At 46.2% G+C, this 285,915-nt stretch overlaps 6 protein-coding genes, 1 long non-coding RNA gene and 1 pseudogene across 19 annotated transcripts in view; 5 read left to right on the top strand and 3 right to left on the bottom strand.

Annotated features, from left to right (window-relative positions):
• Nucleotides 1-302, top strand: part of NDUFAB1 (NADH:ubiquinone oxidoreductase subunit AB1) — a 5,384-nt gene extending 5,082 nt beyond the window's left edge. The window contains exon 5 of the mRNA XM_060031910.1: nt 138-302. The gene's annotated coding sequence lies outside the window, so the exon portion shown is untranslated. The remainder of the gene's footprint in view (nt 1-137) is intronic.
• Nucleotides 303-6,982: 6,680 nt separating this feature from the next.
• On the bottom strand, nt 6,983-21,764 carry UBFD1 (ubiquitin family domain containing 1). Of its 2 annotated transcripts, XM_060031908.2 has the most exons (7): nt 21,651-21,764; nt 21,136-21,465; nt 20,038-20,246; nt 17,338-17,403; nt 17,071-17,176; nt 13,193-13,275; nt 6,983-10,721 (listed from the first exon to the last, which is right to left on the bottom strand). In XM_060031908.2, exons 1-7 carry the CDS (start codon nt 21,673-21,675, stop codon nt 10,611-10,613), a joined length of 930 nt encoding a protein of 309 aa, XP_059887891.1. In that variant the 5' UTR covers nt 21,676-21,764; the 3' UTR covers nt 6,983-10,610. The 2 variants fall into 2 exon arrangements, with proteins under 2 accessions (XP_059887891.1, XP_059887890.1); XM_060031907.1 differs by lacking the exons at nt 6,983-10,721; nt 13,193-13,275 and adding an exon at nt 15,384-15,804 and having other exon boundaries at nt 21,651-21,742.
• A 315-nt stretch (nt 21,765-22,079) lies between these two features.
• EARS2 (glutamyl-tRNA synthetase 2, mitochondrial) lies at nt 22,080-50,676 on the top strand. 8 transcript variants are annotated; one of them, XM_060031901.1, is made up of 10 exons: nt 22,080-22,236; nt 25,231-25,386; nt 28,594-28,783; nt 31,067-31,539; nt 32,666-32,774; nt 35,122-35,377; nt 35,491-35,621; nt 40,152-40,287; nt 40,734-40,824; nt 42,310-42,432. In XM_060031901.1, the coding sequence occupies exons 1-9, from the start codon at nt 22,098-22,100 to the stop codon at nt 40,815-40,817; spliced, it is 1,674 nt and encodes a 557-aa protein (XP_059887884.1). In that variant the 5' UTR covers nt 22,080-22,097; the 3' UTR covers nt 40,818-40,824; nt 42,310-42,432. The 8 variants fall into 8 exon arrangements, 7 of the variants coding, with proteins under 7 accessions (XP_059887884.1, XP_059887886.1, XP_059887885.1 ...); XR_009522149.1 differs by lacking the exon at nt 40,152-40,287; XM_060031903.1 differs by having other exon boundaries at nt 35,224-35,377; nt 40,734-50,676.
• A 310-nt stretch (nt 50,677-50,986) lies between these two features.
• On the top strand, nt 50,987-81,312 carry GGA2 (golgi associated, gamma adaptin ear containing, ARF binding protein 2). 2 transcript variants are annotated; one of them, XM_060031899.1, is made up of 18 exons: nt 50,987-51,158; nt 60,426-60,510; nt 61,319-61,394; nt 62,527-62,625; nt 65,286-65,409; nt 66,637-66,740; nt 68,220-68,300; nt 68,838-68,975; nt 70,110-70,191; nt 72,845-72,970; nt 73,735-73,857; nt 74,153-74,181; nt 74,582-74,715; nt 76,108-76,265; nt 78,431-78,600; nt 79,582-79,692; nt 80,200-80,345; nt 80,907-81,312. In XM_060031899.1, the coding sequence occupies exons 1-17, from the start codon at nt 51,053-51,055 to the stop codon at nt 80,308-80,310; spliced, it is 1,857 nt and encodes a 618-aa protein (XP_059887882.1). In that variant the 5' UTR covers nt 50,987-51,052; the 3' UTR covers nt 80,311-80,345; nt 80,907-81,312. The 2 variants fall into 2 exon arrangements, with proteins under 2 accessions (XP_059887882.1, XP_059887881.1); XM_060031898.1 differs by having other exon boundaries at nt 50,988-51,158; nt 80,200-81,312.
• Nucleotides 81,313-91,468: 10,156 nt separating this feature from the next.
• Nucleotides 91,469-180,293, top strand: COG7 (component of oligomeric golgi complex 7). Of its 3 annotated transcripts, XM_060031894.1 has the most exons (18): nt 91,469-91,917; nt 98,127-98,275; nt 98,583-98,699; nt 99,885-100,053; nt 111,404-111,486; nt 112,261-112,383; nt 125,395-125,593; nt 131,734-131,861; nt 132,794-132,948; nt 138,239-138,355; nt 140,465-140,530; nt 146,274-146,460; nt 148,081-148,221; nt 154,621-154,704; nt 158,370-158,484; nt 173,849-173,992; nt 176,975-177,159; nt 180,166-180,293. In XM_060031894.1, exons 1-17 carry the CDS (start codon nt 91,749-91,751, stop codon nt 177,139-177,141), a joined length of 2,313 nt encoding a protein of 770 aa, XP_059887877.1. In that variant the 5' UTR covers nt 91,469-91,748; the 3' UTR covers nt 177,142-177,159; nt 180,166-180,293. The 3 variants fall into 3 exon arrangements, with proteins under 3 accessions (XP_059887877.1, XP_059887876.1, XP_059887878.1); XM_060031893.1 differs by lacking the exon at nt 180,166-180,293 and having other exon boundaries at nt 91,472-91,917; nt 176,975-177,651; XM_060031895.1 differs by lacking the exons at nt 98,127-98,275; nt 180,166-180,293 and having other exon boundaries at nt 91,786-91,917; nt 176,975-177,650.
• Nucleotides 164,354-164,860, bottom strand: LOC132438801 (large ribosomal subunit protein eL32-like; annotated as a pseudogene).
• Nucleotides 180,294-180,360: 67 nt separating the features above from the next.
• Nucleotides 180,361-257,571, bottom strand: SCNN1B (sodium channel epithelial 1 subunit beta). The gene is made up of 13 exons (XM_060031896.1): nt 257,501-257,571; nt 211,656-211,974; nt 208,996-209,272; nt 199,494-199,684; nt 189,606-189,709; nt 187,651-187,814; nt 187,231-187,338; nt 184,713-184,830; nt 183,546-183,621; nt 183,397-183,454; nt 182,649-182,710; nt 181,451-181,526; nt 180,361-181,213 (listed from the first exon to the last, which is right to left on the bottom strand). The coding sequence occupies exons 2-13, from the start codon at nt 211,964-211,966 to the stop codon at nt 180,833-180,835; spliced, it is 1,926 nt and encodes a 641-aa protein (XP_059887879.1). The 5' UTR covers nt 211,967-211,974; nt 257,501-257,571; the 3' UTR covers nt 180,361-180,832.
• LOC132438075 (uncharacterized) lies at nt 257,561-274,880 on the top strand. 2 transcript variants are annotated; one of them, XR_009522147.1, is made up of 3 exons: nt 257,561-257,632; nt 270,663-270,817; nt 274,739-274,880. It is a non-coding gene; the product is annotated as an uncharacterized lncRNA (long non-coding RNA). The 2 variants fall into 2 exon arrangements; XR_009522148.1 differs by lacking the exon at nt 257,561-257,632 and adding an exon at nt 261,055-261,123.
• Nucleotides 274,881-285,915: the final 11,035 nt, after the last annotated feature.

Genomic DNA, 285,915 nt, shown 5'->3' with positions numbered 1-285,915 from the left:
TAATCAACTGATCAGACTTTTAAAATAAAACATTTTATTAGAGTCTATAACCTTAGTCATCCTGGATTTAGCACCTCAGAGATTATCACTTAAAGTCAGTAGCACCAGAGAGAAACACTGAACTTATCTTTTGCCAGACCCCTTTTCTTCACTGAGAGAAGACTCAGAAGATGCTGGCGAGTGTCTGGAAGTGAGAACGCATCTCTGCATCATTGCTGACTTTGACAGAGTAATTCTGTTTAGACTTGTACTTAAATTGTCTTAAGTGTTTTTGCCTGTTGAAAATAAATCTATAAAACCAACGTTCTTCTGTCTTCAGTTTTTTAATTACGTCTCTAAAGTGCTTGCTTTATATTGACGTTGCTTGGCATTTTTAGAGATTTGTCTGATTTGTCATTGGTATTCGTGCATATCAAAAATATGACTTTCCAGCAGGGTACTTGAAACAAGTTGCTCTCCGGAGACATCACCTTCAGCATGAGGAATGAATTAGTGATAAAAAACATTTTGCCTCAAATATATTTATGCCTCCATTAGTTTACTGATTATTCCATATATCAGCTGACACCAGCGTGTGGGACTAATTTTTCATCCCTGACCTAAGGATCCATTTCTGAATTAATGGAATTTAGTAATTTTGGAGGATAAAAGGTTCTCTTTCCTCCTAGAAGATTACTTTGACATTGTGTCTGTTTGTCATATATCAGTATTAACTTGTGCTCCTTTTATTCCTAGCACTGCGTTAGGTCTTTGGAATTAATGTAGGCAGTTGCCTAGCTCTTGATGAGATTTAACTTGAGAGACCTATCATAAAATACTTCTCTACTTTTCCCGAAACTTCTAGTTTGTAGGAGGGAGGAGACCGAGGTCTTGTAGTTAAGTGGGAAGTAGCGTTACAGAGGTGGAGGGACTGGCTGAGTGACCCTCAGCCAGCAGAGAAGCTTCATGGCTGAGGGATGACATGACAAGATTCTGCAGTCTGGTCTGGGGTTCAGGCCACACTCCCACCTGCTTCTCCTTCCTGGAGGTACCCAATGTTGCCAGTTCCTTCTGTGTCACTCTAGAATTACTACAGACAAGGTCAGGCAGCTGTATTTCTGGCCTTTTTCAGTAATAGGAAGCATTCATTGTTATACTGCATTTTTTTTAATATTGATACTTAACAAGGTATTCTTGGAAAACTGCCAAATTGGAGCGTAAGGCACTGCCTTGTTCCTTTTCACAACTGCATTTATTCAGCAAATAGTTTGAGTGCTTATTAGGCACTAGAGGTCCAACAGGCAACAAAACAGGCTGCACAAGACTCCCTTGCTGGAAATGTACCATAATTTAACATCTGGGGTAAATGTCCTTCTCGCTATTTTTTTAACCTCCATGGCAGCTGCACATTTTACCAAAAATTGCATCTGTGTTTACTGCTGCCTAAGATCATGAAGTCTAGCAGTACTGCCACCGAAATGACTGCTTGCTAACCTCTTAACCATACACCTGCAGTGAAACAGCCCATTCACATCATTCTATAGCTGTTCTAAGTCCCGAGGGAGCCAGAATGAGGAAAAAAAGCTCACTGAATCACACACATCACTCATTGATGATGCTATTAAAGATCTGGGTGTTCAGACAACAGCAGAGGCCTTTCTCGTCTAAAAACTTGCTGCAAAGTTCTTTGAGAGACCTGTGTGCCACTATACATAGACAGCAAACTGGCCAAACGTAGCATTCCAAAGTGCGTGAATTAGAATAAATGGGATTGTGTGCATAGTTTTCAATCGTCGAGGATCAGTGTGTCTGCTGTAGGCAGGGCCCTTTGAGAGAGGGTGGCTGGGAGGCCTGTCATGACCTGTGTGTGGCCCCGTCGCTCTTCTGTGTCTCCCAAACAGCCCGTGCACTCATGTACCCAGTGAAACAACGATGTGCTCACCATGTGCGGCACACTCCCCGAGGCAGGGCCTCGGTACACAAGGATAAGATTGTCTCTGCTCTCAGGTAGCTCGCCATCTAATAAGGGAGACAGTTAAAATCCACATGATGTTTCACATTCAGCATCACCAATACCTGACGTGATAAACTGAGGACATGTCACCTCTGGTGCTGATAAAACTGATGAGGAAACAAATCCAGAAGGTGGGACTTCAAAAAAAAACCCAATGATATGGGACAAAAAGGACAGGGTAACTAAATTAAAGGAGACCAAAGACATCAACTTCATGGGAAATGTGAAGCTTGAAAGGTTTGGGGGAAAAAAACTTAAAAAGACATTTTGAGGACAATTGAACTCTACATAGGTGATAAAACAAGTGTTAAATTTCTTAGATATAATCAGTATTATGTAGTAAACTAACCTTATTCTCAGGAGATGCATACTTACTACATCTTGAAGCATCAAGATGTCTGCAGCTGACTTTCAAATGGTTCAGGAAAAAGAACAGTAGCAAAACTGTTAAAAAATGGTGACTAGCTGACAGGTATATGCATGTATATGGGCGTTCACTGTACCACTGTCAACTATCCTGTTTGAAATTTGTCAAAATAAAGAGAAAATTCAACATGATACATACATGTAACAAAAAGTATATTGATGGCATACAACTGAATATCCAATGATATGGGATTGGTTAAATAGAAATAATTTTACACAATGAAAGATTGGTGTTTTAAGTGAAAAGAGACTATAAACAGCATGATTCCATTTCCATAAAACACATACCAAAATGTTAAGGATTACCACCACGTGGTAGAAATAACATTGGCTTATTTTCACTAATCAGTATTTTCTAAATTATAAATACCATGTTTTGTGTAATAAACGAAAAACAGAAGTATTAAAAATCTGTGAAAACTGAGAGTAGTTCAGCAGAAGCTGAGGAGTGAGGCTTGGGAAAGGCGTTCCTGGGCAGTGAAGCCTGAGCAGAGTTTCTAAGGCTCTGCCAGGGTCAGCCCCATGGCAAGGGCAGGAGACATGGAAGCACCCCGTGTGCACAGATGTCATTTGTTCAGGCAGGGATATGGCTGGAGCGTGAACTCATGGGTGGGGTGACCTGTGGTTCAAGCTGTGGCCGGGATCAGGTCACGAAGTAGGGCCCTACTGTCTGGTAAGGAACTTGTTGGCAGTGGGTGCAGGATTTTCTGCAGGGAAGACACAGCTATACTTGAGCTCAGCGGTTGGCGGCAGAGGGTGGACTGAAGGGGATGAGTCTGCTGGTTACTAGAAGAACCCAAGAGAAAGACACAGATTTGGAGGATGGGATAAAGAGAGATGGACTGCAAAAATATTCTGGGGATAAAAATAGCAGTACTTGGTCAGATGATGGAGGAAGTTAAGTCTAGGGTATCTCTCAAGCTTATGGCTTCGGCTACTGGTGCTGGGTGAGTTGCTGTCTGAAACAGGGAATAGAGGAGGGTCGGATTGAAGAGGGAGACAGGGACTTCCCTGGCGGTCCAGCGGTTAAGACTCCATGCTTTCACTGCAGGGGAGTGGGTTCGATTCCCTGGTCGGGGAACTAAGATCCTGCATGCCATCTGGCACAGCCAAAAAGTTGAAAAAAAAAAAAAAGAGGGGGGCTTCCCTGGTGGTGCAGTGGTTGGGAGTCCACCTGCCGATGCAGGGGACACGGGTTTGTGCCCCGGTCCGGGAGGATCCTGCATGCCGCGGAGCGGCTGGGCCTGTGAGCCATGGCTGCTGGGCCTGTGCGTCCGGAGCCTGTGCTCCGCAACGGGAGAGGCCACGGCAGTGAGGGTCCTGCGTACCGCAAAAAAAAAAAAAAAAAAAAAAGAAGAGGGATATAATTTCAGTTTGGGACGATGGATTTTTGTGGGATACCCAAGCAGATGACAGATAATGAGCCAGATCTCAAGAAAAACTCCGGGCTGGAGTCAGAGTGTTTGTGAGATGCTTTGCCTGGGCCTGTTCCCCGCTACTGCGAAGTTCCCACTGCGGATGCCCTCTCCCTCTGATAAGGGATTTACGTGGGAATGACTGACCCTCCACTCGTGAGATGGCCTCTTAGTGCTTAAGCCTAAAGTGAATTCTACTTCCTTCAGAAGAGCCGGGGTGGAGAAACTAGGAGAACTGTGTGAGACTTACCCCTTGAAATCTCTCTATCAAGTGCATATATTACTTACTGTCTTAGTTTTTTAAATGGTAGCCAAGCAATAAATGTTAAGGGTTGAAGTTTAAAAATCAAGTCATAAACACAAGTTAGTGCCCTTAAGACGTTAAACTGGGGAGAGAAAAGAAGAAAAAGTATGAAAGCAAAACAAGAAGTAGCCAAGTTCCTTCCTAAGTTCTCAATACCACGAGCATCTGCAGACTCTGGCATCAGGCAAATCTGGGTTCTGAATCACAGCCCTGGTCACTGACAAGCATATGACCTTGGCTAAGTCACTTCTCTAAGCCTAAGTTTCCTCCGATGGGTAAAGTGGGGCTGACAAAAGGGACATGGTGGAGTGGTGACAACGTAACGCGTGTGCGTAATCTGACCCACTGCCTGCCAATGGACAGACTCAGTGAAGGAGCTGACGTTACGGGACTTGCAGGCAGAGTATTTAAGAGCAAGTCCCCCGTGGAGAGAGGGTCCAGAAGAGGAACCCACTCTTCACCAAGGCTGGAGCCCTAAAGAAGGTCCTTTCCAAGTGATTTACCTGGCACACAGCAAGAGGTCCAATCCCTGCTGGGTGGTCTGCCACAGCTGCCGTTTTCTACAGTCCGCAGTATTCACCCGAAAGCCCCAGACTCACAATGAATGGAAGTCAACTAACACGTCTCGGACACTAAGGTTATTATGTTTGTGTGTTTGTGGAGGGCAGAGTAACAAGCCAATAAGAGCCCTGTGTGGTATTTCTACTCTGGAATTCTTGCGGAAGAAAACAATTCTCTTTCCCCTGGGGCTGCAAGTCTGGTAGAAGCTAAGTCAGGAGAGAACGAAGCAGAGCCAGGAGGTGGAGGGTCAGGCGCCTGATGAGACTGAAGCGCCTGCACAGGCCTAGGTCTGACACTGCGGATTTTCTGGTTACATGAGCCAAACCCTCTTGCGTAATTCATGTGAATTGGGTTTGTCACCAATAACCAAGAGTCCTCAGTCACGGACCCCTGGGGTCCTTAAATCTCAGACTTAGATGCGGGAGGGAAGCCAGAGTGATCAGAAGACAAGGGGACTCTACCCAGCGGGGGCGCGAGTTCCCTGACAACCTCCTCCTGAACCCCAGCTCCAGAAGCTGCAGTAACATACAGTACAAGACTCATGACGGGAAGCGGAAGAGAGTAGGGGTCACTGTGAAATTAAGATTAAAAACATATGGGAGGAGATTACTTTAAAGTGAGAGAAAAAAGCCATTTAAAAAAAAATACAAGACTTGGGAGAAGGACTCAAAAACATAAGGATTATTGATTGGAAAGAACAGTTCTAGAAGATATATTAGGTGATATTATTAACATCATATCATCTGTATATTAGATGATATTGCTGAATTGATGTTAGTTTTCTTAGGTGAGATAACCGTGTCATACTTAGGTATAACAATGGCCTTATTCTTCAGAGATGCTGCTTAAATATCCACAGGTGAAGTGCCATGATGTCTGCATGCCTGTCAAATGCGTCAGCAAAATAAAGTATGTGAGAGAAAGCAAATGGAGTTAATAGTTTAACAACTGATGAACCCAGGTGAAAGCATGAGGTGGTCACTAGCATTTTTCAACTTTCTGTAGGTTTGAAAATTTCCAAAACAAAAAAGGGAAGACAGCAAGGGATTGAAATTAGATATGGAGGAAAGTGGTAAAAATAGAAGAAACTTGAGAGCTAGGAGTTATAAAATGCGGTGAAGAGTAGGAAAGGTTCTATCAGTAGAATAAGATAGGCTAACAAGGCTTCAGAACAAAAATAGCCTTGATGAACTGGAAAAGCCAGAGGTTAATCCCAGCTGGAAGCAGCCGGGTGGTGTTGGCACAGGCCTCCAGGGTGGAAAGCACATCAACTTCCTACAGCTGGCATGGGCTAGACAGACCGCTCGGGCAAAAGCAGGAAGAAGTCCTTGCCTCCTGCCCTAGTGACAGTCTGTTCTGTGGGGTCCTGTTGTAGAAAGTGTTCTGTTAGCTACCCACAGTTGAGAAAATGCCAAGATATCTCCCCCCCCAAATATGGTAAGAAATTCAGACTGGAGTTTATCTCATTCTCCATCTTAGGAGGGTCAATCATCCTATTCGTTTTAAGGTGCCTGCAATAACAGTTCAGAACTGGGATAGAGTCCAGAAGTACCCTCTGTGCAGACCAAAGATTCCCTAGGCGGGCAGCAGGCAACATATAGCACAGCCCCACCCGTCCCTCCCTCCCATATAACAGTCAGAGGCTTAAGAATCTAACAGTGTTGTTTCAGGATTATGAGGTATTGGAAAAGTGGAAAAGAGCCAGGAAGGGGCAGTGAGACCAGAAGCTTCAGGAACATTTACAACGCAGGGGGAAGAGAAGAGAGGGTTCCAGTGGGAGTGGTGCTGGGTCAAAACCAGTTCTGACAAACTATAGTCACTCTTTGTGCCAAGGATTCTGCTTTTGTCCCATTTTTGGTAACAGATCTCCCTCCCTCCTCCTGGGTCTTTGTAGCTTGAGGCTAGAGCTACAGCTCCATCTCAGTGTTTCACCAAACACGTCCTCGAAGAGTGAAGTCACACGAGGTGCTAGGCGGGAGGCGTAAGGGCTGGGAGGCAGCTTCCCCTCCAATGCCTGGGGGCCGGGCCAAGGAGAACAGCCCTAATAGGGACGTGGCTGACTGCCGAGGGGTAGTTTGACTAACACAGTGTAAAACAAATCAAACCCCTTTATCAACTATTTTCAGCAGGAACAAACTTGGATATACTTATACGCCAAATAAGTAAGACAGTAACATGGTACACCACAGCTGGCCAAAAATGGCTCTGGGCTCATTTCCAAATGTTGGTCAATCCCCAGTACAGATTAGGCGCGTGAAGAATTGTAAGGAAAAGAAGACGCAATTAATTATCAAACTTTAATTGATAGACTAATCTTACAGGATAAACAATAAGACAGCTAGTCAAGGTTACACTTAAAAAAACAATCCAGCAGCGCAAATCTAATAAGACTAAATACGTTCATCTCCTCCCAAACAGGCATTTGATTAAAAACAAAAACCAGAACAGAGCGTACACCACAAGGAAAACATGGTACTTATATATATTGTCAAATAATTCTGCAGAACTGGTTAAGAAACGAAGAGATTCTTAGAAATTCAGAAAGCAGTAGAACCACCCAGCCTGGCAGGTAAACTTGCCAGATGTCGCGCGCCTTGGAGGGCTCCTGACCGCCTGTAACTTCAGAAAGGCCACCAGGCCCCTCTAAGAAGGAAACAGGGGCCAGTCCTAACTGGAGATGACTTTTTCACAAAGCCTTAAGACAAAGGGACCATCTTTTCCCAAGACAACAGGCATGAGCAGAGGCAAGGAGAGAAAGAGGCGTCCCTCAGAGGATGCAGTGGAAAGCAAGCCGCCCTTGAGTGGCCCTTGGCACCCGGGGTCCAACCCACGCCCTTCCCTGCCCCCGGCAAAGAGGGCGAGCCAAGTGCGGAGCCCAGGACCGCTCCTCCAGGCACGTGGTTAGAGTGAGAGTAAGAAGAAAGGCAGCCCCTTCCGGCTGAAATACGGCAACTTTTCAGAGACGTGGCAAAGTGAGTTTCCTTGGCCCTTGTAATCTAAAGCAGCAACTCCGGAGAAAGTGCATCCTTAGTTCAGTTCGACTTCATTTAAAAAGAGCTAATGCTACTTGCCAAAGGCCCGTCATCGATTAAAATACTTAATACCAAAGAGTTCCAGTATGTGTCGGGACTGTCTTTCTACATTTTCTGACCGGACTGACCGGAACAGAGCTGAGGGGCCAGGCCGCGCAGGGACAAGCTTGTCACCATCCTGCCAAGTCGCCTCAGGGAGGGAAAGAAAGGCAGGCTGCCTGCGAGCGTGCAAGTGAGCGAGCGAGCGAGCCCTGCAGGGGGACCGCCGGCACGACCTCCCGAGAGAAAGCAGCGGCCTCGGCCACCCTGCCCTGCACGCACGCCCCGGGCCGCGGCGAGGGGATCACAGCCAGGGCTCTGCCCAGAAAGCATCCTGAGGGAAAAATGAACACCGTGAGGCTACCGAAGGGCACAGAGTCTCAGTTTGCTAACACAGGTTTAGTCAGTACGTTCTGGCCCGTAAGATGATGAAGCGACCACTCACGGGGCCGAGTGACAAGCCAGTGAACTGCTGGGACCCAGGCACGGCTGTACACCCCACACTCCTCCCAGCGGCTCCTGGTGCCGCCCCCTCGGCTCTCCGGGGCTTCCAGCAAGGTCTCCACGGAGTCGGGAGCCAGAGCCCAAGATGGTTCCAGCAGATTTAGTGAGCTCTGTAAAGCAACACTCAGACAGGTCCATATGAAAAGATGGCATTTACATTATTTATATATCTCCAAGTAAGGAAAAAAGCACCATTTTACTTAAAATAAAAAGGCTCACACAGGCTTTGGTCCTGTCTTGAGATGACACCAGCCTGAGCGAGAGGCGGTTTGGCCCTCGGGGAGCAGGGAGACAGACGGGACACACGCTGTCACCGGGAGGGAGGGGCGTCAGGTGGCACGGGCAGCCGCACAAGTGGGGGAAGTGAGGAGACCTGGCAGGAAGGACCTCAGAGAGCAGCCCCACGCGGCCAGTCTGGGGACGGAGACGCGTGCTTCAAGAGCCCAAAAGCAGGCGTGTGGCACTGTCAGGACAAGCCTCCGGGACAGGGACGCCGGCCAACAGCAAGGGCAGTATTCAAACTGAGGTGACGCTCTTCTTGCTACGTGACCGCTTCCTCTGTAGGCCTGTCAACTGCAGAGGGAGGCTTCAACAAGAAGCAAAGAAGCACTCTTTTCTCCAGGAGCTGCGGGCCAACGAGGACAGAAAAGCTACAGTCACTGCTCCTTTTTCAAGGATGAAAACCAGGCAGTTTCCTGAACACTACACACTTCCCATACATACTTATGCCCCTCAAGAAAGCAACAGTAGGTTTTCCTGCCCAGATGCATAACTTGGCATTGACTACACCACGAAAAGCAAGAGTCTGTCTGGATGGGCTGGATTCCTGAACTACAGCTTAGAAGGGAAGGGCGCAGAATATCACCATAAACTGGCTCACAAGGAATAGTCATCTTAGGCGAACACATGCTAATACATTTCACAGAATGAGGGGTAACAGTCTAGAATCCAAAATGTGAAGTTTGGAACATCTCTCGCCAAACCTTACTATGAGGACCTGCACCAGTGAGACGAGAATTGCAAAGACAGCAGCAGAGCAACAGCGAACAGCACAAAGGGTATCATTCACCAAGAGACCGTCCCTCATTCCAGAGTCAACCAAGCCATCGGGAGACAACAGAACTTCACCTGGACGAAGAACATAAGGGCTAAAACCAGAAGAGGGAGAGCTAATCACGAAAGCCATTTATCCCATTTTCGATGTTTAAATACATCGGCCAACCCACTAGGTCAGATGTCTTCTTCTTGAGAAAGGCAGCATCTCTGAACCTGGGATGAAGGACACTTGAACATAACACATGAGCAGAAGGACCCAATGGAGACGCGTAACTGAAAGAATCATTGGACTGCTGAAGACTTTCTCGAAACTTCTAAGGAAAGAAGGATCTGGGTCTGTGGCTGTAGGGCTGTGTAACTGGCTTCCACCTGGCTCCTCTCAAAGAGGTCTTTGTCGGCATACCCAGGCACACCTGTGCCAGGCTGGGCCTCAAAGCCGAATCAGTGAGGGCTGCAGACAACCGTCAAAGCAGCAGCGGATCTCCCCAGAGATCGGGGCCCAAAGGGCAAGACGTTCAGACAGGAGTCACTGCGACACACTCTGCTGCTCAACAGTCACCACGGCCAGTGTGAGCGACCCCGACCAGACCCACAGCTCTTCCTCTCCCGCCTAGTGCTCACGAGCAGCAGCGTGGCAGGAGGGAAGCCAGGAAAGGAAGTGGTGATGAGGTACAAGAGGAGGAACTGACATCTTTGGGTTTTTAAAACATAAATTCCAATCCAGGAAGTGGGAAAATAAAAAGGGAAAGAATTCATTCTGAATCAATGGACAGAGAAATATGGCTTACTAACCCCCACATTCTGCATACAATTTCATATAAGAGAGGGAAAAACCCACCCCAACTCATCACAACACAGTCCAAATGTTTGCAACCAAAGAGTCATGAAAATATTTCAGGTGAAATCACTTAAAAAAAAGAAAGAAACCAGAAAGCTTTTGATAATTGCTTTCTAAACAAAATTGGTAGATCTACTCTCAAACACACTTAAGAGTATTCCACACAACATGTTCAGAATTCAGATTTATTGATTTCCACCATACTGACTTTTAAAAATGGTATGAAGCTGACTGCAAGAAAGGGAACTGGTGATTTTAAGTTAAAATTAAGCTAATGGTGAAAGTACATCACCTCTGGCTTCAGTCACCACATCACCTTAGATTGGATATAGATTTTTTTTGAACAAAGTTCCAGAACTCTGAAATCCAGGGATGCTGCAGGCCTCTCCCAGCAATGTCCTTCACTTTGGGTCAGTCTCCTGGGCCAGAGGTGAAAGTGCTTTCAAAAATACTGCCATTTCCCCAGCACAGTGTCTTTGATTGCATCCACATATTGAGTTGGAACCCAGTACACCCAGTAGTAAGAGGCTTCCGTGGGGCCCAACTGAAACGCCTGGAAGGGAAAAAGGAAAACCAAGCGGTACTTCAGAGGTCGGGAGACTGAGCAGGCAGCACAACAAACACGGGGAGGGCTGAGAAGTGAATTAATTAAAAGGGGAAGGGGAAAAAAAAAACTGTGCACATGGGGAGCATTCTCCTGTCAAAAATAAATGGATAAATAAAACATAAAAAGGTGGGAGAGTTAAGCATAGCCGATCCTAAAGCGGTGGTTCCCGAACTCGCGCGTGCAGCAGAGCCAGCTGGGGGCTTGTTAGAACAGAATGGTGGGCTCCAGCCCTTAAAGTTCCTGGTTCCAGAGAGGTGGGGCGGGGCCTGAGGATCTGCATTTCTAACAAGTTCCCAGGTGATGTAATACTGCTGATCCAGAGACCAGTTTGAGAACCACTGCCCTAGGAAAACTGTCACACATGCAGGAGGAAACAGACATGAGTGTTCAAAGCAGCACTGTCAGAAATGATAAAAACCTGGAAACAACCTACATATCCATCAGTAAGGGAACGCAAAATTAAAAGTGACCTACTCGTATGAATACTAGATTTACTTTTACAAGGTATGAACTGGATCTAGAGTTAATACAGACAGATCGTAATGTCGAACCAAAAAAAAGCAAGTTGCAGAACGATACATACCATGATACCATTTATGAAAACTGAAAAAACACAAAACAATACTGTAGCTTGGTCATGGATATACGTGAAAATAAATGCACAGAGAGATGGAAGGATCCACATGATAAATCATGATAATGGCAATGGGGGAGGGGAAGACAACGGGGACATATTCACTGCTGGTATATTTTCTTTTATTTAAAGCAAGATTGAAAACAAGTTACGAAATATTTACAACAGTCACTTCTTGGTGATGGATATATGGGTTTGTTGTAGCACTCTCGGTCCTTTTCTATGCTTCCTAACATTTCTCTAAGGTGACATTCCCCCCTTTTCTAAGGTGACCCGTGAATCTAGCTAGTGAAATGGCATCTGCAAAGAGGGAAATAAACACTTTCATTAAGACAAAGGCCAAGGTGCTACTTAATGGCGTTTAGAAAAGAAATGGGGCGATTAGAACCCACCTCTGCCAGCAATGACTCCAGAGGGAAATCAGCATTTAAACTAAATACAAAGGCATTAGCCGTCCACACCACCTCCTTAAAAGATGTCCAAAATGGTCCACTCTACTTGTTTGAAATCCTTCTTCCCAGGCTGTCTGAAAACTGGGACTGCAAACCCTACCGGGTCAAACTGGTGAGACAGATGTTTCGAAAGGGAGTGAAGGGGCCCAACCAAAAATATTAAAATCCAACTTTTAAAACAGAAAAATTCACTGAGCAGGCAAAACAAATCACCTGCAATCCTTTAAAGACTACAGAGACTAGTGGCGGAAGGGCCACCCGAGGGCCTGAAAGGAGCCTGTGTCGTCGTCGCCACTGCCCGGAGGACACCCATGAGCTGTGCACCCAGGGCTGCATGGCCAGCCATGGCCTGACGAAGCCCCTGAGCTGACAGACCCCGACAGGGCAGCAGAGGGGACACGACTGGCTGACCTCCTAGAGCCAGGGGACCTGTCATCTGCCCAGAGAGAACCGCCATACCTCGAGATCCCCTTTTCCCGGACCTCCCAACACCTCCCTGCGCCGTGAACCCTGGAGGCCAACCCGCAGCCCAGACCGCTGGCTCCTGCTCCTCCCTGGGCTGGGCCGCCGCCGCCGTGGCTACATCACTGTCACCTCCTCAGCGAGCAAGGGAGGCAGCCCCGCCCACACCCTATCACCGCTCAGCTCAGGTCTCTGGCACAGCAACTTCGGAGCAAGGTGGCTGAACTTCCTTTTTAAAGCAGTCCCTTCAACAGTGCTGGGGAGACAGGTGTCTGCCTAAGCTGCTCAGGGAGTCTCGCCACGGAACTCCTGCTCTGTTCTGCAGACCTGGGGAATGCCTCCAGATGTGCTGTCTGGGAAAGAGCAGCCGCTCTCTTTAGAGCACAACTCCTTGCTTAACCAGGTCACAGACTCCACCCTCCCCACAGGGTCCTCGGCCCCTCGAGGGCTGCCCCCTGGGATAAGCAACATCACTGCAGAAAGGGGCAGCCTGGTGCCCTCACAGACGCCAAGGCGAGTGGGAGGTTTTGTTTCATACGCAAGACAAAACTTAAAATGAAGACCCACAAGCCATTAACCTCCTCTTTATATTTATTTTCCTGGTCTAAAAACAAAACATTACAGATATGAAAGATGCAGCAGAGATAAAGTGTCTCCCCTTTAAACTGCTGGGGGCGGGGTGCGGTTTGCAAAATAAACAGAACGAGGAATAGGTCACAGATTAAGTTCTAAGAATGGGAAGACAACATGAGGGTCTTAACCCTGCGCGTCTTCTCAACACTGAGTACTCTCCTCAGTGAAACATCCATCCCCTGTTAGAGGAGCAGAAGCAGGAGTCTAGGGAGGGCCAGGCCACGCCGGCTACTTACCATCATGTGGTAGTCTTCGTGTCCTTCGATAGGTTCACTGACCACATTTTTAATGGAACCCATGGGCAATTTCTCAGTCCGCTCTAAGTTAAGAGGGATTACAGTGATTATTAAAGGCCCCCCTGCTCTACTCCTGTGACTCAGCAGTCCCTCCTCAGGGCTCGTGGCTGGGGGAATCTCTCCCCACCCTCTAGGGACGACGGGAAAGATCTGGTCAGTGCACCTCCAGCCCTGCTTGGGAGTTGGGAACTTCTTAGGGGCAAATGGGGAACTGGACTTGACAGAGGTATATTAAAGGTTTCTGAGAGCAGAGGTATAGCTTGCCTGGTGTTACTCTGTAACGTCTGATGATTAATAAACACCCAAGAAATTCCTCTGCACCCTTATTGCCAAGCCCAGCCCTGGCTGAGGTCTTTGGCACCTGGGATAGCCAAGGGGACCAAAAAGAGGCAACTGCATGCCCCTGTGACTTGTACAGGAAGGGGGATGCTTGGGGCTTTAAGACCAGTTTCTATCCCTTGATCCTGCTCACTCACCGCCCCCCCATTCCCTCCCTTGGTCCCCCACCCCTCCAAATACACACACTTGAAGAAGTTCTCCGAGAGCATTCATAACCTCTTATGATTAACACTCTAAATGCCACTTATCACATGGGGTGAGAAGACATTTTGCAGCAAGTTTAAGGATGGCAGGTAAGAAAGAGGAGGCAGCGAGGGATGCCTGGAGTGAGATGAGACTGGAGGTGAGCTGAGGGCAGCAGGACAGGGCTGGTGGCAGGAGAGGTGGGGGCACCTACACAACAAAGCCACCGCCCAGAAGCAGCAGACACCTCAGGGAGGAGTTCTCAGCACATGGAGAAACCAAGCTGGAAAACTCATTACAGGCTTTGCAGAAAGCAAAATCTGGAAAACGAATAAGTTGACAAAACAAACCAGGAACTCAGAGCCCTGACCTGTCGTCTAGTTGGTGACTCGAGACATGTTACTTCCATCCTGTGGGCCTTGGTCTCTGAAAAATGGGGATGAGGAGATGGGACCTGAAGATGTTCATTCAGATTTTGACTTTCATTGGCTCTAAAACAGTGACCCACAGGTAGGACCTGACCAGCACTTATCTTTAAGATGGAAACTTTTAAAAACATCAGCCATTTTGAATTGTCCAGAGATTTCACGCAAAAATATGAACTTCTGGCTTCTCTTGAAAACACAGAAGATTCAACAATCCTGGGCCCACATTCCTGAGTGACAGCAATCAGCTAGATTAGAGACTCGAGTTCCCTACAAGCAGGGCACATGCTCCCCCGAGGCGGCTCCACGTGGTCACAGGTCCCAGTTCCTGCCTGGAGCTCGTTCTTCCCCCTCCACTGGGCCTGAGGCTGTCAGTGCTGCCTTCTACACACGCTACCGCAGAAGCCCCTGAGTGCCACTCGGTAAAGCACCCCATGGAGAAAGAGGCCAACTAGCAGCTGGGATGGTCACGTCAGCAGAAAGATGAAGCCAGTGGCTGGCAGCCAACTCCCAGAACAAGCTGTCCTCCTCGGACAGTGCTGAGGACACCCAGGTGACAGGACTACCGGGCTCCCAAGTGAGAAGAAAGCCTGAGGTACACTGACACAGCAGTCTGGGTGGGAATGGAAAGCCTGGCCTTGGTCAACCCTTGAAGACATGAATGTTCACGGCCAGGCTCTTTAACAAGGCTAGTGAGTAATGCGGCTCTCAACAGCTCTGAAGCCCTGATACATCAAGATTCTTCTAGAGCTCTGCCTTTGTGCCAAAGCAGAAAGGCAGCTGCTCCTACAAGCTGAAATAAAACCTCTAACTCACGTGTGGGAGGTTCTCTTTAGCCCCTGCAGTTACGATGTTGGCTCCTATACAACTTCATAACCTGAAAACACTCCCTGAGGAACCAACGAACACTGACACACTTAGTCCTCGTCCAGCTCCCCAGCCTGCACCCACCCTCTGGGCCAGCATCCTTAGTCCCTGCCTCCCATTAGGCTGCCCGAGTGAAAGTGCAAGCCTAGGAAGAGGCAGGCTCTCAGCAAGTCAATGCAATGGTGGAGAACTAAGCAAAATCACCTGCAAGGTCATGAATAAGTGACGACCTGACAGAGGCAGGGCAGCTCACAATTAAAAAAAACTGATGATGTGACAGGCTCTGCAGAAGAGAATGACCTGCTAAAGGGTTCAAAGGCCCCTGGGAATGCTGGGAAAGCCCTTAAATATTATGCACAACTTGCTTTGCCCATGCAGTTAGAGTCGAAAGTGAAATGAAGACTATAGCAAGGAATCATAAACTTGTTAGAAAACTCAAGCATTTTGGCCATTTCAATTTTTGTTCATTTTAAGAATCAGGATAGGGTTGAAAACAGAAACATTTTCATATTTCACATGATTAAAATCTCACTCCCCATCACCCCTACTCCAATTATTTTCCATAAAACTTTGGTCCCATTTTAAGCAGAATCATACTAAATGGCCTGTCCCTGAAACCACGTAACCTCAGACGATGAGATCCCCTATACTTCTCTTTACCATTTACCTCGAACACTGAATACCTACAGTGCTGGCCAGAAACAGGTGAATTAGGCATGTTCGGTTCCCTCCAGGAATCTAACAGGGGGACAGACAAGTCAGAGAGTAATGAGTGCTCTGAGGATATAACGGGGCTCTCTATGAACAGAAGGGGCAGCAATTCATTTGGAGGGTGGGGGAGATATCAGGGAAGGCTTCATTAGGAGAGCACATTTAGGTAGGACCTCAGAAGACTTTGTTAACAACAGGAATGGGAAATAGGCATTCTGGGTAAGGGCACAGCAATGAGCAAAGACATGAGCTGTGCAAAGCATGGTGGGAAGCTCAGGGAGTGATGCAGTTGAAGTACGTAGGGCACAACAATGCAAGTGGGGCAGGAAGTGAGGTCAGAAACTTAAACTGGGCCCCACCGTTGAGAATACGGGACACTGTGTTTAGGCATTTGAACTTGGCCTTAAAGAGCGCAAGGTTTTTGAGCACAGGAACCAGTGAGGAAAAACCAGTACAGAAGATGGGCAGGACAAAAGAGATCCCGGATGGGGCAGGGATATAGGTTAATTTGCTTTAACAGACCAAGATTTGAGATGCTAGGAGTTAACTGGCGCAACAGAGTGGCAAAGAAAGGGACACAAATAATTCTGGAATGTAACTGACAAGACTTTGAACCGTCTGGGGGAAGGGAGAGGGAGGACAGTCAGAGACACTTCCCAGCAAAAAGCAAGCCTGATTCACAGGCACAGGCAGGGTAGGGGCGGGGAAGCAGAGGGCAACCAGGCAGGGAAGGAGGGGCAGGTCCCTAGTACAGGGGCAAACTCTGATCTACAGGAGCCAGGCAGGTGACATAAATTAATAAAGCTGGCTACAATAAAAGATAAATGAAACAGTGAGGACTACAGCATGGACCCCCTGAAACCACTGCTCAGCTCCGTCTGATCGTTGCCATGTGAAAATGCAGGTCCAGAATGGCTAGATCTTTTGCTTCTTTTCAAGAGAAGCACAAAAAAAAAAAAAAAAAAAATCAGATCCAGTGAAACCTCCCGATTTTCACAGATTGTGTGTAAACTCATAAAACCCTCGTCTGTGGACTAGACCTGGCCCTAAGGCCACACGTTTGGAACCTCTGGTTTTGGCTGCAACTGAAGAGCCAATGTCTGATGGATTGGCCCTGAGATCAGACTAAAAAGAATGAGGGAAGAGGGTCCAAATAGAAGGCGAGCATCAAAAAGAAAAACTGAAAGCCAGGAGCACACAAAGCACAGTGGAGAAGGATTTCAGAATGAGGAGCAGAATTGCACCCAAGGCCACGCCCTGCAGGGGCCAGGAAGAGGTGAGAGCAGTCCGTACCTTTAGTGCCGATCCACAGCTGGTCTTGTTCTAGCTTAAAGGTAAGTCTCACTTTTCCCCCGGACTTATTGTACATGCCAGATAAGGGTACAGCTGGCAGGCGCTCCTGGAGACACAAGAGCACGGTAAGAGAGGGAGGAACCAGAAACAAGGCGAGACAGGAAAAGAAGACGGGACAAGACTCGAGGACCTGATTGCAGGAACCTCAGGAAGTCAGAAGGTGAGTCTGGTTCCTTTTCAGAATGCTCACAAAGGAGTTCGGCTTACCTGGGCACCCTTAACAGACGGCATCACATCTTCGGGTTTTCCTTTATCCAATACTTTCCTGTGTTGCTATAAGTCAGAAGAGATAATTAAATGAAACAGCTGACTGCATTTTATCTATTATTACCTCTTTGAAAAAGAGAATGAAGAAAGCCTTAATGTTTTGGTTCAAAAGCTTTTTGTGACTACAGATATGGGTCCTTTGACACTACAGAGCAGTGCTGTCCAGCAGAAATTTCCATGATGGAAATGTTCTATATCTATGCTGTCCAAAACAGTAGCCATGAGTCACCTGTGGCTATTAAGCACTTGAAACGTGGCTAGCATGAGTAAGGAACTGAATTCTTAATATTACTGAACTTTAATCAGCCACATGTGGCTACCGCATTAGACATCAAAGCTCTAGAGCAATCAGGATTTCCAGATTGCTAATTCAAATAAACTCCACTTCCTTCTCCCCCTCCCCCGAAATCACCACTGAAAGAATTAAACATCAAGATAAGACAGCCACAAAGGGTGCTTGCTCTCCTGGCACGTACGAAACAGGACAGCCATTTCTGTCAACTTAAACTCCCAGAGAAACCTACAAGGATGCTGATCATCAGCTTAGCTGCCCTAGAAGGGGCACTCCTTCAACAAATGGAGACTCAGTCCATTGCACAAATCTTCCCCATAACCCCACCCTCAACCCCAGCTAAACAGAAAGCTCAGGAGCCACATTTCCAAAGAGAAATGCTGATTACTCTAAAGCCTGACATTAAGAAGTCTCTAACCCCACTCCCACCTCAGGAGTCTGAAGCAGCTCATTAAGGGTTCTAATTAGGCTCATGGCCCCCTAAAACTGTTTCTGTCTGGCCCAAATGCCTGAGTCTTGTTTCCTCTCCATCTGTGGCTTTACAGGTACAGTCGCTGTCTGGTCAAGCTAGAACTGTAGGGTAACAAGTGGGTAGAGGGTAAACATTTAATCGAATTTACGGACCAGGTGGCCAAGAGCCAGCTTAAACCCGCACGGGCATGGTGGAAACCCTCTGGCAGGAATAAACTCAACACTGCCAGACTACTAGCAAAAGGTCAGTCTACATATCAGCCCTAGATTCTTGAGCAAGCTGACGAAAAGCCAGGAGAACGGGTCCCTCTCAGTAGGCCACGTTATGCCTCATAACCGGCATCAATGGAACAAAGCTGCGTGGATTAGAAGCCTAACTGGACTCATACCTCACAAGTACCTTTTGAAGAATTTTCCCTTCACTGTGGAGAACACTTCTAAAGCCTGTTAAGCTACCATTAGTAACTCAAAACCTGTATTTAAGAGGCATGTTATGCTCCAAGGGTGTAACCAGTGGGAAGGCTCATTCATGTCTGACATGTTCCTATTTGACAATTTCATACATTGCGGCAGAGGAAGATATGAAAATGGAAATGCATTCATTTAGTTACAAGACATTATCATCCCATATTTAGAGGCAAAAATATCCAAATAAACACATTTTAGATGTTAATATAGGTTTACAGTCTCTTATCTGAAACCCTAAGGACAAATATTTTGTACTTTATAAAGTCTAAAACTTTTAAGAATTTTGTAAACGTAATACAGTTTTTCTTTTTTTGTCATAATATGGTTTTAAACTACACTACATAATATTCTTTGTGGAGTCTAGGACAGTACCTTGTTACCAAATACGTTAATATTTCTAGGGCAAAACATGACTATTCACACTAATTCTGATCAGGTTTTGCTGCCAAATTTATAAAAGCACTTGAGTTTTCAGACTCTTTTGGGGTTCTGGAAGCACATATAAGGGATTACGGACCTGTAACAGAAAATTGTGTCCTTCTCACACTGTTGGCCATGTGCCTTGGTGCCTAAGGTCACTGAAACTGATGTTGGTCAAGGTTGGTTTACTCTCCTCAGGATACAGATTAAGTTGAGAATATCTATTTTCCTGGAACACATTAAGAGTAGCCAGGAGACTCCATAACTACAGGTGGGGTTAGCTGGGTGATAAGATCACAAGTGATGGTTCTTCCAATCAGTTCCTTCCACAGTGAAACACGCTTACTTTTCCCAATCACAAAAAAGAATCTGAATGGCTACAATGAGCACAAAACAGGCCGGATCTCTTCCATCCAAAATGACCAACAAAGCATGTAAAAATTCAGGCCCCCGTTTCACAGACCAGGAAGAGGGAAAAAAGAAAATCAGCAGAGTTATCTTCCTAGTCAGCTTCATTTGGCTTCCTGAAACAGTCAGTTTTAGAGGAACCTCTGAAAGGCTATTGATTTCCATGCCTATCCAGAAAAGGGCTTGTTGACGTGAGGGAAGCCACAAGACAAAAAAACAAATGCAAGCACTTGTGTAAAATGGAGGATTAATTCCAACAGTGGCATTTTTCTCTGGCACTAAATAGGAGAGAAACCCACATCTGCTTCATTTCAATACCTGGTCTAAAGCCTGCCTTTACAAAGGTCTTATCCTAAAGTAGATAGACTTGAGACACACTGACCCGCCAGATGAGACAAAGATGCAAATCTCAGGTAGTTGTCACCTCCACTCAACAGCCAGCCGCACCCAACTGCTGCCATAAATTTCCATCATGGGCCCTGTCCAAAAAGGAGCTTATTCTAGAAAGGATACAACCAGCCTAGGCTTGAGAGGACAAAGCCTCACACTTCCCAGGACCAACAATCACACGACAGACTCACTTTCTGCCTGCAGAGAGGCTCCTTCTTGTTCTCTTCGGCCTTTGCGTCCTGCTGGGCAGCATCTTTGGGTGTGTTTACTGCTAAAACATCATTTATCGTGGAGCCAACCACCATGATCTTGGCTCCACTGGTGACTTTTATTTCTCTCAACGTCTTATCCTCAGGGACAAGTCCCTTATACATGACTTTCTGCATGGCAGGCGGGAGACCTTGAGAAAAGGTAGAGGACAGTGAAAGGAAGAAACGAAAAACATTCTTGCACAACAGACCCGAAAGTGAATACTGCTCTATTGCCAATTACTTTTGTGCACTCAGGCAATTCACAACCTCTCTGAGTCTCCAGAACTTCATAAGAGTAATGACAATAGTTCCTTCTGTACGAACTCGTTTTAAGGACTAAGATATAATAAATACGGAGCATTTAGTGCAGCACCTGGTATTTAATAACTGATCAATAAATATCAGCTATTATTCATTCCAAGTTGTTCCTCAACCATCTTGTGACTCAAATATTAAGTGAGAGTCCATAAACCTCAGGGATATAGAAGCCAATAAGGTTTCTGTTTTTATGGAGCTTACAGAATACGTGCAGAAAATGTAAAAAGAAAATCATTTCAGATGGCAAACTGCTGTAAATAAGAAAAAACTAAGTAACACGAGCATCTGTGAAGGGGCCAGCATGAGAGCCAAAAACAGTGTTTCCTAAACTTCCCTTATTAGAAGTACCTGAGGCATTTGCTAAAAATAATTCCTGGCCACATTCCAGACCCACTGAATCAAAATCTCCAGGGGGAAGGGCCTAGGAGCTGTAAATTTCACAAGCGCCTTAGGTGATTTTATTAGAGATGTTAGAAGCACAAGTTAGAAACTTGGGCCAAAGAGTCAGAAATGGACTTGAATCCCAGCTCAGCCACTGACTAGCTCTGACTTCGGGTCTCATTTTCCCCACCTGAATAACAGGCACATTACTACTTACTTGGGAGGACTGTTGTGAGCACTGAGAACGCTGATGCAAGGAAAGAGGCCAGCGCGGTGCCTAGCACAGCGTCAACACTAGGTAGGTGAAGTGGGAAAGGCTGTCAGAGCCACGGGGATTACCTGTAATCGAGTGAATCTTCTGTTTTAGCTCGGAGCCTGTGCTATCCAGGGGAAACTTCACGTCGTGCTTAGTCTTGTTCCAGATGATCTTCAGGTCCACCAACTCCCTGCCCGCGCCGCCGCCCGCGTCCTCGCCGTTGCTGACCGAGGCCTGGGCCGCGAGGTCCCCAGGGGGCTGGGCCGGGGCAGGCTGCAGACTGCCTCGCGCGGCGCAGGAGTCCTCGGCCGCCGCCCCCGCCGCGGCTTCGGCCTCCAAGCAGCTGAGGGGCCGCGCGGGCCCCTCGGTCGCCACGGTCTCGGCCTCCGTGTCCATGCCCGGTTCCTCCATGCCTGCAAGGGGGTTAGGGGGTGGGCGCTCGCCGCGGGCTGGGCCTGGGACCGGATTCTGCCCGGGCGCCCGCCGGACCGCCGCTCCCGAGCCAGACTGCTCCCCCCGCCGCGCCAGGCCGCATCCCCCAGGGGCTCCCGCTTCACCTCGGCCCGACCCGGGCGCCCGCCACCCCCTCCACACTCACCATCCGGGGCTCCGGCCGCCGCCATGATGATTGTGTACAACACCCACCGCTCCCGCAGAGGCCGCCGGGAAAAGGCGAGCTGGCTGAGATTGGCCCCGGTAACAGCCCCTAATCGCGCACAGCCTGGCCGGAAACAGGTGGAGGTTTCTATGGAGACCCGCCTCCTCCGCTTCCCCGGCCCGGCCCCTGCCACGCTTTAGCTTTCAAGAACCCGGGGGGCGGGCCCGGGAAATCGCCCGCTCTCTGGACTCTGCCCCCTAGAGGCCGAGTGGGACCGCAGTCGTGCAAGGGGGCGTGGGCTTGTAGGCTAGGGGGAGTGGGCTTGTAGGCTAGGGGGCCTGCGCCTTTAAGGGGCGGGGTTGCGCCTGCTGTGGCGGAAGCGGATTTGCTGGGAGGAGTCCCCGGAAGTGATGCACGGAGAAGCCCACGTGTGCGGTTCAACTCCACATGGCTGTGCTCCTGAAGAGGTTGTTGCATCCCCGGAGGCCCCCGGAGGCCTTGGGCCGCCCCCTGGGACGGCGCGAGGCCAGCCTGGGCACTCATGCCGGGCCTGCGGTGCGAGTGCGGTTCGCCCCCAGCCCCACAGGTAACCTTGGCGGACGTGACGCTGCAGGCCTAGACCCACCGTCTCTTGCCCGCCCCCCGAACGTTCCGAGCGAATCCCTTCCGGTGGAGTCAGACTGGGCGGGTAGTGCGGCCTCATTATACAGAGGCAGAAATAGGTTTACGAGAGGAAAATTTTCACGTTGCCAGGAATTTCGTGTTTATTGTACTGTACCATTTCTTTGGGCCCCTTTTTTCTTTTGTGTATATAGTAAATGTGTATTGAGTACAAAATGTTTTAGGTGCTGGGGTACAGTGGACATGGAGAAAGTAGGGCCCCCGCTCCCAAGAAGCCTACACTGTAGTGGCTGCAACAAACACGTATAAAAATAACTAGTTTTAAACAGTCACGTGTGTCATGCGGAAGATGAAGCAGGGTAGGGGACTGGGGGTTGGGTAGGATGCTTAGGGATGCCTTGCTGAGGAGGTGTCATAAGGGCTGAGAACCAGATAACAAGAAGGGGCTAGGTATGTGAAACCTATAGAAGGAACCTTCTGGGCAGAGGAAATTGGAGGTACAAAGGCCCTGTGATTAGTATTGGAGCCTAGCAAACCAGAGAGTCAGGCAGGGCCCCACTGTATACCCTAGCGGTGATCTTGTCAGGGCCTCCGCACCAGTTCCCCAAATTCTTTTCTCATCAAGGCAACCTGCTTGCCCTCTTCACACCAAGCGTGCCTCTCATTCTGAACTCCAGGGTCACAGAGCTACCTTTGTGACAAGGTCTCAGCTACACAGAGTGACAGGGGTCTTTCTCAGCAGGCAGTATCGTGTAGAGCATGCTTCTCAAACCACCCCTGGTGAAAGGACTTGTTTCTGATTTCCAGTCAACTATGGACTAATACTTTTATAAAATCAATATAAAGAAATCAGTAGAAAAAGGAAACTCGTAAAAGCATACAAAATATGAGACTATTGAATTCAACAGATATAAAGTTATTCTGTCAAATTGCTGTCAACTTGGTTGGCAACTGCCAACAGTTTGCAGACAAGCTCTGGTTTGGGTGCCAAGGCCTGGAATTGTCTGGGCCCAAATTTCTGGCTTTGCCACTTCCTATTTGTGTGGCTTGAGAAAATTATTTAACTTCTCTGAACCTCTTGAGTTTTACCATCTGTCAAACAGGGCTGGTAATAGTACCTGCCTCATGGTTTGAGCTAATGCAACTGAGGCACGGGGTAAGGTACTCATGGAAAGCACTTAATAAGCAGAAGGTTCCATTGTGATGATTTTAATTCTCCTTTCCTTGCTGATCTGTGGGAAGAGCCCATGTTGGAAAGGCTGTTGACTACAGATAGAAGAATGTAGATCATTGTAATAACTAAAATTAATAGGGTACTCTGGTCAACATTTATGCCTCACAGCAACCTTGCAAGGAAGGTTTCTATTTTTTGTTGTTAATCTCTCTAACAAATTAAGAAATCGATGCACACAGAAGTCAAGTAGAGTGTCCAAGGGGTAGCAGAATTTGAATCAAGGTCTATTTGATCTAAAAGGTCTTGCTTTCAACTACTGGACCCCTGTCCTCTATCTTGGGGACCTCTGGTTTTGGTGGTGACCTTGTAACTAGCTGAAGGTCACATACATAATCAGTGTTGAGCTGGAGTCTACCTGACTCCAGAGAAGCATTTCCTATCCCGTGCTGCCTCCTGTACTTGGAGATGCAGACAAGCTCATTGTGAAGACAGGGCCGTAGCCTGGCTGTCGTAGTTTATCTTATGACAGGGCCGAAAGCAAGCTCATCACACGAGATGAATTGTGCCGAAGCACAGCAGTAGAGGGCTGCCGTTCGCTCAGGCAAAGCAGCGCCGTCTGTCCTGCTGTGGTAGCTTTTATTAAAGCATTATCTATGTTTACATTTTAAGACTTGTTTTCTTAACATTTCAGAAATGCCAAAGCAACAACATATGTTTCTATTGATTATACAGGCAATAACGGGCTTTCTTGAAAACATGCCGTGCTTCGTCCTTGAGCACAAAAGCAGCACAAGTTTCCCACCATTATTTTGATTATACTGAAGTAGCACAAGGACATTTCCTTGCGTTCCCACCATTCTGATTACACTGAAGTAGCACAAGGACATTTCCTTGCGTTCCCACCATTCTGATTATACTGAGGACATCTCATGGATCAGTGCCCAAAGCACTCAATGCTTCTTCGCAGGCCCCCGGTTTGCCGGGGGGGCTCAAAGCAATCAGGACTGTTTACAGTTCTGGCTTATTCGCCAGCCCCCAGTTTGCTGGGGCGGGGGGGCATGGGTCACGTCTCCTTTCCATGTCCTCAGTTATTCCGCTACACCTGGCCCAAAGAAGGAAGGGTAAGGGGGGAAATGACAGCCCTGGGAAAACTGTTCACTTTAACTTTTCAGTCAGGAATGATGAAAAAGTAAAATATTAAGTGTTTAAACTTGGGTGAAGAGAAATACAGTGGCATCGAATATTACTTTCGGTTAGTATCTAAATCCAGCACTTAAAGTGTCAAGTAGACAAAATTTAAAATGTATGATGTGGATAGTCACGTACAGTGCATAGAGGGTATGGGCAAAATGTAATCTTACAGTACTTTTAATTAGTAGTTAATTTTTTTTTTTTGTCCAAGGACTTCATTGAATTTGCATAAGTTAGATGCACGTGTGATGTGGCTTCACTGAATAACTGTCTGCTTCTCCTTTGGGTGAAACTTGGCCTTAAGGCAAATGTCAAAGTAGAATGATGGGTGCAGTTGGGGAGATTTGGAGCCATTTTACCCAATGACATGCTCCAAAACTTCAGTGTTCTTCCACTTCCAGGATGAGGGTAAATGAGTCAACCAGCCCAGTCCTCTTCTGTGGCAACCTGCCTGCCTGGGTGCCTGACGGGGAGATGGGACAGGGTAGCGCCATTTCTTAGACTTTGATGTTCCCTGAGACCTTGTGTCACAAGCAGAACTTACTTGCCCCTTGTCTTCCCCATCTTGTCTGAGCTGTTCTCTTCTTCCGCCAGGCTTCTTGCACCTTGGTGGCCTCCGCACTGCCTTGTACAACTACGTCTTTGCCAAGAAGCACGGAGGGAGCTTCATCCTGAGGCTGGAGGACACGGATCAGACCCGCCTTGTGCCTGGGGCAGCGGAGAATATAGAGGACATGCTGGAGTGGGCAGGTGAGGCTGGCCGGGAGAGGCCCCTTCTTCAAGGAAGGCGCAGGGAGCAGGAAAAGGAGCCTGAAGGTTTTCTCACATGGCCCAGGGTGGAGAATGCGGAGTCCCTGGAGGAATGAGTACATTTGTGCTGCCTGGGGTGGCAGGTTCCACCTGGAAAGACGCTGAAGTTCCTGGGGCAGGGCAGAATAAAAAGCTCCAAGGCTGTTTGGAGATTCTTGTTTTTATCTCGGAATCTCACTTCCTCCTGGGAGCGGGCAGGAAACACAGGCCAAGTGGAAGATGGACCGGGAGTCTCCAGGGGTGTGGTAAGCCCGAGAAAGCGCCAGCCCAGTTGATGTGGGACTCCTGGCCCAGCTTGTCAAATCTTCTGATTTCCGGGAGGAGCCGGAACTCTGGGGTTTTTTTGTTTTTGATGACTACTTCCCATTGTTAAATCTGAGCTCAGATTTTTTTTTTTTAAAACCACATTGTACGAGCCAAACAAAACACGTGCAGCTCCTTAAGTCAGTCTCTTTAAGGGAAGTTTAGCCCTGAGGCCAGCTCAGCTCAGGGAGGACGAGGAGGAGTGTATTTGTGTTCCCCAGGTCAGTAGCTGCCTTCCTGTCAGAACAGGTATGACTTTTTAAGCTCGCCAAGGAAAAATGCCAAAAACACCAGTCTGTCTTGACATGTGTATTCTAGTCTCAGGTAAATCATTAACTAAATTTGGGGTTCCTGAAGGGCAAAAACTGATTTCATTTCTGTCCTCTACTGTAGAAGGTTGTAGCAGAAACTCAGTTGAGATTAGTTGAATAAAAGAATTCATGCACCAAAGTCACTTACTGTGGTCCAGGTAGTGATAGTGTTCAAGCATGGAACCAAGACCCTGCGCTCAGTAAGCAGGGGAGACAGATAAATAACAGGCGGACTCATTCTCACTGCAGTATTAAGTGATGATAAGTGATGTGGAGGGAAAGGTAGCAGGTGAGGAAACCAGCAGGGAGCAGGTCTTGGAGATGGGGGGGGACTTCCCCGGGGAGGGGACGGTAGAGCAGAGAGTTGCACAAAGTGAGGGGCCAGCCCTCTGGTTACCTAGGGGGAGAATGCTCAAAGCAGTGGGAATAGCAGATGCAAAGGCCCTGTGGAAGCTTAGTGCTGGATGTATTTGAGGAGTAGCAAGGAAGCCAGTGTGGCCCAAGCACGGTGAGGTAAACAGAGGACCTGGAGACGTGAGGACAGGGAGGTTGGCAGGAGCCCGTGATTGGCCACGTGGCGTGGAGCACCTGCTACACCGTGCTAGGCACGAGGGTACCGTGATGAGCAAGACTGCCTGATGTGTCCTGCCCCGAGGAGCCTCCAGCTCGGCGCAACGCTGTGAGCCTTCTGGTGAGGCAGAGGGCAGGGATCCGCACCCCAGGTGGCTCAGTTCTGGAGCTTCTTGCTTTGGGCATCGGTATGTAATTTACATAGGATGAAACTTACCATCTCAAAGTGGTCTTTAGTATATTCACTGAGTTGTATATCCACCACCACTCTCTAATTCCAGAACATTTCCATCACCCCAAAACGAAACCCTGCACCAGGCACTCCCTATTCCTCCTTCCCTCCTGCCCCTGGCAGTCACTAACCTACTTTCTGTCTCTGTGGTTTGCCTATTTGGGACGTTTCATTTTATGTCTGGCTTACACTTAGCATAAGGTTCGTGTATGTTGTAGCATGAATTGGTTCTTCTTTCCCGTTTATGCCAAACAATATTCATTGTATGGAAATAACACTTTTTACTTATCCATTCGTCAGTGATTGGGCATTTGGATTGTTTCTGCTTTTTGGTTATGATGAGTAAAACTGCCGTGAACATTTACATACTATTTTTTATGTGACTCTGTTTTCAGTTTTCCTAGTGGAGTCTCTCTTAAACCCTGGAGCATTCCAAATGCTGGACACGTTAAGGGTAGATCAGGAAGGAGCCCCAGATGCACCTAACCGCCCCCCTTCTCTGACAAATGAAGAAATACCAATACCAACAGTACCAACGATGGTCACAGCCAGGACCTGCTGAGCACCGAGATGTGCCAGGCAAAGCGCCAAACCCTTCCCGTAGGCCGTCCCATTCCAGCCTCGTGATGACCCTCAGCAGAAAGTAAATGTTTGTTTCCTTCTTTTGTAAAGGAGGAAATGGAGGCTCTGGTAGGTGTCTTGCCTGGCCTCAGAGCTGGCCAGTGCACTTGAACCCAGGCCCCTCAGCCTCCAGAGTCTGTGTGACATCGGGTGTGCAGGGTTAGCCCTGTCCTCTTCCTAATTTGTTTGAAAGCCATTTCAGGGCAGAAACACCGTCCTCCAGCTCTTCTGTGTCCACCCTACCTCTCCCGGAAGCGTTTATAAGTTAAATCTATCCTTTGTGACCTGAGGAAACCAGACCTGGGGTTGGCGGTTCGCTTATAGTAGGTCACATTTAATCTAACAGCGTATGTTGCAGCTGTTCTACATGAAGCCATTGCACTAAGCACTGTGTAAGCACTGGTGCGTTTACGTCTCGGTCACTCTGCACAGTAGACTCTCAGCTCCACTTTTCAGAGAAGGAAACCGAGGCTTAGAAAGGCTAAGGAATGCAAGAGGCAGTCCACCAAGTGGTTAAGAGTGCGGACTTGGGGCCAGCTAGCCTGGCTTTGGTCCTTGGCCAGGTGACATAACACAGCCCCTCTACGCCCCCATGTCCTCCTTACTGAATGGGGGTAATAACGGCCCCTACTGGGTGGGGTGGTTTTGAGCTTTAACAGCGATCACAAAACATAAAAGCAGCCTGGAAGGTGCAAGGCACTATCCCTCGTGACAGCCAGTCAGGGGCAGGGCCAGGAGCCCAGCCAGGCTGAATGGGCTGTCCCTGAACCACGCTTCTTCTCCCAAGTCCCCTGTTCCAGCCCTGCTGGCTTCTCCCTCCCCAGGGCAAGGATGGAGGGAGAGGACGTGCCTGTAAGGGCATGGGCCGTGGAACCAGTGCACCTCCATCCGACTCCTTATCCACCAGCCACATGATCTTGAGCGTTAACCTCTCTGTGTTTTAACTCTTCATCTGGAAAAGGGAAATCATAAGAGTAACAGCCTCATGGATTGTCAGGAGGGTTAGAAGCTTTGCTATATGTGTAAAGCGCTTATAACAGTGCCTGGGAACCAGTGTCTTATGCATCGTAGTTATTACCGTTTGGTGATTATTCTCTGCCTGTGTTGTAGGCATCCCCCCTGACGAGAGCCCCCGCCGGGGAGGTCCTGCAGGGCCCTACCTGCAGTCTCAGCGACTTGCGCTCTACGCCCAGGCCACCGAAGCTCTGCTGAAGAGCGGCGCTGCATACCCGTGTTTCTGCTCACCCCAGCGGCTGGAGCTCCTGAAGAGGGAGGCCCTAAGGAACCATCAGACACCCCGGTGAGAGCCCCAGCCTGTCACGGGTGCCTCCCCAGGGGTGGATGTGTTCGTTAGCTCTTGCTGTGTAACAGATTATCCCCAACTGGCTTATCTCAGGGTTTCTGTGGGTCAGGTTTGGGCACAGCGTAGCTGGCTCCTTTGGCTCAGGGTTGCTCTCAAAGCTGCGTCAAGGTCTTGGCCAGGCTTGCAGTTACCTCGAGGCTGGACTCAAAGGATCTGCCTGCATGCCTCTCCGAGGCTGTTGCCTGGAGGCATCTGTTCCAAGCCATGTGGGCCTCTCCACAGGGCAGCTCACAGCTTGGCAGCTGGCTTTCCTCAGGGCAAGCCAGGGAGAAGGCAGGGGAGAGCGAGGAAGGTGGAAGCTACAGCTTCTGCATAACCTAATCAGGGAAGTGACATCTCACGGCTGTGTCGTGCTCTGTGCATCAGAAGGAAGTCACTAGGTCCAGCCCATGCTCAAGGGCAGGGAGGACATGGGAAAAGCACCATGAGGCAGGGATCATTCTCCTCTTCCCCGCTCAAATGGTAGCCCACAAGATACGTGTCATGCAGTTTACAGATCCCACTTACTGTCTTGAGGATCGGTCTGTACGAGTCCATAAATTTTCCTCTGCTTGCGTAGTATTCCATTACAGGGCTGTATCATCACTCACTTGATCAGTTCCTTTCTAATGAACATTTATGTTATCTCTAATCTTTTGTTACTAAAAAAAGGGAACGGTGATGAATAATGTTGACGTACATCGTTTGGCACATGTGCAATGTGTTTGTTGGGTTACCTCCCTAGATTTGGAATTGCAGGTCAACTTATAGCTTTGATAGATGCTGTCTAGAGGCACTCTACTAGCTTGTACTCCCATCAGCATCATAACATTCAAGTTCCAGTTTCAATGAACTATTTGGACAAGGGCTTGGATGCTCATACAAGGTCCTGCCATCCGCTGCAGCATTGCCTTTTTAATCATAAACGGTCTACTTGCCCATTGACAGAAGATTATTTTTTAAAATTACGATCATGTCCTATCCTGGATCCATACAGCCATTTATTTATTTATTTTATACATTTATTGATTTTTGGCTGCATTGGGTCTTTTTTGGTGCGTGTGGGCTTTCTCTAGTTGTGGCGAGTGGGGGCTACTCTTCATTGCAGTGCGCGGGCTTCTCATTGCAGTGACTTCTCTTGTTGCGGAGCACGGGCTCTAGGCGCATGGGCTCCAGTAGTTGTAGCACACGGGCTCAGTAGTTGTGCCTCGCAGGCTCTAGAGCGCAGGCTCTAGATCACAGGCTCAGTAGTTGTGGCACACGGGCTTAGTCGCTCCGCAGCATGTGGGATCTTCCCAGACCGAGGCTCGAACCCGTGTCCCCTGCATTGGCAGGCAGATTCTTAACCACTGCGCCACCAGGGAAGTCCCATACAGCCATTTACGATTGAACATTTAGCTCAGTGTCAAGGATGGTACTTACAAGTGTTACATTTGTGTATCATTTAGGACGCTTTTGGGAGCAAGTAACAAATACTCTGTTTAAAAGGGACAAACCAGAGCTTCTCAACTTCAATGTGCAGAAGAATCACCTGAGGGTCTAGTTAACGGGCAGCTTCTGATTTAGCAGGTCCAGGGTGGGTCCAGCAGGTCCTGAGATGCCGCATTTCTGACAAGCTCCCAGGTGAGGCTGACGCTGGAGGTCCACAGACCACACTTTGAGTAGCCAAAGCATAAACCACATAGACATTCATCTTCTCCTTCTGCAGAAGTCTGCAGGTGGGTGACTCCAGGATGAAGCCAGCAGCTTTGAGAAGGCGAGACTCTATTTTGGCCTGTTGCTGCCTCCCTTGCTGCCCCCCTCCCCCATCAGTTACAAGTGGCTGCAGCACCCTGTGGCTCGCCCGCTTCTCACTTAGAGAGAAAATCTTTCCCAGAACCTTCATCCTCCGCTACCCCACAAGCATACTTTTTTTTGAATCTCAGTGATGGGTCAATGCTTTAGGGGAATGAGATTGCATGCTAAGCAAAATCAGTCATGATTCACCCCTTTGGGTGACATTTGACGTTTCCTCATTAGCAAGGAAGAAGGGAAACAGGCTTGTGACTGCTGTGCTATGTTATCTCACTTAGTTCTCCCACGCAATAACCTTATTATCCCCATTCAAGACTGAGGAGACAGCTGTAAGAGGTAAATGACTTGCCCAAGGTCATACAGTTATCAGAGGCAAAGGTAGGGCTCACGCCCGTCACCACTACTCTTAGTAACTCTTAGTTACTGTGCTGCTCTGCTTCCCAACAGGTATGACAATCGGTGCCGGAGCCTGAGCGAGGCGCAGGTGGCCCAGAAGCTGGCCAAAGACCCCAAGCCTCCCATCCGCTTCCACCTGGAGGGGGAGGCGCCTGCCTTCCAGGACTTGGTGTACGGCTGGAATCGGCATGAGGTGGCCAGTGTGGAGGGGGACCCAGTCATCCTGAAGAGCGACGGCTTCCCCACCTACCACCTGGCCTGTGTGGTGGACGACCACCACATGGGCATCAGCCACGTGCTGCGGGGCTCCGAGTGGCTGGTCTCCACCTCCAAGCATCTGCTCCTCTACCAGGCCCTGGGCTGGCAGCCCCCGCACTTTGCCCACCTGCCCCTGCTCCTCAACAGGGATGGAAGCAAACTGTCCAAGAGGCAAGGGGACATCTTCCTGGAGCATTTTGCTGCCGCCGGCTTCCTGCCAGATGCCTTGCTCGATATCATCACCAGCTGCGGCTCAGGGTTTGCAGGTACCCACTCCCCAAGAGGTACTGGTGGAACCATAGCACTGAAGAGCCAGGGCCTTGGGTCAGGCCGCCTGGCCTTCAGTCCCAGCTGTGCCGCCCGCTGGCTGTGTGATCTTATACATGTTCCTTCTCTTATTTGACAAGTGTTTATTGAGCCAGACACCGTGTTACGTGCTTGGGGCTACAATGGTGAACAAGGTAGATGTAATCCCTGCCCTCAAGGATCTTATGATCTGTGAGCCTCGGTTGCCTCATCTGTAGAATGGGCTAAGTGTCTACCTCACAGGGTTAAGTTAGGGTTCACTGAGCTCCTGACTATGAGGCACCAGCACAGTATCTGCCACACAACAGCACAAAAATTACAGATCCTGTGATTATTGTAATTACATTATTAATAGAAGTACAAGTAGGTACTCTGACAGTATTACTAGTATTAGTGTGACTCTAGTTTATTCCAAGCTGACCAAAGACTTAGGCCCACATCTTGATGATGCACAAAATAGGATGACCTTTTGGAGGGGGGACGATTTCTGAAAATGTGGCCATAGTCTGCTTCCTGCTTTTTCTGCTCGTATCTCATTTAAACCTTAAAATATCCTTGAGGGGTATTTATTACCCCCACTGTTTGTTAGAAGCTTGTGAGGCTCAGAGAGGTTGAGTAACTTGCCGAAGTCACACAGCTAGTGAGGGCTGTGGCAGAGGCTCAAGCCTAACCAGGATGCCCACTGACTGCGTGAGGTGGGGCCACCGCTCGTGAGAAGCGGCTCGTGCCTCAGCTCTTCTCACTCTGGCTGCACTTTGGAATCCACCAGGAAGCTTGTGAAATGCAGTCCTGCTCAGACCCCATCCAAAACCAGTCGGGTCAGATCCCTGGGGCGCAGCCAGGCAGTGAGCAGGCTGTTCTTGCAGCTCATGTCTTTGAGGGCCGTGAGGGTTGATTTAGCCGGATTGTTTTCAAGCTTTTTGTTCTTTAGTGACAGAACCCTTTCTGCAAATGAAAGCTCACTCGGGCCCTTGGTATATAAAATACCTAGAAGTTGAATCTGTTTGGGCAGCCTCCCTTGTGATTGAAGGTGGAATGGCAGGGTGGGGGGTGGGTGCTGAGCAGCTGGGCCTGCCTCACTTGCAGAGAACCAGATGGGCAGGACCTTGCCAGAGCTGATCTCACAGTTTGACCTGACCCGGGTCACCTGCCACTCAGCCCTGCTGGACCTGGAGAAGCTCCCAGAATTCAACAGGTGAGCGGGGAATCTGGAGCACCCCCAGGAGAAAAGGGCTCACCGGCTGATGCTGGGTCCCCACGGTGGAAGGTCTAGTGGGCTCTGGAGTCACACACACTTGATTTTGACCATGGGCTCAGGTGTCTAGTGCCATGTGACCACTGGTAAGTCACCTAACCTCCTCAAGCCTCTTTTCTCTAAAATGTTTTCTCACCTTAGGCGATTGTTCAGTTAAATTAAGCCTCAAACTATTTTGCACATAGAAAGAGCTCAGTAAAATGGCAGGTACGGTTTTTGTAGTCACCATTATTCCTGCTCAGCCCCTCCCCTACCCAGCCAACACAGTAACAGTGCTGTCTCATGGCGTCTGTTTTACATTTCAAGTAGTTCTTCCCTGCGAAACCTCCAGCCACAGTTACAGTTCGGATCACTGTTGCCACGTCTCAGGCTAAGGGCATTAGAGGGAAAGCCAGAGGACAGGTCCGTACTTAAGGGCCAGGGACTCTTTGATGTCTTCTCTTGAGCCTTGGTTTGGGGGCAGGCTCTTCTCGGTGCTTTATGGCATGAGCCCAGGGGATTCACATCGACTGCGGGTGTGTCAAGGACGTTACTTCATGTACGTCCCACCATCAGACATAAGGTCAGTTGTATGATTTTGCCCTAGTGTGCATACAAGGAGAGCAAGATGTCAGGAAGTTGAATAAGCAGCCCAAGTTCAAGTTCACACAGTAATGATGGGCATCTTTTTTTTTATTATTATTTTTATTTATTTATTTTTGGCTGCGTTGGGTCTTCGTTGCGGTGTGCAGGCTTCTCATTGCGGTGGCTTCTTGTTGTGGAGCACGGGCTCTAGGTGCATGGGCTTCAGTAGTCGCGGCTCACGGGCTCTAGAGCGCAGGCTCAGTAGTTGTGGCACACAGGCTTAGTTGCTCCACGGCATGTGGGATCTTCCCGGGATCGAACAGAGATCGACAGGGATTGAACTCCTGTCCCCTGCGTTGGCGGGCGGATTCTTAACCACTGTGAGTGGGCATCTCTTGAGTGGGGCATTCAGGAGCAAACAGTGTGCACATTGAATGCAGCCTGTTCTCTACCTTTCTTATCATGGAGAAAGCGATATCCCTGGGAGTAATGGAGTTGGAACGGGGGAGATACTTTGTGACCCATTCCAGTCCTCTGCAAAGCATGAGGGGGAGCCAGAGGGAGACGGCAGTGGGCTTTTGCTTGGGATAGATGCCCTCAGTTTTTGTGCAGCCGAAGCTGTTCTCTTTAGTTGTTTCTGTAATCAAGCCACTGCTATGATTATTTCAGTAACAGTTGTAAAGATAGTAGTTGTCATAGCAGTGCTAGTGGTGTGGTGGAGGTAGTGATGGTAACGAACATTTATCTAGCACTTGGCTACGTCCCAGGCCGTGGACTATCTCAAGCCTGATTTCTTTCTTCCCACTGTCTCATCTAACTACTAAGGAGGTCCTAGAAACAGTTTCAGTACAAATTTCATGTGATTTCTCTTCATTCGTTTTAGAAAGTGATGGTTTTGGGCCAGTGAGTGCTCCAGATTGCTTCCCAGACGGTCTCATCCTTCCACCCTGTGTTCAGACTCCCTGCCCGTCTCCAACTGCCGGGTGTGGCAGTAACGCAGGCCTGGTACTCAGTGCTTTACAGACAGCTCCTCATTTACTCTGCCCAGCGCCCTGTGAGGGAGGCCCCGTTGTTCCCACAGTAACAGACAAGCACCCTGAGCTCCGAACGGTTGTGTAACTTGCTGCAGACATCTGGCAAAGCTGGCTTCACCCACAGGCCTGTGCAGTCTCAGAGCCCATGAGATGATCAAGAGTCCCTTGCTGCCTGCCTTTCTTCTGCGGCAGGGACAGGGGCCCAAGCGCCTACAGAATGGCCCTCGGCCCCTCGCTGCTCGCTCTCTTGGGTCCCTCCAGTCGTGCTGGGGACAGGGTGAGGGCAGCCCAGAGACAGGACTGACAGGGCCTGGTTTGAGGCTTGGAGTCTTAGAGGCTTTGTTGCTTCTGAAGGAGGGAACAAGGCGGTTAGAAGAATTCTGAAAAGGGAAAGATTTGACCTGACAGGAAAACTTGAGCTTTTTAACTGTGAGCCGTGAATTCAGAGAACTGTGCCGTCTGGACATGGCTTTGAATCCCAGAAATCCATATTCTCGACCTCTGCCCTTTTGCTCCAGAGCCCCATGCTTTGAACTCTGCGAGGAGGCAGGCACCGCCAGGTTCTGCTTTGTAAACTCAGGTGCCTGTTGAGGCCAGGCAGGTAGCTCAGAGGAGGGTGGCGGGCCATGTGAGAGGCCCTGGGGAGCAGAGGGACGGGCAGACCTTCGGCACCCTCCTCTCTGCTCCAGCTGGAAGGTGTCATTCTTCAAACCCCACCCACTCCACTGGGGAAGAGGGTTGTCTGGGCTGGAGATGCCCGTGGCAGGACGGTCCCTTGGCTTCCCCGGCAGGCTGCACCTCCGCCGGCTGGTGAGCGATGAGACCCAGAGACGCCAGCTGGTGGGGAAGCTACAGGCTCTCGTGGAGGAGGCATTCGGGAGCCAGCTGCAAGACAGGAATGTGCTGGACGCAGCCTACGTGGAGAGGATCATCCTGCTGAGACAGGTGTGGTGTCAGGAGCTCGGGGGGACCCAGGGAGCGGGTGGCGCCCCACTCCTCCCCCTCCCGCTGCATCAGAGCCCCATCCCAGGGCATTCAGTGACCGCCTCTTCCCCCAGGGTCACATTTGCCACCTGCAGGATTTGGTCTCCCCAGCGCACTCCTACCTGTGGACTCGCCCTGCTGTGAGTCGAGCGCAGCTGGGCGCCATCTCGGAGAAGGTGGACATCATTGCCAAGCGTGTGCTGGGGTGAGTGTCCGCAGGCTGAGTTCAGGGTTCTGCACCTCTCTTCCCTCTCTCCCCACCAGGGCCCCCTTCACTCCAGGGCTCGGCTGTCAGGCCTGCAGTACAGCCCCAGAGCTAGCGAGAGGTTCTCCGTGAGACGATCACTCACGGCTCTCTTGGCGGAAGGGCTGACCCTGAGGAGCCCAGGCTCTCCCAGGAAGAGGCGGTGGTCTGGCGCTGGGATCGGACCCACCTGGGTTCCGTTCCCGCCCCACCCCTCGCTGGCCCAGTTAGTTCACTTGCCCAGGGGGCTTCGATTTGTCCAAGTGACTGCACGTCCTTGAGCTTCCATTTCCTCATCTATACGGTGGAGATGATACGAGGTCTTATTTTAACAGTAGCAGAACTCTCCAGATTACGAGGGCACAAAGTGCAACCAAAACGGGCTTAAGCAAGGGGGGGAATGATTGGTGTACGTAATTGCAGAGGCTAGGAGAAGAGCCAACTTGAGGTCCAGCTTAAAGCTGGGGCCAAAAATACGGCACCAAGACCTAATTTCTCCCTCTGCCCCTTTGACTTTCTCCCCCACTCCTCCACGCCCGCTACTCCTTCTGCAGGGGTTCTGTATTGGGTAGATGGAGCGTCGGATGCTCTACCAGACAAGACAAGCGCCTTTCTCCCTTACCTGCATCCAGAGCAGGCAGTTTGGGCTGAAGAGCACATCTCCAGGGTCCTGTCATCCCTGGGTTTTGCTCTTGTCCCCATGGTCCATGGTGGCTCACAATTCAGCCAGAGGAAGAATGAGGGAAGGGAGAGGGGGACGGGATACTCTTCCCCCTTAGGGACTTGACTTAAAAGTGACACACTCGTTTCCACCTGCATCCCGCTGGCCCGAACGCCTGTCTTACGGCCACTCCAAGCTACAAGGGAGTCTAGAAAATGTAGTTTTTACCTTGGGGACCAGGTGCCCAGCTGAAAATTGTGTCAGTACACATGAGAGGGAGAAAGGATACCAGGGGCAGAAGCAGCCTCTCTCACAGTTTCCACTGTGGTGGTTAAGACAGCAAAACCTTAGCCTCCAGCTCCAGCTGTGTCCTAAGAGTCACTCTGATGGGGCCTGATTGGCCTGGTTTTTCTGTCTCCGAACTAGTCACTGAGGCCTGGAGAATGTGATGTGCTGACTGGCTTAGGTTAGGTCATACGTGGGACCCTGAGTGGACCCCCCCCCGCCCCCGACCCAGCCAAAGCACATGGGCTGAGGATGGAGCCGGGTAGTTCCACAGGGAGAGTTAGGGCCTGTGGAGAGAGTTATAAAGATTAAATTAGATAATAATAGCAAACACTCGTGTGGGTTTGCTTACACATGTGCCTACAGCATGCTGTGTTATATATCATATACGTTAGATGTGTACACGGATACGTGTGCATGCTATGTGTGTGTGTACACTTGAATTCAGAGCAACCTAATAAAGGAACTCCTGTTAGCCCCATTTTAGCAGGTGAGGAAATCAAGGCACAAAGAGGTTAAGTAACTTGTCTAAAATAATACAGCTAGTAAATTGAAGGAGCAGGGATTGAGACGCAAGCCGGCTGGGGCGAGAGACCGTATGTCCAGTCATATTCTCTGTTGCTTATCTTTGGTGTAAAGTACTTGGACAGCCCCTGATAGCAAGCAGCCATCACAAGTCTTCCCTCCTACTCAGCCCCCAGCAGAAAGGCAGTCCCAAACAGCAGCTTCCTTCGTGAAACGTCTGTGGATTCAAGGAAATGTGTATACAGCTCCATTCTTCCAATTTTTTGAATTTAAAACTTAATTGTTATTAATACATTCAAACCTCTTGAACCTCTAGGTTTAAAACCTAGAAATTATTTTGAAAGGCATATATCAGGAGTCCCATTTTTAATCCTTGTCCCCTGTCTGCCCTGTTCCAGAACCCTCTCTGGATGTTACTACTATTCATAACTATATCTAAATAACCCTTAGTTTTCAGCTTTTTTACACAAAAGGTACAATACAGGGAATTCTCTGGTGGTCCAGTGGTTAGGACTCAGTGCTTTCACTGCCGAGGGCCTGGGTTCAGTCCCTGATGGGCAACTAAGATCCTGCAAGCCGAGCAGTGCGGCCAAAAAAATACGATACAATAACACTGTTGTCTTTGGGTGGGATTTTTGTGTTATTTTTATTTTTTTAGTATAGTTGATTTATAATATGTTAGTTTCAAATGTACAACATAGTGATTCAGTATTTTTATAGATTATACTTCATTTAAAGTTTACAAAATAATGGCTGTATTTCCCTAAGTGTCTATATGTGTTTTTTTGCTTGTTTGTCTGTTTGTTTTTCCCTTAACAATTTATTTTTAGATCTGTCCAGGGCTTAGAAGAGCATCCTCATTCTTTTCCCAGCTACAGCTATTTCCTTTTTATACCACTTTACTATGATTTATATAATGCATATCCTATTGGTGGACATTTGGATTGCTTCCAAATTTTGCAGTTACAGACAATCACAGTGAGTAACCTTGAATAGACATCATTAAGCACCCTTACAAGTAAATCTCCAGGATAAATTCCCAAGAGGTATTATTAGTAATAATACTCCCTTAATTTAGGACATTCCACACGAGGCTGTTAGTTCTAGTTCACTGGGCTAATGTCTTACCTCCCCACCCCTGCCATGGGATTAGATTTTAGAGACCCTCGGGGGCTCCCACTGAAGGCAAGAAAGCTGACGCCCAAATATTTAGAAGCTGCCGGATCTCTGGAAGTCCCTCTGTGCCCACACCAAGGCCTGGACCAGCTCTAACATGCCCTGGCTGCCAGTGTTGGCTGCCTGGGGCCTGTTACTCTCACCAGCTCCTTGGCAGCCTGCTTCCCCACAGTGACATTGAGGAGTGTGTTTGGTTTTTTCCCACATTACATTTTTGGGTTTTTTTGAAGTATAGTTGGTTTACAATGTGTTAATTTCTGCTTTATAGCAAAGTGATTCAGTTATACATATTCCTTTCCATAGTCTTTTCCATTATGGTTTATCACAGGATATTGACTATAGTTTCCTGTGCTCTGTGGTAGGACCTTGTTGTTTATCCATTTTATACATAATGGTTTGCATCTGCTAGTCCTAAACTCCCAATCCTTCCCTCCCCCCACCCCGCCCACCCTTGGCAACCACAGGTCTGTTCTCTATGTCTGTGAGTCTGTTTCTGGTTTGTAGATATGTTCATTTGTGTCATATTTTAGATTCCACATATAAGTGATATCATGGTATTTGTCTCTTTCTGAGACTTACTTCACTTCATATGATAATCTCTAGGTCCATCCATGTTGCTGCAAACCACATTACATTTCATATTTTCAATATTTCCTCTTCTCCATTTCATAAATAGCAATCATGTGGTCCGGTTTTAAGATGCAATACAGATGATTGTGTTTCTCAAATTGAAACTGAATTGCTCAAGTACTGGAGTGAGTAAGGAAATCTGCACTAAAAGGCTTTTTGTTTCAATTCCTCATGAACCCAGTCCCTGAGCCGGTAGCCCTCCACCCTGAGCTGATGTGGGGAATGGAGTGTCTGGGCCCTTTCGGGAGCAGGTGGTGTCAGAGGTGGCGTCGAGGATCGTCTGCACTAGTGAAGATCTCCAGCCTCGGTCCCTCTTCCGTGTGGAATGACTCCCCCTGCCCTGCTCCTGTCTCTTGCTCTAACTCAGAATCAGGGCTGGGACGAAGTTTTTGCAAGTCGTGCTCTGACTAATTGGGGACTTTCTCTTGAGCTCAAACGTGCTTTGGGGAGAGGGTCTCAGCTGGACTGCTAGGAAAGGGGGGAATGGTTGCTGGCCTGTTTTAGTTCCTTAAGTGTTTCATTTGTGGGCAAAGAATGGTTGTAGAAAGTTGGCGGCAGGGACATTACTGGAGCTGGGGTCTCCCGATTTCCTTCTTTCTGCTCTTCTCCGCTACATCCCCCAGAAGTCTTGAAGCTGTGTTTCAGATCATTTCCCAGAGGGCTTCGTTCTTCCATCCTATGTGTAACCCAATCCTAAGTGTCTTTTCAGATCCTCTTGCAATGTCTCTGAGCTCTTGGATGTAATAAATATTAGCTAATATTTAACTTTTTATTGAAATATAAGAGCTCATCCTTTCAAGTACTTACCATCTGTTCAGGCAATGTACTTAGTGCTTTACAAGTTTTAACTTAGCCCCACCATAGCCCTGTGAAGTGCAGACACTTATTATTCCCACTTTACAGGTGAGAAAACTGAGGCATGAAGATTACATGGCACAGGTAGTAATCAGTAAATCCTCTATGGTTTCCTCTTAGTTTCCCTATTTTATGCCCACTTGCTTGGATTCTCTGTGTTTGTAGTCTCTTGGTGGTTGTTTCTTCCGCAACTAGGATGGGGATGGGGGTAGTAGATATCCCCCACCCACAAGGCAGGCTTGAACATTGGTTGTGCTGTTAATGTATATTGTAGCTGATGGATGAATCTTCTGAAGTCCTCCCTTCCACCCACTTGCCACTGGCCCATGCTGGCCCCTTATAGACTGGCCCTCTTCTAGGCTTTTAGAAGGACCCGGTATGAGTTTAACTCAGGACATGCTGAACGGAGAACTGAAGAAGCTGTCAGAAGGTCTGGAAGGCACCAAACACAGTAACGTGATGAAGCTCCTCCGAGTGGCCCTCAGTGGACAGCTGGTGAGGCGGGTGGCTGGACTGTGCCCTGGAGCCCTCATTTATCCACTCAGCTAACATTCACCGGCAGCACTAAGCTCAGTTTGGGGGCTGCAAAGATGAATGAAACATGACCACCCCCCTCATTCAGTCATTCAACAGACAATACTTACTGAGTACCTACCATGTGTAAGCACCATACTAGGTACAGTGGATACGGTAGTGAGTGAAACACATGTGCTCCCTGCCTTCATGGAGCCGGCGGTTGACTGGGGCTATTGGACCTACCAACCCAGCAAGAGCAGGCTTCTGGGACCCATCCTTAGAAATCAAAGCCCATAAAATGCAGACTCTGCTCCTTGGGATGCAGGCAGCAGTGCTGGGGTTGGCCTAGGGGTAACTTCTGCAGACCAAGTTGGGTGTTCATTCCTCAGGCATCTTAAGGCAATGTTTTCTCTTTTTGTTCTTAGCAAGGACCTCCTGTAGCTGAGATGATGTTGTCCTTGGGACCAAAGGAAGTGCGGGAACGAATACAGAAGGTGCTTTCCAGCTAGAGAGAAGGTGTGCAGGACAGCAGAGGTGGCCACAGGAACTGTTCTTGTGGGACCTGCCCTCAGAGGGGAGGAGCAGGAGGCCTGGGGCCCATCGGAAGCTTGTGGAAGGAACCAAGAATGGACACACAACCTCTGGGTGCACAGGTGCATTTATGGCTCCACGCCAGGCCCATCCTTATCAGTTGGCCAGGGTCACCGAGCCCCCCTCACCTACCTGACGCTGGAAAGGAAGGCCTCACTTATGGTTCTGACACCACAGTACACAGCAGAGGTTAGGAGCTGGCTCACTGAGCAGTCGCAGCTCATGTTTTAGTCTGCTCGGGCTGCTATGAAAAAATATCACAGAATGGTGGCTTAAATAACAGAAAATGATTTTCTCACAGTTGTGGAGGCCAGCAGTCCAAGATCAGGGTGTTGGCAGGTTTCGTTTCTCCTGAGGCCTCGCTCCTTGGTTTGCAGACGGCTGCCTTTTTGCTCTCTCCTCACAAGGCCTTCCCTCTGTGTGTGCCCTCGGTACCTCTGTTTGTCCAAAGGCCCTCTTAAGAGGACACCAGTGAGATTGGGTTAAGGCCCACCCTCACGGCCCAGTTTGAACTTAATCACTTCTTTAAAGGCCCTGTCTGCAAATTTTGTCACATTCTCAGGTACAGAGAGGTTAGGGCTTCACATGTGAGTTTTGAGGGGAACACAACTCAGCCCATGCATAACAGCTTGGCAGCAGCCTGGATCCCTGGGTCCCATTTCTCGGGCCCAGTTTGACTTTGTTTTTTAATTTATTTATTTTTGGCTGTGTTGGGTCTTGGTTGCTGCGCACAGGCTTTCTCTAGTTGCGGTGAGCGGGGGCCCGCTCTTCGTTGTGGTGCGTGAGCTTCTCATGGCGGTGGCTTCTCTTGTTGTGGAGCACGGGCTCTAGGCACACGGGCTTCAGTAGTTGTGGCACGTGGACTCAGTAGTTGTGGCATGCGGGCTTAGTTCCATGGCATGTGGGATCTTCCCGGACCAGGGCTGGAACCCGTGTCCCCTGCATTGGCAGGTGGATTCTCAACAACCGTGCCACCAGGGAAGCCCCCAGTTTGAGTCTGGAGCAATGACTGACAAGCTGGGCTGAAGTGGCTTGTTAGACTTTCTTTGGGGCTTATAAGGGAAGAACCCACAAATCTGCCCAGGGGGAACACTTAACGTTTTTTTTTGTTTTTTTTGTTTTTTTTTTTTGCGGTACGCGGGCCTCTCACTGTTGTGGCCTCTCCCGTTGCGGAGCACAGGCTCCGGACGCACAGGCCCAGTGGCCATGGCTCATGGGCCCAGCCGCTCCGCGGCATGTGGGATCTTCCCGGACCGGGGCACGAACCCGTGTCCCCTGCATCGGCAGGCGGACTCTCAACCACTGCGCCACCAGGGAAGCCCCACTTAACGTTTTATACTACTCTTTGTCCTTGGGCTTGGGGCAGCCTGTATCTCCCTTCCCTAAAGTTTGTCTCTTCCTCTTTTCCAGTTCTCCCCCGGTCCTTGGACTGGAGACCTCTACCCTGCCTGCTCTGCATCTTTTTCTTCATATTTGCCTCCTTCTTCCACCCATCATTTGTAAATCATTGTCTGTGGGTTTCTGAAATGAGATGTTCTTCTTGGGGTGAATAGGAATAGCTGAAGTGGAAGGAGGATGGTGGCCGGCTACAAAGACCCCTACACAGCTACTGGGCTTCCCCTTTGTAGCCCCCAGTCATCGCTGCCTCCTGGCATTCACACTGAATAGGGCTGACTTCTGTGTGGTGTGTCATGGCTTCCATGTTGTTCTCTTGGATCCCTTACTCTGTGGGAAGCCAGCTTCCACACTGTGAAGACAGTCAGAGAGACAAGGATCGGAGGCCTTTGGACAACAGCCGTATGAATGGACCATCTTGGGAGTCAGTCTTCCAGCCCCAGTCAAGCCTTCAGATGACTGCAATGCTGGCTGACATTTGACTGCAGCGTTCTTTTTTTTTTTTTTTTAATTGGAGTGTAGTTGCTTTACAATGTTGTGTTTGTTTCTGCTGTACAGCAAAGTGAATCAGCCACACGTATACATATATTCCCCTCTTCCTTGGATTTCCTTCCCATTTAGGTCACCACAGAGCATTGAGTATAGAGTTCCCTGTACTATACAGTAAGTTTTCGTTAGTTATCTGGTTTATACATGGTAGTGTGTATGTGTCAATCCCAATCTCCCAATCCATCTCACCCCCTCATCCCCCTTAGTATCTATACGTTTGTTCTCTATGTCTCTGTTTCTGCTTTGCAAATAAGTTCATCTGTACCATTTTTCTAGATTCCACATACGTGTTAATATACGATATTTGTTTTTCTCTTTCTGACTTACTTCACTCTGTATGAAAGTCTCTAGGAACATCCTCGTCTCTGCAAATGGCACAATTTCGTTCCGTTTTATGGCTGAGTAATATTCCATTGTATATATGTACCACATCTTCTTTAGCCATTCCTCTGTTGATGGACATTTAGGTTGGTTCCATGTCCTGACTATTGTAAATAGTGCTGACTGCAGCCTTCTTGAAAGATCCTGAGCCAGAACCACTAAGCAAAGTTGCTCCTGAATTTCAGACATACAGTTATGAGATAATAAATATTTATTGTTTAAAGCCACTTAGCTCTGGGATAATTTGTTACCCAGTAAGAAATTGCTAATACACTGTCCTTTTCCAGGGGAATAGGGAAAGGGGATTAAAGAATTTGCTGAGTTTCACAGAGACCTAATCCTTGCTTGAAAAGTACATCAGATAAAGTTCTTTGATGGCAAGCAATGGAAACCAGCTCTGCCTAACTTAGGTTTATTGGAGACTTTAAGTTTATGGGAGTTTAAATTTGTGAAAAAGTCATAGACTCTATGGGAAAGCCAAAGAACCAGGTCTTGGAAAAGACAGGAACCAGGGAAGCTCTGAGCATGCAGGCAGCAGGAGCTCATGGCCAGTCTTGTCTGTGTTCTTCAGTGGGAACACATGAACTCTTAACTATTTTTTGTTATGGTTTCTCTGTATTTTTTCCCTTTCAGTTTTGGATGATTCAGCTAAAGATTCAGATTCTAAGAAGAGAGTGGTTGGGCTAACTGAGGTCATGTTACCATTCCTCAGCCAGGAATATATCCAATGGAGGAAAAGTTCCCAAGGAGAAGTAGGGTGGTTTTTCCAGAAGAAGGGGCAATGGCAGAAACAACAGGTATTCCGCCAAAGGGGACACAGAATAATAATGCTTGCAATTTATTTTGCGTTCACATGAGCCTCAGCCACTTCTGGGTTTCAAATTATGCTGGTAGGGGACTTCCCTGGTGGTTCAGTGGCTAAGACTCCATGCTCCCAATGCAGGGGGCCTGGGTTCGACCCCAGGTCGGGGAACTAGATACTGCATGCGTGCCGCAACTGGGAGTCTGCATGCTGCAACTAAGACCCGGTACAACCAAAATAAGTAAATAAATATTAAAAAAAAATTATGCTGGTAAACAGTTTAGTTCATCATCTCTTTAAATCTTCACAACCCCATGAGACAGGCATTATTATTATGGTTGTTGTTTCTATGTTTTAGATAGGGAGACTGAGGCTCAGAAAAGTTGATCAACTCTTCTGAGGTTTTAGTATGAGGCTTACGACAACCCAGAGTCCAACCTCAACTCTTGTCACTCTGAGTGACATCAGAGCCTTCGATTCTAAGACATCAAATATGCTTACAAGAAACTCTAGATCTTGGTTAGGGAATCTGACTGTTTTAACAAAATGAGTGATCAAATTGCTGAGTCGATAAAGTTGTGGCCACTTCCTCGGTTGGAGTGAGTTGTCTGAGAAGCAGCATGTATCCTCTGCTCTGGGGTTTTGCTCAGGATCAGAAGGAATGTGTAAAAGGACTTCACAGTTTAAATAACCTCAAGTCCGTCCCCCAGTGTTTTTTCAGACTATAGTGAAGTGAAGGCCATAGAGGCCAACTGTCTAGACTCAAAAACTGGTTCTGCCACTTACTGTGTGACTTCTGTAGCTCAGTTTCCTCATTTGTTAAAATGGGGGTAACAGTTGTATCTGTCTCAGCAAATTGTAAGAATCAAAATAGATGACATATGTAAAGTTCTTAAAACAGTGCCCGGCACTCAACAAATGTTATCAATTGCAGTCATCCTCATCACCAGTATTTTCATCCTTAGAGATGCTGATCTTGGTTGCAACACATAGAAACACACTCAGACTAACTTAAACCATGAAAGTAATTTACTGGAAGATTTAGGACCCACAGATCCCAAGGGCAGGACTTCCAGCTGGACTTTACAAGAGACTGGAATCTGTACCCAAAAACCTATTAGGACCCAACACACTCACCTTTATCCCTCTGAAACTGCAGTTTCTAACCTTCGTCTCTGTCTGGGTGTCTGCTACTCTCATCTTTCTTCTGCAGGCTGGCTTTCTCTTATCTCTGCAGCTGTTGAACAACTGCCCCAGCCCTAAAGCTGAATCATCTCCCCTCTGCTACACTGCCAATTCAATAACTAGTATTCCATGTCCAAAATCCCAGGAGAGAATCTGATTGGCCTAGCTTGGGTCAGCTGTCTACCCCTGGTCCAATCAACTGTGGCCAGTGGGACAGAGTCATGTAAGCAATCATGGCTGCAGGAGACCACTCTAGTGATGGAGAGGGCCGTTCCTCCCCCTGAGCGTATTCTCTTTCCATGGAGTTTAGAGTATACCTTTGCCAGAAAATTACTATTTTTCTGTAGGCAACTTTGGAATCTCATTCATATTGCCTTTATCCTAGCTTATTTTTTTCCTCATAATGCTTATTACTATATGAAATTATATAGTGTATTTGTACATGTTTATTGTCTGTCTTACTCTAAAGATAAGATTGAGACAGGCAATAAGTTTTTCTTATTCTTGGTCGTAACCATAGCACCTGACACATTGTCTGACACATAGTAGGGAGTCAGGTAAGCTCTCATGATGAAAAAAATGTTTGAGGCCTTCATCAGTCAGATCAGTTTCTTCAGAAGTGGCAATTATCAGCTGATCTAACTCTGCCAGATTCCAACAGTTTCCCAGTTTCACTGTCATTGACTCTGGGGAATCACATCTCTTTTGCAAGATTTGCAGTTGTAGTTAGCTATCTGATCTATTGCCTGTAAATTGCACCAAATCCAGCTATCTGTGAGAGACTGACCTTTGACAAAGACTTTGAAGACTGAGATAGGTGGAATACTTCAATATAGAGGGGTGTTTAGTGGGACCTAAATTAGAAATTGTCTAATTGATTAAATACGTTTGTCTTATGATGAAATTCCCTACCTTCCCATGGACCAGGATAATAAATACTTAGAAAATGAGGACTTCCTGGGTGAGGGCAGAACCCGGAGAGGGTAGTTCATGCGTTCATGTCCATAGATGTCAGAGGACTTTACAGATGAAGTGACCTTTGAACTGGGTTCTGAGGGATGAGTAGGAGTTTCCAGATAAATGGGGGTTGGAAGGTATTCCAAACAAAAGGATGAAAGAGAATTTCACCAAGTTGGGTGGAGCCAAGGGTAGGAGTTGAGGGAGTGGGAGAAGTAGCTGAGAAACCGGGCAGAGGGAAATCCAAACAGCCCTTTGCCAGGTTAAGGGTATCAAGGTGCCATCTGATGCAAATAGCAAAACATCCAGATTCAAGCCAGCTTGAAAAGGAAGATGTAGTATCCCGCAAAGCAGAAAGTTCGGGGGTATGGCAGGCTCTGGGGTTGGTTAATTAAGCGTTCAGTGACCTCAGTGAGGACTTAGGGTCTTTCCATATCTTTGTTCTATTGGCCCCAGCATTGGCAACAGCCTTGGGTTGGTTCTCTCGGCTCACAATTGTCTGCCTAAAGTGCTCGGGCCTCTCTGCACTTCATGTTGTCAGAGAGAGCGTGGTTTTCTGCGTCTCTCTCCCCGAAAGCAAGGAAACTTTTCTCCAGCACCCTCCCCTTCGTGACTTCCCCATTCTTCAACCTGTCCCTTTGGGGAAGTGGGCAGGGGAGTCCCCATAGATCAGTCAGACCCAGAGCTGGGGGCGGGGCCAGCTCTTCCCTGGGTTCCTGGATAAAGTGGGGGTCCATTAGCGAAGACATGAGTTGGGTCTTCATGAAGTGGAAGGTGAGGAGCCACTGAACTGCTTTAAGTAGGGAAGTGACAAGATCAGATTTGTGTTTTTTTTAAAGATCATTCCGGCAGCTTTGCTGAAGAGAGATTTGAGCAGGGCTGGCCCAGGAGCGGGGAGCCCTGGTAGGAAAATGAGACATGAAAGAGGGAAACACGATAAAACCATGTTTCATCCTCACAGCCTGACCGCCCCCCCCCAACCCCATCTACCTTTCCGGCTTCACTTCACTCATTCCTGCCACACGCGCCCCCTTCTCTTGTCTCCCACCATGTAAGCCTTCCTTTGTGCCCCTGTTCTGTCTGGAATACTCTTGTCCATATGCTCTTTTTTTTTTTTTTTTTTTTGCGGTACGCGGGCCTCTCACTGTTGTGGCCTTTCCTGTTGCGGACCACAGGCTCCGGACGCGCAGGCTCAGCGGCCATGGCTCACGGGCCTAGCCGCTCTGCGGCATGTGGGATCCTCCCGGACCGGGGCACGAACCCGCGTCCCCTGCATCGGCAGGCGGACTCTCAACCACTGCACCACCAGGGAGGCCCTGTCCATATGCTCTTCTGCCCTTTTGCCTGGTCAGCTCTCTCTCAGCCTTCAGATCTTTTTAATTAATTAATTAATTTATTTTTTGGCTGCATTGGGTCTTCATTGCTGTGCGGGCTTTCTCTACTTGTGGCGAACAGGGGCTACTCTTCGTTGCAGTACACAGGCTTCTCATTGCAGTGGCTGGCTTCTCTTGTGGAGCACGGGCTCTAGGCGCGTGGGCTTCAGTAATTGTGGCACATGGGCTCAGTAGATGTGGCTCGTGGGCTCTAGAGCGCAGGCTCAGTAGTTGTGGCACACGGGCTTAGTTGATCTGTGGCATGTGGGATCTTCCCGGACCAGGGTTCGAACCCGTGTCCCCTGCATCGGCAGGCGGACTCTCAACCACTGTGCCACCAGGGAAGCCCCAGGATATGCATTTTTTAAAATATAGAAGGCTGTAGAAGCTTGGCTTGGTACTCATTAAACTCATTATCACGGCCTGGGGATCTCCAACTTAGCCTTCATATCTGGGCAAAATGTTGGGGTCCCAGCCCAGGCCCGAGTGCCCTCCCCTCTGCCCCCTACCACCCCTCCCCCAACCCTGATTGCAGTAGGACAGCCTAGCCAAGGAGGGGGCAGCCTTCTCTATCTAGAGAACTCCTCTTGTCTTGATTTCGGAGAGGCAGTAGTGAGTGGTGGCGTGAAGCGAGGTCTTAACTCCCTGCCCAGGAGTTGAACCTGGGTAGCCTGGATAAAAACCAGGAATCCCAGCCACCACACCCCCTAGCTCTTGTCCCCAGTGAAAAATGCATTTCTCACAGAGGCAAGAGCTGTAAAAACAGGTACAAAGTTTATTATTAGAGACATAGCACAAATGGGAGGGCACACAGAGAAAGTTTGTTAAGACAGAAGCAAGGCAGAGATGCCCCCAGAGAGAAAGGGTGTGGGCGTCCTCCCGAATGAGGAGGCATGCAGTAAAGAGGCGGTTAGGTCATTTATATAGAGCAGTTCTTCCAGGTCTTTGTTTACCTTTGGCCAATCACCTGGTTTCTTTTTCCACACCTGATGCCCTAGGACCCTCCCCAACGTATGTGTGCAACTTTTTTCCAAGATGGATTCCAGCCCAGGGGCCTATGGGATGGCCTTAGCATCACATATTATGGGGTGGTGCCCCTCCTTTTGACCCCCAAGGAGCTTTTATGCGCATGTGCGGTGTTTCCCTTGCCCCAAGGATGGGAAATGTATGACCTCTTGATCTTTTAACAGGGTTTAGTCCCACTCTGTCCCTGCCATAAAAATGTCCAATGTCTGACAGATGCAGAGAACAAACGTATGGACACCAAGGGGGGAAAGTGGCGGGGAGGGGAGGTGTTGGTGGTGTGATGAATTGGGAGATTGGGATTGACATATCTACAGTAATATGTATTAAATGGATAACTAATAAGAACCTGCTGTATAAAAAAGCAAAATTCAGGGCTTCCCTGGTGGCGCAGTGGTTGAGAGTCCACCTGCCGATGCAGGGGACACGGGTTCGTACCCCGGTCCGGGAAGATCCCACATGCCGCAGAGTGGCTGGGCCCGTGAGCCATGACCGCTGAGCCTGCACGTCAGGAGCCTGTGCTCCGCAATGGGAGAGGCCACAGCAGTGAGAAGCCCATGTACTGAAAAAAAATAAATAAAAAATAAAATAAAATTCAAAAACTAAAAAAACAAAGTCCAATGTCTGGTTATTTACCCAATTTCTGTTGCTGGTTTTTGTTGTTTTTTTTGTGTGTGTCTTCCTGGGACAGAATCATTTGCATGACTATAGACAAGAATAATTTTCCATTGCTTTCAGTTATTTACAGTTTACAGAGAGGTAAAATAATTCCCAAGGAACCAAAATCAGATAACACAGAAGGGCTGCTGTAAACAATGCTTAGTTTTCACTGATTTCATACAAAATTTCCCAAACATGAATAATGTTACAGACTGAACGTGTCCCCTTAAAATTCAAATTCACACTCTGAAGCGCTTATCTCCATGTGATGGTATTTGAGGTAGGGCTGTGGCAGGTAATTAGGTTTAGATGTGGTGCTGAGGGTGGGGCCCTCAGGATGGGATTAGTCCCCCGATAAGAGGAAGATATCAGAGATCTCTCTCTCTCCACCCTGTGAACACACAGCAAGAAAGCCCTCTGCAAACCTGGAAGCAGGTTGTCACCAGGAACCCATCAGCAGCACCTTGATCTTGGACTTCCCAGCCTCCAGTGAGAAATGTCTGTTGTTTAGGCCAACCAGTCTGTGGTATTTTTTATAGCAGCCCAAGTTTACTAAGACAGGTAACAACTGTAAAAGAACCTGGCACACAGGGAGGAGTTCAGTCGGATAACTTCCAAATAGAAGGCAGCAATCTGTCAGATGGAGATGTGTGTCTGGACTTATTTTGCAGCTGAAATAGCACAGCAAATGTACATTTAAACTTAGACCGTGTGTTTATTTGGGGTAGGGATGGGACCTAAAATCCTGTAGCTACCTCTTACTGCTTCCACTGTTCATCTGGCCATTCAACAGATATGTATTGGCACTGGTGTGCCAGGCACTACCCTAGGTATTGGGGACATAAAAGTGTACAAAATTCCTGCTTATATTAGTGGGGTGAAGCAGGTAATTGAGTATAGAGAATGTGTGCTTCCAAGGAAAATTACACGTTGTCTGGAGAGCACACCTTTCCAGTTCCTATCCTTCCTTTCACTGCCTCAGAGATGTCTTACACTCTTAGCTGTAGATAACTGAGAGCAACGCAAATAATTCTTGCCTGTAAACAGGCAAATTGGGGAATTCTCTGGCGGTCCAGTGGTTAGGACTCCGTGCTTCCCTGGTCGGGGAACTAAAATCCCGCAAGCCCCATGGCGTGGCCAAAATAATAATAATAATAAAAATTTAAAAATGCAAATTAATTCTGAGCTAGTTTTGTGTCCACCTGCACATCTGTTCCAACATTCGTTTATTCTGTATAAACTTGCCCTTTTTCTGACTTCCCTTTTGAACGGATTATGACATCCGCTTGGTTCTCTCGTTTAATTAGAGTTAAAATATTTAACACGCGTTCATTTTACAATTCATGAGAACCATGACTTTTTTGGGGGGGCAATTACCCTTTGACACAGTAAGTAAATATCTAGTACGCTCATGGTGTAATGTGTTACGGAGAAAATAAAGCAAAGTATGGAAGGAGGTGATGGTCCATAAAGACCGTCCGGAATAAAAATGCTAGAAGAATTCGTTACCTGAGACTCAAATTTAACGGGGCGTCCTCTAGTTCATCTGGCAGGCCTTGCGAGGTCGGCTTGACCAACTTTGACCTGGCTGCGGGTCTGCAAGACCAGTCCGCGAGCCCGACCCGCGCGTGGAGGAGGGCTGTCGGGGAGGCGGCACCCCCGGGCCGGGGCCTGCGCGGAGGCGGGGCCTGGTGTGTGGGCGAGGCGCCACAGGCCCCGTCCCATCACGTGCCGACCCTCGCCTGCCGCGTCGGCAGCCCAGGAACACTCCAGACGCCGGCGGCTGAAGGGCAGGGGCGGCCGCGGCCTCGGCTGCGGGGCTGGGCCTATGGCGGCGACGGCGACGGCGGTGGCGGCGGGGGCCGGGGCCGCGGCGGGGGCCGAGTCGGCCGAGGGGCCCCCGGGGCCGGCGGCGGCGCTGGAGCTGTGGCTCAGTGAGTAGCCAGGGCCGCCCCTCGGCGCGGGCCCAGCGCCCCACGTGAGGCCTGGCTTCCCGCCTCCCTGGGCCTTTCTTCTGAGACCGGCGGCCGGCCAGGTGGCCGCGGGAGGCCGGCGCCCGGGGAGGAGGGCTGGGCCCGGCGCGGGTGGGAGGATCGCCGCGGGGAGGCCCCGAGAGGAGTCCCAGGAATCCGCCAGGGCTGCGAACCCGAGGCTGGGCGCCCTGCTCCCCCTCCTCCTCCCAACCTCCCCCAGTCGCGGTGCATAAACACTGTTAACAACATAATGGCTAAGGTTTATTGAGCTTTGCTTTTATGCCAAGCACTGTGTTGAAAAGCATTTCAGCCACTGTTAATCCTCATTACGACCCCAAGAGACAGCTTCTGTTTTTAACCTCGTTTTACAGATGGGGACCTTTCGACTTCCTCAGTTGTGCAACATACCCATCCTCTGGGAAGGAGCTGTCTCTGGCTGCCGACTTTAATGTCAAAACAAGCCCTTTACACCTCTTGTGCATGTTGGTTGTGGCCGGGTTTCTTATGTGTATTGTCTCCTGGAAGACTCACGGCAGTCGTTAAGAGTCGTTTTTGTTCCTACGTTACCGGTGGGGACTCGAAATTCCAAGAGAATAAAGCATATGCTCCTTGTATTGGGCTCTGCTGGGTGCTGGGAGTACTGAGATGCGTAACACAGGGTCCTTGCTCACAAAGACATTTTTAAGTGGGTGGTACAAGGCGACAATAACAGCACCTTGTTACATTAACTGAAGATTGGGAGGGAGCCGGGTTTAAAGTGCGGTGGTGGGAGTTGGGTTTGTTTACCTGGGCATTGTCTCAGGGGACATAGCATTTGAGTGGACAATGGAGGCGACAGCGTTTCGGATGCAGGAAACTGCATGTGCAAAAGCTGGGGGAACAGGAGGGTGTGGAGCATTCTGGGAAGAAGGAGGTCATTACTGCAGGAGTGCAAAGCATAAAGAGGCTGCACTGCTAATTGGGGTGAGATCTTCAAGGGTCTTGTATGTTGCAGAAAGGAGTTCAGTTTATCCCTGTTGCAGTAGGGGAGAGGATGTTGGCGTTTTCAGCCGGGGACTGATCAAGTACACTTGTTAAAAGCATCACCTGCAGCCGTGAGAAGAGACGAATTGGTTAGGGATTGGCGAGTTCAGGCAGAGAGAGTAGATGAAAAGCTCTTCTGGTAGTGTGTCGGGGGTGAAATAGGACAAAGGTATTGGGATGGAGAGTAGAAATAATTAGCTAGTACAATCAGCAGGTTCGATGCATTAGAATAGAGGCCAGAGACCAGGAGGCGTTTAGGATGGATCCCAGGTTTCAGGCTCAGGTAACTGGTTGGTTACAGATGTCTCACTTGTTGACTTGTGGAGTTTGAGGTGCTTGTGGCACAAAGAGAACCTCTCTGGGCAGTTGGTTGGCTCCAGAGAGGGTAAGAGCTGGAGGTCAACTTGGGACCTTCAGTTCATTGGCAGCGAGCTTGTCCAGGGAGGCTGTGCCCGTTAGGAAGAGTAGAGGTTTGCAGATGGAGCATGGAGAATCTCAACATGGATGAAGCAGGTGGGAAAAGCAGCCTGGAGACAGAAGGCGGAGGCTACAGGCTGGGCGTGGAGGGGGAAGCTTGGACGGTGGGGAGCTGCAGGTGGATGTAGTTGGTAGGTGGTTTTGCTGCTGAGAGAGAGAGTAGGAGGAGGAAGGAGGAGGGGGAACTTCGAATTTGGCGACTAAAAGGTTACTGAAATACCTTAGTGCTAAATGGTGGGGACAGAAGGTGGTTGACTAGGAGGCAGTGGAGTTGCAAAATCAAGTGGGCCGAGTTAGAGGCCAGCTAGCGGCCGACACAGGTTGGGGAGAAGAAGGGAACCGTGGCTGCTCAAGGAGGGGGTCCTGAAGCTCCAGCTGTTTTAGGCCAGCCAGTGTGGTCCCCGAGTTGTGAGATCTTCCAGTTGTTCAGGTAGGGCTAGAACCTGTACCAACAGCACACACCCACTCCCCAGTCTCGACAACCAAAAATGCCTCCAGACGTTACCAGATGTGCCCTGGCAGAGAGGGCAGACTCACCTCTCCCCTCCCCACCTGAGATCCTCTGAGTCTGGGCTCTGGAGTGTGGAGTGGACTGCAGAAATGTATCTTGTAATCTTCGTGGCTGTGGGACTTGCACCTCCCCGCCCCCGCCCCTCCATAGGGCAGAGAAAGTGAACTGTGTAAACCAGACTTCTGGGGGGCTGGGGCGCAGTGGAGGTGGTACGTGGGAGGACAAGGGGTAGAAGGGCTGGTGGTGGGGCAAGGACAGGAGTGTCGTTGAAGGAAAGCACCGTGAGTCTGGACTGGATGGAGAAGGAAGTCACTCTGGGGGGGTCTGGGGACTGCCGAGCTCAGCTCACTGGCAGGTCTTACCTCAGCAGGCAAGGCAGCTGTGCCTCTAAGATCGGAATGTAAAATACCATGTCCGTCTCAGGGCTTAAGAGGAGTTAGTACATGTGAAGCGCTCAGGATACTGCCTGGCACACAGTGTTGGCTATTATTATCATTAGTCTTCTTAGTTGGGAGTGGCAGAGAGTAACTCATGTTGTGTTACCAAAAAAGAAAAGAAAAACGTCAGACCTAGGAAGCTGTTTCAGCAGAAGTTCATGCTTTAAAAATACAAGTAGCAGGTGTGCTAGCTTTCTGTGTGCTTTGGTGCGCAAGCTACTGAGGGTCTAGGTCCAGGCAGCTGAAGAGTGTGGTTAGCAAGATGAACAAAGATGCGCAGATGAGAGCAGCCATTAACCAAAAGTTGATAGAAACTGGAGAAAGAGAACGCCTCAAAGAGTTGCTGAGAGCCAAATTAATTGAATGTGGCTGGAAGGATCAGTTGAAGGCACACTGTAAAGAGGTAATTAAAGAAAAAGGACTAGGGCTTCCCTGGTGGCGCAGTGGTTGAGAGTCCGCCTGCCAATGCAGGGGACAGGGGTTCGTGCCCCGGTCTGGGAGGATCCCACATGCCACGGAGCGGCTGGGCCCGTGAGCGGGGGAGGCCACAACGGTGAGAGGCCTGCGTACTGCAAAAAAAAAAAGAAAAAGGACTAGAACACAGTACTGTTGATGACTTGGTAGCTGAAGTCACACCGAAAGGCAGAGCCCTGGTACCTGACGGAGTAAAGAAGGAGCTCCTACAAAGAATAAGAACATTCCTTGCTCAGCATGCCAGCCTTTAAGATTGAATTAGATTGTGTTGTTTTGTGGTTTTATTTCTGAAAGTAAAACTTGCCATAAATTAGGAATCGATTTCCCAAAATAAAATCCTTTCTTGTATGATGGTATACAGTTTTCAGTAATGATGTATACAATTGTATTGATTTTTTTCCCCTGAATGTATTATTTTAATAAACGTCTCAAGAATGAAAAAAAGAAACAAAAGTAGCAGCTTCTGGGCATTTTGCAGCTTTTCTTACCCCACTTAGTTTATTTTGGGCATTGTTCCAATGACTGCATTTAGAGCTGCCTCGTTCTTGTTAATGAAACGCCTCGTGTGCCCCATTCCTTGGGGTGCTATGCTCTGTTTAACCAGTTCCTTGTTAGTGGACACTTCGGGTTGCTGAGAGTCTTGTGCTATTAACAGCAGCCCTGGGGCCTCCTGGTCTCTAGCTCTGGTAGTGCTGCCAAGGAGGCAGTAGCTTAAGTAAAGGTAAGGCAGGCTGCTCAGTAAATCTCTCTCTTCTTCCACTCGGACCTACTCCCAGGTGAAAAGTCCTGTCCCCTAGCCTCGCTTTCATGCCTCCTTTGGGGATGGGAGTGGCTCTATTTATACTCTCCCAGCTTCTCAAGGGTTATCTTGGAGCCCAAGTGTAGGTCATTCCTGTGGCGGGTCTTGCTTGGGCTTTCAGCGTGTGCTTAATTGAATGATTGCTGGATATAGGGGTCGATGTGTACCCCATGTAGGATTCCCCCATGCAGTGAGCACTGCTACGGGGCTGAGTTCTAAGTGTTCTCAAAGTGAGTGCTCCCCACAGCCTCAGGGCTCCCTTTACTAGCACAGGCTGCTCTAGCGCCAGGGTCATGACCCTGGTGGTTGGGTGGCAGCTGACGTGAGATGATTTGACTTTTGAATTAGTCACTGTTAGATGAACCATTTCAGGGGATTCCCTGATGGTCCCGGGGTTGGGACTCAGTGCTCTCATTGCTGTGGCCAGGGTTCGATCCCTGGTCGGGGAACTAAGATCCCACAAACCCACAGCATGGCCAAAAAAAGATGAATCATTTCATTCACAGGTGGAGGGCTCAGCTGTTTTCTTTCCTTCTTCTTCTTCTCTTTTTTTTTCGATCTTTCTTTTTAAAAAAATTTTTTTGGTGGGTGAGTGCACCGTGCTGAACTGCATGGCATGCAGGATCTTCCCTGCGGTGGAAGTGCAGAGTCTTAACCACTGGACCACCAGGGAAGTCCCCCTCAGCTGTTTTCTTAATACCTCTCACCCTGTAGCACAGCGGTCCCCAACCTTTTTGGCACCAGGGACTGGTTTCGTGGAAGACGGTTTTTCCACGGACGGGGGAGTAAAGGGGGGCTGGGGGTGGGTGGATGCTTCAGGAGGTAATGCCAGCGATGGGGGAGCGGCAGATGAGGCTTTGCTCTCTAGCCCGCTGCTCACCCCCTGCTGTGTGGCCCAGTTCCTTACAGGCTGAGACCCAGTAAGGTCCACCCGGAGGTTGGGGACCCCTGCTGTAGCAGACTTGAAATGCATACAAACATTGCTTTTATTAAGCAAATATATGGCAGTAGTCCTATATTTGTCCTGCCCGAGTGCCAGCTAAATAAACCACCTTGGTGCCCAGGATAGCCATTCTTTTTAATGATAAAGGCATTTGTGATGAGATAAATGCTTTTATTTTATTTAATTAATTTATTTATTTATGGCTGCATTGGATCTTCGTTGCAGCATGTGGGCTTTCTCAGTTGCAGCGAACGGGGGCTACTCTTCGTTGCGGTGCGCAGGCTTCTCATTGCGGTGGCTTCTCTTGTTGCAGCGCACGGGCTCTAGGGTGTGCGGGCTTCAGTAGTCGTGGTGCATGGGCTTAGTTGCTCCGCGGCATGTGGGATCTTCCTGGACCAGGGCTCGAGCCTGTGTCTCCTGCATTGGCAGGCGGATTCTTAACCACTGCACCACCAGGGAAGCCAGTGATAGCCGTTCTTGATGGGGCAGTGATAGGTGAAGCAAAGTAGAGTGTTTTTTTGTGTTTTTTTTGCAGTACACGGGCCTCTCACTGTTGTGGCCTCTCCCGTTGTGGAGCACAGGCTCCGGACGCACAGGCTCAGCGGCCATGGCTCACGGGCCCAGCCGCTCCGCGGCATGTGGGATCTTCCCGGACCGGGGCACGAACCCGTGTCCCCTGCATCGGCAGGCGGACTCTCAACCACTGCGCCACCAGGGAAGCCCAGGGTTTTGTTTCTTTAAAAAAATTAATTAATTAATTTTATTTGATTGCGCTGGGTCTTAGCTGCAGCTCGCGGGCTTCTTAGTTGCATCACGCGGGGTCTTCATTGTAGCATGCGGGAACTTTGTTGCAGCATGCGGACTTCTTAGCTGCGGCATACATGTGGGATCTAGTTCCCTGACCAGGGATGGAACCTGGGCCCCCTGCATTGGGAGCGTGGAGTCTTAATCACTGTGCCACCAGGGAAGTCCCAGAGTAGAGGTTTTTTGAGTTTTTACCTGGCCAGCCCTGTCTGACTCCTAGCCACTCCTTGGGGCAAATTGGAGTCAAACAGACGTGGAGGGTTGCTCTGGGCTGATCAGACCGAGCTACTGGTCCTCTGGGGGTCATTTTCTCTAGAGCTGCTCAAAGCCACTGAAATAGCTTGGCAGGATGGAATTAGGTGTTCAGAGATCCAGTTAGTTCAGAACTGGAATAGCCATCTCCTGGTGTCAGCAATATGTGCAGCCAACTGGCCAGACTCTGCATAGTAAAAGATGAATCATTCATTCATTAGTAGATATCCATGCTGATGACTATTCTGGGTGCTGGAGATGGGAAGGTGAATGGGACAGACCTTCTTCCTGCCTTAGGGAGCTGATAACTTAGTGGTAAGAAAGTCAAAGAAGCTAGTTCCCAAAAGAGGCCCTGCCTTTGCCAAGGAACTGAAGACTTAACCCTGAGAAACATTTGGGCCCTGGAATCAGGCAGACCTGGGATTGAATTTTTGCCATTTTCTAGCTTTGTGGCTGGGCAGGTTTCTTCAGTGGTGAGGTAATAGTACCAACTTCAGTTGTTCTGAGGTTTACAGGAAAGGATGCTTGGAAAACACTCAGCATCATGTCTGACCCACAGCAAAAACAAAGCGGGGTGGGAGGGCAGCTATTACTATTATTGCTATTATTTGGGAGCTATGAAAAACCTTGAGGGAATCCTTGTCATATAAGATATAGCAAATAAAATAACTTACACTTTATAGATCTTTTTGCTGCTTTGCCTTGGTTAAGGGTTTAGAACATTATTTAACCTTATAGAGGTTTTTTCCTTCCTTTCTTTGGAAAAACTGGTGACCTGGCAGTAGGGGAGGACGGAGAGAGCTGGATTCTGCATGGTGAATTGGGGTCCTGCCTGCTCTTCTCTGCCACTAGGGCGTAGAGTCAAGTGTTGAGGTCTGAATGCCTTTTAGGTGTCAAGCTTGACCTTGTAGTGAAGTGAAACTTAATGAAGCTTAAAGGGTAAAGAATTATCTTAGATGAGTCAGATCTCCTTAATCAGACTGTCTGGAAATCACTGCCTTAAGTTTATTTCATGAGTAATTATTTTGTGCCTATGGGTATGGCATTGTACTAAGCACTATAGGAAACATGGCTTCTGCCTTCGTTTTTTTTTTGTTTTTTTTTTTTTGCGGTACGCGGGCCTCTCACTGTTGGCTTCTCCCGTTGCGGAGCACAGGCTCCAGACGCGCAGGCTCAGCGGCCATGGCTCACGGGCCCAGCCGCTCCGCGGCATGTGGGATCCTCCTGGACCGGGGCACGAACCCGTGTCCCCTGCATCAGCAGGCGGACTCTCAACCACTGCGCCACCAGGGAAGCCCCTGCCTTCGTTTTTTTTTTTTAACATTTACTGAATATGTTGCTACCAACTTTTTTTTTTTAATATTTATTTATTTAGGCTCTGCTGTGTCTTAGTTGCGGCATGCGGGATCTTCATTGTGGCATGTGGGATCTTTAGTTGCGGCATGCAGACTTCTTAGTTGTGGCATGCATGCAGGATCTAGTCCCCCCACCAGGGATTGAACCCGGGCCCCCTGCATTGGGAGCATGGAGTCTTACCCACTGGACCACCAGGGAAGTCCCTCTGCCTTCATTTTGAATAAACTTTTGAAGTTTAAGTGTAATAAGTCATGTGTACATACTAAAGTAAAGGCAGAGACTATTATAAGATTAGCTATCTTTTATTGATTACTTAATGTTTGCTGCTATACTGAGTACTTTAGACACTGTCTTTTAAAAATCTCATGGTTATCCCATGAGGAGGGTACTATTTTCCTTATTTTATAGTTGAGGAAACTGAGGCTCAGAGAGCCCAAGGACATGTAACTAGTAAGGGATGGAGCTGGAGATCCCCATCCTGAAAGAGCAGATAAGATGTGGGCCTTCTGAGAAGAAAGGGATGGCTTCTGTTTTGTGGGGGTGGGAGATAGAAAGATTAAGAAAGTCTTTATGAAGTGGCATTTGAATTGGGACTCGAAAGGTGAACGGCATTTTGAGAGATGGAACATAGGGAAAGAGCTTTGAGGAGGAAAAAGGTGAGGGGCATATGGGAATTGATCATCTAATTCCTTTGCTCTCCTTTGTTGTCTTTTTTCACTTAGGATGGAGTTGGTGGGTGGGAAGATGGGGGATTGAGTACCTGTCCTCTGAATCTCATTGTTGAGCTGTGGGGCACATGACTTCTGCATGACATAAATGTGACTGCTGTCTGGAAAAGTTAAACTCTGGATGACTGTGTAGTCTTAAGTGATCAGAAGGGAGGAGAATTAGTAGGGGCTGGAGCAGTGGGAGGAGGGTTTTGGGAGGAGACGGAAATTCAGAGTGGCCTTGAAGAATGGATAGGATTTTGAGAGGAGAGAAGTGGACGTTCAGGCAAGAGGAATAGTGTCAGAGATGTGACCATAAGAATTACTTATTTGCAGAGCTTGAAAGAGCTTCTCTGTCAGGACCAGTAAGATATTTCACTGGAGAGCCAGGTAGGCCAGGACAGGCTGGACAGTGGGGAGTAAGGGAAATGTTATGAAAGGGCAGGATGAAGACAGTCTCAGCAACTCCTTTGTGAGAATGTGGCCTGGTTCAGTCTGCGGGCGGGGCGTGTGGAATGGGCATCCTTGTTGGGTTGCTGGCTGCGGATTCTGGCAGCAGCAGTGGGAGGAGAGGAGGAAGCTGCTACCGTCAAGCACCAGGAAGGATACACACAACCCCTTATTCCAGGAAGTCAAGGATTGCCCCTCCCTTCCGTGGAGCATGGTCTCAACATTAGGCCTTCTGACAATCCCTCTTTCTCCAGGTATCTCCTGCTCCTGGCTGTGCCCTCGTGCTCTTCATGCTCCGTGTCCTCATATTTCATCCGAATATGAATGTTCCAATGGGGGAGACCCTAGCGTGACTAGATCTGGGTTCCTTGGCCATGTGTATGGTAGCAGAGAGAAATAGCATTTTGAGGAGTGAAGACAAGGAGGTCCTCTTGTCAGACTGGATAAGCCGCTGACATGTGGAGAAGCTTCTTACTTAGGATGGTCAGGAGATTTCAGAAAAAGGAGGCTCAGATTTAGGCCTGTTACTTTGAGGATATGGTGGGAGCCGCTCAGGGCTTCATTGTATGTTCTAGTCTTCCTGTCACATGGCTAAGAAGCTTACAGGTTCTGGCCCACGCCCAGATGCTGGCCCAAGCCCGTCCTCATTGCAGGGCCAAAGTGGGGGAGTCCTGACACGGGCATGAAGAAGGTGCACACAGGCCATCCCCTGCACTGGGAATGGAGCCCCTTTCAGGACAGTAGCGTGTTAACCAGTTGAGCTGTTCATTCAGTCAGCAAACAGTCGCTGAGGCCGTATCATGGGCCAGACACTGTGCCTGACAGTGATGATGAGTACAGGCCCCTGTCCCTTTCAGCTGTCTGCTCCCTGGGTCTGATCCCCTAGAGGTGATGTCACAGTCCTTGGCTGTTGTCATATTTGGGGGGCTAGTGGTGTGGAGAGGTGTTTGTTTCTCTTTATTATACTTTAATTTTATTTTTTATTTCCTTGACAGATAAAGCCACAGACCCAAGCATGTCAGAACAGGATTGGTCAGCTATTCAGAATTTCTGTGACCAAGTGAACACTGATCCCAGTGGGTAAGGTGACTTCGCACACGTGCTTGACTTTGGGGGCACCTCAGACTGTGCATGCCTTTGTTTCTCAGGATTGTTTCACGTAGCATAGATTGTTGTTTCGTTTTTTTCTCCCTCCGTGACCTACTGAGTACATTATTTTTCTAGAAATAGCAAATTCATGTGGTTTTCTAAAAAACAAATAGTCAGTTTGTAACTGGCAGCTACTTAATACATTTTAAATAGTGTTATGAAACACTGCTCCTGAGGAGGTCTCTGAATGTTAGGGACAGAATGTAGCTAGGGTACGCAGCAATGTGAAAGATCAGTGTGTTCTCCATAATTTAAATGCAGTCTTTCTTAAGGAAAAGCAGGGGGAAAAGGGGTAAGATTTTGTTGAATTTGGTTTCTAAAGTATCTGGATAGGAACTTAAGAAATGAGTCAGTCATCCGGATGTTTTATCTCCATGTTGCTGAATATTCATTTTGAAACGAGCAAGAAGGTTGATCACATTTTCTGCTCTAGTGTTAACTGAGCAGTTGTCATATGACAGACAAGGTCTGTGCTGCTCACGACCAAGTTACTCACAGGTCTGGAAGTTGTAGGGGTGGGTTGACTGGGGAGAGGATGGTGTGCCCTGGAAGTGTAGCTATGAGAAGGGTGGGTGGGAGTCGGCCGCCTTCAGGGGCTCATGCCTGGCCGTGTGCAGTCACATCCCACCTCTGCTCTGGGACCCGAGCTCCTGGAGGAGAGGGGACTTTACTGGGTGTGCTCAGCCAGACTGGTGTGTTCCTCTCCGCCCAGAGTCCAGGTGTCTTTGTTTTCCCTTAGTTCAACCCATGCACCTTGGCTACTGGCCCACAAGATCCAGTCTCCACAAGAGAAAGAAGCTCTTTATGCCTTAACGGTGAGTTCGGCTTGCCCCTTAGCCTAAGCTCTCCTGTCCTGAGGCTAGCGTTTCTGTGGGGAAGAGGCTCTGAGAAGTTCGCCTTCACTGGCCTTGAGAAAGCAGGCTGGAGGGAGTTCCGGGCTCAGATCGCCCCATTCTAGATCTGTTTCTGGAGAGTAGTATTGAGCCCACTTTGCGAGAAGGAAAGGAAGGCTTTATATCTTTTCGCCCTTTTTAGACCCGGGCTGGCAAGGTCAAGTCCCACAGGGCCAGATTGGTAACATAAGTGAATGAGCTGCTGGGTGGGGACCAAGGAACTGGAGAGCCCATGCCCAGTCTAAAGAGGGCGGCTACAGTGCAGGACCTGCTGGCTGTTGCCAGGCGTGAGTTTGGGCCCAGTGTTGCTAGGACTTCTGTTTAAGAGAAACTGGGAATCTAGATTTTTAAATATATGAATTCTCTGAATTTTTCAATATTGGTGACTGATTTGAAATGTTAAACAAGATTGTGGACCAAAGAAGACATTTACAGGCGCAATTTGTCACTCAAGTGCCAGTAGGTAGCCCGTAGTTTAACAGTTCTTGGGTATTCCACGCCCAATTTCCGCCTCGAAGGAGAAAGAAGGAAGTGATTCTCTGACTGCTTTCACCTGCCCAAAGGGTCTCCTTAAAAGGTGGGGTGAGGGACTTCCCTGGTGGTCCAGCGGTTGGGGCTCCACGCTCCCAATGCAGGGGGCTGGGGTTCGATCCCTGGTCGGGGAACTGGATCCCACATGCCGCAACTAGAAGATCCCGCATGCTGCAACTAAAAGATCCCACACGCCACAACAAAGATCCAGCACATGGCAACGAACATCCCGCGAGCCACAGCTAGGACCTGGCACAGCCAAATAAATAAATAAATATTTAAAAAAAAAAAAAAGGTGGGGTGACCTCAGAGTACCCCACTGAGCTATTTCCTGGGCACAAACCTGTCAGTTACAACAAGAGCAAACAGGTTCTTTTTTTTCTTAATCTAAAAGTGTCACCCTTTCTCCCAATCTTTAGTGTCCTCAGTCTTGAGCCATGATTTCAGCAAATACTTACCAGGTTTGAAATGAGCCCTGGAGCCAATGGTTTCCCCTTCTCATGGGGGTCCTGTATCTGCACAGGTGCTGGAGGTGTGTGTGAACCACTGTGGGGAGAAGTTCCACAATGAGGTGGCCAAGTTCCGCTTCCTGAACGAGCTCATCAAAGTGTTGTCCCCAAAGGTGAGTACCCTGGGCTTGGCTTCGCTCACTGTTCTGCATGCACCCCAGGTTTCAAACTCCTGTCACCCTTCTTGGTCCAGAGGCAGACCTGCTCATGGATAGAACCTGCCAGGCTGTCCCAGGTTTGTGAGAGCTGAGAGGTGAAAGCTTTCCTCTCCAAGGTGTAGGATGATGGTCATGGTCATCAGCTGATCCCTGCCCTTTGATGGTTAGCATTTTCAAATTCTCCCTTTAAAAATGGCCTTGTAGACAGGTGGCCTAGAGGGGCGAGCACAGAGGGGCCTAGCTGGTGGGCACAGGTTTCCTGGTAGAGATAACAAGACATGTTGGGTGTAGCTTTAAGTTTCCTTCTTTCCTTGTCTTCTGTAGCTTTTCTCCTGTGTCTTAGCAACACCATTCTCGGGTAACTAACATTGGTGGAACCTTCCTTTGCTGCTTCCCAGCAATTCTGATACCAGCTGGGTGTCCTGTGATTTAATTCATTTCTGAAAATAAGTACTCAAAGTTAGGACAGACCCTACAGGTTAGGAGCTCAGTCCTACCTAGACTACACCTACCTCAGACACCAGTCATAAGTCTCGGGGATGCCCAAGCTACTTGCACTTCTGCCCGACCAACTACAAGTTCAGAGCTTCCTCTGACCGCCTCTGCCAGGTTCCGTCATTCACTAGAAAGATTCACAGAACACAGGAAAGCACTATACTTACTAATATTCTTTTACTGTAAAGGATGTAAATGCAAGAGATACATAGGCGAAGGTCTTGGGGGTGAAGGGGGAGCAGAGCTTCCATGCCCTCTCCTGTGGAACCTGAGCATACCACCCTCCCAGCACATCCATGTGTTCAACCAGAAGGCTCTCTGGACCTGGTTGTTTCGGAGTTTTTATCTGGAATCATGTGGGCATGATTAATTTAATCACTGGCCATGTTATTGAACTCAGTCTCCAGCCTCCCTCTCCTCTTGGTGAGGTCAGGATAGGGCTGAAAGTTCCAACCCTCTAATCACATGGTCAATCCCTCCCTTGAAACTAAGTGCCCACCAGGAGTGTTTAGCAGAAACTCAGGTATGGTCCATGGGGGCTCATTGTAAATAACAAAAGACGTTCCTGTCACTTAGGAAATTCCTAGGGTCTTTGAAATTCTGTGCCAGGAGGAACTGAGAACAAGGGTCAATATATATATATATATATATATATATATATATATATATACACAAATATATATATACATATATATGTATATATATATTTTATTTCTTCAAAACATTTAAGTTTCAGCAATTCCTTTCACTTTACCTTATTTTCATTCCAAATACATTTTTATTCTAGACTTGCCACAGTCAGATAATGAGTGTCCCCAGTGGCTCTAACCTAGGCCAGTATATGGTAGGATTTAATTTTAGTGGCTTTATAGGTTGATTCTTTGAAACCCAGAAAGAGCCCTGGAAATGGGTGCCAGGTAATTCGTCTTCTAGCTGTGCCTCAGCTCTACCAGCCTTGGGCAGCTCACTTCTCTGGGTCTCAGCGGCCATCTCTTTAGTGATAGTGTGGGCTGGGCAGTCTACTAATGAAACTGCACAACTAGGATGGGATTTGAACCCAGCCAAAGCTCAGATTGGGACTTGAATGCACAGGCTGGGACTCAAACCCACTGTCTTTTTTTTTTTTAATCATTATTATTAATTAATTAGTTTATTTTCAGCTGCATTGGGTCATCGTTCTTGCGCACCAGCTTTCTCTAGTTGTGGCGAGCGGGGGCTACTCTTGGTTGCGGTGCGCGGTCTTGTCATTGCGGTGGCTTCTCCTGTTGTAGAGCACGGGCACTAGGTGTGCGGGCTCCAGTAGTTGTGGCATGCGGGCTCAGTAATTGTGGCTTGCAGGCTCCCGAGCACAGGCTCAGTAGTTGTGGCGCATGAGATTAGTTGCTCCGCGGCATGTGGGATCTTCCTGGACCAGGGCTCGAATCCGTGTTCCTTGCATTGGCAGGCGGACTCTCAACCACTGCGCCACCAGGGAAGTCCCAAACCCAGTGTCTTTTAATTAAAATCAATCACCTGGTGTCAGGACTTACTGAAGCTCAGGTTCATTATGTCTCTGCACAGAAGGAGTTCAGCAAGAGGCAAAGTGATAGGCAAGAAGTAGATTTATTAATATAGGACGCCTGTGAGGGATACAAGTGCGCAGGCAAGGTGGCTCTGCCCCGAGAACTAAGTGGGAAAACAGATTTATTTAGAGAGATATACATTCCAAAGGTAGAATGTCTCAAAAGGTGAGAGCAGTCCTGAAATATGGGGTGGTTAGTTTTTATGGGTTGGGTGATTTCATTGGCTAACGAGTGGGAGGATTATTCCAGCTGTTTTGGGGAAGGGGCAGAGATTTCCAGGAATTGGGCCACCGCTCACTTTCTGGCCTTTTATGGTCAGCCTCTGAACGGTCATGGCACCTGTGGGTGTGCCGTTTAGCTAATGTATTACAATGAGCATATACTGAAGTTCAAGGTCTACTGGAAGCCAAATCTTACACCATCTTGGGCCTAATCGGTTCTAACCAGTTTATGTCGTATTCTCAACAGCTGTGTCATTCTCTAAAGGTTACGTCTTGCCGCCTTCCCTCCCGTCTCACCAAGTCCCTTCCAGCTCTGTAATTCCCTTTCATTTTTCAGTACCTAGGCTCCTGGACCACAGAAAAAGTTAAAGGAAGAGTCATTGAAATACTCTTCAGTTGGACAGTGTGGTTTCCAGAAGACATCAAGATCCGAGATGCTTACCAGATGCTGAAGAAACAAGGTCTCACTACCATTACTTATGTTGCATTCCCTTTTCACAGTAGTTGTTCCTTCTTGCTTTTTTGTACGCTTTGTTAGTTTGGGGTGAAAGCTGGAGATCTTGTGTCCAGTAGATACAACAATAGAGGCTGACGCAGTAATTTTGATCCCTGGAAATGGGTAGACCGTTCCTTCCGGTTGACGGGAGTTGAGCTAGGTTTGAGATGGTTGTTGCTGTAGTTACCCTCACTATGCCAGGTTCCAGACTCCTCTAGTGTTAGCTTGTGTTGAGGGTGGAGGCTGACTTGCTAGAGCGTTTCTCTCAGTATCTGCTCTACTCTCAGGTTTGGGTCTTCCTCTTACTCTACACCTCAGAGGGTGTCTTATTCCATCGCCTTTCCTGACAGTAGACCCTTACTACTTGTTCCTCAGTGCCCGTAGCCTGGTGGTGGTGGTGCTGGTTCTGCTGTGAGTAAGCCTCAGTCTCAGGCAGGCATGTGTCCCTGGTCTTGGTGGGACCTGTTTGTGATGCTGTCCCATCCCGACTCGGGTCTGGGCCGGGACACGTTGCTGCCCCTCCCCCAGGGGCACAGGCTTTTCTTTTCTTTTTTTTCCAGCTCAGTAGGTTTTCACCACTGTTCTAAGGACAACAGGTTTGGTGTCCTTCCCCCAGCAGTGTGAGGCTTTTCTGTCGGGAGAGAAGGATTTCAGTGGGCCATCAGGCCTCTCCCATTCTCTTTTTGTGAGGCCTTTGGAGAATGAGCCTATTCCTCTTGCGTTGTGAGCCCCAGAGTGTGTCCTGTGTAGAAGCTGGGAGTCCATGTTCCTTTTCTCTTGGGCTCTGTGGGAGGGGCCTGGATTCAGCATGGACTATTTTTCTCCCTGTCGCATACACTCAACATTTTTAGGAGTATTAGGGATTCTACACTAATTTCTGGGCTCTGGGAGGTTGTATACCTGCATAAAACGATCAGTATTTGTATAGTGTAAGGCCCGTTGACCACTAGCCTTACGGTCCGGTTCTGCTCTGATTTAGTTGGCTCTGACCTCTCCAAGTTTGTACTGGTTCCATGGATTCTCCCAAGGGAGGATGCAGAGCCTTGATCATACCCTGGGTGTATCTCTGTAAGGTCGTTGACAGTGTTTTCCTGGTGGGACATCAGGAACCAGGAGTTTCTGGGCTTTATACTGGATCCTGCTGAAGTCAACGGGTACCTATATCTGTATATTCATGAGTTGCATGTTTTAGGAATCATAAAGCAAGACCCTAAACTACCAGTGGATAAAATCTTGCCCCCACCTTCTCCCTGGCCCAAGAGCTCCATCTTTGATGCCGATGAAGAAAAGTCAAAGGTAAGGAGCTTCTCCCTGACCTTGGTGGCCTACCTGGGGTCTAACCAGACCCCTTCTTTTTTTTTTTTTGAATTTTTGTATTTTATTTTATTTACCTTTTTACACAGCAGGTTCTTATTTGTTGTCCATTTTATACATATTAGTATATATATCTCAATCCCAATCTCCCAATTCATCCCACCCCCACAGATCCCTTCTTTTAGGGACTCTCCTGCAATGTCCCCTGACCCCAAACCAAAGTGTGGGAGAGTGTGGGGAGGTGGGTTTTGAGTTCCCTGTGGAGCAGAGAGAGGTAGCTGAAGGTCTGGATGTTTTCTTTGTGGATGGGCCAAATAATAAGTGTCCTGTTCTTTATATCTTTCACTTTATCTGTTCAGTGTTCCTGAGGGAAAGAAGGTACGAAAGGATAACCCTAGTGGGTAATGTGGGTCGTCGGTCATATCCAGAGTGTGGTGTCAGGGGAGGAGAGTGGGCAGTAAAGAATTGGTTGTATGTTGGCTCAGATCTTTTTAGTGTCAGTAAGCATGATCTCACCCATTTTCCTTCCATTTTTGTCTCCCAGAATTGTTGCTCCTCAGACATCAGTAAGGAGAGGGAAGGGAAAAGCAAGGTGGTCCAAACCTAGGCCAAGACCCAGGGATAACTCCAGGGTGCCCCTGAAAGGTGGCAGTGCTTTTAGTCATTAGCGTTCTTGGTCCCTCACAAGGTCTGGTGAGTGTAGAACCAGGAAGACTGCAGTCCGAGGAGGGGTCTCTTCTGGTACCCTCTGCCTTCCAGCTGCAACTGTCAGCTGTACTCTTCCCTTGGATCGAGGTGCTCACTGTGGGCAGAGTGAGCAGGGCTGTGCTGGGTTCTGGGCGGCCTTCCCTCTGGCTCCTCTCCTACAGGTGCTTCACCATTGCAGAGGGTGGGAGGAACGGGGGAGGAGGTGTGGCATGGACTTCTCAGAAAGATGGTCTTGTGTCAGCTGCTTAGACTCCCTGGCACTCAGTATCTCCACCTGTCCTGCCACCCATCCAACAAAGAGTGAGTGACTCCTCTACCTGTTGGGAATAAGGTGGACGAGATCGCCAAGGTCTGTCACATCATAGTATGCGGTCCAAGACAGCCTTGGCACTGTTGACATTTTGGGCCAGTTAGCTTTCTTGTTGGAGGTCGTTAGGCACTGTAGGATAGAGTGTGTACAGTATCCCTCTAACCGCTAGATGCCAGGAGTACCCCCAGTTGTGACAACCGAAAATGTCTGCGGACTTTGCCAGAGGTTCCCTGGGGACATCCACCGCCCTACCCCATGGAAAAACCAGTGGTCTGTGGGGATGGTCATAATCCTTAGGTTACCGTGTTGTGAGGATTTGGTAAGGTAATGCGTATAAAATGTGCGAGCTGTTATTAGTGCTGACTCTGCTGTTGCTGGTGCTATCAGTCTGGGCTGTTTGACACAGAGGGAATTGGTTTCACCTAGTGTTGTTCCCTCTTCAGCTTCTGACAAGGCTTCTGAAGAGCAACCATCCTGAGGATCTTCAGGCTGCAAACCGGCTGATCAAGAATTTGGTCAAGGAGGTGGGCATTTTCCAGGGGGTTCTGCAGAAGCAGCACTTGACAGGGGCTGGACAGTGTATATGTGTGTGTGTGCTGGAGGGTGTGGGTACACAGTCGTCTGGGAGAAGGGATGGCTGCCTAGCCCTGAACCGGGGAACAGCTGTGGGCTCCCTGAAGGGCAGCAAGGTGGTGACTGGAAGCAGAAACTGCTGTGTGTTTCTCTAGTACTTCCGTCTAGGAACTCAAAGCTTTCACAGACACCAGTTTCCATCCCAGCGACCGGTATTGGTGTGGATAGAATCCAGGTTTGGGAATTTCTTTTCCAGAGGGATTTAGGCTGGTGGTACAAAGGAGTAGTCCCAGCTCCCCAAACTGCATTGTCTGTCCCAGGAATTCCGGGCCTTGGGCATCTTCTCTACCTGCTGAGTGAACACTCCATTCGCTCCATGTTTTGGTGGCTTCCCTGAGCTCTGCACAGTGCAGCGCCCCTTTCCCGGCGCTTGTTCAGGCTTTCTTCAGAGCTTCTACTCCCTCACTTCATCCTCTTTCTCCCAAAAGGAACAAGAAAAATCAGAAAAGGTGTCCAAGAGAGTCAGTGCTGTGGAGGAGGTACGGAGCCATGTGAAGGTGCTGCAGGAAATGCTGAGCATGTACCGCAGGCCAGGGCAGGCCCCGCCAGACCAGGCAGCCTTGCAGGTACTCTTTTTAAAACTAAATTTCAGGTGGCACTGAAATACACATATATTGTGTATATATTTATATTATACACATATAATACACATATATTTCAAGAAGTCATCATACAATCAAAATTTATGTCCCATATATTTCAAGAATACACATATATTTCAAGAAGTCATCATACAATCAAAATTTATGTCCCTCAGCCGCCCCCAACTTCCTCATTCCCTTCCCTTCTGTTCCTGCCTCTCTCCCCATCCCCAGGCAACCACTGATTTGTTTTCTGTTCTGATTAGTATATTTTTCCTAGACTCTTATATAAATGGAATGATACAGTATTACACTTTTTTTTTTGGTCTGGCTTCTCTTCTCCCTCTTGGCGTTATTATTTGAGACCCGAGACCCATTCTTTTTTTTGGCTGCACCGCTTGGCCTGTGTGGTCTCATTTCCCTGACTGGGGATCAAACCCATGGCCCCTGCTTTCAGAGCGTGATTGCAAAGCAGTGTTCATTATTATCATTTTTCACATTTTTATCGGAGTATAATTGCTCTACAATGGTGTGTTAGTTTCTGCTACATAACAAAGGGAGTCAGTTATATGTACACATATATCCCCATATCCCCTCCCTCTTGCGTCTCTCTCCCACGCCCCCTATCCCACCCCTCTAGGTGGTCACAAAGCACCGAGCTGATCTTCCTGTGCTGTGCTGGGGAGCGCAGAGTCTTAACCGCTGGACCGCCAGGGAGGTCCCAGTAGAGTATTCCTTTTTACTGCCGAGTGGTACTCCGTTGTATGCGTATACCACAATGTGTATATCCGTTCATCTGTTGATGGATATTTGGGTTGTTTCCAGCTCTGGGTGATGATGAATTAACCCGCTGTAAACAGTTGTATACAGGGTTTTGCGTGAACATACACTTCCCTTTCTCCTGGGTAAATGCCTCGACGTGGGATTGCTAGGTCATCTGCTGCATGCACAGTTAACTCTTTAACAAACTGCCAGACCGTTTTCCAGAGTGTTTGTGTCATTTCGTATTTCTGAAAGCAGTGTAGAGATTTCCCATTTCTTCACATTTACACGTCTTGGGATCTTTCTTTTTTTATAACACGCTTACTGAGAATTTACATAACAAGCTCTGTTTTATAGGTCGTGTATGAGAGGTGTGAAAAGCTGCGGCCCACCCTGTTCCGGCTGGCAAGCGACACCACCGACGATGACGATGCGCTCGGTATGATGTTTTTCTCTTTAATTAAAAAAATATATATATATATTTATTTTTGGCTGTGTTGGGTCTTTGTTGTTGTGTGCGGGCTTTCTCCGGTTGGGGCGAGTAGGGGCTACTCTTCGTTGTGTTGCTCAGGCTTCTCATTGCGGTGGCTTCTCTTGTTGTGGAGCACAGGCTCTAGGCGTGCGGGCTTCAGTAGTTGTGGCTCGCGGGCTCTAGAGCGCAGGCTCAATAGTTGTGGCGCATGGGTTTAGTTGCTGCGCAGCATGTGGGATCTTCCCGGACCAGGGATTGAACCTGTGTCCCCTGCATTCGCAGGCAGATTCTTAACCACTGCACCACCAGGGAAGTCCCTTGGTACAGTCTTATTCTTTAGGCATAGACAGCACCCAAGAGTGCAGGGCAGACATGGGGCTTCCTGCCTTACTGCTGACGCAGAAACAAGACAGTAGCCCCTAGGTGTTATGGTGGTTGGGCTTGGGGAGGGTGTGGCCTGAGTTGATTCTTCTGATTTCCAGAGGAATCTACTATGTTTGAGCAAGAAATGAGCCGCAAGTCTGAAAGCATAGAAAAGGGTGGAAATTTACCATGTAGATTGGGTGTGAAGGGGATAGAAGAAAGAGCGGCTACAATTGAAGGCTTGAAGAAAGGCTGAACATTTCTCAGAGGTCTGAGAAACAGCTGCGAGGGGCTCCTTGGAAGATTTCACACCCAAAGTGCCTTCAGGGGCTGGGTGGGGAGTCTAAGTGGGGATACCAAGTGGAAGGCACAGGGGAGAACTGTAATCCTGTACACAGGTATTGAAACGTTTAAAACTATTTTATTTTATGGAAAATCTCAAAACACATAAAAGGGATTTATTCTATCCCCATGTACTCTTCACCTTTTGTTAATAATTACCAACTCATGGCCTGTCTTTTGATCTTGTTTTATCTGTACTGCTTTCTCCCTCCATCTTCCCCTCTACATCCCCAATTCTATTTTTTTTTTATTTTAATAAGATCTGGCACCTTATTAGATGTCTGTTCGATGACTGTCTATGCATTTACTTTTATTTATTTATTTACTTTACTTACTTATTTACTTTTTTATTTATTTTTAAATAAATAAAAAATTATTTATTTTTTAATTTACTTATTTACTTTTATTTTATTTATTTACTTTACTTACTTATTTTTATCTTAGTTTTTTTATTATTTTTAAATAAATAAAAAATTATTTATTTATTTATTTACTTTTATTTATTTATTTATTTACTTTACTTACTTATTTTTATCTTAGTTCCCTGACCAGGGATCAAACCCGTGCCCCCTGTAGTGGAAGCGCAGAGTCTTAACCTCTGGGCCAACGGGGAAGTCCTCCCAATTCTATTTTTAAGCAAATTCCAAACATTTCAAAGTAACCAGTCAGTGTTCAGATTTTCCTGGACATTTTTCCCTCTAATCATTCCTTGTTGACCCTCTTTCTTTTTTTAAAGTTTGTTGTAGATCAGTATCAAAAAGAAAAACTACGCTTTGTAATTGGTTGATATTTAAGTCCCTTTTAATGGGTAGCCCCCGTTCTTTTTTACTTCATGCATGAAAAACATGTCCTTTGACTTGCAGAGTTTCTCTTGGTCTCAATTTTCTGATGGCATCTCCCATGGTATTTAATGTTTCTCTGTTCCTGAGATTTCTAAATTCCTGCTTTCTTATAACTTGGATCAGGAGGCTTGTTCAGATTCAGGTTCAAATGGTAGGGCGTGTGCTGGGGAGCAAGAATGCTTCACAGGTGATGTGAAGAGGCCCATGGTATCTGGTTTTCTGGGTTTTATGTGATGTAATTATTGTCTAAACCCGTTATTTCCTCGGGTTGCAATGAAGTCAGAGGTCACAAAATTTAAATTTTAATCACCTTGCACATGCCAAATAAAACACTTTGCCAGGTGAATTCAACCTCGTGTTAGTTCACAACTTCCATCCAGTTTAAAAATTGACAGGAAATGAATAGTTGGTCGCTCTTGCAGTGTTTTCCTAGTACCATGGCCTGCAGTGTTATGCATAGCCCCTGACCCTGTTGCTGTTCTGTCTCTCTCCTAGGAAAGGCTTTCTTGCAGGTAAACCAGATCATGAGATACTCTTGACATTTCTGAAATCCACTGCGTATTTTATACTTACAGGATGTTTCAATTTGGATGTCAGATTTTCATCAGGAATACTTGATCTGTACTTAGATTTTATAAAATTTACAGGTGAAAAAGTAGATTCGTGTACCAGCTTGTTTCCTACACGCTTCCCAATAACTGAATAAAGTACCAAAAATTTTTTTTAATATTTGCATCCACATTGACAAAGTAGCTTTAAGTTTTGAATTAAAATTAAAGTTTTAGTTCCTCACTTGAAAGACCCATATTTCAAGTGTTGGCCATCATATTGGACAGTACAGACAAAGAAAGTGAAAAAATTTGGTTCCTCCTACGTCCTGCGAAGAAAGTGTTGAGGTTCAGGGACTGACTGACTGGGTGTGCAGGGGACTGATCTCGTGATCTGGGGGCAGGAGGCATGGATATACTGAACCTGGTAGAGCCGTGTGACAACTGCTTTGTGGAGTGGCTTAAAAAAGGCTGAGATTGTTGGTAGCTAAACCAGGGGATTCTGATTTTTCTCTCATTCTTCAGCGGAGGTTCTCCAGGCAAATGACCTCCTCACGCAGGGAGTTCTGCTGTACAAACAGGTGATGGAGGGCCGTGTCACCTTTGGGAACACAGTGGTCAGCTCTTTGGGAGACATACCTGTCTCCAGAGGTATGTGCAGAGAGCCTCTCCCACCCTCTGCCGTGGGGCAGCCTGCAAACACCGGGAAAGAAATGGATCCCTGAACTCTCTGGGTTATGGTATAGAAATGAGAGAGCATGTCCTCTTTTCCCTTTCCCTTGAGCATTGGTTTTATCTAGCCAGCCTCTGCCCCACGTGCCATCACGGGTTGACTGCTAGGCTGGAACTAGCTTTGGCTGTAAACAGAAGCGGTGGCTACACCGTGCCCAGGTTTGGATTGCACCTCTCATGAGTGCTTACTTATGGGAGCTCACACCAAAAAAAATATGACCTTCTTCAGGTGTTTCCTAGTGCCAGGCTAGCTAATCGGAATCATCTGGAGTACTGGTTAAAATGCAGATTCTTGGACCTTCTGAGTCAAGACTACTTAGAGCTGGGACCCGCATTTTTATCAAGCGCTCGAGATGATTCTGATTCACTGTGGTCAGAACCTCAAAGGCCTCTGACCTGGAGCAGTCAGCTCTGCTACTGTCCAGGTTGAATGGACCGTTAGAGGATTCTGTGTTTACTGGGGTGGGAAGGCAGTTCCTCTGGTTACCTCGTATTTCAGATGCCACTCGAGGCTGTAAGTCAAGCCAGTCAGCTGAGGTGGAAGGTTCATCTGGGGTGTGCTTAAGGGTGGGGTGATGTGATGTCTTTTGATTGGGAGGAGGCCTGAGGGAAACTGGTAACCTTTAAGTGGAGACTTTGCTCTTATTCTGACTGACTTATTTTCCTAACTGTCTGTTTTCTAGTCTTTCAGAATCCAACAGGCCGCATGAAGAACTGCCCCCTGATTGACTTGGAGGTGGACAGTGGATCCGAGCTGGCTGGGACTGTGGCTCCATCTTTACTGCATCACGACCTGGCAGCCTTAGGTGAGGGTGCTGTTTAGGGGCAGCAGGCACAGAATGGTCCTGATTCCCAGGGAGAGAGTAAGCCCATTCCCTCTGTGAGAGTGTGCCGGTTTTTAGAAGGAATTGCGTATACCGGGAAGTTCAGAGAGGTCCTCCCTGTACTCAGTTTCAGATTTGCCATGAATGAGTTGAATGACTTTGGGTAATTTGTTTTGTCTAGACTTTCTAAATGTTCTAGAAAGGATGATGGTATCAGTCTCCCATTCATATCAGGTAGAGCTACGGATGTGCATCTCACTCTGTTCCTTCTTTACAGGGATCAGTGATGGCCCAGTTACCAAAAAGGTAAGGAAGCTCTTCCTAGGGAGCGGAGAGGAGAGGGGAAGCCCCTCAAACCTACCTTCATGAGGGCAGCAGTGCCTGGGGGAGGGCGGAGGGCTACAGCATAGCCTGGTGGCACTGTGGACTCAGAGGTCCAAAGCCTCTTCCTCATCCTCACCTCTACTGTCTGGCTTGAACCCCTGGAGGGATTTTGCTCTCCTTCTTCCCTACCCTTTTCTGTTGTATCCAGGCTCCTGCTTACTAAAGGTCTGCTGAGGAGTCATGTCCTCTTGACCTTTCTCCACCTGCCCCAGGAAATGTAGTAAGCCTGGGCTTTGGGGTCAGGAGAGCTGGGCCACAATGTCACCATGGCTGATAGTCACTCATGCCCTGGCCTTACTTTAGTCATTCCTGGTTTTGACAGGTTGCGAGTCAGAATTGCGGTCAGGAAAAGAGGAACCCTACCACCAGCACACTGCCGGGTGGTGGTGTCCAGAGCCCTTCTGCAGAAAGGAACTTGCTGGATCTCCTCTCCCCACAGCCGTCTCCGGGACCTCTGTGAGTCTTGTGGGCAAGGAGCGTAGAAGAGTGGCTCCTGTGTGCGGTCCTCGCTCCCTGCGCGAGGCCAGGCAGCGGGGCCCAGGGCTGCTGCTCCCCCTGAAGGGCCGCTTCCTTTCTGTCGGAGTTCAGTGTGTTCTTTTATTCCGCATCCTAAGTCAGGAAAGTACACGTTTGGCCAGGACCTCCAAAACGCAGTTTAAGGAGCAACAGCAGTGATGATGATGATGTTTTTTGTCTTTATAGGTTTTTTTTTTTTTTTCCTGATTTCAGTGTAATTTGAAGCAAAGCTTGATTACTAGAGAAATAGATAATATAGAAAGTCCCAAATATCACTCTCTAAAGACAATGTTGAATGGTCCTTCTTTGCTTTTTTTCTACACATGTAGTAATGTGTTGCTGTGGCTTATTTTTACACAAATGAGATTATAATTTACAAACTGTACTCCACTGTGGTTTTTTATATCACACATCTTGGATGCGTTTTCATCAATTTATGTAAACTTGCCTCATTCTAATAGTTGAATAATAATTCATATACATATAATATATATATTTAATCATTTCCCTCTTGTGGATATTTACATAGCTTCCAGGTTGGAGGAACCTGGAGTGTCTCTATAGTACAGATTTATAAAAGTAGAGGTGCTCTTAGGTATGAGTATAAACATATTTTCATAGGTCCTGTCCCTTTGCCTCTGGCAAGGCTGGAACACTTTGCCTTCCCCCAAACAGCCTGAGAGCCTGTGTCCCTGGTGGAGACCACAGAGCTGGGTGGAAATGGAGATGTGCTGGGAGGTCATTCTTGTTAGTACCCGTAGGGGGTTTCTTCCTAGTTTACTGTTTATAACCACTTGACATGGGGTCAGTAATAATTCTAATTTTGGTGGGTTACTTACGTCTGGAGTTTGGTTTTCCATAAATGTTTTTGATTTGTATTCCAAATGGACAAAATCATGAAGTATGAAAGAAGTGGTCAGTGTAACTTGTGCTGTCATCTTCCTAGCTTACGTCACGCTGGTGATCATGTATGGGAAACCATCTGACTGAGCTACTTGTTGTCAGAGACTGCCTGACAACTACAACATTAATTACTTTATTGGGTCCTTATTGTATGCACACATTCCGCTCAGTCCTCTTCATATACTTTCTCATTTAATTCTTGTAACAGCCTATGAGATAGATACTAAACTGTTTCTATTTTACAGTAGGAAAACTGAGGCATGGGTTAGATTACTCGTCTAAAGTCATACACCCGTAAAATATATACATACACACATATACACATGCATATATATATATTTATTTTTTTCCCCTTATTTTTCACAAAACCTAATCAGATTCCTGGAATTCTCTACAGTTTTTGCCAGTCTTGATATTATTTCTTTGCAGGAATTATATTCCGCAGAAAAGTATCCCCAGGGAAGTGCCACCAGGTACTAAGTCCTCTCCAGGTTGGTCCTGGGAGGCTGGCCCATTGGCTTCTTCTCCGTCTTCCCAGAATACACCTCTGGCTCAAGTGTTTGTCCCTTTGGAGTCTGTTAAGCCCAGTAAGTACAGTTTCACCCTTTTTTTCCCTTTCTGTTATTATGCATTAAACTGGGGAAGATGAGTCGGGGAGAGATACTGCCTGGGGTCAGAGGATAAGGCGGGTGGCCCATGTCTCTTAGCTAATACTTTTTTTAGTTTTCTCTGTCTTGGAGTTGACACTGAAGGATATTGGCAGGCGGAATTTAATTAGGGGCCTTGAATCCACTTATGGAGATGATCTTCATTTGGAATTCAAGAAGGGAATGTTCAGTGTGATCTGAAATAACTCAGAAGAGGTGGAATTAGAAAGGAAGAATTTGGCTGGTGATCCTCTTCCTCTCTAATGATCCTCATTAAAGCAGGAAAAGTAGCTATTAACCTCCCTTACAAAGAAAAGGAAACGGAAGGCCCAGCTAAGTAAGGTGAGACTGCCTGTGGTCAGCACGCTGGTATGTGAGTGGGAAACAACTGGTGTCTTTAGATCTAGGGCCTGGGCCCCTTCCTTGGGCACAGGGCCTTCCTGTGGCTCAGTGTGGTGAGCTCAGATTACAGAGGGCCCTGGAACCAGGCAGAGGAAATAAAGTCAGCAGTGGGGGCCCTTTGCATACTTACTTTATTAATTTTTATTTAAACATAATAAATGTTCATTGTTAATTTCCTGGTTTTGATAATTGCACTGTAGTTATATATAATGTTAACATTTGAGGGAGCTGGGTGAAGGGTACATGGGAATTCTTTGTGTTTTTGTAACTTTTTGTAAATCTGAAATTATTAAAAAACAAAATTAAAAACAAAATTCAATATAGTTTTAGAAAAGATAGAATAGAGCAGAAAATTAAAATCATCTATACCGTTACCACCCAGAGATGAAAGTTCTATTAATGTCTTGATGTATTTTCCTGTTTTATCCATGTATGTATGTTTAGTAAATTGTCACCATAGTATATATACTGTTTTATATCCTGCTTTATTTAATATTTTAAGCTGTAGCATTGTTTCATGCCCTTATTCTTCAAAACCTTGATTTTTTAAAAATGAATTCATTCTTATGCCACTAACATGTACTGTAACTCATTTACTCAGTTTCTTTCTGAAGGATAATTTGTTTCCAGTTGTTTACTGTTATAAACAGTGTTACAGTGAACACCCATTGCAAAAAATGGAGATCCATTTTTGAAACTTTCCTGATTATTTCATTAGGATATATGCTTAAAAGTGGAAATGCTGGGTGTAGACATTTAAAATTTTGATCTTCGTCACTAAGTTCCTTCCTGGAAGGGGGTTACCTTTTTCCCCATAACCTCACCTCCATACCTCATGAATATTTTCAGTCTTTTAAATCTCCGACAGTTTCATTGTCAAACTATATTTTTATAATGTGCGTTTTGATAAGTGATGTTTGGCATGAAATAAGGATCTTCATTAAAATTTCTTCCAGTTGGTTAGCAGCTGCCTGCCATTTATTGAATCAGCCAGTGATTTTCAAATATATGCTCTTGACATGTTAAATTCTCGTATTTGGGTCTGTTCTGCATGCTGTTTTCAATTGCAGTTTCGTACATATCTGAGTATTTGTTTATGCAAATAGCCCTACTCTCCCTTCTTTTTTAATGGTTAGTCTAACGTATCTTTTCCCAAAATTAACTTACGAATCATTTCTTAGCTAAAGTAGAACAATCCCTTTAGTATTTCCAAGACCTAATTAATTTGAAGAGATCTACTGTCTTTATAGTTTTGTAAAATTAAATATAAGAGATGTTATGTGTATGTAGTCATACAAGAGAAACCAGAAGGATATAGGCCCAGATGTTAGCAGTGCTTGTTTCTGGGGAGTATTAAGGGTGTTTTTTATTTTCTCCTTTATGGTATCCTGTATTTTCTGTAGTGTTCATACATTATTTTAATCGTAATCATTTCTTGCTCAAAAAAATGCTTGTTTTTTTTTTTCTTAAACTGGTACTGGATGGTTGGATGGAGGGGAGAGATCAGTTTGGAATGTCACAGGAGTCCAACTAGAGGTAACGAGACTTAGATTATGGTGGTGCAGAGGGTTAATTTCAGGAGCTGTTCTGACTGGAGAAGCAACAGGATTTGGTGATAGGTGCACATCTCTTTCAAGCATGGCTGCTCTTTCAGGGGAGTCTGTAACAGTGCTAATCCTTTTGGTCGGGTCCTTCTCTACCAGGCAACCTGCCTCCTCTTATCGTGTATGACCGGAATGGATTCAGAATTCTGCTCCACTTTTCCCAGACTGGGGCCCCTGGCCACCCAGAGGTACAGGTGCTACTGTTGACCATGATGAGCACGGCCACCCAACCTGTCTGGGACATCATGTTTCAAGTAGCTGTGCCAAAGGTGAGTCAGCGGCTGGCCCGCTCCTTTGAATTTTTCAATAAAGGCTATCATTTTTGAGCACCAGGTCCTTTGCTGGGATGTTATCTATTAGGTGGAAGGGCTAGAATCTTCACTCGAAGTAGGTTAAGATAAACTGGGAGTTTTGTTGCCTCATTTAACTGAGGACTCCTGAACGTCTGACTTCAGATATGGCTGGATTCAGGTAAATTCTTAAACAGTTCCTTAAGAATCTGTCACTTTCCATCTCTTGACTTGGTTTTTCCTCTCTGGACCCTGTTCTCTCATAGACTCCCTCCACCAAGCAGGAAAATGGTTATCAGCAGCTCCAGAGTTACATGGTCCTTATCGCTTTTTATCCCAGAAGGAAACTCTCCCCTGACATGAGGCATGCATATTGATTACCTAAGGAAGGGCTAGGGTTGGCCTTGTTGGTATTACTTGCATACCTTGGACCAGTAACTCGTGTTAAGGGGTATGAGGTACTCTGGCCAAGTTGCATGTTATGTTTTTTTTCTCGAGGGAAGTAGCTCCCCACAGATTAACAGCCATACCAGAATCACAAGAAATGGGCAAGGGGCCTGTCCTGAAAGGAAGGATTCAAAGCAGACAAAAATAAACTATGTGTTTTCTAATACGCATGGTAATTTTATAGGGCATGTGCTATTATTCCTCTATCTTATAAATTAAATGATCAATCCAAGGTTCAGAAAGGTTAAATATTTCACCCCAAATCACAGAGCTAGTAAGAGGCAGAGTTAGAATTCAACTCAAGATATGCTCTCACTCTTCATGCTGCCTCTCAGAAGCCAACCTTTGATCACACAACTTCAGATACATTCCATGTATGATTGGAAGGGCTTTTGGATCCTTTCACCAATTGGTGGGGTGGAGGCCAAGCTCTCCTGTTCACCTGATCTCCCTCATTAAAGCTGTAGTTTGTTAGGAATGAGTTATATGTTGGATTCTTTTTGCCCCCAACAGTCAATGAGAGTGAAGCTACAGCCAGCGTCCAGCTCCCAGCTGCCTGCTTTCAGTCCTTTGATGCCTCCAGCAGTGATCTCTCAGATGCTGCTGCTTGACAATCCACACAAAGTATGTTCTGGTGTCTGTGGTAGCAGGGAAACGGGGGCCCCTGAACTCTAGGGAGGCAGCTGGGCAGGTGGAGAGAGGTATATTGAGGTCTTGCTTTGGTTGGGATGGTGGTAGAATGTCCCTTGCCAGAGTCCGTTTTCTTTTGGGGCTTATTGAAAGATCTGTGACCAGATTGTCATAGCTGGGGACCAAGGGAGTGGTACACACTCTCCCTAATCCCATGGAATTCTCTGAAAGGGTGAGGCCAATCTGTCCTCTTAGCTGGTCTCCAGGACTGCAAAAGCGTGGGAGGATTCCCAGGATGTAAGCCTGGCTCCCTTTGTGTTTGTAGTCCCAGAGGGTCAAGGCCAGGGTATGCCTGTCATACAGTTGCTTGAAGCCCTCACTTGGGTGGAGTTAACATACATATACTGTTACTTGGTGACTACGGGGTGGGTAAAGGCTTTTACTCTGGGCCTGTCTCTGTGTTCACTCCCCACTAATATAACATCTTTTATCTTTGCTCAGGAGCCCATCCGGTTACGGTATAAGCTGACATTCAACCAGGGTGGACAGCCTTTCAGCGAAGTAGGAGAAGTGAAAGACTTTCCAGACCTGGCAGTCTTGGGTGCAGCCTAACTCCTCACTGGACAGACCCTGCCATTCAAGCTTAGGCCAGTGTTACTTTTGCTGTCTAGATAGGACTAATCACAGTGATGTAGTGCAGAGTGCCAAGAGTTCTATCCTGACATCAGGCTCTGGATGCCAACCTCTGACTTATTCTGCAGATATTGTGTGTGTGTGTGTGTGTGTGTGTGTGTGTGTGTGTGTGTGTGGCCCGGGGGCTGAGGGGCAGGGATGTGGGCGGTGTGGGAAATGCTAAAGCATTTCTGATAACCATCTGCTACGATCATATCTGGCTTTGCATGTTGGTGGACACTGATGTCCCTGCCTCAAGTTGGAGGTTTTATAAGCCAAAGTTGTTGTTGTTGTTTTCCATGTATTATTATCTTTTCATTCATCCACTCTGTGCCTTGTCAGCCTTTGAAAGACTTGGTTGCTCCCAGGCTGCTGTTCTCAGGGACCTTTAAAGGGACCTGGTTGGTCTTGGGGCAGAGTGTCTTCTGGGACACTCTCTTCCAAGACAGACCTTGTCTCCATTTCCATTAGCGAATGCTGCTTGCATGTGTTCAGGAAGATCTTCTAAATGGAATGCTTGTTGCACTGTGTTCTAGGCGAGGGGCTGCCACTAGACCAGAGGACCGCGCTTGGTGGGCCAATCATGTCCTTCACCACTGTGCCTTAGAACTGCCCATAGATGGACCCTTCAGGGCAGAGGGGAAAGCAGATCCCAGGCCTTATTCAGGCCTCAGGTTCCATGGGTCGGGCAGCCTGTCTGGACCCTTCCTCAGGACCCTCATCTCCATCCTCATCCTCTTTCACCACAAGCATTTACCCAGAGCTCTTTGATTGTGACACCATGCCAGTCGTTGTAAATCATAACTAACAGGTTCGCCCTGGCCTGTTGACTTCACAATCCAGGATGAAGAACTGTGATGCAAATGAGATACGAAGTGAGTTTAGCAATGAAAAGTGATGACTAAATACAGAAAGTCATTGAATAAATACCCGTGTAGCAAATACACTTTGTGGAGTTTTGAGTAAGTAGGAGATGCAAAGCCTGTTGCCTTTAGAGATAATAGGCTTGAAGGGATCATTCATCTGTTGAAGTAAGGAAGACTTCCTGAGGGATGTGGAACCTTAAGAACTGCTTCAGTGAAGAGAAGCCCTGAGGATCTGAATGAAGCTGGAAGAGAGGTGGATTCTTGTTACAGTCATGGTGTGAAGGAAGAGTTCAGGCCTGCAGTCAGTTAATACTGAGCACCTACAATGTGCTAGGCATGTGTGCATGTTTTACAAGTCTTGCTTGGCCTGATGGATGGGTGAAGAGAGCTGAGCCTGGCTCAGATGGCCTGATGAAGGATGCAAGATCCAAGCAGCTCACCTGGCTGGGTAGGATTCTGCCTCAAAAACTGCAGGGCTCTGTTTGGGGCTCTTTGTCACAGGATCTGGTACTCTACAGTCTGATCTTTTACCTGCTACATATAGTTGGAAATGTGCCAGCACTATGGTGGGGCTGAGAGCTGTAAAAAATCAAGGTATGTTACTTTTAAAGCAAATGTGAAAACTCATAAAACAGATAAATGATGGGGTGACTTCTTCATGTGGCATAACTCATAAGGTCCATTTTAATCTAAAATTTTGTGTTCAAATATTCTATATAGCTTTTATAGGCTCTAGCTGTTTCATAAAGTCTCCTAGAGGTGCCCATCATAAAGACGATGCCTACCTAGGACTTCCATCAAAAATGGGTGAATGAGGGCTTCCCTGGTGGCGCAGTGGTTGAGAGTCCGCCTGCCGATGCAGGGGACACGGGTTCATGCCCCGGTCCGGGAGGATCCCACATGCCGCGGAGCGGCTGGGCCCGTGAGCCATGGCCGCTGAGCCTGCGCGTCCAGAGCCTGTGCTCCACAACGGGAGAGGCCACAACAGTGAGAGGCCCGCGTACCGCAAAAAAAGAAAAAAAGAAAAAAAAAGGGTGAATGAGACCTACACATGAAAAAACCTTTATCACATAGTTAAAAGGTAGACTCACTGCGTGTGAACGTTCTTCTGTCTTCTGGGAGACAGACTCCCAGTGGTGCTCTGCTTAGATAGAGTTGGACAAGGGTAAGGGGGTAGGGAGGTGGGTGTCCTGAAAGTGGCCCTGGTTTATGTTATCAGTGCCTTCTAATTATGAAGTTCAGCGACCACTTAAGAAGAACCAACCCGTATCTTTTTTTTTTTTTTTCCAACCCGTATCTTTTATTCACTCAGCAAGTTGTTGTTGACTAGCTACTGTGAGCCGAGCACTGCTGTAGGCACTGCAGGTACAGCAGTGATAGAAGGTCCCTGCCCTCGTGCGTCTTCTGATGGGGAGTGACAAATCCATAATGTGTCTGTTGGAGAGTTGGCACTGACCATCCAGTATTTTCCCCTATCCTGAACTCTTCCTTCTGGGATCCTGCTCATCCCTATTTCTTGACCTACCTCTGACTGTTCTTTTCCCTCTGTCCCTTAAATGTGTTTCCATAGCGTTTAGTCCTTAGGACTTTTCTAGGCATTCTGGGCAGTTAACTACTAGATGGGTGGTAGACCTGTATCTCAGGCTTCCACCTCCTTGCTGACATGAGGTCCATATTTTAAGCCGTCTAATGGATATCTATCTGGAGGTTCCACTGTTGCCTCCAAGTGCTTAGAATGGAACACAGCCACTTCTCTCATTCTCTCTCTGTTCTTTTATTTGAAAGCACCTATCCAAGCCTTCATAGGTCCTTGATTCTTGCTTCATCTCCATCCCCCTCAATACTTTTGTCTCGTCTAGTCTATTTCTCAATAGTATCACATCTTGCATTCACATTGTCACTGCCCTGGTTTTGCTGTTTTTTTTTTTTTTTTTTTTTGGATGGTGGCGTAGCCTGCCTCTCAGTTCTCCTCTGAGCCATTATACTTGCCAGCATCAGAATTCTGTAACATACCTGGGCACTTGACCCCTGCTGAAAAACTGAATGGCTTCTTAATGCCCTAAAAGCCTTTGCAGCCAAATTCAAGTTTACTCTGGCGTTCGGTGCCCTTCTGTAACTTTGTTTGCTCCTTACCCTTCTGGCGTCATCTGTCAAGAATAGAGGACACTTTGCCAAAGCCACAAGAAAGTCCCTTCATGTTTTGATAATACCACGTTTTCTCGTATCTCTTTGACTACACCTGTAATTGACTCCTTTTGTGTCTTCAGTGATTTAAGATTGGGCTAAAATGCTCCTCTATCTGTGAGCCACTCGTTGAGAGTAGATGAGCTGTGGATTTAGTAACGTTGAAAAAAGGATAAATAATGACCAAAAATATGAATATTACCCGTTAAAAATAAAGTAGTGTAAATTGAGAGATCAGACACGAAAGGTTAAAAGCGAAGGTGATATTCTCATACAAATAGTGTTTAGTACAGCGTTCATAAATCACAAATTCTTAGAATATATCTAATATAGAAGGTGCTTACCCAGGCCCAAAATATAAAATTCTACAAACTAGTGTGTTTGTTTTAAACTAAGAAGAAAACAATAGAGTGCTAGCCATAGTTTGTTTCATATTTTTTTTAAGCAGTAACAGCCTGACCTCTTTCATCTGGAGAGAGACGGAGTCAAGTAGATAAGCAGGAAGTATCCTGAGAGAAGATAAGGCCAAGGTCCAGAGATCTCATCACATATTTAATGTAAGCTGAAATGGAAAAACTCCAGGCCTTTTAGTTCCCTTGCCCAATGCATTCCCAGCTATACCATGTTCGTTCTGAGAAAGCTTGCATCTAAAAATGTGTACACATTCTGCTCCTTTGACTTTTATTCTTGAACACTTACTTTATCCCACAGCTAGAGGTACTACCATGATTTTAGAAGCTGAAAAACATTGCAGTGTTACAGGCTCCAGATACATAGGCTTTTAAAGTTTGAGGTCTTCTGAAGCCCCAACAGTTTGAAGTAATTAAATCAACCCTTACTTGTAATTCCATTCTTTAGCTTCACGTACTACCTCTAGCCATGTGACCTGAGACAAGTAATTTGTCCTCTTCCGCTTCCTTCCCTGTGAAGTGCATAATAGGACTGTTTTGAGAAGTGAGTTAATGAATGTGAAGGGACTCCAGTACTTCACAGGACTAAGCTAAGACTCATATTTCATTTACTGTTTGCTTGTCCACCTGGCTTCCAATACATGAACAGACTTGACTTACCCATAACTTTTTTGGCCGTGCCGTGAGGCTTGTGGGATTTTAGTTTCCCGACCAGGGATCGAACCGGACCCTCGCCCCCTGCAGTGGAAGCGCGGAGTCTTCACCACTGGACCGCCAGGGAAGTCCCTATGACTATTTGAAGTTTACCTCATGAAATCAAGCAAATATTTTAATTTTTGGCAAGGTTCAGATTAATACTGAGATGCAGTAAATGTCAAGGATAGAAAGGTAGCAAAACTTTGGAAACCTTACGCATAAGTCTAGTCAAAAGCAGAAATCCGTAACAATATACTTAGAAACTAATCAACACTTCCTATAAAACATTCAGTTAAATTTTGTAAACAAGACTATGTAATTCTAAAATTCATAACCCTATCACCAAAATCTGAAGCGGATACCTTTTAGTCTATTCTTGTTTTTGAATGCATAGGTAAAATATTAACTTTAAAGCTAGTGGCAGGACTTCCCTGGCGGTCCAGTGGTGAAGACTCCGCGCTTCCACTGCAGGGGGCACGGGTTCGATCCCTGGTTGGGGAACTAAGATGCTGCAAGCCACGTGGCGTGGCTAAAATAAGTAAAGCTAGTGGCGTATTGAAAGAATACACTGTGTAAAGCCTTTGGGAGTGCAGTCGGCCACATTAATAGCTCAAATGGACAATTTGATCATCTCAATAGATGTAGAAAAGGCATTTTCTCTCATTCGTTGTTTATTCCTAATAGAATCAAACAACCAGCATGATGTTTAATAAGGAAATGACAACAGTGGCTTAAACACAAAGGTTTATTTTCTCATTCAAAAGAAAGCCAGAAATAGTCCCAAACCATTTGTGGTGTCAACGGAAAAAAAATGCACAACTTAAAAGTTGAGAATTTTATTTGGCAGACCTACTGAGAATTGTAGCCAGCGATACAGCCACTCATAGCTCTGAGGGACTGTTCCAAAAAGGTAAGGGAAGTGCCAGGATATATAGGCGTTTTTGTTGGGGAAAAAAACAACACTCTCCCCCATGTGTTTAAACATCAAAAAATTACTTTTAATCACAAAAACAGACATCTCAAGTTAATGATTTTAGTGCTTTTCTATGTATGGGAAAGATGCAAGAGCCTGGACTCTGAAATCATTCCTTTGATGCGTGTCTTAACTATCTAGGGCCAGTATCTTGTTTTTTTCCATTCTGATTCCCCTCAGAGTACACCACAGGGGCAGCTGCCATGGTTGATGGCTTTATGGCTGCAGCATCCTTTGTTTATGGAAGTGGCAAGCGACATTCTTAGGCCCTAAGTCAGCACCCAAGGATGTGCTCCTCAACATTATGTTACAAGCTTTAACTGCTGACTGCTCTAGGCAACAGGAAGGGAGTGGGGGAGCCAGGAATAGAGGAAAACTGCTGACGTTCTTAAGGTTTCCTGGAAATTTTATGTGATATTTGCATTCACATCTTATTGGCTTTTTAGTAGCGTGGCCACTCCAAGGTGCAAAGAAGGCTAAGAAATTGTCATATTTGCATACAATGCCACACACTTGGCTAAGGAAGAAGGGGAGACTGGATATTGTAACAATTTATCTGTTTACCATAAGACACTATGGCCACCTGTTCTACTGTTTAAAACCAAACAACTCAGGTATTTGTATGTACGTATGACTGTTTATATTTGGGTCGTAGAATTACAGATTTGTTTTCTTCAGAATTTATCTGAATTTTCTAAAGTTTCTAAACTGAAAAAGCATTATTTTTAATTCTCAATGTTAGTTTTTCAAAACTAAAACAACAAAAGGTGGAAATTCTTCCCACCAACCGATTACCCTCCTAGGAGACAATATTACTAGTTCCTCATCTGTCCTTGGAGATATTCTAGGCATTTTTAAACAAATGAACTGTTCCACACTTTGCTTTTTTTTTTAATGTAATAATGTAGATGACTTGGCGATAATGCCATTATCAGTATGAACTGTGTAATAAAAAAGAACAGCCCCTGCTTTCCTCTCTTCTGGCCGCAGATGGTATCAATCACTTATATGCTGAAAGTGCTTTGTATTACAACGGGCACGTGAAGTTGCTGATAGTTTCCATGCATCTCCAGCCTCTCACTTCCACTGGCTCCATTCCTGTGGGCCCAAGCCTGCTTGAGTCTTCCCTGCAACCCTCCCCCTTCCTCCTGCCTTGTTTCTGGTAGCCCTGCATGGTAGAGTGAAACAAGCATGGGTTTTGGGGTCAGGTTAAGTTTCTAGTTTTCTTGCCACCTTGGGCAAGTCACTTAACTCGGCCTTGGTTTTTATATTCTTAAATGGTAAAAATGTTAAAAATATACTTCATAGGTTTTGGTGAGGATTTAATGAGGTCACCAAGATACCAGACATGATAGGTACTCTTTAAATATAGGTGCTATTATTTCTCCTCAAATTGCCTCATCTGAGATTTCTCTTTTTTAATTTACTACGTTAACTTGTGGTGACTTCCATTTCGTCACTATGTTCATTTCAAAAGCTCTCCTGCTCTCATGGAAACCAGTGAAATTTTGCTAAGGATACTAATAACCTAATATTTGCAGAGACAGCAAAAAGGGTTGCATTTGATAAAATCTGACCATCCTCTCTATATTTGTAAGATTAGGGTCAACTTCAGGAAATGGAAAAAACTCAAGGTAACAGTGGCTTAAAAGATACTCAGATCACTGTATTAGCTTCCTGGCATTCCTGAGCAAAGCTGGGTGACTTAACAGAAATTTATCGTCTGGCAGTTCTGGAGGCTAGAAGTCTGAAATCAGGGCCATGCTCACTCTGAAACCTGCAGGAGAATCCTGGTGATCTGCGACAGTCTTTAGCGTTCCTTGGCTTTTAGCTGCATCACTCGTCTCCGCCTTCATTGTCATGTGGCGTTCTTCCTGTGTGTGTCACCCATGACCATCTTGTAAGGATACTGATCATATTGGATTAGGGGCTCACGCTACTTCCGTAAGATCTCAACTAGTTTCATCTGCAATGATGCTATTGCCAAATAAGGTCACATTCTGAGGGACTAGGGTTAGGATTTGTATCTTTTCTGGGGTGTCAGCGGGTGGAGACACAGTTCAACCCACAACACTCTCAAGAACCCCAGAGGTAGTGAAACTAGGACTGGTGTGCAGTCCATGGTCAGAGGCAGTGAAACTAGGACTGGTGTGCAGTCCATGGTCAGGCACCTAGATGCCGTCAATCTGTTGCCCTGCCGTGAGTGACTTAATTCCTAAAAACACTTCATGGTTCAAGATGACAGTTATAATTCTAGCCATCACGTTCACATTCCAGCCAGCAGGAAAGGAGAGTAGTGTATACGCCATTCTTTTAAGAACATCTCCTTGAAGTCCCACATAAAAGTTCTGCTCACGTTCCAGTGGCCAGTACTTAGTCACATGGACACACTTAACTTTTTTTTTTGGTTTTTTTTTTACAGCTAATTTTTAACTTATTCATTTACTTATTTAATTTTAACTTTATATTGGAGTATATTTGGTTTACAATGTTGTGTTTCAGGTGTACAGCAAAGTGATTGTTATACATATACATATATCCATTCTTTTTCAGATTCTTTTTCCATATCGGTTATTACAGAATATTGAGTAGAGTTCCCTGTGCTATATAGTAGGTCCTTGTTGATTATTTTTTATACAGTAGTGTGTATGTGTTATTTTTTTTGGACACACTTAACTTTAAAGAATGCTGGGAGATGTCTTTGTCTTGAGAGGCTATGGACCCGCTGGGGAGAACAGAATAGAATCAGGAGATATCTAGCAGTGTCCGCCACACACTCCTGATGCTTTCCTGTCCCATGGCTTTCTGATACTCTTCTGATTCTTCCCCCAGTTCTTCCTCCCACCCTAAGCTTCCAAATATAGGCATGCTGCTAAAGGCTTTGTCATTAACCTTCACTGCTACTCTACTAAATCTCCCTGAAGTACAAATCTGACCCTACTACTTCAACCTTTTGATCATTTCATTGGATTAAGTAAAACCAATTTCCCTAGCATTGAAGGTTCTCCATAGTATAGCCTCATCCAGTCTTGGCCTCATCTGAATCTCATTTTCCCTTCCTGGAAAATAAAAATAATACCTGCCTTGACTCCAAAGGCTGTGAGGATTAAAATGGAAGTGTAAGGGAAAGCAAGTTTAATCTGTAAAGGTCTGTAAACATGTAAGGAATCTAGTGCTCTGTTCCTTCACATGGATGGATGGGTCCTGTGCTGTAGCCAGTCTGGACTCTTCCCTGACCTATGAATCTGTCTAGTAGAAATGGAGAGGCTTCCACACATCTTCTCTCAGGAGGAAGACACAGTCTCTTCTGGTAAACCTGGTTTATGCCAATGATCCAGACATGCAGCTGCAACCTGATTCTGATCACTGGGCATTTTTCTGATATCCTGTTATTTTTCAGCTGTTTCTTTCTGTTGAGTGCTCTGCTTATGGGACAGACTCACCTGCTAGACAACAATATTATATACCTTTGGCAGGGGCTATTAAGGTATGTACCATGTTATGATGTGCTGGCACACCTCCCTATACATGGGGTAGCAAGGAAATGTATTAACCAAATTTAAGAACCCAGAGGGAGTGCGTCTAGAGCTGGTATGACAGTCCCAGATCTTTCAGTGTCCTCTCTTTCCACTTCCAACAGCCGTTCCTACCAACCTGTCCATAAGAGTTCCTCATGGGCAGGTGTGGTAAGAAGCAAAACTCTTCCACATGAAGCCAGTCTGGTGACCTGGACAAGCATTACGCCCATTTAGGGAAGGGTGACTCAGTTTTGGCAAGTCTCAAAAAGTGTGGGCTCAGAGGCAGAACTTTTGGCTATGGCCCAGTAAGGAAATTTGCAAGCCCTGTCTCCAAAAAGGCTAGCTATAAAGCTAGACCAATTTGACAAAAACAACCATTTCAGTGCTACAGAAATCAAAGTAGATAGCAATCTGAGAAGTGTTTATGCTTGAAAAGCCACTGAAGTTTGGGTAAACAACATTTGCAGTTTCTGTCATTCTTCCCTGGGGCTGCATCCAGCCTCTCCCTTGCACCAACTCTGTAGGATTGATATCTTCTTTGAAATGATGTTAGCAGAAGTGACGGTTGCTGTGGTGGGCAAGTGGGGAGGGCCAGCACTTCCACTAGTTTGATGTTATGGTCATCATTAGAAAAAGCATGTATGTTGACGAAGATGTGCACATGTACATCAGGGACCAGAGAGAGCCCAAGCTAACCACACAATCCCAGCTGACACAGGCTGCATTCACATGCTGAGGAAACAAAGGGGTACAGTGGAAAGGAAAAGCTGGGACCAACTTGAAAGTGACCTGATATTTTGAATGTGCTCCCTTACCCACACACAGATCCACTGACAGGACAGAAGCCCTACTAGCTCAAAAAATTTGGTACAACTGTAGTCTGATCATTAACTGCCTTTCAGCTATGTAGACACAGGAAGTCAGATTTTAAAATAAAAACAAAAAAAAATAGAGCCATCAGACGCTACACACCATAGGGGAGAAATTTCATGAATTTATCTCAGGCAAGCTACTAAACAAGCAAACAAAAACAGGAACAATCTTTGGGGAGTCCAGAATCTAGAGTTGCTACAATATATTATCTAAAATACCTAGTTGTCAATAAAAAATTATGAGATGTGCAAAGAAACAGGAAGGAAAGATCCATACTGAGGGAAAAAGCGGTAAATAGAAACTCAGTCTTCAGACAATGGATTTAACAATCAGCATTCAAAGTAGCTAATATAAATATGTTCAAAGAACCAAAGTAAACCATGTTTAAGGAATTATAGGATGATTCTCAATAGCAAGGCAGTATAAAAAAGAAATGGAAATTCTGGAATTGAAAAGTACATAAATTGAGATGAGGAATTAACTAGAGCCTCTCAACAAAAATTTGGGATGGCAGAAGAAAAAGTCAGTGAACCTGAAGATAGGTCAGTAGAAATTATCCAATCTGAAAAACAGAAAAAAGAAAAATAAATAGAGCTGCAGAGATATGTGAGACACCATCAGGTGTCATACACATAATGGGAGTCCCAAAAGGACAACCAAGAGAAAGGGACAGGAAAGTTATTTGAAGAAATAATATCCAAAACCTTCCCAAACTTGCTGAAAAACAATCTGCACATCCATAAAACTCAACAACCTTCAAGTAGGATAAACACAAAGAAACCCATATACATAGACACATTAGAGCCAAACTTAAAAACCAAAGCGGAAGATAGAATCTTGAAAGCTGTAAGAGAGAAATGACATACAATAGGTTCATAATAGATTAACAGCTGACTTACTTCTTATTGGAAATAATAGAGGTCAGAAGGCAGTGGGATGACATATTCAATGATATAAATATGAGAAGAATTCTATTTCCAGCAGAACTGTTCTTCAAAAATGAAGGCATGGGCTTCCCTGGTGGCGCAGTGGTTAAGAAGCCGCTTGCCAATGCAGGGTACACGGGTTCGAGCCCCTGTCCGGGAAGCCCGTGCACCCCCAACTACTGAGCCTGTGCTCTTGAGCCCGTGAGCCACAACTACTGAAGCCCGCTCGCCTAGAGCCCACGCTCTGCAACAGGGGAAGCCACCGTGATGAGACGCCCACGCACCACAACAAAGAGTAGCCCCCGCTCGGGCAACTAGAGAAAGCCCGCGTAGCAGCAATGAAGACCCAAAGCAGCCTAAAATAAAATAAAATAAATGAATTTATTTAAAAAAAGAAAAAAAAAGAGCTCAGGCTCCAGTAGCAGGCTTGGCTGAGTTCAGCTCCCACAGCGCTACCTTCTAGCTACGTGACATTGAACCACTTGCTTAACTGCCTCAGTTCTTCCTCTTTAAGTTGGGGGAGGATAACAGCACTCATAGGACTGTGAGTATTAAGTGCGCTCATACAAGTAAGGTCTCTAGCGTCAGCACATATTTAAGTGCCCAAAAGTCACTTAAGATAGCAGAGCAAGAGAGACGCCCATACCCTCTGGCCGCCCGCCCGCCACGCTTCGCGGAAAGCAGGCAGTCACTATAGTAACGACCCCCTACTTCCGGAATAAGTACGGCGTGCGGCGAGGGTCCATCCCAGCCGTATACATCAGCGAGCTGACTGAGAGGCAGTGGAGAGGCTAGTTGGCGGCGCCGTCAACCCCGGACCGCCGCCTCACAGACCCGCGCGGGTGCTCTCGCAGGGCCGCTCGCTTCTGCAGCCTCGCGGACGCCCAAAGCCAGCCCTTCAGGCCTGGACGCTGGGGTGCGGCGGTGCAGCCATGGACTTCTCCAAGTTCCTTGCCGAAGACTTCGACGTGAAGGAGTGGATCAACGCGGCCTTCAGGGCTGGCCCCAAGGAAGTGGCGGCCGGGAAGGCGGACAGCCACGCGGCCACCCTGGTGATGAAGCTGCAGCTGTTCATCCAGGAGGTGAACCACGCCGTTGAGGGTAAGCGGCCGGGCAGGGCTCCCAGACGGGCCCGGGGCCCCCGGGGTTGCACGTAGTGGGCCGTAAACGTCGGCGCCTCCCATGGAGAGCGAGCGAGCCCTGCTCCGGTTCTCCCGCAGTGCTTACCGGGATATCCAGGAGGAGGTCTCGCTACTCCTCTCTCTCTGCAACACTTGCGGACTTGGGATCTTGGTTTTCCACCTCTGGCGGTGCTGTCAAGTTTCCTTTTAAAACTTAAAAGAGTGAATTTTAAGAATATTAAATAATAGTCAGCTGATCCTTACATTTGGCAAAAAAACATATAGAAGGTGTATAGGAATGACAAATCTGGGAAACATTGTTTTAAAGGATTTAAAAAAATATATTTTATTGAAGTATAGTTGATTTACAATGTTGTGTTAATTTCTACTGTACAGCAAAGTGATTCAGTTTTATATATATCTATATTTATATCTATATTTATATATACACATTCTTTTTCATATTCTTTTCCATTATGGTTCATCACAGGATCTTGAATATGGTTCCCTGTGCTATACAGTAGGACCTTGTTGTTTATCCATCCTGTATATAATAGTTTGCATCTGCTAATCCCAAACTCCCAATCCAACCCTCCCCACCGCCCCTGTTTTAGTGGATCTTTATGTCAGTGGGAAGATGGGCTGTCCTGACGGGAGACTTTTAAGTATCGATTTCACTAACCAGAATAGTGAATTATAAAAAATAACACACCAGAACCATTTCATTAACTCCTCGACCTGGTTTTCATTCACTGTATGTTTATTCAGTGCATACTGCAGCCAGTCTCTCTGCTCGGCTCTGTGGGAAAGAGGCTCAGACTGCCCACACTGGGAGCTTATGGTCCTGTAAATAGAACTTTGTTTTATAGATGTGTCCACTGTTTAAGAAAAGGTGGAGGTGGGGGGACGCTTTATTTCACTGCAGATTCTTTATTGTACTTTGCATCTTTTAGTAATTATTGAACATCTACTATGCACCTGCCAAGAAATGAGTGCTGGGGATGAAAAGTTTACCTTTCTAGAGCTTGCTACCCTGTGGGGAGCATACGTGAACTGTTTAATTACAGTGAAGGGTGGCTTTACTGAGAGTAGAACCGGAAGCTGAGAGCTGGATGAAGGAAGCAATTATCTCTTGTCTGGGAGAATCATAAAGGGCTTTTCCCTGTGTTAGGCCTTGAAGGAAGACCTCACAGGGCCAAGATGGGGAGGACACTAATAATAATATAATCGCAAATATCTGAGTCCTTGGTATACATCAGGCACTGTTTTAAGTACTTTATATGCATTAACTAAGTGGTTCTCAACAGGGGTGGTGGGACTTCCCTGGTCCGCCTGCCAGTGCAAGGGACACGGGTTCAATCCCTGGTCCGGGAAGATCCCACATGCCGCGGAGCAACTAAGCCCGTGCACCACAACTACTGAGCCTGCGCTCTGGAGCCCGTGAGCCACAATTACTGAGCCCGCGTGCCTAGAGCCCGTGCTCCGCAACAAGAGAAGCCACCGCCTTGAGAAACCCATGCACTGCAACAAAGAGTAGCCCCCGCTCGCCAAAACTAGAGAAAGCCCGCGTGCAGCAACAAAGACCCAAAGCAGCCAAAAAAAACAAAAACAAAAAATCTACCTTCCAGTGCACAGGACGCAGGCTCGATCCCTGGTCGGGGAGCTAAGATCCCACATGCTGCGGGGCAACTAAGCCCACACACTGCAACTACTGAGCTCGCGCGCCTCAGTGAGAGAGCCTGTGTGCTGCAAACTACAGAGCCCACGCGCTCGGGAGCCCATGCGCCACAACTAGAGAGAGAAAACCCACACGCCACAACTAGAGGGAAGCCCGCATCGCAACAAAATATCCCACACACCTCAACGAAGAAGACCCCAGTGCTGCAACTAAGACCTGATGCAGCCAAAAAAATTTTTTAAATAAGTAAATAAATAAATAATCCCTGCATGATCTGGCTCCTGCCAACGCCTCCAACCTAAGAATAGATCTTGTTCAACATTGTATCTCCAGACCCTGGAAAACAGTTTGTGCCCAATAAATATCCACTGACTGAATAAATGAACAAATCAATCCTCCTATTAGAGTTCCTCAACAGCTCCTGTTTGAGCCTCTGCAATAACTTCTCTTCACTGCAGACTTGGGACCTTGTTTCATCGTCCGTAAAAATAAAGCTTTAAACCTCCGAAGGCTTCTCACTGCCCACGGGATGAAATCCAAACCTTCAGGATGGGCAAAGCACCTTTCACAGTTTGATCCTAATCTACTTTTCTACCTTACCTCCAGCAGAAGTTCCCCCCATGAAAGTGCAATCCTTCAATAATAATAACACTAATGACTAATATAAATTGATGTTATTGATGAAACTCTGTTTGAACTTCCCGCCTTTCTCTGGACTGGTTAGGCCTTTTTATACCCACATGCCTCTGCATGTTCCCTCTCCCTTTAATACCAGAGAGGTAGTAAAGTATAATGGATAACAGCCTGGGATCTGGAACCAGTTACCTGGATTCAAATCCAGGCTCCCCATTCATTAGCAACATGATGCTGGGCAAGTTACTGGCCTCAGCCGCAGTTTCTACAGCTATAAAGTGGGAATAATAACTATGCCTAACTCTAAGGATTACTGTCATTTTAAAATTAGATAATCATGCCAAGCGGAGGGGAAACTATTAACAGTTTGGCCAGGACACTTCTTCATTGCTCAGGACTCTCCCAAGCACTGCAGGACATTAAGCATTGTTGGGTCATTTCCACTAAATGTCCTACCATAGCAGCAACTAAAAAATTCCTACCAACTTCCAAATATTGGGGGGGTGCAGAGGTGGCATTTACCACCCCTGTTTTCTTTTTTTTTTTTTTTAATTTTATAAATTTATTTATTTATTTTTGGCTGCATTGGGTCCTTGTTGCTGCGTGCAGGCTTTCTCTAGTTGTGGCGAGCAGGGGCTACTCTTCGTTGCAGTGCGTGGGCTTCTCATTGCAGTGGCTTCTCTTGTTGCGGAGCATGGGCTCTAGGCGCGCAGGCTTCAGTAGTTGTGGCACGCAGGCTCGGTAGTTGTGGCTTGTGGGCTCTAGAGCGCAGGCTCAGTAGCTGTGGCGCACGGGCTTAGTTGCTCCATGGCATGTGGGATCTTCCCGGACCAGGGCTCGAACCCACGTCCCCTGCATTGGCAGGTGGATTCTTAACCACTGTGCCACCAGGGAAGTCCCTCTTTGGTTTGTTTGTTTGTTTTTTTTTTTTTTTTTGGCCGCACTGCACAGCATGCAGGATCTTAGTTCCCCAACCAGGGATCAAACCCACGGCCCCTGCAGTGGAAGCACAGATTCTTTTTTTAAAAATTTTTTTTAATTTTTTTTTTTTTGGAATGCGGGGATTTTTTTTCAATTTTTTTTTTAGTTCTTTTATTTATTTTTAATTAATTTATTTTATTTATTTTGGCTATGTTCGGTCTTCGTTGCTGTGCGTGGGCTTTTTCTAGTTGTGGCGTGTGGGGGCTACTCTTCGTTGTGGTGCGCGGGCTTCTCGTTGTGGTGGCTTCTCGTTGCGGAGCACGGGCTCTAGGCGTGTGAGCTTCAGTAGTTGTGGCACACGGGCTCAGTAGTTGTGGCTTGCAGGCTCAGTAGATGTGGTGCACGGGCTTAGTTGCTCCGCGGCATGTGGGATCTTCCCGGACCAGGGCTTGAACCCGTGTCCCCTGCATCGGTAGGCAGATTCTTAACCACTGCGCCACCAGGGAAGTCCCCATGCAGGGATTTTAATGTCACATTAAAGAGTTTTGATTTGGTTTAAAATTAGTGTAATGGGAAGGTACTGGAGGATTTTTAAGCAGGGGAATGAGATGGTTTGATTTATGTCCCCATTCAGGAGACTATGGCTGTAGTCCAGAAGAGAGGTGACAGTGGCTTCGTCTGAGGTTATAGCATTAGAGATGGTGAGAAATGGGTAGCTTTAAGGTATTTTTTAGGAGGAAGAAAGGGGAGAACTTGCTGATGGATTGGAATGAGGGATGAAAGGGGAAGAAAATCAAGAATGATGGTAGATTCTTGAACTGAGCAACTGGATGGAGGTGCCAAGTGTTCAGCAATGTTGAGAGAATTTGTAGTAAACATTCATAACCCGCTACCTAGATTCTACAATGAGCAGTGTGCTGTTCTCGCTTTATCACAATTCTGTCCATCCCTCTCTCCATCCATTCGTCCATCTTATTTTTGATTTTGAAATAAATCAGTATTTCATAGTAAGTTAGACATCAGTATACTTCACCCCTAGACATTTCAGTTGGAACCCTAAAAATTATAGGGTTCAATACTTGTTTACGGCTCTTTTTTTTACTAGATAAAATTTACATAAGGTGAAATGGAGGGACCTTATCTGATAAGTTTGGGTTTTGACAGATGTATACGCTAGTGTAGCTCAACCCCCCATCAAGATGTAGAATGTTACCATCACTTCGGGAGGAGCCCCAGTCCCCTTTCACAGGGCCCTTACCCTCCCAGAGGCAACCACTGCAGGTGAGACTTTGTTTGTTTGTTTTGATTTTTTTTGGCCACACTGCAAGGCTTGTGGTGTCTTAGTTCCCCAACTGGGGATCGAACCCAAGCCCTCTGCAGTGGAAGTGCGGAGTTCTAACCACTGGACTGCCAGGGAATTCCCAGGAGGTGATAGTTTTAAAATGGATACTAGAAAGAATTAAATTTGTGTGTGGGCATGCTGTGGAGAGGGAAGAGAAGGTTCAGCCAGACATGAAGAGTGACTCTGAGGTTCCGCAGGCAGGGGGCCAGGCTGGGACCATGACAGTGCTGTAAAAATCAGCGCTGTAGAAATCACTGTTCCCTGGTGGCACAGTCGTTAAGAATTCGCCTGCCAATGCAGGGGACAGGGGTTCAAGGCCTGGTCTGGGAAGATCCCACATGCCACGGAGCAACTAAGCCTGTGCGCCACAACTACTGAAACCCGTGCACCTAGAGCCTGTGCTCCACAACAAGAGAAGCCACTGCGATGAGAAACCCGCGCACTGCAACGAAGAGTAGCCCCAGCTCGCCGCAACTAGAGAAAGCCCGCGTGCAGCAACAAAGACCCAACTCAGCCAAAAATAAAATTAAATTAAAAAAAAATCAGTGAAGTCTCTGTGCCTCGAAGAACTCTTTGTTCTGCCTTTGTTTTCTTAAAACTTTACTTAAGGTCAGTGCTGGAGACAGATTGTTATTTTATGGCAGAGCTGGATGAACAGGTTCCTGAAGCACGTCTTCAAGATGTTAAGGTTCCGTTCAATGCACTGGTGGAGCAGAAGGCTCTGGACTTCTTTGGTTGATTCCCCAGCGAATTGCTATTTAAAGGGCTAAAGGGTTATGCTGTTAACCCTCCTGTTTCCAGATAACACATCATGGTCTGCAAGAATTTTCAGATTTTATTCTACACTTGGGATACCTGTTAAAAAAATGCAGGTTCCTTGATCTTGATCTTCTACCAGGATTCCTAAATAAGAATCTCTGGCAGGTGGCCTGGCGACCTGCATTTTAACTGCATTCCAGCTGATGCTGTTGGTCTGTGGACTACATTTTGAAAAGACTGTGGAAAGCAGACATTGGGTCCAGACACACGTTGTTTCAGTTCTGAAATCTTGGGCAAGTTACTTAACCTCTTCTGAGACTTAGTTTTCTCATCTGTAAGAGGTGGCTGCTGATGATTGCCATGGACATTAGGTGATATAATGCATATAAAGCACCTGGTGCAGAGCTGGCATTTGCCACTGTCACATTCCTCCATTCTCCTTCCTTGAAAAGGGAGTTGCTTGGGAGTTTCCTGGCGGTCCAGAGGTTAGGACTCGGTGCTTTCACTGCCAGGGTCCAGGCTCAATCCCTGGTTGGGGACCTAAGATCCCATAAGCCACGTGGTGTGGCCAAAAAAAAAAAACCCCAAAAAACCAAGGAGTTGTAGTAAGAAGACAACTGATGTTGGGTCAGGTCGACAGTTTATTCACAGGGCCCTCACCATCATTCTGGGGAAGACAGGGACCCGGCATAGGCCAGCTCTGCGCCCCTCCCACACCACAACTTTCCACAGGCTCAGAAAACTGCGTGGTTGGTAGTGCCTTAGGGAAGATTTGCTTCCTGCCGTCTGATTTATTCATATTGTTCACTGGTGAGTGATCTGACGTTCACCTTTGGTTCTTGGGTTCTTGCTGCAGAAACAAGTCACCAGGCCCTTCAGAACATGCCCAAAGTGCTCCGTGATGTAGAAGCCCTTAAACAGGAGGCATCTTTTCTGAAAGAACAAATGATTCTTGTCAAGGAGGACATTAAAAAATTTGAACAGGACACATCTCAGTCGATGCAGGTATTTTGGCTCCTGTCCTAAGTGTTGACTCTTGTTTTTGGAAGATGTTCACTTTCCTAGTGGGAGGTCAACCTTAACTCAAAATTCTGCCAAGCACTCAGACTACTCTTTTGTTTGGTTTTTTCAGCTTATTCATCTCTCTTTAGCACTGCTGAACAATTTAGCCATGTAAGCGGTGTTGTACGGGGTACAGAGGCTCCCTAAAGGCAGGAGCATGCCACGATACTTATGTTTCGAGTCGCTGATGGAAGGTAGAGGAAATGGAACTGCCACTTCTTTAGTGTTCGACCCCTCATTTCTCTTCTAGGTATTGGTAGAAATCGACCAGGTGAAGTCCCGAATGCAGCTTGCCGCAGAATCTCTTCAAGAAGCCGACAAATGGAGCACACTGAGTGCTGATATCGAGGAGACATTTAAGACTCAAGTAGGTTTCTTGTTTAGGGGATGTTGTGACATCTCTTTAAGCAAGAACTTGAGGTTTGGAGAAACAAATGAGCTAGCTATGCCGCTCACAATCAGAAGGGCTGGTAAATAGCCCGGTGTGGGAATATTCAGGCATGGGTTGGGGGCGATCTGAGACTGCCCTGAGTTTTTCCACCTCCTTTAGTTTGTACCATCTGCTTGACTGAAGCGTTTTAGTCACAAAAGTGAGTTCAGGAAAAGCTTAAAAAGACAGAGAAAATGGAGTAAATGGGAGTGTGGAACTTGGGCAGGGGTGCCCTACACACCACGGGACCTCAGCAAGTTACTTTACCCTCCTTGGATGGCAAAGTGTGGAAAATAGTGATATTTTGGATACCTGATTATAAGGATGAAGTAAGATGATATCTTACGAAAAACTTTTTTTTTCAATTGTAAAACAAAATGAATTATTTATCATCTCTTTTGCTATTTAAAAAAAAACTTGTAAAAGTTTTTTAAAAGTTCTAAATGCACATGGGAAAAATTGAGTAAACAGGAATAAACAGTGAAAAATAAGTCTTTCTCATAGTTCTGACCCTCCCAATTCCCTAATTTCCCTTCTAAATACAAACCCTGTTGTCAGCTCTATGCCTGTTCTTCCAGATAAATGCACACACATATATGTTCCTTGCCCTGTTTTTCCCCCACAAATGGTAGTGCATTGTGAATACTGCTTCACACGTTTTTTTTTCAGTTAACAATCTATTATTCTGTCAGTTATTGTTACCTTTTTTTAAAAAATTTTATTTATTATTTTTGGCTGCGTTGGGTCTTCATTGCTGTGCTCGGGCTTTCTCTAGTTGTGGCGAGCGGGGGCTACTCTTCATTGTGGTGTGTGGGCTTCTCATTGTGGTGGCTTCTCTTGTTGGGGAACACGGGCTCTAGGCACGTGGGCTTCAGTAGTTGTGGTGCTCGGGCTCAGTAGTTGTGGCTCGCGGACTCTAGAGCACAGGCTCAGTAGTTGTGGTGCACGGGCTTAGTTGCTCTGCAGCTTGTGGGATCTTCCTGGACCAGGGCTTGAACCCGTGTCCCCTGCATTGGCAGGCAGATTCTTAACCACTGAGCCACCAGGGACGCCCTGTCCATTCTTAATTGAAGTAGCAGGAATATTTTAACATAAATATCCTCTATTCTGGTCTTTTTATAGGACATAACTGTAATTTCTGCCAAGCTCACAGGTATGCAGAATAGCCTAATGATGCTTGTTGATACACCAGACTACTCAGAAAAATGTGTGCACTTGGAGGCGTTGAAGAACAGGCTGGAGGCCTTGGCCAGCCCCCAGATCGTAGCAGCATTCACATCTCAGTCTGTAGGTGAGTGCTGGCCATTTATCATCTCTCTGTACACCTCTTCACGAAGGTAAGGCTTTCCAAATCTTCAATCTTTAGAATGTCTTAATGGTGACTAAATTATGTAGATTGGGGCTTCCCTGGTGGCGCAGTGGTTGAGAGTCCGCCTGCCGATGCAGGGGACATGGGTTCGTGCCCCGGTCTGGGAAGATCCCACATGCCACGGAGCGGCTGGGCCCGTGAGCCATGGCCGCTGAGCCTGCACGTCTGGAGCCTGTGCTCCGCAACGGGAGAGGCCACAACAGTGAGAAGCCCGCGTACCGCAAAAATAAATAAATAAATAATGTAGATTGGAAGTCAGTCTGTAGCTTTATGGTGGTTGCCTTTTCTTCAACATTTTATATGAACTTTTTCAAAATACAGAAAAGTTGAAATAACCATCAGTGAACACACCATCTAGATCCTAGTGTTAGCATTTGCCACATTTGCTTTATCACATATCTACCCACCTATTCACCTCTCTATCCATCCACCTTATTTTTTTTAATGCATTTCAAAGTAAGTTGCACACGTCAGTATACTTCACTCCTAAACACTTTAGCATTCATATCAATAACTAGAGTTCAGTGTTGGTTTATGATTCTTTCTTTTTTTGAGGTAAAGTTTACATTTAGAAAAATGTACAAATCTTAAGTGTACCATTTGATGAGTTTAGATGCTGATCAAGTCCATTATGATGCTGTGTTATTTTCCAGTGATTTTTTTCAACCAGTAAGTTTATCTAACTCCCTTTCCATTTCATCCACAAAACTATTGGTTAAACAAGAAGCAGCAGCAGTAAAGCTGTTTTCTTACCTTCACAGCTATTTACATTGGCAGACTGTAGTCTGTATCCACTGCCCTGCTTCCTGCACTCTTGTTCATGTATCACGCAAGCCCCTCTCCTCTGGGGTTAATGTTCTCCTGAACCTGTTCTGTTGAAGGTCTCCAACAGCTGTATCATCACCAAACCCCAAGGCCTAATATCACTTTATTACTTTTCTGTTTCTTTTCTTTTCTTTTTTTTAATTTTTATTTTATTTATTTATTTTGGGCTGTGTTGGGTCTTCGTTGCTGCACATGGGCTTTCTCTAGTGGTGGTGAGCGGGGCCCGCTCTTCGTTGTGGTGCATGGGCTTCTCATTGCAGTGGCTTCTCTTGTTGCGGAGCACGGGCTCTAGGTGCACGAGCTTCAGTAGTTGTGACATGCGGGCTTCAGTAGTTGTGGCTCATGGTCTCATAGAGCGCAGGCTCAGTAGGTGTGGCGCACGGGCTTAGTTGCTCCGCAGCATGTGGGCTCTTCCCAGACCAGGGATCGAACCTGTGTCCCCTGCATTGGCAGGTGGATTCTTCTCCACTGCACCACCAGGGAAGCCCTACTTTTCTGTTTCTCATTGTCAGCAACAGTTAACAATGTTTTTTACTCCCCCCTGTTCTGAGAATGCTTTCTTCCCTTGGCTTCTGAGAGGGAGCATCAGTTTTGTTTATATAATGGTACAGTTCCAGTGGTGAAATTAAATCATAAGAAGTTCTGATATCTTTGTTTTTCTAGTTTGTTTAAAATTTATTTTTTTATTGAAGTAACATTGGTTTATAACATTATGTAAGTTTCATGTGTACAGCATTATATTTCTACTTCTGTATACACTACAGCATGTTCACCACCAAAAATTTAGTTTCCGTCCATCACCATACAGTTAGTTGATCCCCTTTACCAATTTCGCCCTCCTGGTGCCCCATCCCCTCTGGTAACCACTACTCTCTTCTCTGTATCTAAGTGTTTGTTTTTATTTGGTTTGGTTTTTTCATTTATTTTGTTTGTTTTTTATATTCCACATTTGAGTGAAATCATACGTTATTTGTCTTTGTCCATCTGACTTATTTCACTAAGCATAATACTCTCAAGGTCTATGCTTGTTGCAAATGGTAAGATTTTATCTTTTTATTTTATGGTTGAGTAGTATTCCACTATATATATCGCATCTCCTTTATCCAATCACCTGGTGATGGGCACTTAAGTTGGTTACATATCTTGGCTATTGTAAATAATGCAGCAGTGAGAAGTGCTGATATCTTAAGAGTTCTGATTGGTGTTTTATTTTGTTTTAGGATGGGTGAGCCTAGGCTTTAATAATTAAGAAAAGTCTATAGCTAGATAATTATATATGAATATGCAGGCATGTGCACATGTAAATTCTTATCATACGTAAAAACGTTATAAAATTTCAGTATGCTGAGTTTGACCATGTAATTTATTATTAAACTAGGACACTTTTGAGAGGAAAAGGGAGTGCTTTCAATAATGCAGCTGGGGCAACAGATATAAACCAAGACTGTCCTGGGCCAGCTGGGACATATAGTCACCCCTGTACTCATACAGTATAGAACCCTTAGAGAATGACCCTCTGGATAGTTGAGTTTTCAGTGTGGGTGAGAGCAGCTGAACCTCCTCATTCTGAACAGTAACACTATCTTCCCTCCAACGATGGTTTCTTTCCACTCCAGTTCTCTCAATAGTCAAGGCCTGCAAAGGTTTGGCCTCCCTTGCCCTGGTGGTGAAGTCACACCAAAGTGGGGACCTCTTGGAACTCAGCCCTGGAGAGTTGTGTATGTCTGTGCCCAGGAGCGAGTCATCTCTTTTGTAATCCCTGTGCTGTTCAGTAACTCCAAAGACAGAAACAAGTCTCAGTCAGTACTTGATACTATCCCGTTAGGTAATTTTAAAAAGGTAAATATTGTCAAATTTTATTAAATGGCCTTTTAGCATCTTTCAAGATCGAATGTGTTGTTTTTATTTCCTCTGACCTACCAATATGGCAAATCATATTAATAGCATTCCTAATTTTACATCATTCTTACAATTCAAGAACAAGCCCTACTTGTTCACCGTGTGTGTGTGTGTGTGTGTGTGTGTGTGTGTGAGAGAGTGAATATACTACTAGATATTTGCTGGTATTTTATTTATTTATTTTTTGGCCATGCTGCGAGGCTTTGTGGGATCTTAGTTCCCTGACCAGGGATCGAACCTGGGCCCAAAGAAGTGAAAGCACAGTCCATAACCACTGGACCACCAGGGAATTACCCTGAAATTTTACTTAAAATTTTTAAATTGAGGTCCTGTAAGTGAATATCTCTGTTAGGTTTTAGTATCATGATTGTGTTGGCTTCACAAAAACAACTGGGACCGTTTCATTCTTTCTTACTATTAGGATTTAAATAGCATTTTTATCAAATATTGCCATGGCCCCATTGAAGGCTTTCTGTCTGCAGTTCAGCTTGGGTATAAGTATGAGGACCTCTGCCTTCTTTTTTGTTTGTATTTGCTTTACTGTGTCTTTGCCTATTTTGTCTTAACTCTCAAACTTCCTGAGATGTTTTATTTTAGACTTGTCTGTTGGAGGTGGCACATAGTTGAATTGTATTTTCTGATTTAATCCTGGTATTTCTTTTTTAATCAGTGACTTTATCCCATTTAGGTTTTTCTTTTTAACAGAAATTTCCAGTCTTACATGTTTCTATTTTTATATTTTCTTCTTTATGTTTCTTTTGATCTCTATATTTTGCTATGTTTTCTTTGTGTTTTTTTCTCATGGATAACTTGAAAGATACATAACTTGTTTTTAGTTTTACTAGTGATTTATGACTTCAAATAATAAACTAATTTTTTTTCTCAGTTTATCAACATTGTAAATGAAACAATATATGATTCCCTCAGTTACTGCATTTACACTCCCCTCCCTTTCTCCCACCCTTCACCCTCCCCTGCCCTATTCTAGAATATTGCATAGTCTAGAATTTTTCTTCATGGTATACCATCAAGTTAATAATTTTTTTATCATGTAGCTTTCTCTCTGAAATGTAAACATTATAAAATTTTTGTGTTTTATAATGTTTTATTTTTATATAACTGTTTTATAACCAGAAATTGCCATGGTTGTCTATGCTTAATATCATGTTTTTAAGTGGATTCAGTCTCATTTCCAGATTTTCATCCCACATTTTCCCCCCTTGTTAATTCTTTTTTCTTTTCTTTTTTTTTTGGCCACACCGCGTGGCCTGCGGGATCCTAGTTCCCTGACCAGGAGTGGAACCCAGGCCCTCGGCAGTGAGAGCGTGGAGTCCTAACCACTGGACCACCAGGGAATTCCCTGTTAATTCTTTATTTTGAGGCTTCTCTTCATTAGAAGGATTCTGTTTTTAAGTAGACTTTTTTTTCCCTCAGGAAGGGCGTGGGGATCATATGTATATCCTTGGTATTTAAGTAAAGAATGTGTTTTTATTGCTTTTCCATGTAGAAAAGAATGACTGCTTTTGGAATTCTTGGTTCATACTATTTTTCCTTCAGAAATCTAGAGACGTTGCTTCTTGTCTTCTGCCAACTATATTCTGATGTTCAGTATGAGACTGGCCTGCCTAGTTTTTTCTTTGTACGTAGTATGTTCCTTGAATAGTTAAAATAGGGTGGGCAAACATTGTCTGTAAAGGGCCAGATAATAAATTTTTGGGCTTTGTGGGGCATATGGTCTGTAGCACAAATACTTAATTCTGCAGTAGTGGCACGAAAACTCATATGTAAATGAATGAGCTTCGCTGTGTTCTAATAACATTTTATTTACAAAAACAGTTGGTAACTTGGCTCATAGTTTGCTGACTTCTGGCTTATGAGATTCTTTTACCCTGTAGTTTAGTTACTTTACTAGGTTATTTTTCAGTTTTGAAAATTTTTAATGTTTTCTGGAACATAGTATCTTATTTGCTGATTCATATTTTTCTTCATTTCTAGAAAATTTCTTTCTAAAAAGACTTTTTCTTCTGTTTCATTTATTTTCTTTTTCATTTTTGAGAACATCAACTATCTGTTCATTAGCTCTTCCTTTCCCCCCTCAACGTATAATATGTTCACGCTGGTCTATTTTGGCTCTTTGCCAACAATCTCTTCTCCTCCATAGTCTGTTATTTTTCAAAAGTCTGTCTTCCATTTGATCAATAGCATTTTCTAAAGTATGTGTTCTGCTCTTTGTTCTTCTAATTAATTTTTAATTCATCATATCATTATTTATTTCCTCATTTTTTTTCTTAGCTCTGCCAGCCTCCCTTTATATCTCATTGTGATACCTTAGATCCTATTGAAGAAAGTGTATACCTTGTGTAATTTCCTTGAGAATGTGAAGCAGTTGTAGTGCAAAATTTTCTCCTCTTCCCTAAGGTAAATCTTTTGAAGTGCTCTCTCTTTTAAGAAAAGTTTTTTTTTAATTTCAGTTTTGTTATTTATTTTTAATTAGTTAATTAAATTTATTTTTTGGGCTGTGTCTGGTCTTTTTTTAAAATTTTTATTTATTTATTTATTTTATGTATCTATTTTGGCTGCGTTGAGTCTTTGTTGCTGTGCTTGGGCTTTCTCTAGTTGCGGTGAGTTCGTTGGGGTGTGCAGGCTTCTCACTGCAGTGGCTTCTCTTGTTGCGGAGCACGGGCTCTAGGCACGCAGGCTCAGTAGTTGTGGCGCACGGGCATAGTTGCTCCGCGGCTCGTGGGATCTTCCCGGACCAGGGCTTGAACCCCTGTCCCCTGCAATGGCAGGCAGATTCTTAACCACTGCGCCACAAGGGAAGCCCTGTGTCTGGTCTTAGTTGCAGCACACAGGGTCTTCGTTGTGGCACGGGCTCTTCATTGTGGCATGTGGGCATCTCTCTAGTTGTGATGTGAGGGCTTCTGTCTAGTTGTGGCGCACGGGCTTAGTTGCCCAGCAGCACTTGGGATCTTAGTTCCCCAACCAAGGATCGAACCTGCGTCCCCTGCAGTGGAAGGCAGATTCTTTACCACTGGACCACCAGGGAAGTCCCTAAATTTCAGATTTAAATCCAAGGTCATGAGGCTTTTCCCTTGTGTTTTTTTCCTAAGAGTTTTATAGTTTTAGCTCTTACATTTAGTTTGTTGAGCCATTATAAGTTAATTTTTGTATATGGTACAAGGTAAGGGTCCAACTTCTTTCTTTGGCATGTGGACATCCAGTTTTCTGAGCAACATTTTTTTTTCCTGAGCACATTTGTTAAAAGGACTGTTCTTTCCCCATTGAATGGTCTTGACATCCTTGTTGAAAATTATTTGACCATGTATGTGAAGGTTATTTCTGGGCCCTTTATTCTGTTCCATTAGGCTGTATATATGTCTGTCCTTATGCCAGTACCACATAGTTTTGATTATTGTTGCTTTGTAGTAACTTGAAATCATGGATTGTGAATCAACCAATGCTGTCCTTCTTTTTCAAGATTGTTTTGGCTATTTGGGGGTCCCTTGAAATTCCATATGAATTTTAGAATGGGTTTTTCTGTTTCTCCAGAGAACACAATTGAACACCATTTTGGAAGGGATTACATTGAATCTGTAGATGGCTTTGATAGTATTATCATCTTAACAATATTAAATCTTCTAATTCATGGACATAGCGTGTCTTTTTATTTATTTGTGTCTTTTAAAATTTCTTTCGGCAGTGTTTTGTCACTTTCAGTGTAAAAGTCTTTTAGCTCCTTGATTATATTTATTTCTAACTATTTTATTCTTTTTGATGCTATTATAAATGGAATTGTTTTCTTAATGTTTTTTTCAGATTGTTCATTGTTACTGTATAGAAATGCAAGTGAGTTTTGGTGTGTTGATATTGTATTCTGCTGCATTAACTTATTAGTTCTAACAGGTTTTTTTTGGTGGAATCTTTAGGGCTTTCTATAAATAAGATCATATCATCTGCAAACAAAGATATTTTTCCTTCTTCCTTTCCTGTTTGAATGCTTTTTACTTCTTTTTCTTGCATAATTATTCTGGCTAGAACTTCCAGTACTAAGTTGAATAGAAATTGCAAAAGTGGGCATCCTTGTCTCGTTCCTGATCTCAGAGGAAAAGTTTGAAATGGTCTTTCACCATTGAGTATTATGTTAGCTGGGGGCTTTTCATATATGGCCTTTATTTTGTTGAGGTTGTTTGCTTCTATTCCTAGTTTTTTGAGTGTTTTTGTCATGAAAAAGTATTGAATTTTAACAGATGCCTTTCTGCATCAGTTGAGATGATCACGTGCACGTGGATATTTTGCCTTTGTTCTGTTAATGTGGTGTATTTCATTCATTGATTTTCATACGTTGAACCTTCCTTGCATCCCAGAGCAAATCCCACTTGGTCATGGTGTATAATCCTTTTAATATGCTGTAGAATTCAATTTGCTAGCATTTTGTTGAGGATTTTTATATCAATATTCATCAGGAATATTAATCTGTAGGTTTCTTTTCTTGTAATGTCTTTGTCTGGCTTTGGTATTAAGGTAATGCTGCCCTCATAGAATGAATTAGAGAGTATTCACTGCTCTTCAGTTTTTTTGGGAGAGGTTGAGAAGTATTGGTATTAATTCTTTAAGTGTTTGGTAGAATTAATCAGTGAAGCCATCTGGTGTGCTTTTCTTTGTTGAGAGGTTTGTGATTACTGATTCAATTATTAGTTTTAGGTCTGTTCAGAGTTCCTATTTCTTCATCATTCAGTCTTGGTACATTGAGTATTTTTAGGAATTTGTTCATTTCATCTAATTTATCCAATTTGTTGTCATATAATTGTCCATAGTACTTTCTTATAATTCTTTTTATTTCAGTAAAATTAGTAGTGATATCCCTTCTTTCATTTCTCATTTTATTTATTTGAGTCCTCTTCCTTTTCCTTAGTGAATCTAAGTAAAGTTTTATCAATTTTGTTCATCTTTTCAACCCTTGATTTTGTTGATTTTTGTTTTGTTTCTGTATTCTCTATTTACTTATCTCTGCTCTGCTCTTTATTGTTTCTTCCCTTTTGCTAAATTTGGGTTTAGTTAGTTTGTTTTTTATTTTCTTAGTTCTGTAAGATGTAGAGTTTAGGTTGTTGATTTGAGCTCTTTCTTCTTTTTTAGTGTAAGTATGTACAGCTATAAATTAGCTCTTTGGGCTACTTTTGTGGCATCCCATAAGTTTTGGTATGTTAGGTTTTTGTTTTCATTTGTCATTTTCTAATTTCTCTTGTGGTATCTTCTTTGACCCATTGGTTGTTTAGGAGTATGTTGTTCAATTTCCACATATTTGTGAATTTTCCAGTTTTCTTTCTTCTGTTGATTTTTAGTTTTCTACCAGTGTGATTGGAAAAGATACTATATGATTTATATGATTTTAATCTTTAAAAATTTATTAAGACTTGTTTTGTGGCCTGAGATACGGTCTATCCTGGAGAATGTTTTCTGCCATTGTTGGGTGGAGTGTTCTGTACTGTCTGTTAGGTCTAATTGCCCTGTAGCGTTTGTTGAAGTCTCTGCTTCCTTATTATCTTCTCTCTGGTTGTTCTTGATGTGCTCTCTGCATGCACCTTCTGTATGCTCTGTTCCTTTTCTTTTTTACCCCCTGTGGTACTTTTGCATAGGTCACATGCTGGAATTTTTTTGTTTGTATTTGTTTCTATTTATTCATATTTGTATGTGGGTGCTTTTTTCTGGGTCTACTGTTCACTGAAAAATAGTTAGCATGGGACCTCCTTGGAAACCCCTCCTTTGTTGACCTGGACTTGGTTGAGAGATTTCCTCTTGCCCTTGATTTAAAGGCTACGTTCTGTGTTGTGCGTTTCAGTTGCCCAAAGAGAATGGGTTCAGGACTCATCTCCAGGCTTTTCGTTCCATATCTTCCCCATTTGTCAATTCTTTATTTTGAGTCTTCTTCTCATTAGCAGGATTCTAGGACTGGAGCCGGGCCTTTGGAAAATCACCATCTGGCAGCTTTATTCCTCACGTTTTCTCATGAATTTGTGGCAGCTACAGACCATGGAACTCACCTGCGCGGTTTGGGTGTATGTCTAGTTATGTGAGGTTAGGGGAGTAGGAGTGGCGGCGGGCAGCTCCATGAATTTAAGTTTTTTCCTTTCCTTCTGTGTGAGTTGGCTACTTGGTGCTGGAATCAGGTTTGAAGAATGCTCTGTGGGTCAGGATCATGGGCTTTGGTTTGGGGGTTAGCTGTTTTTGACAGCTTTCATTCACAGATCCGAATCAGGCTTGATTCCAGATTCTACTCTCTGTAGGCAGGATGCCGATTCAGAACGGGGAAATGGCGCTTTTCAGCCCTGTGGCTGTCCCTGTCCCACTGCTGAGCTGGTATGGAAGCAGGCCTTCCCCTGCCTGCCCAGTCCTCCCTTGGCTCCCACTCTTTACCTTTCCATCACGCTGCTCCATGCGTGATACATCCAGAGTTCTCCCAGCATCCCCACTCATCTGCCAAAATGATTGAATATCTGATTGGTATTCTGTGAAGTTTGGCTTTTTTTTTTTTTTTTTTGGCCATGCCCTGCAGCATGTGGGATCTTAGTTCCCCAACCAGGGATCGAACCCACGCCCCCTGCATTGGAAGCGTGAGTCTTAACCACTGGACTGCCAGGGAAATCCCCTCCGAAGTTTGTAGTACAGACATTTTCCTGGCTTCAACACAGATGAATGATATTGTGTTTTTCTTTGGGTGGTTAATTTTGAATATTTTTTTAAAAGTTAATTTATTTTTGGCTGCATTGGGTCTTCGTTGCTGCACACGGGCTTTCTCTAGTTTCAGCGAGCGGGGGCTACTCTTCATTGCAGTGCATGGGCTTCTCATTTCAATGGCTTCTCTTGTTGTGGAGCATGGGCTCTAGGCATGTGGGCTTCAGTAGTTGTGGCTCGTGGGCTCTAGAGCTCAGGCTCAGTAGTTGTGGCGCACAGGCTTAAATGTTGCGCGGCATGTGGGATCATCCTGGATCAGAGCTTGAACCCGTGTCCTCTACATTGGCAGGTGGATTCTTAACCACTGCGCCACCAGGGAAGTCCCTGGGTGGTTAATTTTGGTGAGTATCAGGAAGGGCTTTTTTCTGCCACGGAAGTAATATGCTCTTTAATCAGTCATCTTTCCTAGAAGGCCAAGGTGCTTCTTTACTAACAGTTTTTAAAGGAAAATCTGATAAATTAGTACATCCCCAACACATTACCCACAATCTTCACATATACATGCCTGGTTCATTTTACACAACCAATGAATTCAGTTGATAAAGTGAAGCAACTTTTTGGAGCCTGATTTTACATATGGCAGGGATATTCATTTATTTAAATGATCTTATGAAAATGATAAGCATTTTAAAAGCAAATAATCATTAAAAATTAATTTATTTTTGGCTGCACTGGGTCTTCATTGCTGTGTGCGGGCTTTCTCTAGTTGCGGCGAGCGGGGGCTACTCTTCGTTGCGGTGCACGGGCTTCTCGTTGCGGTGCATGGGCTTCTCATTGTGGTGGCTTCTCTTGTTGCAGAGCATGGGCTCTAGGCGCATGGGCTTTAGTAGTTGTGGCTCACAGGCTCAGTAGTTGTGGCTCGTGGGCTCTAGAGCACAGGCTCCGTAGTTGTGGCGCACAGGCTTAGTTGTTCCATGGCGTGTGGGATCTTCCCAGACCAGGGCTCGAACCCATTTTCCCCTGCATTCGCAGGCAGATTCTTAACCACTGAGCCAGCAGGGAAGTCCCAAGATTGATATCCTTCAAAGACTTTACACACTGATGGAGGGTGAGGCTGGGAGAAGACAAGTACACAAATAATTTTATTACAAGATGGAATGTGAAAACTGCCTTAGGCCTCCCCACGATGAAGGAAAGGATGAAACAAAATCGAGGAAGCTTTTATGAAAGAGCTAGTATGTGTGCAGAACCTTGAAAGAGATGAATTAAAAATTTTTTAATTGTTTCTGATTATAAAATAATACATATATAGGTTATTAAAAATTTGAAAAATGGAGAAAAATATAGAAAAGAAAATGATATACCAGTAAAATGATATACTCACCACCCAGAGATGACTGTTAGTATTTTCTTCCAGTTCTTTTCCCTTTGTGTACATATCTCTTTTAAGGAAAGTATGTACATTGAGTATATGCAATTTCATATCTTTTTTGTTCGCAGTCAGCAATGTAGCATGAGCATTTTCTCATGGATCTAAGATTTTGATAGGTGAGGAAAAGTATTTAGGGCAGAAGGAATAATATATATTTGAATGGTATAGAAATGAGAAAACTCAGGGACTGTTTTGCGAATAATAATTAAACCCATTTTGTGGAATGAACATTGGCATGTGGTATCTGATTGAGTCACATGTTCTACCCTTAACTTCACTTGTTTTTCATATTTATGATCTCCACACATGAGTTAATTCATTGTCTTGGTGGGAACTTCTGAATACTAGCTCATGTATAATCCACATTTATCCTGCTGAATTCTTTCTCTTGGCTGCAATAGAAAACCTGGTAACAGTATGTACATGTTTTCCATTGTTTTTCTTTAGATCAGTCCAAAGTGTTTGTGAAGGTTTTTACTGAAATTGACCGGATGCCCCAACTTCTTGCATACTACTACAAGTGTCACAAGGTGAGAAGCTGTGAGTGATTACCATTGTGGAATGCTTGTAGAACTGGGCTACAGAATCGGTTTTGAATCCCAGTTTCCTACTCAAAGGTAAAAATATTTGCCTCCCTGCCCTCTGGTCTTTTTCTTTCAATTAGCCAGTAGGGGGTGCTCTTGGTCCAGCCTGTGGATTCATTTAATTGCAAGTTGGAAAAAAGTCATTAGTTTTCAGCCCCACTTGTATTTATAACTAGATTTCCTTTACAGATTGAAGAGTTTTAATTTTTCCTATTTTTGTCTTTTAAGGGTGATTAGGTTTATTATGCCTTCAGCAAGCCTTAAGAATTTTATCTGTTTTCTAGGTTTGTTGAAATTAGGTTACTGAAAACCTTGACAGCTTCCTGGGCTAACTTGTTAATTCCTTCAAGTCCAGTGCCCATCTGTCTTTTAAGCAGTGGTGTTAGGACACGAAGCTAAAACACATATTCACGCCCACCTCTGAGGTCTATTCAGAAGAATGGTAGCATGCTGAGTACATTGGCATGCTTTGGGGGCAAGAAAAAAGGAGAAAGGATCACTTGGAGGGCAACAGATTCAAGTTCTGGATGATGATCAGAGCAGGTGACTGTAAATTTTTTTTTCCTGCCTCTTTTGAAGTGAATCGTCGTCCGTGGGTACCCGATTGCCTGGGAGAGTAGGCAGTGGCCAGTCGCTTGCCCTGGTAGGAGGGCAGGGCAGTTGCAGCAGGCAGCATGTCTTGGCGGACCCAGTAAGGCCTCCTTTGTTCTGCCTCTGCAGGTCCAGCTTTTAGCAGCCTGGCAGGAGCTGTGCCAGACTGACCTACCCCTGGACCGGCAGCTCACTGGACTCTATGACGCCTTGCTTGGTGCTTTGCACACGCAAATCCAGTGGGCTATGCAGGTAACAGCTCTTTTGGGTTCTAGCGAGAACAAAGCCTGTGGTGCCGAGGGAGAGGGTGATGGCCTTGGGAGCGGGCTGCTCGACCGACCGCAGAGCACCCAGGCCACCCAGAGAGAGCACCGCTTGAAGAACCTCCCCATTTGCTGTCGTCACCAAAGGGGCAGGAAAATCTTTAGGTCTCTGTTCTAACTCTTCTTATCGCTCTTATCTATATCTTAAATAGAATCTAATGTGACAATGTTGCTTGTTGTTCAGCAGGGGAGCCCTGTGGAATTCCTGGAGGCCATTATCTTCTGATCTAAAAGCAGGAGGGCCTCAGTCAGGTGGTGCTTGAGTGAACAAGGCTGTTTTAATCTTAACTTTGGGTAAAATTTACCCGGCCTAAAGTTAGTTTCCCTTGTTCTCACAATAGGCCGAGAGTTAGAGGAACAGTATAATTTTAAAGGCACCCTCTGACTTAGGGGAGAGGTGACACAGAGAACTTCATTTCATTTACTTTCATGAACTTTCCATCATTTACTTTCCTAAAGTCTCTAGGCATTTTCAGTCTTGAAGGATATGAAACATTGGTCCCTTGTCTTGATGCCAGGAGGTGCACTAGATCTTCTCTTTAGAAGGGGAAAAAGACTGTCTTATGTCTGAGTAATGACTGACTGGGCCTGTTTATGGTGTGGCTTATATTTTTTTCAGAATTAGTTGTGAATCACCCTTCGCATATTGGTTAGTAATTTGCTGGAATGGACTCCACTGTAGTTGGAGAGAATTCCTCATATAGGGTCATGTCATTCAAGGTGGTTGAAGTGCTCTTCTCCATCCTCTTTTCTTTCTCCTTGAACCAACCTCATTCAGACAAAAAAACCCAAAGAAACAAAAACACCCCCAAACCAGCGAACAAAACAAAAAACAACCTCCTGTAGAAGTTTCCCGTTTTTTATGTAATCGTCAGTTTTCAGTGATCCTGTCCATCCGCACGCATTTCTGTGTCCTTGTCTCGTCTACTGCTTATATCTTGAGGATAAAAACAGTTCATGCCTATAAGTACAATTGCCCTTCAGCATCTTGGAAAAAGGATTTCGACTTCTCACACTTTTTTTTGGGCCTCACCCCAAGTTTTGTAAGACGTAAGTTTATGCTAATTTCCACTTTTGTCCCATGGCCCATTTTCTTTTCAGAATGTGAGCATGATAGGTGACGGTCATCTCCTGAAGCTCAGTAGAGTACAGAAGAAAACCAAAGGAGCCAGGGTGAATGTGTCTCTAAAGACTTTTTTCCCTGGTATTTTATTTTATTTTTTATATTTTGGCCATGCCACGTAGCATGTGGGATCTTAGTTCCCCAACCAGGGATTGAACCCCGGCCCCCTGCAGTGGAAGTATGGAGTCTTAACCACTGGACCGCCAGGGAATTCCCTTTCCCCAGTATTTTAATATGGAAAGTTTCCAACATATAAAAAATTTGAAAGAATTGTACAGTGAACACCACATACCCACCTCCTGTGTTCTACAATGAACATTTTTCTATATTTGCTTTATCACAAATCTGTCCATCTATCCATGTGTATCTGTTCATTGACCCATCTTATTTTTTGATTCATTTCAAAGTAAGTTGCAAACATCATTCACTTCAGAACATACGTATTATTATTATTATTTTTTTTAACATCTTTATTGGGGTATAATTGCTTTACAATGGTGTGCTAGTTTCTGCCCCATAACAAAGTGAATCAGTCATACATAAACATATGTTCCCATATGTCTTCCTTCCTGCGTCTCCCTCCCTCCCACCCTCCCTATCCCACCCCTCCAGGCTGTCACAAAGCACCGAGCCAATATCCCTGTGCCATGCGGCTGCTTCCCACTAGCTATCTACCTTACTACGTTTGTTAGTGTGTATATGCCCATGACTCTCTCTCGCCCTGTCACAGCTCACCCTTCCCCCTCCCCATAACCTCAAGTCCGTTCTCTAGGAGGTCTGCGTCTTTATTCCTGCTTTACCCCTAGGTTCTTCATGACATTTTTTTTCTTAAATTCCATATATATGTGTTAGCATACGGTATTTGTCTTTTTCTTTCTGACTTACTTCACTCTGTATGACAGACTCTAGGTCTATCCACCTCATTACAAATAGCTCAATTTCGTTTCTTTTTATGGCTGAGTAATATTCCATTGTATATATGTGCCACATCTTCTTTATCCATTCATCCGATGATGGGCACTTAGGTTGTTTCCATCTCCGGGCTATTGTAAATAGAGCTGCAATGAACATTTTGGTACATGACTCTTTTTGAATTTTGGTTTTCTCAGGGTATATGCCCAGTAGTGGGATTGCTGGGTCATATGGTAGTTCTATTTGTAGTTTTTTAAGGAACCTCCATACTGTTCTCCATAGTGGCTGAACCAATTCACATTCCCACCAGCAGTGCAAGAGTGTTCCCTTTTCTCAGAACATACGTATTATTAACTAGAGTTCAGTATTTGTTTACTGGGATTTTTTTTAGGTAAAATTATAAAATGCAATGATCTTAAATATGCCATTTAGTTAGCTTTGACAAATGCTGTTTAACCTATTCCCCTACCAAGATATGGAACATGACTGTCACACTAGAAAGTTCCCTTGTGTTCCTTCTCAGTCAGTCTTAGTACCAGCATCCCTGAAGGCAACCACTGTTCTGATTTTTCCCACCATAATTTAGTTTAGCCCGTTTTAGAATTTCATGTAAATGGAATCATATGGTGTATGTCCTTTTGGCGAGGCTTCTTTCATTCAGCATGTTTTTGGAGATTTATTCATGTTGTTGTACGTATCAGTAGCTTGTTCCTTTTTATTACTGAACACTCTTACATGGTGTGAATATATGACAGTTTTGTTTATTGAGGTTTTTTTAAAATTTTATTTATTTAATTAGTTTATTTTTGGCTGCATTGGGTCTTTGTTGCTGTGCGCGGGCTTTCTCTAGTTGCAGCGAGCAGGGGCTACTCTTTGTTGCGGTGCGCGGGCTTCTCACTGAGGTGGCTTCTCTTATCGCGGAGCACGGGCTTCAGTAGTTGTGGCTTAACACTTAACCACTTCTTAACCACTGTGCCGCCACGGAAGCCCTATTGAGTCTTTTATTGATGGACACTTGTGCTATTTCCAGTTTAGTGCAATTATAAATAAAGCTACTCTAAACATTGTTCTGTAAGTTTTTTGTGGACACCACATGTTCATATCTCTTGGGTAAAGACGTGGAAGTGGAATTGCTGGGTTATAGAGTAGGTCTATATTTAGATTTATAAGAAATCAGCACTTTTGGGGCTTCCCTGGTGGCGCAGTGGTTGGGAATCCACCTGCCAATGCAGGGGACACAGGTTTGAGCCCTGGTCCGGGAAGATCCCACATGCCACGGAGCAACTAAGCCTGTGTGCCACAACTACTGAGCCTGCGCTCTAGAGCCTGTGAGCCACAGCTACTGAGCCCACGTGCTGCAACTACTGAAGCCCGCGCGCCTAGAGCCTGTGCTCCGCAACAAGAGAAGACACCACAATGAGAAGCCCGCGCACTGCAACAAAGAGTAGCCCCTGCTCGAAGCAACTAGAGAAAGCATGCACACAGCAACGAAGACCCAACGCAGCCAAAAATAAAGAAATAAAGAAATCAGCACTTTTTCAAAATGAGTATGCTTTTTACATTCCCAGAACACAAGCATGTGAGAGTTCTGATTGCTACACGTCAGGTGTTGTCTTTTTTTTTTTTTGTAAATTTATTTATTTATTTATTTTTGGCTGCGTTGGGTCTTCGTTGCTGCACTTGGGCTTTCTCTAATTGCAGTGAATGGGGGCTGCTCTTCGTTGTGGTGTATGGGCTTCTCACTGTGGTGGCTTCTCTTGTTGCAGAGCATGGGCTGTAGGCGTGCAGGCTTCAGTAGTTGCAGCACGTGGGCTCAGTAGTCGTGGCACACGGGCTTAGTTGCTCCACGACCTGTGGGAATCTTCCTGGACCAGGGCTTGAACCCATGTCCCCTGCATTGGCAGGCAGATTCTTTTTTTTAAAATTTATTTTATTTATTTATTATTTTTGGTCATGTTGGGTCTTTGTTGCTGTGTGCGGGCTTTCTCTAGTTGCAGTGAGCGGAGGCTACTCTTTGTTGTGGTGTGCGGGCTTCTCGTTGCAGTGGCTTCTCTTGTTGCACAGCACGGGCTCTAGGTGCATGGGTTTCAGTAGTTGTGGCACTCAGGCTCAGTAGTTGTGGCTCACGGGCTCTAGAGCGCAGGCTCAGTAGTTGTGGTGCATGGGCTTAGTTGCTCCGTGGCATGTGGGATCTTCCCGGACCAGGGCTCGAACCTGTGCCCCTGCATTGGCAAGCAGATTCTTAACCACTGCACCACCAGGGAAGTCCCTAGATGTTGTCTTTTTAATCTTAGTCATTCTGGTGGGTGTGTTGTAGTATCTTTCTGTGTTTTTTTTTTTTTTTTTTTTTTTGCGGTATGCGGGCCTCTCACTGTTGTGGCCTCTCCCGTTGCGGAGCACAGGCTCTGGACACGCAGGCTCAGCGGCCATGGCTCACGGGCCCACCTGCTCTGCGGCATGTGGGATCTTCCCGGACCAGGGCACGAACCCATGTCCCCTACATCGGCAGGCGGACTCTCAACCACTGCGCCACCAGGGAAGCCCCCTCTTTCAGTGGTTTTAATTTGCAATTCCCTGATGACTAAGGATGTTGAACACCTTTTCTCATGCTTATTGGCCATTTGTATATCTTCCTTTGTGAAGTATCTGTTCTGGTCTTCTACCCATTTAAAAAAATTGGGTAATTTGCCTTTCTATTATTGAGTTATAGAAGTTCTTTACGTATTCTAGGTATAAGTTCTTTATCAGATATATTTTGTAGATATTTCCTTCCAGTCTGTGGCTTGAGCAGAAGTGTTGATTTTGATGAACTTGATTTTATCATTTCTTTTATGGTTATTGCTTTCTTTGTCCTCAGAAACCATCACCATTCCCCAAGTTGCAAAGCTCTTCTGTGTTTTCTTATAGGAGCTTGTTGAGCTTTTACATTTAGTTCTATGGCCCATCTTGAATTATTTTTTGTGTGTAGTGTAGGGTAAGGTCAGATTGTTTTTGCATGTGCTGTTTGGGTTAATTCTATGGCCCTAGTTGTTAAGTTTGGTCTTACAGTCTTTGAACTTTTGGTTCTTGTTTGGCAAATGGCCAGAGCATCTCTTTTGCCAGATCGCTTTGAAGGAAAGGGGACACCTTTGAGCATAGGGGACCTGTTGGTTGGTCAGCTGGAACTATCAGCTATAAACATAGTTTCAGCTGACCAACCAATTAGAACGCTTGGGTACAGAGTCGTTTAGTCTAATTCTCCCCCCTCCACCCAGCACCCCAGCCTCAGGTCACTTAAATAGGAGCTAAGAGTGAAGTAGGTACTCATTGCCTAGTCCTTTCTCACAGTTCAAGGAGAGGAGTCAGGATTTCTCTTTCTAGATAAGAATAGTTTTCATTTTCTCCTTTGGTCCCATCCTTTCTTGTAGTAAAATGTTTCTTTTGTCAAATCAGGACATTGGCCTGGGTGATATGTAAAGGTCTCTATGGTTCTCTTATGTTTGGGGGATTGTGGGGGGAATACACTGGATGGAGACAGAGGAGGGTTTGTATTGGTGCAGCTTTGTGTGGAGGGAGTGGGAACATTGAATGCTAGACAGAAGTTTGGCTTTCTCTAGAAGATAGTGAGCCTCTGGAGCAATAGAGTGAATGATGATGTTACTGTTTTAAGAATGCTTTTGGTGTCAGAATATCACCTATGTAGTTTCTCTGCCAAAAAGTCTTACCATGAGGAAACATGCAGACAAATCCAAATCAAAGACCATTTTTCAAAACAACTGTCCTAGGGCTTCCCTGGTGGCGCAGTGGTTGGGAGTCTGCCTGCCGATGCAGGGGACACGGGTTCATGCCCCGATCCGGGAAGATCCCACATGCCGCGGAGCGGCTGGGCCCGTGAGCCATGGCCACTGAGCCTGCGTGTCTGGAGCCTGTGATCCGCAACGGGAGAGGCCACAACAGTGAGAGGCCCGCGTACCGCAAAAAAAAAAAAACTGTCCTAGACTCTTCAAAAATGTCAGTGTCATGAAAGAAAAAAAGTCAGGAAATTGTTTAGATTAAAGGAGACAAAAAAAAAAAAAAAAAGACAACTAAATGTAATTTCATGATCCTGGATTGGATTCTGCATGATGACAAAAAAAAACTATCAAGGACATTGAAAGAACAATTGGGGAAATTTGAACATGGACTGTGGCAGGTAAAAGTATTACATCAAGGTTACATTTGATTATCTGCAGTGTTGTAATATAGGAGGATGGCCTTATTCTTAAGAGATAAACGCTGAGGTATTTAGGGGTGACGTGTCGTGATATCTGTGATTATCTTTCCAATGGCTTAGAGAGAAATAGGAATAAAGCAGTTGTGGCAAAATGTTGATTGTTGAATCTTGTAGTATTTAAACATTTAAAGTGTAAGAAAAATTCTAAATAACATTTCAAAATAATGAATTTGGCGGTGGTAAATAGGGTGAATTGATGAAGAAAGACTGAAGACAGGTAGGAAGCTATGTTTGGTCTAGGATGGTAATGGTAATGTAGCAAAAGATACCCAGTTAATAAATGAACAGTTGCTAGGACCTGGTAACTGATAAAGGGACTGAAAGAAAGGAAAGTGAAAAGGGAGATTTTTATTCTGGTTGAATGGTGATGCTACTGACAGAAATAAGGAAGTTGATAGAAACAGACCTGGGGAGGTCAGTGGGAAAATAATGAATTCCAATTCAGGACACTTTTTTTTTTTTTTGCGGTACGCGGGCCTCTCACTGTTGTGGCCTCTCCTGTTGCGGAGCACAGGCTCCAGACTCGCAGGCTCAGCGGCTATGGCCCACGGGCCTAGCCGCTCCGCGGCATGTGGGATCTTCCCGGACCGGGGCACGAACCCGTGTCCCCTGCATCGGCAGGCGGACTCTCAACCACTACGCCACCAGGGAAGCCCTCAGGACACTTTTAAATTCCAAGTGAGAGTGGCTCAGCTTAATGGTGACATCCAGTAGATGGCTAGAAGCTGTTGCTCAGGATATAAATGGGTCATTTCGGTATTTGTTGGGTTAGATTTGCATTTCCTCTATTTCTTTCTCTCAGACCCCAGCAGTGATGTTTATTAAACTAAACAGGTGTTTGTTGAAGTTTTGTGAATTCTCTATGAGAATTTAAAAATTTTGTTTTCTATTTTGGTAATAATCTAAGAAAAAATATAAGCATATTTTGGGTCATGTATGTGACCACCTTATAACCAACTGCTGCCATGTAATTTCAGTGGGTGCTTTTCTGTTGATAGTCCCATTGGTACCCCTGTTCTATTGGGGGCCAGTGAAAACAGAAAGAGACAAACTTAATGCTTAGATAATGTAAGTGCTGGTGCCAAGTGAGTGCTGTTTAATGCCGTTGCCAACTTGATGTTTTCTTAGTAGTTTGTAGTTTGAGTAGAGATAGAAGCAGTGTAAAAATTCTCCTCACATACCACAGAGAAGCATAGGCAGGCTGAACTCAAAAAAAACCTGTGCTGTAGCAGGCAGATCAAATTATTGATGAAAAAGGCAGTTTAGCTGCAGTAAACATCTTCATCTGTCCTATTATTTTGAATTTTATTGGTTTGATAGTTAATTTTTTATGTGTGGTAAAATATACATAAAATTTACCATTTTAGCCATTTTAAGTGTACAATCAAGTGGCATTAAGTACATTCACAGTGTTGATTAACTATCGTGCTATCTATTTCCAGAACTTTTTCATCACCCTAAACAGAAACTGTGTACTGATTAAGTAATAACTCCCCACTTCGCCCTCTTCCATCCCCTAGTAACCTTAACCTTTACTGTGTCTATAAATTTTCCTATTCTAGATACCTCTTATAAGTAGGGCCATATGATATTTGTCCTTATGTGTTTGGCTGATTTCACTTAGCATAATGGTTTCAGGGATCATCCATGTTGTAGCATGTATCAGAATTTTCATTACTTTTTTATGGCTGAATAATCTGTTGTATGTATTTACTACATTTTGTCTATCCATTCATTTGTTGATAAACACTTGAATTGCTTCCACCTTTTGCTATTGTGAGTAATGCTGCTCTGAAAGTGTACAAATATCTCTTTGGGTCCCTGTTTTCAGTTCTTTTGGGTGTATACCTACAAGTGGAATTGCTGGATCATATCATAATCGTATGTTTAACATTTTGAGAAACTGCCAGACTGTTTTCTATAGCAGCTGCACCATTTTACATTCCCATCAGCAATGCATATAAGAATTCCAATTTCTCTACATCCTTGTCAACACTTGTTAATTTCCATTTTTTTGATAAATAGCCATTCTAGTGTGTGTGAAATGGTATCTCATGGAGGTTTTGATTTGTATTTCCCTAATGACTAATGATGTTGAACATCTTTTCACATGCTCATCAGCCATTTGTATTATCGTCTTTGGAGAAATGTCTATTACAGTTTTTTGCCCATTTTTGAATTGTAGTGTTTGGTTTTATGTTGTTGAGTTGTAGGAGTTCTTTATATATTCTGGATATTAATCCCTTATCAGTTACATGATTTGCAAATATTTTCTCCCATTCCATTGGTTGTCTTTTCACTCTATTTGTAACGTGCTTTAACAGATTTTTAATTTTGATATAGTTCAGTTTATCTGTTTTTTCTTTTATTGCCTATGCTTTTGGTATCATACTTAAGAAACTATAGTCATCTCTTGGTATCCTCAGGGAATTGATCCAGGAACCCACCCCCCTCCCCATACCAAGATCCATGGATGCTCAAGTCCCTTATATAAAATGGTGTAGTATTTGCATATAACCTATGCATGTACTCCTATATACTTTAAATCATCTCTAGATTACTTATAATACCTAATACAATGTAAAGGCTATGTAAATAGTTGCTGGTATGCAGCAAATTCAAGTTTTGCCTTTTGGAACTTACTGGACGTTTGTTTTTTTTTCCTGAATATTTTTGATCTGAGGTTGGTTGAATCTGTGGATGCAGAACGTGTAGATATGGAGGGCCAACTGTTGCTAAATCCAAGGTCATGAGGATTTTGCTGTATGTTTTCTCCTAAGAATTTTATAGGTTACTCTTTTTTAAAAAAAAAATTAATTTAGGGCTTCCCTGGTGGCACAATGGTTGAGAGTCCACCTGCCGATGCAGGGGACACGGGTTTGTGCCCCAGTCCGGGAAGATCACACATGCCACGGAGCGGCTAGGCCCGTGAGCCATGGCCACTGAACCTGCGTGTCCGGAGCCTGTGCTCCACAACGGGAAAGGCCACAACAGTGAGAGGCCTGCGTACCGCAAAAAAAAAATAATAATAATTAATTTATTTTTGGCTGCCTTGGGTCTTCATTGCTGCGCACAGTGAGCGGGGGCTACTTTTCGTTGCAGTGTGCAGGCTTCTCACCACGGTGGTTTCTCTTGTTGCAGAGCATGGGCTCTAGGCGTGCGGGCTTCAGTAGTTGTGGCACATGGGCTTCAGTAGTTGTGGGTCGTGGGCTCTGGAGTGCAGGCCCAGTAGTTGTGGCTCTCGGGCTTAGTTGCTCCGTGGCATGTGGGATCTTCCCATACTGGGGCTCGAACCAGCATCCCCTTCATTGGCAGGCAGATTCTTAACCACTGCGCCACCAGGGAAGCCCTATAGTTTACTCTTAACATTTAGGTCTAATTAATTTTGAGTTAATTTTTGTATATGGTATCAGGTAAGGATCCAACTTTTTTTTTTTTTTTTTTTGCACATAGTATCCAGTTTTCTGAGCACCATTTGTTGAAAAGAGTGTCCTTTTCCCATTGAATGATTTTGGCACTCATGTTGAAAATCATTTGACCATGTATGTGTGTTTCTGGGCTCTCTATTCCATTGGGCTATATGTCTATCCTTATGCAAGTACCACACTGTTTTGACTATTATAGCTTTATAGTAAGTTTCTTTTTTGCGATACGCGGGCCTCTCACTCTTGTGGCCTCTCCCATTGTGCAGCACAGGCTCTGGACGTGCAGGCTCAGTGGCCATGGCTCACGGGCCTAGCCGCTCTGCAGCATGTGGGATCTTCCTGGACCAGGGCACAAACCCGTGTCCCCTGCATTGGCAGGCGGACTCTCAACCACTGTGCCACCAGGGAAGCCCTGTAGTAAGTTTTGAAATTAGGAAGTGTGAGATAGCCAATGATCCTCTTTTTCAATATTGTTTTTGCTATTTGGGGTTCCCTCAAATTCCATATGAATTTTAGGGTGGGTTTTCCTGTTTCTCCAGAAAACACCTTTGGGATTTTGATGGAGATTGCATTGAATATGTAGATGGCTTTGGGTAGTCTTATCGTGTTAACAATATTAAGTCTTCCAGTACATGAACATGGGAAGTCTTTCCATTTTTTGTATGTATTCTTTAATTTCTCTCAGCAGTGTTTTGTCATTTTCAGTGTACAAGTCGTTTAGTTCCTTCGTTACATTTATTTCTAAATACTTTATTCTTTTTGATGCTATTGTAAATGGAATAATTTTCTTAATTTCCTTTTCAGATCGTTAGAATAGAATTGCTAGTATAGAAATGCAAGTGATTTAAAAAAAATTATTTATTTGGTTGCACTGGGTCTTTTAGTTGTGGCAGGTGGGCTCCTTAGTTGTGGCTTGTGGGCTCCTTAGTTGTGGCATGCAAACTCTTAGTTGCAGCATGCATGTGGGATCTAGTTCCCTGACCAGGGGTCAAAGCCAGGCCCTCTGCATTGGGAGCGCAGAGTCTTAACCACTGCGTCACCAGGGAAGTCCTTGAATGTGAGTGATTTTTGTTTGTTGATTTTCCATCTTCCAACTTTGCTGAATTTGTTTATTACTGCTAACTTTTCTTTTTTCAATTTGTTAGGATTTTCTACATATAAGATTACATCATTTGTGAAAAGAGATGTTACTGTTTCCTTTCCAATATAGATGCCTTTTATTACTTTTTCTTGTCCAATTCTTCTGGCTAGAACTTCCAGTATTATGTTGAATAAAGTGGCAAAAGCAGGCACCCTTGTCTTGTTCCTGGTCTTAGGGGAAAAGCTTTCAGTGTTTCACCATTGAATATGATGTTAGCCATGGGTTTTTCTGATATGGCCTTTATCATGTTGAGGAGGTTCCTTTCTATTCTTAGTTTATTGAGTGTTTTTTTTTTTCCAATTATGAAAGGGTGTTGAATTTTGTCAGATGCTTTTTCTGCATTAATTGAGATTAATGCGCTTTTCCCCCCTTCATTCTGTTAATATAGTATATTACATTGACTAATTTGATATGTTGAACCATTCATTCTGGAGATCAGTCTCAGTCATGGTGTATAATCCTTTTAATATGCTGCTAAATTCAGTTTACTAGTATTTTGTTGAGTATTTTTGTACGTGTATTTATAAGAGATATTGTTCTATAATTTTCTGTTCTTTTCTTTTAGTATTTGCCTGGCTTTTTTATCAGGTTAATGATGCCCTCATAGAATGAATTAGGAAGTGTTCTATATTAATTTGCTAGGGCTGCGATAACAAAGTACCATGTAATAGGTGGTTTAAAGAATAGAAATTCGTTCTGGAGGCTAGAAGCCCAAGGTCAAGGTGTTGGCCGGGTTGATTTCTTCTGACGCTTCTTTCCTTGGCTTGCAGATGGTAGTCTTTTCCCTGTGTCTTTCCTTTATGTGTGCCTGTGTCCTAATCTCCTCTTGTATAAGGACACTGGTCAGATTGGATTAGGGCCCACCCAGATGACCTCATTTTATCTTAATTGCCTCTTTAAAGGCCTTCCATCCAAATATAGTCACATTCTGAGGTACTGGGGGATTTGGACTTCAATATATGAATTTTGGGGAGACACAATTCAGAATATAACATGCTCCCTCCTCTCCAATTTTTTGGGAAGAGTTTGAGAAGGATTGGTATTAATTCTTTTAATGTTTGGTAGAATTTACCAGTGAAGCCATCTGGTTCTCGTTTTTTCTTTATTGGGAGGTTTTTGATTACTGATTCAGTCTCCTTACTAGTTATAGGTCTATTCAGATTTTCTGAAGTCACTTTTCGTAAATAATATTTGTAGGAATTTTTTGTCCATTTCATCTAGGTTATCTAGTTTGTTAGCATACAGCTGTTCATAGTATTCTCTTATAATCCCTTTTATTTCTATAAAATTGGTAGTAAATGTCCCCACCTTCATACCTGATCTTAGTAATGTGAATCTAATCTTTTTTTTTTTGGTCAGTCTAGGTAAAAGGTTTGCCATTTTGTTAATCTTTTAAAAGAACTAACTTCTGATTTTGTTGATTTTCTTTATTGATTTTCTGTTCTCTGTTTCATTTACCTCTGCTCTAATCTTTATTATATCCTTTCTTCTACTAGCTTTGGGTTTAGTTTCTTCTTTTTCTAATTCCTAAATGTGTACAGTTAGGTTATTGATTTGAGATATTTCTGCTTTTTTAATGTGTGCATTTACAGCTATAAATTTTCCCCTTTGCACTGCTTTTGCTGTATCCATAAGTTTTGGTTTCCATTTTCCTTCATTTCAAGATATTTTCTAATAAAAATGTGAATTGATTGATTTTATAATTTCTAAACTTACACTTATTTTGGCCTTAGTGTTGCATAAGAACAGTCTTATATCTTGTTTCACATTTGACTAAGTGAATCTGTACTTAATACAGGGGTCCCCAACCCCAGGGTCCACGGCCTGTTAGAAACCGGGCCACACAGCAGGTGAGCGGAGGGCGGGGCCAGCAATAGACAGAAAGTAGCCAATTGTCCTGGACAGGATGCAAGTCTTGCTAGTTTACTTGGCTTTCTGAGCACGTTCACATGGGTGCTGAGGAAAGCTTGGGGCTCTTGACTAGACCGCTTTCCGGCTTGGAAGGATTCCTTTGAGCAGTCCAGGAGTCTGCTTCTTTAGAAGGTCTGCTCCAGTGTGCTAACACAGATACCTCTCTTCCTCTGCAGGTTTTCAGGAACCCCTACGAGGTGGTGACTGTGCTGCTGATTCAGACCCTGGGGGCCCTGGTGCCCTCTCTGCCCATCTGCCTCAGCTCCAGTGTGGAGAGGGCAGGGCCCGAGCTGGAGCTCGTCAAGCTGCTGGACTTCTACGACGCCACCGCCCACTTTGCCAAGGGATTGGAGATGGCCCTGCTTCCCCATGCAGGTAAACATCCTTCCTCCCAGCTCGCGGACTTTTTTCTTTTTTTTTTCTTTTTTTGCGGTACGCGGGCCTCTCACTGTTGTGGCCTATCCCGTTGCGGAGCACAGGCTCCGGACGCGCAGGCTCAGCGGCCATGACTCACGGGCCCAGCCGCTCCGCAGCATGTGGGATCTTCCTGGACCGTGGCACGAACCCGTGTCCCCTGCATCGGCAGGCGGACTCTCAACCACTGCGCCACCAGGGAAGCCCTCGCGGGCTTGCTTTTACTCGCTCTTTTTGAAGCTTCTGGGGCCTGGGTTTGTTTGCCTTTTCTGGTGACTGATTTTACAGAAATGCAAGGGATCAGTGTTTTCCTTCTCAACAGATATGAAAACCTTTTCCATGAAAACATTGCCATTATGGAAATAATTGTTGCCTAGCTCCAGTGCTGCCTAGGTGCTTTTACACACTCTGGGGAAGTGATAGACACTTCTGCAGGGGCTTAGAATGCAAGAGGCAGGTAGACATTAGTGGCAACGAGTTGGCAGTGAGTTACACTTGGGAGGGTAGTGTCCTCTTCCTTTCAAGGCATCACAGAACCTTGGGTAAGTCAACCTTAAAAGTAAGTTTAAGAGAACAAATGGATTAGAGGAGCTTTTTGATAGGACAACAGCAAGTTTTTAAGGGCAGGGTTGCTGCATTAGGACTAAGGGTGGCTATAAGGAAACTGGGCTTTCCCCAGCTGCCATCTGAGAGCAAAGCACTCCTTCTTCCCATTTAGGCAAACAATGCCTGGTGTGTTGCATTTCCCCAGCTGTTTCCCATCTAGGTTAAAAGCATCATAAACTTTTCAGTCATACAGACTTCATCACGAATGCCGTCAAATCAGGAAATCGCTTCAGGAAGGCCTGCTTCTGCCGTTTGGCTGCTGTGTGCCACTGACTTGGTTTATTTAATAGTTATTCTCTTTAATTACCCTTGTGTGTAATTACCTCGTACATTCCTGGGAGTGTGTTTATTGTTCGAGTTCCTGATGACTCATCGGTGTTTTTGGCACACTCACTGGTCAGGCCCTGGTTGTGGGAGAGGCATGGTGGATGTGGCTTTCAAGGGACCTGGATGCTGTGGTCCTAGTGGCTGAAGAGTATGTAGGCTGAGCGTCCTGTGGAGCAGAGTGGAATGAAGGCAGGGCAAGGAGCAGATTGCTTTTCTCCCACTGGTGATGGACATTATTGAAGAAGAGAGAACCACCCTCTGAAGAATCATGAAAATGCTTTGTTAGTCAGCCATGGAAGTTTAGATTTTTAATGATTCCTACTGAGGTTTTCAAAAAAGTATACGTATTTTTTTTTTTTTTTTTTTTTGCGGTACACGGGCCTCTCACTGTTGTGGCCTCTCCCATTGCGGAACAGAGGCTCCGGATGCGCAGGGTCAGTGGCCATGGCTCACGGGCCCAGCCGCTCCACGGCATGTGGGATCTTCCCGGACCGGGGCACGAACCCGTGTCCCCTGCATCGGCAGGCAGACGATTCTCAACCACTGCGCCACCAGGGAAGCCCTAAAAAGTATACGCATTTTTAAATTTAAAAATACTTTGGAAACACACAAAAATAAAAATAAAAGAGTAAAAATGATCCATAATCTCATGACTCAGAGAAGGCCATGGGAACATTTTATTTCCTCCCAGTAATTCAAATATAATTATACATTTTCATAAATAAATATAAAATATATGCATATATAAGTATATGCATATATAAATATATATGCACATACATATTTTAAAATATTAGCTTAAAAAATTTTATTTATTTAGTTTTGGCGGCATTGGGTCTTCATTGCTACGCACGGGCTTTCTCTAGTTGTGGCTAGCAGGGGCTACCCTTAGTTGCGGTGTATGAGCTTCTCATTGCAGTGGCTTCTCTTGTTGCATAGCACGGGCTCTAGGCACGCGAGCTTCAGTAGTTGTGGCTCGCGGGCTCTAGAGCTCAGGTTCAGTAGTTGTGGAGCATGGACTTAGTTGTTCTGCGGCATGTGGGATCTTCCTGGACCAGGGATTGAACCTTTGTTCCCTACATTGGCAGGCAGATTCTTAACCACTGCACCACCAGGGAAGTCCCAAAATATTAGTTTATATGATCTTATATTCTCTTTTTTGCTCAAATTAATATAATGAGCATTTTTTATGTCATTCAATATTTTCCTAAAACATGGTTTTTAATGACCACTTGATAACTATGGCTTACTTTAATTTTTAAATCTGCTGTTATAAATAAAACTATTATTAACAATCTTACATATTAATTTTGGAGTCCAGCTCTGATTATTCCTTGGGATAAGTTTGAGAATTACAATTGCTAATAAATGAAAAATTTAAAGATGTTTGTCACATTTTTCTCTTTAGAAAGTTTCTACCTGTTTTCACGTCCATCAGTAGTAAATGAGGCTGCTGATTCCCACATGCCCTCACCAGCACTAGGCTCTATCTTTTTTTTCCCTTGCCAGGTTCTTAGACAGTTAATGATATATTATTTTAATTTTCATGTCTTTGATTACTAGCCAGTTTGAAAATTATATTATAAAAAGTTATATTTTTTTCTTGAATTTCTTATTCTTTTGCTTCTTTTTCTGTTTGAGGGTTTAATCTATTTCTGGTTAATTTATAAGAGCAATTTATTTAAAGCAGTATATTATTAAATATATTATAAAAAGCAACAAAGTATTGTTATAAAAATTCATGATATAGCTATCTGTAACACAAAATGAAAGTCTCCTATAATCCCGCTTGCTAGAAATAACCACTGTTAAAAATTTGGTGTATATTCCCTAAATATCCTTATATAGTAAGGATTTTTTTTTCTTATCAAGTATGTTGCAGATGTATTTTCTAACTTTCTGGTTTGCCTTTAACACTTTTCCATTTTAATAATTAATAATGTACATAGTATAATTCAAAATATGTAAAAGGTTATGCAATAGAAAGTCAAAAAGTTAAATAATTTGTTGACTTTATAGTTAATAAGCAATATGTATTCAGTATAGAAAAAACCAGAAAATACAAGGAAGGAAAATGATCGTGCTCAACCAACTGTCCAGAAACAGTATTTTGGATTATATACACATGGAAATTTTGTATATGAGTGTGTGGGTACTTAAATGTTTTTAATAGAATATTTTATTATCATTATCACCCCCCATTTTATATTGATTCAATATCGTCATCCAAAACACAAGTTTTCCCAGTTCCACAGAAGTCTTTATAGCTGTTTCCCTACCTCGCATTAAAATCCAGTCAGTGTACATGCATTGTCTTTGGTTGTCCTGTCTCTTTAATCTCTTTTAATCTAAAAGAGTCATCTCATCTTTTGTCTTTCATGACATTGACGTCTTTGAAGAATACAGGGTAGTTTTCCTGTAGAATGTTCCATATTCTGTAATTATCTAATTGTTTCCTTGTGATTACATTTAGATTAAACATTTTTAGTAAGAATACTACATTGGTGATGATGTGTACTTCCTATGGCATCACATCAGGAGACACATAATGTCCAATTATTGGTGATGGGTTAATCACTTGGTAGTTGTACCTGCCAGATGACTCCATTGTAAAGTTACCTTTTCCTCTTTATAATTAATAAGTATCTGTGGCGTGACATTTTGAGCCCATAGGAATATACTGTTACTTAAGAAATATTTACCTAGTGACTTTAGCATCCATTGGTAATCCTTGTCTGAATAAACTTTTGCATTGCTGATTATAAAATGGTAATATTCTAATTCTCTCATTCCTTTTACATGTATTAGCTGGCATTCTTTTTTAAAAAAATATTTATTTATTTATTTTTGGCTACGTTGGGTCTTCGTTGCTGCTCACGGGCTTTTTCTAGTTGCGGTGAGCGGAGGCTACTCTTCGTTATGGTGTGTGGGCTTCTCATTGCAGTGGCTTCTCTTGTTGCGGAGCACGGGCTCTAGGAGTGCAGGCTTCAGTAGTTGTGGCACATGGACTCAGTAGTTGTGGTGCACAGTTGCTCCACTGCATGTGGGATCTTCCCAGACCAGGGCTCGAACCTGTGTCCCCTACATTGGCAGGCAGATTCTTAACCACTGCGCTACCAGAGAAGTCCCTTGCCGGCATACTTTTGTGAAGAGGAGCTTTTTCTTTCTCTTTGATATCACTATGAACTCATTGGATTCTTTTTTTATTCATTGTATTATGATCCATTATTTTCATTATTCATTTTGATGCTCGAATTATTTCAGATTTGGTCAGTGGTTGCCCCTTCAGGCTGGCTCCCGTATCATTTTGACGCGTCCCTATCAGCCTGTGAGTGCTTTATTGTTTTTTGGCACACACTGTTCCAGGAACACTTTGTACTTTCTCTGCCTCAGACCGGGAATCAGCCATATTCTCGAGGAGCTTGGTTTCTTCTAATGGGAAATGGTATTTAGAAACCAAGATCTGGCACCAGGGATGCTTATTGTTGCTGGACTATTATTACTTCCTATGCCCTTTGTGGACAGAACTAGGAAATGCATAGTTTTTAAAATTACCAGTTTACACTGATACTTCCAAATCAAATGCAACACCAATAGATTTTTACCTCTTGCTGTTCTCAGTTGCATCTCTTTTCTCCTACAGTGAAAATTCTGGTTCTCATCAGCAGTGCGTGTGTGTGTGTGTGTGTGTGTGTGTGTGCATGTGGTGTGTGTGTGTGTTATATACACATACAGTTATTTTTCATGACCCTATTATGGATAGGTCAAAATGTATTTAGTTTATTTATTCAACTACAAATGGACTAGTTCTAGAGTGCTGGATGCTGAGGATGCTATGCTAAGCAAAACCAGACACAGTCCCTGCTCTCATACAATGTATGTTCCAGTGGGAAATAACCAAATAATCCACTAATGAGTGTATAATTACAAAGTGAGATGAGTACTTTGAAGAATAGCAAAATGGTTCTAGGAGAAAAGCAAAATGGTTTTAAGCAAATAAAGATGATTGAGATTAGCAGACTTGAGTTTAGTGAGTACTGAAGGAAGAATAGGCATTAACCAGATGAAGAGGGATAGGGAAGAACAAGGTCGTTTCAGACAGAAGTAGTGGCAGGTGGCCAGAGGGGAGCTTCTGAGGAGCTGAGGGAAGGCTAGAGGCTAGGGGAATTGTGAAGGAGGCTGAGTCTATAGAAGTAAACATAAAAGTAGCTGGCCTTTATTAAGTGCTTATACATGCTAGACACATACTATTTTGGTTTTTTTTGTTTTTTTTTTGCGGTACGCGGACCTCTCACTGTTGTGGCCTCTCGCGTTGCGGAGCACAGGCTCCGGACGCCCAGGCTCAGCGGTCATGGCTCACGGTCCCAGGCGCTCCGTGGCATGTGGGATCTTCCCGGACCGGGGCACGAACCCGTGTCCTCTGCATCGGCAGGCGGACTCTCAACCACTGCGCCACCAGGGAAGCCCGACACATACTATTTTATATAATCTCCAGTTAAGCCTTATAAAATTGATGCCATTATTAATTTCATTTTATAGTTGAGGAAACAGACATTGAAAAGTTAAGTCATATGCACAGAGTCACCTAACTAGGAAGCAGTAGAGCTTCAATAGAAGAGCCTTCACCCTTAACTACCACCCCCTTTCACCCCCTGAGGTCAAACGATGCAGAACTTTGTAGGCTATGGAAAAGATTTTGGATTCCAACTGAAGAGATAATTCTTAGAAGTTGAATTGCTGTGCCATAGAATATGCACATTAAAATTTTTATGTAGTTGAATATAGGAATTTTGGGAATGCCTAGTGTATGGGCTCCAGATGGAAAATGTTCTTTCTGCAGAGCCTTTTCTCTGTAGCAGTTCTTGAACTTGACCCTGAGGAGGGTTATCATTTGAAGAGGTTCTTGACTATGACGGGTTGTAGGATTAAGGGGATTGGTATCTTTAATAGTGCCTTAGGCACATAATGCACAAAGCTCAAATGTATCAGAAGATTTACTGACATGATTGCTTCAGCTTCCATGAATGGTAAAAGCAGATGAACAGAAAGTAGTCATCCCTAAGATGAAATAGGAAAAGTTCCAGTGGAGGTCCTTGCACCTGTTGTTTTTCAGCAATTGATTTCCAATTCTTTGTTCATTATTGCATTTAATTTCTGATTCCCTGAAGATGAGCAAACCCTGGTGAAAGTCGTGGAGCTGGTGGATGCTGTGTATGGTCCGTACAGACCCTACCAGCTGAAGTACGGTGACATGGAAGAGAAGAACCTCCTCCTCCAGATCAGCGCGGTGCCTCTGGTAATGGCATAATACCGGCAGTGGCCATTCGGGAATCATTCTATTTGCCAGACTCCTAGGGTTGGGGGTGGGTGGGATGCGTCAGAGAAGGTGTGAGGTGGCATTAGGAATGCAAAGAGTGGGAACTGGTGTGCAAACACTGGGCTCTCAGTGCTTCCTGGGCTCTTGTAATCCAAATGTAAAATGAGACCACAGATATGCTACCAGTTTTTTATTTAAAATCCTCTAGCAAAACTTAGAGGCTTAAATCTTCTTGAGAGTAAGTTGATTATCCCCCTGATTCAGTCATTATCACACAATCTTTTGTTTAAGGCAGCATATGCAAATGGACACAGGAGCTGAGTATTCGTGGACAGTACTCTAGGGCCAGGTTCACCAGGTGGGCACCAGAGGGGAATTTCCATTGTAAATGTTAAGGTTGCCTAGCATGATGTGAGTTGACATTTAAGAATAGATCTTACAGTAGTTAAAACCTGCCACCTCCCGCTGCTTTTCCGTTTTCTAAGGACGTACCTAGAAAGTCTGTTCCGCTCAGTTATGTTCTTGCCTCTGAAGGAAGCATTTTCCTTTCACTGCATTCTTTTGGAGCGTGTGGTATGGAGAATTCAAATCCTAGCTTGAGAGCCAGAGGGAGAGATGCCATCTTAAATGACAGAAAAAGAGGAAAGAGATGAAAAATGTAAAGATGAATATAAGGATTTGATCATGCTTTTTAGCCAGGAGTTTATTTCTGTGATCTCACTGACCACTTAGACTGTTCTTCCCTAGGTCGGGCTCTTAAAGAGCTGTCACAGTTTGGGACTGCATTTCTGTTGCACCTATTAAGTGATTTACCATGAATGAGGAGGTTTGGAGCTCTCCCCATCTTCATGTTGTCTATTCGTTTGTTCTTCAGTCTGAGGCAGCTTTTTTTATCTCTGTTTGCTGACCAGGAGCGTGGGGAAGTCATTGATTGTGTGCAGGAGCTGAGCCACTCTGTGAACAAGCTCTTTGGCCTTGCTTCTGCAGCCATTGACAGATGCATCACATTTACGAACGGCCTGGGGACCTGTGGCCTGCTGACAGCCCTGAAATCCCTCTTTGCCAAGTAAGGCTGGGGGGAGTGGGGTCAGGGCCAGCCTGATTGGAGAATGATGTCTCTCCCAATTAAAAATGTGTGTGCCCTGTATTCCTGCCATGAACCCGGGAGAGGCACTTGCACCTGAGCCCAAGGGGGTGTTCTTAAGGACGTTAAGAACACTGTGGCACATTTGTAATGGTGGAGCATCTGAAGCAATGTGAATGTCCATCCATTTGGAAATGGCCAAATAAGATACGGTATATTCATATGAGGGGAGTTCCCTATGTGGCAGTTAAGGTGTTAATTAGATCTACACATAACAACATGGATAGATCTCAAAACATACTGCTGAGTGAATAAAAGGTTGCAGAATACTATATAGAGTCTCATACAGTGTGTGAAAAGAATATACAAAAAATAGAGTATATTTTCTGTAGCAGGGTTCGGCAAATTTTTTCTGCCAAGGGCCGGATGGTATGTATTTTAGGCTTTGAGGGCCTTACAGCCAACAGAGACTTTTGTAGTGCACTGCCCTAGTAGTAGAAAAGCATCCAGAGACAACACATACATGAGTGGATGTGGCTCTGTTCCACTAAAACTTTATTTACAGAAAACCAGGAGTGCCAATTCCTGTTCTAGATCTTTTTTTGTCACTTTAAAATGCATTATATATTCCTATAGCATAGAGGTCAGCAAACTCTAGCTCATGAGCCAAGTCTGTTTTTGTACAAGTTTTTGTAAAAGCTATATTGGAACGCCACCATGCCCATTCACTTAACTATGGCCTGTAAATCCTCACTATAAAGTTAGAGTTGAGTAGTTAGGACAGAGACCTTGTGACTCTCAAAGCCTAAAATACCTGGACCTTAACAGAAAAAGTTTGCTGAGCCCTGATGTGGAAGGTTAGGCAACAAACTCAAAACACTGGTTGTCTTTGGGGAGATGGGGAGGGACTAAGGTGGTGGTCATAGGGGATTTAGCTTTATTTGTTATTTTCTGATTTTTTAAAAAATTAAAAATATAAATTAATTTATATTTAAAATGTAATTAAAAATATAAAATAAAAAATATATAAAATCATGCTAAGTGAAAGAAGCCAGTTACAAAAGACCACACGTTATATGATTCCATCTATATGAAATGTCCAGAACAGGCAAATCTGTAGAGACAGAAAATAGATGAGTGGCTGCCTAGGGCTGGAGAGAGGGGAGTATTTGGAGGAGATGAGGGATGACTGCTAAAAGTTATGGGGTTTCTTTTCGGGATGATGAAAATTGTTCCTAAGTTGATTGTGGTGATGGTTGCACAACTGGTTTTTGTGACTACCCTAAAAACCTTTGAATTGTGTGGTATGTGAATTAAATCGCAATAGAGCTGTTGAAAGAAAGAAAGAAGGGGAAACCAAAGTTAAGTTTACTTAGAAAAAAGAAAAAGAAATCAATATAAGGCTGGATTCTCTGACCTGTGTAATTGAGATGTAAGGGCCCTCAGGAGGTTAGATGCTTTAGTCTCTAGCTTATAGACAAATACATTCTTAGGCTCTCCAAGAAATCTTGTTCTAGAGTGAAGTTGCCACGAGTCTCAAGAAATTCCTCATACTGAACTGAATGCTCTTTTGCTGCTGTAAGTTTAGGGAGCTCTTGTCATTCCAGAAATGCTGAGCATGCCCCTGTGAGCTCTGAGGGTCCTTGGACCCAGTACTGTTGGTCACTGCCATGGGCAGTCTGCACCTTCCAGGGTGGCTCACAGGAAGGCACTGAGGGCTGCGAGATCATGTCCCCTGCATAAGACAGGGGGAGCCAGGTGAGCCCAGACATGTCCCTCAGGAAGAGAAACATCAGCAAAAAGTTTTTTTTTTTCTTTCCAGTACGCGGGCCTCTCACTGTTGTGGCCTCTCCCGTGGCAGAGCACAGGCTCCGGACGCACAGGCTCAGCGGCCATGGCTCACGGGCCCAGCCACTCCGCGGCATGTGGGATCCCCCCCGGACTGGGGCACGAACCCGTGTCCCCTGCATCGGCAGGCGGACTCTCAACCACTGTGCACCAGGGAAGCCCATCAGCAACAAGTTTAATGAAATAAAATTTATCTCTTTCTCTCTCTGCCACCAGCTGGGATCTTGTGGATAAAATAATTTTTTTTGAGATCTAAAAATTTTATTATAAAATTTAAAAAGTAATGCTTCTAGAAATACATATATATTTAAATATGAAAAGGTGTAAAAAGGTGAAAGTCTTCCTTCTTTCCTGCGCATCCTTAGGCAGTCCTCAGGAGTCACAAGTTTTAAACATTTTGCTTTGAGTCTTCTCATTCTTCTCTCCAGACCTTAAAGATTTTTTTGTTTATTACCTTTAACTATTATGTCTTGACGCAACTCTGAAAGGTGAGGAACTGAGCCTCCTTGAGGCTGGTGCTGTCTCTTATCCCCTCTCCTCCTCCTCTTGTTGGTGATATTTTCACTTTTAGTTCTTCTGTTGGTTACTTCAATTACTTCATTTTAAAAAGTAATACAGGGGCTTCCCTGGTGGCGCAGTGGTTGGGAGTCCACCTGCCGATGCAGGGGACACGGGTTCGTGCCCCGGTCCGGGAAGATCCCTCATGCTGCGGAGCGGCTGGACCCGTGAGCCATGGCGGCTGGGCCTGCGCGTCCGGGGCCTGTGCTCCGCAACGGGAGAGGCCACAACAGTGAGAGGCCCGCATACCGCAAAAAAAAAAAAAAAAAAAAAAAAAGTAATACAAATCCATATTAAAAATTCAAAATGTACAAAAGGACGTATGATGAAAACAGGTCACCTGCTCTAGAAGGGAAGGTTTTGAAGCTACCAAGACAGCTGATGTTTATAAAATTAGGGAAATGAGGATGATGCTAACTTGCCCAGGGTTCAAGTGGGACCTTGTTCAGGAGTGGGGAGGGTGTGGGGATGGTGTACAGGAAGGCAGGGATAGGGAGGATGGAGGACGCAGGCAGAGCAGGAGGAGATTGGCCTAACTTGCACTCTGCTGAAGCTGTAGAATATAGCTGCTGATGGGGTGTTGCAGGGTGAGGGGTGTTACAGCTATGACGGGAGCCTGGGCCCTGGAGTTGTAGCCACCTGGGCTCAGATCCTGTCTCAGGCACTTACTAGTGGGGACCTTGGGTGGGTTAGTGTGCCTTTCTGAGTCTTGGTATCTTTTATTTGGGTAAACTGATGGTGATAATATCTCCTTTCCATGGTGGTTGTGAATATTGAGTGAAAGCATATAATTAAAGCACCTAATGCAGCAGCTCTTACATGGTAGAGACACTTGGAAACGTGTATTGTGAGAGAATCAGAAGGTTTTGGTACCAATGCCATAAAAATGTGACGTGATACACACATCACGTGCGAGCCCCGCTATGGCTAAACAGTCACCCCCTGTCTCCCCCCGGCCCCGCCTCAGTGCTCAGCGGCTGCTCACTGTTCCGGGGACTCTGTCGGGAGGTTCTGTGGAGCTCATGTCTTGTTGGACGGAGTGTTCTTCTTGTTTAACGTCCTTCAGCTAAAGCACAATTAAAACGTTCTTCAACAGCTCCCTGTCAGTGTGTCCTGAGGGCCCTCCCCCTCCCCAAGGAAAGCTGTCACCTCTCTGGGTGCAAAGGGAAGGTGCTGTCTGTGGCATTTTGGTTTTGTAGCTTTTCGGCCCTGTGTGAAGGGAGCAGCAGTGGCGTTTGTCCCTCACTGGAGTGGTCTGCAGCAGTTCCTTCCACTTGCTTCTCTGAGCGGCCTTTCTCTCCACCACACAGACTTACTCTTCAGAGCCGTGCCCTGGGTCATCACAGCCCACTGTCCTCACTAGAGCTCGTGGTTTGGGAAGGGAGAGAGGCGAGACTTCTTGTGATGTATGCAGGTGTCGTGGGTTTTAGGGAGCCTATTGGCTTCCAGAGCACATGACCATCCACCCCTGTCCTCCTTACCACACCCTCCCAAGGACTTATGTGTTCATGTTCCAAGAACTATACAGCTGGCCCTGTGTATCCAGCGTTCCTTATCTGCGGGTTCAACCAACTGTGGATCAAAAATATTCAGAAAAAAAATTTCCAGAAAGTACCAAAAAGCAAAACGTGAATTTGCTGCATGCTGGCAACTCTTTATGTAGCATTTACATTGTATTTACAATTATTTACATAACATTTATGTTGTGTTAGGTATTGTAAGTAATCTAGAGATGATCTATTAAAGTATACGGGAAAATGTGCCTAGGTTCTATGCAAATACTATGCCTATATAAAAAACTTGAGCATCCATGGATTTTTGTATCTTTGGGGGAGGAGGGGGGCAATCCTGAAATCAGTCCCTCATGGCTGCCCAAGGAGTACTATACATAAAAACGATACCACTGCACATCAGCTTTCATTTTATACTTTTCAGGGAGCTTTTGTGCCTACTATTTCATTCATTTCATTTTATTTTATCATCATGACAACTCTGTGGGGCAGTACAGAAGTCATCATTAAGTCCATTTTAAAGATGAGGAAACTGAGGCCCAAAGACAGCTAGGTACTTGCAGTGCAGGTCTGTCATTGACTCAGGACCTATTTCTGGATGTTTCCTTTATGCCCAGGTCTGTGTTAATTCCTGGGGATACGATTATGACCTACAAATGGATAGTCCCTATTCTCCCAGAGCTTCTAGTCTGATGACAGCAATAAACATTAAACACATACATTAAATAAGCTATTTAATTATACTTGTGTTAAGTGCTATGAAGGAAAGTATGTGGTATAGGTGGGAGCAGACAGCAGTCTGTGAGGAGGGAGGGTTTTCAGTTTTGAATCCAGTTTCATGCTCCTGTACCATTAAAGTCGGGCTCTTGCCTGCCATGGAGCTTGGCTGTTTAATCTAAATTCAAGGATTTGAGTGGTATAGAAGTACCCTGGATATCAGTGAACTGCCTTATGGTATCCTAGGTGACAGTTGGGTATTATAGTGGGACCATGACGTTTTAAAACAGTTCTTTGAATCAGCTTCCAAAGAAATGCCCCTGTTAGGATGAGGGAGTAAGTAACCAGCATCATCTCTCACCTGGTTGGTCAGAGTCTTGGTCTTAGTGGCCATCCCCTTCCCCCCTCATCTTGAGCATCTCTTAAAGCCGCTCTGCCAGGTGAGAAAGACAGTCTTGCCACATAGAGGAGACCTTTTTGTGGTCAGAGCTTTATAAGTAGTGACAACCCTTGGTAGGATAGCCTCTGAAGGTGCTCTCAAGGTCATTAGCAGTTTGTCCCAAGCTGTGTAATTCCAGGTGTCTCTAGGTCTGAGGAGTTTATGATGATACCACTGTCATTTTTTTCTGTCCCCATAGGTATGTGTCTGATTTCACCAGTACTCTCTACTCAATACGAAAGAAGTATAGGCTGGATGATATTCCTCTCAACTCCCTTTTTCAAGAAGATTGGGCGGCTTTTCAGAATTCCATTAGGTAAAGTGGGGGTAAACATGCATAATATAGTATATAAAAATGATAAATGTGTGTGTAAGGCGTTCTTTTTTCTCTTTCACTGCCCCCCCCTTTTTTAAAGCAAATACTCTAGACTCTGAAAACAAGCCAATAAACAAAAAAAACAAGGCAAACCAAACAAACACCAAAAAGACCCCTCTTGCTCTTAAAATATTTTTAAAAGTTCTTTATGAACTCATCTCCTTTGGTGACTTAAGTTTTCTTATGTTTGGTTTGAGATTTTTTTTTTCCCCTTAGCCTATAGTTTCTACAAACATAAAATAAGTTAGAGCTTTTATTTTAGAAAATGCACAGCTGATTAGATCCTGTTTCTGGATCTGTGCCACAGAACTAAATGGTAAGTCAATGCTATTTGGCCTGCAAAGAGCCGTGTAAGAGTTCCGTGAAAGGCCTTGAGGTGACCCTCCCAAGTCGTTGTTGACAGACAGATTCTGGCGTAGCCTGTGTGACCTGTGGGCCACTAGGTAGACACCATGTTGCCCTAAGCCCTGAGGTCTGGTGGGAGTGTGATTGGCAGTGGCCTGAGGAGTTTGGCCCTTGATGTGTCCAGCCTGAGGGAATGCCCTGGCAGTCCAGTGGTTAGGACTCCGTGCTTCCACTGCAGGGGGCACAGGTTTGATCCCTGGGCGGGGCACTAAGATTCTGAAAGCTGCTCGGGGCGGCCCAAAAAAAACACAAAAGACGGAAGCTCTGGAAGCACTGGGCCTGCATCGTCCCAAGGCTGTGACCCGAAGCCTCGGTTGACTAGGGTGTATGTTCTCTGTTGTGCTGTGGTTCTCCCACTCCTATGAGGTCTAACAACTGTACTATCAGCCTGAGATAAAAAGCGATCTAGAAATTTCTTTTCCTTACAACCATTCTTTGCAGACATACGTTCTGAAAAGGCAAGCTGCTCTCCCCCCACTTACATTTCTTGCCTGACCCCCGGCCTAGGTGGTATGTGCAGAGTGCCCATGGCACATGTGGGTCTCAGTGCAGATCCAGACCCTCCAAAAGCTGTCTTTAATCAGGGTAAACCCGGGGCCTCCCAGGACCATTTGGAGTGTCTCCTCATGGCCTCTGATCTGAACTTTTTTTTTTGATGAAATTTAATGTTCTAGATGCCAATATCCCTTATCAGCTGTGGCAGCTTGGTACACCAGAAAATATTATGCGCAAGGTTGTTCTCTTGTAACTGGCGTGAGTGGAATATTTCACTTTCTCATAAACCTTTCTTATGATGGAATGCCTAGATATCCTGGTGATGATAGACACTTTCGGAGAAAGTTAAAAGTTAACTAGACCTAAGATGTTTTTAATCCTTGGATTTGTCCTGACATTATAGTTTGGTGTTGAAGGACTCAGTAGCTGGGGTTTGAGGCCTAGCATAAAATTACTTGAAAATTAAAGGATTATTAAATACAGAAATGATCATTCAGGCTTATCTCTGAGAAACAAATGGATTAATCTTCATCTGCCTTTCATGTGATCAGAGAGAAACAATTCTAAGATCAAAACAGTTTTCTCTTCTATGCCTGGCAAATAGCAGGCAGCTGACAAATATTAATGAATTTTGGTTTTTAAATTTTAGATACAAAGAATTTCCAACCCATTTTATTTGTTTGTTTGTTTTGTTTTGTTTGTTTTTCTTTTTTGTCCACGCTGTGCAGCTTGTGGGATCCTAGTTCCCTGACCAGGGATCGAACCCGTGCTCCCTGCAGTGGAAGCGTGGAGTCTTAACCACGGGACCTCCAGGGAATTCCCTCCAACCCATTTTCTTGAGGACAAAGCCCAAAAGCAACCTCAGTATTTTTGGAAATGTAAAATTATTTGAGATCATGTTGGATAGAATTGTGATTCATAGCAGAGAGACACATGACAGGAGGATATTAGAAGGGACCAGCATTTCCCTTTTACATGAATTACTAATGAATGGAACGTTTCAGGTAGGCCCTCAAATGGTTAACTGCTTTCCCACAAACAAGCACACCACCAAAAGTGGTGAATAGTTAGAATTTTTATGAATGGGACAGTGTTTGTCCTGTAAATGTCGGCATTCCAGATACTTGAAGTGCTTTTTGTTTCGTTTAGGATAATAGCCACCTGTGGAGAGCTCCTGCGGCAGTGCGGGGACTTGGAGCAGCAGCTAGCCAACAGGTAGGAGAGGGCTGTGGGCCGGCCCCTGGGCTCTCAGCTGGGGAAAACCTTGATAGAGTGCGCAGCACCGTCTGAAGCCACAGAGCTTGAGGACTCTCTGTACCTAGGATACGAGGTGTCAGTGTTGTCACCATTCAGCATTTATTGAGCACCTAAAAGGAGCAAGGCTCTGACCTCCTTGGCACATAACTTTAGTTAGATATGGAAGTTTCAGCCTAAATGAGGAAGCAGTACATGTTGTCTCCAAATTATGAGTGGGCAGGGCTCCCGCTGCATGTTTGCAAGTCAGTTATTGGGGATGGAAAGTTATAGGTGGTGCGAGGTCCCCTGGGCCAGCCCACAGAATCGGGATGAATCCGGCCAGCCTGCCTTCTGGGTTCTGCAGTAGGATTCTGTGCTGCGGAAGCCGGTGTGTGTGTCAAAGGAGGATGTCTGGGGTCAGGCCCTCCATTCTGATACCTGCCAGGGCTTTTACACTGCCCCGAAGTGACCCCATTCGGACCTGCTTTTCCCTCCAAGGGCTTCAGGCTTCCCAAATGTCCTCACTTCTTCAGCGGAATTTCTGATTGCCGTGGTGCAGCTGCTTTCTCTGTCCTGCAGGAATTCAGGGGAAGAAGTCTGTTTCCTACAGCGGTGTTAGGGCCTAGCGGCAGTCCCTTCACCTCTTTCTGGGATAACTCAGAAAGTTATCTCTGCAGGAGGGAATTTCTGGCAGTGGTACAAAGTGAAAAGCAAGCTGAGGCCTCGAGACTGGGTGGGCAGTAGGGCTGAGCTGCTGGGGAAGATCGTCAGACCGGCCGCAGGGTCCGGGCTCTGAGTTGGTCATTTCTTCTCCTCGCCACTCTTTGTCTCCTTTCATTTCTGAACCCACGGGTTGCCTTCAAGTCCCAAGACTTTTTACCATGGTTCTCATTATGGAGAAAGCCTTGCGGGGGCCAGGGGTGCGGGGGTGGGTTGGAATGGGCAGCTGTTGCAGTTCATAGCTCCCAAACAGCCCAGCATAGAGCTCATGTGACTTCTTGGAATGAATAAAACCAGAGCACCACAAGCATACAGCAGAGTGTGTATAAATAATATAAATGATGAGGTAAACGCCCCCTTCCTCCCTCCCCATTCCCACACACACGTATGCTCATGTTTATATGCACGTGTGTGCGTGCACACAGACACGCACACGGTGAGGGGAGCCTATGGCGGAGGGGTGAGTAGGTCTGGGTTCACGAAGGGCCCCTAAGAAAAGATGAAAATTTGACATTTATATATTTAAAAGAAAGCCATGTAGCTTATTAGTTTCTTGATTACGGTGGTGATTACAGCCTGGGCCCAGCTCAAAAATTAAAAGTTCACGAGTGTACAAAGTATTAAAAACTGAAAATCTACTCACCCCAAAAATTCTTGAGAAGAAACGTTAACAGCCCCCCTGCCCCCATCGCATTTGTTTTTTTTTTGTTTTGTTTTATTTTGTTTTTTGCAGTACGCGGGCCTCTCACTGCTGCGGCCTCTCCCGCGTCCGGAGCCTGTGCCTCTCCTGCACAGGCTCCGGACGCGCAGGCTCAGCGGCCATGGCTCACGGGCCCAGCCGCTCCATGGCATGTGGGATCTTCCCGGACCGGGGCACGAACCCGTGTCCCCTGCATCGGCAGGCGGACTCTCAACAACTGCACCACCAGGGAAGCCCCCACATCGCATTTGTTGAGCTCTGCCATGAAAGGCTTTACATGAATTAACTCTTCAATGCTCCCGGGGCGTCCAAAGAGATAGGTACTATTCTTACCCCCATTTTTACACATGAAGAGACATTGAGGCATAGAATTTGGCACCGGTAGTAACTTTTTAAGTAAAAGGAATTATCTGTGGAAAGAGCTGTGTCTAAGGTGATGCATCTAAGAGGCAGTGATCTGAACCTGGACATCAGCTGAGTCATCCCGAGTGTGTATCACCTCCACACTGTCCTTCCTCACAGATGAGTGTCCGTCCTCAGACTTGGGTTTCTCTGCATATATATCAGACGTCTTTCCATATCAGAACGTATAGACTTGCCTTAATCTTTTAATGAAGATGAGTATTACCTTCTAAAGGGTAAGGAAGGATCTGGTTAAGAAGGTGAATGGGGGCATGACAGTTAAAGGTTGAGCCCCTCTAACTGCATTTTGCAGCCCAGAGAGGCTGAGAGCCTGGCCCGAGCTTTGGTGTGAGATGAGAACAGATTGGGTGTATCCAAGGGAGCCTTTTTAAGAGATGACGTCATTCTGGAAGCACTGAGCCTGGGAAGGGAAAAGAGTAACAGTCATCATCTGTGTTCCCATCAGGGAGCCTATGCATGTGACCGCCACCTATGAAGCTTACCTCCCTGCCGGTTTCACTGGCAGAACAGACTGCAACTTAGGGCCACTCCCCTCGGGTGGCAGAGGCAGTAGCTCGAAACACTGCAGATTACTTCAGTAACAGGAGTGACATTGGCTACTGGGCTTTTAAGATCACCTGTTTGCAGACAGAGATCGTTTTGTGATTAGTGGGGCGAGTAAAGCAAGGTTGAGTTGGGTGTCACGCGAGGGATTTCTCTTGTACTTGGGTGACATACAGGGAGATTGCTGTGGTTCCGCTATACTCTTATGGTGCCCACCACTTATTTTTGGAACAGAGGTATTTTCACTAGGGCAAGGTTTTAGTGGCACAGTTCAGTGGGACAGTGAGGTTTGGGGAATCCAAAATAAATGTCCAGGTTCCTACGGCTGAGGAGTGGGCAGCATCTTTTCCAGAAAAGGAGATGAGTTGAGGAAGGAGATGGAATTGGGATGTTAGTCCCTCCCACCTCTGCTCATACTCACTGCCTTCTCCTGGCTCAGCAGGTAGCACAGCACTGGCACATAATGGACTCTCCTGTTAATCTCTGAGCTTCTGAGGGCAAGCTCTATGTATAATCATCTGATAATCGCCAAGACCTGGCTTAGAGCCCATTAAAATGATGAGAAAACGTTTCTTTTTTTTTTTTTTCTTTATTTTTGGCTGCATTGGGTCTTCATTGTTGCGCACAGGCTTTCTCTAGTTGCGGCGAGGGGGGGCTTCTCATTGCAGTGGCTTCTCTTGTGGAGCACGAGCTCCAGGTGCACCAACTTCAGTAGTTGCAGCATGTGGGCTCAGTAGTTGTGGCTCACGGGCTCTAGAGCGCAGGCTCAGTAGTTGTGGTGCACGGGCTTAGTTGCTCTGTGGCACGTGGGATCTTCCTGGACCAGGGATCGAACCGTGTCCCCTGCATTGGCAGACGGATTCTTAACCACTGCGCCACCAGGGAAGTCCTGAGAAAATGTTTCTTTTTTTTTGCGGTACGCGGGCCTCTCACTGCTGCGGCCTCTCCTGCTGTGGAGCACAGGCTCCGGACGCTCAGGCTCAGCGGCCATGGCTCACGGGCCCAGCGGCTCCACGGCATGTGGGATCTTCCCAGACCGGGGCATGAACCCGTGTCCCCTGCATCGGCAGGCGGACCCCCAACCGCTGCGCCACCAGGGAAGCCCATATTAGATTTGGTTTTTATTCTAGAGCACACTATTGTGACATTTTAAAGTATAATTTTTTAAAATTAATTAATTAATTAATTTTTGGCTGCACTGGGTCTTTGTTGCTGCACGTGGGCTTTCTCTAGTTGTGGTGAGCAGGGGCTACTCTTCATAGCGGTGCACGGGCTTCTCATTGTGGTGGCTTCTCTTGGTGCGGAGCACGGGCTCTAGGCGCGCGGGCTTCAGTAGTTGTGGCACGCGGGCTCAGCAGTTGCGGCTCACGGGCTCTAGAGCGCAGGCTCAGTAGTTGTAGCTCACGGACCTAATTGCTCTGTGGCATGTGGGATCTTCCCGGACCAGGGCTCGAACCCGTGTCCCCTGCATTGGCAGGAGGACTCCTACCCACTGCGCCACCAGGGAAGTCCCTTAAACTGTAATCTTTAATACTCAAAACATTCCCAGCATAACTGTTTTTCTTCAGCTTGGATGGCAGACTGATGCCACTTGCCCCTGGCAGCCTGAGACTGAGACACATATTGCAGTAACCCCAGGAAGGAGAGCTGACTTCCCGGAGGGCAGAGACGAAAGCTCAGCTGTCAACTTCCTGCTCACCAAACCCAGGGTCACCTGTCAGTCAAAGAATAATTACGGAGCGCCTGCTATGTTCCCGGCACTGTGCTAAGTGCTGGGAATTCAGAGATGAAGACCACTCTGTGGTTTAGCCTCACCATCTAGTGTGTAAGAGAGGTGAAGGCTGGTGAAGTTAGAAGACTGAGTGCCTGGGGGGATGCCCCTGGGACCGGTCCTTGAAGAAGGAGTAGGATTTTTCCAGGTGCACCAAGGAGGGGAGAGCATTTCAGATCACAGTAGCGTGCGAGCAAGACACGCAAGGGCGTGAAGCATGGTGTGTGGGCTGGGGGCGGTTGGCATGGTAGCGGGAATGTTTGTAAGGATACAGGGGCTCCAGCGATGGAGGGCGCTGGGGGCCATGCCTAGGCATTTTTAGTTTTATCTTGGGGAGCACTGAAGGATCTTTGGGAAAAAGACAAAATCAGATTTGCCTTTTGGAAAGATCATTCCAGTAACCCTTAGGAGGACAGATTAAATGGAGTGTGGAAGGGAAGGCAACTAGATCCAGACAAGAAATAGTGAAGACTTGGAAGTAATGCAGCGGCAGGGACAGGCCACAGTTTCACAGAGAAGAGATGCAACCGAAATTACCGGTAGGTGTAACCAACAGGGAAAACTGTAACTTGACCTTAGTGGCAGAGGCAGGTGGCTACTTGTGTCAGCAGTGGTTCCTGAGGAAAGTCCTGTCCCCAGGATTTGTTTGCAAGTACAGGCATTTCTTGACAAGCTCATGGGATTTGTTTTTGAAGAAGTGAGTGCCTACAGGCTGCCATGTCCAAAGTGATCTTTTTTATAAGAAATTGTGGTAAAGGAGGCACTGGGGAACTAGGCACAGTTGGGATGTACTACAGTGTCTAGTCTTCTGGCTACATAGGTTTGTATAATTCTGTACACATTTAAACGTATAGGCCGAATGGTGAGGTTGGGCTAAGGAGGAAACAGAGTGAGGATTTTCGGCATCCGTCAAGGGAAGTCATCCTTGTTGGAGACAGAGATCCTGCTCCCAAGCAGCGCCAGAGGTTGATCATCCCATAGAACCTCCTCCAGGCATTGTTCTTTCTCAGGAAAGCACCAGGTTCTCTCAGTAGATCTCTCTAAACCTCAGAAGTAAACTTTACGGTGCCGATGAACACAAACACCACACGAGCCCAGCGTGTGCGAGAGTGTGAGTCCTGTGGGTAGAGGTGTGCAGCGAGCTGCTGTCACTCTTCTCCAGGGGCACTGTTGTGTCTCGTGCCTCTGACTGCGGTGCCAGTGGCTCCCCTGGCTTTGACTGTTCCAAAGAGTGATGCTAATATAGCTCGTATATAGAAAGTGCACAGTATTCCCGGATTGTAGTGAATTGACGGCTGCCCTGTAGGCTGTGCATTATATTAGGAAGATGGCATATTCTGTTAGAGTGTTAAATAGGAAATAAAAACACCTGGTGTTTATTGTGTACCTGAGGTCCAGCTCCCTCCTAAAGGATCAAGGGCGTCTCCATTTCCTTATGAAATGGACCCTAAATCAATCTGCCTCATGAGGATATTCTGGGATTTAGTAAGGAGCAGTCTGAATGCTCCAAGAAGAAAATTCCATACAAATAGCTTGGGGCATAATGGTCATCACTTTCATTACAGGATTTTGTCCACAGCTGGGAAGTATCTCTCTGAGTCCTACAGCCCTCGGAGCCTGACCGGTTTTCAGGATAGCATCTTGACAGACAAGAAGAGCTCTGCCAGGAACCCATGGCAAGAATATAATTACCTTCAGAAAGACAGCCCTGCCGAATATGGCAGTTTAATGGAAATACTCTATACCCTCAAGGTATGAGACCTGACTGATGGCATTCTTGCAAATGAAAACTTTTCCCTTGCCACTCACCCTTTCCCTAACCCAGGCTTTCTGCCCCTGTGTGTGGGCCCTGGGCTGTGGCATGCCCTCCCACGTCTCTGTCTCGTTTATGTTGGTGTTTTAAGAAGCTAATCAACTAAACTGGGGTCGAAGCAATTGAAACACAGCTGTAGGAGGAGTTGGATAAATGGAGCTTTATTACCGACGAAAGGGAGGCTGGAGAGTGTGGCTCTCGATCTGCAGCCGTGGGAGCTCGCTGTTCTCCTCTCCGGAGTTAGGCCCGTCAGCAGGGTGAGCGGAGCTGGACGGCCCCGGGCCCCCACGCGGGCACAGCCCCCCCCCCCGTACTGAGTGGCAGAGAGGGGACCGGAACTCCTGTACTGCCTGGGCGTGGGCAGAACCTGGGAAGGTGGACCCCAACCCAGGAGCCAGAGGAGGAGCAAGGTGGGGAGGAGCCAGGAGCGCCCCTCGGGTGCAGGTTCTTCCGTGTGGCAACACGACGACGTGGGAATCAGTGTTCCCTCCTGGCTGTTCCTTTGGTTTAAACTGTTCGTTTGTCTACCATAAAATGGCCCTTGACTTTGAGCTTTGGGCCTCTTGGGGTCCAGGGACGGGGGACCTCCCAGCAAATGGAGTGAGCCACACGCTCCCTGGGAATGGCCTCAGGGTTCTTAGAGGGCCACGGCCTCCTTTCCAGAGCCACCCCCACCCCCAGTCTAGTTGAACCTCACTCTCGGTGATAAGCCAAGGAGGTACGGCTGTTCCCATAGCACCAAGTTCAATCTGAAATTATCCTGATGGGCCACGAGCTCTGGAGGTGACTGCACAGTGTGCCTCAGGATGTGTCTGAGGCCTCAGCGTTGCCCTCACAGGGTCTCCCCCATCCCTCTGTACCTTGACCCACCAACTGGCTGCATTTGCGCTTGACAAACACTTCTTGAAGCCATTCTGCAAGTTCATTCATCCGTGCTTCTGTGATTACGTTAAAGCAACTCTGTTTATCTTTATTGCTGATCTGATTTATGTCTGTTTGTTGTAATCAGTTCATTTATAATAGCAAAACTAAGGTTACATTTTCCACCTCTGTGTTTTCTCAGGCTGTTTGGAATACCTCAGGACTCACACAGGTGGTGCACACTCTGGTGTACAGCCGAGTATAATTGACCTGACCTCACTGGGAATCAGGGCTCTGTCTATCACTCTTGTTTCTACATGACACTTCCGATCATTTTTTCCTTCTTCCTCTATCCCTGAGGGACAGTCACAGGTTAATTTTTCCTAAACTACCAATCCATGAGCTTATATTAGCTTAAATGCATCAGAGTCACCTGGGAAAGTGAATGAAAAATATATCAATAGTTTCCTGGGCTCCAGAACCCCACTGGATCCAGATGCAGTAGTTCTGTGGTAGACCCTGGGTATCTGTAACTCAGTGTGCTCTCCAGGGGGTCCTGGGGCACAGCCAGGTTTGGAAGCTACTGTAGTAGAGAACCCTCTTACTATTTTCCTTTCAGTGGCCTTTCAAAACCCTTAGCTAATACCTTGGTTGGATTCAGGGCATAACAACATGCCTTCTGCATTTTCTCGTCTTAGGAAAAAGGGTCAGGTAACCACAACCTGCTGTCGGCGTCTCGAGCGGCTCTGACTCGGCTTAACCAGCAGGCCCACCAGCTGGCTTTCGATTCCGTCTTCCTGCGCATCAAACAGCAGCTGCTCCTCATTTCCAAGATGGATGTAAGTTTCCCACCAACTGGAAAACGTGCCCCTTCACCCCCCAGCCTAGGCCTAATGTCCCCTTCCCCGAGCTTTGGGTGGTGCCCCCTCTGACTCTCCTAGGCTAGAAGTCCAGCTGTAGAGTCACTGTTCCCTTGCAACTCATTGCTTAGCGAGACTGTCCTATCTTAATTGTAGTTACCGTGATGCTGCGTTTTCAGACTGTTTCTTGGGATTATTACTATTGCTTGATTAACTTTCACAGCAGCTTAGCTGTGCCCTCTCAGGGAGAAGTAAGGGAGATTATGTGCCACTGGAAAAGTTGGGGCCGGTCAGAGGAGCTAATTGTCTGATGAGGTTGAATTGTTTTCGTGCCAAACATTTGTGGAGACTTGGTTCTGGAACTTTGTTCAGGAGAGTGCCTTACTAGATTTGATCTGGTGTTTTTGAGGAGACTTTGAAGGGTTCTGCTCTTTTCTATCCTTGATACTCTTTCTATTTGGCTATTCGTAGAACATCTCACTTTCCTTGCCTTGCACACTCTTTTCTTTTCTGGTTGTCCTTATTCCTTTTCAAGGAATTGCCTATCAGTCCTGTTTTCTCTACTGGCTCTGACTTTCCCTGGGTCCAGATCGCATGACTTTCCTTTCAGATTTCTGAGACAGTCCCCTGATTAATTTTTCTCACTGACTCCTCAAGTCTATCTGGATTTGGCTTATTTTAAAGATAGTCTTGGGACTTCCCTGGTGGTGCAGTGGTTAAGAATCCTTCTGCCAATGCAGGGGACATGGGTTTGATCCCTGGTCTGGGAAGATCCTACATGCTGCAGAGCAGCTAAGCCCGCGTGCCAAAACTACTGAAGCCCATGCACTCTAGGGCCCACGTGCCACAACTGCTGAGCCCGCATGCTGCAACTACTGAAGCCCGCGTGCCTAGAGCCCATGCTCCGCAACAAGAGAAGCCACCGCAATGAGAAGCCCGCGCACCGCAATGAAGAGTAGCCCCCGCTTGCCGCAGCTAGAGAAAGGCCGCACGCAGCGACGAAGACCCAACGCGGCCAAAACAAAACAGTAAAGATGGTCTTTTGGGAAAGATCCAGTTATGGGCTTTTACTAACCAAGAGATCCTTTAAGGAAGTCCTTTGCTTTTTGCTGCCCTCTGGAAAGCATACTAGGCCGGGAGCCAAGGGCCACTCGCTTTATTCACCGTATGATCTGGTTAGGTCTGTGCGAAATGCCGTGAGATCTACTCCAACCAGATTTTGCACTTCTGGCCTGGCTGGGGCAGGGCTGTGTGTGGGGTTGGTGGTGTGGGGCCCCTGCTGTCACATCCTAGTGGAAGTGCTGTCGATGGAGCTGTACCGGGCACCGCCCATGCGTGGTCTTGTTGGGTCACATGGCTGAGGCTGTTACCTCCTCTGTGAGCCTCATCTCCTTATCTTTAAAATGGGGATACAGTAATTCTCACCGTATGGGTATGTGAGGATTAAGTGAGAGTGTGTATATGATAGAATTTAGCACAGCCCCTGTCACAGAGTAGATGCTTAATACGTGGTGGTTTTCTTTTTTTCTGTGATTCTCAAGACTAATGACAGTTTTTAAAAATAGAAATTACATATATTCATTTTCAGAAATTCAAGCAATATAGGAAAGTACAAAGAAAAAAAGCAGTAAACCCCTTCAAAGTCCCAGTGACCAGAAATCATCAAGCCAGACATCTCTTCCTACCCACTCACATGTTGAAGGCTGGACGGGCATTGGTAGGGAAATGATCCATAGGAAGAAATGGAATTGTGCTACACATGCTGTTGTTCAAAAAACATAAAATGTATACAATATAAATGTTATTTGAATTTAACTAGAAAAAGAAGATAAATGAAACCAAAGGAATGGTTGAACTTGAGATAATAGTTTCTTCACCATGAAAGGTATCAGTTCCCAGAAGATCTTTTCAAGATTAAGAAAGAAAGATTATGAAAACTACTGATAGATGGGAGTCTTTGGTTTTTGTTAATCATGTTTCTGTTTTAGATAGAAATTGACATTGATTCACCTGCCCTGAAAGCTGATGGGATTAGCATTCCTTACATCTCTCATCTTCCTTCCCAACCTCCCCGGTTTGGTTGTTTTTATTATTTTTATTTTGTCAAAGGTTAAAGTCTTGACCTTCTGTTCTGAAACCTTAATTTTGCCAGTTATTTAGTCTTCTTCTCCATTGAGCCCAGCTTGGTGCTTCCCACCTGTCCTTTTTCCTCTACTTCTGCATTCCACACTCATTGTTCTGTCCCGGTCCTTGGTTGCCTGGTCTCGCCTTCTCATTCAGGCCTCACCACAATGGCTGGGGCGCTGGGAATGGACGCAGGCAGCTTTGGCGATTAGGAGGAATTCTCCCAGAGTGCCAGCGTGAAAGCACACAATACAAAGGCAAACACTTTGGCCTTAAGGATTTGAAAATTAAACCCTGGTCATTCAATGTTTGTTTTTAATGTTTGCTGGTAAATTGTATTGCTCTTGTACATTACAAGAATATAAACCAGCACTATATTCCCTTTCAAAACAGGGAAGTTTACCTGCATTACCTGGTGACAGGTGGCCCTTTGAAGGAAATTTTAAATTCAAAAATAATCTGCATCATTTCCCTATTGACCCTCTTCAGGTCCACCCCTCTCTGTCTGCTTTTTCAGGCCCTCCCTCATCAGCCCACTCTGTCTCGCCCTTATTCTAAAGTACTTTTCCACTCTGGCCCTTCTTTCCCTCTGCCCTCCGCCCGATCACCTTCCAACTTCGCTCCTCCCGCCTCCTCTGTGAAGCCTTCCCGGGGCCTGCAGCCCACGGTGCTGGTCCTTTAGATGCACTCCGGTGATGTGCTCTTTCCCCGCAACTCAGACCTTGCTCCTGGCCTCCCCTTCTCTGCCTCACTGACCCTCACCACCTCTGCTCCCTCCTGTGCTCCTCTGTGCCAGGACTTCACCACCAGGTTGTATTGTTCCTTCTTTTTAAATCTGTCTCTGTCTGTTTCCATGGCCACTGCCCTGGTTTGGGTTCTCGTCATCTCTGAATTGTTTCTCGAGCCTTTCATCTTCCTCTCCGCCCACAGCCCTTCTCAGAGTTGCTGCATGAATCTTCCTAAAGCATCGCTCTGATTTTGTCTCTCCGCATTCAGATCCCTTGCTTGGCTCCCACCAGTCAGTGTGATCGTCTATTTCAAACAACATTTTGCTATGGAAATTTTCATACATATGCACGAGTAGAGGGTGTCCTCACCATCCTGTTTCGTCAGTGATCAACTCCTGGCCGTTCTGTTTCATGTATACCCCTTATCTAAAATAAGAACTCTAAAAAATCACAGTATCATAATCACCTTTAAAAAATACAATTAAAGGGCTTCCCTGGTGGCGCAGTCGTGGGGAGTCTGCCTGCCAGTGCAGGGGACATGGGTTCGGGCCCTGGTATGGGAGGATCCCGCATGCCGCGGAGCGGCTGGGCCCATGAGCCACATCTGCTGAGCCTGCGTGTCTGGAGCCTGTGCTCCGACGGGAGAGCCCGCAATGGTGAGAGGCCCACGCACCGCGATGAGGAGTGGCCCCCGCTCGCCGCAACTGGAGAGAGCCCTCGCGCAGAGGCGAAGACCCAACACAGCCAAAATTAAAATAAAATAAAATAAAATAATTAAAAAAAAATACAATTAAAAATAATTCCTTAATATCATCAGTGTTCAAATTTCCACTTGTTTTATAAATGTGATGCTTTAACTGTTTGAATCAGGGTCCAGATTAGTTCTGCACATTGGGATTGGGGGATGTGTGATGTGTCTTTTACGTGTCTTTTGAACTCTACAGGTTACCTTTCCATCTCTATCTGCCTCCCAACCTCCCTCCTTCCCTCCCTCTTCTCTCTCTCTCTCTTTCATTTTCCCTTTTCTTTTCTTTTTTTAAAATTTATTTTATTTATTTATATATTTTTGGCTGCGTTGGGTCTTTGTTGCTGTGCGCAGGCTTTCTCTAGTTGCGGTGAGCGGGGGCTACTCTTCATTGCGGTGCGCGGGCTTCTCATTGCGGCGGCTTCTCTTGATGCAGAGCACAGGCTCTCGGCACCCGGGCTTCAGGAGTTGTGGCACGAGGGCTTCGTTGCTCAGCGGCATGTGGGATCTTCCCGTACCAGGGCTCGAACCTGTGTCCCCTGCACTGGTAGGCGGATTCTTAACCACTGCGCCACCAGGGAAGCCCCGTCATTTTCTCTTTTCTTAGCCTGGTGTTCACAGCTGTGCATTCTCTTTCTAGCCTTCCCTCTCTGCACCTCATGCATCCTGTGGCCGGCCCCTTCTCTAGCCACCCTAGGTTCTTGCTTCTCTGAACTTTTATTGTATAAAACCTGACTGAGAACTTCTGCCACTGAGAACTTTTTTTTTTTTTTTTTTTTTTTTTGCGGTACGCGGGCCTCTCACTCTTGTGGCCTCTCCCGCCGCGGAGCACAGGCTCCGGATGCGCAGGCTCAGCGTCCATGGCTCACGGGTCCAGCTGCTCCGCGGCATGCGGGATCCTCCCGGACCGGGGCACGAACCCGTATTTCCTGCATCGGCAGGCGGACTCTCAACCACTGCGCCACCAGGGAAGCCCTACCACTGAGAACTCTTGAAGTGGAAGCCTGTGCGTGTGTGTGTGTGTGTGTGTGTGTGTGTGTGTGTGTAGGTGTAGGGGGTATAGGGTGGGAGTGTGTCAGGGGTCTTGGTTCCCCAAGGAGAGCAAGAACTAAGATTGCCAATTCTTTGTCTCCTCCCTACAAAACCTGGCACAGGGTGCTATGCAGCATGGGCACTCGGTGCACGTGCATGATTGGCGTGTTCCTTCCCTGTGGGGTGGGAGTTAACTGAAAAAAGGAGGATATTTTGAAACGAAAGACGATTCTCAAAAAACAGCAAGGAGGGCTTCCCTGGTGGCACAGTGGTTAAGAATCCACCTGCTAATGGAGGGGACTCATGTTCGATCCCTGGTCCGGGAAGATCCCACATGCCATGGAACAACTGAGCCTGTGCACCACAACTACTGAGGCTGTGCTCTAGAGCCCACGAGCCACAACTGCTGAGCCTGCGTGCCACAACTACTGAAGTCCACGTGCCTAGAGCCCGTGCTCTGCAACAAGAGAAGCCACTGCAATGAGAAGCCCGCGCACAGCAACGAAGAGTAGCCCCCACTCACCACAGCTAGAGAAAGCCCACGCACAGCAACAAAGACCCAACACAGCCAAAAATAAAAACAAATAAATACATCTATAAAAAAACAACAAGGAGTTTAGAAAACTATAGGGGCAGGGGTGGGGAAGAAAAGGCTTTGTCTAGAGCAGGAAAATTAGAGTCGAGTTGGTGCTAGAGAGTGTGGGGAGGACGGCTGAGGCTTGGCCTGGGCTGGGATCCCAGGGGTGGACATGGTCATGACATTCCCGGAAAGCTCCTTAAAGGATCAAGCAACCAGATCGGGCATCAGGTGGCTGCAGAGAGCAGCTACCACGTGACCTTGGGAGTCACTCCAGGAGTCCAGCCAGAAAGGGCCTTGTTTTCCAGGCTGGCCTTAGGGTGACTCAGGTAAGAATTAAGCAACTAGATTTCTGTGGAAAGCTGTGCCATACTGATAATTAACCACCTGTGTGCTGGTAATTGGCCTGACTCTGTAGGGGAGGCTGGGAAGGCTCCCACAGTGACGTCATAGTCCCATTGAATGATGAAAGAAGACGTGTTGGTGCTGCAGGTCTCCAGACAGGGGGTCCTGAAGAGGACAAAGGAGCTGTTGGTGGAGTTTGGAGGCTCCTTCTCATCCCTTTCCCTTTGAGTTCTGAGTCAGTTGAGACATAGATACAGAAAGCAGGTGGAATAAAAGCAGCACCTTTAACTTAGTAAAGCAGTGTTGGTGAATGTGGTTTGGATATTCCTGCAACCAGACAGGGCTTCCAATTCACATATGGTCTCTGTGGAGGATTTTAGGGGGTCCTGGTCTCTTCAGAGTGCTGGCTGATGACCCGGGAGTTAGTGAGGCTACCTGTGCCAGCAGGTGTTAACCGGTTGCCCTCACCCTGTAGAGAAACTCAGAACAAGAATATCCAACTCTTCCTTTCACGTTCTGAGCGGGTAAACACAGAAGGGATCAGTTCCCATCAAACAGTTGAGGGGAGAAGGTGGGATTTCCTGCTTTATGGATCTGAAAGGATGCAGAGAGAGAGAGGATTACATTCTCTATGGCAGGCTTCAAGGTGATGCCTTAAAGAAGAGAAATCCCTGGTCTGCCACGTGGTGATGATTCCAAAGGCCAGCTCTGAGAAAAGATAGTGCCTGTGGTGATGCTGCGTTCTTCATGTAGTTTCCAGCATGTGGTGCTTTCGTGTGCTGCCTGGGTGCTGTGACATTGACTCTTTCCTCTCCTTCCTCCCCTAGAGCTGGAACACCGCCGGCATTGGAGAAACCCTGACCGATGACCTGCCCACCTTCAGTCTCACTCCTCTTGAGTACATCAGCAATGTAAGAGACTCTGTGCGCTTTTCTCTGCGCTGGTCACAGCATCTGAGACCTTGTCTTGTCTGGCCCTTCTGGGTAAAGCGGTCCTTGCTGCATCGGTTCTGTCTGGACCTTTGCTTTTGGATAGTCCCCATCCATATCCATGACTTTAAGGAAATGCGGTTGATTTCCTTAAATCAGCTGATGAAACACATGCTGATTTCAAAGCCTAACACATTCCCGCCCCTCCCCCATCCCTCTCAATATGAGGTGTGGCCAGTGCCTGAGGGCCTCAGAGTATGAGTCCAGCTCCATTGCTCTTAAATGTCAGTGAGCATAAGAAATGCTGTACAGGAATGATAGACCCCAACTGTGTCTTCCTCACACTATGAGGGAGTTCTGCAATTTTCAGGGGTGATTTTGAGATAGGTGATTTCTGCCTTGAGCTCTCACTTTAGAACCCACCCCTGTGTAAGTTATGACTGTTGTAATAGATACGAAGGAATTTTATTTTATTTTTATTTTATTTTTTATTTTATTTTTTGCCGTACGCGGGCCTCTCACTGTTGTGGCCTCTCCCATTGCGGAGCACAGGCTCCGGATGTGCAGGCTCAGCGGCCATGGGTCACAGGCCTAGCTGCTCCGCGGTATGTGTGATCTTCCCAGATCGGGGCACGAACCCGTGTCCCCTCCATCAGCAGGCGGACTCTCAACCACTGCGCCACAGGGAAGCCCTATTTTATTTTTTAAAATATTTATTTATTTATTTTGGCTGCGCTGGGTCTTAGTTGCGGCATGTGGGATCTTTGTTGCAGCATGCGGGATCTTTAGTTGTGACATGTGGGCTCTTAGTTGCAGCATGCGGGCTCCTTAGTTGCGGCATGCGAACTCTTAGTTGCAGCATGCATGCGGAATCTAATTCCCCAACCAGGGATCGAACCCGGGCCCCCTGCATTGGGAGTGTGGACTCTTACCCACTGGACCACCAGGGAGGCCCCTGCAAAGGAATTTTAGAAGTAAATATTGTACAGTTAGAGGAAGTGTGTGTGATCCCACTGGTGAGTAGCAAGGAGGATGGCTTTCCTCTCTCTGTTCACTGAGCAAGTCCAAAACAGCAATTGTTTTCCTCTGTTTTTCAGGGCATTATTCAATACCCTGGACGGATGGAACTAAAAATGTTGGTTGGTCTTTACAACCAATGAGAATAATCTTATTTTTAGAATTGAGACATGTGTATTGCAATCGAAATTGATTCCAGAAATGATGTTGCTTAGAAGGAACTCGAAAGGCTATCGAGTTGATTTTAAACACAGAGGAGTAAGGAAGGCGAGGGGGCGTTTTCAGGCCAGGACTCTTTTCCCACCGGCTGCCACTTGTCAGCCCCCAGGTAGGCATCGTCCTTATGAGGTCATCTCCTGATGACCTCGGCTCAGGAAATGAATATCTACTGAGCACGTACTGTGTACAGGGGCAGTGCTAGGCTCTTATTGGTGCCATGAGATAGTGTGCAGTATAGACCGAATTTTATCTTAACAACAACTTTGTGAGCCGGTTGGTGGCAGCCGTGTTTTGCGGTCAGAAGCACCAAGGCTCTGGGGGATGGGAGTGGGGCAGGGAAGCCACTCATTCAGCAGTCACTCTGTTAGGAAGCCTGGTGCTTTATGTGTGTCTCACGCATATTAGTTTCATCTTTGCCACAGCCCTCTGAAGTAAGTATGAGATCACCCTCATTTCAGAGATGGCGAAACCAAGGCCCCGACAGATTAAGTAAGTTGCCCAACGTCACACAGTGGTAGAGGCAGAACTCAAACCCAGGTCCTTCTGACCACAGAGCTGTTCATTTTTCCTGAGTCACTGCGCTTACCCAGCCAGGATATCAAGGAGTATTTATTGAATATGGGAGAATAGCAGACAAACATCTACAGGTGTGATGGTGAGCATCCCTTCCCACGTTGATTTCCAAGAAATAAACATAGACAGAACTCCCAAGAAAAACTTGGCATTGTGGAATCTCTCTAGGAAACACAGCAATCCTCACAGTCTAAGGCCATTTAATTCAAGTTTGAGATGTCAGATTATTGAAAATTTGCACCTAACCGATGCTTTGCCTTGCTGGTGAATGCCCTCACCCATGCAGAACTGTGTGAGCATTATAAAGGGATGAAATAGGAGAAAAACCTTTGAAGAAATAAAACAACATAGATGCAAGGCATATCGATGATGATTCTTTATTTCAAGTAAAGCTGGGTTTGTGGATTTAGCCAAGAGGTGATGGCTACAGATGAAAGGGGTACCAAATACAGGAATATGCCTGTGGTCTCTGCACATAGTAGGTATTCAGGAAGTGCTTGCTGAGTGGAATTACAATGGAGAAATCCTAACCCCAGAAGTCAGCATCCTTCCCTTCCTCCAGCCTTGGGGAAAAATGATGAATTTGTTGCCATTTCAAGCTGAAATAATGTACAGTGGTTGTGGTTATTAGTGACGTAAGTGACCACTTGTCTAGTTTGAGTGAAAGACACTCAAACTAGAGTGTTTTACTTACTAAGTAAATGAAAGGAAAAGGTGCTGATTTTTTTCATTTTACCATCTATGTACATAGCGCTTTAAAGGGAGACCAAACACAATTTTTTGTTAGCACGAGGGGCCACATTAAGTGTTTGGAGATGAAGGTGTAACCATCCTGTAGTCCTCTGGGCTGGTAGATTTTGGGAGTCTGTCTTAACTTCTGGACACCTGCTACCGTATAGGTGTATGTAAGGCCAGATCGAGAAGATCTTTCTCTAACAGTCCTTGGACTTTTAGCTTGCAGAATCAGTATCAACTCTAAGATGGAATGAATGTGTGAAATCAATATGGAGCCAAAAAAATCAACAGCAGGCTCCAATACCTTTTGAAGAAAATATATATTACGTTGTCATAACCTGAAAATCAACCTCATTTTGAAATGACACATATACTTACCTTAAAATGCTAAACAGTTGTGAGTTGTGATAGAAATAGGTGTCTAAAATGTATCCATGATGACAGTCATGTGTATCTGACAAACACATCACAAATCCTGAATTACTCATGGGCTTATCCCAAATGTCTTGTGACCCTGCCTTTGCGATTCCTAACCAACCAAGAAGGTTTATTTTCTAGAGTTTGTATTATGAAAACATACAGTTTTCCCTCCAGATTAATTTATAATTATAAACTCCTTTTTTCCCCAACAAAATTCCTTCCTTCGCCTGGTTAAATCACTTAGAAGGAAGAGACCCAGATCCAAATCCAGAAGACAGGATTGAAATTCTTGCTTGACCATGCACTTGTTGACATTAGCATCTTACTGGTTTTTCATCTATGAACAGTAATAATGACTTATATTTACACAAGTGCTTTAAATTTTACAAAGCATTTCAGTATCCATTACTCATTTGAGGTAGAGCTCGCACTGAATGCATTCCAAAAAACTGAGGCCATGAGTGAGAAGGATGAATCTATGATCTATGTGCAAACTACCGGTGACTTTTTTTTCAGATGTTGCCTCACCAGTATTACCACACACTGGAAAGATCAGACCTGGAGCTGCTGTAAGGTCTTGCAGTTTTGTCTGTCCACCATTTGCCTTCACATAAACGTACTGCATGAAATAATTACCGCCGCATGTGTCAACGTTGGGCTGACAGTGCTTTCTTTTGTTTCAGATCGGGCAGTATATCATGTCCCTCCCCCTGAACCTTGAGCCATTTGTGACTCAGGAGGACTCAGCCCTAGAGCTGGCTTTGCACGCTGGAAAGCTGCCGTTTCCTCCTGAGCAAGGTAAGAGAGACCTGCAGGAAAGAGAGCGGCGGGCTTGGATGTGATCGCATGCCCCTTGTAGCACCTTACCCTCATCATACCCGTCCTCCACACTCGCACTGAAATAGTTGTCAAAGTGTACCGTCGTGACTGAGAAAGATTGGGGTTCTCTTTTTGCACCCTCTGAGGGACTTCTGCGGGACAGAGTGGATTAGGGAAGGCTTACTGTATGCAGGGCATCCCTGGGGAACTCCCCCAGTGCCGTCAGTTGGGAGGTGGTGGCAGGTGGGCCTGGGGTCGTAGGCATTCATTGGTGATAGAAGGGAGGTCACAGGGCAAGGGACCCGCCAGGTGTTTTCTCTCTCTTTGTTCCCCCTCTGTGTGGACCACCTGTCAAGTAAAGTGGCACCTCATAAGAAGAGTTTTTCTTGTCAAGACAAAAATAAACTCTTCAGGGACTTCCCTGGTGGCGCAGTGGTTGGGAGTTCGCCTGCCGGTGCAGGGGACATGGGTTTGAGCCCTGGTCTGGGAGGATCCCACGTGCCGCGGAGCGGCTAAGCCCATGTGCCACAACTACTGAGCCTGCGCTCTAGAGCCCGCGGGCCACAACTACTGAAGCCTGTGCGCCTAGAGCCCGTGCTCCGCAACGAGAGAGGCCACCGCAATGAGAAGCCCGCTCACTGCAGCGAAGAGTAGCCCCCGCTAGCCGTAACTAGAGAAAGCCTGCACGCAGCAACAAAGACCCAATGCAGCCAAAACTAACTAACTAACTAAATTTGTTGAAAAAAATAAATAAATAAAAAAAAAATAAACTCTTCAGTGTAGAGGTTAACAACACTTCTGTCCAAATGCCTCTGGCTGTAGTGAGCTTCCAACTCCCCAAGGCTCGTGGATCTCTAAACTGGCAAGGTAAAAAAAATATAATATGTTAACACTTTTCCTTTTTCTCATTGTCTGGGCCTGACAGATTGAACAGGGACCACATACTCTCTGATCCAAAATCATCTTATCCCTAACATTGGGCATTATAGGCCTCCCTCTGTAATACTGAAGAGACAGAAAAAAAATCACTTGGTATATAAAGGATTCAGCAGCTCAAGAGAAGGTACTGCACTGAAAATAAAATCACATCGAAAGGTTAAAAATAAAGGGTTGCTAAAAGACATCTCATGTAAATTCAAATAAAAAGAAAACAAGATGACTGCATCATTATTAAAGAAGTTGAATCAAATCAAAAGATAATAAATGAGACTAAATGATTCTTTATGTCAATAACGGGTGGATTCCACAGTGAACCTGTAGTAGTCAGGTACCCTTATGTGGCCAGTAACACAGCACTGAAGTATATAAAGAAGAAGCTGGCAGACGTATGACAAAACCACATTAGTACTGAGAAAATCTTGTACCTCTCGTTTAGGCTTTGACAGATCAAAAAGGAAAATTAATGAGAAGAAAAGAGGAATTGTTCCGTATAATAAGCACATTTGATTGAATCAATATGTCAAGATTTTTATCCCACAGAATAGGCATAGTTGTCAAATTTCTATAAACTGTTTGCAAAAGTAATACAAATAAAATCTCCATAAGTTTCATAGGATTATAAACATTAATGGTACTTATATAATTTTTGAAAAAAAATTCTATTTAAAATTCAAATTTAAAATGTGAAACCTGCTAAGCTAAACTATGAGTGAATATTAATTAATCTTCGTGATAGGGAAGGGAAGACTTTTTTGAAATGAAAGATAGAAACTGTAAAGGAGGGGACTTCCCTGGTGGTCTAGTGGCTAAGACTCCATGCTCCCAGCGCGGGGGGCCCGGGTTTGATCCCCGGTCAGGGAACTAGATCCCATCTGCCACAACTAAAGATCCTGCATGGTGCAGCTAAGATCCCACGTGCCGCAACTAAGACCCAGTGCAGCCAAATAAATAAACAAATAAATATTAAAAAAAAAAAGAAACTGTAAAGTAAATTGAAAGATAAATGATAAACTGGAAAATAATAGCAACATATATGATAGATGATGGTTAATATCCTCATTTTATAAAATTTCTTACAAGTCAGTAAGAAAAAGATGAACACCCACGGAAGAATAAGTAAACAACATGAAGGCATTCAAATAAGCTAAAACATATAAAGAAATGTTTTAACTTTAATAATCCTCAGAGCTGCAAATGAAAGTAGGATAGATCATTTTGCAGCCTATCAAATTGACTATATATACAGGCATATATTTTATTTTATTTTTATTTATTTATTTTTTAAATAAATTTAATTAGTTAATTAATTTATTTTGGCTGCGTTGGGTCTTTGTTGCTGCACGTGGGCTTTCTCTAGTTGTGGCGAGCGGGAGCTACTCTTCGTTGTGGTGGGCGGGCTTCTCATTGCGGTGGCTTCTCTTGTTGTGGAGCATGGGCTCTAGGCACACGGGCTTCAGTAGCTGTGGCACACAGGCTCAGTAGTTGTGGTGCACAGGCTCAGTAGTTGTGGCGCACGGGCTTAGTTGCTCTGCGGCATGTGGGATCCTCCCGGACCGGGGCATGAACCCATGTCCCCTGCATCGGCAGGCAGACTCTCAACCACTGCGCCACCAGGGAAGCCCTCTGCCCATTTTTTTAATCAGATTGTTGTTTTTTGTTATTGAGTTCTTTATATATTTGGATATTAGCCCTTTATTGATTATATGATTTGCAAATACAGTAGTGCCCCCTTATCCACAGGGGATGTGTTCCAAGACCGCCAATGGATGCCTGAAACTATGGATAGTACTGAACCCTGTATATACTGTGTTTTCTCCTATACTAATGCGTGGGTGGTATATACAGTAACAATACACTGGACAAAGGGATGACTCATGTCCCAGGCGGGACAGGGTGGGGCAGGGTGGGACAGGATGAGATTTCATCATGCTACTTAATGCGTTTTAAAGCTTGCTATATGGATTGTTTTTTTCCTGGAATTTTCCATTTACTGTTTTTGGACTGTAGTTGACTTTAGGTAACTGAAATCTCAAAAAGCAAAACCACAGATAAGGGGGGACTACTGTACCTTCTTCTATTCAGTAGGTTGCCTTTTTGTTCTGTTGATGGTTTCCTTTGCTGTACAGGAGCTTTTTATTTATTTATTTTAAATATTTATTTATTTATTTATTTATTTATTTATTTATTTATTTATTTTTGGCTGTGTTGGGTCTTCGTTGCTGTGCGTGGGCTTTCTGTAGTTGTGGCAGCTGGGGACTACTCTTCATTGCAGTGTGCAGGCTTCTCATTGCTGTGGCTTCTCTTGTTGTGGAGTCCGGGCTCTAGACACGTGGGCTTCAGTAGTTGTGGCTCATGGGCTCTGGAGTGCAGGCTCAATAGTTGTGGCACATGGGCTTAGTTGCTCTGCAGCATGTGGGATCATCCTGGACCAGGGCTCAAACCCATGTCCCCTGCATTGGCAGGCGGATTCTTAACCACTGCACCACCAGGGAAGCCCCCAGGAGCTTTTTAGTTTGATGTAGTTCATTTGTTTATTTTTTCTTTTATTGCCATTGCCTCTGGAGTCAGATCCAAAAAAATATTGCTAAGAACAATGTCAGGGAGCTTACTGCCTAGATATTTTATGGTTTTTGGTTTTACATTCAAGTCTTTAATCCATTTTGAGTTAATTTTTGTATATGATGTAAGACAGTGGTCCAGTTTCGTTCTTTTGCATGTGGTTGTCCAGTTTTGCTAACACCGTTTTTTGAAGAGGCTGTCCTGTCCACTTTGTATATTTTTGCTTCCTTTGTCACAAATTAATTGACCATATATGTGTGGGTTTATTTCTGGGCTCTGTAATCTGTTCCATCGATCTTTGTGTTTTTATGCCAATACCATACCGTTTTGATTACTATAGCTTTGTAATATAGTTTGAAATCAGGGAGTGTGATTTCTCCAGCTTTGTCCTTCTTTCTCAAGACTGCTTTGGTTATTTAGGGTCTTCTGTGGTTCCATACAAATTTTATAATTATTTGTTCTAATTCTGTGAAAAATGCCATTGAAATTTTGATAGGGATTGCACTGAATCTGTAGATTGCTTTGGGTAGTACAGACATTTTAACAATATTAATTCTTCCAGTCCATGACCATGGAATATCTGTTCACGTATATGTGTCTTTTTAAATTTCTTCCATCAGTGTCTTACAGTTTTCAGTATACAGGTGGTTCACTTCCTTGGTTAAATTTACTCCTGGGTATTTTTTCTTTTTGATGCAATTGTAAATGGGATTGCATTGCTGATTTCCCTTTCTGATAGTTTGTTATTAGTGTACAGAAACCCAATCAGTATTCTGTATATTGATTTTATATCCTGCAACTTTACTGAATTCATTTATTAGTTCTAAGAGTTTTTTGCTGGAGTCTATTAACGTTTTCTATATGTAGAATTGTGTCATCTGCAAATAGTGATGGTTTGACTTCTTACTTTCCTATTTGGATGCCTTTTATTTCTTTTTCTTGCCTAATTACCATGATTAGGACTACCAACACTAAGTTGAATAAAAGTGGCAAGAGTGGGCATCCTTGTCTTCTTCCTGATCTTAGAGGAGAAACTTTCAGCTTTTCATCAGTGAGTATGATATTAGTTGTAGGTTTGTCATATACGGCCCTTATTATGTTGAGATACTCACTCTATACTTACTTTGTTGAGAGTTTTTATCATAAATGGATGTTGAATTTTGTCAAATGTCAAATTTTGTCAAATGTCAATTGAGATGATCCTATGATTTCTATCCTTCATTTTGTCAATGTGGTATATCACATTGATTTGTGAATATTGTATCCCTGGGATAAATCCCACTTGATCATGGTGTATGATCTTTTTAATGTATCGTTGAATTTCGTTTGCTAATATATATATATTTTTTTCACACTTTAGAATCCAAAATGCTTTATTTCTCATTGGCAGTGATAAATCAGAAATGTGTATTATTTTTGCAGAGGCAGGTGAGTGGGGTAGGGAATTAGATGTAATGTTTTTTTCTAATCCCAAAACTCTTAACGTAGCAAACTGAGAGACAGGAAAGCACAAATGAAAAAGTACAAACCACCTTTCATGTCCCCCCATCGAGATGTAACCAGGTGGTTTGTGAACACGTCCTTTCTAGTTTTTAGTATCAAGGACACAGAAACATTAAGCGACAGGCCAAAGAATTTTCTGCTATCCCAGGTTAATAAAGGACAGATCCTAAACTGTTACTGTTTTCTCCGCACAGTTCCTCTACTCAGTAGTCAAAAGACTATCAGAATGCTTCCCATGTCAATTCAAAGAAGTCACACAAAGACCAACAATTTACTCAAATGTTTCAGACTGAGTTTTGAACAGGAGCCAATCTGTAAGACATTTATCTACTGAACTAAGGGCCTTAAATCCGATCTTGTGCTATAGAGTGCCACATGCCCTATTCCATGTGACCTGTGCTGCCACTTAATACCATGTCTTGGAAAAATGGCCTTTTGGCCTCATAAAACAGCTGAATTCTAGGTACTGTTGACTAAGGTCGAGGACTGTAGTTGAAAAGGAAACTTGATTGTCCTCAATCTTCACAAGAACCACACAGGGTAATTCCTAACTTTATAAAGTGAGGCTAAAAATGACTACTTGCTCCAAGATGGAAGGTCCTTCAACCAGGGGTCTCAGAACCTACCGTGGTCTGAGGGCCACATCTTCCCGAGCCCACCTGGAGCTGACCAAGGCTGCTCTGGGCGCCTGAGGCCTGGGCCCCATGAAGGAGGGATCACGTATCCTTTACAAAAGCGCCTTCCAAACAGAAGGTTCCACAGAGCACGAACAGGCAAAAGAGCAATCTCTGTGACAAGCTGTCAAACAAACTGAAGAGTAAAACCAAGGGGGAAATGCCAGATGGCTGTTATTGCAGTTTTATTAAACAAAACTTGCACACGCTGTCCATTCATTTTCTTCGCTGTGCAGCCTGGTGTTGGGATTGGTGACTCTGATGGCCAGCTGGGCTGCTCTCTCCACAATGGCTTTGCGGTTCTTGGAGGAGACGTTGTGCACAATCTCAGCACAGTAAGACTTGTTGCACATCAGCAGCATTTAAAGCTCCTTGACATTGTGGACCAGGAACTTCCGGAAGCCGCTGGGCAGCATGTGCTTTGTTTTCTTGTTGCTCCCGTAACCGATGTTGGGCATCAAGATCTGGCCCTTGAATCTCCTGCGCACCCTGTTGTCAATGCCTCTGGGTTTCCGCCAGTTCCGCTTAATTTTGGCATATTGGTCTGACTGGTGCCGGATGAACTTCTTGGTCCTCTTTTTGACCATCTTGGGCTTCACGAGGGGTCTGAGGGCAGCCATGATGCTGAGTAGGAGATGGTGGCCACCTCCGTAGGCAGCGCCGAGGAAGAGAGGGGAGGGAAGGTAGTGCACGAGGCTGATGGGACTTCCTCGTTTGCTGATATTTGGTTGAGAATTTTTGCATCTATGTTCACCAGGGATATTGGCCTGTAGTTTTATTTTTTTGTGGTGTCTTTTCTGGTTTTGGTATCAGAGTAATGCTGTTCTTATGAATTAAGTTTGGAAATGTTCCCCCTCTTCAGTTTTTTGGAAGAGTTTGAGATGGATATGTATTAAATCTTCTTTGAATGTTTGGTAGAATTCACCAGTGAAGCTGTGTTGTCCTGGACTTACGTTTGTTGGGAGGTTTTTGACTACTGATTCAATCTCCTTTCTAGTAATTGGTCTATTCAGATTTTCTATTTCTTAGTGAGTCAATCATAGAAGATTGTATGTTTCTAGGAAGTTATCCATTTCTTCTATGTTATCCAGTTTTTTGGTGTATAATTGTTCATAGTAGTCTTATATGATCCTTTGTATTTCTGTGATATCATTCTCCTCTTTTCATTTCTGCTTTTATTTATTTGAGACTTCTCTCTTTTTTTCTTGGTGAGTCTAGCTAAAGGTTTGTCAATTTTGTTTATCCTTTCAAAGAACCAGCTCTTAGTTTTATTGATCTTTTCTGTTGTTTTTTAGTTTCTATTTCATTTATTTCCATTTTCATCTTTATTATTTACTTCCTTCTACTAACTTTGGGCTTCATTTCTTCTTCTTTTTTCTAGCTCTTTTAGGTGTTAAGTTAGATTATTTATTTGAAAATTTTCTTGTTTCTTGAGGTAGGTCTGTATTGTTTTGAACTTCCTGCTTAGAACTGCTTTTGCTGCATTCTATAGATTGGGGTGGTTGTACCTCCATTTTCATTTGTTTCAAGGTATTTTTGATTTCCCTTATGATTTCTTCATTGACCCATCGGTTGTTCAGTAGCATGTTGTTTAATCTCCACATATTTGTGATTTTTCCAGTTTTCTTCTTGATTTCTAGTGTCATACCATTGTAATTGGAAAAGATGCTTGATATGGTCTCAATCTTCTTAAATTTATTGACTTGTTTTGTGGCCTAACATGTGATATGTCCTGGAGAATGTTCCATGTACACTTGAGAAGAGTGTGTATTCTGCTGCTGCTGCTTTTTGGCTGGAATATTTCATACACACACACACACACACACACACACACACACACACACGTGGCCATCTAGTCTAACAGGTTATTTGAGGCTGATATTTTCTTGATTTTCTGTCTGGATGATCTATCCAATGATGTAAGTGGGATATTAAAGCCCCCTACTATTATTGTATTGCTGTCAATTTCTCCCTTTAGATGTGTTAATATTCGCTTTATATATTTAGGTGCTTCTATGTTGGGTGCATAAATGTTTACAAATGTTACACCCTCTTGATGGACTGACCCCTTAATCATTATGTAATGACATTCTTTGTCTTTTATTACATTCTTCGTTTTAAAGTCTGTTTTGTCTGATATAAGTATAGCTACACTGGCTTTCTTTTCATTTCCATTTGCATGGAAAATCTTTTTCTATCCCTTCACTTTCAGTCTGTGTGTGTCCTTAGATCTGAAGTGAGTCTCTTGTAGGAAGCATAGATGAGTCTTGTTTTTTATCCATTCAGCCACTCTGTGTCTTTTAATTGGAGAATTTAGTCCATTTACATTTAAAGTAATAAGTATGAACTTACTGCCATTTTGTTCATTATTTTCTGGCTGTTTTGTAGTTCCTCTCTGTTCCTTCTTCTCTTCCCTTGTGGTTTGATGAATTTCTTTAGTATTATGTTTATATTCCTTTCTCATTATATTTTGTGTATCTACTGTAGGTTTTTGCTTTGTGCTTACTATGAGGTTCACATATAACAGTGGCTCTCTCTCTCTCTCTCTCTCTCGCTCTTTCTCCCTCTCTCTCTCTCTCTCTCTCTCTCTATATATATATATATATACACACACACACATATATATAAAATATACTATATTAGTATATATAAAAATATGTACTATATTAGCATATATAAATATACTAATATATATTAAATATATATATAAATATGTATATATAGCATACTGCCAAATATATATATATATATGGCAGTATAATTTAAGTTGGTAGCAACTTAAATTTTTTTTTAAATTTACTTATTTATTTTTTGGCTGCGTTGGGTCTTCGTTGTTGCATGCGGGCTTTCTCTAGTTGCGGCGAGCAGGGGCTACTCTTTGTTGCAGTGCGTGGGCTTCTTATCGTGTTGGCTTCTCTCGTTGTGGAGCACAGGCTTTAGGCATGCAGGCTTCAGTAGTTGTGGCTCTCAGGCTCTAGAGTGCAGGCTCAGTAGCTGTGGTACACGGGCTTAGTTGCTCTGAGGCTTGTGGGATCTTCCCGGACCAGGGCTTGAACCTGTGTCCCCTGCTTTGACAGGTGGATTCCTAACCACTACGCCACCAGGGAAGCCCAGTAGCAACTTAAATTTGAATGCATTTTATTTATTTATTTATTTTTTTCGGTACGCGGGCCTCTCACTGTTGTGGCCTCTCCCGCTGCGGAGCACAGGCTCCGGACGCGCAGGCTTAGTGGCCATGGCTCACAGGCCCAGCCACTCCGCGGCATGTGGGATCTTCCTGGACCGGGGCACGAACCCATGTCCCCTGCATCGGCAGGCGGACTCTCAACCACTGCACCACCAGGGAAGCCCTTGAATGCATTTTAAAAACTCTACATTTTTACTCCCCCCTGTCACGTTAAATGTTTTTGATGTCGTATTTTACATCTTTTTATTTTGAGTATCCCTTAACTAATTATTGTAGTTAATTTTACTACTTTTTTCTTTTAACTTTCATACTAGCTTTATAAGTAATCTACTACCTTTACTATATATTCATCTTTCACCAGAGAGATTTTTATTTTCATATGTTTTCTTGTTATTAGTACCTTTTCTTTTCAGCTTAAAGAAGACCCTTTAATATTTCTTATAAGGCTGGTTTAGTGGTGTGAACTCCTTTAAGTTTTGCTTGTCTTGAAAACTATTTCTCTTTCAATTCTGAATGATAGCCTTGCCTGGTAGAGTATTCTGGGTTGGAAGTTTTTTCCTTTCAGTACTTTGAATATAACATGCCAGTCCCTCTGGCTTTTAGAGTTTCTGTTGAAAAAATCAGCTGATAATCTTATGGTGGTTTCCTTGCACATACAAGTTGGGTTTTTTTTCTTGCTGATTTTAAGATGCTTTCTTTAACTTCTGACATTTTAATTATAATGTATCTTGGTGGGAATCTCTTAGGGGTTCATCTTGTTTGGAACTCTGTGTGTCCTGGACCTCAATGTCTGTTTCCTTCCCCAGGTTAGGGAAGTTTTTAGCCATTATTTCTTCAAATAAGTTTTCTTCCCATTTCTCTCTCTCTTCTCCTTCTGGGACCCCTATAATGCAAATGTTATATCTACTTGATGTTGTCCCATAGGTCTCTTAAATTATCTTCACTTTTTAAAATTCTTTTTTCTTTTTGCTGATCTGTTTGAATGAGTTCCACTGCTCTGTCTTCCAGGTCAGTGATTTGTTCTTCTACTTTATCTAGTCTGCTATTGAACCGCTCTAATGTATTTTTTAGTTCTCTTATTGTATTCTTCAGCTCTCCAGCTTCTGTTTGGTACTTTCTTACATTTTCTACCTTTTTGTAGATGTTCTCATTATGTTTATCCATTCTTTGCCCAAGTTGGGTGAGCCTCTTTATCAGGTAGATTACTTATCTCTGTTTCATTCAGACCTTTTTCTCAGGTTTTGTCTTATTCTTTCATTTGGAAATTATTCCTCTGTTTCCTCATTTTGCTTGACTCTCTATGTTGGCTTCTATGTAATAGGCAAAGGAGCCACCTCTCCCAGTCTTGAAGGAGTGACCTTGTATAGGAGATGAGCCTTATCATTCAACCTTTCCCTAGCTCTTGGTTGTCTCTCAAACCTCTGTGATTGTCTGAGTAGCCTGGCTTATTCTTGATAGGCTCCCGTTGTTGAAGATGCACCAAGACCTGTCAGTGTTCCAAAGGGAATGATCTCACTCAGCACCCAGATTCAGGCTGATTGGAAGCCAGATACTCAGGCAGCAGCTTTTGAAGTATGCAGATGTATACAGTCCTATGGGACTGCAATCACAGACCCTACTGACCTCCAGACTGGGAGATCTGGAGGTGTCTCCTGGGCAACAGTTGCAAGCATCGGGACTTCAGACGAGTGTATAAGCTCCTTGCTAGGAGGTACCAGTGAGCAGTGGTGAGGCCAAGGGAGGGTGCAAGAATGGTGCCTCCCTGCCTGCTTCCCTGAGAGCACCTCTGTAGCCCTGAAGCCTATCCCTCAGGTTGAAGCTCCAGGACAATTAAATGGCCCTTTTTCACCTGCAGACTGGGGATGTGACTCAGTCTGCTGCATAGTGTCCTGGGTGTGATATCCTGCCCAGAACTGACTTTCTGATTGTTATAGTCCTGTGCCCAGGAGCACACTTGCCCACTGGCGTTAGCAAGGTTGGGAAGGAGCCCTGGGGGCAGGGCACACCTGTGCTTTTAGCGATGTGGGAAGAGAGTGTGGAGCCGGGCACACCCTCAGCTTTCCCGAGGCCATGTCTGCGCCTGTCCACTGCGCCCGAGGGAGAGGGAGAGTGCAAAATGGCGTTTTCCAGCCCCTTTGTCCCCGAGGTCAACCCTAGATACTCCCTGCCCCATTGGCAGATGCTTTAAGATTAGCAGCGGAATCTCCTTCACATAGAATCTAGTCACCTCTCAAACTGCTGCCTTTGCGCTGGTTCCTGGGGTGAGTCTGTGCACGAGCTCCTCAACAGGAGTACCTCAGATTCCCACAGACCCCTGGGTCCCCTGCACATAAACTCCATTGGTTTCAAAGCCAGATGTTTGGGGGGCTTCGTCTGGCTGCAGGTCCCAGGGTTGGGGTGCCCGACGCGGGGCACAGACAGACCTCTTGCTGCTCAGGAAGGGGCTCTGCCCATGAGATCCTGCCCTACTGTGTGGGGCGTTTGGTGAGGCTGTATCTTGCCTCTCCTCCCCATCTTCGTGTGGCCCTCTTCTCCCTTGCTGCGGAGGAAGCTGTTCAGCTGGTTTTCAGTTCTTATGCAGTGGGTGTTATTTCATGAATAGTTGTGGGTGTGGTGTGCTGGGGGAAGAGGTGAATTCAGGGTCTTCCTGTGCTGCCATCTTGTACTCAAGGGCTCCAAGTGATTCTTATTTTCATCTATTGGCTAATACACTTTTTAAGTTTAAAAATTTTTTTACCTTTTTTTTCATAGAACTTTTCACGTACACAAACTCACACACAAAAGTAGTGAGACTAGTACAAGGAAACCCAGACACTTGTCACCTGGCTTCAAGAATGGCTTCTTGTTTCAGGTATTCTGCTCACATTTTTTGCTAGAGTATTTAAATCACATCCCAGGCATCATGTTATTTCATCTATAAATACTTCATTATGTATCTCTTACTGATAAGGATTAAATTCAGGTTCAGATTCTTTGGCAAGAAAATGTGGTTCTCTGTTCATTGTCTGTTGCCTTACATCAGGAAGAACATAATGTCTTATTGTTCCACTGCAAATAAATATATACAGATTTAGTGAATATATGATTGTTTTCATTTGCTCACTCATTCATTCATTCACTCACTTAAGAAATGTTTATTAATCGTTCTGTGTGCTGGGCTCTGGGTTGAGCATTGTTCAGAAGGAAAAACCTCCCGGCCATAAAGTAACATTGTAACAATGGTTGAAAACATAACAACAACAAGAAGCTGATCCAGGTAATTTTTTTGTTTTTACCTTTCATTCAACGTTTTATTATGAAAATTTTCAGGCATACAGAAAATAGGAAAGAATTACCCAGTGAACTAGCATTCTAGTTCTAGTTTTCTTTTTCTTTTTTAAAAATTTTATTGAAGTATAGTTGATTTGCAGTGTTGTGTTAGTTTCTGGTATACAGTAAACTGATTCAATTATACATATACGTATATTTTTTTCATATTCTTTACCATTATGGTGTATCACAGGATATTGAATATAGTTCCCTGTGCTATACAGTAGCAGGACCTTATTGTTTAGCCATCCTATATATAATAGTTGGCACTAGTTCTAGTTTTCTCCCGTTTTAACATTGAAAGTTTTATGAAGCAGATGGTTAAACAGCCAATAGGAGCTTTTTGGCTTAGATAAATGATAAGTAGGAGGGAGATTTAAAAATCATTGTGAGTCTTTTTCCTGTGAGGAAATTGAACTTTGGGAATTGTAAAGGGATGTGTCCAAGGGTCACAAACACAGTGGGTTAGAGCAGAGGCATTTGCAGGAAAACTCCAATCTCCACATGTCATGGTCCTCTTCCTTTGTGGAGTTACCAGGTTTGGCTGCAGTGGACTTGGGAGATCTGTGGAGGCAGCCGGAGCTGCCGTGGAGTCATGATTCTGGGCACTGGGAAAAAGTGCTTCCCAGGTGTGGCACTGGGCCCGGGAGGCTCCTGCACTCTCTCTGGCCTGGTGACAGGCAGAGGGCCCAGCTCCTGGTTCCGGCAGGTCATCTGATGGGCAGGTGCAGCCTCTCTGCGGAGCTGCTGCTGCGTGGTGGGCCCTCGGTCGGGAAGAGCCAGCCCTGCGGGGACTATGGCTCAGGAAGGGGCCGCCATCTGTCGTGGCCAGGCCATTGCTGAAGTCAGTGCAAAAGCTCAAGCGTTGCTGAGCCCAGCCTGGCCTTTTTAAACCCCTTTTTCTTGAGATTTCTTTTCTTTCCTGCATTTTGTCTGTCTTGCTTCTCTTTCCTGGTTCTTGCCCTCACCCTCTGACTAATGATTCCCTGCCCACTTAAAAACCTCTGATGGCCCCTTAGGACCTACAGGTCCTAAGGTCCTAAATCCAAACTCCTCGTGGCCTGGCACTGGGGACCCTTCCCAGTCCTGCCCAGGGGAGTGCTTGCGGCCTCATCGCCTCCCTTTCTGTCTCTCCTGTGCCCCACGTGCTCACATTCCAGCCACTCAGAAGGATTTTTTCTTCATTTTCAAAATTAAAAAAAAGTTTTGATTAAAAATCCACTGCCCTGGGTTTCCCTGGTGGCGCAGTGGTTGAGAGTCCGCCTGCCGATGCAGGGGACACGGGTTCCTGCCCTGGTCCTGGAAGATCCCACATGCCGCGGAGCGGCTGGGCCCGTGAGCCATGGCCGCTGAGCCTGCGCGTCCGGAGCCTGTGCTCCGCAATGGGAGAGGCCACAACAGTGAGAGGCCCGTGTACCGCAAAAAAAAAAAAAAATGAGTTTTGTTCTCTCTGCTCAGAATGCTCTTTTTCCTTGTGTGCATTTGGCAAACTGCCCATCTGTCCAAGTAAGCACAGGCACTCGCTCCTGGTTGTGGGCTCCTGCTGGACTCAGAATGTGCAGCTGCTGCAGCCCTGACCTCCTTGAGGTCTGTCTTTGTTGCCTGGCCAGAGGGTGCCTGAAGGGCAGGGCCACCCAGGACAGTGCCAGACCCGGCAGGGTCTCCACAAATGGGACTTAATGCAATTAACACACGACTGCCCGCCACCCGCTGTGTCCATGTATCTGTGTCTCTGGGCTCCTCTTCCCCTGACCTGGAGGGTCTCCCAAGGCACCAGCCTAAGTCTCTTACTCATTTTCATGTCTCCCTCTCATCCATTTCTATCAGCTTTCAGTTCTGTCCGACAACCCTAGAATCTAGGTGTTTGGTGCTCTGACCTGTTAGGTTCAGCCCTTTCTGGGTCAGAGTCAGTGAGAAGAAGCTTTGTCCCCCAGACCAGCCTCCCTCCCAGCTGTGTTTCTGGCCACACTATAGCCAGTCCAGTTCCAAGGCGGAAACGCTAGATCACACATTATTGTCCTTGTCCTCATTTGTGTTTATCCTGTTTTGATTTTTAGCCTTCTGGCTTGTATTTGTTGTACAGATGCTCTGTGTTAAACAGGTCACAGTTGTCAAAGAAACTAGATCACATCATCCCACCGTTGCACTCACCGGTGTTGCCGTGTTCCCACGTGCCCTTTGGGCTCTTCTCTAAGCAGATGGTGTTTATAAGTAACTTTATATTCTCTGTTACTATTATTATTAGTGGTGGTAGTAGTAGCATTTTGCTTATCTTCTTCTAATTTTCCACTGCTTGGCTCCATACTTACTTATAAAAAAATGTTGCTCTCATTTCTCCCCTTCTTTCCACTTCTGCTGCGGGGTATCCCCCTTGCCCTCAGGTGTCAGGCCCGTGCCTCTCGTGCCTGGATGGCCACTGCATCTCCCTCCTTCACCCCGCCCTGGCCTGGCAGGCCCTCCCAACATGGGCTCGTCTTCTCACAACCTTGCAGGGAAGCTGCAGTCACTGCCTCCACCCTACTACATGGGGTGCACGCGGTCCTCGGGGTGCCCTCTGTGACCCAGTCCAATCCCCTAACACACTTCCCTCTGCTCCCTGTACATACTCCCCCCACCCCCAATAATCATTCTAGCACTAATGGCTACTGTGCACTGGTCCTGAAAAGCCAGGACTGATGTTATCTCTATTTTACCGATGAAGCAAACAGTCAGGTGGCACCCGGCTCATTAGTGGCAGGCTTGGTCTTGAACCCAGGTCTCGGTTCTGATGTGCCGCCTGTGTCTTCAGCACTGCCATCTGTCTCCTGCTGGGCTGTGCCAGTTCTCTACCCTCTCACCTGTGGTGTGGGCCCCCCTCCCTCTTGCTCTGTCTGCAGAACTCCTCCTGGCCTGCCTGGCTGCATCTGCCCCCAGCCTTTGAGACCTCTGAGGTTGTCCCGCCTCACCTGATTGCTTTCTTTTCTGAATCCTCATTGTACTGAGTCAATACCAGTTGACCTAAGATGTAATTGTCCTCTGTTTCCTGCGTTGTCCTTGGAGACTGTAGCTTTGCATATTGCATGTGGCACCTATCATGGGGCCTGGTCACCCCGAAGAGCCCCATAAGAGCTGTTGGTGGCCGGTTCTTCCTGGCCAGGCTGTGTTTCTTTGGTGACCCTCTTTCCCTTTCCAGGGGACGAACTGCCCGAGCTGGACAACATGGCCGACAGCTGGCTGGGCTCTATCGCCAGAGCCACGATGCAGACCTACTGTGACGCGGTCCTCCAGATCCCTGAGCTCACCCCGCACTCCACCAAGCAGCTGGCCACCGACATCGGTGGGTCTCTGGGACGGGTGGGGGGAGGGTCAGCTCTGGCCTGTTGCATCCGTCAGGCCCCCTGCCCTCCAGGTGTGTCGTCCCAGGTCTCCTCTCAACTTCAGCTCTGGGTTTGTCTGTGAAGCTTTGTTAAACATGTGGACTCCCCAGGCCCCACCCCCAGAGATTCTGACATAATAAGCCTAGGATAGAAGCCTAGACACCAGTGTTTTGACAGGTGTCCCTGTGGACTCGGATAGCTGCTGAGGCTAAGAGCCATTAAGGGGCGCTTTGCCGAGATGGGCTGGGATGAGTGAGGCAGACTTGTGTGATGCCGCCTTGCCCCGCCTTGCCTTCTGCCCACCGACAGAATCATCATGCAAACTGACATTGAATAAGCTCTCACTGTGCGCAGGCATGGCAGGTGCTGAACCAGGTGCTCACGCACCCACGGGCTTACGCAATCTTCAAACCCCCTGTGAGCTCAGTGCCCCTGCCTTCATCACTGATGAGGAAGCGGGGCACAGAGCACGTGCAACACCAGGCCACCCAGCCGGGGTTGCCCCGTGGTCTCCATCCGAGTACCTGTCTGCCTCCCGGGTCACAGGGGCGTGTGCCCACCTGCTCCTGCTGGCGCACGTCCCTGGAGGTGATGCCGCCTGCAGGGTGCTCTGAGGCTGGGGGTACTGCAGGCAGGTGGTCGGGGCGTCTCCCCAGCCTCTTGGTATCAGTCCATTGCCTGCCTGTTTTTTAGCTGGAGGCAGCTCTTGGAGTGGGTGAGGGAGAGGGTGGTGGGAGCCTTAAAGATTACCTCCTTGGGGACCCAGCCAGAGCTTTGCCCTGGGTGACCCCAGGCCCGAGCCAGCCTCTTGTTTGCTGAGGGAGAAATGGACGTGAGGCCCTTTGCTCCGGGTCCCAGAGCAGTGAGTGATGGGGCCAGGCCTGGAACCCAGCTGCCCCAGCTCCCAGCTCTGTGCTAATTCGTGGTTAGCTCTCAGCCGTTACAGGGCAGCAGCCAGCTTTTGTCATCTCACTGGGCACAGGTTCAGAGAAGAGATGAAGAGGTTTAAATGTTCGTCGGTGGTCCCCGTTGGTATAGGCGGGAGCATTGAGGAGAGAACCAGCGGAACTAGTGAGTGAGATTTGGGGGTGGTCCCTACAGTTCACTTGTCCACATCGCATCTCCCTCCGTTAAGCTGCTGTCCACATCCATCTGCTCACTCGCTCAGCATTGACTGTGTCTGTTATGTGCCAGCCATTGTGCTAGGAGATGGGATGCAAGAGAGGTTTGGACAGTTCCTGTGCTCACTGAGCTTATGCTGTGAGGGAGTGTGCTTAAGGGCCGGGAAGTTGCCAGGTGGTAACACGATAGAGAGCGGAGAGGTCTGTGGCAGTGTGTGGCCACCTTAAAGACGCTCAAATTAAGCATTAAAATGTAACAAAACCAAGGGGCTTCCCTGGTGGCGCAGTGGTTGAGAGTCCGCCTGCCGATGCAGGGGACGTGGGTTCGTGCCCTCGTCCGGGAAGATCCCACATGCCGCGGAGCAACTAGGCCCGTGAGCCACAACTACTGAGCCTGCGCATCTGGAGCCTATGCTCCGCAACAAGAGAGGCTGCGATAGTGAGAGGCCCGCGCACCGCGATGAAGAGTAGCCCCCACTTGCCGCAACTGGAGAAAGCCCTCGCACAGAAACGAAGACCCAACACAGCCAGAAAAAAAAAAAAAGTAACAAAACCAAAAACACTCTTGCCGTCTGAACAGAAGATGTCATGGTAGATCATGGGCTGCCGTTTCGCAGGTCCTGGCCGACAGTCGAAGGGAATTCACAGTTTCATGGGTGAATATGTGCCAGAGGCAGGTACCTGACTGGTTGGTGGTGCCCTTCCTGGGAAGCGGCTCGCTAGGACATGAGTCAGGCAGCCAGGGCAGAGCAGGCATCTCCTATGGGCTCTGCCCTGAGCCGGGCCTCAGAAAGAAAACACAGGGAAGATAAAGCCGTGCCTGGAGCTCCAACCTAGTTGGGCAGAAAAGATTAACGTGGGTGGTCATCAGAACATAAGGAGGGACCTGCCGGGTGATGCGTCTCCCAGTCCCGCAGAGCAGGAAGAGGGAGGGGCTGGAGAGCGCCCTGCCTCGGGCTCGGCCAGCCGTGCTGCCCAGGAAGAGGAAGGGAAGGAGCAGCCGGTTACTGACCACCCGCGTCACGTCAGGCACGTCCCCGGTCCTTGTCCCACTTCATCCCCCGAACATGCTGCCTGATGGGTACAAACTGCATCCACAGGTGGAAGTAGAGACTCGGGAGGTGGATGGAGTCACTGAGGTCACCCTGACCTCGGAAACCCGTTTTTCTCCTCCACTCCGCCGGCGCTGCCCGAGCTTGCCTGCCGCTTGGAGGGCACTGCTGCTTTTCAGAAGGACAGGAGCCTCAGACCCTCTCTTGGAAATGCTCATCGACTTGGCCTGGGGGTGGGCTCAGTAATCTGTCCTAACTCGTACCCTAAGGGGTTATCTGGGAGGTGTGGGAACTGCGTTACACCAGGCCTGGCCCCCTGCACCGTCCAAAGTCCCGCCTGTAGGGGCTCTGCTGGGAAATCTTCGGGAGCTGCTTAGATAAGCCCTGTGTCTCCTGACCCCTTGGGTTTTCCATGTCGTCAGTGGGGTCCGCTGGGGAGCAGGGCTGGGAACGCAGGGGTCCCGAGGGTAGAGCTTCGGCTGAGGTCGGCTAGGCTGTAGAGCTGAGTGTGCAGTGGGAGTGGCGGGGATGGGGCGATGTTGGCAACTCCTTTATGAGACTAGAATTCCTGGACCCGGGCCGAGCTCACAGGCAGGTCTGACCCCTTGGAAAAGCCCTCAGAGTGAAGGCTTGTGGGCTGAGGGCAGACCTGGCAGCCAGCACTTGGGGGTTGGGGGTGTGTCTTGTCCCTTACCGCGGCGAGGCCTTTGGGGCTCGTCCTCTCGGTGCTGAGTCTGTCGAGCTGTGTCTGTCTGCTCCCTCCCCGCAGACTACCTGATCAACGTGATGGACGCCCTGGGCCTGCAGCCGTCCCGCACCCTCCAGAACATCCTGATGCTCCTGAAGGCCAAACCCGAGGATTACAGACAGGTCAGCAAAGGCCTGCCCCGCCGCCTCGCCACCACGGTGGCCGCCATGCGGGCTGTGGACTACTGACCCCCACGCGCCTGGCTGGTAAGAGGGTCGGGGCTGGAGTTCCGGGGCCAGAGAAGCCCCCAGAATGGATTTGCTCTAAAAATCCGCCTGGGATTGGGCAGAATTCATTTCAAAAAGATGTGGTTCATTTGTATAATCAAAAAAAAAGGTTGTAAATTAGAGGTGTATTATTTATCAGGGAGGAATTTTCAGATGATTTTTTAAATGATCCTGTCTTGAAAGTGCAATTAATAAGTACTATGAAATGAAAGAAGGCTGTTTTCTTTCCTCAGTGAATATTTGGGTGCTTCTCATGTGCTGTGCTGTCTGCACTGAGGATTCGGCAGGAAAGGATAATCCCAGCTGGTTTAGCCTGCTTGTGCCAGCCCTCCGGAGGGGCACTGCCGCGAATGTGGCCTCTGAACCAGCCCCACTGGGCTGCCAGGGCCGTGTCTCTCTGGGCTTGTCATCCAGGGCTTCCCACACATTCTGTCCCCACATCTTGGGAACCAGTTTGGCTGGCCCCGAAAGAGCATCAGCTGTGAATCCACACCAAGAAAAATATTTTGGTTTCTCATGTGGTGGATCACAGAGTGTCTGGCAGGGCTTGAGCCTGGCTCCCGCCTTGGAGTGGGAGCTGGTCACCTGGAAGGTGAAAAGAGCTGCTTTGAAGTGGAAACCTCTTTGCAGTGACCTCTGTGCCAGTGTGGGTGAGTGCCACTAGGACAGGCTTGGTCTTGATTCCCAGCTTTGCCACCTTTCAGCTGTGTGACCTTGGGAAAGTCATTAGCCTCTCTGAGCCTCATTTCCTAATCCGAAAAACAGGGGTCATAACGGTACCTAACTCATAGGGTTATTTGAAGAGCCACTGAGACACAGTGGGAGCAACAGCATGTAGCAAGTGCACAATAGCTGCTAATTTCGTAGTCCTCTAGCGTCTGTAACCTACCTTCCCTTTGCGGGTAGAGGAGGGAATTACAGAATGCCATTTTTCTGGGCAATTTTGGCCCTGCTAGACTAATTTGTCACCCTTAAACGGCTCTAATGGGAACCCAGAGTAGGAATAGGACAGCCTGTATCTCCTCTAGATTCGGAGGGGAGAGGAATGCCTGTCTGTCTGACCCAGAGCCTGCTTTTGGAGATGGGGCCATTATCCATCTTCACCCCAGCCCTCAGTACTCCCCAAGAGAGAGATGGCAACTGATACCCACGTCAGCCTGGTCCCCGTCTCCCATCTACAAGCAGCTTTGGGGGCCAGAAGCTCCTTCCCGCTCCGCTTCAACACGTCTCTGAGCAAAACTTCTCACAGGAGTCTGTAAGGGGCTGCCCGCTGTAGATACACCCCAGGATGGCCAGGCAGCGTCTCCCATCCTCAGTGGCAGTGGTAGGTTCACAATGAGCATGTGGCCCAGGCTGATCCAAATGAGCCTCACTGTCGAGGCTTTTGCTGGGACTGTGAAGGAAAAGCTTTCTTCCTGCTGTGGTTGCTGAGCTGAGGGAATGGAGTCTGGGACTATGGAGGGAAGAGTAGCCTATGGAGAGAAACTGTGTGAGAGGGATATCGACACAGAAGAAAATACAGCCTGTAGCTGAAGCCCTGGATACAGCCAGGCTTGAAATCCCTGGACTTTAATTATAAGAACCAATGAATTCCCCTTTTAGCTCAAGTTCAAATTAACTTGTGACCAAAGGGCTGGCAAATGGAGTTAGATAATAATCATTGCTCTGCCTGCGCCAGAGCCTCAGATGAGATAATAAATATGAAAGCCCTGGGCTTCTGTGAGGAACTGGTATTCTTATGACCAGGAGTCTCGCCTATGTCACTTACAAGAATAGCAATCTAGTCTAGCACCTTACTTTACCTCTCCAAGCGTCAGCTTATTTACTTGTAAAATGGCATGATCATATTTCCCAGTGGTTATGAGAATTCAATGAAATAAGACTTACTTATAAACTACTTGGCCTGGTGCCTGGCATGTCATAAGTGTTTGATACAATACAGTCATTGTTTAAAAACAACAAATAATAGTGAGTGTGGTGACAACAACTACCATTGCTATTGATAAAAGTCCTAGTCATAGTAGTAAGTGTGGTAATTACCAAGAATTGAGACTCCAGCGTACAGACTTGCCTGGCCCTGAGCTCAGAAACCTGGCTTCCCCAAGGCCTGCCCCACTCAGTCCCTAGCAATGCTGCCTTTGGCTGGAGTGGCATCAGCCTATGACACCTCCTTCCTCCACAGTGCCATCGTGGGCACTTAATGGGAGGACAGCTTGTTTGCCTTTCAGGCCAAGGACCCAGGTGTTCTAGACCAGCAGGGCTGGGATGCCCTGGTCCCAGGGTCTGAAGCGAGGGCTCCTTCACCACCAGGGCCAGCAGGTGACAGCAGGGCCCTGCAGTGGTCAGCTGTCTGCAGCTGCCAGACCACATTCTTCTTTGATAACAGCTCCCTGATCTCTTTTTGGGAAGCCATTAGGGTTGCCATATTTAGCAATTAAAAATACAGGAAGCTCAGTTAAATTTGAATTTCTGAAAAACAGTGAATGATTTATTAATATGCCCCCAATATTACATGGATGTACGTCTACTAAAAAATTAATTTGCTGTTTATCTAAAGTTCCAGTTTAACTTGGTGGCCTATATTTTATCCAGCACCCCTAGGAGCCATGTCCCCACCACCCTCAGACCATGTGATTCTGCTGGGGGCCAACTGGCCTCAGGTATGGGCAGGATCTGACCAATCCCAGCAGCCTGCCAGTTGGGCACACTGATGATTGGCTCAGAGACAGGCATGTGACCCACTCAGTGACCAATGAGAGTCTGCCTGGGAACTTGCTGTGGCAACTGGGAAAGAGGTGCTCTCTCCTAGCTGAGTTTGGAGTTGCAGATGGCCCTTTGCTGCTGTAAAGTAAGGACAGCCTGCCTGGGAAGGCAGAGAGAGCAGACATCACTTGAGCTGCTGGAGATGCTTTTGCTTAAGCCAGTTTTGAGTATTTCTCCCATCTTACCTCTCTTTCTCTCTCTCTTGATTCTTGCAACCCAAAGAAATAAGTTGGACGACACTGAAAAAGGCATAAAGCCACTGTTTCAGGGACAACTTGAAAGAAACTTTAAAAATCACCAGCTTGGACCTTTCTTTGGCCAGGCCTCTGCTCTCAAGTTGTTATGGACGCCTTTCCACCCCCAGAGATGCATCAGGGCACTTGGCTGCCCAGTCAGACAAAGAACAAAGCTAGACTCTGTGTTTTCTACTTGTATTTTCCAGAACAAAACATGTGCCACCTGGCAGGGCCTCTGATGCCTGCTATCCACCAAAGCTGCCCTCAGTAAACCCACTCACAAGGTCACAAGCGTGCTGCCTGTTCATCTTCGGGGCAGATGGTGACCGGCCCTGGGAGGGAAGTGGCCTGCCTCCAGGGGAGGATGCTCCAGGTCTTGGAGCCTGGCTGGGGGCGTCCCAGGCCAAGGATTGGGTCAGGTTGGAGGGTGCGGGCAGGAACACAATTCCCACATCTGTACCAGCACCGTTACTCCACGGAGCCCTCAGCCTGGGACTGGCCAGGAGCTGCTGGCTCTCTGTAGCAGGACCTGGACTCTGGCCTTGGCCACCTCCCGTCCCGGGCCCGTGGAGAGGGCATCATAAAATGCGGCCTTGGGCGACGGTCTCCACTGCTCAGGTCTGAATTCCTGGGCTGCCCGGGATGGGCAGGGTCTAGATGGCATCGCCCTCGTTGTCAGACTCGATGACGTCCAGTGGCTGCAGACGCAAGGAGTCGTAGTTGGGGGGTGGGGTGCCTGGGATGGGCGGGGTCTGCTCATGGGGGTGGGGCCCAGCATCGGGGCCGTGTGTGGCCGTGTCAGGCTGGAAGCCAAAGTTGGTGTGGGCCTCCACCAGCTCAGCCACGGTGGGCGGCGGGCCATCGTAGCGGGCCTGGGTCCGCCTCCGCCGCAGGCTCTTGGCGAGGGCCACCAGCTTGATGATGGTGATCCACACGAAGTCGATGATGATCTCCGCGAACTCGATGAGGCACAGCACCGAGCCCCCCATCCAGAAGCCAAACTGTCCTCCCAGGTTTGAGAGCAGCCAGACGATCTGTGGGGAGCAGGGGACTGAGGGCCCGGCCGGGGAAGGGGGGCTGGTTGGGCCACAGATTCCTGCCTCAAGCCCAGCCTCACGGGTTCCTGTGAGGTGGGTTGTTGGCCAGGAAGGGGGAAAGGGTGACCGTCTCAGCGCAGGGAAGTAATCTGACACTGCTTAAGGGACCGTCCTCTGGGTACCAGGTGGAGGGACTGCAGGCGGGGCCGAGGTGCCAGGAGCCCCCAGACTCACGTTATTTGCTGCTGACTCCTCAATGGTGCGATAGTTGTATTCTTGGAAGTAGATGTTGAGCTTGATAACTCCCTTCCTGCGGGAGGCAGCAAAGGAAGCTGGTGCCCTCTCCCCAAGAGAGAGAGAGAGAGACACACACACACACACGCACGCACGCACGCACGCACGCACACGAAAGGCAGCAAGGCCCCCCCAGCCCTCCTCTGGCTCGAGCTTCTCACCTGCCACTCCCAGGAGTGGTGAGGTCCAAACAAGCGCCAGGAAGGGCCCCTCCAGGCCTTGGGGCCACAAAAGGCAGCACTGCCCAGCACCCATCCTGTGTGCCCCTTTCTGAACCAGCTCTCCAGAGGACTCTGGGGCCCGAGACAGTCCTGAGGATCAGCTCCGGGCTCCCCTCTCCCACTCCCAGCCCATGGACAGTAGGCTTGACATAGAGTCCTAAGCCTTGGCTCTCTGTCAGGGGACCTGAGATGGTCCTCAGAAAGGCGATGCTCTCTCACACCTCCAGGCTTCTGCCGGGACATTGCTGCCTCTTCTTATTTGTCTGAACATTTACTACTCCTCCTTGGAGGATCAGCTCAAGTGTCATCTCCCTATACAGACCTCCCTTATCTCTCAGGAAGAAGGAGCCTCCTTCCCTGCTGGGATCCCACAGGAAGGGTCCTGGGCAGACTCCCATCATCATAAGCCCTGTTCGCATACCTCTGTCCTCCAGACTCGAACTTCCTGATAGACTGAATCTTCTGTTTTTCTTGTGCTCAATGCATGTTTGTGTTGAATGGATGGAAAAATGGTTGAATGGATGGAGGGTGGGTGGGTGGATGGATGAGTGGGAGAATGGAAGGATGGACAATGGAGGGGCGGATGGATGGATGGATGTGTGAGTGGAGAGATGGGTGGGTAGAAGACTGGAAGGATGGATGATGGATAGATGGGTGGATGGGTACAAGGATGAAAGGACTGGAGGGGTGGATGGCTGGATGGCCAGGTGACAGATGGAAGAACAGGCTCTCCTTTAGGAAGCGGTAGGCTCGGAGCCCCCCTGGCTGGCCTCTCTCAGTGCTCCTCTAGGCTTGCTTCTGAATCTGATCAGTGTGAGAAGGTGACTGAGTAGCGGCTCTATGCCCAAGCCCCTCCCCTGAGGCTCTGGTTCCTCCTCTCTTCTGCCTTCCCTGGCCCGTCCAGACTCTGAGCTCACCTGTTCATGGTGATATTGGGGCTCTGGTCCCGCTCCTCTGACAACACATGGAAAATCCAGTCCTGGAACCCAAAAAGGCAGCTGAAAACAATGGTGCCCTGCAGCATCCCCTCCCAGTCATGGGCCCTGCTACCTGTGGAGGCAGACCACAGCCCTGTATCTTCTTGAAGCCCCTGGGGGACCACGTGTTGGCCCAGGGAGAAGGGAGGGTGACAGTGCACGCCGTGGCTGCTGTTCTGAGGAGAATGCACTCGGCTCTCTAGGCTCTCCCCCATAGGCCCGGCCTCCCTGTGCCAGCTCTTTCCCACCTCTGACCCTTGCACCTGCTGTTCCCTCTGCCCAGATCCTCCCCAGACCCGCCCAGCCTGGCTCAGCCCCATCCTCCAGTTTTAATCAAATGTCACCTTTTTAGGGAGGTCTTCCCTGACTACCCTAAGGCCTCTTCCCCCAGTTAGCCTCTCATCATCTGGTCTACCCTACACAGCCATTTGAAATGATCTTATTTCTGTATATTGTCTGTCTCTCCAGGTAGAAAGTACGCTCCGTAAGGGCAAAGGACTGTGTGTCCCGCTTACTGCTGTGGCCCCAGCACAGTGCTTGGGGGACGTGGGTGGAAGTTAGCAGGGAGGGAGGGGAAGGAGGGAGGAACCCCCCTCTGTAAAGTTCCAAACAGCCTGCAGACCTCTGCCCAGGCCTGCCTCCCACCCAAAGATGGGCAGCCAGGAGCTTGGCCGCGCCCCTGACTCACCTCAGAGGACTCAGAAGGCCAGACGGCCATGGAGATGGTCATCTTGTACTGCGTGTCACTGGAAGAGAGAAGGCAGCCTGTCACTGTCCCAGCGCCCCACCATCCACAGCCCGCCCCGCCGCCCACACGAGCCTCCGGGCAGGACTCACTTGCAGGACTCCTTACAGACATCGATGCAGGTCTCCCTCTGCGCCAGGCTCGTGCGCAGGGCCGAGTAGCAATAGGCTGAGCGGTAGCGGGTGGGGAGAGAGACTCTGAGCGGGGTTTTGTGCTTTGAGCCTCAGGCTGCCCTCTGCCCTCCTGGCCCTGGGCCACCTAAGGCCTGTGCTTAGGTTGAGTGGGGGGAGTTGTCTCAATCCGAACCCCCCTGGTCATGGAGAATCACCTACATCCACCCCCAACCCGCCCCGTCGCCAGCCATTTCACCCCAGCCTGGCCTGGGGGATCCTCTCCCCAGACAGCCCAGCCCCAGCTCAGCAGCATCAGAGCAGCTTTCCCTCCACCTGTCACCCGATCCTGGCCGGTGGGCCGGGGTGATGGGGTCATGTGGGAAGGGATGGGTGGCTGGAAGGGGTAAAGTTTTCCCCTTTTGTCCACACATTTTGTTAGTTTTAAGAGGTGGTAGGGGGCTTCCCTGGTGGTCCAGTGGTAAAGAATCCGCCTTCCAATGCAGGGGATGCGGGTTCGATTGCTGGTCAGGGAACTAAGATCCTACCTGCCACAGGGCAACTAAGCCCCCGGGCCACAGCTACTGAGCACGTGCGCCTCAACTAGAGAGCCCGTGTGCCGCAAACTACAGAGCCCATGCGTTCTGGAGCCCACGTGCCACAACTAGAGAAGAGAAAACCCACATGCCACAGCTAGAGAGAAGCCTGCGCGACGCAACAAAGAGCCCGTGCGCTGCAACGAAAGATCCCACACGCCTCAATGAAGATCCCGTGTGCCGCAACTAAGACCCGATGCAGCCAAAAAGTAAAATAAATAAATAAAAGGTTAAAAGAAAAAGGTGGTGGGATGCTCTTTGCTGCTGACAACATCCATCGGTGTTTGGACTCCAAGCCTGGATCCCAGCTCAGTGTGAGCCCAGCAGGGGCTCCTCCGCCTGTGGCTTCAGGTCTCAAGGACAAATTCTCTCCCGAACATACATGTTTCAAGTGTAGTTAATGGAGTCGAAGAGTAGGGGGAGAGGCGAGAGGGGCTGTGGTCTGAGAGGACGGGGACGGAGGGCGTGGAGCTCCGACCTCCCTTGTGGTCAGGGCCTTCGGGGGCAGTGGCCCAGCTGGCGGGTGGCCGGTCCCCCGGGGCTCCCCACTCACCCCAGTCTGGGAATTCCTGGTTGTTGCAGTATTTCTCTCCACGGGGCAGCGGGTACAGGTAGTGGCCACAGCTGCAGTTACGGATCATGTGGTCTTGGAAGCAAGAGCGAATACAGGCCTGGGGGTGGAGGAGGTACAGAGAGAATGCAGACTTGACGGTGATGTCCCCGTCCCAGCCCCGGGGGAAGGGGGCCCGGAGAGCTTGCTGCCCAGGCCACGGGGGCTGGGGGGCGGGGGGGAGGGGCACCTCCCGCGCAGAAGCAGTGGCCGAGCCTCCTCCAAGTTGGGGCGTGGTGGTCCTCCCCTGTCCCTGGCCCCCCGTAGAGGGACTCGGGCCAGAGGCCAGCTCTCTGAGGATGGCCCCTGCCACCTTTCAGAGTTGGGGCCCCACGGATGACATGGGGAGGGGTGGCTTGTTCCAGCACTAAAGCGGACTCTGAGGGACTTCCCTGGCGGTCCAGTGGTTAGGACTCTGCGCTTCCACTGCAGGGGGCACGGGTTTGATCCCTGTTCAGCAAACTAAGATCTGCATGTGGCCAAAAAAAAAAAACTAACTCTTAGATAGCGCTTGTCACAAGGCTGCCAGCAGCTTTCCGAGCCCTTTACGTGGAAGGACCCAGAAGGGAAGACAGGCAGGCTTGCCCTGTGCTCCTTCTTCCTGGAGAGAAACACTCAGGGAAGGCGAGAAGTGTGCTGTGATTGCTCAGAGTGGATGGAAGAGGAAGTGACCTTGTACAGAATGTCCCCTGTTTGGGGATGGGGGAGGGGGAGAGTGGACTCAGCCCTCCCCTCCCCCTGCCCCAGCCCCGGGCTGGTTGAGATGAATCTACTCATACTGGGTTTTCAGGTCATTCCACTCAGAGACGAGCTATGTGTCCCGGGGCCAGCCCTTAGCCTCTGAGCCTCAGTTTACTCCTGTCGCTCCCATCGGCTCAGGCGGGGAGCTCGGCTTGCCATGGGGCGCTCAGCGAACGGAAGCAGCCATTCCTCACGTCTCTTGCTGCCCAGGTTCCCAAGCGCTGCCTCTGGAGGACCCCCTGCTCCCACCCCGGCCAAGGAGCCCACAGCTTCTCTTCCGCTCTCCTGCCTGCTGCTCCTCAGGCCAACCCATCCTCTCCTCTGTCCTCCCTGGCAAACCTGGGGGCTCCCTGCGGGAGGAAGTGGCCGGGGGGAGGTGGCAGATGAAATGGCACAGCCGGGAGGAGCGGGTCTGGGGCGAGATCAGGGGCAGTGGCGTCAGAAGGGAACCCTGACTTGGCCAAGTGTCTCCCACTCGCCCAGACCCCACTGTCTCACCTGGAAGGAGGGAGTCCTCTCCAGGGTCCAGCTGAGGCTGGGCTAGGGCGGGGCCTGGGCGGGCCGAGCACCAGACCAGGGCCTGGGGCTCTGCCAAGGTCTCCGGCCAGAGTGGTGACTGCACTGGACTGGACGAAGCAAGAACTGAGGTTTTTCTAGAATGAGGCCTCCAGGGCTGGGGCCTGATGCCTCTGGCCTCCCCCTCCATGCTCCCCACCTCCCTGTGCTGTCTTGTCTGTCCATCTGTCCTCCCTCCAGAGGCTTGGAAGGTTCCCTGAGCTCTCCATCGCAGGCAGGAGCGTCAGAGTGTGGGGTGCCTGGGGTCAGCTGGATGGAGTGGGCGGGCAGGCGGGCATGGGGGAGAGTAGAGTCCCCTGACTAAGGCAAACGGGAAGACCACACCTTGCTTGGGGCTCTCAGACACGGAGCCAGGCACCGCTCTGCCATGGCCCTTGTTATGCCTCAGTTTCCTTATCCACCAAGGAAGACTGGGCTGGGAGAAAAAGTGTCAGCAAGTGGTCACTTTTGCAAAGACTCAGTGTGTCCTTCTCCACTGGGGCCAGGTCTGAGGCCAGGCCTCCTGGGCTGACCTTGGAGATCAGCATAAGGGGGAAGCCCCCAGCTGCAGCAAGGGGGATTGAGGCCAGATACAAAGAGGGACTTCTCAGGTACATCAATGAGGCATTTGGACTGGGGTATGTAAACCCCAATTTCTTCATTCCTAATAATAGTATCTACATCTTAGGGTTGTTGTGAGGGTTAAATGATTTAATGTATATATGTGAAGCACGTGGAACAGTGCCTGCCTAGCACACAATAAGCCTGCTGTTATTAGTATATTAATACTTATAATAAATGGCATATATAATAAATGCTATTAATAGCATAATACGTTAACAATAATTAGTAATTATTGTTAGTATATTATTGCCCGTAGGGGTATTGAAAGGATTAAATGATGATGTAATTCACGTAAACCCTTAACATACACAAGGCTTCTTCTTGGGAGACCCCAGAGCGAGACCCCAAGGGCACACCTACAAAGCAGGGTGGAGAAGCGGCCAGCCCTGGGCCCCGGTGGGAACCAGGACAGGGGACCCTGTGGTCCCAAAGATCCAGCAGAGTCAGCCCTGCTGGGATTAGCTTTCCCAGAGACCTCAGGCCTCAGGCTAGGTAGACGTGGATGGGGCCCCAGCGTCATGAGGCTGCACCATCTTCCCACCTGGATGGAGTAGGTCGTGTTGTAGTCGCTGTAAAGGTTTCGGATGGGGACGTCAGAGCCGTTCACGGTGCACTGGCTGTAAGGCTCGCCCTTGCGCTCCAGCTTGTCCTGTGTGAGAGGTTGTTTGTGGGGGGGCCCCTAGTCACCCCTAGGAAGCCCCCTCTGTTCCTCCCTCCCATCTAGCATGCAGGTCTAGGGGATGCTGAGAGGGGATAGAGGGCTGATGTCCCAGCAGGCGCCAGTGCTTGGGGGGCACCCATCTTCCCCCAGAGCGTGGCCGCCCGGTGTGGTTCCAGCCAGAAGGCGAGGCAGGAGTGGATGGTGAGGAGATCCAGGGCTTGGGGAGGCCCGGATCTCTGGCTCTCAGGCCCTGGGAGGTGGGCGCTGGGCAGGTGGGGTGCCCTTGGGCTGCAGCCATACCACCAGCACCCCGATGGAAGTCTCCATCCCCGACATGGCGAAGATGCCCTCTTCTTTGATGAAGGGGTACGACATCTGCTCGTGAAGCATCAGCCGGGCACCGGCTGTGGACGTGAGGAAGGGCACGTAGTCTTCCTGGCCCACGTCCAGGATCAACTTCAGGCCTGAGGGGAAGATGGGGCCGAGGGCTGCCTGAGCTCGCTCCCCAAGGCTGAAGGGACACCCACCACCCACTGGTCCAAGTCCCCTCCAGCCAAGGGTCTGTGCAGGAAGCTGGCTCCACTTTACGAAAATCCAGACTTCTTGCTTTCTCTAAGGCCCCCATTCGAGTCCAAGCCACCATGGTCTCCTCTCTGGGCTCCTTTTGCCCCCTATACCACCCGCCATGATCTCTCTTCCACAGGGCAGGTAGACCTAGGGCCACAGCACAGGCGGTCCTACCTCCAATCACACAGGTCCTCACGCTCTCCACTCACTTCCCTTTGCTGCCGTGCTGCTTCCTGCTGCTAGGACTTCGTAACGCTCTCCCTTCTCTCTGGAATGCTGTCTCCAGCCTCACCTTTCACCTAGAAACTCTTGCTCTTCCTTCAGATCTCAGCCCAAGTGTCACTTCCTTCAGAAGCCTTCCCTGACTACCTAGACTGGGTCTCAGGATCTCTGCGATATGCTCTCCTAGCCCTGGAACTTTCCTTCCAAGTACCTCTCTCACTCTTGAGATTCTTCTTTTGTTATCTGTCTTCCTGCCCCACTCCACTGTTCCCTTCTTGAAGGTAGAGACCAGACCCATCATTTTATGCACCATGGGACCGGGCTAGGTGGTTAGGACAAGAAGGCTAGCATTTACTGAGCACTTGCTACATGCTGAGTGCTGGGCTAAGGGCTTTATTTACATGATCCCACTGGTGCTTTCAAGGGGCATATGAGTTAGGTATAATTATCATCCCCATTTTACAGATGAGGAAGCTGAGGCTCATAGAGGAGAAGGGATGTTGTCATAGGTCACTCAGTGAGGAAGTGGAGGGTTGCTGGGCTTCTAAACAGGCAGCCAGGCTCCTTGATCTTAATCATCTTCTCGTATAGACTTGAGTCGACCAGCACCTCTGTGATACCCAATGTCAGGGGCACAGGGGTGGTGAAGGGTGGGCAGCCCACCCACACCCCTATTGACCAGCAGCCCTGACAGTTGCTGAATGACACCTGCCCTCTGATGGCTGGGGAGGGCACAACCTGAGCGGGGAGGAAGGATTTGCTCCCCAGGGCCTGGTGCACGTGCCGAGTCCGCCAGCCTTTCTCCCCAAATGAGCAGCCTCTGCTGTCAACCGCTTCCTCTTCCTCCCTTCTGTTCACTACTTCACCTGCTCTCTGTCTCTCAAGAACTGCACAGAAACAAGGCTGAGAGGAAGGGTTCTGCCCCAGGGTGACTATGTGAGCGTGGGCAAATTATGTACAACTTCTCAGAATATCTGCATTTATCGAGCATTTGCTACTTGCCAGGCTTAGAGACAAGGCTGCTTGCTCTGTGCTCAGAGGTCTACCTGCCTTAGGCCAGGATGATTCGATGAGTTCTATACTACATATATGCCCTGCTCTGTTCGATATGGGGAAACAAGGGCTTCGAGAAGTTAAGTCTCAGCTCAGCCTCACCCGGGGATAAATGGTGGAGCTGGGATTCCACCCAGTCACAGAAGCCTGTGCTCTTGACCACTAAGCTTACTGCTACCTCGCTTTCCTCATCAGCAAAATGAGCACACCAGTCACTACCCCAGGGATTTACGAGCGTTGGGTGGGGGACGGCTGAGAAGGCACCTGGCCTAGCCCCTGTGCACACAGTAGGTGCCGGCCTCCCTCTACCCTCGGTCCTGCCCCTCAATGGCCGATGGTAATTTGGTCTTTCAGCCCCACGTGATAGGATTTAAATCCTCATGGCCCTGGCTCCAGGACAAACCAACACTTACCAAACTCAGCTCCGGGGTTGGCTGAAGGGAGGGCCTTCTCCTTCATGCCCCAGTTGAAGATGTAACAGTTGCCATAATCAGGGTGGAAGATGCGTGTGAAGTTCCTGAAAGAAACACCATCAGCTAGTGAGCAGGGCCCACCCCACCCCATCTGATGCCTCCCCTGCCCAGGGCTCGGGTAGATTACTGCTCAGAGAGGCTTAGGAAGGGAGAGGTGAGCAACAGGTCATTCTGTCCCTTTACCTGCACCCATGCACCCACCAGAGAGGAGATTCCTGGACTCCCTTTGGAAAGAAGGGTGAGGAAGGGTGGGACGAGGCTCTCTGGCTTAGCCATGAGTGATGAAAAAGAAGATTATTTGATGTTTTCATGTCTCATCTACACGGTCTTGTAAGTCATGTGGTCATTTAAACGGTGGCCCCCAAAAAGAGATGTCCACGTCCTAACCCCAGGGACCTGGGAGTGTGATCTTATTTGGAGAAGGAGTCTTTGCGGACATAATTCAGGATCTTGAGATGAGATCAGCCTCTTTTATCCATGTGGGCCCTAAATCCAACCATGAGTGTCCTTAAAGAGACAGAAGAGGAGACACAGATACAGAGGAGAAGGCCATGTGAAGACGGAGGCAGAGACTGGAGTTACACAGACAGAAGTCAAGGAACACCTGGGCCCACCAGACGCTAGAAGGGGCAAGAAAGGATTCTCCCCTGCAGCCTCTGGAGAGAGCCTGGTCCTGCTGACACCGGGACTGCCCACTTCTAGCCTCCTCTGTGAAAGAATAAATTTCCGTTGTTTTAAACCACCCAGTTTGTGGTCATGTGTTACAGCAGCCACAGGAAACTAATACAGATCATAAGAGTGAGAGGGCGGCTCCAGGCAGTGTTTGCTGCAAGGAGCTGGCAGAATGCAGACAGGTGGGCTTGTCGGGGAACCTCGGCAGCTCAGGTAAAGAGGAAAGTAGACGGAGATGGAGGGCTGCGAATCAGGAGGGAGTGCAAGCAGAGGCCAGGAAAGAGAACTTCACAACGAGGTGTGAAGAGCCCCATCTAGGATCCTATCTTATGTCATGAGAATGTCTCCTAAGGAAATAATTCAGCAACAACACAAAATGTTTGCATAAAGATGCTCATGGAAGAAGCGACAGTATAATGTAGTTGCAGATAATTTGGTTAATTTTTTTTGATATGGAACTTTTCAAACATAAAAAGTTGAGAGAATGAAGCCCACCACCAGCTTCAACAATCCCCTACGGGACTTCCCTGGTGGCGCAGTGGTTAAGAATCCACCTGTCAATGCAGGGGACACAGGTTCGAGCCCTGGTCTGGGAAGAGCCCACATGCCGCAGAGCAACTAAGCCTGTGCGCCACAACTACTGAGCCTGCGCTCTATGAGACCACGAGCCACAACTACTGAGCCCACGTGCCACAACTACTAAAGCCCACGCACCTAGAGCCCGTGCTCCGCAACAAGAGAAGCCGCCGCGATGAGAAGCCAGCTCGCCGCAACTAGAGAAAGCCCGCACGCAGCAACGAAGACCCAACACAGCCAAAAAAAAAAAAAAAATCCCCTACAGCCAGTCATGTTTCATCTCTACCTGCCCCCACTCTCCCTCCCATATTTTTGAAGAAAATCTCAGACATCATAGTTTTATTTGTTAACATTTCTATGTGTATCTCTACAAGAACTCTTAAAAAACCATGCTAAACATAACTAACAAAAATTCCTTAATATTATTAAACATTCAATTTATATTGCCTCACAGAGGTCAATTCTGGGTTTACAATTTATTTGTTTAAACTGGGATCCAAATGACGTTGACATGTGATTGGTTGATATGCCTTTGAAATCCCTTAATCTATGGCTCCCTTCATCTGACTTTTTTTTTTGTCCTTGTAAAATAGCTGTTAAGAGTTCTGGTTTCATCCAGCTAATAACTGAAGAGGGAGTGATACAATTAGAGGATCATCATTTTGCACCCCCGATTTTGGGGATTTGGGGCAGTGTGCACCAGTAGTGACCAATGCTGTGTGTCCTGATGCAAGAGCACAGGCTGTCCGGGAAGTGGCCTTGCCAATAAACAAAACAACAAAACAGCAAAACCCAGCCTTGAACAGGATCGAGCATCTGTCTCTACCGTTTATAACAAATACTGGAGACAGAGGAACAAGTTCAAAGACACTACAAAAAGTCAGTATGCAAAATCCAGACTCCAGTTTCTTCAACAAAGAAATTGTGAGAGAGGGTAAGGGAGGTAACCTATAGATTAAAATAAACTACAAAGACTTGGTTACAGTCACAACCTGTGGACTTTAATTGGATCCTGATTCAAACAAGTAAACAAAAAAGTATGACATTGACGAGTGTGAACACGACTGGATAGTTGATGGTATTGAGGTATCACTGTACATCTCTTTTTCAGGTAGGATAATGGTATTGTGCTTCTGTTTAAAAAAGTCTCTTTTAAGATACATTCTGAACACTATATAGATGAAAGAATATGATGTCTGGGATTTGCTTTAAAAACAGCACAGGACAGGATGTGAATCACACTTGTTGGTTCTGGGTGGGTAGGTCCATGTGAGTTCATCACACCCTGTTCTATCTATGTGTATGTTCTCAAGTCTTCATAGGAAATAGCATTTAAAATGTCCTTGTGTTGGGCTTCCCTGGTGGCACAGTGGTTGAGAGTTCGCCTGCTGATGCAGGGGACGCGGGTTCGTGCCCCGGTCTGGGAAGATCCCACATGCCGCGGAGCGGCTGGGCCTGTGAGCCATGGCCGCTGAGCCTGCGCGTCCGGAGCCTGTACTCTGCAACGGGAGAGGCCGCAACAGTGGGAGGCCCGCGTACCGCAAAAAATAATAATAATAATAAAATAAAATATCCTTGGATGTTTTTATACTGTTTTTGTTATTTTATTAAAAAACAGAAAGGAATGGGGCTCAGTGCATCAAATACTGCAGAAATATCACCTGAAATGCAGTACTTTCTAAGCTTTCTGTCCCACAACTTTTACTGAGTGACTTTCAGGGGCCAGGCCCGTGCTGAAGATTTCTAATTCTCAAAATAACCCCATGAGGTCAGCTGCTCTTTGTCCCGGTGTTCAGATTAGGAAACCATTTCCTCTATCTTTTGTCTCACCGTCTGTGCCAGCAGAATGAGGTGGGTCCAGGGCAGGCAGTGAAATCCAATCTGGGAGCTGACCCTGCCTGACACATGTGAGCTGCCTCCTCAACCCCTGAGCTTTGGTGTCCTCCATGGTGAAAGGGAAATCAGGAAGAAAGTGCATTTCTTCACCCAACATTTATTGAGGAGCGCACTGCGTTGGGGACACTGAGGCTGGCGAGACAGCCCTACCCTCGAAGCTCACAGCGTGGGGGACACTACGGAGCAGCGTCACGGCAATCCTCGCTTTCCAAAGTGCGTCTCTGGCCTAGCTGCCTCCCTCCACCTCCAAGGCTCCCAGCCTGGTCCAGGCCGCCGGCATCTCCTGCCCCAGTTCCTGCTGGAGCCTCTGCCTCCCCGGTCCTGCTCTCTCAGTCTTCCTCCTGCACAGTGGTCAGGGTGAGTGTTCAAGTTGTGAATCAGCCCACGGCACGCCCCTACTAGAACCTTCCAGAAGCTCCTTGCTGCTCACAGAATAAAATGCAAACGCCCTACTGGGCTTTCTCCCTGCGTTGTTCATTATACTCCAGAGACACTCCAAGATGTTTCCAAATTCAAGGCCCGCTGCTCCTTGGGCCTGGGATGTTCTCTGAGCGTCCCCTGACCTCCCTACGCAAAGTCACTTCCCAGTTACTTGACCATTTCCACCTGCTTATTCCCCTGCGGGCATGCGCAGAAGCTGAACTCATCTCCTTTAACTGCTTGCTTATCAGCTGCCTCTTGCTTTAGACCATAATCCCAGGGAGGGCAGCTGTCTGTTTGCAGGGAGAAAGAAGTTAAAGGCTAGGAGCTCAGGCCCGGGAGCCAAGCCTGCCCGAATTTGAATTCTGGCTCTGCCACTTACTAGCTGGTGAGCCTGGGGGAAGTTACTTCACCTCTCCGTGTCTCGTTTCTCCACCTGTAACACTGGGGTAACCACAGCGCCCACCCAAAGGGACTGACGTGAGGGTTGGAAGCCAAGCACACTGAAATACTGAACAAATTCACCCCCCATCCTCAGAGCCTGGCACTCGGTAGACACTCAGTAAATATTTGTTGGATAAATTATAGTATGTGGTAAGAGTATCAACAGAGATAAGCCTGGAAGAGTGGGCGTCGGGGTAGGGAGTAGGTCAGGGAAGGTTTCGTGGAGGAGGTGAGGCCTGAGCTGAGACTTCAAGGGTGAGTAAGAGGTAGCCGAGCCTGGCGGGTGGGGAGGAGAAAGGGCAGCCCAGGCAGGGGGCACGACACACGCGAAGTCCCAGAGGGAAGAAACAGCTTTGGGCAGGCACTACAGAGTCTCTGTCCTGTGTGGGATCAGGGCTGTGGCCACAGGGAAGGAACGGAGCAGGGCAAGCCAGCTGCAGCCAGGCCCTGTTCTGGAAGGAGAGGCCCCACCCCAGGGGTGTGGGATACGGTGTGCCCAAGGAGCTGTCCTGGACATCTACAGCTCAGGAGCGGGTGGCTCCGGGCACGGCCAGATCCCCTCCTGTCCCGGGTTGCACTCTCAGTCTTGCCAACTATTTGCTTGTTGATAATGTTCTTTACCTGGAGAGGCTGCTCCCAGCACTGGCTACCTCCGGCTCCAGAGCTAGGCGCTTCCCTCCAAAAACCTTCCCTGGAACAGAGGCTAGGCGTATAGACAGAGACCAGCAAGCCTCCAGAAAAGACTGGGAAACAGAGCATCCTAGCAGGAAGCAGTATAACAACAGTGGTACTGTGTAGTAGGGTTTGGGGGAGGTCAGGAACTAGCTGGCCAATCCCTGAAGCAATAATAACAACAACAACACTTATAGATGCCTAGATCTTGGTTTCTAAATACCATTCTCCAATAAAAGGACTGGAGCTCCTCAGAGAAATGGCTGATTCTAGGACTGGGGCATCTTGTTGTGCCAGAAAGTAAGGAAGTACTTAAAAAATAAATAAAGGGATGGGAACACGTCAAAGAGACATAGGAGCCAACTGAAGGAGCTCTCAGTGGCCAAAGATAGAAAATTTTGAGTAAGAAAATAATAGTGTGGTATTGGATTACAACCCAAATATACATGAGTCCATATTGGTATAAATTAAGAGACTGAATAAATAAACAAATGGAGAAGACATAAATCTTCCTTACAGAAGAATTCCGAATAGTGTATGTTCCCCTCTCCAGGAGAAGTGGAGTTTAGTCCCTCTCCCCCTGCCGTCACCTCCACCCCCCAGAGTACAGACTGAACTTAGAGACGTGCTTCCACGATACAGAGCACAGGGGGGGCAAAGGGGTTACGTTAGAGTGGAGAAGCCCAGCACGCGGCACCTGCACCTCGGAAGGCCAACATCACGGGTGGTGTCGAGTGCCTAACATGTACCCCACACACCATGGGATGAGAAGCCCCTCACCTCTGTGGTCTTCTTCCCCCAAATCCATCTTATCTGTGTAACCCCAAATCAAAGCCTTTCTATAAGACACCCAACCAGTTCTCTGAAACTGTCACAATCATCCAGAACAAGGAAGTCTGAGAAAGTGTCACAGCCAGAATGGACAAAGGAGGCGTGACAACCGACAGCAACCGACAGGGGTCTCTCGGATGGAATCTTGAACAGGAAAAGGTCACCAGGAAAAACTGACAAAATCCAAATAAAGTGTTAGGTGTATTTAATAATGATGTGCCCATGTTGGTTTCTTAGTTTTGATAAATTACTATGGTGATGTAAGATGTTACCGAGAGGGGAAACTGGGTGAGGAGTACAAGGGAACTCTGTACTCTCTCTCTGAAACTTTTCTATAAATCTAAAGCTATTCCACAATAAAAAGTTTATCTTTAAAGTGCTCATATATAATTCTTAACACATGCTCGGCACTTTTCTAGGCACTTTTTTGTTTTTCTTGTCTCCTCTTCCTTTTTTTTTTTTAACATCTTTATTGGAGTATAATTGCTTCACATAAGCACTTTATCTATGTTAACTCATTTAATCCCCATGATAGCCCTATGAGGTCATTTCAGTATCCCCATTTTCCAGATGAGAAAATTGAGGCACAGAGAGGCTAAGTAGCGTGCCCCACAACACACAGAGCTGGCATTCAAATCTGGGTGCTTTGGTGTCAGGGTCCAAACGTGGCTCACATGTTCCTAAAACTGCAGCTGCTGCGTCTTGAGCATTTGCCACATACGAGCAGAGGAGGAAGGAGTCCAGAACAGAGTGAGGAAGCCGTTGTGTCTGGAGCGTGGCACTGTGAGGGCAGAGAGAGGCACGTGTCCTCAGCACGGAGTCTGAGGCTGATTCAGGAAGGTGGGTAACCAGCTGGCTGTGGGAGTGAGCAGAAGCGCAGAGATGGGTGGACTGGGGTTTCTGTGCCAAGTGTCTGGGTCACACCCTCCACTCAGACTGCCGAGTGCTGAAGAAACAGGCTTGGGAGGGGTGGGTGGGGAGGAAAGATGATCCTGATTTCTGATGAGGTGGTGAAGTGACACAAGGTGGGCCTGGCCCAGACTGCCACCTCTGACACTCACCAGCTGTGTGACCTCAGAGATGTTGCTTAACCTCTCTGGGCAGTGGTTGCATCATATAAAACGAGGGCTTGTTGCCAGGGTCAAATTGATTTTATACATGTAAAGTGCTAAGAATAGTGCTTGGCACATCAGAAGGGCACAATAAACGTTAGCATCATTATTGAAGAATGAGTTCCTTGTCAAATGTGGGTTTAATGAGAATAATACTGAGTCTTCACTACTGTCAGCCTGTCATGCATATTAACTCATTGAATATTCAAAATAACTCTGTAGAGTAGGCACTGTTATTATCTATTTTACGGAGGAGGAAATTGGAGGCATATAAAGGTTTAGAAATTTGGGACTTCTTCCCTGGTGGCGCAGTGGTTAAGAATCCCCCTGCCAATGCAGGGGACACGGGTTCAATCCCTGGTCTGGGAAGATCCCACACGCCATGGAGCCACTAAGCCTCTGTGCCACAGCTACTGAGCCTGTGCTCTAGAGCCCGCGAGCCATAACTACTGAGCCTGTGTGCCACAACTACTGAAGCCCGCGCGCCTGGAGCCTGTGCTCCGCAACAAGAGAAGCCACCACAATGAGAAGCCCGCACACCACAACGAAGAGGAGCCCCCGCTCGCCGCAACTAGAGAAAGCCTGCGTGCAGCAACGAAGACCCAACGCAGCCAAAAATAAATAAATTAAAAAAAAAAAAAAGTTAAGAAATTTGTTCAAGGCCACACAGCTCGTAAGACAGAGCAAGGATCTGAACCCAATAGTCTAACTGCAGAGTCCAGCCTTGAGCCACCCCTTCACTAGACTTACTCCCCAGCCCTAGCGACACCACAGAAGTTGTGTGGCCAGTACCGGGTGTTGCCTGCCCGTCAGCCATCTTCTCTTTGGGGGACCACCCTCAGTCCATGTGACCCAAATGTGACTCGTTTTGGAGGGCGCCATCTTGGCAACAAGCAGGTCATCCCCAGGTTGCCTCTGGCCCTGGATCAGGCCTGGAAACAGCTGGCTCAGTTTAGGGGCCGTGCTGTGCGCAGAACGCACGCCTTCGAGCACTGGGATCCTGCTCGATGGGAGATGCTCACGCTTCAAGCACCAGGGACCTGGCAGCAGATACCGGTGGATCCTAGTTGAACCCACTGTCCCAACTCACTTGCACTTCAGGACATATTCTGACTGCGCAGATGGGCCATATATTTGCAATTACAGTATTGCGTCTCTCTCTTTTAGCTGAGAGGGTAAAAGATGAACTTGTGGGCACAGCACTAGCCCATTGCGTACCAACAGCCTTCAGGCAGGGCTGCCAGGAATGGTTGGGCAGGTGTGCCCTGAACCAAGTGCCCTGGCCCAGAGAGAGGGTTGGAATCCAGCCTGTCACCAACCAGCCAGGAGGTGAACCATCAGCAGGGGGCCATCACGTAATTCTTCCACCTGTAGGACTGGCCTTTTCTGATTCTCACAACGGACCAAATGTGCAGTGGGCCTCCTCAGTGGGCCTGGATTCCGTGACACAGCCTACGAAATGCCTGCCTTTCGAGTGCCTGTGCGTTTTGGGGGGCAGAGGGTCCACGGCTGTCAGCAGATTCTCAACAGAGGTCCCTGAAGGTGTACGATTTGACTGAGTTGGGCTGAGGCCACGATCCCTAGGAGGGTGAAACCGGTAGCCTGTCCCTCATCCAAAGCGGCCAGACTCAGCACAGCGCTCCATTCTCCAGAGGCCTTAAGTGTGGGAATTTGAAGCCCCAGGCCAGGAAGACGCCAGCACCTCTGGGAAACAGGACTGGCTGAAGCCCGGGGCGGGACCCAGATGGTGTGGTCCCCCTCACCCAGACGCCTGGCCAGGAAGCCAGGAGGGGGCGCTGGGGCTTCAGCAGCTCTGTCTGTACCCAGCCCCTTCCTTCCCCCGTGACCGGCCAGCCGACCTGCAGCCCCTCTGCCGGCTGCCCCAATTCGGGGACAGAGCTTGGCTCTCAGGCCCAGGGTCTGGATGGTCAGAAGCTGGGGAGGGGAAGGAGGGGGAGATCTGTGGGCTATTTGTAAGAGGACACAGGCTTTTAGGATTGACCCTGCCCTCATTCTGCCATCTTTTCAACATTGGGGGTTGTTTGGGAAAAAGGTGTTTACAGTGAAGACTTCCAGGGCCCTAAGTGCTGACATGAGCCGCTTCATTTCCTTTTTTTTTTTCCTAAAAAAAAATTTTTTTTTGGAAGTTATCTGCATAATGTACTTTTGTCACTATGAATTCCTTTCATATTTTTTTTAACATTTTGGAGTATAATTGCTTTACAATGGTGTGTTAGTTTCTGCTTTAAAGTGAATCAGCTATACGTATACATATGTTCCCATACCTCTTCCCTCTTGCGTCTCCCTCCCTCCCACCCTCCCTATCCCACCCCTCTAGGTGGTCACAAAGCACCGAGCTGATCTCCCTGTGCCATGCGGCTGCTTCCCACTAGCTATCTATTTTACGTTTGGTAGTGTATATATGTTCATGCCACTCTCTCACTTTGTCACAGCTTAAAGACACAGATCTACTAGAGAATGGACTTGAGGATATGGGGAGGGGGAAGGGTAAAAAATTTTTTTGTTTTTTGGCCACACAGCATGTGGGATCTTAGTTCCCTGACCAGGGATCGAACGCCGCACCCCCTGCCATGGAAGCACGGAGTGTCAACCACTGGACTGCCAGGGAAGTCCCCCCTTTCATTTACTCTTCACAGCAACTCTAGGAAGTGGCTATGGTTACTGTTCCTGTCTTAGGATGAGAAAACCGAGGGCAGTAGATGCTGGGGTACCTGCACAGATCCCCAGCTGCGGGGTATTGGAGGCTAACAGCTCACAGCCGCCCCTTCTCCCGCCACCTTGCCTGGGAAATTAGGAGACCCCGGCCCATCCTCCTGGGGGTGGCACAGAGCCAGTGAGTAACTGATGGGGGCACGTACAAGGGGCTGCTCCCACGCCCCCGCCCCCGCCCTCCGCTTAAGGGAGGTCAACTCTGTGGTGCGGTTTACGCTCCCCGTGGATCAGGTCAGGCCTAGACGTCACCTGTGGCCACAGCCTCCCTTAGCTCAGTCCTCTTTCCTGCAGACTTTCCCTAAAGCGATTCCCTCAGTACGTGATGGGGCCTTCAGCACATCCCTGTCTCAGGCTCTGCCCCCAGAAAACCAAAGACACCTGGGCACAGAAAACTGTGGTGCGGGCTGAGTGGCCAAGCAGGGGTGTGGACCGGGATGTGGACCCTGGCCGCAGGGGGCCCGGCGGCTCCTACCTGTAGGTGCAGGCCTCTGCCCCGAAGAGGCAGGCCAGGATCAGCTGCTCGGCGGAGTAGCCCATGGCCACCAGCTCCTGGTTTGGAACCTGTGCGAAGATGTTGGTGGCCTGCAGGGCGTACCACTCCGTCACTGCCTGGGTGGCGCTGCTGAAGTTCCGGAAATTGCACGTGGTCCCATTGTGGCTGCACTGCGGGGGCAAGAGAGGTTCCTGTGGGCGGGGGCTGCTGCCAGGCCTCTGCCCTGAGGGCCAGGGTGGCGAGTGCGCTGCCAGCTGCCCTTCCTCAGGGGGCGCCTGGGTGCGGGGGCTGCCCATGGCTGGGCCGGGGGGAGTGTGTTTGCACGCACGGTCACAAGGCTCAGGCTGTCCCCTCACACACAGCTCTGCAGTCACAAGGACTCACAGGCAGCACCTGCCACCCCCATATAACATAGCCTCAGGCACAAGGGAACGCACACACGCACACACGCATACACAGACCCCGCTTTCCGACACCTGCAGTCACATGATGTCCTGGGGTCACAACTCCACACACACGTCCATGTACCTTGATTTACGCAAGCGGCACCACATTCATGCTCACGTGGGCACATCTACAGCACACACTCGGACCCTCCACTCCCCTGAATCCCTTCCCAGCCCCCTCCCCAGACATCCAGAGGCAGCTCCCTGGAGGCTGTGTGGAACATGAAGGACCCAAGACTCCAGGTCTGCCCACCCCTCGGCTGGGAGAAGGACCCGGGCCTCATCAGTTTGAGCCGACAGAGGGGCGCAGGCCCCTCCACCATGAAGCCCAGGTCCCCTGTAGACACAGGACAGGCTAGGCCCTGACACTCCAGCCTTGGCCACTCTGCCTCTATTGGTCCTCCTGGTGGGAACCAAGGAGGCCTGAGGGAGAAGCTTCTCCTTAGTTCTGAGACAGCCCTCTCCAGGCCGGCATGGGGCGCTGTCCTCATGCCAGTTCCTGGAGGTCCTCATCTCACCTCAGGGAGATGATACTACTTAAGAGTCACTCTCGGGACTTCCCTGGTGGTGCCGTGGTTAAGAATCTGCCTGCTAATGCAGGGGACACGGGTTTGAGCCCCAGTCCGGGAAGATCCCACATGCCACGGAGCAACTAAGCCCGTGCGTCACAACTACTGAGCCTGAGCTCTAGAGCCTACGAGCCACAATTACTGAGCCCACGTGCCACAACTACTGAAGCCCGCGCACCTAGAGCCCGAGCTCCGCAACAAGAGAAGCCACGGCAATGAGAAGCCTGCGCACCGCAACGAAGAGTAGCCCCCACTCGTTGCAACTAGAAGAAAGTCCGCATGCAGCAACAAAGACCCAATGCAGCCAAAAATAAATAAATAAATAAATAAATAAATAAATAAATATATATATATATATATATATATATATATATATATATATATAAAAAAGGCTCACTCTGTCCTGGGCTCTGTTCTCAGGACTTTTTTTTTTGGGCCACACCCCATACCTTGCAGGATCTTAGTTCCCTGACCACGGATGGAACCTGGGTCCCCTGCAAGGGAAGCTCAGAGTCCTAACCACTGGACTGCCAGGGAATTCCCAACTCAGGGCTTTAGTTCTATTATCTCATCAATTCTCACAGCAGCCCTGCCCCATCATCATGAAGACACTGAGGTCCCCAGCCCACTTGCACACCCACACAACATGCACTCACACACACACGTGGGGCCTGACCCTGAGAGCTGGTGCAGCCACCAGGACCACGCCTACTTTACAGGTGAGGAAATGGACACAGGAAGCCTGCTAACTGCACCAAACAGTAGTAGGGCGTTGGGTCAGAGCGGGCACTGGGGCTCTGGAGCCTCGTGCTGTTTGCTGGTTTGTATGGGGGGGGGGCTGGGTTGTGGAAGTCCTGACCACGTGGGGGGCACGGGAGGCAGTGACATCCTTCTGGGGAGTGTCTAGCCCCAGCCTGGGTCCCCAAACAAGGCTGATCATCAGAATCACCATGGAGCCTATTAACAAGACAGATTCCTGGGTCTGGGCCCAGAACTGCCCATTCAGATTCTCCAGGAATGGGGCCCAGGCATCTGAGCAGTTACAGAGCTCCCAGGGGATCCCGGGGCACAGACAGGGAACCTTCTTCCTACTGCTGGCTTGCGGGCATCCCAGCATCCCAGTTATGCTTTGGCAATGACTGTACTGCATAGCTGTGGTTTTTCACCTGTCCGATATTTATGCCTCTGTCTTTTGATAATAAGACTTAATTCCTCGTTGCTGCTGCTGTTGGCTGAGAAACATCTTTTTGTTCACAGAAAACAAGATTATGTTCTTACCAAAAAAGATGAAACCAGCTGGGTTACTTTCAAAAGACAACCAAGTGAGCACTGCAGACTAATGAGTAGGATCAATAAGAACGTGATTTTGGCACTTTTAATGTTGACAAGTTCTGCATTTCTGCTGTTTCAGTTGTACTACTACAAGCACTATTTATCAGCAAAGCCTTTGAATGCTCTTCTGTCAAAAATAACAGCCGTGGCGTCAAGATGGCAGAGGAGTAAGATGTGGAGATCACCTTCCTCCCCACAAATACATCAAAAATACATCTACATGTGAAACAGCTCCTATAGAACACCTACTGAACGCTGGCAGAAGACCTCAGATTTCCCAAAAGCTTTGCTTTTACCATTCGTCCTAGGGTTCTATCTGTCCGTTTTGTTGTTGTTTTTAGTATAGTTTTTAGTGCTTGTTATCATTGGTGGATTTGTTTTTTGGTTTGGTTGCTCTCTTCTTTCTTTTATTTATTACTTTTTTATTTTTAATAATATTTTTTTTATTTTAATAACTTTCTTTTCTTTTTCTTTCTTTTTTTTCTCCCTTTTCTTCTGAGCCATGTGGCTGACAGGGTCTTGGTGCTCCAGCTGGGTGTCAGGGCTGATCCTCTGAAGTGGCAGAGCCGGATTCGGGACATTGGTCCACTAGAGACCTCCTGGCTCCATGTAATGTCAACTGACGAAAGCTCTCTCAGAGATCTCCATCTCAAGCTAAGACCCAGCTCCACTCAACGACCAGCAAGCTTAAGTGTTGGACACCCTATGCCAAGCAACTAGCAAGACAGGGACACAACCCCACCCATTAGCAGAGAGGCTGCCTAAAATCATAATAAGACCACAGACACCCCAAAACACACCACCGGACGCGGTCCTGCCCATCATAAAGACAAGATCCAGCCTCATCCACTAGAACACAGGCACCAGTCCCTTCCACCAGAAGCCTACACAATGCACTGAACCAACCTTACCCACTGGGGGCAGACACCAAAAGCAACGGGAACTACGAACCTGAAGCCTGAAAAAAGGAGATCCCAAACACAGCAAGTTAAGAAAATTGAGAAGACAGAAAAATACACAGCAGATGAAGGAGCAAGGTAAAAACCCACCAGACCTAACAAATGAAGAAGAAATAGGCAGTCTACCTGAAAAAGAATTCAGAGGAATAATAGTAAAGATGATCCAAAATCTTGGAAATAGAATGGAGAAAATACAAGAAACATTTAACAAGGACCTAGAAGAACTAAAGAGCAAACAAACAATGATGAACAACACAATAAATGAAATTAAAAATTCTCTAGAAGGAAACAATAGCAGAATAACTGAGGTAGAAGAACAGATAAGTGACCTGGAAGATAAAATAGTGGAAATAACTACCGCAGAGCAGAATAAAGAAAAAAGGATGAAAAAAATTGAGGACAGTCTCAGAGACCTCTGGGACAACATTAAACACATCAACATTTGAATTTTAGGGGTCCCAGAAGAAGAAGAGTAAAAAAAAAAAAAGGGACGGAGAAAATATTTGAAGAGATGATAGTTGAAAACTTCCCTAATATGGGAAAGGAAATAGTCAATCAAGTCCAGGAAGCACAGACAGTCCCATATAGGATAAATCCAAGGAGGAACATGCCAAGACACATATAAATCAAACTATCAAATATTAAATACAGGGACTTCCCTGGTGGTGCAGTGGTTAAGAATCCACCTGCCACTGTAGGGTTTGAGCCCTGGTCTGGGAAGATCCCACATGCCACGGAGCAACTAAGCCCATGCGCCACAGCTACTGCAACTACTGAAGCCCACGCGCCTAGAGCCTGTGCTCTGCAACAAGAGAAGCCACCGTAATAAGAAGCCTGTGCACTGTGACGAAGAGTAGCCCCTGCACACCACAACTAGAGAAAGCCTGCGCGCAGCAACAAAGACCAAACACAGCCAAAAATAAATAAATAAAATAATGTAAATTAATTAAAAAAAATTAGATACAAAGAAAAATATTAAAAGCAGCAAGGGAAAAGCAACAAATAACATACAAGGGAAATCCCCATAAAGTTAACAGCTGATATTTCAGCAGAAACTCTGCAAGCCACAAGGGAGCGGCAGGACATATTTAAAGTGATGAAAGAGAAAAACCTACAACCAAGATTACTCTACCCAGAAAGGATCTCATTCAGATTCAACGGAGAAATTAAAACTTTCACAGACAAGCAAAGGCTAAGAGAATTCAGCACCACCAAACCAGCTTACAACAAATGCTAAAGGAACTTCTCTAGGCAGGAAACACAAGAGAAGGAAAAGACCTACAATAACAAACCCAAAACAATTAAGAAAATGGTAATAGGAACACACATATCGATAACTACCTTAAATGTAAATGGATTAAATGCTACAACCAAAAGACACACTGGCTGAATGGATACAAAAGCAAGACCTGTATATATGCTATCTACAAGAGACCCATTTCAGACCTAGGTACACATACAGACTAAAAATGAGGGGATGGAAAAAGATATTCCATGCAAATGGAAATCAAAAGAAAGCCGGAGTAGCAATTCTCATATCCGACAAAACAGACTTTAAAATAAAGACTATTACATGAGACAAAGAAGGACACTACATAATGATCAAGGGATCAATCCAAGACGAAGATATAACAATTGTAAATATTTATGCACCCAACACAGGAGCACCTCAATACATAAGGCAAATGCTAACAGCCATAAAAGGGGAAATCGACAGTAACACAATCATAGTAGGGGACTTTAACACCCCACTTTCACCAATGGACAGATCATCCAAAATGAAAATAAATAAGGAAGCACAAGCTTTAAATGATACATTAAACAAGATGGACTTAATTGATATTTATAGGACATTCCATCCCAACAACAGAATACACTTTCTTCTCAAGTGCTCATGGAACATTCTCCAGGATAGATCACATCTTAGGTCACAAATCAAGCCTTGGTAAATTTAAGAAAATTGAAAACATATCAAGTATCTTTTCCGACCACAACGCTATGAGACTAGATATCAATTACAGGAAAAAATCTGTGAAAAATACAAACACATGGAGGCTAAACAATACACTACTAAATAACCAAAAGATCACTGAAGAAATCAAAGAGGAAATAAAAAAATACCTAGAAACAAATGACAATGAAAACACAATGACCCAAAACCTATGGGATGCAGCAAAAGCACTTCTAAGAGGGAAGTTTATAGCAATACAATCCTACCTCAAGAAACAAGAAACATCTCAAATAAACAACCTAAGCCTTCACCTAAAGCAATCAGAGAAAGAAGAACAAAAAACCCTCAAAGTTAGCAGAAGAAAAGATATCATAAAAATCAGATCAGAAATAAATGAAAAAGAAATGAAGGAAACAATAGCTAAGATCAATAAAACTAAAAGCTTGTTCTTTGAGAAGATGAACAAAATTGATAAACCACTAGCCAGACTCATCAAGGAAAAAAGGGAGGAGACTCAAATCAATAGAATTAGAAATGAAAAAGGAGAAGTAACAGCTGACACTAGAGAAATACAAAGGATCATGAGAGATTACTACAAGCAACTATATGCCAATAAAATGGACAACATAGAAGAAATGGACAAATTCTTAGAAAAGCACAACCTCCTGAAACTGAACCAGAAAGAAATAGAAAATATAAACAGACCAATCACAAGCACTGAAACTGAAACTGTGATTAAAAATCTTCCAACAAACAAAAGCCCAGGACCAGATGGCTTCATAGGTGAATTCTATCAAACATTTAGAGAAGAGCTAACACCTATCCTTCTCAAACTCTTCCAAAATATAGCAGAGGGAGGAACACTCCCAAACTCATTCTACAAGGCCACCATCACCCTGATACCAAAACCAAAGATGTCACAAAAAAAGAAAACTACAGACCAATATCACTGATGAACATAGATGCAAAAATCCTCAACCAAAAAGAAAAAAAAAAAATCCTCAACAAAATGCTAGCAAACAGAATCCAACAGCACATTAAAAGGATCATACACCATGATCAAGTGGGCTTTATCCCAGGAATGCAAGAATTCTTCAATATATGCAAATCAATCAATGTGATAAACCATATTAACAAGTTGAAGGAGAAAAACCATATGATCATCTCAATAGATGCAGAAAAAGCTTTTGACAAAATTCAACACCATTTATGATAAAAACTCTCCAGAAAGTAGGCACAGAGGGAAATTACCTCAACATAATAAAGGTCATATATGACAAACCCACTGCCAACATTGTTCTCAATGGTGAAAAACTGAAACCATTTCCACTAAGATCAGGAACAAGACAAGGTTGCCCACTCTCACCACTAGTATTCAACATAGTTTTGGAAGTGTTAGCCACAGCAATCAGAGAAGAAAAAGAAATAAAAGGAATACAAATCAGAAAAGAAGAAGTAAAAGTGTCAGTGTTTGCTGATGACATGATACTATACATAGAGAATCCCAAAGATGCTACCAGAAAACTACTAGAGCTAATCAATGAATATGGTAAACTGGCAGGATATAAAATTAATGCACAGAAATCTCTTGCATTCCTATACACTAATGATGAAAAATCTGAAAGAGAAATTAAGGAAACACTCCTATTTACCATTGCAACAAAAAAGAATAAAATACCTAGGAATGTTTTACCTAAGGAGACAGAAGACCTGTATGCAGAAAACTATAAGACACTGATGAAAGCAATTAAAGATGTGATACAAACAGATGAAGAGATATACCATGTTCTTGGATTGGAAGAATCAACATTGCGAAAATGACTATACTACCCAAAGCAATCTACAGATTAAGTGCAATCCCTATCAAACTACCAATGGCATTTTTCACAGAACTAGAACAAAAAATTTCACAATTTGTACAAAAACACAAAAGACCCCAAATAGCCAAAGCAATCCTGAGAAAGAAAAACGGCACTGGAGGAATCAGGCTCCCTGGCTTCAGACTATACTACAAAGCTACAGTAATCAGGACAGTTTGGTACTGGCACAAAAACAGAAATATAGATCAATGGAACAGGATAGAAAGCCCAGAGATAAACCCACACACATATGGTCACCTTATCTTTGATAAAGGAGGCAAGAATATACAATGGAGAAAAGACAGCCTCTTCAGTAAGTGGTGCTGGGAAAACTGGACAGCTACATGTAAAAGAATGAAATTAGAACACTCCCTAACACCATACACAAAAATAAACTCAAAATGGATTAAAGACCTAAATGTAAGGCCAAACACTATAAAACTCTTAGAGGAAAACATAGGCAGAACAGTCTATGACATACATCACAGCAAGATCCTTTTTGACCCACCTCCTAGAGAAATGGAAATAACAACAAAAATAAACAAATGGCACCTAATGAAACTTAAAAGCTTTTGCACAGCAAAGGAAACCATAAACAAGACGAAAAGACAACCCTCAGAATGGGAGAAAATATTTGCAAATGAAGCAACTTACAAAGGATTAATCTCCAAAACATACAAGCAGCTCATGCAACTCAGTAACAAAAAACAACCCAATCCAAAAATGGGCAGAAGACCTAAATAGACATTTCTCCAAAGAAGATATACAGACTGCCAACAAACACATGAAAGAATGCTCAACATCATTAATCATTAGAGAAATGCAAATCAAAACTACAATGAGATATCATCTCACACCGGTCAGAATGGCCATCATCAAAAAATCTACAAACAATAAATGCTGGAGAGGGTGTGGAGAAAAGGGAACCCTCTTGCACTGTTGGTGGGAATGTTAATTGATACAGTCACTATGGAGAACAGTATGGAGGTTCCTTAAAAAACTAAAAATAGAACTACCATACGACCCAGCAATCCCACTACTGGGCATATACCCTGAGAAAACCATAATTCAAAAAGAGTCATGTACCACAATGTTTACTGCAGCTCTATTTACAATAACCAGGACATGGAAGCAACCTAAGTGTCCATCGACAGATGAATGGATAAAAAAGATGTGGCACATATATACAATGGAATATTACTCAGCCGTAAAAAGAAATGAAATTGAGCTATTTGTAGTGAGGTGGATGAATCTAGAGACTGTCATACAGAGTGAAGTAAGACAGAAAGAGAAAAGCAAATACCATATGCGAACACATATATATGGAACCAAAAAAAAAAAAGCCTCTGAAGAAACTAGGGGCAGGACAGGAATAAAGACACAGACATAGAGAATGGACTTGAGGCCACGGGGAGGGGGAAGGGTAAGCTGGGGTGAAGTGAGAGAGTGGCATGGACATATATACACTACCAAACGTAAAATAGATAGCTAGTGGGAAGCAGCCGCATAGCACAGGGAGATCAGCTCGGTGCTTTGTGACCACCTAGAGGGGTGGGGTAGGGAGGGTGGGAGGGAGACACAAGAGGGAGGAGACATGGGGACATACGTATATGTATAGCTGATTCACTTTGTTATAAAGCAGAAACTAACACACCATTGTAAAGCAATTATAGTCCAATAAAGATGTTAAAAAAAAAAAAAAAAAGACTTAATTCCTCCTTCAGGAAGCCACCCCTTCCCTCCGGCTCAGTCCATGTGGTCTGATAAAGGCTGACATCATCCTCAGCTCCAGGGTACATGACCCAGGTCTGGCCAATCATGAAAGTCTGTCCTCCAGCTCACAGTGATTGGTTTAGGGGTGAGCATGTGACCTGATGATCAGTCTCAGGACTTTCACAGAGGCAATTAGGAAAGAAGAGCTTTGTTTCTGGGAAGAGTGCTAAGCTTGTGGGATATATGTCTGGCATTGCCAGGGTCTTCCATGTGGAGAGAGCTAGCCAGAGAGCACAGTCAACTGAGAGAAGAGATGAACCTAGGTGGAGAGCGATGGACTCCTGATGACGGCATCTGAACGCCTGGATCCAGCCACATCTCAACTTAATACACCCCTGGACTTCTCATTTTGTGAACCAAGGAATTCCCTGCTTTGCTTAAACTAGTTTGAGCTGGGTCACTGGCATCCAAAAGTGTCTTGACTAACATACCAACTATTTCTAATTTTAAAAAAGCACTGCAAACATATAAAATCGGCACCGGCTCCAGCCTGTTTTTCCCCCAGCAAGACCCAGATTATTTAAAGAAAGAAACTCCCATCAGCCTCACTAGTTAGGGCCCATTGTTTGACCTGTGCCTGGGGCCCACTTACTAGTTTCATGGCTACTTTGCATCCGTGGGCACTGCAGGTCCTTCCTGGTGCTGGGGTGCTGCCTGCTGAGCCATTGTAGTTGTCCTCAAAGAGGTCAAGAACCACCGGGTGATGGGGGTTCTGCTCATCGATAAAGACCAGGGGCACGTGGTTCCAGATGGTGAGGTTCAGGGCCCTGGTGGCGTTGACATGGCTGAGCTCAGGACCCAGGATCCTCGCCAGGACTGCCTCCATCAGTTCATCCAGGTCCTTCAGCAAATGCTTGACTTTGGAGTACCTGTGTGGGAGAGAGGGCAAGTCAGGGAGGCAAGAGGCAGCTTCAAAGCAGAACGACTGTAGTCTGGGATCCCCTCCTACTGCAGTGTGGCCGCCACCACATGTGAGAAGAATGCTCCTCCACCCCAAGCACTCACCTCTCTATCTACCCACCCACGCATCATCCATGCATCCTTCCACCCACCTGCTCACTCATTCATTCACCCAGTATTTGGTGAGCATCTACTATGTGCCAAGTACTGTGCAAGGCACAGAGGATATTATGGCAAACAAGACAGAATGGGTCTTTTTCCGTATGAAATTCACAGGCTAGTGGGAAAGAATCCTGAGAGCTCACAGTTATTGATCACTTACCATGTGCCAGGTGCTAAGTGCTTCCTACATCTTTTTATTTAATCTTTGCCACAATTCTATAATCATCCCCACATATGGATAAAGAAACTCTGGGAGTTGCTGTGACTTCCTGAGCTCATCCCACTGATGAGGCCACAGAGCTGAGATTGGAACCTGGGTTTGGTGGGCTCCAGTAGGTGTGCTGTGTAGGCACGGGGCTCTGACTTCTCCCTGCCAGGAGGGATAGAGAATGCTGGGGGAGGGGCAGGTCTGTGATCCTAATTCTCCAGCAGCAATTTGGGGAACAGGAGCCGGTTTCAGGAGGGAGAAGGCAGATGGGACTGTGGGGCTGGGATCCAGGATCTTCTCTCAGCCCCTGAGGCTCCCATATTGGAAATGGTGACCAGTCAGTCTGGCAGAAATGTGTCCACACCAGCGGGTGTTCCCACCAGGCCCTGGGTGGGGGCCCCAGGCCCTGCACCCTAGTCACTCCAAAACCCAATTTATCCAAGACCTTGCCCCAGAGTGTGGTCTCCAGGGTGGTGTGTATCAGCTCTGGCTGGAGGACTTCCTGCAGGAGACAGCACTAAACCCTGGACACAGGCCCAAGTCCTGGTATGAAGGTGTACATCTGCCGGAGCTGACACCAGCCTCAGATGATGACACAACCTGTACCCTGACCATCAGACCAGCTGCCTCTGTGCACACAGGGAGAGGAGGATTGGGTAGGTGGCGGGCTGCAGGCTAGGGGCTGCTATTACAGCCTAGATGTCCACAGCTGCTGTCGAGCTTGGCTAAGTCCTGTTTTGGAATTCATGGGCTCTGGGTTTGAATTCCGGCATGTCACTTAATATCTGTGTGACTTTGGGTAGGTTAACCTCTCTGAGGCTCTGTTCTCTCATCTACAAAATGGGGGGGGGGGGGGATTGAAATATTTACCCTAGAGGGCTTTTGGAGGATTCAATTAGGTGATGCTTATAAAGCAGGGTGTGTTATTATTATAATTATTAAGAGTTTTCTCAAGTAGCTTCAAAGACCACCCAAGCAAGGAAGAGCAGCCCTATTCCTAGAAAGAAGTGACTTTCTGACAGCTGGAAATGTAATCAGGAAATATGAATTCCCTTCCAGGACCTTCTTTTGGACAAGAACGTTCCCTGAGACTCAGACATGCTGGCCCTTTTGTCAAGTCCTTGAATGCACCAAGCTCTGTCTCACCCCAGGACCTTTGCATGTGCTGTGCCCCCCACTTGGGACATTCTCTTCACTCTGCCTGGCTAACTTCTACTCATTCCTCGGGGCATTTTTCTCCGACTGACCCTCTGCCTTTCCTCAACCCAACCCTGACTAGGTTGGGTGTCCTTGGGTGTCCCCTTCCTAGGCCTTGCCATCAAGTGGTTAAACAGTGGCAGCTCTGGAGTCAGATCAGGCCTGGATTCAAATTCTACAGTTGCTCACTGTGTGTCTCTGGGCAAGTTCCCTCACTTCTCTGAACCTCCATGTCCTGACCTATGAATTGGGGCTACTATAGCAGTGCCCACCCCTAGGGCGGTTGTGTGGATTAGAATGACATGAATTACCTGAAGAACACTCAGCACGCTGCCTGGTGTTTCATAAGCACTCAATGTACGGCTGCTATATATATACTTTAATCCTCACAATTACAACGAATTCAATATTTATGGGAAAAAAAGATTAATGTCTGTTTTCTCTGGTAGACTGTGACGAGGGCAGGCATGTTGTTTTAGTTACTGATGTATTCGTGGTGCCTAGGAAAGTTCCTGGCAATAGTAGGTGCTCAATAAATACACATTGAATCAATAAATAGGCACTGGCATGCCTGAAGGTAGGGACTACCAGGCATTTTTTGAGGTTCTTTTTAAGCCTAGGAGGTTTATGAATTTTGAATCTTACTTGCTACAAAGGGATGAAAACAAAGAAGGAAAGAGAAAGAGAGAAAGGGGAAAAAGGGAAAGAAGGAAGGAAAGCTGGAAGGAAGGGGAAAAAAGAAATGCAGCCCCGCTGAGACCAGCCGCACTCCAAGGACCACCTACTGGAAGGGGCTGGTGTTGCAGACGGTGACGGCGGGAAAGTCCATAGCCTTGAAGCCGATGGAGAGGGAGACGCTGACCTCCCAGTTCAGGTAGGTCCTGATGAAGACACCCCATTGCCAGCAGACGAGGGAGGTGAAGAGCAGGGTGAGCACGAACCACATGGCCTTCTTCTTGGGCCCCTCGCAGATGATGCGTTTGGGGCCATGGGTGTTGGTGTTGTCACAGTACCACACCAGCAGCTCCTTGTATGTGTAGCCGGGGCCCTTCTGCAGCCGGTGCAGGCACTTGAGCAGGTACTTCTTTATGTGCATCGTGGCTCCTGCAGATACAGCCGGGACGGCCACTTCAGATACCACAACAGCCTCCCGTCCCAGGATCTCCCAGTCACGGCCAGAGCATGGGCACTGGGGACAGGAAGGCCCTCTTTCTATCCCTCCCTCCCTTCCTTCCTTCCCTCTTGCCATTTATCATCCATCCATCCAACCAACCCCAAAGCATTTACTGAGTGCCTACTGTATGCCAGGCACTGAATTAGCCCCTCTGGACTCAATGATGAGCAAAATGGACAAGGTTTCTTCCCTCTGAGAATTTCCAGCTTAGTGGACAAGTTACTTAAACTCTTAACTCCTCAGGTTCTCCGTGTGCAAAATGGGACAACTGTACCTAGTTTTCATAGGATTGCTGAGAGGGTGAAATTAGGTGAAACATAAAAAGTGCCAAGTACAGTGCCTGGCACAGGCTACGTGCTCAATATGTTAGCTACCATTATTACTAGCTGTGAGTGCTGAGACAGAGATCAACCAACTGGTTACAGAACGTGATAGGAAGGATTGGGACCCTGAGTACCCAGAGGCAGTAGAGGGCAGTGGTTAAGAATGAGGACTCTGGAGCGAAATGTCTGGCTTTGAATCTCGGCTCTGCCACTTTCTAGCTGTGTGACTTTAAGCAATTCACTTTCTCAGTGCCTCAGTTTCCTCATCTTGTAAACTGGGGATAATAACGGTCCCCACCTCACAGGGCTGATGTGAAGCCTGAAAGGAATGAGAATATGGAGAGTGTGGACTAATCCCTGGCACCTGTCAGCTACTGTTATTACAAAGGGGGGCCCCCGAAGTCTGGGAGTCCTTGGAGGAGTTGAGTTAAAGGACAGAAGAGGAGTGGTGGTGGGAGGGTGAGGGGACAGCAGGAGCAGAGGCCGATCGGGAGGGAGCCTGGGGACATGAACAGAGCTGGCCGCGCAGGGCCTTGTGGGCCATGCTAAGGAGTGGGGTTTCAATCCTAGGACAGTTGGAACCTGTGGAGACGAGATGCTGTCAACTCTGCGGTCTGAAAAGAGCGCCCCAGCTGCTCGGTGGAGATGGACTGGAGCGGGGTGAGGGTGGCTCCAGGAGTGCCGGGTGCTAGCTGTGGGTCAGCCAGGAATGGTTAACCTCTCTGAGACTGTTTCCCACCTGCGTGAGCAGACAGAGTTCTTGTGACGTTAACCAAGATAGTTGTCAAAGAGCCTGGCACATGATGGCTTCTCAGGAAATACCCGTTTCCTCCTTCCTTCTGCCCATATACAGAGCCAGAACCTGCTGAAGGAGCACCCCAGCCCTATCCCTGGAGCCCCAACTGGCCAAAGGCCACCTCTTTTGTGAAGCTGTCCTGACTCCCTGGCTGGAATGAGCCCTGCCCTCCTCTGAGAGCCTCTGCCTTTCTGGGGGCTCTGTGTTGGGCAGGGTGTTGCCTGCTTCCCAGCACCCTCTCCCCTTGCTTGGATGTTTCCTCGGGTGAACCCCTCCCCCAGTCTCAGTTGGTGTGAGTGGCCAGGCTACCATCCCTAGCTCTGGGCGGGGGGGGGCTCACATGACCCCAGTTTGGACCATTAGACTCAATTCTGTTACTTTATGTTGGAATAACTGAGGAAGAGACCTCCTTTTTAGCTAAGACTACTAAGCTGGCGGTATTTGGCATCACAAATGGGGAGACTCCCTGAGGAGAAAGCCAACATAGAGAAAAGCAGAGCCACAAGATGGAGGCAGGTTCTGACAACATCGTTTGAACACCTGGATCCAGCCATTCCTGAAGCCTTTTATTCCTGGACTCAGCAGATATGGGAACCAATAAATTTTCTTTCTTACTTATGCTGATACAAGCTGGATGTGTATCATTTGCAACCAACAGAGAAAGAAATTCTCCTCGTTCTACTCTGTGACATAGTTGCTTGTCCTGTGGCTTCTCACTCCCATGAGATCACAGTCCTCCTGGAGGTAGCAGCACTGTATTCCCGACAAGCCCAGCACAGCGCCTAGAACACCACTGAATACCGAAATGAATAACGCCAGACCTTCATATCTACACAGAGATCTTAGACTTACTCAGGCATGTTCACTCCTGACCTAACTGTCTGACACAGTCACATTCCTCACCTGCCTGGCCAAAGCATTAAGGGTTTTACTCTCTTAACACCACTGCCTCTGCTCTCTGATGGAAATCAAGCTCCATGTGCCTGTCCAGGCCATCACGGCTGTAGGACAGATGTTCAGAGACTAACCCAACCCCCACCTTTCCCAGAGGACCCAGTCCCTGCTCTGGGATAATAAAGTAATAATAACTACAATAATAACAACTACGAGGGCAACGTTAAAGTACTAAGTTTTTACCATGATCCAGGAACTGCAACGTGCTTCGTAATGTACTTCGTTCCTATACATTTTTACCACAACCTTAAACTTGGAAAGAACTGGGGCTTCATCTGTCTCAAGGCCCAAGAGGTGAAGAGCACATTAGGCTCCTATAAATAGTTGTGGAAGAAATAGACCAAGGGCCTCTGTGACATCTACCCTCTTCCATTCTAGTTTAACCATTCTGATTAAGTCAAGAAGAAAGTTTTAGGTCCTTAACAGCCACCTAACCCCCTCTAATCTCCCAGTTTAACAATGAGGCCTCAGGCTCGCTCAGAGCCCTGTCAGGCAACGGTATCTGTAACAACAACCTTCTGTTTTCACTGGGTTTCTTTTTAAGAGGGATCTTCTATTTATGGCAAGAGACACTGGCTTTTGCTTTAGGTTCATAAATACACTTAAGTTAAAAAAAAAAAAAAGACCTGAGATTGGTTCAAGATGGCGGAGTAGAAGGACGTGCTCTCACTCCCTCTGCGAGAACACTGGAATCACAGCCAACTGCTGAACAATCATCGACAGGAAGACACTGGAACTCACCAAAAAAGATACCCCACATCCAAAGACAAAGGAGAAGCCGCAATGAGACGGTAGGAGGGGCGCAATCACAATAAAATCAAATCCCATAACTGCTGGATTGGTGACTCGCAAACTGGAGGACACTTATACCACGGAAGTCCACCCACGGGAGTGAAGGTTCTGAGCTTCCCAACCTGGGGATCCGGCAATGAGAGGAGGAATTCCAAGAGAATCAGACTTTGAAGGCTAGCGGGATTTGATTGCAGGACTTCGACAAGACTGGGGGAAACAGAGACTCCCCTCTTGGAGGGCATACACAAAGCAGTGTGCGCATCAGGACCCGGGAAAAGGAGCAGTGACCCCAGGGGAGACTGAACCAGACTTACATGCTAGTGTTGGAGGGTCTCCTGCAGAGGTGGGGGGTGGCTGTGGCTCACGGTGGGGACAAGGACACTGGCAGCAGAAGTTCTGGAAAGTACTCCTTGGCGTGAGCCCTCCCAGAGTCTGCCATTAGCCCCACCAAAGAGCCGGGTAGGCTCCAGTGCTGGGTCGCCTCAGGCCAAACAACCAACAGGGAGGGAACCCAGCCCCACCCATCAGCAGACAAGCAGATTAAAGTTTTACTGAGCTCTGCCCACCAGAGCAACACCCAGCTCTACCCACTATCAGTCCCTCCCATCAGGAAGCTTGCACAAGCCTCTTAGATAGCCTCATCCACCAGAGGGCAGACAGCAGAAGCAAGAAGAACTACAATCCTGCAGCCTGTGGAACAAAAACCACATTCACAGAAAGACAGACAAAATGAAAAGGCAGGACTTCCCTGGTGGCGCAGTGGTTAAGAATCCGCCTGCTAATGCAGGGGACATGGGTTTCAGTCCTGGTCCAGAAAGATCCCACATGCCGTGGAGCAGCTAAGCCCGTGCGCCGAAACTGCTTAGCCTGCACTCTAGAGCCTGCAAGCTGCAACTACTGAGTCCGCACACCTAGAGCCCGTGCTCCGCAACAAGAGAAGCCACCGCAGTGAGAAGCCCGTGCACCGCAACAAAGAGTAGCCCCCACTCGCCGCAACTAGAGAAAGCCCGCGCGCAGCAACAAACACCCAATGCAGCCAAAAATAAATTAAAAATAATGATAATAATAAAATAAATTAAAAAGAAAAAGGCAGAGGACTCTGTACCAGATGAAGGAACAAGATAAAACCCCAGAAAAACAACTAAATGAAGTGGAGATAGGCAACCCTCCAGAAAAAGAATTCAGAATAATGATAGTGAAGATGATCCAGGACCTCGGAAAAAGAAAGGAGGCAAAGATCGAGAAGATGCAAGAAATGTTTACAAAGACCTACAAGGATTAAAGAAAAAACACCTAGAAGAATTATAGAACAAACAAACAGAGATGAACAATACAATAATTGAAATGAAAAATACACTAGAAGGAATCAATAGCAGAATAACTGAGGCAGAAGAACGGATAAGTGACCTGCAAGACAGAATGGTGGAATTCACTGCTGTGGAATAAAGAAAAAAGAATGAAAAGAAATGAAGACAGCCTAAGAGACCTCTGGGACAACACTAAACACAACAACATTCGCATTATAGGAGTCCCAGAAAGAGAAGAGAGAGAGAAAGGATCCGAGAAAATATTTGAAGAGATTATAGTTGAAAACTTCCCTAACACGGGAAAGGAAATAGCTACCCAAGTCCAGGAAGTGCAGAGCGTCCCAGGCAGGATAAACACAAGGAGAAACACGCCGAGACACACAGTAATCAAATAGACAAAAATTAAAGACAAAGAAAAATTATTGAAAGCAACAAGGGGAAAATGACAAATAACATACAAGGGAACTCCCATAAGCTTAACAGCTGATTTCTCAGCAGAAACTCTATAAGCCAGAAGGGAGTGGCACGATATATTTAAAGTGATGAAAGGGAAGAACCTACAACCAAGATTACTCTACCCGGCAAGGATCTCATTCAGATTTGACGGACAAATCAAAAGCTTTACAGACAAGCAAAAGCTAAGAGAATTCAGTACCACCAAACCAGCTCTACAACAAATGCTAAAGGAACTTCTCTAAGTGGGAAACACAAGAGAAGGAAAGGACCTACAAAAACAAACCCATAACAATTAAGAAAATGGTAATAGGAACATACATATCGATAATTACCTTAAACGTGAATGGATTAAATGCTCCAAACAAAGACACAGGCTCGCTAAATGGATACAAAAACAAGACCCATATATATGCTGTCTACAAGAGACCCACTTCAGACCTAGGGACACACACAGACTGAAAGTGAGGGATGGAAAAAGATATTCCATGCAGATGGAAATCAAAAGAAAGCTGGAGTAGCAATTCTCATATCAGACAAAATAGACTTTAAAATAAAGACTATTACAAGAGACAAAGAAGGACACTACATAATGATCCAGGGATCAATCCAAGAAGAAGATATAACAATTATAAATATATACACACACAACATAGGAGCACCTCAATATATAAGGCAACTGATAATGGCTATAAAGGAGGAAATCGACAGTAACACAATAATAGTGGGGGACTTTAACACCTCATTTACACCAATGGACAGATCATCCAGACAGAAAATTAATCAGGAAACACAAGCTTTAAATGACACAATAGACCAGATAGATTTAATTGATATTTATAGGACATTCCATCCGAAAACAGGAGATTACACTTTCTTCTCAAGTGCACACGGAACATTCTCCAGGATAGATCACATCCTGGGTCACAAATCAAGCCTCAGTAAATTTAAGAAAACTGAAATCATATCAAGCATCTTTTCTGACCACAACGCTATGAGATTAGAAATCAATTACAGGGAAAAAAACATGAAAAACACGAACACATGGAGGCTAAACAATACATTACTAAATAACCAAGAGATCACTGAAGAAATCAAAGAGGAAATCAAAAAATACCTAGAGAATTACAACGAAAAATTACAAAATTACAACGAAAACACAACGATCCAAAACCTATGTGATGCAGCAAAAGCAGTTGTAAGAGGGAAGTTTATAGCAATACAAGCCTACCTCAAGAAACAAGAAAAATCTCAAATAAACAATCTAACCTTATACCTAGAGGAACTAGAGAAAGAAGAACAAACAAAACCCAAAGTTAGCAGAAGGAAAGAAATCATAAAGATCAGAGCAGAAATAAATGAAATAGAAACAAAGAAAGCAATAGCAAGGATCAATAAAACTAAAAGCTGGTTCTTTAAGAAGATAAACAAATTGATAAACCTTTAGTCAGACTCATCAAGAAAAAGAGGGAGAGGAGTCAAATCAATAAAAGTAGAAATGAAAAAGGAGAAGTTACAATGGACACAGCAGAAATACAAAGTATCCTAAGAGGCTACTATAAGCAATTCTATGCCAATAAAATGGATAACCTGGAAGAAATGGACAAATTTTTAGAAAGGTATAACCTTCCAAGACTGAACCAGGAAGAAATAGAAAATATGAACAGACCAATCACAAGTAATGAAATTGAAACTGTGATTAAAAATCTTCCAACAAACAAAAGCCCAGGACCAGATGGCTTCACAGGTGAATTCTATCAAACATTTAGAGAGAGCTAACACCCATCCTTCTCAAACTCTTCCAAAAATTGCAGAGGAAGGAATACGCCCAAACTCATCCTATGCGGCCACCATCACCCTGGTACCAAAACCAGACAAAGATACTACAAAAAAAGAAAACTACAGACCAACATCACTGATGAATATAGATGCAAAAATCCTCAACAAAATACTAGCAAACAGAATCTAACAACATATTAAAAGGATCATACACCATGATCAAGTGTGATTTATCCCAGGATGCAAGGATTCTTCAATATATGCAAATCAATCAATGTGATACACCATATTAACAAACTGAAGAATAAAAACCATATGATCATCTCAACAGATGCAGAAAAAGCTTTTGACAAAATTCAACACCCATTTATGATAAAAACTCTCCAGGAAGTGGGCATAGAGGAAGCCTACCTCAATGTAATAAAGGCCATACACAACAAACGCACAGCAAACATCATTCTCAATGGTGAGAAACTGAAAGCATTTCCTCTAAGATCAGGAATAAGACAAGGATGTCCACTCTCGCCACTATTATTCAACATAGTTTTGGAAGTTTTGGCCACAGCAATCAGAGAAGAAAAAGAAATAAGAGGAATACAAATTGGAAAAGAAGAAGTAAAACTGTCACTGTTTGCAGATGACATGATACTATACATAGAGAATCCAAACATGCCACCAGAAAACTACTAGAGCTAAACAATGAATTTGGTAAAGTAGCAGGATACAAAATTAATGCACAGAAATCTCTTGCATTCCTATACACCAGCAATGAAAGATCAGAATGAGAAATTAAGGAAACAATCCCATTCACCATTGCAACAAAAAGAATAAAATACCTAAGAATAAACCTACCTAAGGAGGTAAAAGACCTGTACTCAGAAAACTATAAGACACTGATGAAAGAAATCAAAGATGACACAAACAGATAGAGAGATATACCATGTTCTTGGGTTGGAAGAATCAATATTGTGAAAATGACTATACTACCCAAAGCAATCTACAGATTCAATACAATCCCAATCAAATGACCAGTGGCATTTTTTTTTTTACAGAACTAGAACAAAAAGTCTTAAATTTGTATGGAGACACAAAAGACCCCGAATAGCCAAAGCCGTCTTGAGGGAAAAAAAGCGGAGCTGGAGGACACAGACTCCCTGACTTCAGACTATACTACAAACTACAGTAATCAAGACAATATGGTACTGGCACAAAAACAGAAATATAGATCAATGGAACAGGACAGAAAGTCCAGAGATAAACCCATGCACCTATGGTCAAGTAATCTATGACAAAGGAGGCAAGGATATACAATGGAGAAAAGACAGTCTCTTCAGTAAGTGGTGCTGGGAAAACTGGACAGCTATATGTAAAAGAATGAAATTAGAACACTCCCTAACACCATACACAAAAATAAACTCAAAATGGATTAGAGACCTAAATGTAAGACTGGACACTATAAAACTCTTAGAGGAAAACATAGAAAGAACACTCTTTGACATAAGTCACAGCAAGATCTTTTTTGACCCACCTCCTAGAGTAATGGAAATAAAAACAAAAATAAACAAATGGGATCTAATGAAACTTACTTTTGCCAAGCAAAGGAAACTGCAAACAAGATGAAAAGACAACCCTCAGAATGGGAGAAAATATTTGCAAACAGCTCATGCAGCTCATATTAAAAAAACAAACAACCCAATCAGAAAATGGGCAGAAGACCTAAATAGACATTTCTCCAAAGAAGACATACATTTCTCCAAGAAGCACATGAAAAGCTGTGCTCAACTTACAAAATTCAACATCACTAATTATTAGAGAAATTCAAATCAAAACTACAATGAGGTATCACCTCACACCAGTTAGAATGGGCATCTGTTGCACTGTTGGTGGGAACGTCAACTGATACAGCCACTATGGAGAACAGTATGGAGGTTCCTTAAAAAACTAAAAATCGAATTACCATATGACCCAGCAATCCCACTCCTGGGCATATACCCAGAGAAAACCATAATTCAAAAAGACACATGCACCCCAATGTTCACTGCAGCACTATTTACAATAGCCAGGTCATGGAAGCAACCTAAATGCCCACCGACAGACAAATGGATAAAGAAGATGTGGTAACATACAATGGAGTATTACTCAGCCATAAAAAGGAACGAAACTGGGTCATTTGCAGAGACGTGGATGGACCTAGAGACTGTCCTACAGAGTGAAATAAGTCAGAAAGAGAAAAACAAATATTGTATAGTAACGTATATATGTGGAACCTAGAAAAATGGTACAGATGAACTGGTTTGCAGGGAAGAAATAGAGACACAGATGTAGAGAACAAACGTATGGACACCAAGGGGGGAAAGTGGCAGGGGAGGTGGTGGTGGTGGTGGGATGAATTGGAAGACTGGGATTGCCATATATGCACTAATATGTATAAAATAGATACCTAATAAGAACCTGCTGTATAAAAAATAAATAAAATAAAATTCAAAAAAAAAGAAATAGGTTTAAAGAAAATTATTAATTACAAACAATAGTAATACATGCAACAAAAACTGTGACAATGGTAGGCAAATAACAGAAGTTTGCTGAGTACTGCCTTATCGCCTAACTAGTTTGGGACATTAGCCAAGTTAAAATCAGTAAGTCCTATAAACCACTCTATGTTGTTCTTGTCAGGTTTCACCACCAGGGTGATAGATGGTCTGTGTTTGGAATGTATACACAGCTTGTGTAGAAAGGTGTGAATCAGCTTACGGCTTAAACCAACCCAAGTAAGCCAAGTGGAGACTGAGTCCAGGTATGGAAGAGAGTCATGCTTCGAGAGTCCCAGATCACTATCTACAACTTGACCCCGAACTTGTGGAGAACATTCCTGGCAGCAAATGCAGAAACAATAAATGTTGTGTACAACCGTTTCTGTTTTCTTATAAGAGAAAATATCTGCTCACTTTCAGAGATAAATTGTACCTGAGATTTGACTCAGTGTCCTGGGGGGAAGGATAATGGGAACCAAGTCGAGACTGAGTCCACGTATGGACTTCGAGGGGCTGCAGATGGATGACCCATGAGCTGTATCGGATTTGCAAAAGTTTTTGTTGTTGTTAGCACAGTTTTTTTTTTTTTTTCTGTGTGAAGCTGAATTTATTTCATATCCTCCAAGCAAAATAGTATTTTCCAACACAATAAATACCAAAACAGATACGGCAATATATTAAACAAGACATTAAAGAGATTTGGTGAAAATAAAAACCAATGCCACTTTTTTCATTAAATTTTTGCGGGTTTGAAAAAGATTTTTTTTTAACATCTTTATTGGAGTACAATTGCTTTACAATGGTGTGTTAGTTTCTGCTTTATAACAAAGTGAATCAGCTATACATATACATATATCCCCATATCTCTTCCCTCTTGCGTCTCCCTCCCTCCCACCCTCCCTATCCCACCCCTCTAGGTGGTCACAAAGCACCGAGCTGATCTCTCTGTGCTATGCGGCTGCTTCCCACTAGCTACGTATTTTACTTTTGGTAGTGTATATATGTCCATGCCACTCTCTCAATCTGTCCCAGCTTACCCTTCCCCCTCCCCGTGTCCTCAAGTCCATTCTCTAGTACGTCTGCGTCTTTATTTCCGTCCTGCCCCTAGGTTCTTCATGACCTTTTTTTTTTTTTTTTAGATTCCATATATATGTGTTAGCATACAGTACTTGTTTTTCTCTTTCTGACTTACTTCACTCTGTAGGACAGACTCTAGGTCCATCCACCTCACTACAAATAACTCAATTTTGTTTTCTTTTTATGGCTGAGTAATAGTTATCAGGTACATATGCCACATCCTCTCTATCCATTCATCTGTCGATGGACACCCACGTTGCTTCCATGTCCTGGCTATTGTAAATAGAGCTGCAATGAACACTGTAGCATAGTATTTTTTAAAATATAATTTCCTTTTGTAAATAACAGCTTTATTGAGATAGAATTCACATACCATATAACTCATCCACTTAAAGTGTAGATTCAGTGGATTTTAGTATATTCACAGGTTGTTCAGCCATCACTACAGTACATTTTAAAACACTTTCATCTCCTCCGAAAGAAACTCTGTACCCATTACCAGTCACTTCTCACTCCTTCCTCTACCCTCCCCCACCCCAGGCAATCACTAATCTATTTTCTGTCTCTATAGATTGCCTATTCTGGACATTTCATATAAATTTCACATACATATATTATGTGGTCTTTTGTGACTGGTTTTTCACTTTGCGTAATGTTTTCAAGGTTCCTCCATGTTGTAGCATGCATCACTACTTCATTCCTTTTTATTGCCAAATAATATTCCATATTATGGATACATCACTCCTTATTTATTCATTCATCAATTGATGGACATTTGAATTGTTTTTACTTTTTGGCTATTATGAATAATACTGCGGTGAACAATCATGTACAAGTTTTTGTGTGGACATATGTTTTCCTTTCTCTTGGGTATATACCTAGGAGTGGATATACCAACTGGACCATATGGTAATTCTATGTTTAACCTTTGTAAGAACTGCCAGACTGTTTTCCAAAATGGCTGAACTATTTCACAATTCCACCAGCAGGGTATGAGGGTTCCAATGTCTCCACATTCTCTATAACACTTGTTATTATCCATTAATATAGTAGATGTGAACTGCCATCTTACTCTGGTTTTCATTAGCATTTCCTGATACCTAATGATGTTAAACATCTTTTCATGTGCTTATTGGCTATTATATCCATTATATGGCCAATATATCTTCTCTCAAGAAATATCTATTCAAATTCTTTGCTTATTTTTTAATTGGGTTATTTGGCTTTTTATTATTAAGTTGTAAGAGTTATTTATATATTCTATATACAAGTCCCTTTTCAGATATAGGGTTTGCAAAAATATTCTCCCATTCTGTGGATCATATTTTCATTTTCTTGATGGTGCCCTTTGAAACACAAAAATGTTTAATTTTGATGGTGCTCAACTTGTCTATATTTCTTTTGTTGTTTATGATTTGGTGTCATATCTAAGAATTCATTGCCTAATTCAAGGTCATAAAGATTTATTCCTATGATTTATTCTAAGAGTTTTATGGTTTTAGCTCTTACATTTAGGTCTTTGATCCAGTTTGAATTAATTTTTGTATATGGTGTGAGGTAGGGGTTCAGTTTCATTCTTTTGCATGAGGATAACCACTTGTCCCAACACCAAGACTATTCTTTCCCCTATTTAATTGTCTTGGTGCCCTTGGTGGTTTTAAAAATATATATTTAATTTAAAGAAAACCTGAATAAATGAAGAGATATAACATATTCCTGGATCAGAAGACTCAATGTGGTTAAGATGTCAATTAACCTCAAATCAATCTCTAGAGTTAATTCAATCTCAACCAAAATCCCAGCAGACAGCGTGTAGAAGTTGACAAGCCAATTCTAAATAGTATATGGAAAAGTAAAAAAACTAAAATAGAAAAAAAAAAACTTTTGAAAAAGAAGAGCAAAATTGAAGGATTTATACTGATATCAAGACTTACCATCAAGTATAATAATCAGAACAGTGTAATACTGGTGTGATGATGGACATATTAATCAGTGGGATACGATAGAGTCCAGAAATAGACCTACAAAGGTGCCAAGGTAATTCATGCAGAAAGGATAGTCGTTTCAACAGAACATGCTGGAACAATGGATATCCATATAAGAAAAAGGAATCTCAACTCCTATCTCACACTAGATACCAAAGTTAACTTGAAATGGATCAGGGACCTAAACACAAGAGCTAAAACTGTAAAATATCCAGAAGAAAGTATAAGAGAAAAATCTGTGCGATCCTGGGGCGGGCAAAAGGCCTTTTAGATAGAACACCAAAATCATGAATAATAAAAGGAAAAAAAAAGAACTGTCCTTTATTAAAATTAAATCTTCTGCTCTTCAAAACACTGTTAAGAAAATGAAAGAGCAAGTCACTGGGAGAAAATCCTTGTAGTAGTATGACTGACAAAGAATTTGTATGCAGAATACATAAACAATCCTTGCAACTCAGTAATAAGACAAACAACCGAACGCCCGCAATAAAGGGCAGAAGATTTAAAAACACACTTCATAAAAGAGGATATATGAATGGCTCATAAGCACATGAAAAAACGCCTAACATCATTAGTCACTGGGAAAATGCAAATATAAACCACAAGGAGATACCATTTCCCACCCACTAGAAGGACTGACAGTATCTAGTGTTGGCGAAGATGTGAGGCAATCAGAACTCTCCTACACGACTGGATGGAATGCAAAACGGTGCAGTCACTTTGGAAAACAGTTTGGCAGGTTCTCATAAAGTTAAATGGGTCCTTATTATATGACCTTTCAGGTCCACTCTTATTTATCCAAGAGAACTGAAAACATATTTTCACACAAAGGTGTGTACATATATACTCACAGCAACCTTATTCATTAATAATCCCAAACTGGAAACAAGCAAGTGTCCACCAACAGGTGAGTAAATAAACAAATTGTAGCATTTCCATACCATGGAATACTATTCAGCAATAAAAGGAACCAACTATTGATACATACAACAACATGGATGGATATTTTTTTTAAAAGCCATTATTCTGGGCTTCCCTGGTGGCGCAGTGGCTGAGAGTCTGCCTGCTGATGCAGGGGACACAGGTTCGTGCCCCGGTCTGGGAAGATCCCACATGCTGTAGAGCGGCTGGGCCCGTGAGCCATGGCCGCTGAGCCTGCGCGTCCGGAGCCTGTGCTCTGCAACGGGAGAGGCCACAACAGTGAGAGGCCCGCGTACCGCAAAAAAAAAAAAAAAAAAAAGCCATTATTCTGAGTAAAAGAAGCTAGACACAAAAAAGTACATAAGATATGACTTCATTTACATGAAGCCCTGGGAAAGACATAACTAATCCATAGTGACAGAAAGCAGATCAGCGATTTCCTGTGCTTGATGTGAATAGTGGATCGACTGGAACGGTACATAAGGGAACCTTTTGGAGGTGACGCAAATATTCTGTCTTGAGTGAGATGGTGGTTAATTAGACGTATGCATTTATAAAAACTCATTAAATGCTATACTTGAAATGGATGTATTTAATTGTCGATAAATTACATCTAAATAAAGTTTTAACAAAACACTTAAATCCACTGCCATCTCAAAATTATGCAAGTTCACATTTTTTAAAAATCTAGATTTTCTTCAATTTTTGAAAAATCAGAAAGATCTGATAATTGTCCCCACATGGCAGTTTCTGCTCGAAATGACTAGTGGCTGCCCTCCTTAGATGGAGACTGTGCTCCCCAGTTCACCCCAATTCTCCCCATTCTCTATTTTCTTATCCTCAGCCCACTTCACTCGTTTTTTAATTCAGGCCTTGGCTTATGCGGACATCTGACTTTGTGACCCCTATAAATTACAGGTCAGATACTTTCATTAAAATCCCCTGTATTTATTTTTGCAGCAAAACCTCAATTATCCAAGGTAATCAGGGAATAAGAGTTCTGGGTAGCTGGATTTTTATAGTTAATTGAAGGTTAACCTGAAAATGGGTTGGACTCTGGTTATTGAAAAATCTTTCACGTTTCTTCCTTGTTAGCCCCAGAGCATGACTGACTCTTTGTTCTTGAAAACTTAGTCAGGTCAGAGCCATTGATGGGGCTCACTGTAGCAGGCTGGAGATGGTGAAGGAGAGTTTTAGGGGGGCAGTCAGAATCTCCCCAGGGACCAGGACATATCCTGGACATCATTTCTACTTAGAAATGCAAATGTGTGCATTCCAGACGCCTAGATTCTGGTCTCTAAATACCATTCTCGGCTAAAGGGAACCAGGGCTTCTTAGAAAAATGGCTGATACGAGTTTTGGTGCAGGAAATGTACAAGATGAGCCTGAGCTCTCTCACCATACCAGAAAGCAAAGAAAGCTATCAAAGACTACTGGGTCGGTCAAAAGGACTCCTTGAAGGGATTCTTACTGGCAAAGATGGGACAATTTGAGCATCATTTAAAAAAAAAAATTACCAATGGCATTTTTTACAGAACTAGAACAATAAATCTTAAGATTTTTATGGAGACACAAAAGACCCCGAATAGCCAAAGCAATCTTGAGAAAGAAAAACGGAGCTGGAGGAATCAGACTCCCTGACTTCAGACTATACTACAAAGGTACAGTAAGCAAGACAATATGGTACTGGCACAAAAACAGAAATATAGATCAATGGAACAGGATAGAAAGCCCAGAGATAAACCCATGCACATATGGACACCTTATCTTTGATAAAGGTGGCAGGAATGTACAGTGGAGAAAGGACAGCCTCTTCAATAAGTGGTGCTGGGAAAACTGGACAGGTACATGTAAAAGTATGACGTTAGATCACTCCCTAACACCATACACAAAAATAAGCTCAAAATGGATTAAAGACCTAAATATAAGGCCAGAAACTATCAAACTCTTAGAGGAAAACATAGGCAGAACACTCTATGACATAAATCACAGCAAGATCCTTTCTGACCCACCTCCTAGAGTAATGGAAATAAAAACAAAAATAAACAAATGGGACCTAATGAAACTTCAAAGCTTTTGCACAGCAAAGGAAACCATAAACAAGACCAAAAGACAACCCTCAGAACGGGAGAAAATATTTGCAAATGAAGCAACCGACAAAGGATTAATCTCCAAAATTTACAAGCAGCTCATGCAGCTCAATAACAAAAAAACAAACAACCCAATCCAAAAATGGGCAGAAGACCTAAATAGACATTTCTCCAAAGAAGACATACAGATGGCCAACAAACACATGAAAGAATGCTCAACATCATTAATCATTAGAGAAATGCAAATCAAAACTACAATGAGATATCATCTCACACCGGTCAGAATGGCCATCATCAAAAAATCTAGAAACAATAAATGCTGGAGAGGGTGTGGAGAAAAGGGAACACTCTTGCACTGCTGGTGGGAATGTGAATTGGTTCAGCCACTATGGAGAACAGTATGGAGGTTCCTTAAAAAACTACAAATAGAACTACCATATGACCCAGCAATCCCACTACTGGGCATATACCCCGAGAAAACCGAAATTCAAAAAGAGTCATGTACCAAAATGTTCACTGCAGCTCTATTTACAATAGCCCGGAGATGGAAACAACCTAAGTGCCCATCATCGGATGAATGGATAAAGAAGATGTAGCACATATATACAATGGAATGTTACTCAGCCATAAAAAGAAACGAAATTGAGCTATTTGTAATGAGGTGGATAGACCTAGAGTCTGTCATACACAGTGAAGCAAGTCAGAAAGAAAAAGACAAATACCGTATGCTAACACATATATATGGAATTTAAGAAAAAAAAAATGTCATGAAGAACCTAGGGGTAAGGCAGGAATAAAGACGCAGACCTCCTAGAGAACGGACTTGAGGTTATGGGGAGGGGGAAGGGTGAGCTGTGACGGGGCGAGAGAGAGTCATGGACATATACACACTAACAAACGTAGTAAGGTAGATAGCTAGTGGGAAGCAGCCGCATGGCACAGGGATATTGGCTCGGTGCTTTGTGACAGCCTGGAGGGGTGGGATAGGGAGGGTGGGAGGGAGGGAGACGCAAGAGGGAAGAGATATGGGAACATATGTATATGTATAACTGATTCACTTTGTTATAAAGCAGAAACTAACACACCATTGTAAAGCAATTATACCCCAATAAAGATGTTAAAAAAAATAAAAATAAAAAAAATAAACAAATGGGACTTTATGAAACTTAAAAGCTTTTGCACAGCAAAGGAAACTATGAACAAGATGAAAAGACAACCCTCACAATGGGAGAAAATATTTGCAAACGAATCAGTGGACAAAGGATTAATCTCCAAAATATATAAACAGCTTATACAGCTCAGTATTAAAAAAACAAATAACCCAATCAAAAAATGGGCAGAAGACCTAAACAGACATCTCTCCAAAGAAGACATACAGATGGCAAAGAGGCACATGAAAAGCTGCTCAACATCAATAATTATTAGAGAAATGCAAATCAAACCTACAGTGAGGTATCACCTCATACTGGTTAGAATGGGCATCATCAGAAAATCTACAAACAATAAGTGCTGGAGAGGGTGTGGAGAAAAAGGAACCCTCGTGCACTGTTGGTGGGAATGCAAATTGATACAGCCACTGTGGAGAACAGTATGGAGGTTCCTTAAAAAGCTAAAAATAGAATTACCATATGACCCAGCAATCCCACTCCTAGGCATATATATGCAGAGAAAACCATAATTCAAAAAGACACATGCACCCAAATGTTCATTGCAGCACTATTTACAATAACCAGGTCATGGAAGCAACCTAAACGCCCATCGACAGATGAATGGATAAAGAAGATGTGATACCTATATACAATGGAGTATTGCTCAGCCATAAAAAGGAACGAAATTGGGTCATTTGCAGAGACGTGGATGGACCTAGAGACTGTCCTACAGAGTGAAGTAAGTCAGAAAGAGAAAAACAAATATCGTATATTAACGCATATATGTGGAATCTAGAAAAATGGTACAGATGAACCGGTTTACAAGGTAGAAATAGAGACACAGATGTAGAGAACAAATGTATGGACACCAAGCGGGGAAAGCGGGTGGGGGGGCGGTGGTGGGATGAACTGGAAGATTGGGATTGACATGTATACACTAATATGCATAAAATGGATGACTAATAAGAACCTGCTGTATAAAAAAATAAATAAAATTTTTTAAAAAGCATGCGATTAATTGAAACATATTAAATACATTAAAAATCCATGAGTTCATAATAATACTGAAAAATGGGAGTAAGTAGAACATTAATGTTATTAATAAATGTGTCATTAAGAGATGGGCCTCATACAGGTTGTTGTACCTGTATTTGGAGCACTAGCAGCTATTATGTTCAATAAATTCCTTACTTTACTGCAAGCGTCTGTAAAGTTGAAAAGCCAGCCTGTTTTTGTATGGCCCTCTGGTTAATAATGGTTTTTATGTTTTCAAAGAGTTGTAAAGAAAAAAAAATGAATACGCAGTGTTTATGGCCCACAAAGCCTTAACTATTAACTATACCTGGCCCTTTGCAGAAAAAGTTTGTCAAAACCTGATTTACTGTGTCCTATATATTTGCATTAAACAAGAAAAAAATCCTTAAAATATGTTTTCAAATAAGTATTTGTAAGTTTGATTTTGTTATTTGCCCCCCCAAAATACCTGCTAATTCAATGTTTCCCAGACATCAATCATTTGCAGACCACCTTCACGATTTTTGCTAAATCCCGATAGCCCTTGTATCATTATTCACTTAATATATAACATCATCTGAACTCGTCTTTTTTGCTTAAAAAAATTCACCCTCATCCTAAGCAACACTATGCCTGTGAATAAGTTTGATGTGCTAAGCCATTTTTTTCTTAAGACATATTAAAATAATTCCACGATTGAATAAAGGGTTCCTCTCAAAAGATTTAAAACCATCTTCCTTATGATCCTTGAGGAAATTCTCTGTTAATTGTTTTCGCCCACTTGAAGCACACAACCTCTATCAAGCATTTCCTCCTGCGTTTTCATGACAGCCTTTCAAGAAAGTTCGGGTAGCCAGAATTATGCCCATCTCACAGAGAAGGTAACCAGAGCACAAAGGCACTTCCTCACGGCCACAGTGAGTCAGGCAGATCTGGAAACAGAAACCAGGTCCCTTGGCTTCCAGCCACCTCTTACCGACAAGCCTGATGGGACATGTGGCCTCTTGCTCCTGATCTGGTGGGTGCTGGGGAAGTCTGCAGGGTAGCAATAGGCTCCACCTCCTCTGTGTGCACATAGGCACCTCCTTTGACCAAGGCTGTGGTTCCTGGGCCCCCAGGGGTCCTCCCATAAAGCCAAATGCAGTGTGACTGGTAAGACCTTAAAACAGTGGCTCCCAGGGGGGTGGGGGAAAGGGCAGAATAGGGTAAGAGGATTAAAAGGTACAAACTACTAGGTATAAAATAGATAAGATACAAGGATGTGCAGCACAGGGAATATAGCCAATGTTTTATAATAGCTTTATATGGAGTGTATAGTCCATAAAAATATTGAATCAGGATGCTGTACACCTGAACCTAATTTAATAAGGTAAGTCAACTATACTTCAATAAAAAAAAAAAAGTGGCTCCCTCCAGTCCTCCAGGAGAGGAGACACAGTGGTCTTATTTGAGCTGCTCAGAGATGAAGAGTGCTGCCAAGGTATACCATTAAGTGAGAGAGAAGAAAGGGCAGAACCATATATAAAGCTGGTATGCATTTGTGTTCAAAAACAAAAAAGGGCTTCCCTGGTGGCGCAGTGGTTAAGAATCTGCCTCCCGATGCAGGGGACACGGGTTCGAGCCCTGGTCCAGGAAGATCCCACATGTCGCGGAGCAACTAAGCCCGTGTGCCACAACTACCGAGCCTCCGCTCTAGAGCCTGCGAGCCACAACTACTGAGCTTGAGTGCCACAGCTACTGAAGCCCGCGTGCCCTAAAGCCCATGCTCCGCAACAAGAGAAGCCACTGCAATGAGAAGCCCGCGCACCGCAATGAAGAGTAGCCCCAGCTCCCCGCAACTAGAGAAAGCCCGCATGCAGCAATGAAGACCCAATGCAGCATAATTAAATAAACAAATAATTAAAAAAACAAAAAAAGGAAAACAGCATAGAGATATTTAGTTGTGTGTGCATAGCCCATCTCCAAGGGGCCAGACACCAAAGTGCTGACATAAGCTGCCTTCAAGAAGGGGAACTGGGTGCTGGGGGCACAGGCACGGAAAGAGACTTTTAAAAATGAGTTACTCCTTTGGCACCTTTTGTATTTTGGACCATTTCAATGTTTAATCTATTCATTTATTCAGTCAGGAAATATTTACAAAGCACCTACTGTGTGCTCAACACTGTTCTAGGCACCCAGCATCCCTCAGTAAGAAGTCCCTGCCTTTGTGTAGCCTACACGCTCCCAGGAGACAGAAAAAAAAATTTAAAAAAGCAATTTTAAAATTTATGCTGATTGGAGTTAAGTGAAAAAAATATCTGCACGGCAACCATTCGATTCGCAAAGATGAAAACATTTTGTAATACCAGGTATTACAAAGCACACCTTTACATGCCAATGGGGTTTAAGTTGGTGCAGTCACTGCAGAGTAGTTTGGCAGTCTCTATTGCATTTAATATTTATTGATTTATTTTTAAAATATATTTTATTTATTTATTTGGTTGCGCCGGGTCTTAGTTGCGGCAGGCGGGCTTCTTAGTTGTGGCTCATGGGCTCCTTAGCAGCAGGTCGCTGGCTCCTTAGTTGTGGCATGCATATGGGATCTAGTTCCCTGACCAGGGACGGAACCCGGGCCCCCTGCATTGGGAGCACGGAGTCTTAACCACTGCGCCACCAGGGAAGTCCCTTTTTATTTTTTATTAAAAAAATTTTTTTGGCCACACTGCGCAGCTTGAGGGATCCTAGTTCCCTAACCAGGGATCGAACCCAGGCTCCTGGCAGTGAAAGTGCTGAGTCCTAACCACTGGACCAGGGAACTCCCCCTACTGCATTTATTTATTGTTGTTTTTTTTTTTTTTTGCGGTACGCGGACTTCTCACTGTTGTGGCCTCTCCTGCTGCGGAGCACAGGCTCTGGACGTGCAGGTTCAGTGGCCATGTCTCACGGGCCTAGCCGCTCCGCGGCATGTGGGATCTTCCCGGAATGGGGCACGAACCCGTGTCCCCTGAATCGGCAGGCGGACTCTCAACCACTGCGCCACCAGGGAAGCCCCCCCTATTGCATTTAAAATGTGACAGCCAGGACACAACAGTTCAACTTCTTGGGCATGTGTCCCTAGGTGCCTGTGTGCATGGGTGCTTGCGCGAGTGTGTGCGTGAGCATGTGTACGTGTGTGCGCACGCGTGCAGGTACGCACAGGAAGGATGGTGACTGCAACACTGTAATACCCTCAAACTAGAAATAACCTCAGTGCCCAGAATGAAAAGGCTGCTGGAGGGTGGATAGGGTGTCAACTGCTCTCCACGAGAGCTATGGGAGCAAAGCAAGGAAGTGCAGTCCCAACAGGTGTGCCGGAGTCAGTGCTTCCGGTGAGCTGAGGTGTTGGTGCCCTTGGCCTTTGGGTGGCAGGCGCGGGCTGGGGCAGCAGGAACATCCGCCGCCCCCCTCCCCCCATCGCTGGCAGGCACAAGCCAGCCGTCTTGACCCTTCACCTTAATGCTTGATACAAACATACCCATTCTCTATCTTCCATGACGTGAGAGGTTGGAAAGCACTGGTTTAGAAGCGCTTTCATGTTCGTTCTAGCCCCGAAATGCTAAGAATGCATGGCTCTATACTGCAGAGGTCACGTCCGAGTCCTTGCCCTCCTCCTTCTCTACGGTGTCGAGGCAGTGACCACACTCTGCACCCTGTGTAGATGTCCTTTGGGGTCACTGCCCCACGCCTTGGAGGTGGGGTCCGGGGGTGGTATGGGGGATGCCACAGGTGTCCCACTATTTCGCTCCATGGAGGGGTGATGGCGGAGTCACCCTCTGATCCTACAGGGCAGGGAGCACCCTCCCAGGGCAACGAGGGATTCCCACACACAGCACAGATGAGCACATCCGGGGCTTTGACAGGCCACCAAACACACGATGTTAAGGACCCAGAAGGGACTTACATTCTCATCAGGGTCAGACAGGGGAGGGCTGGGGAGTCAGTCCCCAGTTAGGGTCTGGCTCTGTTGTTTCCTCCAGTGGGGAGGGGCTCAATTCATGACAACAAGGGGTTGGCCTTTAGGAGTCTTAATTTTCTCATCTGTAAAGTGGGGATAATAGTAGCTGTGCCTTCTAGGTTGTTGTCAGGATTCAATGAGATAATGAGTGGGAAGCACTTTGCACAGTGCCTGCACGTAGTAGTCTTGATAAGTGATAGATGCTATTATTATTATTATTTTATGCAAGGAGAAGAATTATTCAAAATTAACCAGAGTACTCAGCCTGAGTTTTGGGGACTGTCATTTGTGGCACAATGGCCAGCTGGAGAAGTGGCATCCAGGCTCTGCTTCCTGTGGGACTGAGTCCTTCCCTGACAGGGAAATCCCATGATCCCCAAGGTCTCTAGTGGTCCCCAAAGTCCCCATGGCTGGCAACTGGCTTTCGCAGACAATTCCTATAAACAGCTGTACCTAACCCTAGGCTGCCTGGTATCAGCAGCTGTGTATGCAGCCCGAGTACACAGACCATGTGTACTGGCCACTGACAAGAGCACTTTCTACGCTTGTTCCATATGAAAGAAGACCCATAGAGCTGAGGGTCCCTCCCCGAAATAGAGCCCTCACCTCTTCATACCTTAGCCCTGGCATGTCTGTCTGCGGGATGATGGGAAACCTGGGGGATCAAAAACATCTCTGTGTGTCTGACTTTGGCCTTGTGGGCTACCCTATAAAGCCCTTAAGCCACACCTGTGGTAGTGTAGATTCATCCCATCCCTCTGCACGGCCACAGCCAACCCACGAAGACACAGGTGGCAAGGCAAAACGCGGAACTGGAATACAGGATCCCTTCCTCCTGTGCCAACTCTAAGCTATCCTGGGAAAGAAGTGGCACGGGTCCCTGCTGAAGCCCTGCTGTGTCAAGCTGGGGGGCAGGGGACCCCACCCCATGTACCTCCCTCCCTGCACCTTCTTTAAAAACCTGGAACGTCCTGCAGTGAGTCAGGTGCTAGCACTCTCTCTTTGTCGCCAAGCAAAATGAAACTGTCTTTCCGGGAGAGGCCACTTAGGACATGCACTTAGTGATCTGGGGTGTTGGGAAAGGAAGGGAGCCCGTCAGGCACTGGACACGGCCCAGGAGGAATAGGGACAGAGTGGTGGCCCTGACAGAGCCAGCATGGGGCAAAGCGTATGGGCAGAGGCCGTTGTCATCTGCACCCCAACCCCACGTCAGGCTCTATCCTGCCCACCTGCCTGTTCAAAGCGGCCCTGCTGTGCCAGTCTAGCTGGTCCTGGGATGGAAGATGAGTCATCGTGTCAGATAAGCGCTCAGAGCTGGCGAAGAACACGGGCCACACCTTGCAGGAAGCAGGCACCAGCGTTCTTAGAAAACCTGGTCTGGTCTCCAGATGTGAAGCCATGATTGAAGACCTCCCCGCAACCCTCCACCCCAACCCCGGCCCCAGCCAGCTCCGTGGAGCACAAGAGATCCCACTGCTCAGAGCTCAGCACACCACACACCCTCACCCCTCAGGGATACACAAAAAGCAGGTTGCAGAATCCAAAAGGGAGAGGCATTTGGGAGGAAACACTTTTTCAGTGCTTCATGGTGGACTGATGGAAACGAGGCATCTAGGCCCCAGGAACGGCTGCTTATACCTGCTTTTCTCCCTAACCATCGGGGGACCTGGAGGAATTATACGGGTGGGGTCTGTTCAGGTTGGAGGATGGGGGAGAGTTACTGAAGTCCAGCCCATGCTCCGCGTGCCCAGTTGTGAGCCCCCAAGGGCTGCTCCGGGCAGAGAGGCACCTTTTTCTAATTTGCTCGAAGGCGTCCTATGGGCCAGAAGGGGAGGTCCTATCAAACATCAGCTTCTTCCCGGAGCCACAGTCAGCAACATTTGGCTCAGCTGGGCCATATTTTCAAAAGAAGACTCTCCTATGCATTGGCTGGAAGGTGGGGATGAATTTCCCCAGGAAAAAAAATCCAATAAAGATAGTTTTCAGTCAAGGTGTACCCACAGCTCCCTGTATAGGGAAACAGCTCAGGACATAAGTGCTAAAGCCGAGCTTTGAGTTTGAGTCCAGCTGTGCTGTGCAACGTTGGGCAAGCTACAAGGTGTCTCTGTACCTTCACTTCCTCATCTGAACACTGGGGACAATATTACACCTACTTCTGAGGTTGATTAGAACAATGCCTGGTTTGCAGCAATATACGCGCATCAGCACCTAATAGCTTTTATTCAAGGGCCTATGCAAGTGAAAAAAAATTATTGTTCTCCAAATACAAAAAGAAAACTGCAGCATTTAAAATGAATGGAACAGTTAAATAAATGTTTGCAACGTGGATGTCAACCAGACAAACGCCATTCAAGTCTTAGATAGTAATATGCCAATGAAAATGGGAGCTCATTTTTTTGATAGTGAAAGAAATAAAGATCACAAAAGAAAATGACCACAAAGATGAGGAACCTCGGTCTACACTTTTCCTTGAGCTTTGGTACATCCTGAGGGCACAGACCCGGGGACCCCTTTCCTGGTGGTGATCCTTCACCCACTTCCTAAGTGTCACGTTTACCAGCCCCAGCCAAGAACTTAGAGTCAAAATCCTAAAACCACTCTATTTTGTTTTTAAAGACTCACACATACATAAATAGGATCATCAACAATAGCTGGGGGCTTCCCTGGTGGCGCAGTGGTTGAGAGTCCGCCTGCCGATGCAGGGGGCACGGGTTCGTGCCCCGGTCCGGGAGGATCCCACATGCCGCGGAGCGGCTGGGCCCGTGAGCCATGGCCGCTGAGCCTGCGCGTCCGGAGCCTGTGCTCCGCAACGGGAGAGGCCACAGCAGTGAGAGGTTCACGTACCGCAAAAAAAAGAAAAAAAAAAAAAACAAAACAATAGTTGGGAGATGCCTTGGATCCCTTCATATGCCAACATGATAATCCAATGTATAAAGAAAATCTCAATACACAAATCTATTTAAAAATCTCACTTCAAAAATAAATGCTCAAGTCATTGCATGAATGATGAAACTAGAGCCCACAAGTCAGAGGCATTTACCACAATCTTGCAGAACAGGACTTCTATGTTCAAAAGTGACCGGACCAGACCAGCTTCCAGGTTTTAGGAACTCAGATGATGCGTCTGCACTGACTGCTTGTTTCCAGCACCTTCTGGGTTCTTAATCCAACTCATACTGGAATGGTGAAGAAGCTCCAAGAAGCTGCCTCTGAGGACAGAGGCCTCTTGTGGCAAAGGCGGGGGCGGGGGTCAAAGACTGGAGCTGAAGGTGCTGGCTGTCTTTCTGTTCTCTGGGACTAACTGTCTGATGTACAAGGGCCAACCTTAAGCGCTGCCTTCATGATTTGGGCTGCATCTGGGTACCAATTATACTTTCATCAACTTAATATCTTTCTTTATATTGACTCACTCTTGTTATCACTTAAACACCTACTTTAGCTTTGTCCTAAGCAAGAATGTCCACAAAATCACAGTCCTGATGTTACTAATTATATATGTTTTCTAATACACCTCAACATAAATAATTACTAATGAGATGAAAGACATTTGCTCACCATCTAAAAACCATCTCCACAGGCCACACTACAGGGAAACAGATTCAGCAAAGATCTTCCCTTGTCTCATAAACTCACCAGATTAGATAAAATACCTCAGTACTTGCAACTCAGAAACAACCTGCCATGCTGACCCCTTGGCCCCGAGCTGCTGTGCACATCGGGGTTCTTACGAAACCCGTTCTGTAGGTTTCTCTGCTCCTGGGTCTAGGATTATATCAGCCTCCATCCTAGGAGTAGCCTGACACACGTCCTGCCACCCCAGCCAGAAGACCCCAAAGAACAAGGCATCAGATGTGGCCACAGCTGCCAGAAAAACATGTTCTTTTTGTACGGCCTTTAAAGGAGAAACATACGTGCATCTGGGCTTTAGCCAATATGCTAAACCCTGGAGGACCCATCTTGTCATGAGGCCAGAGTACTCCTGGTTTGTCATTTCCTTGTCCACCTGGTGACCAAGTACCACAGGTGGGTTTGAAAGGTGACCACACCTTGTGGCGATTAATCCCTCACTGCCTGGCTTCCTTGCATGAACACAGATGCTCACGGCAAGAAAACATAAATGTACAACCGGAGCAGAAGGATGAGACAAACTATGATAGAAGCACACGACGGAATATTGGGGAAGAATGGTTAATTATTTTTGTTTAAAAAAAAACTATGAATTTCTAGGTAGCTATGTGCATAGGGAAAAAAAAAAGTGGGTGAAATTAACCAGAATGTTTATAGTAACTACGTTTGGGTGAAGGATCTTGGATTATTTTTAAAAAATTATTTTTAGTTTATCTGTGTTTTGGAACATTCCTACAATGAACATATATTGCTTGTATAATAAAAAATAATAAAAGAAAATGATTTTTTATAGCAACATGGAAAAAGCTTATGATAGAATGTTAGGTGATAAAAGTGAGATTATAGCTTTATGGAAAAATCTGTTGTCAGGAAAAATGTTAGGGCAATGGGAATTATAGAAGAATTTTTTTAAATGCAGTCTTCCTAGAATTTAGGGGAAATTCTGGGGAAAGGAACAGGGAAGATGCTGGATTGGTTGGGATTAAGTATCTACTCTTTGGCAGAAATGGGGCTTGTCAAAGAAGTTCAGATTGGATGTATACTTTAGCTTGTGTCCTAATATTTGTAACTATTTTCCAAACATTTGTTACTTTTACAGTTTTTTTAAAAAGTTAAAAAAAAAAAACCCAAACCAAACAAAAGGGAGAGGTATTCAATCAACTAGGAAAATCTGCTGGGGTCTCCAGTAGCCCAGCAATTCTTTCCATAATTTACGCAGGAGGACCTTTCTTTTCCTCTTGGGGATAGGTGAGCCCAAGGTGGATTTCAGAAAAGGTGGCGGCATCAGAACTTGTATTTCTTGGATGGCTCCTGTCTTCCAAAACCTTGTTGACAGAGTCTTAATGCTGTGTTTGCTTCCTTATTGCCGAGGACTTGGCTACACCAGGCTTTATCCTGTACAATCCTGTACAATTACATGGGAAAACACCTTGCCCACTAGGCCCGGTGCCAGGAGCAGAGTCATCGTGTCCTGATGGACAGATGACTTTGGGATTCAGGGATGCCAATGGTGTGCACACAAGCCCACGGCTTTGCCCCTACCCAGCCGTGCAAGTGGCCACTTGCCCAGGGTGGCTGGTATGTGTCGACAGCTGGCAGGGAAGAATGTGGTCAGTTTCATTTGCTCCCTACTCTCTCCCTACCAAGGCTGGAGGCAACTTGCAGTGGAGAGTATCTGCTGAGCCTTGGAAGACGCCAGGGGTGCGGGAGGAGCGGGTAGAAGTGGAGAAGGCAGGTGGTTATTGCACTGGGAATAAAATGCAGTGTCCCTGACTAGAGTCAGAAAAATAAGGTCAACCTGGTAATATTTTGAGGCTCACGTAGTAGGTCTAGCCTCTCTCTCTCTCTCTCTCTCTGCTTTTCACTGGGAAACATGAATTATTCTATTATCATTAAAAATGAGAGCTTTGGAGTCAGACAGACTTGGGTGGAGTCTTGGACCCATCACATCACCTCTCTGAGCCTCAGCTGTCTTATCTGTCAATGGGGCCAACAATAGCACCTCCGTCCCTTGGCTTTTTTTTTTTTTTAATTTATTTATTCTATTTATTTATATTTGGCTGCCTTGGGTCTTCGTTGCTGCGCGCGGGCTTTCTCTAATTGTGTCGAGTGGGGCTACTCTTCACTGCGGTGCACGGGTTTCTCATTGCGGTGGCTTCTCGTGTTGCGGAGCACGGGCTCTAGGCACGCGGTCTTCAGTAGTTGTGGCGCACAGGCTTAGTTGCTCCATGGCATGTGGGATCTTCCCGGACCAGGGCTCAAACCCGTGTCCCCTGCATTGGCAGGCAGATTCTTAACCACTGCGCCACCAGGGAAGCCCTGGGCTTTTGTTTTGTTTTGTTTTGAGTGAGGATTAAAATGAGATAACGCATATAAAGCACTTGGCATAGCATTGAACAAATGTTGGCTAGTAGTACCATTATTAGGGGAAAGAAAGATGACAACATGTAGGTGGCCACTAAGCTTACAGGCTTACTTGCAAGGCTGCTTTAGAAAGGACAGGTGCTGGAAGGGGAGTTTCCCAGCTCAATAAATGCATTATTTGGTTTTGGACTAAATGAATGATTTGGTTTTTGGACGGCGCTTCCCGGAGGCCCAGCTGTCACCTGTCCCATGCCTGTCAGAAACTTTCAACAGCTCCCAGTGTCTGTGAATAAAGGCCATACAGTATGGCCCCAACCTCCATGTCTCCTTTTATTCCCTTCAAAATGGGTGATGGTTAAGAAGCTGGGTTCGAACCCCAGCTCTGTCACTTACTCGCTGTGTGACTGTGTGGAATTGACCTACCTTCTCTGTGCCCTGGTTTTCCAATCTGTAAAAAGAGGGGAAAATAGTCCCTCCTTCACTGGGTTGGTGTGAAGAGTCAATTGTAAATGTGAAGGGCCCGGCACAGCATCTGGCACATAGAGAGAGATGAGTGCCTGGAGCAGTTTCTGTGCTTCTCATATCATGTCCAATGGACCACTCGCTGGGGCCCATGGATACTCCGGACATTCCCACCAGGTTGCTTTTACTCATGCTGTTTCTCTCCTGGAGTGCCTTTGCCCCAGGCCCAACTCCAGTGCCACCTCTTCCACGAAGTTTCCCAGTCCTCACTGAATGGACGTCATCTTCCCTCCTCTTCAGTCCCATAATATTTTCTGTGGACCACCCGCTCCTGTTTGATTTGTTCCCATCTGCCTTGTATCATGGCTACGTATGTCCCTTTCTAATCTATCTGACTGGGTGATGAGGGCCCTGGTCAGATTCCCCAATGTTTGAACTTGGAACTTTGCACATGATAGTTGCTCAATAAATATGTCTGGACTTCAGAGCTGGGGGGCAGGGCTGACATTCAGCTGCTATGCCTCGGTGTGGTTGCAAGAATTGTTTATGGCTGGAAACCTTCCTAACTGGAAGGTGCCCTTCACCTAAACATTCCAATTATTGCTACTGCTTATATGTGTAGAGAGGAGGTGCCGGGGGTTGGGGGGAGAGAGGCGGGGCGGGGGTGGGGTGTGGGGGAGGGAAGCACCTGGTTTCCCTCCATCCACCCGCCACTTCAAGCTGTTGATGGGTTGAATTGCAACCCTCCCTCCCCAATTCATATGTTAAAGCTATAATATCCGGTGCCTCAGAATGTGGCTGTATTTGGAGACAGGGTCTTTAAAGAGGTGATTAAGTGAAAACATGAAGTCCATAGGGTGGCCTAATCCAATCTGACCAGCATTCTTATAAGAAGAGGTTATTTGGACACTCAAAGAGACACCAGGGATGGGCATGCACAGAGGAAAGGCCATGTGAAGACGCGGTGAGAAGGCGGCTGTCTGCACACCAAGGAGAGAGGCTTCTGCGAAACCTGCTCAGCCAACACCTTGATCTTGGACTTCCAGCCTCCAAAACTGTGAGAAAATACATTTTGTTGCTTAAGCCATCCAGTCTGTAGTAGCTGTTCTAGCAGCCCTAGCAGACTAGTAAAAGCTGTAAGGGAAAAGGAACCGGTAGGCATGAGGGTGAGTGGGGGTGAGGAGAGAGCAGGCTGGAGGGCTCCTCCCGACTCCAGGGTCGGGACGATGGGGTCAGTAAGTCTATCCCCGGCCCCCAAGTAGGAATGATTTTGGCTTAGGGGTGAATCTATTCTTTTTTCCCCACAACCAAAGGATGCCATAACCTTCCGTGAAAATACACTCCCGCCTTGCAAGTCCCTCCTCATTACCAGATTAAAGGCAACGAGTGGCACCTTAAATTTTTTTTTTTTAAACTTAGGCAGAGGGGCTTCCCTGGTGGCACAGTGGTTAAGAATCCACCTGCCAATGCAGGGGACACAGGTTCAAGCCCTGGTCCGGGAAGATCCCACATGCCACAAAGCAACTAAGCCCGTGTGCCACAACTACTGAGCCTGCACTCTAGAGCCCACGAGCCAGAACTACTGAAGCCTGCACACCTAGAGCCCATGCTCTGCAACAAGAGAAGCCACTGCAAGGACAAGCCTGCGCACCGCAACAAAGAGTAGCCCCCGCTCGCCACAACTGGAGTAAGCCCACGCGCAGCAACGAAGACCCAACGCAGCCAAATATAAATTAATTAAAATTAGAAAAACAAACAGACAAAAAGAACTTAGGCAGAGACAAAGAGTGAGTGTCCAAGCTTTTGACAAAAAGGCCTTGCAGTTTTCCTGCAGTGAGTCCAGCAATGGCTTCTGGTCACACTTAGAATAAAACCCAAATTCCTTACCATGGCCTGGAGAGGCAGTGAGGTCTGGCCCTTGCCCCCCTCCAGACTTAACTCCTACCGTCTCACGCTTCCTCATTTCTGCTCTTCCAATTTGCCAAGATCTTGCCACCTCTCCTTTGCACCTGCTGTTCCCTTGGAATCACCCGTCCCCAGCAGCTTCCACAGCCCTCCTGGCCCAGCATCAGGATCACTCGGGAAGCTCTTACAAAACCCACAGGCCAGGGCCTCATGCACAGCAGCTCCGACTCCCCAGGTCACGGTACCTGTATATATACGTTTTTAACTCCTGCACAAAGTTCGATGCACAGGCAGGGTTGGGGACAATTGCCCTAGATCTTCATAGAGCTGCTTCTTCTTTGAGGCCTCAGCTCTAATGCCACCTCTCAGAGAGGCCCACCCTGACCCCAGCACCCCACAGCCCTGTTTATTCTCTCCATAGACGCCAACACCATCAGAAACTGTCTAATCTCTTCGTTTGCTGCCTGTCTCCCTCCACTGGGATTTGAACCTCCCTGCGGCGTGACTGGGCCTCTCTCTTCGCTGCTCCAGCCAATACAGGAGCCACAGTCCACATGGGGCGACTACTGGGCACCGAAGCGTCATGGAACTGAGGTGTCCTTTCCGTGAGAAATCGTACAAAAGAGGAGAGACATAAAATACTAATATTTTGCAAGATGAAAAGAGTTTGGGAGATGAATTGTACAACAATGTGAATGTACTTCACACTACTGACTGTACACTAAGAAATGGTTAAAATGGTAAATTTTATGTCCTGTGTGTTTCACCACAACTAAAAACTTTAAAAAGACATGTTGAACATTAAAAAATCTCGTCAATAATTTTTAATACTGACTACTTGTTCAAGTGATAACATTTTGAATATATGGGTTCCATAAAACCTATTACAGTACTAAAATGAATTTCACCTGTTTCTTTTTACTTTTTTTTTTTCAGGGTGGCTATTAGAAAACTTTACGTTGCTTATGTGGTTCCTGTTTGTGGCTTGTGTTACATTTATGTTGGATGGCGCTGACCTAGAACTGTGGCCGGCTCACAGTAGGCACTTTGAGTTGAATATCAGAATGAATCCGGTTGCTGCCAAAGAGGTGCTCTGATGAGCATAAGCGCGCTTTCCTGTCTGCCAGGCTGCAAGAGGGTGGGAGGGAGGCTGCGGTGGAGCGTTCATGTAACTAAGTCATCATAATTAATACTTAACGTCTATTATTATGCTGATAACAGCAGCTGCAGTTTGTGGAGCACCTAACGTGCGCCAGGAACTGTCACGGCACTTTGTCCACGTCATCTCATTTCATTTTCAAGTTAGTTAGTCCTATAAGGAACCACTGCCTCCATGAGACAGCTGGCTGCCCAAGGTCACCCAGCGGGTGAGGGGAGAGCTGGGGCTGTAAAGGGCTGGCCCAGCCGCCCCAGTACACCTGCCTCCCGCCGGGGCCAGGTCCCACGTGCCATCCTGTCATGTAGGACTTGCAGGCCCTGCCTGAGCCAGACAGTGGGCAGGGGCTTCTGGAGCCAACAGAGAGCCCCCATGAGGCAGCGAGTCCCTGCCCTCAGTGTCCAGGAAGAGAATGAAACAATCTGTAATCTCCGATCTCCTCGAGCTCACCCAGCCAGATCCGCTGCCGGCCCTCTCAATTTCAAGGACTCCGGGAACCGGTCCTGGCCCAGGTGGTCATTCTTGCTCAAGGCAGTTGTGGCGGATGGCGCTGGCCCGGCCTGACCTGCCAGAGGGCCCTGCCCCGTCCCTGAGGCTGCAGCAGCCACAGGATCTGTGGATGTGGCCTCTCCCCTCCTGTCCTGTGGCTTTCGGGCCTGGAGCTGCAGGCCCAGACCCACCTGAGACTCCATCTCTGGGGCTCAGATCCTCTTGAGCAGGGCCCCCTGTGGTATCTAATGTGAGACCTTTTTGGAGGGGGTCTTTGGTCCTAAGATGCAAGAATCAGAACGCTTTGTAATGGGGGAGGGGTGCAACGCATGGACAGAAAATTCTCCCACGTCTGGGCTCCAATTCCATCTTTAAACTGTCGATATGAACTTGAGGAAACTGCTTGGGTCTGGTCAGAGACAGTGACTGAAGAAGCCAATAAAGACCTGGTTTCCGTGACTTCCCTGGTGGCGCAGTGGTTAAGAATCCACCTGCCAATGAAGGGGACAGGGGTTCGAGCCCTGGTCCGGGAAGATCCCACATGCCACAGAGCAGCTAAGCCCGTGCACCACAACTACTGAGCCTGTACTCTAGAGCCCGTGTGCCACAACTACTGAGCCTGCGTGCCACAACTTTTGAAGCCCGCATGCCTAGAGCCCGTGCTCCGCAACAAGAGAAGCCACAGCAATGAGAAGAAGCCCGTGCACCCGTTCGCCGCAACTAGAGAAAGCCTGTGCACAGCAACAAAGACCCAACACAACTAAAAAAAAAAAAAAAAAAAGACCTGGTTTCCTAGACAACAGCTGGGTGTCAAGGAGCCTGACCTCAGAGGGACCTCAGAGCCCCCAGCCTAGGTGCGGACCAATGGATGGGTCAACCAGTGCCTAGCGGTTCTCAAAGTCTGACCCCAGAGCAGCTGCTGCAACATCACCTGGGAACTTGTTAGAAAGGCAGCTCCTCAGGCCCCACTCCAGACCTCCTGAATCAGAAGCTCTGGGTTTGAACAACTAACCTGGGTTTTCACAGCCCCCTAGGAGATTCTGGGCCATGCTAAATTTGAGGCCTATAGCCTTACTACTCAAGTACCAGGACCAGGCGATAAGCATCACCTAGCAGCTTGTAAGAGACACAATATTCAGGCCCCACTTCACTTACTGAGTCAGAATCTGCACTTACCAAGACCCCCCGGCACTCGTGTACATGTTAAAACTTAGGACGCGGGCTTCCCTGGTGGCGCAGTGGTTGAGAGTCCGCCTGCCGATGCAGGGGACGCGGGTTCATGCCCTGGTCCGGGAGGATCCCACATGCCGCGGAGCGGCTGGGCCCGTGAGCCATGGCCGCTGAGCCTGCGCGTCCGGAGCCTGTGCTCCGCAACGGGAGAGGCCACAACAGTGAGAGGCCTGCGTACCGCAAAAAAAAAAAAAAAAGAAAAACTTAGGACGCGCTAGCCTAGAGTTCCTTGCCATAAAGTCAAGGGTCTCAAACTCAAATGCTTCCAGGGACCAAGCAGGTGATGTTAAAAAATGAAGCCAGGTTAGATCCAGCTGATTATTGCTCTTTGGAAGTGTGAGCCCAGGACGGCCAGATCTTCCAATTTTTCAAGAGAATCTGGAAACCCAGATGCCAGAGTGAAATGTCCTGATTTAAAAATTACTGTGTGGGGGGGACTTCCCTGGTGGTCCAGTGGTTAAGAATCTGCCTTCCAATATGGTTCAATCCCTAGTTGGGAAACAAGATTCCAAATGCCGCGAGGCAACTAAGCCCGCAGGCTCTAGAGCCCACGTGCCACAACTAGAGAGCCTGCACGCTGCAACTACTGAACCTGCACGTCCTAGAGCCTGCACACCACAACTAGAGAGAAGCCCACGCGCAGAAACAAAAGATCCCGTGTGCTACAACGAAGATCCCACATGCCACAACTAAGACCCGACACAGCTAAATAAATAAATAAACATTAAAAAAATGATTGTGTAGGTCACACAAAATCAGGCCTATGGGGCACAAGCATATAGGCCTTGGGGCAGGAAAGGTGCCTCATCTCTGGGTAAGCTTTCTGAGCTTGGGACAGCCCTCCCAGGCATGGCAAGAGGCACACAGTAGGAACTCAAGAAGGGCTGGGACAGAAGTTCCCAAATTCGTCTGCATAATGGAACCACAATTACATTGAGTAGCTGTCGCAGCTACTCAATGCTGCCATGGGAGTGTGAAAGCAGCCAGAGATAATATTAAATGACTGAGCATAGCTCAATCATTTTTTCTTTTCCTTTGGCCATGCCGCGCGGCTTGGGGGATCTTATCTCCCCGATCAGGGATTGAACCCGGGCCCCTGGCAGTGGAAGCGTGGAGTACTAACCACTGGACCACCAGGGAATTCCCAGCACAGCTGTGTTTTAATAATTCTTTATGAACACTGAATTTTAAGCTGCATGTAATTTACATGTGTCACAGAATATGAGTTTTCTCTTGATTTTTTTTTTCAACCAAAGAAAAGCCATTCTTAGCTCATGGACTGCACAAACTTGGCCTTTGGGCCATAGTTTGCCAACCTCTGGGATGGAGGAATGAATTGAGGGCCTGGAGGCCTGGACTGCAGTCCTTCTTCCCGGTATTTACGCACATAATCTCCCCTACACAATCTCTAAAACCTTAGCAGCACTTGATTATGAAAAGGTTATGCTGACAAGGCCCGATCAAGTACTGACTTGGTCTGGCTCTGGGCCAAAGACTTCAGATTAGACCCTAAATCCTTCATCACCCTGGCAGGATTTTAGGGAGCTGCCTTCCAGTGGGCTACTCCGAACCCCACCTCCCTGGCTGGTGATATGATTGATCCTTAACATGTAGTGACCATTTAGCTATGTGGTGGGCACTGTCCTTAGAGCTTTACCCGAATCACCTCATTTCCTTCTCACTCCCCAAGAGAGGGAAGACTAGTATATGCCTTGTGTATTATCATATACCCATTTTTTAGATGAGGAAACAGAGGCACAGGTGATTTTCCTAAAGTCAGAGAGTGACAGGAGTAGAACAGGATTGAACCCAGGTCTGCATGACTCCAGAGGCTGCTCTCATAACCACTTTGCTATATTGCCTCTCAGTAATCCATCACTACCACCAGTCAACACGATGCCCAGACACAACCTTCTCAAGGACAAGCCTTGGGCAGCAAACCTGGGCCTCTGCATCTTAACTGGCATCCAGACACCAATCAACCTTCTCTGCCTTGGGCTGCAGCCAGACCTGGGGGACCCAAGATAGCTTCTGTACCCACCCCAGGACGGAGGAGGCTAGCAGAGCTGCCTCGTACGACTGTGCACTGCACAACTCTAGGGGGCATTATTCACAATGTGCCCTGTGTGAACGGCACCCCTGGGCCCGAGGAGCTGGAGGCTGGAGGTGAGGTGCTCATGTTGCCTGACCTAAGACTGGCCTTGGGTGCCCACCTTAACCGCTATTCAGAAACAATTCATCCAAAAGGGAGGCAGCCCAGAAGGAAACGCCACCATGGGCGGTGGAGGTGCAGGCTGGCAGCCTTGGGAAGCCCTTTGGGTCTGGGGCAGAGAGTGGCTGGCTCTTACTGGAACCTCCTCCATCCAACTTGGAAAAAGATCCTGCCACCCGGTCTGTCTCAGACTGGACTGACCGCAGCTCCCAGCTCTGAACTGTTGGTCCTGCTCCAGGTGAGAGGTCCCCTTCCCATCCCTCCACACCCTGCCTCCCTGGAAAGAAAGAAGGGCTCTCGAGTGTTCTCTCCAATCCTGCCCCCACGCTGCCCTGCGCTAGCCCTGCACTGCTCGTTCTCACGCTGGGAAACACCTGCCCCTGGCCATTCAGGGCCGCTGGGAGCTCCCAGCCAGATGCTCCCAGCTCTCCCCTGAACTACTGCTGTCCTTACCTGTGTGCTTTCCTGCGTTCGTTTTGCTTTTATGATTTGAGCCAGGCCCTGGGCCAGCACTTTACATGCACCAGTTCATGTGACCTTTATCACAACCCAATGAGGCAGGGACTATGATTATCCCCATTTTACAGACAAGGGCTTGGAGAGGTTCAGAGAGGTTAGGTTGCTTGCCCAAAGTCACACAGTTAAACAGTGTCAGGGCCAGGAATCAGATTTGGGTCTTTTAGACTTTAGAGCCCAATGCTTATCTTTCTAGGGGATGAACCTGTCATCTCCTCTAGGTCTGTTTCCCTATCTGCAGATTGGGTCTTGGGTCTGGGAAGCCATGTGGGTGACTATGATGTTGCTGCTGGTGATGATGGTGACGAAGGAGATGATGATAAAAATGGGGATGATGGTGATGATGATGACGTGCTGCTGCTGATGAAGATAAAGGTGATGGTGATGAGAGTAGTGATGAGAGGATGGGGATGATAATGATGCAGGTGGTGATGATGATGATGATGATAATGATGGTGGTAATGACCATGATGTACCTACCCGATACAGTTATTGTGCAGACTACATGAGGTACTCAGGTAAAACATTGCTCACCATGCCTGTTCTATAGTTAGCACTCTACAAGTGTTGGGTCAGTTGAGGTCTCTGTGCCCTAGACCTCCAGAGTGGATTCCACTGCACTGGAGTGTGTTCAATAAACACCCTCCTCCTCAGACACTAGGTGAAAGGTGTGAATCAGAGACAAGAAAGGGATAAAAGAGTAACGTTTTTCTCTGTTGGTCCCTCCTACTTCCTGCTAAGTCTCCATTTCCTGCCAACCTCTGAAATCCAGCTTGGCTTTGGAACTAAGTCCCTGGGAGGGAGGCCCGGCCTCAGTGGGTTTCCTGGGCCCCAGGTGGCCTTCACCCAGGCCTCCAGGGAGATTCGGAGGCTGAGAATCTGGTGCCCAGGAAGGGGCTGCTGCCCCAAGAATCATAGCCATTTTCAAGCTGGACTCCTGCCTTCTCTGTTGGGGGAGATTAGGATCTTCATCCACACAGCGACCCAGGGTAGGTCCTAGGGGAGTGAACAGCTGAAACCTTATACTCAGCTGCTGGTAAACCAAGGGCTTTGAGAGCCATTGTCACAGAGTAAAAAATTTCCATTCCTCCTCCACACTCATCTGGAAGCTGAGGAGAGGCAGGGTGAGCTCTGTGGTCAGAGTTCAAATCCCAGCCCCATCACTTGCTAGCTCCGTGTGACCTTGGGCAAGCTACTTAACCTCTCTGAGCCTGCTTTCTTATCTGCAAAATGCAGACAATTACATCACCTGTTTCACTGGACTGTTGGAATAATATGATGAGATCCCACAAGTCTCTCCAAAGGTCAAGTGAGGGAGAGTGTCTGTACCTTTATGGTCGCTGAACGAATTCTATGATGTAACGCTTGTGCCCGGCCTGTAGTGTATACTTTAAAATGCTGCCTATTATTATTACAGAGGAGAAAGCCACATGGGCCCACATTTCTCTGACGAACTATATCTTGTGTTGAGAGAAACTGAAGTCAGTTCATCCCTGTGCACAAGGCAAGCAGAATAGCATGGTTCCCAGACAGAGCGGCCGCACCATCTGCAGTGACTGAGATGAGTGTTGGAGCTGTCTGGCTGCAGGGAGTTTTTAGCCAATTAGATCCTAAGATCCAACAGGAACACAGCTCCACCCACCTCAGGCCCAGCCACTGGTGGGCCACAGTGGGAGTTCAAGAGTGGGAGTGAGGATGCAGAGGGGGTCTCGGGTGAGGGTCTCAGAGTCTCCTGGGGGCTGAGACGTGTGACCTACTCCACCCTGTATCTCCAGGGCCTAGTCTGTCACTGGCAATCATCCAGCCACCTGTCATTCATTCACTCAACCAATATTCATTGAGTGTCTACTGGGAGCTGGGGCTGCAGCAGTGAAGCAATGGACAAAATACACAAAATCTGGCCCCTAGAAGTTTAAATCCCTGTGAACTAGCGTTGTAGCCTTCAGGAAACACTCCCTGAATATTCCCAAAGGCTGGGAAATGTGTCTGATGCCCCACCCCACCCCCGCCTTGCTCTGCCAGGTTCTTTCTTCTATGCGGGGAGATCTGCCCAATGGGTGGGTCATCCCATGGCCAGGCTGCCACCCACTGTCATCTGGTGTCAGAGGGGTCAGGGAGGGTGAGGCCTAGACCGGGTCCTGCTCCACCAGCCAGCAAGCTGCAATCAGCCGGTCCTCCCTGCGCTTGAGTATCACCCCTCCCTGGACACACACGCCCAGGCCGATTCTGATCTTTCAACTTTCCCTGAATTCTGCAGGTGTCTAGGTCTTTTCAGCCCAGGACTCTCCTCCCACTGCCCCACCGGCATCCCTTCTTGAAGCAGGGCTAGAACAGCATTTCTGGAGTTAATCAGAGCAGTAGGGAGGGTGGGGCCAGTGAAGGGGGGTCAATTACCTGCTGCTAAGGTGCTGTGCTTGCTTACTTACGATCCTGCAGGAGGTCCTATTGTCTGCAATCCACAGGCCAGGGTTGGGGCTCAGAGGTTAAGTGTCTTGCGCAAGGTCACACAGAGCTAAGCTCCAACTCCAGCCTGTTTAACTCCCAAACCCTTAACCGTTACATCAACTGACTGTCCAAAGAAGACAACTAAGGCGTCTGGGGGATTTCAACACTCAAGGCGCGGCAGCAATGCTCTGAGGACAGGAGCAGTCTCCCCAGGCAGTCTGCAGTAAACCAGGCCCCCCAGGCCCAGTAAATGCCCCTCCTTCCACTTGGGAGCACCCAGCCCGTGCCAAGCACACGTCTAACATTTTACATTCTGCCCCACCCCCACCCCGCCCAATCTCTAAAACAGCCCTTCAAAGGCTGCCTTCCGGTCCACCCCGACCCTCAGCCTCAGGCCCCGAAGGCCTCGCTTACCAGCCAAACTCCTCCTCACTGTGGTGCAAACCGCTGAGAAAGGACAAAGGTGATCCCTCCCGGGGTGGTGGGAGGGGGTGCCTCTCAACCAGCAAAATCAACAAACTCCGCACACAGACAGGTGAGAGTGGAATTTCAGGAATGAGCTTGTTTTGGGAGGTTGCAATCCAGCCCCCACTTAAGGTCCTTGATGGAGCCCGCGTGCAGGTGCAGCTCCTGAAGGAGGGTGTGCCAGGCTTCCCAGGCCTTAGCCCTCCTTCCAGGCCTCAGCTTGGGAGTGAGTTCCCCAGCACGTCAAGAGGAAGCAAAGCTACCTGTATCGTCCCAGAGGTCTGCACGGAAAGGGCCCCTGATCTTCAAGACACTGGGGAGAGGGAGAAAGTTGGGGCTGAATCTGGGCTCTGTTGTTATCACTGTGAGGCCTCTTGGGAAAATCCCTGAACCCCTCGGAGCCTCTTACTGCCTCATCCCTCATCAGCTGGCCTCCTCTTACCTTACCTTGGCCTCCCCAACCCATCCCAGGGAAGTCCTGCAGATTCATCTCAGCCCCCTGACTATATTGCTAGGATATTGTTTCCTTAGGGTAAAAAATAAATTCCTCTTTTAAAAACAAAAATGCTAAGACTTTCAGGCTTATTTCAAGTTTATTTATTTTCTTAACAATTACTTAGGACCTACTGTGGGCCAGGCAACACTCTAAGCACTTGACACCTTTGATCCTCTAACGTCCCTAATGGGGTGAGAATTATTATCACCTCCAGTTTGCAGAAGAGAAAAGTGAAACACAGAGAGGTTAAGTAACTTGCCTGAGGTGACACAGCTAGTAAGTGAGAGTCAGGATTCGGATCTCTGTAGGTTAGGAGGCCACAGGTTTAGAACTGCTGCATCTTTGGTGGATTCCCACCAGCCAAGATAATTCTGTCTGACTCGACGTTCTGTGATTTTACACTACGGAAATGCATTAAATTTTTGCAAATACAAAGTGATATAAAAATATAGATGGTTCTTTTATAAACTCCCTGTATATAAACTCACTCCACCTGAATCTGCTGGTCTTAATATTTGGCCCAGTAGCTGATTCTAGCCTCCCTATCCTCTTGAACCTGACCTCCTACAGTTGTTCCAGAGATGCAGAGCAAGCACTCTGTATAGGTAAAGTCATCTAGTTCTTGCAGGATTCCTTGCAGATACTCTCTGACAACCCCATTTTGTAGGTGGGAAAACTGAGGCTTTAAAGAAGTACACACACTTGATCAAGTATACACAGCTAAGAAGTGGTGGCATCAAGGACTAGAACCCACGCAATCTGATATCAAAGCCCCTACTTGTTTCTTTGTCATCCCTAAATATTTTCACTGTGGCAAAATATACAACGTAAAATTTACCATTTTAACCCTTTTTTTGGTAAAGATATACTTTAATGTCAAGATTCAGGCTGAAACATAATTGTCTTACAAAGATTGTGAATTGAAATGTCATAATTGGAGTTGCAAGATGCCACACCAGCCCCCCTCCCAGCCTTTCCTGCCTGTGTCTTACATCAAAGGAGTTAAATCTGTTCCACAAAATAAAAATTAAAGTAGCCTTGGCTTACCAGCAATTACACTTTCACTTTTCCCATCCAGCTAATTGTTTTAAAACTAACTTGCTAATACGCTGTCGGTGCAAATTTATTCATAATAGACGTGAGCAAAAGGGTCGCCATTTCAACCATGTTTAAATGTACATTTCAGTGGCGTTACGCATTCACATTGTTATGCAACCATCACCACTTATCCATCTTCAGAAAAATTTCATCATCCCAACCAGAATGAAACTCTGTACCCATTAGACACCAACTCCCCATCCACCCCTCCCCCTCAGCCCCTGGTAACCTCTCTTCTACTTTCTCTGAATTTGCCTCTTCTAGACGCCTCATATAAGTGGAATCATACAATATTTGTTCTTTTGTGATAAAGGCCCTACTTAAAACCATAATTCATTTTTTATTTGAAAACATATTATATAATTTGGGTCGTAGTCAAAGGGGGAGTTAACCTTATCTCCAGTGTCATGCTTGTTTTAAATAAGGACAAAGAAGATACATGTGGCTAGATTTTATAACTATAATATAACAACTGTATGAGGGAAAAAACATCTAATGAGTACTAAATTGCATGCAATGAAAGGTAAGTCTCCTCATGTATCAGTTTCCCTCTTCAAAGTTAACCAGCTTCTAGTGTGTCCTCCAGATTCTAATGTGCATATACAAATATATACACATATAACACTGAATCCCTTTTTAAAACACACACACACACACACACACACGTGGTAGAACACTATACACTGTTCCATACCTTGCATTTTTCTTTTAACAATACATCTGGGAGATGGTTTCACATTTATTCTTGCAGAGCTACTGCTTTCTTTTGAACGGCTGCATCATATTCTCTTGCATGGCTGTCCTGACATGTATAGTACTTAGTTCTCCTCTGGTGGATGTTAGCTCATTTCCAATCAATTGCTCTCACACACAGACTATCTTTGTTCTAACATGATGTGCCCAATGCAAGGATATCCACTGGATATCCCAATGGAAGGATATCCACTGGATAAATTCCAAGAGGTGAAGTGGCAGAGACAGAGGGCATGAGCATCTTCAATACTGACAGTTTTCTTACCCCCGCCTCAGGTTGCCCCAATTTGTGCTCCCACCAGCAGAGTCAGAATCCCGGTTGCCACACCAGCACTGAGTGTTACCCAGTGAACTTGCAGGTGGAAAACAGAATCAGTGTGGTTTTGTTGTGCATTTCTGTTTTCAGAGTTCAGCATCTTTTCATCTGTTTGAATTCAATTGTATTTCTTTTTATGTAAACAGTAGAATCGTATCCTCTATTCCTTACCCCCCACTCCCCCCACTTTTGGATCACGTGGTTCGTCTTTCATTTATAAGAGCTCTCTATGAAATTAACTCTTTCTCATAAAAGTGGCAAATACTTTCACTAGTTTGACATGCCTGGGCTTATGGATTTTTGTTTGTTTGTTTTGGTCATGCAGAAAAAATTAATTTTTATGTAGCCAGACTCAGCAACTTCTATCTTTAAGGCAAGGCCCGTGCTTCTACCCATTAGGCTGTACTGCCTCCCCGCTCTGATCAGCGCTTTGAAGAAGACACGTGGAGTGGGCCTGCTTCTTGATTGGAGGTCCTCGGCAGAATATTATTGTCCCCAACCTAGACTTGGACCTGGACTCGTGTTCTCAAGGTGCCAAGGGAGAAGAGACTGTTCACAGAGAGACTCTAATCACGAGCTTTCACTGGGAGGGGGACAGGGCCTCAGCTCCCTGATCCCACACTAGAAAATAACTCCTCTGAAAGTCAAATCTTGCCCCAGGCCCTCAAGGTGGGCCCACTGGAGGCTGTGAGACTAGAAAGGAGAGCAAGTTCTAGAGAATAAAACCCCCACTAGGCCCCTTGGCAACTTTCCTATCTGTAAAGAAGTGGTTCTTTCCAGCCTCCCACACTGGAGGGGATGTGCCTTTGTCTTAGCGCATCCCCTCCGGGTTTGGTCTTTGCAAGGGCAGAATTCTCACCACCAACCCACTCTTCTAGAGGGAGGTGGATCCAGGTGGCCAAAGAGGATCTCATTTGAAGGTTTCCTCCAGACCAGTGATTCTGAAATTTTAGCTTTCATGAGAGCCACCTGGAGGTCTTGTTAAATTACAGGTTGCTGGGCCCACCCCCAGAGTCTCTGACTTAGTAGGTCTAGACGGGGTCTGAGAATCTGCATTTTGAAAAAAATCTGCAGGTGATGCTGAGGCTTCTGGTCCAGGGACCACAACTTGAGACCCATTGGCCCAGGACATCCACTCCCTGGAGACCCCCATCTCAGGCTGGGCAGTGGTATGAGTTAGGGTGAGAGGCCTGGAAGGACACGGGCTTCATCCAATCAAAATAACAGCAACTGCTCTGTGCCAGGGGCTGTGCTACGGGCTGTGCATTCATTCTCATCTCATCCTCACACCAAGCCCACGAAGTAGGTTTTACTGGTACTAACTCCACTTTACAGTGGAAAAACTGAGGCTCAGAGAGGGTGCATGGGCTTTAGAATTAGACAGATCTGGAGTCTGATTCCAGCTCAGCCACTGACCCATCGTGTGAGCTCCTGAGCCAGTGACTTACCATCCCTGAGCCTCTAACTCATCAGTTAAGTGGGGACCAAAAACCTGATTCTTGGGGCATTATGAGGATTGACAGGGCTGATGATTATAAGGGCAACTGTAAAGCACAAGAAATGTACATCTCCTTTCTTGCTGCAAGCCCCATCATGATCTCAAGGTCCTTTTCTGTCTCTCCAGATCCATCTTCCCTCTCCCTATACTCTGAGATACCTTACCAGAAGTCACACTGGACTACTGTCACTTCCTAAACCTGCTTCACCTGGTCATGCTCCCAGGCCTTTGGAAAGGCTGTTTCCTCTGTGTGGAAATGCCTTTCTCACGCTATTGCTCCAGAGAAACTCCTATTCATCCTTCAAAACCCACCTTAGAAGTCCCCTCCTTTTTGTCACTTTCCTTGAAATGTTGTCCTCCTCCTGCCCTTGGAAAGGCAGGAGGAGGACAACATTTTCCTCTTTCACTTGTGTTCCCATAACATTTTATATGGAGTACAATCTGGAATACAAATTGCACTGTTACAGGGACCAGGCAACTTATACCACCACCAGCAATCATCAGCATCATCAGCACTTAGTGTTTTCCATGCACCAGGCACTGTTGTAAGAGGCTGAGGTTTGTTGATTCATTTAATGCCTAAAATAGCCCTCTGAGGCAAGTGCTACTTATTATACCTATTTTCCATATGAGGAGATCGAATCACAAAAATGCTAAATATTTTGCTTTAGACCATACAACTAATCCATGGCAGAGCTGGGATGCAGAAGCTGGCTGTGGAGTCTGTGTTATTAACATTTATATTATGCTGCTCTTTATGAATGAGGGGTGGGCCAGGTGGGGACTGTGCCACCTGGAGGGCGCCTGCCCCATCCCAGGGGGCAGCCGAATGTTAGGGCTGGAGTTGTCAGCCTTTCTGATCCTCTTTTCTCAAGAGGATCCAGAAATATGAAGTTTTATGTGACATCTCCCACCTTTTAAAATCTTGGGAGTAAGCTAAAATTGAAAAAGGAGTGTGGACCTCACAAAAGCTGCACACAGGCCTGCTTTGTGGGAACCTCGTCTCCGTTTGTTTCTGCATCTTAGCTCAGGGCTAGGCGCACAGTAGGTCCTTTGTAGGTGCCATGACACTTCTGGACCTCACTGTGAGGTGGGCGTGGCTCTCACAAGCTGAGCTCTCATCCCAGTCCCACTCAGCACTGAGATTCTCTGACCTGCACTTGGGATGTGGACGAGGTCCCAAACGGTGGCCCTGAGCACCACCCCAACCTTGGGGCCATCTCCGGGTCTCCTCTGTCCAAGATAAGACTTCCTGCTTTCCAAGTGCTGACAATGAGTTAAGTGTTTTGTTTCGTCATCCCACTGATCCAACAGATCTGGGAGGCTGCCATGTTCATCATCCCCGGGTTACAGATGCGAAACTGTGGCTCAGAGAGTGGATGGGAATTATTGCCCAGACTAGGAAGAGGTGGAGCTGGGACTGTGATGCACACAGCTCTGATTCTAGCTTTTCCCCAAGCAGCTGTCATCAGGCCTTCCACCAAACTTTTGATAGTTCTGGCCCACGTTCTAGGGCAAGCACACTCCCACGGTACAGCCCAGACCTGGAAAGTTTGTGGTATGCAGATAGGACCCTGGACACTCCAGTCTGTCAGGCATGGTTTCTAGCTCCTTCTGTGTCTTATTGGATGGCGGGGATGGCATTGAGAGTGCCTAGAGGGAACTCCTGGACATGGTCCCTTATGGGAATTCTGCCCACTGGGGCCTGGACAGGCAGAACTTGTGGCCTGGCTCAACCCCAGGCCTTTGGGCTCAGCAGCAACTGCAGATAGCAGGGTATAGTGTTTGTACGTGTCCACAGACAGAAGGATAGAGATGTGCGTATGTGCACCTGTGCATGTGTGTATGCCTTGTGTATGTGTGCACGCACGTGCGTGTACAATGGAGAATAGGGGACCTTGTCCCCCAAATTCAGATCCTGTGAAGTTAGTTTAGGACAAAGTACAAAGAAATCTAAACCCAGAGATGTCAATTTACAGCAGAGGTTGAAATATGAAACAGTCCCCTAATTTTTACAACTTAACTGCCCATCAGTAGGCGTATTCGTGGTGGAAAACAAGGCAGCAGTTAAAATAAATAAGCTACATTTATATGCAGCAACTTGGATAACTTTCAAAGAAATGATAACTGGGTGGAGGGGGGTGGCAAGTTTCAGAATGATGTGGATGGATTATACCGTTTCTATTAAACATCCACCCACAACATTACTCTGCAGTTTACATACCTTCTATGGGTACGCATGTATACGACTGCCTGGGTGTAGGAAAGGCCTAGAAGGAACTCCCCAAATTATGAAGGCAGTCACCTTTGCGGGGGCAGGGAGGTCAGGGGTTGAAATTTACAAAGGAGAATGGCTCTGTGTACTCCTCGCAGCATCACACAGTTCAGTGGGCTGGTACGTTGGGCCACTGGTGGATGTCACATGGAGGCCACAGGGAGGCTTAAGCCTGGGGAACAATTCACACAGGACCCTCATGGACTCTCTGAGGGCTCTGCTGTCAGGGACAAACCACCGCTTTGGCTGTTCTGCCCTCACTCCCTGGTGGAGATGGGGTGTGGGAGCTTTCCTGCCTCTTGTGGATGGAGGAGCTCTGCTGCTTCCTCCGGAAACCTCCCCCCTGCCTCAGTTTCTCCCTCCACACTGGAGGGAGAGGTCCCGCCCCAGCTGTCCGCCCCCACCCCCTGCCCAGCACCCCCAAATCTCCGACACATGCCCCTCTGGGGGATAGCAGGGCCTCCAGATCTGGCCTCCTCCCAGTGTGGCCCCAAGGGGGACAACTCAGGGAATGAACCCCCGTTGCCCAGAGGCGGGCTGGCAGAAGAGGCTAAGGTGGGCTCTGGGGTCAGACTCCCTGGGTTCAAATCTGGGCTCAGCAAGTTGTCCCTGGAACCCGGGGAGGCGTCTCCAGCCTCTGACCCTCAGTTTTCTCCTCTGTAAAATGGGGACACCAAGAAGGACCTAATTCCAGCAAAGCGTTGTGCGTCCCGGCGCCTAGCCCGTGCTCTCAGGTGTCGCTGCTGTTGCGCTCCCGAACGACACCTCACCCCGCCCCTCGGGGCCGAGGACGCTGCCGCCTTCTCTGCCGCCCCTGACAGACACACTCATCGCCCTCTCCCGGTCCCTCGGCTCGCATCCGGGGGCTTCCCCACTCCCCACAATCCTCTGCGGTGGTCCCCCTACGCCCGAGGCCGGGTCCCCGCAGCGCCGCCGAGCGCCCTCCGGTGGGAAATGGCGGGGTGGGCGGCGGGGGAAGGCGCGGAGCCCGGCGTCGCTGACGTACCTGCTTCCCGCGGCGGCTTGGGATGCGCGCGGCTGGCGGCGGCGGCGGCGGCGCTCGAGAGGAGGCGGCGGCGGCGGCGGCGGCGGCGGCGGCTGGGCAGTTGTCACGGTGGCGCCGCGAGCGCGCGGACAGGTACTGGGAGGGAGCGGGCGGCGGGGCTGGGAGGTCCGGGAGCGCGGCGGGCGGGGCTTGGCGGCGCCGACGGCCCGGGCCCCCGCCCCCGCCCGGCGGGCCACCGCCCCTGCTCGGCTCCCCGCCGCCCCTCTTTCTCACTCTCCCCCGAAACAAGCTCCCGCCGCGCGCGTTCCCTCGTGCCCGCTTCCGCATCCACGTCTGCCCGGCACACCCACCCGGACCCCTCGCGCACACACCCCGCATTCTCCCTCTGCACATCCGGACCTGCGGCACCAATATGTACGCACGGACCCCGTCATCCTCGTGTTCCCCAGACAGACCACTGTCCCCACAGTCCCCTACCCCGCCCCCCCCAGCACATACGTGCCCCGTGCAACACTTCATCCTGCCCCGCGGTGTACCTGGACACATTGCGCACACCTGTACGACCACGCCCATCACATCCACACCCCCGCAGGCACAGATTGTCCTCTGGGCAAGGTGAGGACTTCAAGGAGTTCACATAGAAACAGGCTTCTGTAGCTGATTTCCCTGTCCCTCACCGACCTCTGCATTCCCTCACCCTCACCTTTGCTTTCTCAGGGACCTTCTCCTTCCTTGGCCTCAGCCACATCCTCCAAGGTCATTCCCAGATCCCCGTCAGCCCCTGAAGGCCCCGTCTGTTTGGACCTTTGGCTTCCTGCCAGTGACACCCACTACACCTGTGCTTCCGCCTCAGCATGCTGCCAGGCCCCCTTCTCTAATCCTCATTTCCTTCCCTCTTCTCATCAGTTCCAAGGACTATCATTTCAGTATCTTCATTTCACATGTGCATGGCAAACCCCAAATGTCAGCCTGTCTTTGTCTTGCCATTTAGAGACTATTCATTTTCCCTTGCGGCTGTAACAAGCGACCACAAATGTAACTAGCTTAATACACATAAATGTATTATCTTACAGTTCTGGAGGTCAGAAGTCTGACACCACTAAAATCAAGAAGTGGTACGACTGTGCTCCTTTTGGAGGCTCTAGGGGAGAATCTATTTCCTTGCCTTTTCTAGCTTCTAAATACTGCCTGCATTTCTTGGCCAGCAATGTCAGGCCAAGTCTTTTGTATACACCACATCTCTGGTACTCTCTTCTGCCTCTCTCTTCCACTTATAAGGACTCTTGTGATTACATTTGTTCTACCTGGATGGATAATACAGGATAGTCTCTCCATTTCTAGGTCAACTGATCACCAATCTTAATTCTAACTGCAGTCTTACTTCCCCTTTGCCCTGTAATTTAACATATTAACAGGTTATAGGAATGAGGACTTAGACATCTTTGGCTGTTATTCTGTCTATCACAGAGGCTGAGCCCTGCTGGAGAAAATTAGTCATCCGAAAGGATTTTTGCCACTATAAATTTATGAACCTCTACAAGCAGAAAGACCCCTATCACTGTCAGTATTTGCAGTAGAAAAATAATAAAATAAAATGTGGAATGTTTATGTGACGGAATACTATACAGCACTGAACAAGAACATAGTCCACCTATGCATATGAATGTTCAAAGACTTCAAAATCATGAATGAGAAAAGCAGGAGAATTGAAAAAACAATGAGAACAAACACGTTTATAGTGCTTACTCTGTGGCAGATGGTGTTTCTAGGCACTTATATTAAAACTCACAGCAATCCCCTGGGGTGATACAGATGAGGAAGCTATGGCACAGGAGGTTGAGTAACTTGCCCAAGGTCACACAACTAGGTAGCATCAGAGTCGGGATTTGAACCCAGAGTCAGTCTTAATCCAGAGCCTGTGCACTTCACTGCAGCAGAGTAATTTGTACAGTATGAATGATTTCAAGTTAAATTTTTTGAGCACATAAAACTGTATATATATCCAAATCACTTTGCTGTATACCTGAAACTAACACAATATAAATCAACTGTACTTCAATTTAAAAAAAGATAGGTGGATTCATATATCTGCTTCTAAATTCAGTCTGTTGCATTATGTTGTTTAGTGGAAATAAATAAAGGAAATCCAGCCTCATGTAATTTTACCCACCATTGCTTTTGTCAACCATTGCTTTCCTCAGTGCAAATGTCAACATGGTGACCAGGCAAGTAACATCTTAGTATTATTATGACAATATAATTATTATTGTATTATTGACACACTCCCACTCCCCCCCACCCCTCCACCAGAAGTCTGTGAGCCACACTTTGAAAACCATTAGTATAAAAACCACTAGGTTTGATAAACCTAGTATATCTAATATCAACAATTTCAATTGTTGTTGTTCAATTTCAATTGTGACCATTGAAATTGCTGATATTAGACTATTATTGACCTACAAAAATGGCAACATCGTGTGGTTTCACCCAATGCGTGTTATTTTGGAGGGTTTTCCTTTTGGTTCCCACCCTGCTTCCCCGGCCACGCCCTGTTGTTGAACATCACTGGGTGCACCTCCTCTGGGACTGTGTTGCTGTGCACGGCTTTGTACAAATGATACATCTTTCTTTATGTCATGATTTCCAGTGGGGGGGGAGCTGGAGTTTGGGGGGTGTATAGGAACTACGAACTGGTTGATGTTAGGCTGACATATTTTAAAGTATGTATTTTAAGCAGTTGTGAACATGGAGAGGGGTGTTCTCAGAGCTGGCTGAAGGACGTCAGAAAGTCCACGTGGACTTCTGTCAGGTGTTTAGAACTATGGATCATTTGGCAAAAAAACAAAACCAAAAACCTTTTTCTAGACAAAGACATGTGGGCTGAGTTATGGCACAGTTGGATGCATTCACGTCTGGATAGATTCATGAGTGGTTTGGGAGGTAAGTGACCCCAAAATGTTCTATTGAATATTTATATACTATTGTGGAAGAATAGTCCTCCTGCTTTCTTTAGTCAAGTTAGTGCAATTCTAGGAGATGATGAAATAGGAAAAGGGATCCAAGATCAGTCAAGCCAGCCCTGGGGATCAGTGGGGTGTTAAATGCCGTTCTTTATAACCACTATTTAAACAATACATTGTATAGAAGATAAGGCGATTATTCTTTTCATTTCCCCCTAAGGAGGGGGTCACTGAGCATCCATTCGTTCTACTTTAGGTAACTGCCTGTGACTCAGTTCTGGGGTCACCACCCCTTCCTCACTCCTACCCCATATTTTGATCCTGGTGATGCTTATTTCATGTATCACCGCCCCATTCAGGGTTGATACTACCCCAGCCTAGAAATCACACATTGTATTCCTCTCGGGATATTGATTGGTTCAAAGGAGGGAATGAGACACAACTCAAAGTTAACCATAGCCAATGAAACTCTACACAGGGACTTTCTCTTTGGACTCTTAGGGAGTCCCACCTGCTTCCGAGTGGTTCAGATACGGAGCTGCATCTGGGAAGAGGCTGCATGAGAATGAATCCCATCCAGAGAGAAGACAGAGAGGAACTAGGTCCCAGTTTCATCGTCTGACCCACATGAAGCCATACCTGTCCTACCCCTGGACATTTCAGGTGCATGAGGCTATACATTTCCTCTTTGCTAAGCCGTCTTGGGTTGGGGTGTCTGTTGCTTGCAACTAAAGACTCCTAAGTGATTCTGGTGAAAATTTTATCCAAACTACAGAAGAAAGAAGTCAGGAGGGACAGTTACAGAATCCTGACATCTGGAATGTCAGGTTCCAAACTAAGATAAACTACAACAAGCAGAGACGTAAAGTCCTGCAGTTAGGCTCAGTCGGACAAATTCTGTGCTTAAGTACAGAATGGGAAGCCATGGCTTGGGACCTGTGCCACCCCCTGAGATATAGAGCCTCTTAGAGATGCAGCACCACCTGCAGGTCTGGAGGCCCTGGGCGCTGGGTCTCTGGCTTTGTTGGCAAAATCCTTATCTGGGTCCATTGATCAAGGTGGGCCCCTGGATCTTCAGTTTCATTCCCCCAGGCCACAGCAAGCTTGGGTGTTCCTCTTCTCTGACCACAGCTTACCAGCTTACACCATGCCTGTCCTTTCTGTTATTCCACTTTCTCTCCCTGGGATAGCCCCCCTTGGCTTTCCCTTCCCCCCCATGACTACTACTAATACTGAACTGTGGTACTGTTTGCCAGGCACCTTGCTATGTCTCTATCCTCCCAAACAATCTTATGAGGTAGGTTCTATTTTTGTTCCCATTTTACAGATAAAGAAACAGACTTGCTGATGTCAAGGATCTTTGCCCAAATAGCAGCAAAGCCAGGTCTCTCTGTAACCAAAGTCCATGTTCTTAAGCATTTTCTTAAACTGCAGATTTGTAAACAGTAGGGTGTGTGGGGGGGGGGGGAGGGGGAATGGAGGAAATCCAGTTTTCAAACATGTTTTGTAAGATCACGTGGTATTTAAAAAATTTTTTGAACCAATGTTTAAAAGTCAGAGAAGAGCTCATAAAAATCAGCTTCCTGATTCTCTGGAAAATAAGCAGTCAGGAGGTCTGGGGACAACAGGGCTTCCATTCCTGCTTGGTCTAAGTGACCTGGAGCTGGGTGGCAGCTGAATGGACCTGTGACTCCCCACTCCTGCAGTGGCCAGAGTCCCCACACCCAGCCTGCCTGCACGTTGATGCCCCACCGACATTTGAGTGTGGAGCCTCCGCTCTCAGCACCACCAGGCCTCCTTAGCTTGGTCTTTCCCGCTCCCCTGCCAGTCTGCCACAAAAGCCTCCAGCCCCTGCCAAGCTTGGCGCTTTCCACTTTGTTCCCAGAAAGCCAACCACAGAGGCCAGATCACACAGGGCACAGCCAGGCTGGCGCTCAGGGCTCACCTGGTCATTCGGAGCACATACCTTTCCATTTTTCTCTCCCTCCTGGCCTAGATGAAAATTTTAATCAGCTTCTGCGGTTTTGACCTGAGGAAAAGGAAGATCTGGGAACAAACTTTGCAACTTTGCTATTGAGGTTTTCAGTTGCATCCAGGAACCTTGAGAAAGGTCAGGTTGCAGCTTGGTGACTTTAAAACACTCGAATACTCTTACAATCTAGTCAGGGAAGACAGACAATAAACAAGACAAAGAAGCTTTTAGATGGTATAACTGCTGTGGAGAAAAAGAACGGAGGCCAAAGGGGATGGGGCGAGAATTCCCTGGCAGTTCAGTGGTTAGGACTCTGATTCTGCTGCAGGAGGCATGAGTTGATCCCTGGTCGGGGAACTGAGATCCTCAAGCCTAAGGAGGTGAGGAAGCCAGCCCTGCTGGTACCTGGGAGAAAAATGTACCAGGCAGAGGAACAAGTGCAAAGACCCTGAGGCAGAGCATGCCTGGCGTGTTTGAAGAGCAGTGAGGGTGCCAGTGTGTCTGTAGTGGATGTGAACAGGAAGACAGTAAGAGGGAGATTCAGAAAGTTCACATGGGGTGTGGAAACAGAACACAGGGCAGGGCCTTGTAGGCCAGTGTAGGGACTTTGGTCTTGAAGCACCGAGATGAGGGCCTTTCGAGCATTTGGGGTGATGTAACCTGATCAAAAAAATTTTAATGTATTTTTTTATTGTGATAAAATGCACATAACAATATTTATCATTTTAAAGTTTACAGCTCGGTAACATTAAGTACATACACATTGTTGTTCAACCATTACCACCACCCATCTCCAGAACTTTTTCTCATCTTCCCAAACTGAAATTCTGTCCCCATTGAATAATAACTAACCAGCCTCCTCTCCTCCCAGCCCCTGGTACTCAATATTCTACTCTCTGTCTGTATGAGTTTCACTATTCTAGGTACTTCATTTAAGTGAAATCATACAGTATTTGCCTTCTTGAGTCTGGCGTATTTCATGTCTTCAAGACTCTTTCGTGTTGTAGCATGTGACAGAAAGTCCTTCCTCTTTAAGGCTGAATAATATTCCAGTGTAAGTGTGTATGACATTTGTTTATCCATCCATCCACTGATGGACGTTTGTGTTATTTCCGCCTTTTGGTTATTGTAAATACTGTTGCAGTGAACACGAGTGTACAAATATCTGTTCAACTTCCTGCTTTCAATTCATTTGGGTGTATCTGACTGAAAGTTGAAAAGACTCACTTTATAAGAAGGGTGGCAATGGCTGAAGCAGGGACCAGGATGAGAGCTGTGGAGGGGGTGAGAAGCAGTTAGATTCTGGATATATTTTTCAGGGATAGCAGACATAATTTGCTAGGGGATCAGGTGTGGGGTGTGAGAGAATTTAGGACCAAGTCTTCCCAGACAACCCAGTACTTAATGAGTATCTTCACTTTTGAAGCTATTTAAGCAAGTTACAGAATAATGCCTGCCATATAACATTATTTACATAAAGACTATATAAAATAATAGGATACATTTTAATGAGCACATATAAGTTGATGTAAATGCAGAGACAGAGCTCTAGAAGGTTACATATCAAGTTGTTGACCGTGGTTACCTCTAGAATGAAAGAGAGGAAGCAGAGGTGAGAGGGGTCAAGGAGAATCTCATCTTCAGCTGTGTTCCCTTTTTAAAATAAAAAATATATTCATATAACACTTGTGTAATTAAAAACTTTAAAAACCCTAATAAATGGTGTTTACACTTTAGAAAGAATAGAAGGGGTTTGGTTTAATTTAGGACCAAGTTCTCCCAGCCAATTGGGTGTTGAATGAATCAGATTCACTTTTTTTAAAAATCAATTTTTATTAATTAATTATAAAGTATGGTTGCTTTACAATGCTGTGTTAGCCTCCACTGAACAACAAAATGAATCAGCCCTACACATACAGACATCTCTTCCTTTTTGGACTTCCCTCCCATTTAGGTTACCACAGTGCCTTAGGTAGAGGTCCCTGTGCTATACAGTACATTCCCATCAGCTGTCTATTTTATATGTAGTATCAATAATGTCTATGTGTCGATCCCAGTCTCCCAATTCCTCCCACCCCACCCCTTTCCCCCTTGGTATCCATACACTCGCTCTCTATGTCTGTGTCTCTACTGAGTCAGATTCACTTTTGAAGCTATTTAATTGCTACTGACGTGGCCCGAATCACTGGTTCATGCTGGGAAGGAAAATAGGAGACTTTCATTTGGCTCAGTCTACTGAAAGTGAAAACCTTTCTAGCTAGCATGGGCCCAGAGCCCAGGACCGGCCAGGCAGCCTTAGAGAAGTCAGCAAAAATTAAAGTGTAATCACGTAAGTAACAATAATCATTTCAACAACATAAAATAGCAGGAACAACCGCTTACACTTAGGTAGCACTTGCAGTGCTGGCCACTGCTCTAAACATTTTACATGTACTAACTCACAATAGCCCAGGGAGGGATATTACTATCACCCTCATTTTACAAGCGGGAAATGGAAGCGCACATATTTCCACTGGTTGCACATTCTGGAGATCAAATTCATCTCCTGTTTCTCCCTTGCCTGTTTCTTGCCTCTTTTCTTCACTTCTGAGGTTTGGATCATATTGAAAGGCTTAGTACTGATGTAACAAACAATGAAGCTGTGGAGATGCCTACAGCAGGTCAGTTCCATTCTTGCTTCCCTGGCATGTTGGCACATAGTCTCCACACAGCTGACAGAATAATCCTTTTATCCTTTACTAATCCACATCATATGAAACAAACAAAAAAATGAAACCTAGAAGTCACCTTGGAAGATGCTGGATGTGGCAGGATGACTCTGAGATGGCCCCCAAGTTTCCTCTCCTAATGTTAACTCCCTTGTGTAATCCCCTCCCCAACCACGTAAGTGATATCAGAATCAAATCTCTCCCCAGCTGAGCCTTCCGGTGAGACCACAGCCCAACCAACACCTTGATGGTAGCCTCATGAGGGACCCTGCAACAGAGGACCCAGCTAAGCCATGCTGGGATTCCTGACCCACAGAAACTGTGAGATAATAAATGTGTGCTGTTTTAAGCCACTAAATGTGGTAGTTTGTTTTGTGGCACTAGAAAACTAATAGGCTAGAGAGGCAATTCATTATTTTGAAAGCATATAAATAAAGGAAAAGAGTCAAGCATGTATTCTGCCTGTCCTATACAGGGTAACCAAATAGGTGATGTGAGGAAATTTTCATATATATATTCCAGCTAATTAAAGAAAGAAAAAATAAAATGTCAGCACTTTGAAACTTCTAATGAGGGACTTCCCTGGTGGCGCAGTGGTTAAGAATCCACCTGCCAATGCAGGGGACACAGGTTCAATCCCTGGTCCGGGAAGATCCCACATGCTGCGGAGCAACTAAGCCTGTGCGCCACAGCTGCTGAGCCTGCGCTCTAGAGCCTGTGAGCCACAACTACTGAAGCCCGCACACCTAGAGCCCGTGCTCTGCAACAAGAGAAGCCACCGCAATGAGAAGCCCACGCACCACAACGAAAAGTAGCCTCTGCTCGCTGCAATTAGAGAAAGCCCACGCACAGCAACAAAGACCCAATGCAGCCAAAAATAAATAAATAAATAAATGTTTAAAGAAAAAAGAAACTTCCAATGAATTAGTGGACCTAGGCAAAAGTCATTTATGGCTGCTTATATCATGAGATAAAGGACAATCAGACAGTATACACCTCTTGATGAAAGTACCCAAAATCATCTATGAAGTATTCTTGCCAGAATAAAAGGACCTTTAGTCTGATTAGGTCTCTCTATATAACTACGAATTTACAAGAAATCCAGGGAACAGAGGAACTTGTTAAATAATACCATGGGGATGTAACCAGTGAAATTCAGATGGTGGGAAACTCTATAGGACGAATGACCTAGTTTCAACAGATTGAAAGAAACAAATAGAGATTGAGGAGAACCCTAGAGATCAGAAGAGACTTAAGAGCTATTTAAACAATTGTAATTCATGAATCTTACTTGGATGCTGCGTCAAGCAAGTGCATCGGCACCATTTTTCCAACAGCATATGCTCACTTTGTGTCTCTGAGTCATATGTCGGTAATTCTTGCAATATTTCAAACTTTATTATTATTATATTATATTATTATGGTGATCTATGATCAGTGATCTTTGATGTTACTACTACAACTCGCTGAAGGCTCAAATGATGCTTAGCATTTTTTAGCAATAAAGTATTTTTTAATTAAGCTATGTACATTGTTTTATTATACATAATGCTATTGCATACTTAATAGACTATAGTAAAGTATAAACATAACTTTTATATGCAGTGAGAAACCAAAGCATTTGTGACTTGCTTTATTGTGATATTTGCTTTATAGTCACAGTGATCTGGAAGCAAACCTTGCCATATGTCCGAGGTGTGCTTGTATACAAAAATATTTAGAGGTGAAATGATAAGATGTCTGGGATTTGCTTCAAAATAATCCATTTGGGTGGTGTGGGAGATATAGATGAAATAAGATTGATCATGAATTGATAATGGTGAAACTGCATGGTGAGTACTTGTGTGTTCATTATACTATTCTCTCTATTTTTTATATGTTTATAAATTTCCATAATAATAATTTTCAGAAAATCTAAGTAAAATCTAGTGTTTTCCATTTCAGAATAAGAGCTGAAATGGCCTGTAAGTTTCCCCATCACCTGCAACCCTCCATCCCCTTTGCTATTTTCTCTGAGCTCATCTCCTACCGTTGTCCCCTTTGTTCTTCCATGTGACCCTCACTAGCCTCCTTGTTGCTTCTTGAATACCCCCAGCCTGCTCCTACCTCAGGGCCTTTGCACTTGCCATTCCGTCTTGCTCCTCTGTCAGGTATCCCAGGGCCTGCTTTTCTCACTTCTCTTAGGTCACTGCTTAAATGTCAACCCTAGGGGTGGTCTTCCTTGATTATCCCACATAAAACAGCAATACCTACCACATACAGATTTTCTTGCCCTATTTTTCTCCTCTCCAACGGGATGTAATTCCAGGAAGGCGAGGACTTAAAAAAAAAAAATCAATGACTATAGCACCAATGCCTAGATCAGTGCTTGACATATTACTATTTGTGGAATTAATGAATGCTTGTTTAACCCCACTTGTCTTTTGTTATTTATTATGAGTAATTTCAAATGTACAGAAAAGTAGAGAGAATCACATGTAATAAACATCTCCTAGATATAATACTTGTGAACATTTGCCATGTTTGCTTCATCTCCTTTTCCTTTTTTGGCTGAAGTATTTTAAAGGATTTATAGTCAACATGACATTTCATCGCTAAATACTTCAGTAGGCATCTTTAAAAAAATGAGACACTTCTTTACTTTGCCACAATACCGTTATAACACCTAGCAAAATGAACCCCAAATCCATAGTACCATCAAATTCCTCCATATCCACATTTCCCCAATCGCCTCCAAAAGACCTTCAAACCAGGACCCAGTCAAGATCCTCAAATTGCATATGATCACTTCTCAGAATCTCTAAGTCTAGAACCACCTCTCCTCTCATGTCTCCTCCCTTTTTTCGAGTTCACTGAAAAAACCAGGTCCATTGTCTTATTGGTGCAACACCCTACCTTCTTGGCTTTTTCTGATTGCTTCCTCGTGATGTATTTAACTAGTCCCTCAATTTCCTGTAAAGTAGAAGCCAGATCTAAAGGCTTGATCAGATTTTAGCTTAACATTTTTGGCAATAATTCTTCCCAGGTGGTGCTGTGAGCGTCCTCTGCTGACTCACACCAGAAGGCTCATGACTGGGTGTCTCAAGGGTGAAGCTAAGATTGTTCAGTGGGTTTAGGTGGTGACAACCTGATCTCTCCGTTGTGAAGTTGTTTCTTCTGCTATAATCAGCTCTATGGGTTGATGATTTGGCACCTTGTGAATATCCAGTCTTCCTTGAACCTTTCACCCCGTAGTTTCAGCATCCATCGCTAATCATTGCCTGAGTCAATTATTTCCTTCAGGGCTGCAAAATCAATGCAGTCCTTCCTTCAACATTTATGAGCTGGCATTCTTCTGTAAAGAAGAGCTTCTTTCCCTCATTGACTAGGGCAGAATAAATTATTTCCCTCTAATTACAACTTTTTTAGGGTAAGGATTTAATGCAATAGCTGCCTCCAATGGTGACAAATTAGTTCTTTCTATTCTGCTTTTTCTCTCTCTGTTTTTGTTTATCATTATAAACTCATTGACCTTTAAAAATAGAGTTAGGGACTTCCCTGGCGGTCCACTAGCTAGACTCCACGCTCCCAATGCAGGGGGCCTGGGTTTGATCCCTAGTCGGGGAACTAGATCCTGCATGCATGCTGCAACTAAAAGTCTGCATGCTGCAACTAAGAAGTCCTCATACCACAACGGAGATCCCACGTGCCGCAACTAAGGCCCGGTGCAGCCAAAATAATTAATTATTAAAAATAGAGTTAAGTGTTTCATTCAAATGCATTCACTAATTTAAAAAAACTTTTTATTTTAGACTAGTTATAGATTTATAGAAAAGTTGCAAAGATAGTACAGAGAGTTCACACATCCAGTTTCCCTATAATATAATGCAATGTAATAATATCTTACATTTCCATGATTCGTTTGACAAAACTGAGAAACCAACATTGGTACATTACTATTAACTAAACTCCAGACTTTATTTAGATTTTACTAGTTTTTCCATGAATGTCCCTTTTCTGTTTCAGGATTCAGTCTAGGATCACTCATCCATTCTTTCTTTTTGATGCTTAAAGATGACCCAATATAAGTAAACAGGAGCCTGTTGAGGCTGGGTCTATGTCCTCTTGACATGACTATGGTCCCAACTAGTCTTTGTTAAGCTGCTTTCTGGCCCAGCAGGATGTCCCAAGCTCAGATGGATCTGACTTCTTTCCCAACTTTTAAAAAGTGGTAGGTTTAACATGAAAGTCAGGAATTTCAGTGCTCCCCGCAAAGTCAGAAGATCTGGCAACAGTGAACTCGCATTCCCGCTTGGCAGAAACTGGCCACAGCTTAGCAGGGCCACCCCATTTACACAGGGTGTGCACACCCAAGCTTGACACAAGCCTCCCCACCCCCCAGGACCGGTTCTGGCCATGCCGTTATGCAAGCCGCCTGGCTTCTGCAGCATGTGAGCTGCTCCCTCTGGGTTAAGAACACAGACTTTGGTGTCTGCCTGCCCTTCCTCCTCCCTCCCATCTTTCCTATTTATGAAGTGGCTTCTGCGTGCCAAGCACGATGTGAGATGCTGGGGTTCTAAAGGCAGATGAGACACATATGCAGGTCATTGGCTTGGGTGATCTTAGAGCCACTCCTTGACCTTCTCCTGCAAACTACATTTCCCAGGAGCCACTGCCACTCACTGGCTGGCTGGTTTCCAGCTAAACTGAGCCAAAAAGAGGCACTGGCAGGAGATTGGATGGTGGGATAAAGGGAGGAGCTAGGGCCTCTTCCCAACTTCAGAGAGTGTTTTCCAGCAGAGGTTACATCTCCTCCATGGTTTAGCTCATCACTGGGTATCCCCTGCTGTTACTCTAGTTCCTCCTGGATGGCCCCAGAGAGGGACACCAACCCCTCTGTGTGCCCCAGCAGTGACAGCAGCTTCCTGCTGTCGCTCAGCCCAGGGTGGCTTCACCATCTCCTATTTGGCTTCTCAGCTGTTGGCTCATTTGTGTAATCAATTCCTTGTATGAAGTTCCCTCTGTTTGAAATAACTGGAATGGTTTGTGTTTTTCTCATACAACAGGCCTGGCCCATGACCTCATGGAACACATACTGGTTCTTTTTCTTTATCTGCATTTACTTGCTTTGTGACTCTTGGCAAATTACTCAATCTCTCTTAGCTTTGTTTGGTCTTCCTATCAGGAAAATAGGGTAATAGTGGTACTCCCCTCATATTATTGTCGTGAGGATTAAATGCAATGATGCATAGAAAGTGGTTAACTCAGTCTCTGGAACCTAATATTAAGTGTTAAAAAATGCTACCTAGTGGGTGGAGTGGGAGGAAGGGGGAAATTAAAAAAAAAAGCTACCTATTATTCTAGGCTGCACGGTACGAAGTGTTCCTGCCCCCACCGGGAGACAGCCATGGACTTCTTCCTCTGTGGCTCCATAGACATGCATCTAGTGTTTATTGGGCACCTACTATTTCCAAGGTCTTAACTTATTTACTCTTGATAAATATCTGTAAGGTGTAGGTATTACCCTTCTCCCCATTTTCCAGATGAGGAAATCAAAGCGCAGAGAAGTTGAATAACTTGCTCAAGTTCTCATAGAAGAGGAGGCATGATGTGAACCCGTGTGGACTGCCTCTGGAGCCCATGCCTTTAACCTGCCCTGTAAACTTCCTCAATATGCTGCACTCCATTGTTACAGCAGGTAAGAAAGCGTCTCTCCCCTCAGATAGCTCACAGCCCAGCTGGAGAGACAGGTTCATTCATCACTAGGCACAATGCAGTGGGATGCATACTAATCATTCTTTGTGTGCTTGTTCATTCAGTCATTCAGTCATTCAGCAAACTCTGGGCATCAATTATGTACCAGTCTGTGCTAAAGGCTGGTGAGGAGGCTCAAGGTGGTTTGGGGGACCCAGACTTCCACACCTTCTCTAGCTGCTGAGTGCAGAGTGGTAAAATGGGAGGCTTCTGACATTTCCTTTATTTATTTATTAACATTTTATTGGAGTATAATTGCTTTACAATGGTGTGTTAGCTTCTGCTGACATTTCCTTTTTTTATTCTTCCAAAGCACAGCACTTTAGAGTCAGACATATTTGAGTTTTCCTCGTGCTTCTTGATTTACTTGCTGTGTGACCTCATGCAGATTACTTAACTTCTCTGTGCTTGTTTATACATGTAAAACTGGGGCTAGTAATGATAATAATGATAACTCGCATGCTTAATGTTAAGGCACAAAGAGATGATAAATGCAAAGGTCTTAGCTGAGTACTGGGCACACGAGAAGGGCTTAATTATCAGTTGTTACTACTGTTTGTTGATAATGGTTGTTAATTGCCCATAACCACCAACAATGGAAGACTGTTGCTCTAAATACTACATCCCTTAGTTTGGCAAAATTTTGCTGGTCTAACAAACCAGATGCATTCCTTCTGGCTTTTCAACTGACAAGTCTCAGCAGGATGAGAACAATGCTAGTAGGCATGACAGGCAAATCATTAGCAAAGACAGAAAGTCAGCTGTTGTTTTCCAGGTGTTGCATAGAAGAGAGCTTTAAGTTCTGTAGCCTTCCTCCACCCTGCCAGAGAGCCCAGCCCTGCCTGGCTCCAGCTCAGTCATGCCTGGATGGGTTTAAAGAGCCACACAGAGTGAAGTAAGTCAGAAGGGCAAAAACAAATGCCGTATGCTAACGCATATATACGCAACTTTAAAAAGCGGTACTGATGAACCTAGTGGCAGGGCAGGAATAAAGACGCAGACGTAGAGAACGGACTTGAGGGCGCGGTGCGGGGGGGTGGGGGGGGAAGGGTAAGCTGGAATGAAGTGAGATAGTGACATGTACATATATATACTACCAAATGTAAAATGGATGGCTAGTGGGAAGCTGCTGCATAGCACAGGGAGATCAACTCGATGCTTTGTGACAACCTAGAGGGATGGGATAGGGAGGATGGGAGGGAGACGCAAGAGGGAGGGGATATGGGGATATGTGTATACATATAGCTGATTCACTTTGTTGTACAGCAGAAACTAACACAACACTGTAAAGCATTTATACTCCAATAAAGATATGAAAAAAAAAAAGAGCTATAACCTCTTCTAATGCAGAAGGTATGAATTTCACTCCACAAACCTGGATCTGTGATACATAACATCGTTTACTGTAACCATGTCATTCCTATCTCTGGCTTCTTCTTCCAGGAAATAGAAACTTAGTAGTAGCCAATTCCAAGTCTAAAGATGAGCTATATGCTGAAGATTCGTAAATATCTCCTGCATCTTTCCTGAAATCCAAGCACACATCTATCTGTCTACTTGACAATCTCACTTGTTCAATAGGCATCTCCAAATTAATAACCAGTCAAAACTGAACACTGACATTTTCTCCCCAACCTCGCTCCTCCTACAGTCTTCGCCATCTCAGTGATGACAACCCCATTCTTCAAGTTTTCAGACCAAAGACATCAGAGTCATTTAAAAAAAAAATTTTTTTTTATTGCGGTGAAATTCACATAACATAAAATTAACCATTTTCGAGTGAACAATTCAGTGGCATATAATTCATTCACAATATCAAGGAACCACTACCTCTATCTAATTCCAAAATATTTTTATCAACCTGTAAGAAAACCCATACCCATTAAGCAGCCGCTCCCCTTTCTCCATCTTCCCCTAACCCCTGGCAACTACTAATCTACTTTCTGTCTCTATGGATTTATCTATTCTGAGTATTTTGTATAAATGAAATCATGTAATATGTGGCCTTCTGTGTCTGGCTTTTTTTTGTTTTTAACATTTATTTATTTATTTATTTGGCTGTGCGGGGTCTTCGTTGCGGCACGCGGGATCTTCATTGTGGCGTGCGAACTCTTAGTTGCGGCATGTGGGATCTAGTTCCCTGACCATGGATAGAAACCCTGGCCCCCTGCATTGGGAGCGTGGAGTCTTAGCCACTGGACCACCAGGCAAGTCCCTGGGTCTGGCTTTTTTTCACTAACAAACCGTTTTTGAGGTTCATGCGTGCTGTAGCGTGTACCAGTACTTCATTCCCTTTTATGGCTGAAGAATATTCTGGAGACAGTCTTGATGCCTCTGTCTTACACTCCACAACCAACCAGCTAAGTAATCCGGTTGTCTACTTTCAAAATATTTCTTTTCTTTCTTTCTTTCTTTTTTTTTGGCCATGCCACACAGCTTGGATTGCAGGATCTTAGTTCTCCAAGCCCGTGCCCCCTGCCATGGAAGCACAGAGTCCTAACAAAACTGGACCTCCAGGGAATTCCCCCGATTACTTCTAGAATGGATTCACTGCTCTCTGTCTCTACTGTACCCTCAATACACAGGACCATCTCTCTCCTACCTCAGGCCCTTTGTACTCAGGCTCTTTCTGGAACATTCGACTGTGGTTTTCGGCCCTTAATTTTCTTTACCTCTCTGCGAGTTTTACCCTGTTGACCACTCACCCCTTCATGAAATTGTTTCTGTTCTTGCATTTCATGATGCCATGTCCTCATTTTCTTTTGTCCCTGTGTACCTGGCTGTTTCCTCTCAGATGCCTGTATGGGCTCCACTTCTTCCGTGCACCCCTTAAATGTTGGCATTTCACAGGGTTTCATGCAAGTCCTCTTCTCTCCTTTCTTCTCTCCCTGGAGTGAGCTCATGAATACACCATCAGCCTAAATCCTTTTCTTAATCTAGACTCATAGTAATTGCCTGCAGGGTATCTCTCTCTCTAAACAGCCCCGAGGCACTACAAACTTGACAAGTCCAAAGTGAAACAACCCTCCAAACAGCCAGGTTGTTCTTGCCAAATGGAATCCCCAGCCATTCAGTTGTCCAACATAGAAACCCAGTCCTAACCTTGATTCATTTTTTTTTCTCCTTAGTTGCACGTCTAATCCATCACAAATCTATAAATCCCACCTCCTGATATCTGGAACTGTCTACTTCTCTCTTCCCCTCCCATAGTTCAGATTGTCACCTTTTCTCAGACAGCTGGTCTTCTGGCATCTTCTCTGGTCCCCTTCCAATTTATTACCCAACGCAGAAGCCAGAGAGACTTTTATGGAATACAAACGTGATCCTCAATTGCTAAACCTGCCATGGCTTTGATTACTCTTGGGGTAAGTTCCTTAACCCAGCTTATAATACCATGCCTGATCTGGACCCTGTGACTCTTCCACCACCAAGCTTGCCTTCTGCCCTCTAGACAAACAGAACGAATTCTCCTCAACATACTATGATTGTCATTTTTGCTTACATTGATGTTTGCCTGCAGTACTGCCCTTCCCACTCTCTCCTGCCTCTCTTCATCCTTTAACTTGTAATGTATCCCCCAGGTATCAGCTTAGAAACCACCCCCCCAGGAAGCTTTCCCCATTTTCCCAAGTCTGGGGCAGCATAGACTGCTACGTGTTCACTAAACTCTGGTTCTTTTTCATCTTGGGCTCACAGTTGGACTACATTTCCCAGGCTCCCATGCAGATGGGTGGAGTCATGTGGCTGAGTTCTCTGGCCAGTGGTAAGTTCCTCAGAGAATGAGGAACATGTATTCAAGGCTTAAAACCTACCATGAAAACCTCTCATGTCATCCTCCACAGTCTCTATTTCCCTCCTCCGCCAGGTGGATGCAGGGACCCCATGGAGAACTCTGACAGCCTGGAGGAGGGCAGTGGAGCCATTAGATAGAAGGACCCTGGATCCCTGAATGACTGCATGGAGCAGAGTCCCCCCCTGCCCTCTCCCCAACCAGCATGGGATTATAACAGGAGAAATAAACGTTGCAGTATTAAGTCACTGAGACTTGGTTGTCTGTTAAACAGCAGTTAGCCTACCCTGATAAATACATTTGAATTAATTGATCTTCCCTCCCCCACCCCACCCCCATTCTCCCATACAAATTTTTACCTCCCACTAGAGCACTTACCATATTAAATAGCAACAGCCTCTCACCTGCCTCTTCACCTGTGGGAGGATAGGGATGGATCCTGCCTGTCTCATCCTAGGTATAAACGGGCATCCAGCTCAGCACCTGGCTTGTCACAGCTACTAAATAAATAGCTGTGGAATCGTTTTGTGGTTGTTGGATTCTGTTCCTGGGTGCGTATTTTGGTAACTTGCCCAGAACTGGGATCCCTCCTGCACCTCCCCAGTCCTCTCCCAACACTCAGGACCTGCCTTTGACCCAGTCCAGTAGCTAGCTGGGGCTACCTGATGGCACAGCTCCTGAAGCTCACTGCCCCCCCGACCCCAATTTCCCTATATTGACACGGTTCCCAAGCCTGGTTTCCACCGACCTGTCAGGATCCCTGACACTGCTTGATTTTCTCATGCCTGCTGTCTGCTTTCTGGATGTCACATTTGCATCTGCTGGTCTGGATTTCCTCTCAAGTTCTGGAACTTTCCTGGTGACAAGCTGAGGCTCTGGCAATGGGGCAATGACCAAGCTATGTTGTTAGCAAAAAGAAGGGGTAGGAAACAGGGTATATAGTGTACAATAATTTGTGAAAAAATCAAAAAGATACAGATACATTGGAGTTTTCCTTAAAACATTTTTAGAAGAGCACATCAGAAATTGGAAACAGAGCAGCATGGAGGTAGGGTAAGAGTAGAGTCCTGGGACTTGTTGTGGAGGGGGACTTATCTTTTACTCGCTTGTACTGTGTGGTAGGCTGAATAATGGCTCCCTTCCCCCTTCCCCAGCAAAGATGTTCATATTCTAACTCTCAGAACCTGTGAATATGTTGCCTTACATAGCAAAAGAGATTTTGCAGATGTGATTAAGTTAAGGACCTTGACATGGGGTGATTATCCTGGATTATCTGGGTGGGTTTAATGTAATCACAAGAGTCCTTCCTTAGAAGAGGGAGGTTGGAGGATCAGAATTAGAGGAGCAGATGTGATGTTGGAAGCAGGGTGGGGGAGGGAGGGGCATGGTGGGAAAGAGAGAGAAACAGACAGACATTAAGATGTTCCTCTGCTAGCTTTTGGTGCTTTTTTTGGTCTGTGCCTGTTTACATTTTCAGGTTCCAGATTCCTTAGCTTCAAGTTTGGGATATATGAGGCAAAAAGAAAACCCAAGGAGCTCAACACTGTGTGTCTCCTGGTCCCAATGTCCCTATTCTGTCTGCTTTCTTCTCTCCACCTGGCAGAGTCTTCTGATGTTGGTGTTATATATAATGTCCAGAGTTTTTAGTTATACTTAGTGGGAGGACTAAAGAAAAGGACTTCAGTCTATCTTTCTGAAAGTAAAACACCAGTATCTTTTTGAGGTTTACCTGGTGATTGTAATGTGGAGCCAGAGTTAAGAATCACTGTGATTGGACTTCCCTGGTGGTGCAGTGGTTAAGAATCCACCTGCCAATGCAGGGGACACGGGTTTGAGCCCTGATCCGGGAAGACCCCACATGCCGCAGAGCAACTAAGCCTGCACGCCACAACTACTGAGCCTGTGCTCTAGAGCCCGTGATCCACAACTACTGAAGCCCGCGTGCCTAGAGCCCGTGCTCTGCAACAAAGAGAAGCCACTGCAATGAGAAGCTCGCACACCACAACGAAGAGTAGCTCCGGCTTGCCGCAACTGGAGAAAGCCCGCGCACAGCAAGGAAGACCCAACGCAGCCAATAAATAAATTAATTAATTAATTTTAAAAAATCACTGTGATTAAGGAGTGGGGGGAGGGGGAAAACAGCATTATAAAATATAATTTACAAAACACAAACACATATGTATAAAAAGCATCTGGAAGGAAAAATGACAAAATGTTAACAGTAGTTATCTTTGGGTGGTAGGATCATAAGCAATTTTTAATGATAACTTTTTATTTTGAAATAGTTTAAGACTCACACAGGGAGATCCATGTACCCTTCACCCAGCTTCCCCCATAATAATATCTTGCCTACTGGTATAATACTATTAACTCAGATTTCACCAGTTTTTAAATTACAGGCAATTTTAATATCCTCTCTTCTGTTCATCTGAACATATTTCCTGTAAAACAACAAAAATTTGTGAAAAACATCGATTCCTCCTTTGGTGTATCTGAGCTCACTCCTTTCTGCCTACTGAGGTCTTTCCTATGTTTTCTCTTCTGGCTCCATTTCTCCATCCACATCATAAACATCCTCCACAGAACAGCCAAGGGAAGGAAGGTACGTGGGACAGACCTTCACTGTCCTGGAAATCCACTCATTCAATAAATCTCTTTGACGTGCCTACTGGGGGCCTGGAATCAATGGAGAGTTACCTCCAATGCAGCTTTCATTGCCTACATTTTTTATTTTCTGTATATTATGATGTTTTGACATCTTAGAGAGTCTGGCTGGGGACAGACTGCCTTTCCTGGGGCGAGCCGATTAGAGACAGCAAGGGACTCAGCCTTTGATATACAAAAGAACACATGCAGTGCCACATCTTGCTTTATCTGGTCCCCATACCACAGGAAGCAACATTCCTGGCCTTAATCAACCCAGAGCCAGATACCAGGTAACTAGGGACGACTCCTATAGGTAAGAACCTGCTGAAATTTTTCAGACTAACCCATCCTAGCCATGCTTTCTCCTCACTCCTGCTTTGTGCCTGCTGACCACTCTGGGCTTTCCCCACATTGCCCTGTTTCTAGGACCTGTTATAGAATAAACTGTATTTTCCTGAGCCTCTCCTGTGTTCCCTCTTGTGGCCATACCTGACTGGCCGTCACATAAAAGAACCTAGAACAAGCTGCCTCCACTGGAGTGCGTACTCTAGTGTATGAGACAGACATTAATATTATACCTGTGAGTGTAAAACTATAACCATGAGGAAGAAGTTCATGGTGCTCAGAGCATTTTAACAGGGAGATGTGACCCAGGCTTGGGGGGGTGGGGTGGTCAGAGAAGGTGTCCTTGAGGAAATGACATGTGGGTGAGATCTGAAAGGGTGATCAGTAGAAATTAACCAGAGACGTGGAGGAACGTTTTCCAGGCAGAGGGACCAGCACGTTGGAAGCCTCACTGCTGGAGCCTGCGTGCAGGGTGACCGGCCATCCCCCGTTGCCCGAGACTGAGTTAGGGTTAGGGTAGGTTCTGGGTACCATATTTTCAGTTTTAAAACTGCGACAGTCTTGGGTAAACTGTCCTAGTTCTCCAGGGACTGGGGGGTTCCTGGGATACTGGATTTTCAGTGCTAGTGCTAGGAAAGTTCTGGGCAAACTAGGAGGAGTGGGTCACCCTGTATGGCATCTTCAAGAAATTGAAGAAGGTTCTTAGAGTGAGTGTTCTTGGAAGCAGTCCCTGAGAAAAGGAGTCACGTGCAAGGAGTTTATTTGGGAGGTGGAAGAGGAGGGAAACGGGGAAGTGAGACAGGGAAGGGAAGGCAGCCAACAAAGGGGACAGTCTTGCTCTACTGAGGGGTCTCCAGAGAAATAGAACCTGTAGGAGACAGGTAGGCAGGTAGACAGATAGATAGATACATAGACAGATAGATATGGATGGATGGCTAAATAGATAAGTAGAGAGAGAGATATGGATGGATAGATTGTCAAATGGATGGATGGATGGATGGATACATACATACATAGATATATAGGGATATTTGTATTAAGGAATTAACCCACATGAGCATGAGGGCTGGCAAGTCTGAAATCTGTAGGGGAGGCTGGCAGACTGGAAACTCAGGCAGGAGTTGATGCAATCTTAAGGCAGAACTTCTCCTTTGAGAAAGATTTCAATCTTGGCCTTGATCTTATTGAAGCCCATCCATATTATTGAGCATAATCTCCTTTACTTAAAGCCAATTGATTATAGATGTTAACCACATCTACCACATCTGCCCGCATAGCCACATTTTGATCAGTATTTGATGGAATACCTGGTACCATCGCCTAGCCAAGTGAACATAGAAAATTAACCATCACCACGCTCAAGCCGGTGACTCCTGTGGACAATGGGTTTAATCCTGCTGGGGCATACTGGGAGACGGTGGACACACCAGAGACACAGCAGAATCATCCAGCCAGGTGAAGGACATCGGGTATTTACACTCTGATTCTCATCAGACACTGTCTGACAGCTGCTGCGGGGAGGAGGTGGGGAGATGGGTGGGGAGGCAGGTAGGCAAGGATTTCCAAAGACCAGAGGACCTGCTCAGGCAAAGCAGAGCCCTGAGGTGGTTTGGAGGAGGGGAAGGGTGGAATGTCCACTACAGAAGGCCCCTGGGAATCAAGTGCTGAGAGCAAAGTAGAAAGGGGCCCGGCAGCAAAGAGTCCTGTAGGCCACGTGAAGATTTAAGGCTTTAAATCAAGAACAATGGAAAGGCATTATGTTTGGTGGGAGGGGGCATAAGGAGAGGCCTAATGACCGGATTTGTGTTTTCAAAGGTCTTTCCATTGATTCTGTTCCATATAGATCAGTGGAACAGAATAGAGAGCCCCAAATAAACCCATGCACCTACGATCAATTAAAGACCTTTTAAAAACACAAATCCAGTCATTATGCCTCTCCTTACCCCCCCCCCCCACTTCAACAAAGGAGGCAAGGATATAAAATGGGAAAAAGACAGTCTCTTTAGCAAGTGGTGTTGGGAAAGTTGGACAGCTGCAGGTAAATCAATGAAGTTAGAACACACCCTCACACCATACACAAAAATAAACTCAAAATGGCTTAAAGACTTATAAGACATAACACCATAAAACTCAGAGAAGAGAGCACAGACAAAATATTCTCTGACATAAGTTGTACCAATGTTTTCTTAGGTCAGTCTCCGAAGGCAATAGAAATAAAAACAAAAATAAACAAATGGGACCTAATCAAAATTAATACAAGCTTTTGCACAGCAAAGGAAACCATACAAAGAAAAACGAAAAGAAACCTATGGAATGGGAGAAAATATGTGCAGATGATGCAACCGACAAGGGCTTAATCTTCAAAACATACAAACAGCTCAGGCAACTCAACAACAAAAAAACAAACAACACAATCAAAAAAATGGGCAAAAGACCTAAAAAGACATTTCTCCAAAGAAGAAATACAGATGGCCAACAGGCACATGAAAAGATGCTCAACATCACCAGTTATTAGAGAAATATGCAGATCAGAACTACAATGAGGTATCACCTCACACCTGTCAGAATGGCCATCATTAAAAAGTCTACAGGGGCTTCCCCGGTGGCGCAGTGGTTGAGAATCTGCCTGCCAATGCAAGGGACATGGGTTCGAGGCCTGGTCTGGGAAGATCCTACATGCCGTGGAGCAACTAGGCCCGTGAGCCACAACTACTGAGCCTGCGTGTCTGGAGCTTGTGCTCCACAACATGAGAGGCTGTGACAGTGAAAAGCCCGCGCACCGCAATGAAGAGTGGCCCCTGCTCGCCGCAACTAGAGAAAGCCCATGCACAGAAACGAAGACCCAACACAGCCAAAAATAAATTAATTAATTAATAAATAAACAAAAAATTAAAAAAAATAAAAAAAAGTCTACAAATAACGAATGCTGGAGAGGGTGTGGAGAAAAGGGAGCCCTCCTACACTGTTGGTAGGAATGTAAGCAGTCACTGTGGAAAATTATGGAGGTTCCTCAGAAAACTAAAAATAGAATTACTATACAATTCAGCAGTCCCCCTCCTGGGCATATATCCAGGCAAACTATAATTCAAAAAGATTACCTGCACCACTATGTTTATAGCAGTACTATTCCCAATAGCCAGGACATGGAAACAACCTAAGTGTCTATCAACAGATGAATGTGTAAAGAAGATGTGGTACATATGTACAATAGAATATTACTCAGCCATAAGAAAGAATGAAATAATGCCATCTGCAGCAACATGGATGCAACTAGAGATTATCATATTAAGTGAAGTAAGTCAGAAGGAGAAAGACAACCACCATATTACATCACTTATATGTGGAATCTAAGATATGGCACAAATGGGAGCTGCTGAGCTGAGGTGCTGATGCAGCTATTTCGTACTAGGACGTCCAGTCCGAAGTGCCGGGAGCAAGGTCTCTGCACGTGGCCTCCTATGAGGAAGTGAAACCAGGCTAAGCACAAAGGGAAAAAAAAGGTTCCGAAGTTCTGAATCAGAGACTAACCACCCCCAGGGCAGAATTCCTGTGAGGCCTCCAGGCATCCAGTAAGTGATGTAGGGCTAAGGTGATGAGAGCTGCCCAACAGAGAACTTAAGAGCAGGAGCCCAGGGGGAGACCCTTAGAACAGATATGGGGAACATGGAAGCATTCCACAGCGACCCCCTGAAATACCTGGGAAGGGCAGCCTGATACAAGACTGCAACTCCAGTGGGTCAATTAGGAGAAGAGCTCAAACAAATGCAGTGTAATGATTAATGGAAGATGGAGAATACAAGGATATCTGGGTTACAATGAACTCAACAGTATTGACTATGAATTCTGTATCCAGAACTAGAAAGACCATGGTGAACAAGACAGACATGGTCTTGAACCTCACAGATACAGCCACTATGTACAAATATGAAGTTGATTCCAACAGAGATTATAGTCTGTGAAAGTGTCAGCAAACTTTTTTCTATAAACCACCAGATAATAAATAGTTTAGGTTTTGGGTCATGTGGTATCTGTCACAACTACTCCACTCTGCCATTGTAGTGTGAAAGCAGTCAGAGACAATGCATAAGCAAATAGGCATTGTTGTATTCTAATGAAGCTTTATTTATGGAAAAAAAATGTGGCATAAATGAACCTATCTACAAGACAGAAACAGACTCACAGACATAGAGAACAGACTTGTGGTTGCCAAGGGGGAGGAGGGTGGGGAGGGAAGGATTGGGAGTTTGGGATTAGCAGATGCAAACTATTATATATAGAATGGATGGACAACAAGATCCTACTGTATAGCACAGGGAACTACATTCAATCTCCTGGGACAAATCATAATGGAAAAGAATATAAAAAAGAATCTATATGTGTGTATAACTGAGTCACTTTGCTGTACAGCAGAAATTAACACAACATCGTAAATCAACTGTACTTCAATAAAATAGAGAATCAAAAAAAAAGATCTTTAGGCTGTGATGAGAAAAGGGGCAAAAGCGATGTGGAGCCACTAGCTTGGAAGATCTTGCTGGAGTCCAGGTGCCAGATGGTGGCATCTGGGAGAGAGTGGTAACAGTGAGGGTGGAGAGAAGACAGACTCTAGGGCTGTTCAGGGAACTAAAGCAACAGGTCTTGGTTATTGATATAGGATCGTTCGGAGTGTATTGAAAGGAGAGTATCAAAGCCATCCCTACTCCAGGAATCCTGCACTTATTTTAAAAACCTTTTTTTTTATGTGTGGGGGAGGGGGGATAGCTGGGGCCCCAGAATGGACCAAACAGCTCAGAAGTTGCCTGCAATAAGCTGGACCATGAGAATGACCTTAAGATGACCTTGTCTGGGACTTCCCTAGTGGCACAGTGGATAAGACTCCATGTTCCCAATGCAGGGGGCCCGAGTTAGATCCCCGGTCAAGGAACTAGATCTCACATGCATGCCACAACTAACAGTTTGCATGCCACAACTAAGGAGCCCACGTGCTGCAACTAAGGAGCCTGCCTGCCATAACTAAGACCTAGTGCAACCCAATGAATAAATAAAGATGACCTCATCTGCTGCCTGATCTGTTTTCATACCCTAGGATGCTTATTGCATAATCAGAAACCTCCTGTTGAAATACAGCTGGAAGATACAGTGTAAATGGAGGGTAACATGGAAAACATTGCTTTGGGCTCTCAGGGCAGATCTCATAACTAGAACAGGGATGGTATGAAGTTGAGAAATCAGACACCCAGAGCCCGTCACCTTGAAATGGGCACCCTTAACCCTCACACCTTGGTTGTCCAAACATCACATGCTCCTTAAATGCCCACCTGCTTTCTGTGTCATATTTTGTTTTGCCCACTGTGTGGAACAAAGGGTGGATTTAACCTCTCTGGTGTGGGGGGGAGCGGATTAAGAGGGGATGGGAAGAGCAGTGTCACATTGGGGCTTTCCCACTTGTCCTTGGCTTTAAGAAGCCAGGTGTAATGAGAGGATCAGATGATGGTGGTGTAATTTGACAAAACTGGAATTTCCCCACCTCTGCTTCCGGCACCATGAGACTCTTCCTCTGAAGGGAACATTGGCCCAGCTGCTGAACGAGAAGATGGGGACAGATAACTGTGACCTGCCCATACAAATGACTAGAAAACCAAACTGAGCTTTAACTTCCAGTGGTGTCTGAGGCCAGGCTACAACGTTTCTCATCTCCTCCTCGGCCAATGTGCTCAAGATGGGAATCCACGGGGGGGATTGTGGAAGGCCCCCAGTTATCCGCGTCTCCTGGTATCCCTGTCCTTGGGTAGCTGCCCTCCCACACTTACCATGATGGGTCTGAGTGGTTGTCAGAATAACGGCCTCCAAAGATTCCATGTCCTAAAAGCTGGAACCTGTGACTATGTTAGGTTACATGGAAAAGGGGAAATTAAGGTTGTAAATGGAATTAACGTTGTTAATTAATTGACCCAGAGATGGGGAGATTATCCTGGATTATCTGGGTGGGCCCAGCGTAATCACAAGTGTCCTGAACTGGGGAAGAAGAATGCAGAAGAGTCAGAACCAGAGGGATGGCTTCGTTACAAAGGCTCATCCAGGCACTGCTGGCTTTGAAGATGGAGGGGGCACGAGCCAAGGACTGCAGGTGCCTCTAGAAGCTAGAAAGGCAGGAAAATGGATTCTCCCCTAGGGCCTCCGGAGGGAGCCCCGTCCTCATGACGCATCTTGAACTGTAGCCCAGCAAGACCCATTTCAGACTTCTGACCTCGAGAACTGTAAGCTAATAAATCTGTGTTGTTTGAAGCCATTAAGTCTGTGGCAATCTGTTACAGCAGCAATAGGAACCTAACACAGTCACGTGGCTAATTTCACATGGCAGAATGTGACAGCGCGTCACTTCTGAGATGCGTTTAAAGGACTGAGGCTTCCGTTTTGAGCTCTCCTTCTCTCTCTCACTCCCGTTCTCTAATTATTTGCTCTGAGGGAAGCCATGCTGCGAACAGACCTCCAGAGAGGGCCACGTGGCGAGGAACTGAAGCCTCCTGCCAACTGCCACGTGAACGAGCTGAGAGGCAGCCCCTGCAGCCCCCGTCGAGCCTTCAGAGACCACAGCCTTGGGCAGCAGTTTGACTGCAACCTCCACGAGAGACCCTGAGCCAGAGCCACCTAGCTAAGCTGCTCCTGGATGCCCCCTCATAAAATGTGAGCTAATAAGTCCTGTTGTTCTCAGCCACTAAGGTTTGGGGTATTTGTTATGTAAGACTGGATAACGAATACAGGGTCATTCCATACTGTTCTGCTAACTTCACGTAGCATGTTTCATCAGGTGCTAAGTCCTACAGACTCTGCTTCCTAGTGATCACTCCAGCTGTGCTCTTGCTTTTGAACTATTGCAATGGTCCTCTCACGCCTCAAGACCGCTGTACCTGCTGTTCCCACTGCTGGGAACAGTCCAGCTGGATCTTCCCATAGTTGGCACTGTCTCATCAGGTCTCAGATTAAATGTCACCTAGAGAGGGCTTCTCTGATCATCCTGTTTCATATTGCTGTTTTATTTCACACAGAGCATGTAACACACTCTGAAATTGTCTTTAAAGAAAAAAACCATTTACTTGTTTATTTGTAAGTTGTCTGTCTTCTTCAGTAAAACGTAAGATCCATGAGGTCAGGAACCTTCCTTGTCTGCATCCCCCAAAGCTAACACACCCATAATATATAGAGGGTGTGGTTGGCAGAATAATGACCCCCCCCAAAGACGTCCATAACCCAACCCCCAGAACCTGTGGCTATGTTACGTTACAAGGCAAAGGGGAGTTAAAGTTGCAGGTGGAATTAAGTTTACCAATCAGCTGATCTTGAGATAGAGAGATTGTTCTGGATTATCTGGATGGACACGATGTGATCACAAGGGTCCTTGAATGGGGGAGAGAGAGACAGAGAGAGGGGGGATCAAAGAGAAGAACTCAGCTTGATGATGCTGACTTTGAAGATGAAGGGGCCAGGAGTGGGGGGAGGATTCTCTAGAAGCTGGAAAGGTAAGGAAATGGATTCTCCTCAAACACCTCCAGAAGGAACACCCTACCCACATCTCGATTTTAGCCATTTCAGACCCATTTGGGACCTCTTTCAAATTTCTGACATCCAGAACTGTAAAATAATAAATCTGTATCGCTTTAAGCCACGAAGTTTGTGATGGTTCGTTATAGGAGCAATAGAAAATAAATACCAGGTGCTCTCAAAAAATACTTATGAAATTGAATGAAAGAAAGGTCACTTTGCTCCAGTCCATCCCTGCTCTGTTTCAGTGTTATCTTTCTAAACTGAGGCTCTGATCTCATCATCTCTCTGCCCATCTGCCTCTAATCGTCTCCCTTTGGCTGTAGGATGACCCCAAGCTCCTTCAAGACCTTTACAACCTTCAGCCCACCATTCCAGCCTTGCTGGCTTCCCCACTCATGGAAAAATCATTTGGACGTCTTGCTTCACCCCAGCCTGTCATGCCCTTCTGTGCCTGTATGCGTCTTCAGATGTGTTCCCTCTTCCAGGACTCTCAACCCCAATACTTGGTGAATACCTCCTCACTCTTCAAGATTAGACTCAAAAGTCACCTCTGGCTACTCAGGTCATAATTTGCATCTACCGTAACTTTCTGTACTCTCTTGCATTCTGACTTTGATCACCCTGTGCTGTATTAAACTTTTCAGCCCCTCTGTCCTTAACACCAGGTAGAGCCATGCACAAGTAGAGCTGGTGTCAGAGTCATCCCTGCATCCACTTGG

The sequence above is a fragment of the Delphinus delphis genome, chromosome 15 (genome assembly GCF_949987515.2).
Source record: "Delphinus delphis chromosome 15, mDelDel1.2, whole genome shotgun sequence".
Lineage (NCBI taxonomy): Eukaryota > Metazoa > Chordata > Mammalia > Artiodactyla > Delphinidae > Delphinus > Delphinus delphis.
This window is presented reverse-complemented; position numbering and strand designations above follow the sequence as displayed.

What these genes read in the sequence shown, in the direction of transcription:
- UBFD1 (XM_060031908.2), bottom strand. Translation starts at nt 21,675, where the DNA reads ATGGCGGCGGCCGGAGCCCCGGATG. An exon ending in GGCGGCCGGAGCCCCGGATG is followed by an intron (nt 21,466 to 21,650) that starts GTGAGTGTGGAG and finishes ACCCCCTTGCAG; the next exon opens with GCATGGAGGAACCGGGCATG. An exon ending in CGTCTGTTAAGGGTGCCCAG is followed by an intron (nt 17,177 to 17,337) that starts GTAAGCCGAACT and finishes TTGTGTCTCCAG; the next exon opens with GAGCGCCTGCCAGCTGTACC.
- EARS2 (XM_060031900.1), top strand. Translation starts at nt 22,098, where the DNA reads ATGGCTGTGCTCCTGAAGAGGTTGTTGCATCCCCGGAGGCCCCCGGAG. An exon ending in GGACATGCTGGAGTGGGCAG is followed by an intron (nt 25,387 to 28,593) that starts GTGAGGCTGGCC and finishes CCTGTGTTGTAG; the next exon opens with GCATCCCCCCTGACGAGAGC. An exon ending in ATTGCCAAGCGTGTGCTGGG is followed by an intron (nt 35,622 to 40,151) that starts GTGAGTGTCCGC and finishes GCCCTCTTCTAG; the next exon opens with GCTTTTAGAAGGACCCGGTA.
- GGA2 (XM_060031899.1), top strand. Translation starts at nt 51,053, where the DNA reads ATGGCGGCGACGGCGACGGCGGTGGCGGCGGGGGCCGGGGCCGCGGCG. An exon ending in GTGAACACTGATCCCAGTGG is followed by an intron (nt 60,511 to 61,318) that starts GTAAGGTGACTT and finishes GTTTTCCCTTAG; the next exon opens with TTCAACCCATGCACCTTGGC. An exon ending in TGCTTGACAATCCACACAAA is followed by an intron (nt 79,693 to 80,199) that starts GTATGTTCTGGT and finishes ATCTTTGCTCAG; the next exon opens with GAGCCCATCCGGTTACGGTA.
- COG7 (XM_060031894.1), top strand. Translation starts at nt 91,749, where the DNA reads ATGGACTTCTCCAAGTTCCTTGCCGAAGACTTCGACGTGAAGGAGTGG. An exon ending in ACTACTACAAGTGTCACAAG is followed by an intron (nt 111,487 to 112,260) that starts GTGAGAAGCTGT and finishes CTGCCTCTGCAG; the next exon opens with GTCCAGCTTTTAGCAGCCTG. An exon ending in AAATCCAGTGGGCTATGCAG is followed by an intron (nt 112,384 to 125,394) that starts GTAACAGCTCTT and finishes CTTCCTCTGCAG; the next exon opens with GTTTTCAGGAACCCCTACGA.
- SCNN1B (XM_060031896.1), bottom strand. Translation starts at nt 211,966, where the DNA reads ATGCACATAAAGAAGTACCTGCTCAAGTGCCTGCACCGGCTGCAGAAG. An exon ending in GGCCTTCTGAGTCCTCTGAG is followed by an intron (nt 182,711 to 183,396) that starts GTGAGTCAGGGG and finishes TTTGGGTTCCAG; the next exon opens with GACTGGATTTTCCATGTGTT. An exon ending in CCCAATATCACCATGAACAG is followed by an intron (nt 181,527 to 182,648) that starts GTGAGCTCAGAG and finishes TGCCTCCCGCAG; the next exon opens with GAAGGGAGTTATCAAGCTCA.